The sequence below is a fragment of the Rhinatrema bivittatum genome, chromosome 12 (genome assembly GCF_901001135.1).
Source record: "Rhinatrema bivittatum chromosome 12, aRhiBiv1.1, whole genome shotgun sequence".
Lineage (NCBI taxonomy): Eukaryota > Metazoa > Chordata > Amphibia > Gymnophiona > Rhinatrematidae > Rhinatrema > Rhinatrema bivittatum.
Genome location: NC_042626.1, coordinates 61,042,582 through 61,330,939, shown reverse-complemented (window position 1 = coordinate 61,330,939; position 288,358 = coordinate 61,042,582). Strand labels below are relative to the sequence as shown.

Sequence of the window (288,358 nt, the reverse complement as noted above, 5' to 3'; positions counted from 1 at the left end):
GTAATCTGGGACACTATAGACCAGTGAGCCTGATGGCAGTGCCAGGCCAATTGGTAGAAGCTATTCTTAAAACAAAATTACTGACTGTATAGATAGACATGGTTTAATGGGGGAAGAGTCAACATGGTTTTTGCAAAGAGAAGTCTTGCTCTACCAGTTTATTACATTTTTTGAAGATATAAATAAACATAGGGATAAAGATGAGCCAGTTTATTTGGATTTTCAGAAGGCATTTGACAAAGTCCCTCATGAGAGGCTTCTCAGGAAATTGGGAGATCATGGGATTGGAGGCAGTGGCCTATTGTAGAATGGCAACTGGAAAAAAGTCAGGAAACAGAGGGGAGGACTAAATGATCAGTTTTCTTAATGGAGAAAGTTCATTACTGGAGAGCCCTAGGGGTCTGTACTGGGACCTGTGTTATTTAGCATATTTATAAATGAGCTAGAGAAAGGAATGAGTGATATATTGTACACTGTTTTGACTAAGCTTTGTTTGTAAAAACGGTATATAAACATATAAATAAATGTGACCAAATTTACAGATGACACAAAATTGTTTTGAGTTATTAAAATAGCAGCAGATTGTGAGGAACTGCATGTTATTGCTCAGGCTTGTGAACCCTTGGGCGGATGGGAGGATGGTGTACCTTAGGAGGAAGATCCGTAGGTTCTCCCATCGGGTGGCGAGGCAGAACAGAAGATGTGACCAGCTGACCCTTGGCACTGGAGTCTGAGGCAACTGTGGAAGCAGATGAAGAATCGTGACATCCAGGAGAAGAGCGGAGTCTTCGCCACTGGAAGTCCGCGGTCCCCCCAGGAGGAGCCCGAAGGGACCCGGACCGCTGGGACTTAGGTGGACCTTTGAGAGGTCAAGGAGTCAAGAGTTCGGTGCAAGGGCTAACTGGAGCTTCACCTCTGGAAGCCCGCGGTTCCCCCGGGAGGACCCCGTAGGGACCCAGGCCACTGGGACTTAGGTGGGCCCTTGAAGACAATGGTCCAGAAGAAGTCCGAGGTCACATGCCAGAGGGTCGTCGCTTACCACTCTGAGGTCGTATACCAAGGGATCGCCACTTGCCTGTCCGAAGTCACACACCAGGAATCACCGCTAGCCGATCCGAAGTCAGGAACCAGGAACACCAAGACAAGAGAGGAACAAGGATCCGAAGTACAAGAACTCACCGAAGCAAGCAGACCTGACTACGTGGGATGTTGCCAAGTCGAGGAATGAGCAGAGGAAGTCTCCTTATATACTTCCTCTGCTCTAGCTCATTGGAATCAGCTGCAGGTAATTAAAGGGACGAGGTCACTTTAAATCTCAGAAGGGGACACGGCCTCGCGCCTAAGATGGCGGTGGCCATCTTGGATCGGGCCGCGGAGGAGAGCTGCCTGATGCCGCGCGGGAGGAGCAGGGACGGCTCCTGACTCGGCGGCCAACTCGGAGGCCCGCACCGGTGCGCGAGGACAACGGGAACCGACAGCAGGCGTCTCCCCTGATGCTGCCGCGGCGGGTCGCCGTTGCGGTGAGGTAGGGGGATGCGGCCACGGGCCCCTGTGGCCGCGGAACACAACACTGCAGAAGGACCTTGTGAGACTAGGACACTGGGCATATAAATGTCAGATGCAATTTAATGTGGTTGATGCAAAGTAATAATGCACAAAGGGAAAAATAATCCCAACTACAGGTACACAATGCTAAGTTCCGTGTTAGGAGTCGCCATCCAGAAAAAAGGACCTCTGAGTCCCACAAGCTCCGCTAGATCTTTCTCACACTGGTACTCATTCCTGTAGATCTCAGCAGTCATGTTCTTGAACTCAGAAAGAGCAGGCAGGATGCTTGAAGTAGGGTGTAAATAAAAAGTTTACTGTAACACATAAGAACCGGATCAAAAATAAAAAATAAAAGAGCACCAAAATTCAAACAAAAAAAATCTCTTGATATAGATGGAATGAAACTCCAAGGGCCTTAGTCTCTTTCTCTCTCTCCAACTGTTAGTCAAGGAAAGTATGAAAATTTCCATTTCAAAAAATGGGTGGGAAGGTGGTGATAAAAAAAACAAAAACTTCCTCCCATCCAAGAATAAAGAAAACTTCTCCAAAACACAATTCTTTTTTCTGGTAATTACAGTCCCCACTTTAACTGGATGCAGGGCCAAGCAGCACCCTATACAATCGCCTCGGGCAAGATGTATGCCCTCCTGAGCTAGAAGCAGGTCAAGGAAAAAAACAAATCTCACAAATGAAAAAATTATCTTCTCTACTCACCCAAAGCTGTACAAAGTAGCATAGTAACACAGCAAATGACAGGAAATAAAGACCAAGATGGTCCATCTAGTCTGCCCAGCAAGTTAAAAAAAACCAAAACATTTTAAGGGTATTAGCAACTGCCGCTTTATGCAGGCTGTCCCCAAGCAGAAACGTAAACTTTAGGTGTAATAGTAAAGCTATCCCATTTTTTCATTTCCATTCTCTAGCCAGCAGGGATCCTCTGTGTTTGACATTTGCCGTTTTGAATTCCATTATGTCTGCTATGTCTTTTTTTGAAATGGAGCAACCAGAAGTGCACATAATGCTTAAGCTTTGGTCGCACCATGGATCTATACAAAGGCATTATGATATTCTACAGCCTTCCAGGTCCGGAAGCGCTGTAGCAAGGCTACTGTCCTTGTTCTTCCCAATTCTGCAGGCTGTAGGGCCTACAGGGATCCACCAGATAAAACACTTCTTCTGCTCCAAAACCCAAACTAAAATCAATCAACCATACATTGCACATGCTCAATCCAAATTATATAGGGGGAGCTTGACCAATCCTAGCACCGAAGACAGGGAAAAAATACTAGGGGTGGTCCAAAAAGTGCCAAAAACCTCTCCTAAAGAATAGAAAAAGGGAAATATTAGTGGTGTAGGAACGAAGTATCCTTTACAAATGTGAGGAATTATTTGGAAAGGAATAGAGATTGAGAACAAAACTGAGAATATCATACATAAAGGGGATGGGAAAGCTCACTTATGGAGAAAGGCTAAACAGATCAGGGCTCTTTAGCTTGGAAAAGAGATGACCGAGAGGGGATATGATTGAGATTTATAAAATCATGAGTGGGGTGGAACGGGTAAATAGAAAACATTAGAACTAAGGGACACTTCATGAACTTAGCAACCAGCAGATTTAGAACAAATCACAGGAAGTATTTTTCACGTGCATACAATCAAGCTATGGAATTGGCTTCCAGAGGACATGGTCAAGGTGACTAACATAGTGGGGCTCAAAAAAGGGTTGGACCAGTTCCTGAAGGTAAAGTCCATAACCAATTATTAGCCTGGTAGACTTGGGAAAGCCAAGTGAGTGAGATACAAGAAATAGATCAACTATTGGGGACCTGCTGGGTACTTGTGACTCAGACTGACCACTGTCAGATTCCTTGGGATCTCTTTTAGGGTCTACAAAAAGGGGGCAGACATCACTCCCCAAATACCACTCCTCAACTCTATAACCAGTGCTGCTGGAGGTTGGGAGGAGAATCTGAGACAGAAGGATTGGACTAATATAAATCTTGCTAGGTGGATTTCGATGAAAGTACAATAAATAACAAAAGTGCACAATATAGTTAGCCGGATAAGACATGGGATATTCAGCAGCACATCTATGCTACTGAATATTCCCGTACAAATTGGCACTTGGCCGGATAAGTATTATCCAGCTAAGTTAAACCTGCTCCATGGCAGGTCTAACTTTTCTCGTTAACTTAACCTGGTAAGTCTGAATATCAACACTTATCCAGATAAGTTATCCAGATAAGTAGCGCTGCCCAGAAAAGCCCATTGCCTACCCATAGAATATATGGCTAACTACTTAGCTGGATAAGAGGCGACCACTGAACATAGCCAGATATTCAGTGGCCACCACTCAGCTGGATTAGTCACTACTTATCTTAATACTTATCCTGCTAAGAAGCTTTGAATATTGGCCTCTTACAGTCTTACAGCCAATATTCAAAGAATGCTGAGCACCTGACCTAGGATTCTAAAATTCAGTGAAATTCAGCCAAAATTAGGCACCTAAGTTTTAGACTGAAAATTTGTGCAACTTAAGACCTACATTTAGGTCTGCTTTTCATTCTTATATGGAAAGAGGAGCACCATCACTGGGACTTTTCTATAGGGCGTTCTAAACTCACTAAAGGTCTCTGAAGACACTGGGGATAGAAAGTAGGCATTTCCCCTTCCCCAAACTGCAATTTGGCACCTATGGCCAAGTAAAAAAGTGTGCCTTCACTCTATACACATGAGCTTGAAGGCCTAAAATTTCACATTATTAGTTCCCTCTCCAACAGCCATTGTATAAAAAAAGTTGTAAAAATTGTATAAAATGTGTATATAAATAGTTAATATCCACTGTTTCAGGTTCTCCCTCAATTTATTCTGTAACTCTTCTGCCCAGTTTCTCCTCTTCGCTTTAAAATTGTTTTGATGACCAGTTAAGAAGAAAATTATTTTTGAAATTGAGACCTCAAGTACAAAAAATGGGAGCTATGTATATTCTCAAATATCCGTGTAAATGTTACATAAAATATGAAAATGTTTCCTATATATTTTTTCAACCTGAGCAACTGGAGAATTTCTTTAAAAAGTTCTCATTAGATATAATAACGTCCTCTCCTGTGTTGGAAGGCTAAGTACTATAAGCCTGCAGCTGGATCCGTAATTATTAGTAATCTCCTGTATAGGACCCGTCAATTTCTTAATTGATTTATATACTTGAGGTAGAGAAATGGATCTCTCCCTAGTGACGAGGACTTTAAAGCAGATGGAGTAGAAAGATGTTATTGTGATATGGTTGTAAAATGATGTTTTGTTGGTACTGCTCTCTACACAAGATTGTTTTCTTGATGTATTTTGGAAAATTCAAAAATAAAAAAAAATAAATTGTTATGATGTAACTTCCTTTTCACCGTTTTCCATTGTTGCAATGTAAACCGATGTGATGTGTACACGAATGTCGGTATATAAAAATATACAAATAAGTAAATAAGTAATAATCCATAAGTAGATATAAGTATGACCCTGATCCCAAAATTGTGACCCTTAAGTCTGTATGGATGTGACCTTAACCTTTACCCAACTGATTATTTATTTATTCACTCTTTCAGTTTAATATACCACTTGTTATAAAAAAAAAGAATCTCTAAACTGTACACAATAATGCTTTGGACTGCTCTCTAGCTTACAGTATCTTTGAACATTTTTTCTTATGTAGGTATAATTTTCTTCCTGTAATTCTGTTATATATTTCTTTTGTTTTTGAGTAAATGTCACTAGTGTCTGGCCAGACCTAAGCTGTTGTGAGAGTGCAAACTTAGCTGTAGGATGTCTCTGATGCTCCAAATAGGTGCTTGTGGCACTGACTGAGACCAAAGCACTCCTGGTCTTGTGACTCTGGTCCTTTTTTATTTGGTCGCCTTCTAGGAACACAGCAACAACCTACTGACCTGACTTTAAGAAAATCAAAATGAGAAACAATCTGCCTCTCGCCATATATATTCCAGCAATCTGTGTAACAGAATCTACCATGTACTGAAATTCTAACTAATAAAATAAAAGGATAAGCAATTGTTCTTAACTACTGGTTCTTTCTCTTCCTGAGGGAACAGAAAATATTTTTATTATTTTTCCAGTCACTCTTCCAAAATGTCCCACTCTCTCCTTGTGCAGAGAGGAGTTTGTCTGAATTTGGAATCTCCTTTAGAAGTCTGGCTTTTTGCCTGGATTGATAAAAAAAAAAAAGTTTAATTAATTAATTTCTTTATTTAAACCAGTTTGATTGTCCCACTTAATGTCTTTTGACTGTTTACCAAACAGTAATACTGGCTCAAAACACTGATTTTTCTTCAGTGGAATATAGAAGGCAAAATGGGATAAAGTCACTTCTCACTGGTTCAGTCCAGTTTTTCCCCTTTGTCCCCTCTCGTAGAAAAGTTTCACCCTGGGACTAACTGGTTTTGGAGCTATGCCACAATTATGCACTTCATTCTCCCCTTCTGCTTGGAATCTTGACTTTACAGCTTTCCCAGTAACATTTTAGCTGGTAAATCACTAGGGATGTGACTCAGGCTTCGGACGATTGAAAATATCGTCGATATTTTCAAAATCGTCAGAAATCGGGGGCTCCCCCAAAACGATAGGAAAACCCCACAATATTGATTGTGGGGGTTCCCTTATTATTTTGGGGGAGGGCGGGAAAAACGGCACACAAAAATAACCCCTAAACCCACCCAACCCTTTAAAAGTAACCCCTTAGCTTCCCCCAACCCCCCCAAAACCTTTTTACAGGTACCTGGTGGTCCAGTGGGGGTCCCAGGAGTGAACTCCCGTGATCTCCCGCTCCGGGGCCGTCCTCCCACTCCCGGGCCGTCGGCTGCCACTAATCAAAATGGCGCCGATGGCCCTTTGCCCTTACCATGTGACAGGGTATCCGTGCCATTGGCCGGATCCTGTCACATGGTAGGAGCACTGGATGGCCAGCACCATCTTGTGCTTCTACCATTGACAGGGGCTGACCAATGGCACCGGTAGCCCCTGTGACATAGTAAGGGCAAAAGCTATCGGCGCCATTTTGATTACTGGCAGCCAATGGCCCGAGTGCAGGAGATCGCTCCCAGACCCCCGCTGGACCACCAGGGGCTTTTGGCAAGTCTTAGGGGACCCTCCTGACCCCCCCAAAACTTGCCAAAAGTCCAGCGGGGGTCCGGGAGCGACCTCCTGCACTCGGACCGTCGGCTGCCAGTATTCAAAATGGCGCCGATAGCCTTTGCCCTTACTTTGTCACAGGGGCCTTTCCTGACATCAATCTTTTCTTCTTCCCACGGAAACAAAAAGGAGGTTGCTGGTACGAAGGTATCCTTCAAGATGTATAAAAAAGTCATACAAATGAGCCTATAATGCAGAACGGCAATGGCTCCTACTTGATAAAACATCAGAACAAGAAGAATCACGAATAGTATGCACTATACCCTTTTCCAATAGGGCAGGCAAAATTGCTTCTTTGATTTGTCATCACTAGCCTGTTTTAAAGACACATGATATTTTTCGAGAATATCCTACAATAGCGTATAGCAGAGGTAAAAATATAGGTGATGACGTTACCCATTCCTTTTTGTTTCCGTGGGAAGAAGAAAGGATTGATGTCAGGAAAGGCCATTGGCCATGCAATCATTGCTCGATGTGTGACCAAGCGATTAAAGGTTTGGATTGGATAGACAAATGTGGAAAAGTACATAGTGCATGGCAATATACAGATTGTGAGACCTCTAGGGTGGTCTATTTAATCATTTGTCCTTGCAATTTGTATTACATCGGACGTACTAAACGCCAAATTCGAGTACGATTAATTGAGCACCATAGTTGCATTTCCACAGGAAAAATGTTGGCCCCAATGGTGGCACATTGCATAGAGAAACAACATACATTTCAACAATTACAATGGCGTGTCTTAGATGTAGTGCCCTTGAACTTAAGAGGTGGGGATCCTAACTTTTTATTAAATTTAAGAGAACAACAGTGGATTTTTTGGATGCGTCCAGTAACACCATCAGGTTTAAATAGTGCTATCGAATGGTATTTTCTTTAGAACAGAAGTGATGTGTGAGGAACGTCACTCTGGCAAGGGGTTTAAATTGAGGTTGGGTGAGAGAACCGGAAGAGAAGGATAATAAAAATGCTGAGAAACACCATGCTGGGAAATGAGTGAGTAATGGTCTGTCCATTTGGACAATGTGAGTAAAATAAGTAATAAGTCACTCATGAATTTTGTGTTTACAATGCAGATTTCGCCCTTGAGGAAGGACAAGTGAGAGTCCGAAACATTGTACAGTGTCGGGCATGAAGAAGTAATATGTTGATCATTCACATTGCTGTTAATTGTTGGGCATGAAGATTTTGGTTGGTGTAAAAAAAGAAGAATGAAAAACTGTTATGGAAGATGATTGGAAGTATTAAGATAAGTGTATCCAACTATATATGTTGATTTCTGAAAGAAAGAACGTACATGAGGTTATTTTAATTCACGAAGAGCACTATAACACAGCAGTATAAAAAAATATATATGAATTATGTACTGACCAATGATTAAATATAAGGCAGAGTGACTATGGTATACATCACCACACAATGATGCCTATTATGATGGTCATATAGTAATAGCGTCGCTGAGTAGAGTTAATTTGGTAAGGGGTCATTATTAGTGAATATGGATTGTTGGTAAACCCTTCGCCTCATCATATCATTTAGTGGTTCTGAGCGAAGTTTAGTGATTTTACAGGGTATAGAGTCCAACAGGATAAAGATCATACAAGAGACTAAATGCTCAGAAGAATCTATATGGGTAGAAATCCCATGTGTGTTGGGTAAGAGTATGGTGTTAGGAGTATACTGTTGTCCACCTGGACAAAATGGTCAGACAGATGATGAAATGCTAAGAGAAATCAGGGACGCAAACCAATTTGGCAGTGCAATAATAATGGGAGATTTCAATTACCCCAATAATGACTGGGTAAATGTAACATCAGGACTTGCTAGAGACATAAAGTTCCTGGATGTAATAAAGGATTGCTTCATGGAGCAATTGGCTCAGGAACCAACAAGAGAGGGAGCTATTTTAGATTTAATTCTTAGTGGAACGCAGGATTTGGTGAGAGAGGTAACGGTGGTGGGGCCACTTGGCAACAGTGATCATAACATGATCAAATTTAAACTAATAACTGGAAAGGGGACAATAAGTAAATCTGCAGCTCTAACACTAAACTTTCAAAAGGGAAACTTTGATAAAATGAGGAAAATAGTAAAAAGCTGAAAGGTGCAGCTGCAAAGGTTAAAAGTGTTCAACATGCTTGAACATTGTTTAAAAATACAATCCTAGAGGCGCAGTCCATATGTATTCTACCATTAAGAAAGGTGGAATGAAGGGGGAGCTGTGAGGAGTGGAGAGAGACGCCCCTGGCTGAGAGGAGACGACGGGGAAATACCTTACCCTGCCTAGCCGCTGAGACCCGGAGAGAGACCTGGTGAGCGACCGAGACCCAGGAAGGAGGCGTGGCTCTAGCGTCATCAATCGGCGTCTACTGCATATAATTCAAGCAGTAGACCCGGGAAAGCCGGGGAGCTGTGAGGAGTGGAGAGAGACGCCCCTGGCTGAGAGGAGATGACGGGGAAAGACCTTACCCTGCCTAGCCGCTGAGACCCGGAGAGAGACCTGGTGAGCGACCGAGACCCGGGAAGGAGGCGTGGCTCTAGCGTCATCAATCGGCATCTACTGCATATAATTCAAGCAGTAGACCTGGGAAAGCTGGGGAGCTTTGAAGAGTGGAGAGAGACGCCCCTGGCTGAGAGGAGACAATGGGGAAAGACCTTACCCTGCCTAGCAGCTGAGACCCAGAGAGAGACCTGGTGAGCGACCGAGACCCGGGAAGGAGGCGTGGCTCTAGCGTCATCAATCGGCGTCTACTGCATATAATTCAAGCAGTAGACCTGGGAAAGCTGGGGAGCTGTGAAGAGTGGAGAGAGACGCCCCTGGCTGAGAGGAGACAATGGGGAAAGACCTTACCCTGCCTAGCAGCTGAGACCCAGAGAGAGACCTGGTGAGCGACTGAGACCCGGGAAGGAGGCGTGGCTCTAGCGTCATCAATCGGCGTCTACTGCATATAATTCAAGCAGTAGACCTGGGAAAGCTGGGGAGCTGTGAAGAGTGGAGAGAGACGCCCCTGGCTAAGAGGAGACAATGGGGAAAGACCTTACCCTGCCTAGCCGCTGAGACCCGGAGAGAGACCTGGTGAGCGACCGAGACCCGGGAAGGAGGCGTGGCTCTAGCGTCGGCGTCTACTGCATATAATTCAAGCAGTAGACGGCGCACAGCCGTCTCGGCACACTGCCTTCACCGTGCGCTGCCTAAGCCGCGCGCTCCAAAGGGGCACGCGGCTTTGTCCGGCTTAGTCCGGAGAAGACAGAGAAGACTGCCATTTATTATCTTCTATCTCAGCCTAGTTGTGAAACTTTGGTGAAATCTTCCTGAATATCTTCCCTACCAACATGGGGAGGAAAAGGAAAGTAAAATCCTTCCCATTATCACCTATAACATCACGGGGGCCGATAGACAACCATGTCATAAGACAGATCGAAACACCAAAAGAGGACATTTCAGGAGAGCAGTTTTCGGGCTCTCTTAGTCCTGGTGAAGGGCCTTCACTTCCTCCACAACCTGTGTCATCTTTACCAGAAGGATTTCTGCAGCTAGAATCTGGTGGCCTATCTAAAGGAAGAGACTGCCTAGATTCTGGAGAAAACCAGATAAGTAAACATCTTGAGATATTGGATACAGAATTTATTGTAGGAGATTCTTGTAGCCCACAACAGTGGCCTATAGAACCTCCTGATAACATTTCCTTGAAAGATATCTGGAAATTGAGGACCAGTCTTAATAATAATGTTTCACAATTGAATATGTCTTTATCTGGAGTAGTAAATTGTAATAAATTACAAATAGAAAAGCAAAGGAAGGAATTGCTTAATTTGAAAGAGGATATGGGAAAAATAACATCAAAAATTAAATTGTTGGATAATACTGGGATAGCCCAAATTAAGGATAGTTTATCTATCCATAGAGAATTAGAAAATGTGGAGAACATGATGAGAAGTAAAAATTTACAATTAATAAACTTCCCACAAACTAGACTTTTGTCACCAAGTGAAATGCTTAAAAAATATCTTAGGGAAAATTTGCAGTATGAAGAGAAAGAAGTACCTGTTTTTTCCAAGATCTTCTACTTCTCTAAAGTGGTTAGAGAAGTAGAGAAGGAACCTCTAGATATTTCTAGTATTGAAGTATCAACGTTTTTAGAGGAATCGGTAGACATCATAAATAAAAGGGCAACCTTATTTGTTTCTATGTTATTGGAAAAAAATAAAGACAGAATGTTTAGGGATTTTCTTAAACATAGAGATGTAAATTTCTGTGGTCAAAGGATCCTAATGTTTCTGGATGTGTCTAGAGCCACTCAGGCTAAAAGAAGACACTTCCTCTCTCTAAAAGTTAAAGTACTTGCCTTAGGGGCAACCTTTTTTTTTTTAAATATCCTTCAGTTTGCCTTATAACATTTAGAGGGAAGAAATATAGTTTCCTAGACCCGTTACATTTAGAAACGTTTATGTTGGATAAAGAGATCATGGGAGGAAGTAACATAGAAGGCCAAGAGAATTCTTAATGTCTCTCAACACTCTTTAGATAATTTTAGGATAAAACCTATCATTATAAGTAATATGGTTAGCTCCCCCAATTATGGGTTAAGTAATAGAGATGTGTTCTGATTATTTAGTTATTATTGTTAAAAATTTATTAGACATCTGTATAACTTTCTGATGTATTTGTTTAAGTTTTAAATGAAAACTCAATAAAGTTTAAATTAAAAAAAAAAAAAGAAAGGTGGAATGAAGGCAAAATGATTACCGTCATGGTTAAAAGGTGAGGTGAAAGAGGCTATTTTAGCCAAAAAAAAATCCTTCAAAAATTGGAAGAAGGATCCATCTGAAGAAAATAGGATAAAACATAAGCATTGTCAAGTTAAGTGTAAAACATTGATAAGACAGGCGAAGAGAGAATTTGAAATGAAGTTGGCCATAGAGGCAAAAACTCATAATAAAAACTTTTTAAAATATATCCAAAGCAAGAAACCTGTGAGGGAGTCGGTTGGACCATTAGATGACTGAGGGGTTAAAGGGGCTCTTAGGGAAGATAAGGCCATTGCAGAAAGACTAAATGAATTCTTTGCTTCCATGTTACTAATGAGAATGTTGGGGAGATACCAGTTCCGGAGATGGTTTTCAGGGGTGATGAGTCAGACGAACTGAACGAAATCACTGTGAACCTGGAAGATGTAGTAGGCCAGATTGACAAACTAAAGAGTAGCAAATCACCTGGACCAGATGGTATGCATCCTAGGGTACTGAAGGAACTCATGATATTCGTACTTTATTGTAAAGGCTACCAATATTTTATTGAATATTTTATTGTAGTTTTAAATTGTTGTATATTTTTATAGTTAATTTTAGGATGTTTTAAGTCGAAGTCTATATTATCTTGTTTTTAACATCTAATTTATTTCTTATTCTGTGTAGTTTTTAGCTGTTATTCTTTTATGAATTATTGTATTTCCTGTATCCTAATCTTGTAAACCGGTGTGATGGTCAGTCTGATTCATCGGTATATAAACAACAATAAACTAAACTAAACTAAAATGAAATTTCTGATCTATTAGTTAAAATTTGTAACCTATCATTAAAATCATCCATTGTACCTGAAGACAGGAGGGTGGCCAATGAAACCCCAATATTTAAAAAAGGCTCTAGGGGCAATCCGGATAACTATAGACCAGTGAGCCTAACTTCAGTGCCGGGAAAAATAGTGGAAACTATTCTCAAGATCAAAATCGTAGAGCATATAGAAAGACATGGTTTAATGGAACACAGTCAACACGGATTTACCCAAGGGAAGTCTTGCCTAACAAATCTGCTTCATTTTTTGAAGGGGTTAATAAACATGTGGATAAAGGTGAACCAGTAGATGTAGTGTATTTGCATTTTCAGAAGGCGTTTAACAAAGTCCCTCATGAGAGGCTTCTACGAAAACTAAAAAGTCATGGGATAGGAGGCAATGTCCTTTCGTGGATTACAAACTGGTTAAAAGACAGAAACAGAGAGTAGGATTAAATGGTCAATTTTCTCAGTGGAAAAGGGTAAACAGTGGAGTGCCTCAGGGATCTGTACTTGGACCGGTGCTTTTCAATATACATATAAATGATCTGGAAAGGAATACGACGAGTGAGTTTATCAAATTTGCGGATGATACAAAATTATTCAGAGTAGTTAAATCACAAGCAGACTGTGATACATTACAGGAGGACCTTGCAAGACTGGAAGACTGGGCATCCAAATGGCAGATGAAATTTAATGTGGACAAGTGCAAGGTGTTGCATATAGGGAAAAATAACCCTTGCTGTAGTTACACGATGTTAGGTTCCATATTAGGAACTACCACCCAGGAAAAAGATCTAGGCATAATAGTGGATAGTACTTTAAAATCATCGGTTCAGTGTACTGCAGCAGTCAAAAAAGCAAACAGAATGTTAGGAATTATTAGGAAGGGAATGGTTAATAAAACGGAAAATGTCATAATGCCTCTATATCGTTCCATGGTGAGACCACACTTGAATACTGTGTACAATTCTGGTCGCCACATCTCAAAAAAGATATAGTTGTAATGGAGAAGGTACAGAGAAGGGCAACCAAAATGATAAAGAGGATGGAACAACTCCTCTATGAGGAAAGGCTGAAGAGGTTAGGGCTGTTCAGCTTGGAGAAGAGATGGCTGAGGGGGGATATGATAGAGGTCTTTAAGATCATGAGAGGTCTCGAATGAGTAGATGTGACTCGGTTATTTTCATTTTCAAATAATAGAAGGTCTAGGGGGCATTCCATGAAGTTAGCAAGTAACACATTTAAGACTAATCGGAGAAAATTCTTTTTCACTCAACGCACAATAAAGCTCTGGAATTTGTTGCCAAAGGATGTGGTTAGTGCTGTTAGTGTAGCTGGGTTCAAAAAGGTTTGGATAAGTTCTTGGAGGATAAGTCCATTAACGGCTATTAATCAAGTTTACTTAGGGAATAACCACTGCTATTAATTGCATCAGTATTCACTATACATCAACCAACCTCTTCCCTTCAATAATAATTCTCCAACACACACCAATACAAGGGAACACTTGTGCTATGGTGTTGCTTATGTACGGAAGGTAGGCGTCGTCCACGAGCAGAAGTATGGTCATCACAAAATTGGAGACATAACAGCCACTGTGTACCTGGTTAGGACACAGCACTACCCCTCCTGTAGCCCCTGAAGCAGGCACGAACGTGCCGAAACATGGCCCATGTCGGGCAAGCAGACGCGAACCCGTGAGAAGAAGTTGAGACGGATGCCTTGATAAGTATTTACACATAAGCAGCGGGTCGCCTCAGAAAACGGGGAGATAAGGGTTTTTTTAGGAAAATAGTTTAAGAAGAAGAAAAATTGAAAGAAAAATGGTTTCACAAAACTTGGATAATAAAGAATAATAGACGGGGCGAAAGAAAAGGACACCCATCAATTGGTTGTCCTTTAATAGAGTCACCGTACATAAGCAACACCATAGCACAAGTGTTCCCTTGTATTGGTGTATTAATTGCATCAGTAGCATGGGATCTTCTTAGTGTTTGGATAATTGCCAGGTTCTTGTTGCCTGGTTTGGCCTCTGTTGGAAACAGGATGCTGGGCTTGATGGACCCTTGGTCTGACCCAGCATGGCAATTTCTTATGTTCTTATGTTCTTATTTCACTACCAGGAAGACGCCTACACTCCTGTGAGTACCTCTACAATCCGGTACTCCATCTCCACCCACCAGGCTCGGCGTTGCCCTTACTGCTGGTCCCCACCTCTCTTGAACATCTGGGTGAGATTCTACATCTGAGACTGTTCAACATATTGGCACCTCACAGACCTCATTGCCTTACCTTCCTGCTTCATACCATCTATCTACAGCAGTACAATAAAGCCTTCCATTCATTCTGTGTCTGCTATCTGAATTTAGCCTATCGCTGTGGTACCCCACGGGGCCCCTCCCCGTGGGCAGAGTCATCTCCACAGCAACCAAGGGTCCACAATGCCACAAATACAACAATTCCAAGGCTGAGCTCCAGCTATAAGCCCCTGCTTCTGCACCAGACCAGTCTCTTTCTGCACGTGACTTTTTTTTTTTTCCCACAAGGAGGGATTACTGTCCTGGATGAGGTCACAAAACAGAAAATAGTTCCTTACCTAGTGCTAATATAACCTTAAACACTTCTTACTGGACTCCTTTATAACCTCCTTAAGATGGCAGAAGTCTGACAACTAAATTCATCCATTTAGAACTTTTGTTACACACAATACTAAACGTTTAAGAAACACAGGCAACTCACAACTCCTTGATTCTTCCACAGCCCTTTTACAGAAAAACTAAGCACAAGGCTTTCTTGCAGCTAAATCAGCATCCATGCAAATTAGCTTGTTACAAGGGAACTATTGACACGTGGAACCTTGTGGTGCCAGCTGAATGGCGCAGCTCCTTGATCTCCCATAGATTTAAATTGGCTCCAACTGCTTCCTGTGAAACACCATCCAACTTTATCTTCTAACATTTTTTAAAGCTTCATTTTGAAATAAAAATTATATGAAAGGATTGCTCAATGCTTGTTCACATCTAGGCTGCCACTGGTTTCAATACTTTTGATTTACATTACTGGAGATCTGTACTGATGTCACTTCCTTTTTCCCGTCCCTGCATACCTGGCTGATTCAAAGGGTACAACTTCAACTTCCTCAGTGCACTCCCTTTGTTGTTTGTTTATCTGTGAGTCCTGCTTGCTCTGTAATAACAGGAGCTGAATCCTTTCTGTTCTGACTTCTGATGTGGTTGAAGCCTGCTTTTTGCTGTTCTTTCAGAACCATAGAATGTAATTAGGCATGGATGAGATAAAAACACAGGCTGGCTCTCTCAGCCTGTCTTTCCCTGTTTTTAACCACTCCAGCATTTCTGGGGTTTCTTTTAACCAGGCATACAGAATGCAAGTATTTTTTTTCATTTTTTTTATATAAAGATATAAGAAATGTGCATTCCCAAAGCTTGGCACATTCGTTTCTTGTTAAACTGAAAATAAAATGTCATATTTTATACCTTTATGTGGGCAGTTAATTTGGTCTTAAGTTCTTTTCCAGGATCTCCTTCCCATTTTCCATTTTTTCTCTCTCCTCCTTTCTTCTCCCTTTCCTACCTCTGTCTCTGACACTGATCTTTCCCTTACATCTTTATTCTTTATTTTTCTTCTCTGTCCTCTCAGAAATACTTTCAACTCTCCTCTTCCCCCTCTAATCTTCCGGTTCTCATTCTTCTTCTTTTTACCTGGCACCTACCTGGCACCTACTTACCAGCTTTCTCTCTCCCACCCCTTCTCATTACCTCCATCTTTCTTGCATCCCCAAACTCTTATTCATGTTCTGTTTTCACCCATTCCTTAGTTCCCCATTTCCACCTTCTGTAGCCACACCCAACCCAACCTTACCTACCTTCTTCTGCCTCTCTCAGCTCCAGCTCCCTTCCTCCTCACACTTTTCCTCCTTGGCCCCTTTGTTTTGTTCCTTGCCTCCAATCGAGTCTTCTATTGCTCTTGTTTCACTGCCTTCTGAGCCCCTTTCCCACCCTCTCTCACTTTCAAAACACCCAACTCCTTTTCCACTGCCTCTCATACTCTTTTCAGTACTCCAGATCATTCACACCCTCACTCATACTTTCCCCATCTCATCTAACACCCCCCCCCCACACACACACACACACACACTTACACTCAGACACACTCACTCCTACCCACCCAACTGCCAAGTTCCTACTGTCTGCCACAAATGACTGCACAGCCTGTGTCCCTGCTCACGGCATCTCCAAGTCCAGTGCCCCAGGTCCCTACTTGAACTCTACCCTAGTCCCCATTCTTCCCCTGCTCTCCTGGTCTCCCTTCTACATTTATATGAGAGAGGGAGTATGAGAAAGAATAAATGTGTTAGTGTGTGTGTGTGAATGAGAGAGAGCTCCCTCATCCCCCAATTTATTATGATCTCAGGGTGACTGGAAATCAAAAGGTCCCAGATATGGAGAGCAGGAGATTTTTAAATATTTATTAGTTTTAATTACTGACTGTAATTTGCATCAAAGAAACTAGTGCTCAGAAGGTAATGTGGGAAGGTGTACTGTGTTCTAGGACAGCTGCAATTTCAGCAGTACCCTACACCCCTGCTTGCAACTGTATGTGCTCTTTGAAAAATGTTCCCATGTATACCTTTAAGGTGCTGGACTGTTTCTGTCCTATCTCTCTTTTCTATCCTCTCCTCTAGGGTATGCCTATGTAGGCCCTTAAATCTCATCTGATCGAGATTCTGCTCCATTTTAGTAGCTCATCTCTGGACTGCTGTTAGTGTATGAGGTAGTTGTGGGTGGATCCTTGGACCGGTGGCAGATGACCACGCCCCCGGGGGAAGATCCCGAGAGGGACTGCCGGTCAAGCTCAGAGTATGGAGACAGACACGCACTAGTTCTTTTACAAAACAGTATTTTGAACCACCGGAGGTGGCAGTAGTGAGCTGGAAGTGCCCGGCAGGGCTGTAGTCCCTCAGGTACTGGAACAGCGATCCTGGATAACTGAGCTGTAGAGAAACTGAATATAGTGAGTAGGCAGGGTAAGCAGAGTTCAGGAACAGAACCTTGATGGTAACACTCACACAATAGTCTCCAGAGGTTGTCCAGGTGTTGGAATGAGTTAGGTCCTCGAGGAACGAGTACCTGGTTCCAGGGAAAGCTCTGAGAGAGAGATGGTTACTCACTGGTGTGGTAGGCAGTGATAACGTCCAGGCAGAATGAGTATTCAGCAACCAGTCCAGGAACATGGGCCCTCGAGGAGCGAGTATCGGTTTTTGACTGTAACCTGAAAACAAAGAGAGAGCGAGGCCCCCGAGAAGCGGGTACCCCTGGTAAGTCCGAGGAGGCAGAGTAGCTTGGAGAGAACCGACGTCAACACCGTAAACAACTCCTTGCTAACTCCATTAGTTAGCAATATCTGAGACGTTTTATATCCGGAATGGATGACATCATCTTAGGGGGTCGCCCCTGAGGTTCACACCACTGCTGGTACATCAATCGGCGCCACGCCGTGTGTGCGCACCCTTAGGCTCCTGTGAATCATGGCGGATTGCAGCATCGAGCCGCTCCGGGGACGCCGGAAGCAGTCGGCGGAATGACGCCGCAGCAGCCAACCTTCCACTTGAGGAAGAGGGAGTCGCCGAGAAGGTAAGGAGGGCTGAGTGGAGACGTCGGGCAGCAACAGTCGCAACAATTGCTTCTACTCTGTCTATATCCTTTCAGAGGTACAACCTCCAGTGCTGGATACAGTGCTCCAGATGTGATCCCTCTCACAACTTGTACAGAGGTGGTATCACCGCCTTTTTTTCTATTGGCCTTTTCACCCTAGTTTTCCACTGGTTCTGGCCACTGCCTTGTCACATTGTTTCGCTACCTTGAGTTCCTCAGGTGTGAGCAACTAAGGTATTTCTCCTACTTGGTGCACATCAGTTTCTCACTTCCTTAGATTTCTGGTTCCTTAACACATGAGTTTACACTTATTTACATTGAAACTTAATTGTGAAGCACTCCTTAAGTTTGCTAAGATCACTCCTCATTCTGTCTAGTCCCTGAAGGGTATTTACTCTTTTGGTAAGAACGGCAATTAGTGAGTGCCTTGGGATCCGTTCTGGAGCTGGTTCTCTTTAATATCTGTGTGACTGATATTGCAGAGGGGCTAGAAGGAAAACTTTGTCTTTTTGCAGTTAACTTTCTTTTGTTTATTTTCCAGTTAGTCTTATAGTGAAAGAATATCTGCTCATACACTATTAGTATTAAGCTAATTTAGTTGCAAGGAATTTTGGAAGATTTCTCACGATTGTATGTAGTGTAGCAAGAGAATATTATTTCTGTATGTGAGGTTTTGGACATTTATTGCCGGAAAGCAAGTTGACCCGGAATCTACGTGAAGTGCTGGATCCCAAGTATCTGCACCTGCTTCATCAACCTTCTGGATGGCAGGAATGAAATGAGAACCTATGCTAATAGTCTGGCCAGAATTTAGATGGGAATTTAGAATTTTTTCTTGAACTGAACTGAGATAAAGGGCAGGGTAGTGGTTTTCTGTTCTAACTTACAAAAAAAATCTGTTTTTGTTAATTTTCCAATGCTAGTAAATTTTTCTTTTACTATAATGCTATGTGCTTTTGTTTCCTATATAAGTATCCTAATGTGTTTTGTAAATGTGCATGCATCGATTTTGTTTGCATTACTTGCAATTATAATACATTGAGTGTTTATTTTATTTTATGTTGTTTTTACTTTCTGCTCCAGCCTCTCCTCCTCACCCCTGGGAGAACCTTTAGCCGTGTGGGCATGGTACACATGCTCATTCTAAACCACACAGGTAAGAGCTGGAGTTATGGTCCCCTCCCATAGGGGTGGGGGCTTTATATATGCACAGCATGACTTCCCAAGTTCAAAGGTCAATAAGAAGTGTTCAACAACAACTTTAATGTAACCCCTTACTATGAGCAGACACATGCCACATCCTTCTCTTTTTATTAGGTCCTAAATTAGGAGACAATATCAATTTCACACACTGTTCTTGAATATTTGTGTGTAAACCCTGATAGTATGGATGGCTGCCATAAATACAGGCAGCATAGGTTTGGGGTTATTCAGCCCCATAAATTCTGCTCAACATTCCACCTAGCAATTTATCCTCACAACAGGTTTCATCTTGTGGTCTGACTGAATAACAGTTCAGCCTCCATGTGTGCATTAAGTTGAAGGTGTGGCAGGCTCAAGTGGACAAGTCTCAGCAGGGTCCACTGATGCTGTATGCCTCTGTTCAGGTGTTATATCTAAATCTAATTGTGACTGAACTGGCTGAACTTGTTGCCATCCCAATAGAATTGTTTCTATTTATTTGGATTTATTCCCCAGCTGTCTCTACTTTCTTCTGGTAGGATCTCTCTGCCTGCCCTATGTAATAACAGAGTATTGGGCTGGCTCTTTGTGCCACAGATGTAGAATCCACCTGCGAGCAGAGGCAGGAGAGAATCAGTAGACTAGCAGCAATTATAAAACTTTTCATATGCCTGTTTAACATGTGCATCATGCAGATTTAATTCTTCAGGTGACAGAAGGCCTAGTAAAAGAAGATAGCATGAAATGATGCTAATAACTCATTAACTGCCTTGCTTGGCTTTCTCCAGTGGAAGCAGTTGGGCTCATCTGGTACCTAAGCAGAGCCAGTCAAGGTTGTTTTTACTTTATTATCATTTTAGCAGTTCAAGCATCCCATTTCCCTTTGGTAATCTACTGGAGGCTTGTGGTTATTTCATCACTTACATGTGCAAATTCTTTAAATAGAATCGAGAAAAACTGTAGGCCATTGTCTTACTAAAGATTAAGGCGGACCAAACTTAGCAAAGACTCTGTGTTCATGGTCTATAACTGCAGCACTGGTGATTGTAGAGTGGATTGGAAACTGGTTAAAAGACAGGAAACAGAGAATAAGATTAAATGGTCTGTTTTCACAGTGGAAAAATGTAAACAGTGGAGTGCCTCAGGGATCTGTACTTGGACCTGTGCTTTTTAATATATTTATAAATGATCTAGGAAGAGGTATGACGAGGGAGGTGATCAAATCTGAGGATGACACAAAATTATGCAGAGTACTTAAATCTCAAGTGGCTTGTGATAAATTGTAGAAAGACCTTGTGAGACTGGAAGATTGGGCTTCTAAATGGCATATGAAATTTAATATTGGCAAGTGTAAGGTGATGCATATAGGGAAAAATATTCCTTGCTATAGTTACACAATGTCAGGTTCCATCTTAGGATATAACATCCAGGAAAGAGATCTAGGTGTCATAGTGAATAATACACTGAAATCATCGGCTCAGTGATCTGTGGCAGTCAAAAAAAGCAAACAGAATGTTAGGAATTATTAGTATGGAAATGGCAAATAAAACGGTGGATGTCATAATGTCTCTGTATCGCTCCCTGATGAGATCGCCCCATGAATACTGTGTGCAATTCTGGTCGCCGCATCTCAAAAAAGATATAGTTGCACTGGAGAAAGTGCAGAGAAGGGCAACTAAAATGTCAGGGGCATAGAACAGCATCCCTATGAAGAAAGGCTAAAGAGGTTAGGGCTGTTCAGCTTGGAGAAGAGACAGAAGAGACAGCTGAGAGGGGATATGATAGAGGTCTCCAAAATCATGAAAGGATTTGAACAGGTTAATATAAATTGGTTATTTACTCTCTCAGATAATAGAAGGACTAGGGAGCACTCCATGAAGTTAGCAAGTAGCTCATTTAAAACAAATCAGAGAAAATTCTTTTTCACTCAACGCATAGTTAAGCTCTGGAATTAATTGCTAGAGCATGTGGTTACAGCAGTTAGTGTAACTGGGTTTAAAAAAGGTTTGGATAAGTTCCTAGAGGAGAAGTCCATAAACTCCTATTAATCAATAAGGAATAGTAGCTTTGGATCTACTTTGTGTTTGAGTACTTGGTAGATTTTTGTGACTTGGATTGGCCACTGTTGGACACAGATGCTGGGCTTGATGGACCCTTGGTCTGACCCAGTATGGCATGTCTTATATTCTTATTTTCTTAGGAAGCTGCTTCTGCCCCTGGCAGGGCTGGTGCAAGAGTATTAGGCACCCTAGGTGAACTTTACAATCTTGCACCTGCACTCCACATGCACAATAAAAAATAATTTATTTATAAATTTTACATGAAAAAACATTTAGAGGTAAAAATATCACTTACAAACAAACAATAAATATATTGGGGTAGATTTTAAAAGAAGTGCACGTGGCCTACATGTGCACGCTACCTGGCGCACGTACATGTATGCTCAATTTTATAACATGCGCGCGCATGTTATAAAATCCGGGGTCGGCACATGCAAGGGGGTGCACAATTGTGCACCTTGCGCGCGCCGAGCCCAAGGGGAGCCCCGATGGCTTTTCCTGTTCCATCCAAGGCCGCTCTGAAATCGGAGCAACCTTGGAGGGAACTTTTTTTTCGATCTCCCCCACCTTTCCCTTCCTTCCCCTATCTAACCCACCCCCCAGCCCTAACTAAATCCCCCCTATCTTTTTTTCAAGAGTTACACCTGCCCAAGTCAAGTTGCGCCCAAGGCAGGCGTAACTTGCGCACGCCGGCCAGTTGCCGGAGCACTTGGGACCTCCCCCGGACCACTGCCACGCCCCTGCCCCCAGACCGCCCATTTTGGAAAGCCCTGGGACATAAGCGCGTCCCGAGGCTTGAGCGCGCCACCGAGCCTTTGCAAAATAGGCTCGGCGTGTGCAGGGGTAGGTTTTCGGGGGGTTACGCACGTATCTTACGCGCTTAACCCTTTAAAAATCTACCCCTATATAAATTACTTGTTATACTTCTGATGATTCCAGTAAACTTACAGTCAAAAGATGTTTCTTTGTAGAATAGATTATGCTCTCGTTTTTTGTGGAAGGGGACAAGACCTTTTAATGCTCCCTTTATTGGTAGATAGATCGAACTTTCTCAATTTTAAATTTTACAGTATAGTTACTTTAATATGCCCTCTAACTGATTAGCTTTAGGATACCCATAATTTTGCAGATTTGGAGTTAGAGAAATAAATTGCATTTTCACTAGATTTAAAATATTTGTTACATGCAAATCAGACCCTGCTATCTCTGGACATTGCTTCTTGTGTTTTGCTTATTGCAGCTAGGGAAGCCAGGACATTTTTACAGCAGTATACTGCTGTGCCTTCTAATTTTTCTCTTTTTATGCCAATCATGGGCAATTCTTCTTTTCCATCTTCTGCATTGTACTCTTATTATAAGAAACTGAGTGACCCAGGTGTACAGACAATAGGGATTTGGTGCTGCCAGGTACAATCACAGTGGAATCTTTTGACGTATGTCTTCGTGAGAAAGGGTTTTTGCAAAGAGAAATTTTTTTATGTATATTCAGCTGAGGCATTATATTGGTTCGCTGTTTTCCAAGTCTCCCTATTACTTTCTCTAAATTTCAGATTATTGTAGACTTGATTGAGCAAGAGATTATTTCCATTTCCAAATTGTGTTTTCTTAATGCTGATCAGCCTCATATGGTATTTGTTGTTCTTGCTGACATTTGGAAACGTGACTGTAATGTGAATTTTGTTCATGGTGATCTAAATGCATATAATGCCTCTATCAACAAATTTTCCCCTAATGCTGAATTACGTGAATTGCAATATCAGATTCTCCCCAGGCCAGAGTCATTATTTTACTCACTAGGGCTAAGCAAATGTGTTTAACAACTTCAGATGCCTGTCTGACATGTTCAGAGGGGGGTACGTTACTTTACTGTTTATGGAGTTGCTCAAGAATATAGATCTTTTGGAAAAATGTTATTCATCATTTTGGATCCATAACGGGTAAAGCAATACCACATTCTCCTGAATGCACATTTTAAATTGTCTGGATAGATTTTTGCTAGCTAACAAGTGAATTTTCAAAGGCGTTATGCATGCATATGTAACATACTATTGTAGTAATTTTCAAAAGCCATTTCTGCACATAAAGTGCACTTACACTGGTAAATCCTACTGACAATTCAATGGCATATATTGTAGCAATAGTCAAAAGCCCACTTATGCAAGTAAAGTGAATTTACATGTGTAAAACCCAGTTTTAGACATGTAAATGCTTTTGAAAATCAGGCCCTAAGGCTTTCCTACTCTGCAATTGGTTGAAAGACTCAGCTCCTTCCTTCTCAGACTAGAATAGCTGGATGACTGATGTGGTCTATTTGGAATATCGCTCAGCTCTATTAAAAACTTTTCATGACTTTGCTGTTTTTCTTCCAGTTTGGACTCCTTATATGAACAGTTTGCCAGAAGAGTACCACACTCTGATGAAAGCATTGGGAAGGCTCATCCAGTTCTGCCTGGGCGTAATCTTTACAGTCACCATTTCTTCCTTTATGCATTCTTCAGAGCTCTCTCTATCTTTGTGTTTGTTCTTGCGTCTTTTTGATTGTGTTGCGTTACTATAAAATGTGTTGGCCTTTTGAGTAATGTCAGAACTGTATGACTTCATGATAGCTTTGTGTTACCAACAATAAAAAAAAAGTTAAAGCATACAGGGACCTCTAAATCGGAGGGAGTGTCAGTTGTACAGAATCCAGATAATCCATAAATTTCAGTTGAAATAGCTGTTGGAGGCCCTAAATTTTAGAAAAGAATGAGGACCCCAGTATCAGAAAGGAGGGTCCAAACAGTTGCTGATTAAATATTTATTTCTGGATTGTGGATTTAACAAAGGAAAATTGTATCCTGTGTTTTGATTCTTGTTATTTCACAAATGCTTTAGTATTGATCATATGTTGGAATAACAATCAACTCTTGATTCTTTTAAATGCCCTTGGTGATTGACACACTTAATGCCTGATGAAGAATCCACTGAACAGGCCTTGAAGAGAGTGGATTGTGGCCATGTATGCACTGTTTGTGACTCACTGAATCTTAAAGTATTTCCAGAGTTCAGGGTTACATTTACTTGGAAAGAATTTCCCATTGTTAATCACTGGAAGAAACATTTATCTGACATAGCTTCCCAAGAGAGAATTACCTTTGCCTTGAAGGGCAAATCCACAGAGTATGAAAAAATCTGAGATTCATATTGGCAGAAACATGCTGCTTCCGGCTGAAATCAGACTGGTCAGGGATGAGCTTCTCTGCATGTTCCTGCTTCTTTCTCTTTATGTGCTATTGATTACAAGACCATATGTTCGGTCTTTCAAGGTTTTTTTTTTTTTTCAAGCTTTGTATATGCTGATGTTGCAGCTTACACTGTGAAGTCTGTTTGAATAAATAAAGAGTTACAAAATAAAATAAAAGACTTGATCCACTGACAAGCAGGCCATACTTGACCTTGTCAAACTCCTGAGCTCAATACACTTTATGGCCTCTAAATACTTCACAGAATGCTTTGACTCCTCCAGCAACCTGATACTGCTAGTGCAAGCTTCCGCCTTCATTACCATCTAAGAGGAAAAAGAGACTGCTATAGTTCTCTAAAGAAGTAGCTAAAAAGGTAAAGGAGAAAAGATTAGCGTTCATAAACTACAAGAGATACAGAAAGAGGAAAACCAGCGACAATATCTGGAAAACCTAAGAGAAGCTAGGAAAGTAGTCAAGAATGGAAAAATTCAAAAGGAAGAAAAAATAGCAAATACTGTAACATGGGGAGATAAGACCTTTTTCTGGATTTCTTAGTGATAGAATGAAGTGCCAAAGTGGCATTGTGAGACTCTGAAGTGAAGGGGAGGAATATGTACAGGCTGATGAGGGGAAAAATGAAATTCTTTAACAAATATTTACAGAGAAACATAGAAATGACGGCAGAAGAAGGCCAAATGGCCTACCCAGTCTGCCCAGCAAGCTTTCACACTTTTTTTTTCATTTTTCTCTCTCTCTCTCATGCTTATCTGTTACTCTTGGCATTTAGTAACCTTTTGGTTCTATTTCCATCCACCCCTGCCATTAATGTAACCTTTTGGTTCTATTTCCTTTCCACCCCCTCCATTAATGTAAGGAGCAGTGCTGAAACTGCTTCTAAGTGAAGTATCTAGTTTAATTGGTTAGGGGTAGTAACCGTCGCAATAAGCAAGCTACTCCCACGCTTATTTACCCAGCCTGTGCAATTTTAGTCCTTGTTGGTTATCTGAATATAAATCCACCTTTCTTCATTTCCCCCTGCCGCTGAAGCAGAGAGCTACTCTGGATATGCATTGAAAGTGAAGTATCAGGCTTGTTTGGTTTGGGGTAGTAACCACTGTAACAAGCAAGCTACTCCCCGCTTTTTTGTGAACGCAAACCCTTTTATCCACATTTCCTCTTGCCATTGAAGCATAGAGCACTGTCGTAGTTGCATTAACCGTGTATATGTCTATTGAATAAGGGTATTATCTCCAGTTATTGCTGTCATTCCCGCAAGCCACCCTCTCTTCATTCACATCCTCTAGACTTTATGGATCCACAGGGTTTATCCCACGCCCCTTTGAAGTCCTTCACAGTTTTGGTCTTCACCACTTCCTCCGGAAGGGCATTCCAGGCATCCACCACCCTCTCCATGAAGAAATACTTCCTGACATTGGTTCTGAGTCTTCCTCCTTGGAGCTTCAAATTGTGAGCCCTGGTTCTGCTGATTTTTTTCCAATGGAAAAGGTTTGTCGTTGTCTTTAGATCATTAAAACTTTTCAAGTATCTGAAAGTCTGTATCATATCACATCTGTTCCTCCTTTCCTCCAGGGTGTACATATTTAGATTCTTCAATCTCTCCTCATAAGTCATTTGATGAAGACCCTGCATCTTTTTGGTCGCCCTTCTCTGGACCGCCTCCATCCTGCCTCTGACCCTTCGGAGATACGGGCTCCAGAACTGTGAACAGTACTCCAGGTGAGGCCTCATCTAGGACCTGTACAAGGGGATAATCACTTCCCTTTTCTTACTCAATATTCCTCTCTCTATGCAGCCCAGCATTCTTCTGGCTTTAGCTATCGCCTTATCAAATTCTTTCCCCGACTTCAGATCGTTTGACACTATCACCTGAAGGTCTCTCTCCTGCTCCGTGCACATCAGCCCTTCACCCCCCAGTCAAATGCAGTTCTTTCGGATTTCCGCACCCCATATGCATGACTCTGCACTTCTTAGTATTGAATCTCAGCTGCCAGTTTCCTCAAATCCCGTCTCATTCTCTCCACTCCTTCCGGCGTGTCCACTCTGTTGCAGATCTTAGTGTCATCCGCAAAAAGACAAACCTTACCTTCTATCCTGTCCGCAATGTCACTCACAAAAATATTGAACAGGACCGGTCCCAACACTGATCCTTGCGGTACACCACTTAAAACCGCTCTCTCTTCAGAGAAAGTTCCATTTACCATCACACATTGTCTTCTGTCCTTCAACCAGTTTTCAATCCAGGCCACCACTTCAGCACTCACTCCTAAGCTTCTCATTTTACTCACCAGCCTCCTGTGCAGGACCATATCAAAAGCTTTGCTGAAATCCAAATAGATGACATCGAACGCTCTTTCTCTATCCAATTCCCTAGTTACCCAGTCAAAAAAGTCAATCAGATTTGTCTGACAGGATCTTCCTCTGGTGAATCCATGCTGCCTCTGGTCCAGCAGTTCTCCTGACTGTAGATAGTTCACTATTCTTTCTTTCAGCAGTGACTCCATTACTTTTCCCACCACCGAGGTGAGGCTGACTGGTCTGTAGTTACCAGCCTCCTCTCTGCTCCCATTTTTGTGAAGCAGAACCACCACCACTCTTCTCCAATCTCTCGGCACCACTCGCGTTTCCAGGGATCTATTGAACAGGTTTTTATTTATTTATTTATTTTTATTTTTTTCTATACCGATATTCTTGTAGAGATACAAATCATACCGGTTTACATATAACTTCAATTTCGCCATAAAGCGATACAGTGAAACAAGTTTCAACAATTTTAACAGTAAAAAGAGATGAAACATTCTGGTCTGAACTCAGGTCGCTCATCGGGGCTGCCAGCACATCTCTGAGCTCTTTCAGTATCCTGGGATGAACCTCATCAGGCCCCATGGCTTTTTCCACTTTCAGTTTCCCCAGCTCTTCCCATTCATTCTCTACTGTAAATGGAGTTACATCTACTCCACTCCCCTCCAGTTTCTTGTTAACTAGCAACGGTCCTTCTCCAGGGTCCTCTTTAGTGAACACCAAACTGAAGTATTTGTTTTATAGTTCTGCCATTTCTTCGTCTCTCTCCACACATTGATCTTTTCCACCTTTCAATTTCATTATACCACTTTGGACTTTTCTCCTTTCACTGATGTATCTGAAAAATGTTTTCTCACCTCGCTTTACCTCTTTGGCAATCCTTTCTTCCGCTTGACTTTTTGCCTTCTTGATTACTTTCTTCATCTCCCTCAGTTCCACCAGATATTCTTCTTTGTGCTCCTCCCTTTGGGATCCTTTATATTTCTTGAATGCTGTTCTTTTAGCCTTTATTTTGTTAGCCACCTCCTTTGAGAACCAGATAGGTTTCATTTTTCTTTTGCTTTTCTTTACCTTTCTAACATATAGATTAGTTGCCTTGGTAATTGCTCCTTTTAGTTTGGTCCACTGTTGTTCCACATCTCTCTCGTTCTCCCAGCCTTCTAGTTCTTCCTCCAGGTACTTCCCCATTTCATCAAAGTCCGTGATTTTGAACTGCAAAACTCGGGTCTTCGTGCTTCTTCTCCGTATCCTTTGTGTGATATGAAACCATACTGTATGATGATCACTGGTGCTGAGGTGGGCTCCCACCTGGACATCAGAGACATTATCTCCATTAGTGAGCACTAAATCGAGTATAGCTCCCTCTCTCGTGGGTTCCATTACCATTTGTTTGAACAAATCCCCTTGTGTTCACTGCAAACAAGTAATTTTAATATTTAATATTTTTTTACAGATTGACAAACAAACCAAACTGAAAAAAAATAAACATTCAAGGAACCAAATAAAAATGAAAAAAGAAATGAACCAAAAATGTTAGGGCTGCATATTCCTAACAGAAGCTGAGATTAGAGTGGAGCATCTAAAGGAATGTGACTCAGTACTCCAGTTCTTCAAGACATATGTAGAGACCCCTTAGGACTCCACTATCCAGCTTGTCCCTTGCTTAGGCAGTTAGTTATGATTTAAAGAGGAACTAGGAGGGGGCAGACCATCCCTGACAAGCACCTCCAGTGAGGCTGCTTGGATTGCATAAAAGCAGGCAGAGTGGGAAGTTTCCGTTAAGTTTTGCAGAATTGTTTTTTTTTATTTTTTTTTAAAGAATTTATATACTGCAAATTAGGCAGACATCTGTCTAGCTAAGCGGTTTACAAAAGATAAACATACATAGTAAAAATACACATTTAAAACAAAAACAATGTACATCAAAATACTACACCTCCAAAAAACAATAGAAACATATAAAAGTACTTCTTAAAAACATTAAAAGCATATGGCAGACTTATGGTTATATTGTTGTCATTGTTGTCAAAAACTAAAAAATTGTTAGGTGATGTTATATGTGGCGGCAAAGAGATATGTTTTTAAAGCCTTTTTAAATTCTTTAGTATTTGCCATTAAACGAAGTTCTTCTGGAATGGCATTCCATAAAATTGGTCCGACGACTGAAAAAGCGCTTTTACGTGTAAATTCCAGATGTGAAAGTTTTACTGAGGGTACCTCCAACATACATTTGTCCATTGAACGTAATTGTCTTGTTGGTTTGTAGATTCTAAGAAGCGAACAGAGCCATATTGAGCTTGTATTATGTAAAAGATTATGTATAATATTGAGAATTTTATATGTAATGCGGTGGGATATAGGTAGATTTGATTTTCATATCTTTGTGTATACTTTTACTAGGCATATGCAAGCCAAAAAAAAATGTGTTTTGGATGGATTTTTGTTTCTGGGAGGAGGAGGGTCATTGTTTTTTTCGTTTGTTTAGGGGGTCATTTTCAAAGGAGTTACGCATGTAAATGTGACATACTATCGTAGCAATTTTCAAAAGCTAGTTACTCGAGTAAAGTGCACTCGAGTAAAGTGGACAATTCAATGGCATATATTGTAGCAATTTTGAAAAGCCCACTTGCTTGAGTAAAGTGTATTTACTCGAGCAAAAACCAGTTTTGCTCGAGTAAATGCTTTTTAAAATCTACCCCACAATGTTTATTTTAGTTCAGTTCTCTTTCCGAACTAAAATAAACATTAAAAAAAAATAAACACAAAACAAAAAAGTCAAAATGGGGCCTTCCTAGGGCTCTCCACCCTCACGCCTGCCCACCAAGAAACCTACAGGGGCCCTGGCCTACCCAGCAGGCCTGAGCTGAGCCTAATTGGAGACTCCAAAAGCCCTTCTGATCCCCATCCTGCAGTCGAATGAAACTGCGGGGTGCAGGCCCACTTGACTGGACTGAGTCATCCAGCTGGAGCCTCCTATTCTATGTAGTGTTCTGAAAGGTGGAGGCAAAGCTTTAAATATGACTCAGGCCACTGTATATTTGTATAGTTCTACACGAAAATGACACAGGCTGGCCCTGAGATCAATGCCATTTTGATGTCATACGGTGCCAGACTAAGAGCTCACCAGCACCATTTTTTAAATGATTAGTGGTGGGGGAAGAGTGTGTGGGCATTCCTCCTGCCCCTTTCTTGTACCAGAGCCCCTATGGAAGGGGTAAATGGGGGCAGGGAGGTCTCCGGCACATTTCTTGCAGGTGGGGGGGGGGGGGGGGGGGGGGGGGGAGGGGCAGGAAGGGGTCAGAAAGTGCAAATGATGCACTTACAGATGAGTAACCCAAATTATTTTTTTGTTCCTATACACATGTGGCCATGGGACTTTGAAAATGCCCACAGCATGCATGCGGCCTGGCCACGTGCACATCTCCCGGTTTTTACGTGCGCTGGCCTTTTAAAATTTGGCCATATATTGTTAGCAATTCATAAGATTATTCATAATTTTATGAAATCGTATTTATTAAAATGTAACCCATCTTGGGCATTATTAGCAAAGGCAGTCTAGAAATCACATTAAATGAATAAATCAAATAAATTCTTCACCTACGTTTTCCTTTGGTTCATTAAAGGGTAGTGAGAATGATAATTTCATACACATTCAACTATATTTTTGTATTTTACCATGTCTTAAAATGTGGAAAACAGTCATTTCGATCTACCTAATAACTTTCAGAGTTTTCATTTTTAAAACAGTTAATCAAAAATGTGCACAGGCTACCTTTGGATTACAAAGACCGTCTATACAGTATCTCTTGTTATGCTTTCTTTGTGGTCATCTTTTAAATAGAGGGGGAAAGCCAAATTGATTCATAGGAACAAATAAATAAGGGCAGTTAGTCAGTTATGCATGTGAACATTTATGTAAATAGGGCACATTGCCTCTGAGAATTATATAGATGTCAGGGCTGAGACTAATTAGTCACCCCTGCTGGTAAAGCAGATCTAATTTCCACTTACGGGGTTATGATCTGAGCATGAAATCGAACCAATAGACCTACATTTGTTATAAACCAAAATTTGAGGACTGACCAGGAAGAGGTCAATTCTAAAATAGGTTCAGTGGATCTAATAAAAACAAATCTATGATTTCATACCAGGATGAAAGTAGCTTTCCTGGAGGAAAGGTCAAGTATGGTAATGCCAATATCCTTTTGAAAGGAAGTACCAGATGAGTGTATACCTGGACTCTATAAGGTTATTAAATATTCCTACAATTATATTTGGAAAATTAGAGAAACTAAAGAATTTAAGGAATGATACGCTAGAGAAAACTACTTGACCCTTGTTGGGTGTACATAAATTCTCCATTATTTCCTAATAATCCCTAGCATTCTAGGCTGAAGATTTCAACGTATTTTCAATGATGATGCCTATATCTCATTCCTGAATGCTGACTCCAATGTTGAACCTTGATTGTGTAGCTATAATTTGGGTTACTCATCTGTAAGTGCATCATTTGCACTTGTCCACATTAAATTTCATTCGCCATTTGCATGCCCAGTCTCCTGGGTTTGCAAGGTCCTCTTGCAATTTATCACAATCCTCTTGTGATTTAACAACTTTGAATAACTTTGTGTCATCAGAAAATTTGATCACCTCATTTGTTGCTCCCATTTCCAGGTCAATTATAAATATATTAAAAAGCAGTGGTCACAGAACTGATCCCTGGAGTGCTCTACTATTCACCTTTTTCCATTGGGAAAATTTACAGTTTAGCCCTGCTCTCTCTGTTTTCTATCTTTTAACCAGTTCCTTTCTTACCCAGATAAATTTCTGTGGGTAGCAATTTTAGCCACATAAATTTAGTTGGCGAGGGGTGAGAACTTTAAATGGGTAAATCTTTTAAAATCAACCCCCTTTTTTACTGTCCCAGACATGCTTGAATGCTGCCACGTTTTGGCTCCTACCACCTTCTCTCAATGAAAAACTATTTTCTCACATTTCTTTTGAGCTTCCCTCTTTTCAACTTTATGTAATGACCTCTTGTCTTTGAAGTTTTCATTCTGTGGAAAATGCTTCCTTATGGTACTTTATTGAAGCTTGCTATATACTTGAAGGTTTGCTCTGCTACTTAAAATTAATCACACAATTGTGATGCAGAATATATTTATAAATTATATATTTATAAATGATCTGGAAAGGAATATGACGAGTGAGGTTATCAAATTTGCGGATGATACAAAATTATTCAGAGTAGTTAAATCACAAGCAGATTGTGATACATTACAGGAGGATCTTGTGAGAATGGAAGATTGGGTATCCAAATGGCATATGAAATTTAGGGCCTGATTTTAAAAAGCATTTACTCGAGTAAAAACCAGGTTTACTGGAGTAAATTCACTTTACTTGAGTAAGTGGGTTTTTGAAAATTGCTACAATATATGCCATTGACTTGTCTATAGGATTTACTCACATAAGTGCACTTTACTTGAGTAAATGGCTTTTGAAAATTGCTACAATAGTAGCTACATTTACGCATGTAACTCCTTTTGAAAATTACCCCCTTAATGTGGACAAGTGCAAGGAGTTGCATATAGGGGAAAATAATCCTTGCTGTAGTTACATGATGTTAGGTTCCATATTAGGAGCTACTACCCAGGAAAAAGATCTAGGCATCATAGTGGATAATACATTGAAATTGTTGGCTCAATGCAGTCAATTGTTTGACTGCTGCAGCTCAATGCTGCAGCAGTCAAAAAAGCAAACAGAATGTTAGGTATTAATAGGAAGGGAATGGTTAATAAAACGGAAAATGTCATAATGTCTCTGTATCGCTCCATGGTTAGACCACACCTTGAATACTGTGTACAATTCTGGTCGCTGCATCTCAAAAAAGACATAGTTGCAATGGAAAAGGTACAGAGAAGGGCAACCAAAATGATAAAGGGGATGGAACAGCTCCCCTATGAGGAAAGGCTGAAGAGGTTAGGGCTGTTCAGCTTGGAAAAGAGATGGCTGAGGGGGGATATGATAGAGGTCTTTAAGATCATGAGCGGTCTTGAACGAATAGATGAGAATCGGTTATTTACACTTTCGGATAATAGAAGGACCAGGGGGCATTCCATGAAGTTAGCAAGTAGCACATTTAAGACTAATTTCACAAAATTCTTTTTCACTCAACGCACAATTAAGCTCTGGAATTTGTTGCCAGAGAATGTGATTAGTGCAGTTAGTGTAGCTGGGTTCAAAAAAAGTTTGGATAAGTTCTTGGAAGAGAAGTCCATTAACTGCTATTAATCAAGTTTAATTAGGACCAGATTTTAAGAATTATGCGTGGGCGTAGATTTGTGCGCGCAACCCGGCGAGCACAAATCTTCGCCTGATTTTATAACATGTGCGCACAACGCGCAAACCTTCCCCTCCCTTCCCCTATCTAACCCACCCCCCCAGCCCTACCTAATCCCCCCACCTTTATTTTTTTATTTACATCTGCCTGTGTGCAAGTGCCGGCACGCGATCTCCCGGCACGGTCGCTATGCCGGAGGCCTCAGTCCCGCCCCCACCCTGCCCACTCCCCGCCCCTTTTTTCAAGCCCAGGAACATACGTGTGTGCCGGGGCTTGCGCGCGTCACCGGGCCTATGCAAAATAGGCTCAGCGCGCGCAGGAGTGGGTTTTAAAGGGTTACGCGCGTATATTACACATGTAACCCTTTTAAAATCCGCCCCTTAGGGAATAGCCACTGCTATTAATTGCATCAGGATCATGGGATCTTCTTGGTGTTTGGGTACTTGCCAGTTTCTTGTGGCCTGGTTTGGCCTCTGTTGGAAACAGGATGCTGGGCTTGATGGACCCTTGGTCTAATCCAGTATGGCAATTTCTTATGTTCTTAGGGACAAGTAAAACAGAGCTTAAAGTTCACTGTAATAAGGATCTGATAAGAGATGTCAGAGACAACCAAAAGGAACTTAAATAAGTTCTGATAGGAGACTCCATAGCGAGGTTATATAATTGGGCAAAAGATCATAGAGAGAGGCAAGTCATTTGTCTTCTAGGTGCCTCAACCTACAGGGATGGTCAGAAATGTCCAGAAGTTGTTTAGAGAAATGCAAAAGACAGGAGAACTGGGTACCACAGTATACTCAGGTGCAATGAAAAAAGAACACATTTATTGGGGGGGGGGGGGGGGGTAGTAAAACATGACAGATGTTTGTCACATTTTACATTTCATTTAAAACTGAAGGCATGTCCCAGTGTAAACTTAGTAAGTCACAAAAAATTCTTGTTTAATGCTTAGATACATTTTCAGAGTCTCTCAGTTTGTTGTTCAGTTTGATAATTGCTGCCAAACAGGTCCCTCTAGCAGAAGTTTGTATTCCTTCTGCAAGCTTTGCATCATCCCCAGCAACCAGAAATACAACTGGTCCTAGATTTTCTCTCCTTGTTTCCTGGTAGTGTTGCTCCTAGAAGTATCCTTGGTCCTTCCAGGTAACACCAAAATGCTGCGTTGCTCTCCTGGTCCTAGACCAGATTCAGGACACAGTTATACTACTATTTCTACTTATCATTTCTATAGCAATGCAGCCTCTCTCTCCCTTCCTAGTCCTTGGGGGAGAGGAAGGAGAATCTGCAAGTTACCGGAGCCAGAAGGTAATCCTACTTTGCTGCATAAGGGGGAGCTACTTAAGTGTCTTCAAGTGACCCCCAACATTGCTTTAACCTAAGTTGCCAAGTAAATGCAGGTGAAACGTTTTTCTACGCCCTGAATTGACTAACCTTGCACAATTCAAACTCATAACCTCCATTCCAGGTAGTTTTCAGTGTACAATGTAGAATGTACCTCTTGCTTGTAAAAACTTAACTAAACTCAAGACATGTGCATATTCAAAGGAATTCCAGTAAAGTATAGGTTACAGTCATCATGTGCTGCTAAACCAAACTATCTTTATAACAAACAGATTTGGTGACTCACATGCTGTGTATGATAAAAAGGGGAGCCCGATATTACTAAGGATGGTTACTAATGATACAGTAAGGAGGGAGGGGGCTATAACAGTGCCCAATGAGAAAGAAGATACCAGCGCCATCTCTTCAGTTTTGGCTATACCCAATAGCACACCTTAACCCTCCTTTGCTCTTGTGAGTCATATGAGCCTTAGAAAGGAGTCATAAAGCTGCCACATTTTCTGAAATTTACAACTCAAGCTCCTGTAATTCCAGCTTGACCTCAGGGAACTGAAATCTCCTAGGACCTCATGAGTAAAGAGAGCAAGGAGAGGGGAGAAGAGGGATAGGAGCCCCGGGCAGACCAGGGGGATTAACATATCATGCACCAAAGTAAACTGATTACCCGTAAAACTAGCTGCCTCTGGATGCAGGAAGAAAGGGACTTATAATCTGTAATTGAATGCAATTACATGGGTTGTTTTTAGCAAATAAAAGGTCAGATATACTAAAGGGTTTTTCCCGTTATGGATCTATGGGAAAAATGTTTAATACAAGAAGGACATGGAGTCCAAAGTCAGAATGGAATTCTGATAGCTTTCTTACTATTTTCTGCTTGCTTAGTTGAGCCTGCCTGATCACCCAAGGCCTGGGATACTCCCATGGGCCTTCCTCAACAATCCTAATTGATGGTTTTGTAGAATTCAGTTGTGGTAAGAGTTAAAGACAAGCAGTGACAGTCAAGATTGTGGGGACAATTTTGAGCTGCCCACAGAGTTGTAAAGTACACAGGTGCTTTATTAACACCCATACTTTGTAGTTCATTTTTGAAAGGAAATTATACGGGTAGTTTCCCTTGGAAATTTGCTAGCATAAAATACATATGGTAAAAGAACCTGCATAAGTTGCAGCTGCTATTTGTGTGAGTGACTGAAAGGGGCCAAAATAGAAAGGGCAATTAGGAAATGGCAAGTGCACACACTAAGGTGAATTTTAAAAGCCTGGCGCACACCAAATTCGGGAGTATGTGCACATATTGGGCTGGTGAGCACCGAGCAAATTTTAAGTCATCCTGATGCGAACATATCTCCCGTTGCATGCACATTTCACTTGTTTTGAAAAGGGGCGTGGTCTGGGTGGAGTCTAGACAGGGCATGGGCATTCCAGGGCAGGGCCAAGAGATGTGCGTGCAAATACTTATGTGCCTGGGCACACCCAGGTCTAGTTCCGCATATGTTTACTTCTGCTATGGAGGAAGTTAAGTTAAAAAATAAATAAATGAGCCATAACTGCGGGGTTTGAAGGGTCTGGTCTAACTGGGGGGAATGAGGGCTATTAAACTAGGAGGGTGGAGGCAGCGAAGGAGACGGATGTAGGTTTCCCCGCTCCAGGCTTCACCTCCTCATCCAGCCCCATCCTCCGCGCTAATTTACAGAGTGCCACTGTGATAAACCTCTCACTCTCTTCTCAAGTATTGGAGTCCTAGTTGCTGGAGTTATGATGACCCGTGTAGTCTGCAAGGATAAGGATCGGGAGAAGGAAACATTGTGCGGCATGGATCCGCCATCCTCGCCCAAGGCCGCACCGCCTGCTGTTTTCCCGCCAGTGCAGGACCTTGAGACTTTTAAGTCGACGGTGGTTGCGGCGCTAAGCCCGGAGTTAAAAACCATCGTGGAGAAACTCTCCGAACTCACCCAAACCCTTAGCGGCTATGAACACCGTTTCGCGGAGGTGGAGGGTCAGGTATCCGATGTCCAGGACAGCCTTCTTACGGTGTAGCAAGACATCACTGCTCTCCAGGACTTGATGGCGCAACAGGCGCAGCGCGTCGAGGACCTGGAGAATCGATCTTGCCTTCTAATATCCGGTTAATTGGCTTGCCAGAATCAATCCGGGATCAAGAACTCTCGACCTTACTCGAATCTTGGCTGCAGGAACAACCAGAGCCCCTGGATACGCATGGGCCTCTGAGGGTGGAGCGTTCTCATTGCCTAGGCCCCAGGCAAGTCAACACCATGCGTCCTCCGCTGGTTATAGCAAAACTACATAATTATGTCCATAAACTAGACATTTTGAAAGCGCTGGGGGGGGGGGGGGGGGTTCGTTCTCTTTTATATAATGGCCAAAAGATCCTCCTCTTCCAAGGTTTTTCTGCTGATGTATCAACGAAACGGCGAGCTATGGCACCTCACTGTACACAACTTATCAACCTCGGCCTCCTCGCGACTGATTTATCCGGCTCGCCTGCGGGTCACAACGGATACAGGAATCAAGTGGCTGGATACCCCCGAAGCGGCTCAAGCCTTTGTGACTGAGCATTCGGCCCGAGTGCCTGGTACCTCACCCTGAATATGGTTCTCCTAATACGGGAATTGAGGCGGTAGGTTCACGGACTTGACACATTTTTTTTCCGTATCCCCTCAGCACGCAGGTCTCTAGGTTTTCGGGATTCTATGCTCCACGATCCACATGGCTGGGGGCTTGCTACCGGACCAACAGCGCGGCCTCTCTTAATTTTTTTATTTATATGAAGCCTGGATTTTTGGCCTCTCGGCCCTTACTTGGACTGTATCTTTGAAAGGGAGGTTTTTTTGTGATTTTCAGTTGGTGGATGCTCATTTCTTTACAATGCCCATTCTTTCTCGATGGCTGGAGAATGGTTTTGTTTTTTTTAGATCACTGTTTTACTACTGAGGTCGCTTATTTAATTCTTCCCCCATCCATGGGCGACACACAGAACTTGTAGTCAGACAACACCTACAGCGGGCAGGTGAAAGTGATCATGTTCTGTGAGTGGGGACCTCTGGGCGGCACTGCCAAGGCATTCACTGGGGATTTGGCACCCAAATGACCACTTCCCCCATTTCTGCTATCTGTTGCAACCGAGGAAATCCATGACCGGGTTGTCCAACCTCCTGATCACCTCTGCTTCCAATGGATGGGGATATTTCCGTGAATCGGTGGCACAAATCTCACCAGGAGCATTATTTTTCTTTGTGTGTGCGTGGGTTTTTTTCTCCAGTTTTTGTACAAGTTATGGGGAATAAAATTGACTTCATATGGGACTTGTTGCTAATTGTTGGCTTTGCTGTGGGGTTCAATTTCTTCTTTGTGGCTATACTTAGGTATATCATGGTAAAGAGAGGATTGGGGCTGGATGGGGCAGGGGGTGGGGGGCCCTCAAACCTCCCTTTCTACCTTGAAGAACAAGAGAGTGATCTTCGTAAAGGGGTATATATATATATATATGGGGATTACAGTAAGGAGGGATGGGTGGGAATGGGGGTTGGTGAGGGGGAGGGGTAGGGTTGGGAGGGGGGATGTTGGGTCCCTGAGTGGTTGCAGTGTTCTACATATTGCTCACTTATGTTACAAGCGTCCGGGCCAGTTGACAAGTCTATTGAATCTCAAGTTGGGGCCCCGGCTGGGAGGGCTCCAGCTCCATTTCTGGTGAATAATCTGTTTTTTATGCCTCTGATACGAGACACCACCTAATACACAGACACGCATAGTTTCCTGAAATGTATGTGGAATTCACTCTCCTATTAAGCGTTCTAAAATATTAACCCATCAGCGACGTAATGCCACTGATGTGGGCTTTCTCCAAGAGACCCATCTATCTGATCTGGAAAATGCTAAATTATGCAAGCAATGGGTGGGCAGCTTAAACTTTGCCTCAGCCACCTCCCGCTCCGTGGGAGTGGCGATCTTGTTTCATAAAAACCTACCGATCCAGGTCCGTAAGGAAATTAAAGATCCTGACGGTCGCTTTATCATTCTGGTTACTGAATTATATCATCAAACTGTGGTTTTCTGCAACCTATATGCCCCCAATACTTACTCTTTGGTATTTTTTCAAGTCCTTTATCAACACTTGCTTCCTTATATCACGGATATGATCATTATTGAGGGAGATTTTAACACCATTAAAGACCACAATTTAGTTGCCTCCCAAAATCGGCGCCAGGAAACGGGCTTGGGAAAGGTCCTTCTTTTCTTGAAACTGCTCTCCACCTGGTTAACACATGGTGCACGTTAAACCCGGGGGTAAAGGAATTTACTCACCTCTCTCGAGCACACGCTACTTATTCGTGTATTGACTATTTCCTCACTAGTTGCCATGCCTTCTCCCGGGTGTATGAGGCGGGCATTGAAGGGATTGTGCTCTCCGATCATGCCCCAGTATGGATAGATATGCAGTTTCACTCCCCATCATAGTCGACTAAGATCTGGCACTATCCCTTTTATTTAGTTGATGATAGTAACTTTCAGCAATATTTGCATGATCGATGGTCTGAGTATGAGAAACTCAACCTGGGTCATAGGGATCAACCTATACTTTTCTGGTATACGGCCAAGGCGGTTTTGAGAGGTGACATTATCTCGTTCACTGCTCATCGTCGAGCTACTCTCAATAAATGGATTCTGCAACTCTCTTGTCAGCTGCGGAAAGCTAAGGCACACCTTTTGCAGGCTAATACGGGTCCTGTGAGAGATAATTATCTTTCTATACAATGCACTTTAAACACTCTGTTGCATCAGTGGGAAAAAAAGTCTACTATATTATCAACATCGTCTTTATCAATATAGTAATAAAGCGGGCAGGCTCATGTCACACCTGATCAGATTGGCACGCGCCTCCCATTTCATTGCTGGCCTGCGTGCCGAATCCAGACAAGTTGAGACGAAAACCCAAACTATTTTGCGTTTATTCCGGGACTATTATGGTAAGCTTTATTGATCTGAGGGCTGGTCGGAGGAAGCTTGCTCCCGGTTTTGTACTCCCCTAAAGCTTCCTCATCTCACTCAGGAGCAACAACAAGTATTGGATTCCCCTATAACTTTGGATGAGCTTAAATTAGCGATCCATCATTCCAAGCGTCTAAAGGCCCCAGGTCCAGATGGTTACCTGGCCGAGTTTTATCGGTGTCTAATTGATAAAGTCGCCCAACCTTTTCTGATAAAGTCATCCAACCTTTTCTGATCTTATCACAACTGGTAGTTTTCCGCTGCAGACGAACCATGCCCATATCACCCTTATCCCCAAATCTGGGAAGGACCCACTGTCTCCTGATTCGTATCGCCCGATCTCATTATTAAACTATGATCAGAAGTTATTGGCAAAGATTCTGGTGGATCGTTTAGCCATTTTCCTACCGTCCCTTCTGGGTGTTAGCCAAGTTGGCTTTATACGGAAGCGATATGCCCTCTCAAACATTCGACGGGACCTTGTAGCAATGGAAATGTGCCGCTGTACTAACACCCCATATCTTGCCATAAGTTTTGATGCTGAAAAGGCGTTTGATCGGGTGGAGTGGAATTACTTGTTTTATGTTTTAAGGAGGATGGGTTTTGAGGGTCTTTTTTACAAGGCAGTACAGTTGCTGTATGATGCTCCCCAAGCGACCCTATTGGTGAATGGGGAGAGTTCAGAGTCTTTTCCTATTTTACGTGGTACCCGTCAAGGTTGTCCTCTATCTCCCCTGCTATTTATTCTCCAACTGAAACCATTATTAGCTGCAGTCCAGATTACTTCTAAAATTCGAGGGGTACGGTTTGATGGGGAAATATTTAAATGTGCAGCCTTTGCTGATGATCTTTTCATTTTTCTCACGGACCCTCATTCGTCTTTGCCTTTGCTTTTGGACTTGTTTGTGACATTCGGCTCCTTCTCAGGCTTCCGACTGAATAGAGGCAAGTCCTCTGCATTGGCCTTCCCTGACACCCTGTGAGAGCACTGGTGAGAGCATTTTCCTTTGCAATGGGCAGACTCAGCTTTTCGTTATTTGGGGGTCTTTCTATCGGCGAACCCTACTCAGATATATCAGTTGAATGTTCTCCCCCTCTTCAAATATACACAGGAGATGCTGCAGCAGTGGCAGCCTTTACCCTTGTCTTTATATGGCCGGGTTCACTTGTATAAAATGGTCCTCCTCCCCAAATGGCTCTATTTCCTCCAGAATCTACCTCTGCACCTTAAGCGTCGTGACTTGGCGTTGGTGGATCATTTGTTGCGGGGCTTCTTTTGGAGAAAACGTAGGGCTCGTCTTCCTCTCCTTTGGTTACAGGAGCGGGAGGACTAGGAGTGCCGACTCTGGCCATGTACAACTTGGCTAGTAACATGCGCGTGATTAGGGACTGGATTTTGGGCACTTCTTCACATAAGCCTGCTAGTATCTCCTTTTTTAAATTCTTCTATAACTATTCATCCGATTAGACAAGGTTGGGTCCACTTAACGAAACAATTGCAGATACCTCGAGTCTGTGCGTACTTATTGACAATCTGTGGAAATGCGGATTTTTCACCAGGGTCTCAAACTGCTGCCTTTTGGCTCTGGATATACACTGCATAACACGCCTGGGTCACATACTCACCAGGGAGGGCCTACCACTTCCTTTTACTGAATTCCGGGATTACTATGGCTTGGGGAAGACCTCAGTGTTCCCTTATGTGCAGCTAGCCCATTATGTAAAAGCCCTACCGATTGCATTTCGACAACAGACTACGTTCCAGAAATTAGAGCAGATACTACACCTAGATAGTGCTACCACAACTTCAGCAGGTGGATATTTATACCACACTTGCAGATCGTTGGACAGGGGAAGGGGAGTTTGTGGTTACCACCACCATATTACATGTTTGTTTTTGTGGGGTGGCCAGGATCTCGCAAAATGCTTACTATAGAGAACGCCAATATACATTTTTGGGGAGGGCTTATGTACCTCCACAACTGGCGTATTGTCAACGCATTACTGACTCTCCCTATTGCGGTCGATGCCCACAAGTTCTGGGCACCTTAGCGCATGCTTTTTGGGCTTGCCCAGCAATTAAGCTTTTTTGGACAAAGATTGCGAAATATCTAGCTACTATTTTGACAATCTCAATCCCAGTAGCACCTTTATGGCTCCTTTTTGGTTGTATACCTCCGCTAAGGATACGAGATCCTGGCACCCGACTTTTGTTACAAAATCCTGTCTGGTGAGGAAGCGGGTAATCTTGCTGGGCTGGAGGGATGTGGAACCACCTTCTTTTTGGACCTGGAGAAGCCTCATTTACTCAATGATGCATATGGAATATCTATCGACCAGAAGCTCACTCCAGCATAGGCGCCGTTTTCTGGATGTCTGGGAACCTTATGTGCAGACTCTTCCACATCAAGCCAGGAGTAGATTGCTAAATGATTGAAACTCTCTCTTATTGATTTATATTGCCTAAAGTGACAACTCTTGAACTTTTAGCAGCTACGTGGACACTTCTTTAGTTCTTTAACACCTTTCAGGGACTCAGGAGGTTGGGATGGGGTGAAGGCTTGGGGGGGGGGGGCTGTGGTAAAAATGTGTACTTTCTTGTTCTATGTTGTTGCATGAACTCCGGGGGGTGTAGAAGTGCCACACACCTCCTGGTCTGGTTGTTCTTTTGTTATTGAAAACACCAATAAAACGTTTAAACACAAACAAGGAGGGTTTGGAAGTCCTATTTCTTAATTGGGCAAACTGGTGGATGAACTGGAGAAACTGGCAACGGCATGGACAGGCGCCCCTTTTAAAATCCCCCAATTTACATGGTAGAAGCAGGTTTTACGCAGCTAGGTGCACACACTCTTAAAATTGTGCGCCTTTATACGTGAGTCCAGGCTATTTTATAATATGTGTGCATATGTGTGCGCAAATTATAAAATCCCCACATCCCTGGGCAAACGCTGGCGCACACACATCAATGTGCACCTGCACACCAGTTTGAAAGTTACCGTCACTGTTTTCTTCTCCCCACCTAAATGCATTCGTAAGGACACCCTTTTTTAAAACAGTGAAAAGTGCATGCATTGTGAATCCTGTGCCTACTTTTTGGACTCTCTGAGGAGAGCAAATTTTAGATAGGTAGCTTGGTATTTAACCACATAAATGGCTTTGAAAATTATATTTACATTTATTAGAATTTGATTCCCCACTTTTCGCTGATAACCAAGTAACTTAAAAAAAACCCCAAATAATACAGCAAAGAAAAAATAACCAACACAAATTTGCAAATAATGGGCAGGATTTTAAAAGGGTTACGTACGTCGGGCCTATTTTAAAAAGGCTCAGTGATGCGCATATTTGCTGCTGTGCCGGGGATCACGCACCAGCAGTTGGCCGGCGCACGCAACTTGCGCGTGCCCAAAGGCAGGCGTAAAAGGTAAAATAAAGGTCAGGGGGGATTAGAGTAGGGCTGGTGGGGAAAAGGTTAGGGGAAGGGGTGGGAAGGTCAGGCTAGGGGGAAGGGAAGTTCCCTCTCAGGCCGGTCGGATTTCAGAGTGGCCTGGGAGGAAACGGGGGAAGGCAGCGCGACTCACGCATGCAAGGTGCACAATTGTGCACCCCCTTGCGTGCGCTGACCCCTGATTTTATAACTTGTGTGCTCCTGCGCGTGCAAATTATAAAATCAGGTGTACATGTGTGTGCACCGGGTAGCACGCGCACATGTCTGCCTGCACACAACCTTTTAAAATCTACCCCAATACTTAAAAAAAAATTTAAAAAATCAGATACAATATAAAAGATTAAGTTAAAAATAAATAAAAAATGAGCTGCCCAGTAGGCCCATCTTACTCTGTGAAAGAGAGATCAATTGAAAAGAGCAAGCTTCTTTCCTAAAAACTTGGTCAAAAAGCCATGCCATAGATAATGTTTTAAGCGTAAATAATTAATTCATCCCAGAGTTCCTGAGGGCTGACTGAATTCCAGATGACTAGAACAAAGTAAGTAAGTAAAAGCCAGCCATCTGGTAGAAACCAGATGAACCTCCGAAAATGACAAAATTCTTTAAAGATTGTGTATTTAGTATTTAGCTGTTTGGGAATTTGGCAAAGTCAGATGGATAAACTTATTTGGCTAACTTATACTGGATATTCAGCAGCCATGGCCTCACGGCACGACCAGACTTCTCCCCATAAATTAGCTGGATAATGCTGAATGTAGCTGTTATCCAGCTAACGTGTCTGGATAAGTCTGACCTGCCCCGGAACACTCCCAAATTATCCAGTTATTTTTATCCAACTGGCTGGATAATTTGTGTGCATTCGGACTGATGGGAATTTGAAAACCTGCGGTCTTGTCCAGCTAAGTTCCAAACTTAGCCTGACAAACTGTTTCAATATGGACCTCCTCCTTGTTATGAAGGCCTAAGAGATCTGGTGAGATTATAAATATGCAAGAGCTCAGACAAATATTTAGGGAAGCCTCTATGCAAACATTTTAAAATCAGAGGATTTTACCCCATCTGCCCCAGGTCAGACCCCCAGCACTTTCTCCCTTCTCCTGGATGGATGGATCCCCCTTAGATTGACAAGAATTAACGAAGGGATGCAGGATGCCCTTCCCTCCCCAAGTCTTTCTCACACAAACATACGCTTACGCTTCTCTCTCTCTCCCACTTTCCAGCCTCCTGCCTGTTCAGTTGTAGCTGCAGCAGGGTGGTTCAATAATATTTTTTCAGACCTTTGTATTTCCTGATCTTCTATCCTCCTTATCATCTTCCTTCATGTTTCTTTCTTGATCCTTCTTCCATCTCTTATAGCTTTCCCAGGTATTGCTGCCTGTCTTCATCTTTCTGCAATGTTTTGTAGTTTACAAACACTAACCTTTTTTTTGCTTATATTTACTTTCCTAACAAAAAGGTTATTGCTCATATATCTCTTTTCACTACCCTTCTGCTTTCCCTAAATGTTCCCATTCAGCTAATGACTCCTTGAGGTACTCCCCCATTTTAATAAAGTTAGTTTTCCTAAAGTCTAGCACCCTTGCCTTTGAATGCATCTAAATAATGTGAGTACAATCTATTTGCATATCCCTTTAAAATCTGAAGTACAAATAAGCGGATATATAATTTGCGTACACTTATCCGGCTAAATTCTGACTTATCCAGCTAAGTAGCACCTTTGCTACTTAGACAAACAAATTTACTTTTCCAGCTATCTTACTTACCCAGATAAGTCCAAAAAGTGGTACTTAGACAGACAAGCAGTGTTTCTTAGACTTATCCTGCTAAGTGCAGCTACTTAGCTGCATAAATCAGAAATTACTTCGATAAATACCGCTACATTTCTGGATAAGTCCATACTTGTGCAGGCTCGTGTACGTAAAAACTGCAAGATGTTTACGTGCATATGTACTCGTATTTTATAATCTGAGCAAATCATGTGCGCATGGGGTATAAAATATAGTACTAATTTTGTGTGCGTCCATATACACACATATATGAGTGTATGTGAGCTGTTTCGAAAATTATCCTCCCAGTGTGTATTGTATAAAGAATCTTGTTGCCTTGGCTACTAAAGATTAGACCAACTAAAAATAATTACCTGAATGATATACTATGTTATTACTAATTAAGCTCCCCCTGAACTTTACTTAAGTGTTCTTTTTCACAAATGACTAAATGTATCTAAATTATTTCCTTGTGTTTCTCTGCCAAGCAATCTCGTTATTCTGTGTAGTCCAACCCCCTAATTAGTGGGCTAGTCTATAAAGTTAGAATGGAAGCTAGGTGTGGTTTGGAGGCAGGGAGCCCTTTCCATTCTAAACTTTCTGTCTAAACCATCAAACAGAAAAGCAATGCAAATATCCCTTTTTCAAACCAAACAAAACAAAAACATTGAAAAAATTATCTCCTTTCAAACTAAGTTTTCAGCAGTTGAAATTAAACCAGAAAAATTATGACAGTAACTTTAGAACAAGCATACATGTGCTCACATAAGCCCATATGAAAGAGCGAGAGCACACATATGCTGCAATTTTAAATCGTCCGTGCAAGTGCACGTGTACTTTTTAAAATAAGCCTATGTATGTATGTGTGCTCCTAATTTTAAGTGGTTATGCAAGGAAATGTTATCCATGTATCTTTCCTTAGGACTTATTGGCTTTCATATACACAAATGTGCACATTTTAAAACATGCATGCATGAAGGAAATAACCAGTTTGACCTATTAGTCCAATTTGCCCAGTCTATCTCTAGGTCATCAAGACTCCTCTGGTTCAGTTTGCACTCCCTTCAGTTTACCAAGACCCGTCACCCAGTCAGTTTTTGGCTATAATGAGTTTTATTTTGACTTACACGTGAAAAAGAGCAGAAGTAAATATGCACAGGTAAAAGCCTGACATGCGCTGCATTTGCCAGTTTTAAAGTCGGGACTTATATCAAGACATGGCAATGGTTTTGTAATTATTTATATTTACCTTTTCTTTCGATTGTGGATAACCGTCGCTTTCCTCCGGGTATGTTTCAGATGGTGTTTCATATTTATTTATTTATTTAACATTTTTCTATACCGACCTTCAAGGTTAAATACCATATCAGGTCGGTTTACATCGAACAGGGGTAGATCAGTGTAACATAACATAACAAAGGAACAACTTTTTATAATTAGTGGAGGTAAAGCAGAAAAGTAAGAAAGTTACATAATAACAAGGACCATGAACTAGGAAGCTGAATTCAGCTGGAAAAAGAGAAACCTTAAGAATGTATTAAATTAAAATACTAGGAGACTAGTAACTGATGAGAATATTGAAGGGGCGAAGTTCCAAATTCAATGCTGAGTAGTTGTAGTTGTCTAGTGAAAGTTTGAAGGATCAGGGAAGGCTTGTAAGAAGAGCCAAGTTTTGAGTTTTTTTTTAAATGTTGGGAAACCAATGGTCTGATTGCGCTGTACCTGCTGCTAGATTCTGATGAATCGATTTTCACCTTTCCTTCAAGAGGAATTCCTATTACTGTAAATAGATTTTTTTTTTTGGGGGGGTGGGGGGTACTTTCAATTGAGACACCACATTCATAGCTTGGACATCATTAAGCTGACTGATACTAGATGGTCTCCTATCATGGACTGTTTTGATGTCCAGAATCCAACACATTTTTTTCTTTCCTTTCTCCGAAAGTTTTTGACTAAGTTTGATGACAAATTTGATTATTAATCTTTATTGAATAAAAGGAAACAGGACTTACAGTTCACAGTTTCTTTAAAACAGTTTTTACAGTGTTTTAAACACGTCAATGTAAATTCAAAAAGCATGTTACTGTGGGAAATACAATACATATTCCTTACTTGTTTCTATATTTCTCAGCACTGAGCTTATCTTTCCAGGATAGCAGTTATAGATTCTTGCTTGAGGTATTCCTTGGCTCCTGGAACTCTGGGGCATCGTTTTTGGCCTTGTTCCATCATTCAGATCTTTTGGCGGAAGATGATATACTATGAGAACAGAATTATGAGTATTGACATTCCCTGTGATCCAGCATTAGTATCATTTGATGATTTTTCTTCCTTTTCCCCTGGAAATAAATATGTTAAACTTTGCTTACAAAAAGGTTTTTTAATGGGGAAAAAAGACCATCCTTTACTTTTGGAAAGTTCCAAACTCTTTAAGTTTTACTTTTTGGAGAAAAATAGTTCACAACTTGGCAGTTTTTTAGAAGACTGAGGTTAAATCGGCCTCTCCCAGATGGAAGGCTGAATACTTGTATATTTGGCCTGCACATATAATTCTTTGCCCCATAGATCGAGGAGCCAACTTTTAAATGATATGATGATCTTTCTTCTTTCTTTTATATCTTGTGGGTAGTACTTTATTTAGAGTAAGAACATAAGAAATTGCCATACTGGTCAGATCAAGGGTCCATCAAGCCCAGCATCCTGTTTCCAACAGTGGCCAATCCAGGCCATAAGAAACTGGCAAGTACCCAAAAACTAAGTCTATCCCATGCTACTGATTCTAGTAATAGCAGTGGCTATTTTCTAAGTCAATTTGATTAATAACAGGTAATGGACTTCTCCTCCAAGAACTTATCCAATCCTTTTTTAAACCCAGCTATACTAACTGTACTAACCACATCCTCTGGCAACAAATTCCAGTTTCCTTTCCAATGAAAAAGGTCCAGGGTTTGTACATCAATAAAGCCTTTCAGGTATCTGAAAGTTTGTATCTTTTCTCTCCTACACCTCCTCTCTTCCATTGTATCTCTATGGTACACATAATTAGATCCTTCATCATCTCCTCGAATATGGACCCCATACCATCTTGGTCTCCCTTTTTTGGACCACTTCAATCCTTTCTCCATCCTTTTTGAGATAAGGTCTCCAGAACTGAACACAGTACTCCAGGTGAACCCTCACCAAAGACCTGTGTATGGGCATTATCACCTCCTTTTTTTTTTTTTTTTTTTACTGGTTGTGTAGCTCAGCATCCTTCTGGCTTTAGTTATCACTTTGTCACATTGCTTCACTGCCTTCAGATCACCAGACACTAATGCCCCTAAGTTCTTCTCCTGGTCCATGCACATTAGTCGTTTACCTCCTCCCCCACTGCACACAGTTCTTTTGGATTACTGCACCCCAGATGCATGACTCTGCACTTCTTGGCATTGAATCACAGTTGCCAAATCGTCGCCCATTCTTCAAGCTTTCTTAAATCACTTTTCATTCTCTCTACTCTTTTAGGCATGTCCACTCTGTTGCAGATGTTAGGATCATCTGTAAAGTGACATACTTTACCTCTTATCCCTTCTGCAATGTTGCTCACAAAGATAATGAACAGAACTGGTCCCAAAACCGATCTTTGTGATATTCCACTTAATACTGATCTCTCTTCAGAGTAGGGTCCATTACACACTGTCTCCTGTCAGTCAAGCAGTTTGTAATCCATTCCACGCCCTTAGCACCCTCTACCAGGCTTCTATTTTATTCATTAGCCTCCTATGCGGTATTGTATCAAAAACTTTGCTGAAATCCAAATAAATTACATCAAGTGCTCTTCTTCGATCCAGTTCTCAAATAACCCAATCAAAAATCAAACAGATTTTCTAACAGGACCTTCCCCTGATGAATCCATGATGGCTCAGGTCCAGCCACCCACTAGATTGTAGATAGTTCACTATCCTTTCCTTCAGCAGTCTCTATTAATTTTCCCTCCACAGAGGTAAGGCTAACCAGCCTGTAATTTCCCATCTCCTCTCTGCTACCACTCTTGTGACGCAGGACCACAACTGCTCTTCTCCAGTCTTGTGGCACCACTCCCATTTCCAGGGATCTTTTGAACAGCCCTTTCAGCGGACCTACCAGCAAATGTCTGAGCACCTTTAGAATCCTGGGATGTACCTCATCTGGCCCCATGGCCTTGTCTATTTTCAGTTTTCCAAGTTGTTCTCATACATTCTGTGTGCAATTCTGGTCACCTCATCTCTAAAAAGATATAGTTGTACTGGAGAAAGTACAGAAAAGGGTGACCAAAATGATAAAAGGCATGGAATGGTTCCCCTATGAGGAAATACTAAAGAGGTTAGGGCTGTTCAGCTTGGAGAAGAGATAGATGGGGGGTGGGGGGGGATATGAAAGAGGTCTACAAAATCATGAAAGGACTTGAATGGTTAAATGTAAACAGTTATTTACTCTTTTGAATAATACAAGGACTAGGGGGTACTCCATGAAGTTAGCAAGAAGCAAATTTAAAACAAATTGGAGAAAATTCTTTTTCACTCAATGCACAATTAAGATCAGGAATTCATTGCCAGAGAATGTGATTAAGGCAGTTTGTGTAGCTGGGTTTAAAAAAGGTTTGGATAAGTTCCTGGAAAAGTTTATAAACTGCTTTTAATCAATAGGGAATAGCCACTGCTTGCATTAGTAGCATGGGATCTATTTAATGTTTGGGTACTTGCCAAGAACTTGTGACCTGGATTGGCCATTGTTGGGATCAGGATGCTGGGCTTGATGGACCCTTGGTCTGACCCAGTATGGCATATTTTACGTCCTTATGTTCTCTTTTGTAAACAGGGTTGCATCTATGCCACTCCCAACCATGGTCTTGTCAATCAGCAATGGTCCTTCTCCAGAGTCTTCTTTAGTGAACGCCGAACTGAAATATTGTTTAAAATGTCTGCTATTTCTTTGTCTTTCTCCACACATTGCTCCTTGTCACCTTTCAATTTTTCTATACCACTTCAGGCCTTCTTCCTTTCTCTGAGATATCTGAAAAATGTTTTGTCACCTCGCTTTAAATTTTTGACCATCTGTTCTTCCACTTGACCTTTTGCTTTTCTGATTTCTTTCTTCATCTCCCTTACTTTCACTAGATAATTTTTCCTATGTTTCTTTTTTTTTGATCCTTTGTACTTCTTGAACGCTGTTCTTTTTGCCTTTATTTTTTCAGCTACTTCCTTGAGAAGCAGATCGATTTCTTTTTTCTCTGAATCTTGTTTACTTTTCTAACATATAGAGGCCAATATTCAGAAGTCATTTAGATATTTATTGCCATTATGTAACTAAATTCTCGCCACATAATTCGAGGGCAGTCCGGGGGCAGGAGGCATTTCGGAGTGGGTCAGAGTTAGCCACATAAGTTATGCAGCTAACGCCTGTTGCGATCCCTCCTGTGCTGCGCCACAGGAGGCATCTTACCTTCTCTTCTGGAGGCCGCTCCGAAGCCAGGGCCTCGCCTGCGAACTATCCAGGATTTGCTCCAGGGCCTGGGAGGCCTTGCTGTTCTTGAGGCCTGCCTGTGGCTTGCTTGGCTCTGCTTGGACTTCCTGGTTCGGCCACGCCCTCCTCCCTAGGGACCAACCCGCAGCGCTCCACCTCAGTTATAGGGCCAGCGAGGGGCGGTCCAGGTGAACTCCTCCCAGGGAGTTGCCTGCATACAGCAGTATAAAAGGACCTTCACTTCAGTTCCTGTTTGCCTTTGGATTGGGTTCCACAGTTGCCTGTGTTTGCTTACTGATCCAGGTCCACCGTGGTCTTCGCTTGTCTTGACGGCTCCCTGTCCTCTGTCTCTGCCTGTTGCCTTGATGTTGGTTCCAGATGTTCCTAGATTTTTGTTCCTGATCCTGACCCTGATGTTCTTAACTTGCTTCAGACTGCCAGGAGTGCAGTAACCCGCTTCAGACTGCCAGGAGTGCAGTAACCCTCTTCAGACTGCTTATGCAGTGCTTTTCCTTTCCTGCGCTGGTCCCGCTCCTGCGGGTGTAGGACAGGGTGGTCCATGACCTGACCAGTCGTACTGGCAGCGTAGGGCGCCCTGAGGGACAGTGCCATTGTCGCATTCCTCCACATTCCTGCTTGTTTCAGTGTCTATGATGTCTTCGCTTCAGCCCTCGTCTATGATGTCTTCTGTGTTCCAAGGACTCTGTCTGCCCTTGTCCTCTGTCCGGCCTGCTGCCCAATGCTGTTACCCAGCGGCAGGTCCGAAAGGGCTTGGAATAGTCGGAGGACCGTTCATCAATCAACATTGCGTTGTTGGTTGCCGTGGGTGTGCAGGTCCGGCTGAGGGTCAGACCCTGTCCTCTAGTCCTTGTTTCAGCTTTGCCTCACCTAGCTCTCCATGCTTGCACCGGCTCACCTCCCATGGTGTGGCTTGGGGCTCCTCCCTGAGTCTCGCCGTGGCCCAAGGGCTCACACCACCTGCTCTAGAGGCGACCGCGCTCCTCGCGCCCGCAGCAGAACCAGAAGGCCTCCAAACCCTCGGTTCTTCAGCAGCGTGGAGGACGCGCTCGCAACAACTCCAATATTTAGAGTTAGCCACTTGATCTCTGCAGCTAAGTCTTGTCGAGCCATAGGGCTGTCCTAAAGTTATACATAACCAGCTAACTAAGATAGCCAGGGATATTCAGTGGCAGAGCCGCACTGCTGAATATCCCCATTAAGTTAGTTGGATAGCTATATTCGGCTAACTTCTCTAGCTGCTCCACAGCTGAATATCAGCCCCATAGATTTTCTCCCAGTCTTCTAGTTCTTCCTCCAGGTATGTCCACTTTTTGACAAAGCCTGTATTATTGAATTTCAAAACTTGGATCTTTGTGTGACTTCTCTCTATCCTGGCTGCAATATCAAACCATATCTTGTCTTTGAAAAAAAAAGAAAGGGGGGGGGGGAAAGAGAGTATGCATGCCTCAGGACGCTAGCCCCCCACTGCTTAATTTTTTTTAATAATGGGGGTTGGAGGGCAGAGGAGTTTGGGCACTATGACCCTCATTATCTGGAACTGTTTTCTCGGATAGGGGGCTAGTTTCGTTCTTGCCTTTCATTTTGATAACACTTAACCAGAAGTCTTTTGAATATATCCTGTTAAGTGACAAGTTATCTGGCCACACTTAGCCTAATAACTTTAGGACTGCACTGAGGCAGGCCTAAAGCTATCAAGCTAACTTAGGGGGTCATTTATCAAAGTGCTATATGGTGTTTTCGCATGCGAAAACACCATAACGCATGGTGCGATGCAAATCAGAAAAAGGGGAGGAGTTTGGGGAGGGATTTGTGGCCAAGTGGGCTGGCTTCACAATTTGCGAAGCCATATCGCACGGCTATAATGCAGATTTTAACTGCACCTTTTTCATTTGCATTAAGCTGTGTGATATGGCTTTATCGCGCTTTGCGATGTTTTCGCAGTAGAGCACATCAAGTTAGGTTATTATTATTATTATTATTATTTATTTCTTTTATATACCGACATTCAATCGAGATATCACATCGGTTTCCAGATAACCAAGAGAATAGGGCGTAGTCCGCCCTATTTTACATTATAACATGGTAACCAAAAAACAATTATAACATATTATAACAGTAGTACATGGAACAAAAGGTTATAGGATATAACAAAAGGTTATAGGAATAACATATGTATATGAATGTGTTGTTGATAAAATATATTTAGGATTAGGGACTTGTTGGTAAAGTAATTTAGGAATAAAGGAGGGAGGGGGGGTGAGGGAAGGGAGGGGGGAAGGTGGGGTGGGAGGTAGTGGAGTGAGGGATTCAGGGGGGGTGAGAAGACTGAGTATGGGATGAGGTGTGTTGCGTTCGGGCAGGTTAAGGGTCGGGTGGGAAGGCTTTTAAAAACAGCCATGTTTTAAGGTGTTTTTTGAAGGTTTGCAGTGATGGTTGAGAGAACATTGCACAAATCTCATCTTTGGGTGAGTTTTCTCACTCCAAAGGTAATCAAATCTTCACAAGAATGTACTGTTCTGTTCGTAAGTCATACTCTGAATGTCAAAGTGACCCCTAACCCCTACACTAATACCTAAACCTCACCTCAAGTAGCTAGGTGGGCCTCATATAGAGGTATAAATACCTACCTAGTATGTGGGCCTTATAGCTAGGCTCGCTCTCACAACAATTTTCACACTTATCACAAAGTGCGAAAACGTTATCGCAGTTTGCAGTAATACCTATGCAAAGTGCTACGATAGCGCACTTTGCGATAAACAGCCTATTACCATAAAACATGCCCCTTTTCCTATCGCATGCAATATTTAGTGCATTTTGATAAATCCAGGCCTTAGCTGGATACAGCTGAAAATCAGCTAAATTCATCAGATAACTTTATCATGCCCTTGGAGTTATAACTTGTGAGTTATCCAGCTAAACGCCTCTGAATGTTAACCCCTCAGTATTCTTGGTAAATGGGTTGTAAAAATTGCACAGACTATAAATTAATGGGAATACAACACATGCAGTTCTTCGTAACATTGCTGTCAGAGTACCCTCCAATCAATATTTCATTGCAACTATATCCTGTAGAACTCAGGTGTTGAAGTAGTGGAAGGGTGAGGACAGCAGCATGCCACAAATGACTACAGGGTGTTCCAATGTGGTGTAATCCTCAGTGCACAGTGCTGGGGAGCTAGAGCTGAGATATTGGTGAAAGTGGGATGATGGATAAACAGGGTTTGGAAAACAAAATGCAGGTGAAAATGGGGTTCTGCATGCATTAAGGATTACCAAGGCTATTGGAATGCAGTAAAAAGGAATATGCTATATGATACTGGAGGAATTGGGTGTTGTGTATAATGAAGTGCATAAGGAGATTTTGGGGGTAATGTCTCCAAATGGCTCAATATTGTGCATACTTTACAGGGGTGAACGTCACTCGTAAGCCAGGGTGTGTTGAGTATGATCTCAATCTCTCAAGTTCACCACTAATGCCTTCATAATCCTTGCATTGTGCCAAACAGAGCTTCTTTCTGCAGTTCATAAGATGTTATATGCTTAGGCAGTGTATATAGATGCGCCAAGAAATTCTTTTTGATCTGGCTAGTGGCACCCAATACATTTGGGATTATTTCTGAATCTTTCTGCTTTATTTTCTTGCTGGCTATGGAGAAGGTGAGGTGTTTAGTCAAAGTGCTTTCAAAGAGAGATTCTTAAAAAAAAGAAGGTGTGATTTTGTTTTCTGAAACACAGGATTCCCTTTGTTTACAGTCACGGATTGGGTTTCCCAGCTTTGTTTTCCTTGCAATTGTCATCCGACCCACAAGTGGGAAAAAGAGCTGCATGATAAAGCAGAGAGGGGGAGGAGAGAGGAGACCCAAGGATTGTAAGAAACATGTCCGGGGTCCTATTGAACGTATCCTTATTTGATGTAGAGGCTGAGTCCTCTTGGGTCTACGTACCACTGAAAGGCTACTGACAGCCATTGTGAGCATGACAGGACTGGGATCAAGGGATAGCCTGCAGGCAGTAATGGGACAGAAAGAAGCAGTATACAAGAAACAGATTATTTCAAAAGCAAAAGATACAATTTCTAAGGTCCATAGGAATTAAAAGCACCAGTGTTCTGATGCTGTGGAGAATAAGGCATCAAGGAGTGGAAGTGAGACCAGAGGTGGAAAGACTGTGACACCTATCAAGGGAGAAGTCTATCAAAAGAGGATGAGCACTGCCATACATTCCTTTCTCTTTTTCCACGTTGTCACCATCCACCTTCCACTCTCATATTCCAATTAATCAACCCTTTCACCTCCTCTCCCCCCCCCCCCCCCATACACACTCACTCATTGTCAATCCTGTAGCACTATCAGCTGTCATCCTCATTCTGTCTACCCTACAGGCCCTAATCCCATAGGCTCCACACTCTATCCACCCTGCACTCATTCTTCTGTCAACTCTGCACTTCCACTCTGCACTCACTCCAGCACTACCACATTATTCTTCAACATCTACTCACCTTCCGTCATCCGTACATTCACTGCTGACCCTTTTCTACCACCTCCCATTACCTAATACTCATAAATCAATTAAATAAATAATATGTGCTGCACTCACTTACTCTAACCACACACTCGCCATTCACCCTGTCCTCTCAACTCCTGTCCTTCATACACTCACTCTTCAGCCTGTGCTTCTGTCCCTTTTTTACCCCACATTCTTGCCTGCTTGGATCTCCCACCCCATCTCCCCCACACTCTCTCTGCCCTGCAGCCTCTCCCCTCACTGTTTGCTCTGCACCCTCAACCCATCTCTCCCACACTCGCACCCTCTACCTGTCCACTAAATGTCTGTTCTGCACCATTCCCTCCACATTCACAGTCTGCCCTGCATCCCATCTCTCCCCTGCCTGTATTATCTGCTCTGCACCTTCACCCCATCTCCTCCATATTTGCTACCTGCTCTGCACACACACCCCACCTTCTTCACACTCACTGCCTGCTCTGTTGTCTATTCCTCACGCCATCTCCCCATATTGTCTGCTCTACACATTCACCCCATCTCTCTCATGCTGACTGCTCTACGCATTAACCCTTTCTCTCCCTTACTCACTGCCTTCTCTGGACATATTCATTCTCACTCTCTCAAGCTGTCTGTTCTCTACCATTACCCCATCTTCCCCACACCTATTATTTGTTTCACCCTCATTCTGTGTCAGCTTTCTATCCTCAACCCATCTCTCCAATTCTCACTGCTTTGTACTCTCTTCTGTCTTCCCCATACTCACTGTCTGCTCTGCATTCTCACCCTCTCAACCCACAATCATTGCTCTGCACCCTCTTCCCATCTCCCCTATACTGTCTGTTCTGCGCACTCATCCTCACTCTCCCATGTTCACTGTCTGTTCTCTACCTCACCCCATCATAGTAACATAGTAATAACAGCAAAAAAAGATCAAATGGTCCATCCAGTCTGCCCAGTACACCCCCACACTTATTGTCTAAGCTGCACCCTCATTCTGCATCTTCTCTATATGTTTACCTGGTCTATCCCACCCTCACTAGCTGTTCTGTGCTCTCACATTCATTGCTATCCATTCCAGAGCCTTGATGATTTATGGATGAGGTCTTTAATGCTTTGAGTCTTCACCATTAACCATTGGGAACAAGCTGTTTCTCTCTCACTGGATAAGTCTGAAGGACAAGAAGGTAACATGTTTTGAGAAAGAATGATCTCCTTGGAGAGATGGAGAAGTAACCGGTAGTATAATTATCATCATATCAAACATCTCCTTACACATTCACTCTGGTATTAGATTAATAGGGCAATTGACTTTCTAGGTGTTGTATTTCTATATCTTCCCTGTGTGTGTCAGGAGTTGTGTTCTTGAGCTACATTATTCAGAAGACAGCCATCAAATCAGAGAAATCAAGGGAACAATGGCTTGAACTCTCAGATCCACCTGCTGAGTACTGTAATACAAAATATTTGCAAGAAACAACCATCATTCTTTAGGAAACAAATATTCCCCAAGGGATTTTGGGGTTTTGAGCCTTACTTCAGTTGTTAATGATGAAACTGTAACTCTAAATTTCCAGCCTCCTTTCTTAATAACTTCCTTTCCATTATTTTGTTAAATAAAATGCAATTGAAATATTTTATAGCAGAGCACCAAAAAATGTGATACTGTCATGCTAAACGGCTCACGGAATGATCCCACGAGCTGCATCTCTTACCCCTGACACTGCCAGCCTCGGAAGTTCCCCAATATGACATTGACTGCCACCAACAGGCCATGTGGCATGATGCCGCCATCACAGACTGCTCCCAATAGCCCCTCTAGGCACAAATGCACTCGACATGCTTGGAGTTAAAGGGCTCTTGACAGGAAACGGCCATGATGCCACTAGATGACTTCAGACTTAAAAAGGGCCCTTTCAGGTCCCAGACTTTGCATTGTAAGAACATAAGAACATAAGAAAATGCCATACTGGGTCAGACCAAGGGTCCATCAAGCCCAGCATCCTGTTTCCAACAGTGGCCAATCCAGGCCATAAGAACCTGGCAAGTACCCAAAAACTAAGTCTATTCCATGTTACCATTGCTAATGGCAGTGGCTCTTCTCTAAGTGAACTTAATAGCAGGTAATGGACTTCTCCTCCAAGAACTTATCCAATCCTTTTTTAAACACCACTATACTAACTGCACTAACCACATCCTCTGGCAACAAATTCCAGAGTTTAATTGTGCGTTGAGTAAAAAAGAACTTTCTCCGATTAGTTTTAAATGTGCCCCATGCTAACTTCATGGAGTGCCCCCTAGTCTTTCTACTATCCGAAAGAGTAAATAACCGATTCACATCTACCCGTTCTAGACCTCTCATAATTTTAAACATCTCTATCATATCCCCCCTCAGCCGTCTCTTCTCCAAGCTGAAAAGTTCTAACCTCTTTAGTCTTTCCTCATTAGCAATAGGTCCCCTGGTCCTTGTGTTCCTTGCTATTCCATTGTGCTTGTCTCTTGCCTTGCCTGTTCCTAGTTTGCTGCCTTGTCCGTACCTTGCCTTGTTCATTCCTTGTTTCTGCTTCCTTGTTTCTGCTTCCTTGCCTTACCTTGTCTTGTCCTTCCTTTGTCTTCTTGGTTATTTGTCCTTGTTTGTCTTGTCCATTGTTCCTTTTCCCTCAGTTTGCTTTCCTAAACTTCGACCTTGGCCTTAAACTTGACCACGCTCCATCTGCTGACTGCCCTGACCTCTGGTCTGTCTTACCTTATTGCTATCTGCCGCTTGCCTCAACCCCTGATTTGTCCTCCATCTCTACTGTCTGCCAGCCGCTGAGGAAGGTGGCTGGAATAGGTGAAGCTCCAGCTGGTCTGACCTCCAGGCTTATCTGCCAGCTGATGGTGTGGACCTAGTGAGCTTGCCCACTACACAGCGCCAGCTATACCTCAGCACTAAAGGTCCATATCCCCACCAAACCCAAACCCAGAACAATGGCTAATGTCTAAGCAATGTGCAAGAGTAGTCTGTAAGCCGGAAATTAGGAGGGAAGTGGTAGAGAGCAGCCAGCCTCAGGCAGTAGAAATGAAGAAGAGAAGCCAAACTTCAGCAAACATCTGCCTCAGGTCATCGCTGAGCTTTCTGTCCATTGTTTAGAGTTCCATCAAAAGATGTGCATAGAGTTCCCAATAGCTCTATGTCATAAGAAACAGTGCTGGTTTTAGTCTGGTGCTGCTTTCCTTAAAGAAATCAGATCTGTTTTAGATCAGTTTTGATCCGGTGTCACATGAACTTGAAAACCAATTTCAAAACTAAAATTTAAAGTAAACTGGTAAATGTGCCAGCAAATATAAAATGAAATACTGCACCCAGAGAAGAACAATTGTTTCATGGAGATGGAGAAAGCCACACAGTACTGTTTGTTGACTAGCGGGAGATGGTAACACAACTTGTACTACTTTATCGTGAATATTGTGTCCCCATCTATAAGCAAGGAGGTTCTTTAAAGACATCATGTGATGATCATACATGGAATATTTTTTAATAGCTGCCGCTATTGCTATAGTTTCATCAGAGTGCTTTAATACACAGATAAGTTATGGTTCTTCCTTCTTTTGCTGATACGTAAGTAAAAAGTTTTGATTTACATATAAAGTTCTCTTATAAGGCCTCCTCACAACATTCAAAGGATAGTATCTCTCTAAAAAAAACTGTTGTAGCTTTTGAGGCTGTGATTTAAATTCATAATATCAGTGCAAATACGTCTGATTCTTAAAAATTGACTAATTGGAAGTCACTCATTTAATTTTCTAGGGTGGCAGCTCTTAAATCGTAAGAGGTTATTGCACTCTGTGGGTTTGCGATACATAACTGTTTTAATTCCTGTACTGTCTTGATGATATGAAAATCCAAAAAAGACAAACTCTAAAAATCATATTCAATATTAAATTTTAAATGGGGATCCAAAGTATTTAGCCACTGAACAAAATGTAATCGTTTATGTTCTGTTGATGTCGAAATAAAACCTATATCATCGACATTTATTTTCCAATGTATGATATACTGAAACCAACACACTGAATAAAAAAGACGATAACTTTAAAATGAGCATGTGGGCTCATTTTAAAGTGATACATATGGTCACGTGAGCAGACATACGCTGAAATTTTAAATCATGGGCACAGTTGCATGCGTAAGATTTAAAATACACCTACCTATGTGTGCTCCTAATTTTAAGCGGTTTCTTGACCAAACAAACTTCACGTATCTTCCTTAGGACTTTGGCAGTTTTAACACGCACAGGTAAACAGATTTTAAACAAGCTCGCGTGAAGGACATTTCCAGTTTTACCAGTTAATCCAGCAGTTTGCCCAGTCCATCTCAAGTTCATCCAGACCCCTCTGGTTCTTCAGCCTGTACTCCTCCCAGTTGACTCAGACCCCTCACCCAGCCATTTTAGGCCTAAACAGAGATTTATGCAGACTTATACCTCATGAAAAGCAGAAGTAAACATGCACGGCTAACAGCCCTCCGCTCACTGAGGCCACTGGATTTACAATACAGATTTATGCACGTAACTGTTCTGTCCACTCCGTTACGCCCCCAACACACCCTAACACCACCCCTTTTTTTTACTTGCCCATGCGCATATACGCATAGAATATCTGGCTTTTAAAATAAACATTGCTCACATGTGGCCCATATACTCACATATATGGGTTTTTAGCACAAGCAATGCTTTTAAAATTCACCCTAAAGTATTCCTCAAATGTAGAAAATAGTATTTTGAATTTTTTTGAGGTGTTACCATGATTTGGAATCTTTTGCTGAGGTGAGAAATGTAGTCAGAACTTCAGGATGAGATTTTTAAGTAAAAGAAAAAGGGTCTTCAATCTGGTGCAAAAGAAAAAAATGTGAAACCATGGACTCCGTCGTTCTGCAAAAGGGACAGAAGAGAAAGAGTCCATGAAACAAGCTAAAAACTCACCCATATTGACAGCATCAAGCAAGATTCTCCAGTTCAGGTTCCCGATGGGACTTGGGATGTGCTGGAAATAGAAGGATGCCCACAGGGGGCTGGGGCGGTTCTCTCCTCAGATGGCAGGAGAGTTTCCTGCCAGATGGTATCTGGGTGGGAGATGTAGTTGAGGAAGCGCATGATGTGTGGCACATAGGAGTAGAGTCTCTGCTGTGATGAGAGCGGGTGTTGTTCCTGACTGTTTCTGTCCAGAGTCTCGAGGGCACAATTAAAATCACTCATGAACACCATACTCTTGTCAATGTCCAAGATGTCAAGATAGGCTGACATCCATCAGAAGAACTACTGGGCCCCACATGTAAAGCATTCACATGTAGGAAATTAACGATTCCAGTCCTGAGTCAGATCCTGACATGAACCAGTCTTCCTGGCATGGCAGCATTCACACAGAGCACTTCAAGCTGAAACACTTCTGCAAATATTGTTACCTCCCCATGTAGTAGTGAGGTGGTTGAAGAAGACACTGACGGTTTCATCTGTAACAGAAAACTCACAGTGCGCCCTTCCCTTCAAAGGAAGTTGAGAATCTGGAGCCTCTGGAGCCCATCCTTAGAGACACTAATGTTGTGCGATTCTCAAGTCTTTTCCTTATTTGAAGGACTTGAGATGATTGTAAAACTTCCAGAGATGAGCGTGCTCACCTGTTCCACATAGTTTGGCTCAATGGTTGACCCAGAATATGGTCCAGACTGATTGCTGCACCAAATCCACATCTGGCCACTTTTCCAACACTAAGGGGTAGATTTTATAAAGTGTGTGCACTTCCCGGCGTGCACACATGGATGCACCGATTTTTTAACATGCGCTGGGCGCATATGCGAGCTGGATTTTATAATACGCACATGTATGTGCGGGTGGCGCGCGCAAGGGAGGGGGGACTTTAGCAATTTCCGCGCGGCAAACGCATTCTGACGTTCCCCAGTTCTCTCTCAGTCCACTCCAATTAAGAAGCAGACTGGGAGGGAACTTCCCTACCCCCCTACCCCCCTACCCATACTCCCTCCCTCTCCCCTCTCCTCTCCTCCCCACCCCTTAAATCCTATCTTTTTAAAAAGTTGTCTTTGTTTTCCAACTTACTTCAGCACAGGCTGGCGCACAAGTCTTTGGGAAAGCAAACAATGGCACTGTCCTGGCCCACCCAGAACATGCCCCCCAGCCTGCCCCTTTGAGGCAGCCCAGCCCTTGTGCGCATACCGGGCTTTACGCGTGTGGCCGGACCCCTTCGAAAATTGGCTCAGAGCACGCAAGGCCCGACCACGTGCGTAAATGTGCAGGGCATTTAAAATCCAGGTTTAACTGTTCCTTTTTTCTTTGGTATAGGGTTTTCCCATTGAAGAGCATTTCCTGCACAGGGATGATGGAAGCCTCAAAGTCTGCAGGCTCTGTACTACCTACAGACTTTTCATCTGACCAGTTGCCATTCCCTGCCTCCCCAGTGTTGAGGATTTTGAAGTTTCCCTCTCTCTCGTCCCCTCCCTCTCTGTCACGGACAGACATCTTCTTCAGATTCATTATATGTGTCCTCCCCCCTTTGGTCTAAACTATGAATTACTCCTATTTTTGGGGTAGGGAGTACCACATGAGAAATTATATTTAGTAATATGATTTATCTTTTCTTTCATAGCCTGCGTGGGGGATGAGACAGACAGGGTCCCAGTCTCCTCAATACCATAATTCTGTGCCTTCCCAAACAACCTCTCACTCATGGCACCACAGACCAGATAAAATCATCACACAAGAATAAAACAGTATTAACTAGAGATATGTTTCTTTTTTTCTTTTTTTTTCGTTTCATGGTTCAGTTCGGGTCCCCCGTGGTTAATTTAGTTTTTTCCGCGGTTCAGGTTTTTTTTTTCGTGGTTCCCAAATTTCATGTTAGCGTGCACTAACTCCCATTAGTGCACGCTAACCATAGTTAGCGCGCACTAGGGGACAGGCACATGTGGGGAACTACACTTTCCTTCCAGTTTCAGCAGTAGGGGGAATTTTTGTTATGGCCCTGGGGAACTCTGAGATGACAACAGAGGTCTCCTTTATCAAGGTCTGCTGTTTCTTGGCTTAGCTGGTTCTGTCTATGTGAGGTGGTTGTAATTGTGATGGCAGTGGAAGGGTGCACCCTGGTAGTGTCAATTGAATGGGTCCTAGTGGCAGCATTGGGGATGTTAGAACCTTGGTCTCCATGTGGATTTTGGGGTGGAAGGCCATGCAGTTGCCAGAGTGTTGTCAAAAGCTGCAGATGAGGGTCTGCAGAGGAGGTAGCCTTGGGAGTTGCAAACTTGGTAGCTTTCTTTGCCTTGGGGCATACCTTGCGAGTATACACTAGCACGGTATGCACCTTAGTTCCTCTGGGCTGTAGTACCCAGTATATGGGGTTCCCTAATGTGGAATAACAAAGAGTTCTCTACCTCCTTCCTTCCCTGAGGCAACTTTATGGTCACCTGCAACCTAAAGGATGAGATGTGGCATATGGTGCTGTCCTTGCATCCCAGGGGTATTACAGAGATGGGAGTGTGAACCTTCACCAGAGGGTTTCCCATTAGCCCTGCCTCAGGCATACAGGCTAGTACATTGGATAACACCACCCTAGTTCCAGGGACCTCCAGAAGTTCTATTAACATGACACCACCCTCAACTACCATGCCACTCACTATTGTCACATGAGTGGCAGCCAGCATACAGAGGAAGAAGCCTATCTACCCATACATCCAGTCAGCCACCACTATGGCAGATGGACCCACCATTTGGACCAATGCTTTTATGGGGCCTCGACACATGTGCTTGACCCATGCTTCTGGGTTAGACCGTGGAAGTGGTATGTGACGTATATGATCTGGGGATGGGTCCTAATGCCTGAACCTGGTTGCTGGGTCTGCCCTTCTTTCTCTCCCCACCCCACCAGCAGAGCTACAAGCTGCTGTGCCTGAAGCCAGTGCTTCAAAATGCTCAGTTATTTTAAAAAAAGGCAGCCATGTTAGTTGTTTAAATGAGCCCGATTGTCAGAGACAGAAAAAGGGAAAAATAAATTGTGGGTATTGCTGGTTAAAAATTCTTTTAAAAATGTTTATTCGAAGATAAGACAGCATGTTTTTATAATCTTATATTCCCTCTCACTGCAGAATCCGCCCTGATGCAGCGTTAGTGAAACATTGTCAGTGTTGGCATTAGTTTTGTTGAGGATCAAAAACAAACAATGTGTTCAAGATAAGTGCACAATAAATTGATTTTGAAGAAATAGCAAATGTTGCTTACCTGATGTAACAGGTGTTCTCACAGGACAGCAGGATGTTAGTCCTCACAAATGGGTGACATCGAGGATGGAGCCCACCACGGAAAACTTCTGTCAAAGTTTAAACAGAACTTTGACTGGCCCCTACTGGGCATGCCCAGCAAGGCACTGACCCTGCAGCCAGCAGGGGTCTCCCTTCAGTCTGATTTTCAAAGCTACAGGCAGTGCCTAGAAAGTAAAAATAAAACGAACCCAACACCACGGGGAGGCGAGCGGGTTTCGTGAGGACTAACATCCTGCTGTCCTGTGAGAACACCTGTTACATCAGGTAAGCAACATTTGCTTTCTCACAGGACAAGCAGGATGGTTGTCCTCACAAATGGGTGAGTACCGAGCTGAGGATGTCCCGACTTGCACCAAATGTACCCAACGGTGTGCAGCAGGCACAACAACTGAGGAGAAATTTGGGAAAGGGCATCCGCACCCTACCGGGTAGGTGGAAGGGTGTTGGTACATCAGGTTGGAAAAAGGTTACGCAAGACAGACTGGCCGAAGATGGAGTCCTGTCTTCCAGCCTTGTCCAAACAATAATGGGCTGCAAAAGTATGGAGAGAACTCCAGGTTGCAGCTTTGCAGATGTCAGGAAGCGGCACCGATTGAAGGTGTGCCACTGACGTCGCCATGGCCCTCACAGAGTGTGCTTTAACACGGTCTTGAAAAGGAATGCCAGCTTGCTCATAGCAAAAAGAAATGCAGTCCGCCAACCAGGAAGAAAGAGCCTGCTTACCCACAGGTTGTCCCAACTTATTAGGATGGAAAGAGACGAATAATTGAGTGCTCTTCCTGTGGGAAACTGTACGGTCTAGGTAAAAAGCTAGAGCCCGTTTACAGTCTAGGGCAGAGCTTTCCAAACTTTTCATGTTGGTGACACACTTTTTAGACAAACATAATTTCACGACACGGTAATTCAGTCTACTAGTAAACCAGAGGTTAAAGGTTAAACGAACGAAACATATTTCGACAATTTATGTATGTTTCCTTAAATATATACATAAATAAAATGTTTCACGACACAACCTATCTCATGAAAACCTTAAATTTATATTAAAAATATATATTCCAAGATTCATGTTATTGTTATAATTTATGAGAAACAATAATAAAACAAATTGTCTGTCCCCCACACACTCATCTCTCTCCTCCCCCCAGCACATGTCTGGCCCCCACACACTCATATCTCTCCCCCTCAAGCACATGTCTGTCCCCCCAGCACGTTTGCCCCCCACTCACTCATCTCTCTCCCCCCAGCACATGTCTGGCCCCCACACTCATGTACCTCGTCTTTTTGATTGTTGCCAGTTAAGTGCTTCACTCCCTTCCATGATCACCAGACACTGCTGCTTGCAGTCAGTACTCCTCATGGCCAGGCCTCATCGGCAGCAGCAGCCAATGCAAGGATGGCTGGGCTCGTTCCACCCACCAAGCCCCCCAAAAAAACGCGATTGACAGCAAAAATCACCCAATAATAAGCAACCCATAAACTGAAAAAAAAAAAGTGAATCTCTAGAATAAAAAAAAAACCAAACTCGCATCAGAGTTGACCGGGCTTGCGCGACACACCTGCACACTGCAGGCGACACACTAACGTGTCCCGACACACAGTTTGGAAAGCTCTGGTCTAGGGTATGCAGGGTCTGCTCTCCAGAGTTGGAGTGGGGCCTGGGAAAAAAGATAGGTAGTACGATAGATTGATTGATATGAAACTCCGAAACTACCTTAGGTAAAAATTTAGGGTGAGTGCGGAGTACCGCCCGGTCCTGCAGGAGCTTAGTGTAAGGTGGATAGGTAACTAGGGCCTGTAATTCACTAACCCTGCGAGCTGAAGTAACAGCCAAAAGGAATAACACTTTCCAAGTGAGATATTTCAAGTCACAGGAGTGCAGAGGTTCGAAAGGAGGTTTCATTAGACGACCAAGAACCAGGTTAAGGTCCCAGGAGGGGGCCGGAGGACGCAAGGGTGGCTTTAGATGGAGTAAGCCCTTAAGAAAGCGTGTTACTAGGGGTTGCACTGAAATAGGATTACCCCCAATACCCTTATGGAAGGCGGCTACCGCACTGACATGCATTCTGATAGAAGAGGTTTTAAGACCTGATTCAGAGAGATGCCATAAATAGTCCAAGAATTTGGAGATTGGACAGGAAAGGGGATCAAGGGACTGAGAAGTGCACCATGATGTGTACCTTTTCCATTTGTATGAGTAAGACTTTCTTGTGGAAGGCTTTCATGAAGCTATCAGGACTCGAGAAACGGAATCTGAAAGGTTAAATGGTTGAAGGACTAACCTTTCAACATCCATGCCGTCAGGGACAAGGCTTGGAGGTTGGGATGGAGGAGGCATCCGTCGTTTTGAGTGAGCAGATGCGGGTCCTTTCCCAGAGGAATGTGCCTGCGGATGGAGAGATCCTGGAGTATTGGAAACCATACTTGGCGTGGCCAGTAAGGTGCTATCAGGATCATGGTTCCTCCGTCGTGGCATAGCTTCACGAGAGTCTTTGACACAAGAGGGAGTGGAGGGAATGCATAGAGTAGACCGGTTGTCCACTTGAGGGAGAATGCATCCCTCGGCCGAGAGTGCTGGCTCCGAATGAGAGAGCAGTAATCGTCCACTTTGTGGTTCTGAAGGGACGCAAAGAGGTCTATGCGGGGAGAACCCCACTTGTGAAACAGAGAGGTCGCTACCAGAGGATCGAGTGACCACTCATGTGGGTGGAAGACACGGCTCAGCTGGTCTGCCAATACATTGTCTACTCCCGGCAGGTAAGTGGCCCTGAGGTACATGGAGTGGGAGAGGGCTTCCGCCCAGATCTGCGCAGCTTCCTGACACAGAAGGAAGGAGCCTGTGCCACCCTGCTTGTTTATGTACCACATGGCCACTTGGTTGTCCGTCTGGATTAAGATTATCTGATGAACGAGATGATCTTTGAAGGTGCGGAGCGCATAGCGGATTGCTCGAAGTTCCAGGAAATTGATCTGGTGTTCGGCTTCCTCTTTGGACCATAACCCTTGGGTTTGAAAGTCGTCCACATGGGCTCCCCAACCGATGTGAGAAGCGTCGGTGGTTAGGATTACTTGCGGGTCCGGTGGAAGAAAAGGTAAGCCCTGAAGGAGGTTGACCTGAGTCGTCCACCAGGTTAAGGATAGGCGCAGCGCTTGTGTGACGGTGACTATGGAGGACAGAGGCTGAAAAGCTTGAATCCATTGGTGTCGTAGAGTCCATTGTGTTACTCTCATGGCTAGTCGGGTCATGGGAGTGACTTGAACCGAGGATGCCATGTGTCCTAGGAGAATGAGGAACTGGCGAGCCGTGGCAGTGTTCTGAGACTGGAGCTGGTGAGCCAGGGACATTAGCGTGTGGACCCTCTGAAGAGGAAGGTAAGCCTTTGCCTGTAAGGTGTCCAAGTCTGCTCCAATGAAGAATAAGGTTTGAGACGGGACTAAGCAAGATTTCTCGTAATTGACAAGAAACCCTAAGGAAAGGAGTGTTTGAATTGTCAATTTTAGGGAGGATTGAGCTATCTGTTGGGTGGAGGCCCTGATTAGCCAATCGTCCAGGTAGGGGTAGACGTGGACACCTTCCTTCCTTAAGAATGCTGCTACCACTACGAAGCATTTGGTAAAGACTCGTGGGGCAGAAGCCAGACCGAAAGGTAGGACACGGTATTGATAATGGTCGTGGCCTACGAGAAACCGCAGATATTTGCGATGGGATTGTGTGATCGCAATGTGGGTATAAGCGTCCTTGAGGTCGAGAGAGCACAGCCAATCCCCTCTTTGTAGCAGAGGGAGCAGCGCGCCTAGGGTTACCATTTTGAACTTCTCTTTTTGAAGGTATTTGTTGAGGGCTCGAAGGTCCAAAATGGGACGTAGTCCCCCTGATTTCTTTGGTATTAGGAAGTATCTGGAATAGAATCCCTTGCCTCGTTGAGAGGGAGGAACGGGTTCTATAGCATTGGATTTCAGAAGAAGAGACACTTCCTGTTGTAATTGAGCCAAATGGGTGGATAGACTCCACGCTTGAAGAGGCGGGGAGTCTGCCGGAAGAGTTATGAAGTTGAGGTGGTAACCCTGTGCGATAATTGTTAGCACCCACTGATCTGAGGTGATCTGCAACCAAGGTTGTAGAAAATGGTACAGTCAACCTCCTACAGGAATGTCTGGAAGAGGGGTTTGGCATGTGTTCCCTACAGGGGAGTCAAAGGCCAACCGCAGGCCCAGGAGGAGGGGCTACAGTAGGCCTTTGTTTCCTAGGCTGACGCGGCTGAGGCCTAGTAGAGGATCGAGCTGGACGAGGCCTGGCCGATGGAGGGTAGTAACGGCGTGGCCGAAAGAACGACTTCTTAGAGTCCTTCTTAAGTGGTTGTTTGGAGGAAACCTCAGACGGAACAGAAGAAAGTTGTTTCAACGTCTCGTGGTGATCTTTCAATTCAGCTACTATTTGCTGAATTTGTTCTCCAAACAAATTGTCCCCTAAGCAGGGTAAATCCGCTAAACGATCCTGGACCTCTGGGCGAAGGTTGGATGACTTTAACCAAGCCCAACGTCTGGCCGAGATGGCAGTAGCTGAAACCTTTGTGGAGGCATCGAAGATGTCATAAGCCGTTCTGATCTCATGCTTCCCCGCTTCAAATCCTTTATTAAGAAGGGCCTGAAGCTGTGGCTGGTATTGGTCAGGTAATGTGTCAGCAAAATCTTGCATCTGTTTAAGGATGGCTCTGTTATATTGCGTCATGTAGAGTTGATATGAGGCTATGCGAGAAATCAGCATAGCTCCATGGTACACTTTCCGTCCCACACTGTCTAGGAATTTATTGTCCTTGACCGGCGGAGTGGAGGAGTGTGGCTTGAGACGCTTGGCTTTTCTTTGTGCGGACTCCACCACAACAGAGCGATGATCCAGTTGAGGCTTTTGAAAGCCTGGTGCTGACTGGACGAGGTATGTGGAGTCAGCCTTCTTGTTAACTGGTGATACAGATGAAGGAGATTCCCAGTTTTTCTTTAAGAGATCGAGAAACACCTGGTGAATGGGGATGGAAGCGATGATTTTTGGAGCGTCCAAAAATTGAAGCAGTTCCATCATCTGGTGTCTGTCATCGGTCTCAGATTGCAGCTGAAAAGGTACAATTTCGGACATCTCCTTTACAAAATTAATAAAGGAGAGATCCTCTGGAGGAGATCTTTTTCTACTCTCTGTAGGAGAAGGCGGTGATGGTAAATCTGTGTCAGAAGATGTATCATCACCCCAGGTATCATAGGGATCACTTGGGGGTTGAAGCCCCGATAGACCTGGTTGAGGATCCGAAGGCATCGAAGGAAACCTTGGAGGAACCGGTGGTACAATCGGTACTGGGAACGGCATCGAGGGTTTCGGTGCTGCCGATGGAGTCGGTGCCGGTCTTGGAACCGATGGAGCCAAAGGATAAATCGGTGGAGATATTCGAGAAGGCACCGATGGGACCACCCCGGAAGGGGGAATCAGGAACGGTGTTTCTCCCGCCGATGAAAATCCAGTCAGAGACGATGGCGCTGTCGGTGCTACTGGAATCATCGATGGAAGGGCATGTACAAGTGCCTCCATACGTTGTAGTAGCGGTGCCAGCGCTTCCACCAAAGGTTCGGTGGTCGGTTCCTTCCTCGGTGGCGGAGTCGGTGCCGGGGTCGATGCCGGTGGCGGTGCCGGAATCGGTGCCGGAGACGGTGCCAATGGAGGTTGGAATCTTTGCATCGCTTTCTCGATGGCCTCCTGGACCAGCCGGTCCAGTTCTGCCCGGAGACCAGGGGTAACAATACCCGGCTCGACGGGAGAGGGAGGCTGAGGCAGAGCCGGAGGGACCACCGTAACCGGTGGGATCACGGCTCCCACACCCCGAGAGGGTGAGGGTTTCCTCAATGCCTGCGAACGAGACGTGGACGGTGCCAAGTCTGATCGAGGCCTCTTAGTCGGTGGCTCGGCTTGTTCAGAGGTCGATGACTGTGGATCCTCGACAGGCCGAGACTTGTGCCGTCGATGGCGATGCTTGTCCTTCCGGTCTCCTCGCTCATCCGGGGAGGGGACAGGAGTCGACGGCCGAGAAGTCATCGATGGTGGACGGTCACCGGAGGGTTGACGATGGTGGTGCAACTTCGACGGTGCCGGTTCCGATGACGTCGATGCTATCGATGGCGTTGGGGTGGGTGCATGGAAGAGGAGCCCCATCTTCTCCATCCTGGCTTTGCGACCCTTAGGTGTCATTAGGGCACATTTGGTGCAAGTCAGGACATCATGCTCACTACCCAAACACAAAACACAAACCCTATGGGGGTCTGTGATTGACATAGTCCGGGTACAATCCGGGCATCGACGGAACCCCGTCGCCATGGCTTAAGGCCAAATTTAGTCGCGGGCTCGGTAATTGCCAACAGGCCTCAAGGGCCAAATTCGACGGTAGTCGAAGAAAAAAGGCAAAAAACTTACCGGTTTCCGCGGAGGTGACAAAAATTTGTCGAAGGGAGACCCCTGAGGGGCAAATTTTCTTCGGAAAGAAAAATACCGAATTCCTGTCAGGAACGTGGTAAGAGAGCTCCTTTCACCGCGTGGCAACTGCTGCGCGGAAAAAAGAAGACTGAAGGGAGACCCCTGCTGGCTGCAGGGTCAGTGCCTTGCTGGGCATGCCCAGTAGGGGCCAGTCAAAGTTCTGTTTAAACTTTGACAGAAGTTTTCCGTGGTGGGCTCCATCCTCGATGTCACCCTTTTGTGAGGACAACCATCCTGCTTGTCCTGTGAGAAATATTTTGACATTGGGCAATATACAGATAAATGTGAATAAGTTTTCAGGTCTCTGGCAGGATTATAATTCCAATTGGGCATATTTTTATGAAAGTGTGTGGTAAAATGTGAGCATACTTCATATAATTGCCTTTACTGCGCAGCACAGCACGACTATCAACAACATTGCTTTTAAAGAAAAAGAATAAAAGTCTCAAAAAATGTTTTTCGAATTAAAAATAAAAAATAAGAGGTTTTTGGACCCGTGATTGTAATGACTGGTTTTCTAGAATTTGATATCATCATATTCTCAACCAGTGCTGAGGTCTTTTCTTCTTTTTGAAATATATTTACAATAAAAGTAAAAAAATGTAAAAATATGAAATATATTAGCAGACAACAATGAAAAAATAAGTAACCATTTGATCGTGAGGTTATTATAATTTTTGGAGACTAATATGTATAATTGATGATTCGTATGCACTAGTCATTTTTGTTATTGTTGATCAGATACTAGTGTTTCCCTAATATTGTGGATTTGATATACTGGGGTAATGATATGCAGACATAAGGGAAAAAGCACAAGACTGCTTCTACAGCCAAGTTCAAAAGCAAAGTAAGTCTAGCAGCATTGTCTGAATTTTCAAAAGGCTCTTCACCTAGTAAAAATGTTGCTAACAGTAAAATTTTCATGGGTTTGTCATTTGCTTAGTTTTTTTTTTTATAACTTCATCTTTATTGAGTCAAAGGGAATTACAACGGCTCTTGGCCACAGCAGACAAGTAAACAAAAGCAGCCATGAACAGCATGGTGATGATGTAGACCCGAGCACGCTCCAGTCTCTCACTCCCTAGGGGGCCTGCAGGATTTTCTTATATTTTGCAAATTTTTAAGTGGCACAATCCTATAAAAAGTGGCGGAACCGCAAGTGAAATACCTGGGGATTTGATCTGCGAGGTTAGTGGAATAATGGCAGGTAGCCCAAAGGAGATTGGCATGGAAAAACCTGGATGTGGTGGAGACAAGAAGGCGCTTGAGGTCTCCGAGGCAGAGGGCCTCTCGCAGGCGGCAATTTGCAATCTTACACACGCCATATCCACAGGTCTGGCCGACCAAGTGCAGCAAATCCAGTCTTCTGTATTCGAGCTCCGGATACAGGTGGAGTCCCACAATGCCTCCCTACATGGGCTGCGCAACACACCGTCAGTTCACAAGGATCACATGGCCATACTAGAATTCGACGCCACCAAGGTCCGTGATAAACACTTTACACTTTAGGACACACTTGATGACCTGAAAAACCACAGCAAGCACAATAACCTGCGCATCATTGGGGTGCCTGAGTCAATCCATGGAGAGGAGTTGCTGTCCTTTTGTGAAAAATGGCTTCCAGAGCAGCTACTAGGGAGCACAGCTGACAGTTCAATTTTAGTGGAGCATGCGCATCGGCTGGGTCACGGGGGCCAGGATCTAAGAGACCAAGGCAAGTCACTGTTAAATATTTAAACCGCACTGATAAAACAAAAATTCTGCAAGTGTATCGCAATAAGCGAGACGTTGTCTACAAGGAGGCTAAGTTGCTGATCTTTCCAGATTTTTTGCGCAAGGTACAAGCGGCCTGAAAGGCATTTTCTCCCTACTGCACCCAGCTATTTCAGCATGGCATAAAGTTCACACTGCAGTTCCCTGCTCGCCTGAAAGTCTTTCACAATGGTGGGCCTCATCTGCTCGCTACTCCCCAAGAAGCCAAGACATTTATGGATAAACTGCAGTTGCTTAGTTTTGATTGTAAATATTACCTGATCATAAGACTTGGGGGTAACTGTATGGACTATCCTTAGGAGAAGTATGGGAGCAGCCTGCACGATGTGGCAGATACTACTATGAGAAGCTTGCTGGGCAGAATGGATGGACCATTTGGTCCTTTCTGCCATCATTACTGTATTACTCTTTGAATGTTGGCAATTAGTGCTCTTTTGATATGGGAGGTTTACTATATTGTAATTGTAATTTAGTATACTCCTGGCTTTCTGAGTGCCAAGCCCACACTCAGGGGTAGATTTTAAGGCCTATGCGCGCGCGTCCATGTGTATGTGCTACCCAGCGCTCGCACATGGCCGCATGATTTTATAACATGCGCGCACCGGTGTGTGCAAGTTATAAAATCGAAGGTCGGCGCGCTCAAGGGGGTGCACATTAGTGCAACTTGCGCGCCGACACCCGCAGCCTTTCCCCGTTCCCTCCCAGGCTGCCCCTAGCCCTAACCTAGTACCCCCCCCCCCCAACCTTTGTCTTACCTTTTGCATCTGCATTCAGCCTGCTGGCACATGATCCCCTGGTACAGCGACAAATGATTTGTCTGCAAAAGATTTTAACATCAGTCCAGGAATCCAGGATATATGAGAGATGTAACCAAACTTGGGGGGGGGGGGGGAATGGATAGAAGTGGGACTGCTGCTCAGTTTGCTCACCCCTGGTCTAGGATGTGCTCTCCTTAGTTGTTTAGGGAAAACATGAAATTTATGTTGGGAGACATTTTTGTCTCAATTCTGCCAGGCTCCAGGTGATATGATGGTACCTCTCAACGACTGGCTTGGTATGCTTTTGGGAGCTGTGAAACACATGGTGCACAGTGCATGAGTGAGTCAGATACCAGTGGGCCAGTTTTAAAATAATCTCCCTGCTATCCACCCCTGGGTGGGGATATGGCCAGCAGGCCTGGTCAGCTATTACATTTTTTAAAATATGGCCACCACTTCGCTGGCTATTTTCTTTGAATATAGACAAGTAAAGTTAAAGTTATCTGTGGATATATTTTACATTTTGTCACCCACAGCAGGGTCCCATGAGTGATGGCACACATACCCTGTCTGGTGCCTCTCTCTGCAGCATGATGCCACCAGCCCGATGCTGCCACTCCCTGCAGCAGGGAAACACTACTAATGCATGGCAGACATTGACGATCTGTTCCTGCTTCCTAGGCACATGCGCACAATCCAGCTTCCGTTAAAGGGCCGGCAGCTCCCTTGGATGATGTCAATACTTGCCCTATGAAAGAGCTCTTAGTCACTCAACGTTGCCTCAGCAAGGTCTCCTGGTCCCTGTCTTTTCCTGGTTCCAGTCTCCAGTCTTACTTAAGACTGCACTTCTAGTCAAGTCTTCTGTCTCAAGCCATCAGACTTGCCTTCGCCAAGTCTCCAGCTTCAACCTTTACTTTGTCAAGTCTTCAGCCTCAGCACTGTCGCCGACAAGTCCACAGACTCAACCTTGCCCTTTATAGAGTCTTGGACTCTGCATTAGGCTGGCCTGTGTCAAGACTCGCTCATCCACCATTGGCACAAAACTTAGGGCCCAGTCCACAAGGTTGTGCCAATTGCATCATGGTAAAAGGGGTTCAAGCTCACGTCATTCAGATCAGATTGCTGAAGCCATGAGCTCTTGATCACCTAGATGTACGAGCAAAAAATGGAAATGATTGGTCTCCTGCATCAGTTCATGCATCAGACCCAGCAGCAACTCGATCAAGTAAAAAATTCACTACCGACTTTGTCTCAGCACCTAGATATGATACAAGCCCCATGTTCGCCTTCCATTCCAGTTCCAGCTCTGGAAGGTCCTGCACCCATTCGGACCATGGAATCCATAATTCAGCTTCTGCCACCTCTGAGGTATAGTGGCTATCCTAAGGTGTGCAAAATGTTCCTTAACATTTGTAAGATGCAATTCGAATTACAGCTGGCTCAATTTTTTTCTGACCGTGTCAAGATTATGTATTTTCTCTCCCTGTTGGAAGGTCCTCCTCTTACCTGGGCTTCCCCTTATTGAGAACAAGATGACTTACTTCTCAGAAACTTGGATAATTTTGTACAACAGTTTCACCTGATTTTTGACCAACCCAGTCGCCTTTCGTCCGCTGCTACAGAAATTCATTGTATTCATCAAGGCACTCACTTGGTTGGTGAGTATATAGTGGAATTTCGCACCCTAGCTTCTGGACTCAGTTTGGCAAGGGTTATCCAGGAGACTAAAAGATGAACTAGCAGCCCGAAATCTTCCCCCGATCCTAGAAGCACTTATTGCCCTGGCTATTCAAATAGATCTCAGATTCCAGGAACAAGCTTGGGAAAAAAAGAGCTCTCATCACCCACACCTGTAGCTCCTAGGCTTCTGAATCTTTTGCAGTCCATTTTGGAATCACCAAGGGTTTTGACTTCTGAAGAACTATGTGTAATGAAACTGCTATCTGATGGGAGGAGCAATCAGATAGGAGTTAGCAATCTGTTCAGTTCGGAGTTAACAGTCTGCTGAGGAGATAGCAATCTGTAATATTTAGGAGAGTTGTGGGTGGATCCTTGGACCAGTGGCAGATGACCATGCCCCCGGGGAAGACCCCGAGAGGGACCATCGGTCAGGCTCAGAGTATGGAGACAGACACACACTAGTTCTTTTATTAGACAGTATACTGAATCACCAGAGGTGGCAGTAGTGAGCTGGAATGCCCGGCTGGGCTGCAGTCCCTCAGAAGCTGGAACAGCAATCCCTGGAGGCTGAGCTGTAGAGAAACTGAAATATAGTGAGTAGGCAGGGTAAGCAGATTACATGTACCGAATCTGATGGTAACACTCACATAATGTCTCATAGAAGCCCAGGAGTTGGAAAGAATAGGCCCTCGAGAAGCGAGTACCTGGTTCCAGGGAAAGCTCTGAGAGAGCGATGGTAACTCACAGATGTAGTAGGCAGTGCTGACTTCCAGGCAGAAGTGAATTCGAAGAAGTCCTGGAACAAGGGCCCTCAAGGAGCGAGTACCAGTTCCAGACTGCAATCTACAAAGTAAGAGAGAGAGCGAGGCCCCCGAGGAGCGGGTACCCCTGGTTAGTCCAAGGAGGCAGAGTAGCGTAGATAGAATGAATCTATATCCATTGTCATTCCTTGCTAACTCGATGTGTTAGCAAATTCTAAGACCTTAAATATCCGTCGCAGGTGACGTCTTCTTCGGGGGATGCCCCTGAGGTTCGTGTCATCGCCGGTACTTCAGTCTGGGCCGCGCCGCGCGCGTGCCCCTAGGCCTCCAGGAAACATGGCAGTTAGCAGCGTGAAGCTGGTCCGGGGATGCCAGAGGACCACGGCAGGAAGACACCGCAGCAGCCAATCTTCCCGTGGATGAAGAGGGAGACGCCAAAGAGGTGAGGAGGGTGGAGAGAACCGATGGACACAACACTATGCAATTGGGTAACACCTGATTCTTGCTCAACGAAAAGCAAAGGCGAAGACAGAATAACCTCTGCCTCTATTGCGCAGCACAAGGACACTTTGTGCATGGATGTCCCAAGAGACCTGAGAACTCCATAAAGATGAGTTTAGTTGGAAGGGCAGTTCTTCAACATCCTGCTTCTTCTCCACAAATTATGGTATCGGTATGCCTCATCTATGGAAAATGCTCAATTCAGACCAACACTTTGGTAGACTCCAGAGCTGGGGGTAACTTTATACAGGAATCTCTGCTGCGACAATGTGGTTGCTCTACCACTGGTCTAACCACCCTATGTGTCATTTCGTCGGTCTACAGAGAACCTCTGTCTGGCTCTGTGACCACTGCGTCCTTGCCTATTACTAAGCAGATTGGGTCTCACCGAGAAGATCTTCAGTTTTATGTACTATCCAAGGCATCCAGCCCTCTTGTACTTGGTCTACCTTGGCTCTGACTCCATCAACTGTCCATTGACTGGAGCACCCAACAGATTGATCATTGGGGTCCATCTTGTCGGTAGCATTATGCTGCCTCACCTTTATCTCTGGGCACCTTGCCCTGAACCTCTTTGCCTGAAGTACCATATCTGCCTTTCCAGTGTAAATCCTGTTCCTACTGAGTTATATTGCCCTTCTACCAAAGGACCCTTGTCTGTCAATCAGGATCAACACCTGTCTTTGTCCAAGCCAACAGCCTTGTCTTCATCCAAGCCTACAACCTTAAATGGCTCTTCAATTCAGTCCGGAAACCATAGAGTCTGTGGATCCTGTATCGGGACCCCTGAGGCTCCAGTTGATAAAGAAGTACCGTCGTCTCCTCATAAGTCAAAGCGAAGAGGCCCGAGGAGGGGGCTTAGAGGAGGAGGTACCATTAAGTTTTGTCACCCACGGCAGGATCCTGCAAATGATGGCACTCACACCCTGTCTGGCGCCTCCCTCTGCAGAAAAATGCTGCCAGCCCGAGGCTGCTGCTCCTCGTGGCAAAGAAATGCCACTGCCACTCTCTTTCTGCTTCCTAGGCGTGAGCGCAATCCAGCTTCCTTTAAAGGACCTGCAGCAGGAAAAGCCCATGGCACCCTCGGATGATGTCATCATTGTTTGCCCTATAAAATGTCTCTCAGCCACTCAACATTGCCTCAGCAAGGTCTCCTGGTTCCTGTCTTTTCCTGGTTCTAGTCTCCAGTCTTACTTAAGCCTGCACTTCTGGTGAAGTCTTCTGTCTTCAGCCTCGCATTATGCAAGCCATCAGCCTTGTCTCAAGCCATCAGTCTTGCCTTTGCCAAGTCTCCAGCTTCAGCCTTGCCTCCATCAAGTCTTCAGCCTCAGCCCTGTTACCGTCAAGTCCACAGCCTCAACCTTGTCCATGTATAGGCTCTTGGATTCTGTCATAGCCCGGCCCGTGCCAAGACTCGCTCATCTGTTGTTGGCACAAACCTTAGGGCCCAGCCCATGAAGTTGTGCCAATTGTGCTACGGCAAGAAGGGCTCATGCTCACATCGTTCGCAACAATATGTTCCTGGATAACTATAACTTTGCTCTTGGCCATATCTAGAGATAGCTAAATAACTTTTTTGGATAACTCTGACTGTCAAAGTTATCCACTAAATAATTTAACTAACTCAGCTCTGACCTGGAATGCCTCTGAAACACCTCCCACTTAAGTGATGACATTCAAAATTCAGTACTTATCCTGATAACTTAAAATGCATCCAGATAAATGACTTTAAATATCATCCTCTATGAAGTAAATTATTCAGAAAAGTGATCAGCAGACATGTTATCCAACTAAATTTAGCCAAATGATTTGTCATGGATGTCTCCCACTGAATATCCATGACAAATAGTGTAGCTGGGATTAAAAAAGGTTTGGATAAGTTCTTGGAGGAGAAGTCCATTAACTGTTATCAATCAAGTTGACTTAAGGAATAGCCACTGCTATTATTGGCATGTTGCATGGGATCTATTTAGTGTTTGGGTACTTGCTAGGTACTTGTAGCCTGGACTGGCGACTGTTGGAAACAGGATGCTGGGCTTGATGGACCTTTGGTCTGATCCAGTATGGCAATTTCTTATGTTCTTAATATACTCACCTAAAGATATCTGGATATTGCTACATGGATACTTTTAAACCTAACTGGAAATATTCTGAATATAGGGGGTAGGTTTAAAAGTATTCTGGTAAATTTACCAGGATTAAGAAGTTTAATCCTTTCCAGTTATATTCAGACTATAGTCAGGTAATTTGAAAAAAAAAACTTCTGGGCCTGAAAGCCCAATCCCCCATCATCTCCCCAAAATACTTTAAAATATACTGTATGCGGGTGTAGCCCCCTATCCCCAACTTTCGTAACCCTCAAAATTAAAACAAAAAAGAAGATGGGCCATAACTATCCAAGGCCAGCCCATCTCCATCCCAGGACCAAGCTTCCTCTTATCCCTCCTCCCCATCAACCTTCCCTCCTACTCAGAACCTCTACCCACCCCTTTCAACCACTTGGACCTTCCAAATGCAAGCTGGGAGCCAGTAACCTTACTGTGCTCCCAGCCACTTCCAGTGTTGTTATGACAGAAATGTTGGAAGCAGATGCTAACAATGTTGCTGTCAGAGCAATGCAGTTAGAGTCTGGTGGTGTGGTAAGGCTGCACTGGCTCCTGGATTGAGTTTAGGAGATCTGGGTGCATGGAGAGAGTGAGGTAGAATCTGCATTGGGTATGGTGGAGTGCAAGAAAGAGTTTGCTGGCTTTGATTTAAATATTATGGTGGAAGGAGTACTAGCTTTGGGATGCTATGGTCTATCTCTTTTTTCATTTTGGAGGTTCGGGAAGTTGCGAAGCATCTGGTGCTACACCCATACATATGGTAAAATATTTGGAGGATGGCTGGGGGTCAGGCCTGCAGACCCGAAATTGTTTTTTTTTATTTTAATATACTTAACCGGCTATTTTCTGAATATAGCCAGTTACGATTCAAGCTATCTGGGTACCTGTACCCAGATAACTTTAGGATTATTCTTTTATTTTTTATTTTTTTTTTTTATTTATAGTTTAATCATTTTACACAAATTACATATTTGCAAAAAATACAAGAAAATTTTTTGTCAACAGGGTAAATTCACCATGTAATAGATTATCACATATACAAGTAGACCTAAAATAAAGTCCCCATATTGGGAGGATAATACAAGAAAAAAGAAATAACAAATATCTTGTTTATACAACAAATTTGAGAGCATTATTTATTTTGTGCTTAATTAATACTTCAACTGGATTCTTTATCTGTCAAAAAAGTTTCAAGATGAGATGGATCTTGAAAAATAAACTTATTTCTCTGATATATTATTGAACATTTGCAAGGAAACCTAAGAAGGAAACTAGCACCAATAGATAATACTCTTGATTTCAAAACCAAAAATTGTTTCCTTCTAGCTTGAGTAGTGCGTGAGACATCCGGAAAGATCTGAATCTTTTGGCCGCAAAATAGGAAATCTTTATTTTTAAAGTATTTTTGTAATACTAAGTTTTTATCCTTTTCACTACAAAAGGCAACCAAAAGGGTTGCTCTTTCCTGTATGTCATCTATTGAAGCCTCCAAAAAAGATGTCAAATTAGGGGACTCTCTTTGAATCATATCCATCTGTTCTAATTCTTGTTGGGAGCTAATCTTTGCTTTGGGGATATAGTAAATTTTTGAAATACTCCTTTCCTCAATAGAGTTAACAGAAAGTATCTCTGAAAGATATTTTTTAAATAATTCTATAGCCGAAAGGAGTCTTGATACAGGAAAATTCAGCAATCTAAGATTTTTCATTCTATTTTCATTTTCGATATTTTCTAATTGCTTATGTAATACTAAACTATCTTTTATAAAGGCAGTGTTAGATGTTTGTAACATTGATATTTGCGTATTTGATGTCTTAAAGGCGTCATCTAATTGGTTCAAACGTAGTTCATGTTTACCCAAAGCATTTTTAGTTTCCAAAATTGCATTATTAAACTGTGTGACAGAATTTACAAGAAAAGTTTGCATATTCATTAAAACTTTCCAAACATCCCCTAAGGTAACATTTTGGGGGTCAATATTTTCTAAATTTAAATTCAAATTGAAATTGGTTTCTTGGGGGGGTTGCAATGGAAGCTGGGGTACAGTTCCCATCTGGCCTCCCTCCGCCAACACATTTCCAGGAAAATTTTCAGGGTTTAAAGAGGATATTTGGGAAGTCATACCCAATGATTCCATCTGCAGTTGAGGTGTTTGCACTAAGCCTGGACTCTCGGGAGACCCTGAAGAAAACGAAATTTCAGGGATATTTCGTGATAGGTAGCTTACACTACGTTCCACATGAAGGTCCATAGGTCCTGATACCGTTCTGGCTCCAGGAGATGAGGTAAATGGTTTAGTTTTCCTTTTTCTACCCATAAATAAATACAAGTGAAGAACCTGGCAAATTTTTCAGAAGGGGCGCGCCCCTTTGGCGCGCGGCTTCGGCAGCGCGCCAGCGGCTGCGCGCCACAGTCTGTTTGAATTTATCGGGCAGTCCCGGCCCCCAAAGATGACGTCACTGGGGTCGCCGAGCTTGCAGGGATGTTCCCTCGACCTCCTGGGCCTGTAATGGCCCCGTCGCAGTCCCGCAGCTTTTCCCCCTCTCTCGAAGGGTGACTCTCACCGGCTCCTCCGAATTTCCTGGCTCAGTCAGTTCGAATTTATCGGGCAGTCCCGGCCCCCAAAGATGACGTCACTGGGGTCGCCGAGCTTGCAGGGATGTTCCCTCGACCTCCTGGGCCTGTAATGGCCCCGTCGCAGTCCCGCAGCTTTTCCCCCTCTCTCGAAGGGTGACTCTCACCGGCTCCTCCGAATTTCCTGGCTCAGTCAGTTCGAATTTATCGGGCAGTCCCGGCCCCCAAAGATGACGTCACTGGGGTCGCCGAGCTTGCAGGGATGTTCCCTCGACCTCCTGGGCCTGTAATGGCCCCGTCGCAGTCCCGCAGCTTTTCCCCCTCTCTCGAAGGGTGACTCTCACCGGCTCCTCCGAATTTCCTGGCTCAGTCAGTTCGAATTTATCGGGCAGTCCCGGCCCCCAAAGATGACGTCACTGGGGTCGCCGAGCTTGCAGGGATGTTCCCTCGACCTCCTGGGCCTGTAATGGCCCCGTCGCAGTCCCGCAGCTTTTCCCCCTCTCTCGAAGGGTGACTCTCACCGGCTCCTCCGAATTTCCTGGCTCAGTCAGTTCGAATTTATCGGGCAGTCCCGGCCCCCAAAGATGACGTCACTGGGGTCGCCGAGCTTGCAGGGATGTTCCCTCGACCTCCTGGGCCTGTAATGGCCCCGTCGCAGTCCCGCAGCTTTTCCCCCTCTCTCGAAGGGTGACTCTCACCGGCTCCTCCGAATTTCCTGGCTCAGTCAGTTCGAATTTATCGGGCAGTCCCGGCCCCCCAAAGATGACGTCACTGGGGTCGCCGAGCTTGCAGGGATGTTCCCTCGGCCTCCTGGGCCTGTAATGGCCCCGTCGCAGTCCCGCAGCTTTTCCCCCTCTCTCGAAGGGTGACTCTCACCGGCTCCTCCCAACTTTAGGATTATTCTAAGGCAGTCCTAGAGTTATCTGACTAATTTAGCTGGATAACTTTGAATATCAGTATTAACTGGCTAAGGGGGTCATTTATCAAAATGTGCTAAGGCATTTTTGCATACGTTAAGGACTTATCGCATGCAAAAAGCCCCGTTAATGCATGCAAAAACGTCTTTAACGCATGCGATAGCACCATATCGTATAGTGCGATGCAAATGTGAAAAACAGGAGGAGTTAGGGGTGGGCTGTGTTTGCCAGTCTGTGAAGTGCCATTGCACAGACTTAACTACACCTTTTTCAATAGCGTTAAGCTGTGCGATAGCTTGCGCTGCGGGGCGGTAAGGTTTTATTGTGATATCCCCTGAAAGGCCTGTTTTAGTAGATTTGAAGCTCCTGGAGCACCAGCCTAGCCATCTGGGAGGAGAGAGAGAGATTGAATGCAGGAAATACAATAGGTCTGGCACATATTGCAAAATCTGAAAATGTTATCACAAATTGCACTAACTTAGCTCTTTGCATAGGTAATTAGCACAAATTGCAATAAACTGTATATTAGCATAAAACACACCCCTTTTACTATCGCATGTGTTACTTATTGCATTTTGAAAAATCCAGGCCTGTGTTAGCTGTGTGACTTTGCTCCACCTCAGAACACTCCTGGCCCATCCCTGACTAACATAGCCAGAGGAGTCAGACTCAAAGATGGTCAAATTGTTGAGAACTGCAAATCCTTGAGAATTTATTTGGCTAAGTCTCAACATAGTCAGAACAAGTCCCTTTAAATATGGATCACTACATTGTCACATTGACTCTCTTACAAAGAGAAAGCAGAAAATTGCCTCTAAGTCACTGCAGTGGGCAGGCTTCAAGGAACATAATGAATGATGGCAGATAAAGACCAAAATAGCCCATCCAGTCAATCCAGTTAAAATTCATCCACTTTTGGTAGATGCACATATAAGTTCCCAGATGCAACACAATACCAACTCCCTCCTTGCCTAGTCTTTCACATCTGAATTGTCTTCTCAATTCTGTCCCATATATGACTTATCTCTGACTTTATCTTCTGCAGTGACTGGCACAGTGTCAGCTGTAGTGGTAGTCTTAATTTGAGACTATATACTGTAACCCTCTCATAGAGATTACATATGTTCTCGTGTCACTAGGCATCTAGTACCACAATCCACAGCTAAGCATAGTGTCTGTGACTCTAAAAGCATGCTTTGCTTTCTGCTCCAAATGAAATAGTTTATCTAACCTTTGTGTTCATTCAAAATTTTCAAGCAGAGCAGGAGGATCTGTTGCTGAAGTGCCAGCTGGATGCATGGCTGGGGTTTAAATCACCAGCTAGTGTAGATGTCATCTGCTGGCACCACAGCTGTTTCCCACTATGGCATCCTTATCATTCAGTGTGTGCTGCTTGTGCGCGCCTAAGGAGACCCAAGAAGAAGGCAAGATGGCAGCTTCCTTGTTACAGTGTGAGCAAAGGCATCTGGGGTGTGGCTGGTCGCAGGCCCAACCCATGGTGTGGGAAATACGCGCTTGCCAGCAAGCCATTTCATCAGGTTTAAACACTAACTTCCCTTCTCCCTGACCTTTGCCTGAATAAAAGCATCACTTGTGCTTAAGTCTCTGCCTGGGAAAGGATACCTGTTGGCCCTGAATTCCTGGGGGAGGGGCTGGGTGTTCCCTAGTCAGAGGCAGGACAAAGTCAGGAGGTATAGATTTCAGCAGCCAATGAAATGATCCGTGCACACCCCCTGAGCCAAAGCCAATAGTGTAAGGACTCGTCTGTTGCTATGGGAAAGTAGCCAATCATGTAATGACACATCATCTGCCTTTGTAAGAATGTACAATAAAAGAGAGTGCTACACTGTGCTCAAGTCCTTTTGACCTGCCTGCCATGAGAGCTGCCTCAAGTGTGTTCTTTGCCTCCATACTCTATACCCATGGCTGGCCAAACATTACAGCAAGATGGTCTCTCAGAACCCAACACTAAAAGGAGAAAAGGGGAATGGGATTCAGTCAGCAAGCAATGAGGGCCCCAACTTTTACAGTCTGGGGAACTGATAAGCATGGGGGGTAACTTGTGGTGTGACTGTTACTACTCTTAACCAATAAGCCTTGATGCTTTTGATGCAACTCCATCATTGTTCTCTGCTTCAATGGCAGGGAGAAAAGGGGAATTGGATTCAGACAGCAACCAACGGTCTGGGAACAGATAAGCATGGGGGTAACCTGCACGCAGCAGCAGTTACTACCCTTAAAAGAAAGCAGCATCACTATCTGCTTCCACAGCGGGGGGTGGGTGGGCAGGAATGAAGACTTGGATTCAGATGACCACCAACACGGGCCCTGACTTTTATGGTCTGGGGTACTGATACACAGACATAAGTGAAAAAGCACAGACGTGCTTCTAAGGCCAAGTCCATAAGCAAAACATAAGAACATGCCATACTGGGTCACACCAAGGGTCCATCAAGCCCAGCATCCTGTTTCCAACAGTGGCCAATCCAGGCCATAAGAACCTGGCAAGTACCCAAAAACTAAGTCTATTCCATGTTACCGTTGCTAGTAATAGTGGTGGTTATTATCTAAGTCATCTTAATTAATAGCAGGTAATGGACTTCTCCAAGAACTTATCCAATCCTTTTTTAAACACAGCTATACTAACTGCACTAACCACATCCTCTGGCAACAAATTCCAGAGTTTAATTGTGCGTTGAGTAAAAAAGAACTTTCTTCGATCAGCACTGTCTGAATTTTCAAGAAGGCTAATCACCCAGTAAAAAAGTTGCTAGAAGTAAATTTTTTAATGATTATAAGGTTTGGGAATAACTACACAGAGTGGCAGTTGCTATCCTTAAGAAAAACTTGGTGGTAACCTGCAAGGTGCGGCATATACTACTATAAGAAGCTTGCTGGGCAGACTGACTGGACCATTTGGTCCTTTTCTACTGTCATTACCGTGTTACTATGTAAATCATGGGATAAAGGTGAAAGTGAGGTTACACAGGTTAAGCCATTCCTGGCTTCAGAATCAGGCATGTCCCGGGGTTCTTGGCAGATCCCTCTGAAAGCCAATTATTCCTGACAGATATATGTATGGAAGCTTTTACCAGACTGTTTATAAATACTGAAAAGGTCAATAGGCAGATTAGACATTATGTTTATATTGGGTAATGATGAAAGACAACAGAACATCAATCAGAACAACAAAAAAGGGAAACTGAAATTGATTTTAAGAAATAACTATTTTAGGGAAGTATGCATCATCACTAGGCATTTTAACAGAATCCTGGATCATTCCCTGTGCATACACACAGACAGATTTGAGAATAAAATATGTCACCAATTATGATCCAAGCAATAGAAAACCAGAAGGTTAAACCTCACACACATACACACAAGTCTTAGCCAAAAACTGTAAGTGCTTATCCAAACTTTAGTTCCAAGTGTGTAGCTAACATATGGAAGGGATCTTTGTGCTGGAACAAGCTGAGTCAGTCAATCAGATTGCATAACATGGCTCAGGAAAGAAAGGGAGTTGGTGACAGCAGGGATTACAACAGGGCCGGATTTAAGATTCTGGTGCCCATACGCAGAATACAGGGGGTGGAGAACATCTGAAATGAAAGATCAGCGGGGCAGTGTCAATTTTTGGGTGCCTTCAGCATTTGGGGCCCTAGGCATTTGTCTATGTTGCCTGTTTGTAAATCCTGCCCTGGGTTACAGCTCTGATTGATTCAAAGAAAGTCCTGGAACAGGAGTTCCTCTACCATTTGACTCTTTGTGTGGCCTCGAAGCAAATTGCTTTATTTCACTGTGCCTCTGGGACACAGTTAGAAATAAGGAAAGACAAAGAGACAGTTGCATGAACACTGAGATGAACAACCCACGGCACCATGAAAGGGGCAGCAGAGCATCAGGAGCAGAAGCATGTACTGCAACATTGTTTGTTTGGTTGTACCTTTAAAAAAGTCTCACAACCGCCAACAGAGCTCCAAAAATGATCGTTAATGCACCTCTCAACAAACACATTCTTGTGTGGAAAAAAAGTAAATTAAATACAAAGGGTAATATTCACTGGTTGGATTGCAAAATTAATCAGATAAACTTATCCAGCTAACTTCGGAGGGCTATGCAGCAGGGTATCTGAGAAGTTAGAAGGTAACTTTAAAACGAGTGTGCGGGTGCCCATACATATACATATGGGTGTGCAAGTGCATTTATGCTGGAATTTTAAATCATGCACGCAGTTGCATGCATATGATTTAAAATACATCTTCTAATTTTAAGCAGTTACTTGAACAAACATATTTCGCTTATCTTCCTTAGGACTTTGTCAACTTTAACACTCGCAGGTAAGTGGATTTTAAAACATGCTTGTGTGAAGGTCATTCCCTGTTTTACTAATTAGTCCACCAGTTTGCCCAGTCCATCTCCCCTCTGACTCTTCAGCCTGCACTCTCTCCTTTTGATCCAGACCCCTCACCTAGTCGATTAAGGCCTAAACCGAGATTTCTGCAGACTTGCACCTCATCAAGAGCAGAAACAAATATGTGCGGTTAACAGGCCACTGCGTACTGTGGCCGCTGGATTTAAAATACGGATTTACCCACATAAAGTTTGGCATGCCCTTCCAAGCACACATATATTGCATAATTTGTGGCTTTAAAATAAGTGTTACTCATGCTTGGCCCATATACTCACATATATGGGCGTTTTAACGCAAGCAATGCTTTTAAAATTCACCCCTTATTGAATATAGGCAATTATCTTAAACATAGCAGGATAAATTTATCCAGCTAATTTTAGGTCTTAAGTGCAACCAGAGTTAGCGGACTAGGTTATCCAGCTAACTCTGAATATTGGAGTTAGCTGGCTGACTTAACTCCTCCCAGAAATGCCCCTAGAACACCCCTCCATTATCTGGCTAAAGTTTAGCACAAAATATTCAAAAGTCGGCATATAGCCAGATAACTTGTGAGTTATCCAGCTAAATGCCTCTTAATATGGACTTCACAACTTTATCTCCAGTCTCTAAGTGTAGGAAGGAAACCTGACATGAAAATGTGGTTTTATCCCATGATGGTCACTGGAAGGTTGGGAATGTAGCCTAAAATGGGAGGTATTCTCCATGGACAGCTAATTAATGGACAAGACTAATATCAAGTACTTTAAGGAAATTTGAAAAAGATCTTTGTAAAAAGTAGGAGCAGAGGCAGAAACACCCAAAGCACCAAGAGAGGTGAAAGCAGCAGAAGCACTATCAACACTGAATGACAGCAATTGCAGAGCAAGGCATCAAAAACAATGGCATCAGCACCCCAAAACAGTGAGTGAGGGGTAATGGAGGAAGAAGGGTGGCATCAAACCCAAAGGCGCAGCGTGCAGAGTGGCAAAAAGAGCCCAAGGGGCCGAGAGAAGCACAGCAAGTGCGTAAAGCATAGGATCAACTTGGTAATGATATCGGCATCATTGTCATTACCTTCACTATTCTGTTAGGTTGAGCCAAGGTGCACTGTAGGCACTCAGAGACTTGAATCTGAATGGATGTATTTGTGTTCACACATATACTAGATGAGACCAATAGTATTAGTTAGTATGAATCCAAGTCAAAGAGGGCAGGAAACCTTTAGAGGTAAATGAGTAAGGTACACCTGGAGGATTCAAACCAATGGTAATGTTGGTAGGATTGAGATAATGGAGTGTCTGTGTCATATGTAACCAATCCTGGCACTGAGTAAAAACCAAAGCAATAGAAGTGGAGGCAAAAACATTGCAAAGAACCAAAAGAAGGAGAAAGTTTTAAGATCACTGGCATTTAAAGCACAAAGCATAGATACAGAGCAAGTCAGCAAGAAAAGTGGCTGACTTGTCTAGTGCTGTCCTTGTCCGTCTAGTCTGTTCTGCCCTGCCCAGTCCAGTTCCTAGTATCCATTGCCTTGTCTTGCCTCAGTCTATATCTAGTCCCAGCCCCTGCTCATTATCCTGCTCAGGCTATGTCTGTTAGGGATGTGCAAAGCCCGAACCTTCTGGTTCAGGCTTTGTTTTCGGCCCGCTGCAGGAAATCTCATATTTCCCGCGGTTCGGGCCTTTGTAATTCGGGGGAACCCAAATTTCAGGTTAGTGTGCGCTAATGGGAGTTAGCGCGCACTAACTCCCATTAGTACGCACTAACCCGAAACTGAATTTTTCACGAAATTTCAGGATAAATTAGTTCGGGTTTCTGGGTCCCTGAACCAGGACGAATTAGGAAATTTCGTTGAAATTGCCTAATTCGTCCTGAATGACAGCACATCCCTAATGTCTGTATCCAGTTCAAGTCTCCAAGCTAAGTCTGCATCCTGTCACCAGTCTGTGGCTGTATCCAGTCCTAGCCCATGCCCAGTATCCAGCCTGTGTCTGTCCAGTCTATCCAGCCTGCTCCAGTATTGAGTCCTCAGCTTCCAGCCTGTCTCTGCTGCAACATCCAGCCTGTGCCTGACCTCAGTTCCTGCCTGGCCCAGCCTCATCCAGCCTGTCCTGCCTCATCCAGCCTGACTTACCTTCACCTGCCATCAAAACCAAGCCCTACCTGCACCCAGAACCCAAGGGCTCAACCTGCAGGGGAGGAGGCTGGTTAAGCAGAAGATAAACCCCAGTCCAGCCTTCCCTGCTCCTGAAGGCGTGTTCCCCAACCCCAGCCAGCATGACAGGCGTTGTTGTCCTTCTTCACAAAAGTGATAGCAAAGAAGAGGCTGGAACTGCAGGCCAGTTAGCCTTACCTCAGTGGTGGAAACGTTAATGGAGACTTTGCTGAAGGAAGGGATAGTGAACTATCTACAATCCAGTGGATTGCAGGGTCCAAGACAACATGTTTTTACCAGAGGAGGATTGTGACAAAAAATCTGATTGATTTTTTTTTTTTTGATTGGATGATGAGAGAACTAGATCAAGGAAGACCACCCAATGTGGATTACCTGGATTTCAGTAAAGCTTTTGGTATGTTCCCACATAGGAAGCTCATACAATAAAATGAGTAGCCTCTGAGTGAGTCCCAAGGTAGTGAAATGGATTACAAATTGGTTGACTGACAGGTGACAGCAAGTAGTGGAAAATGGAACCTACTCTGGAGAGAGAATGGTGATAAGTGGAATGCCTCAAAGATCGGTTTTGGGACAGATCAATATCTTTGTGAGCCATACTGCAGAGGGGTTAGAAGGTAAAGTTTGTCTTTTTGCAGATGATACTAAGATCTGTAACAGAGTGGACACACCTGATGGAATAGAGAGAATGAGAAGGGATTTTAGAAAACCCAGGGAGTGGTTGAAATTTTGATAGCTTGGATTCCATGCCAAGAAGTGCAGAGTCATGCATTTGGGGTAGTGTAATGCAAGGAGCTGTACGTGATCGGATGCAAAAAACAGATGTGCATAGACTAGGAAAGAGTACTTGCATTGATCGTGTCTGACAATCTGCAGGAAGCAAAGAAATGTGACAAGGCAGTGGCAAAGGTCAAAGGGATGCTGGGCTGCACAGAGAGAGGAATAACCAGTAGGGAAAAGAAGGTGGTAAATCCCCTGTACAGGTCTTTGGTGACCCTTACCTGGAGTACTGTTTTCACTTCTGGAGACTGAATCTCAAAAAGGATGAAGACAGGACAGAATGGATCCAGAGAAAGGTAAATACGTCTCTGTAAACTGAGGGGTCTATATTCAAAAGTTGTCCGTTTATCTAAGTTTGCCAGGTAGGCAAACTTAGATAAATGGACTAACTTAGATGGGATATTCAGCAGCTTGGCTATGTTGCTGAGTATCCCCGGACAAATCGCTGCTTAGATGGATGTAACTTAGGCGGATAAGTTATCCGTCTAAGGCTGAAGATCGCTACTTAGCCAGATAACTTATCCAGCTAAGTGGCACCGCCCCGATCTGACCATTGTCCACCCACAAACTAACCGGCTAAAAGATAGCCAGATGAGTCACTTATCCGGCTATATAGCAGCCGTCGAATATAATCGGATATTCAGCGTCAGCTACATAGCCAGATAAATCCTACTTATCCGGCTACCTGTCTGCTGTTTGTAGGGATGTACTGTATTCATTGTTTTTGAGATTTTATTGTTTATTATATTACATTTTTCTATGTATGTATTCTTATGAATGTATCTTATGAATGTATTTAGGCTGTACTCTGCCAAGGACAGATTAAATAAATAAATAAAATAAAGAAACAAAATGGGGTGGGGTCTGCACCGGAAAACTAATGAAAGGAGACTGGGGGACCTAAATATGCACAGCCTGGGGGAAAGGAGGGACAGGAGAAAAATGATACAGATTGTCAAATACCTGAAAGGAATCTATTACGCACAAAAGCAAACTTTTTCCAGTGGAAAGAAAGCTGTAGAACTAGGGGTCATGACATGGAACTCCAAGGGTGTAGACTCAAGAACATCATCAGGAAATATTTTGTCATGGAAAGGGATGCATGGAACGCTCTCCCAGAAGAAATCATGAAGACAAGAATAATAATGGAATTCAAAAGGTCATGGAAATGAAGAAACAGGGTAATCTGTGTTCATTTTAGGGGATAACCTGCACAGACAGATTGGATGGCCCATTGGGCCTTTACCTGCCATCATATGCTATGTTCTATCAGACAGTGGCTGACAACAGGGACATCCTTGGTGGTGGAGGCGGATCAGAAGAGTGACTCTTCCAATCTCTCTATGTGTAAATGCTTTTTTTCCTCTCGTTTCTAATGGGCCCGTACACTAGTTGTTTAATTTTATTTGAATGCTTTGGTCCTCTTACTTCATAATGTATGTAAAATGTTAATACTTACTAAGGTTTGCACTGTGTGTGTGTGTATATATATATATATTCCATCATACATGCCAAGGATGACTGCTTTATTATTATTAATAAAAATATTAAAAATAATTAAGTGTTGTTGCAGAATGAGGGTATGAATGATCTGAAACAGTAATAATCCCCATCCACCAATACAGAACATCTCTGAATGAAACCAAACAATAGCTGAGATAGCATATCAATCCTGCCACCGTTTGACCTTGACATCCTGGGCACCATGAGCCTAATGAAGATTGGTGCACCCCTCTTTTTTGCTTTGCTAACACCCCTTCAATCACTGAAATTATTAATTTACATGAGCAAACAGATTAAGAGATATGCTGAAGTTCACAGTAGGTGAGGGTGGTGGGACTGCAACACAGGTCTCTAGTTATTACTGATTTGCCCTTAAAGCACCAGACTGCACTATCAACTCTCCTCTTTAAAAAGCAGTAATAATTCCAAGCTGTTCTCTTTAGAGCATGTTCTCACCTATCCCTTGTCCCTGAGCCAGTGTTCTGCCTCTCCCCAGTCCAGTCTGTGTGTGTTTTCATTAAGTTCTGGTATCTATGACGCCTTGCGCACGCAGCTTGCACATGCCATACCAGGAAAACATGAGCCATTCCCTCCCTGGTACCTAATGTTCAGCCCCTCCCCTGCCCCGAGCTCAGACAGACAGAAGGACAGATTCTGAGCAACTCGTACAGGTGCAGATTGTGTTCATGATCTGCAGCAGCCCGCAGAAAAAGTGTATGCCGTGCCCGGAGATAAATGCATCAAATCATGTGACATCTGGATCCATTTTCTACTAAAGAGCTCCAGATTGTGAAAGAAATGAAGCCACAAAGGGAAAACTAATAGCCCCCTTTCAAGAGGCATTCCATTTCTGGGGGAGGAGGAGGGTATAGCTGGTCTACAGCCCCCAGGGGCTTCAAAGGACTGCTCCAGTCTGCTGGAGAGAAGGTAGCTGCCTACTGCTCTGAAAGAGAGAGAGAGAGTGCGAGAGAGCTATAACAGCAAAATATGTTGTTTCCTGCCACCAGCCGAGAAATGCAATCTGACCAGAAAAACTAGTGAGCATCAGCAGAATCCTGGAATTGTCCTTGATATTGTCCTTTACTTTGTAAGTTTATTTTACTGGTATTTGTATTAATGGCAGGATTTGGAAAATCCATTCACCACTCACATGAGGAATGAGAGCATTTTGTCAGCTGCCTGGCAGGGAGTAGCAGGTTGCGATGCCTCTGCATGGATCAAGGCTTGGGAAGAGGAAACAGCAGCAACATCTTTGGCACTCAGGGCCCCGGAATGCGTTTTCAGCACCTTGGCCCTGATCAGGGTCCAGGGGGAGGGACAAGAGCCTTCTGTAGCCCCGTCTGGAACTGAGAGGAGACTGAAACAGCTGAGGCAGGTGGGGAGAGAGAGATGATGGTGAGAGAAAGGCAAGACAGGGAAAAGGCTGCTGAATGACTGGAGAACAAGAGACAGGACTGCACCTGGTGTGAGTAGGAGGCATCTTTGGCTCTCATTCAGGTCTGGGGGGGGGGGGCGTAAGATGATTGATGGATGGTGGGGAGAGAAAGCTGAAGCGGGAGAAGGGAAGAATGAGAGAAACGGGGAGGGAGAGAGGAAAGGGAAAGAGACGTGTGTGGTGTATGGGGGGAGGGGGGATCTGGAGGAGAGGGAGGAGAGAGAGGAGAGGGAGGACTGCACCTGAGTGGGGTATAGCGCCATGGGAGGAGGGAAGATTGTGGCATGGAGAAGAAGACTGAGATCGATCAGGGAAGACACTCATTGACAATGCCCTTTTGCCAGACCCCCATTCCCCTCCAACAGAAATTATTGGGGGGGAGCAGGAGGTGAGAGCACATAGCGAGTGCGTTTTGTCCCTGTCAACATTGGCAAGTAAGCCCTGGATGAATTTTAGAATCCTTGATTATATAATTGTTTTTGCTCTTCTGTTTTTAAATCATTTTGGGAACAATTTACAAAGAAATCTAGCCAGCTAAGGACTTAACTGGCTATATCCATAGGGATGGAAATTGCTCTAATCAGATCAGCTAAATCAGGGGTGATCAAAATAGTCTTCAAGCCACACATCCCCCAGCTAGTCGGGTTTTCAAGATATCCCTAATGAATACGCATGAGAAATATTTGCATACACAGAAGATAGTGCATGCAAATGTTTTAATTTAATGCATATTCATTTGAGATATCCTGAAAACCTGACTGGTTGAGGGGGCCCCAAGGACCAGTTTGAATACTCCAAGCTAAATATAGCCACCTAATTTCACTGGACAGCTGTATCTACTCACTCAAAAAAACGGAAGTGGCTGACTCCGGTCCTCAAGAGCCACAAACAGGCCTGGTTTTCAGGATATCCGCCATGAATATGGATGAGATAGATTAGTACATGATGGAGGCAGTGCATGCATTTGCAGGGTAGGTAGGGCCCATGGGACTCCAATGGGACTTGCCCTGCCCTGCGCAATGCAAAACATGAGAAGTCTGCAGAACGCCCTCTCTTTAGAACGTAGGTGGCAGACTCCCACGTCGCTTAGAAGGACTATTGAACACGTACAGCATATTCAAGGTAGATATTCTGAAAACCAGACTTGCTTGTGGCTTCTGAGCACCAAAGGTGGCCACCTCAGGAGTTTATATTAAATTTACAGATATGCTGTACGTGTTCAATAGTCCTTCTAAGCGACGTGGGAGTCTGCCACCTACGTTCTAAAGAGAGGGCGTTCTGCAGACTTCTCATGTTTTGCATTGCGCAGGGCAGGCAAGTCCCATTGGAGTCCCATGGGCCCTACCTACCCTGCAAATGCAAACCGCATGCCTTGAGATTAAAATGTGGGCAGTGAAGGAATATAATTCAAGGTCTACATTCAGACACAGTCTGGAAAGCAAAGTTAGCCAGATAAACTTATCCAGCTAACTTGGAAAGGTATAACTTCTGAGTTAGCAGGTTAAATGCTTTTGAACATGGACCTCTTCATGTGTAGTTTTTCCCCAATAACGCCAGCTGCAGAAGAAGCAGGGACAGCATTCATCATGGGTGCTTTGCTCCTGCATACTCATGTAGCTTGTTTTTGAAAATCTGCAAGTTACTGGGGTACAAAAGTACTTGTGTTTGCAACTGTGTGGCTTAGTGAAAACTGATTGCTTTGGAAACACATGTACAAAACGTTTCCTGAACTTGAAAGAAAGAGAGAGAGGTATAGGTAATGCCTTGTTACTGAGAGAGGGAGAGAGCTTTTTACTGCTGGGGGGTGGAGGGAAAAGAGAGAGCAGGGAACCCTTTACTGTTGGAGAGTGTAAGGAGTAACTATTTGCTGCGAGACAGATAGATAGAAAGGGGCTGGAAGAATTCCTTATTGCTGGGGGCAAGGTGCATAAGGTAATGACGAATCTGTTTTCTGATATGAGCTGCTGAAAAAGATCCTCCTTGGTGCAGAATCAGACAGACAGGTCTGAGCTCGAAGCAGGCAAAGAGAAAACAAGTTATAAAACCAATTTTACTTTCATGTAGTGACATTTGTTTTCAGAGGAGGAAACACAACACACTCCAGAGGGGCACTATTGGCTGAAACTCCTAATCTGTACCAAATGGGGAGTCGTGTCAAGAAACATTTGTCATCGTTAATAATTTTTCTTGATGTAGCCCCAGAGGGACAGGAAGTCCATCATCTCTTTGTTAATTTGCTGGCCTATCATCCTTACTTTTTCCAGGGTTTCAATATTTTTTTGTTGTGTTGGGGCTCTTCTACGGTTATTTCCTTGTTTCCTTGCTAGCACATGGAAGAATTTGAGACCAGCAGCTTGTCATAGAGCTCTACATAATACCCAGGTCTATTTCCTATTTACTTCAAGCATCAGTGAAGCATTCACTACAGACTTTCCATGTCTGCTGCCACAGCCTGGTGGCCTCACATTCATTCCTTGCTGTACATTAAACCCATCTGCCAGTGATCTGCCAGTCCCCTCTGGAAGTGCTATAGATACGCTGCATGCTAAGTGCAGCTCCAACCAGCTTTGCATGAGTGCCTAGGTACAAATTATTGATAGCAGTAATGGACAAAAGACCAAACCTGATGGTACCCCAGGGCTTACACCACACACTAATTTGTGCACCTGATCTTTTCCCCTTGTCACCAGGTCCCATGTCTCCTATCCCATTCTCTTGTCTTGTACATGACACTGAATCAGATGCCTCATTGCGACCTCCTTCCCCATACAGTAAATGCAGCTTTAACTACTTTTTTAAATTGGTTATCAGGGCTTCCCAAACCCGTCCACAAGCACGTTTTCAGGAAGTACACAGTGAATATACATGAGATGAAGCTCACCAATCTGCTACATTTTTTGAAGGCATTGAACCTGTGGATAAAGGTAAGCCAGTTGATATGGTGTATCTGGATTTTCAGAAAGCGTTTGACAAACTACCACATAAGAGACTCTTGAGAAAATTAAAAAGTCATGGGTTAGGAGGTGTGGACAATATTAAAAAAATTATAATTTAAAGTTTACCTGGTGGGTAGAAGAAGGCACCCATGGCCTCTGGTGGGTGCCTCCTGGCACAGTCTGCAGTCAGGAGAGGTGAAGCCAGCAGCCGCAGGAGCATTTTCTTTGGCTCCCGCAGGACAGAGAGAGCTGGAAGCCATGGCAAGGCTTTCCCTCTGCCTCCCACAGTCTCTCCATTTCCTCAGGAAGCGGGGATGATGGCCTAGAGGGGGTGCAGACATTGCTACCGCAGAAGATGGAAGAGTTTCCTGCCGCTCCTGCTGCTACTCAGATGCAGAGCAGGGCAACTCGGGGAGATAGCAGAAGAAAGTGGCAAGGAGCCCTGGGAATGCTCCCACCACTGGAAACAGGATGTGACCAGGTCTGCAGGTCCAGCAGTGATGTCATTACTTGGCAACCCTCTTAAAGGGGCCAGGTCACATCGGCGATGAAGGGGCAGGAGATAAGGGGGAAAAAAATCAATAAAATAAATATAAGAAACAAACAAAAATTTAAATTAAAGACGGGGAGGATGGCAATAAGTGGAAGAAGGCATTCAGCATGCCCCCTATGATGAAAATCAGGACCACCATTGCTCTGAGAGTCCCAGGAAGGCAACAGGCACTAAGATGATGTGAACAGCAGCAAAGGGTCATAGGAGAGCCCTGCTGCTGCTAGAGTGTGTAAAGGAGAAAAGTAAGACCCGGGAGGCAAGCCAAGGCAGCCCGGGGAAAAATATTTAAAATAAAAGATTGATTGATTTAAAATCTTTTTTATTCCGTTGTTCAGTTATATACCATCACAACGGTTTACATATAGGCACGTATAGAAATGTAAAAAATTGTATTGGGTAATACTTCTATCAGAGTGCCAGTAAAGGTCTGGTTACATAGTTTCAAAAGTAAAAGTATCTAGATGAATATCATGAATCTTGGCCCAGGTTGAGTGACGGGGTGATCCAGGTTTCGAAGAGTTACAGTCCGGGTTTTCCTGTGGATATGTATTTCCTGAGCAACCCAACAGCACGAGACTTAGACACTAAAGAAGTGAGGTCTCACGGTTTTACCTGCTGTGCAGTCTCCCCGTGCCAAGGTTCACCCTGCTGCACAACTCCCGCTCCCAGATGCATAAGTCACTACTTTCCTGGTCGCCTGATCCCCAAGCTTCAGCCCTATTTAACCCAACCTGTTCAATGTATCACCTTGACTGCCTTGCTTTGTAGTCTATATGGGCCTTCTGCCTTGCCTTGTGGCCTCTCTTTGCCTCTTGCCTTGCTCTGTGGCCTCCCAGGCCTCCTTGCCTTGTTCTGTGGCCACCTAGGTCTCTCTACCTTACTTTACAGCCTCTGGGCCGGCTAAGTTCTCCTAGCCAGCATTGTGTCCATTTGGGCTTCCCTGTTTATTGTTGCCTGTCTAGTCCAGTCCTTGTCTGTTTAGTCCTTGTCTAAGTCCTGTCTTTGTCCAGTCCTTGTTCTGTCTTGCACCACCCTGTCCAGTTCCTTGTCTGTTTCCCAGTCCTTGACTTTGACCATGATTCAGCTGTCTGTATCTAGCCCCTGATCTCAGTACCTGGTTCCAGTCCCCAGCCTGTGCTCTGTATCCAGTCCAAGTCTGTGCCCTGTGCTCAGCTCCCAGTCTATCGGGCCGATACAGTACAGTGTGCTCCGATGGAGCGCACTGTTAACCCGCCATTGGACGCACGTTTTCGATGCGCTAGCACTACCCCTTATTCAGTAAGGGGCCGAAAACGCGCATCCAATCCCCCGAACCTAATAGCGCCCTCAACATGTGATGGCCCTATTAGGTATTCCCGCGTGATTCAGAAAACAAAATGTGCAGCCAAGCCGCACATTTTGCTTTCAGAAATTAGCGCCTATCCAAAGGTAGGCTCTAATTTCTTCGGGCACCGGGAAAGTGCACAGAAAAGCAGTAAAAACTGCTTTTCTGTGCACCCTCCAACTTAATATCTTGGCGATATTAAGTCGGAGGTCCCGAAGGGTAAAAAAAGTTTAAAAATAAATAAATAAATATTTGAAGTCGGCCCGCGGCTGTCGGGTCGAAAACCAGACACTCAATTTTGCCGGCGTCCGGTTTCCGAACCCGTGGCTGTCAGAGGGCTCGAGAACCGACACCGGCAAAATTGAGCATCGGCTGTCAAACCCGCTGACAGCCACCGCTCCGGTTCAAAAGGAGGCGCTAGGGACGCGCTAGTGTCCCTAGCACCTCCTTTTGTCTGTTTTTACCACCGGGCCTCATTTAAATACAGAATCGCATGCACAGGAGAGCGGCCTGTGCGCGCGCCGGGAGAGCGCTCTCGCGGACTTTACTGTATCGGCTCGTATGTTCTGTATCCAGCTTCCAGCCAGTGCCTGATCTCTGCTACCAGCCTGCACCATGATGTTCTGCCAGAGACAAGTCCTACTGGCCCCCAGAATCCAAGGGCTCAATCTGCAGGGGAGAGGGTTGGCAGAAGACCAGCTTTAGTCCTCCCCAGTGGTTCCATACTGCTTCTGTGGGGTGCTCCCTAACTCCAGCCTGCCAGACCATGACCCTGGGGATCTTCTTTGACACGGCTACTTTGAAAAATGCATAGAGATTAAATAGAGATGGCTGTCACTTGTGTGAGGTACTAAAATGTTGAGAGGTGCAGGAATAAGGTATATGACAGTTTTTAATGATGTCAGTCATTATAAACTTATATCCTGAATTACATCCTAATGATAAATTGTAAGGCTAAAGAGGTCACATAGTTTGCTCAGAAAAATCTGTGAAAAGCCCAGGGGAAGCAAGTTATTATTATAAAATGATCTATCAGGGAAAGTTCTACTCTGTAGTCAAAATGATCATCTTATTGCCCACTAATACCAACAAATTGTTAGTCAAATGGAGGGAACCCTATGAAGAACTTAGGAAAATAGGACCTCTCCACTATGAAACTGGCTAACTCAGGCACAGGAAGAAGAAGAAAACATACCACACAAACTTTCGGAGGTTCTAGAACATTCCGGATGATCTATTCATCACCTTATAAATGGATAGACATGAACTAGGACCATTGACCCAAGACCTGGATAAAGAACGCATAGTAGAAATGGGGGAAGGACTTAAATTGGATCAACAAAGAAAGATGTTTGCTGTAATCCAGAAATTTCCAGTAGTTTTTTTCATCTAAAACCAGATAAACCACCCTAATCACTCATTGAATAAAGATTGCTGCAGGAAATATGTTATGACAGAGGCTTTACAGGCCAGCAGAGAATCTACAGTAGATCAAAAAAAAGGAAGTTCCAGCTATGCTGTGATTAATTGTAATTGAAGAAGTGAGATATGACCAGTCCAGCCCCATGGTATTGATGCCTAAATAGGATGGCATTATCAGGTTCTGTGCTAAATGTAGTAATCTACTGTTTTTTGTCATATGATTCTGTCTGTAGCCCATTGTGGGCAAAAGACAGTAGCTTACTACATGTAGCACAGGATACTGGGCTAATAATGGTCCCTTGGTCTGACCCAATATGGCATAACTTTTGTTCTTATAAAAGGATACTGGTCTGATGGACCCTTGGTCTGACCCAATATGGCATATCTTACATTCTTATGTTCTGATACAAAGATCTGATAGTGAATTGGAGTTTTGCACCTTTGTTTATTGAAGTTTTGTTGATTGAAGTGCTTACTTAATTGATTTTGCAGCATTATGAAGTTCTGTACAGATTTCAAGAAGATTAACACTATTTCTAAGTTTAATGCTTACCAGATGCCTTAGGGGATGACAAGCTACTGTAATAGTTGGCTCAGGCCAAATACATTTCTATAATAAACCTAATGAAGGGATTCTGGCAAATATCCCTTTCATTTGGATTACTGCAAAAATGGCATTCCTCCCTCCCTCCTACTCCCATCAACCCTTCCCTACTTTCCTGCCTAAGCCAGACCCCCAGCCCACCCCCAAATCCCTTTATGGTCATTGGAATTTTCAAATCTGGTAGGGATTCAGTTCATTTGAAATCAATTATATAAAAAAATGGCCATTTTCTTTTCAGATTCCTTATTTGTTTCAAATCTTTATTTACCTTATCTTTATTAAAAATGTATGAATCACCAATGACTAAGATCCCTAGGTGATTTACAAATAAAACATACATAATGTTAAAAACATTGCATCAGTAAACAAATATCTAGCATAACATACATAAAATACATCACAATAAATAAAAATCTAACACATCATCAACCTAAAAACAAAACAAGAAAAACATTATGAAAACAGATTAAGAATATGTATTTAAAAAACCCTTCTGCTTTAGTGCTATCAATGTACACTTTCCTAAACAAAAATGTTTTTAAAGATGCTTTGATGCTTTAAAGATGCTGGAGCTCATGGGGTAAAGAGTTTCAAAGCTGTCACAGGGAATGCCCTTTCTCTCATCTCGACCATTTGTGCCATTTTTTGGAGATGGAATATTTTTTAGCAATCCTCTCTGAGCAGATCGTAGTGCATGAGAGGGACAGTAGATTTCAATAGTGCGTTAATGCAAGGAAATTAATCTAATCTCAGAAGATTCTGCACCATTAGTGCTGTTTTATATTTGATCCGCCAAAAGACTGGCAGCCAATGAAGATCATATAAAATGGGGGTGATATGCTCTCTGATGGACTTTCCTGCAAATGAATGCACATCCCTACTTTTCAGTACTTCTTTAGAGTCTGATGGTTCCTTTCAAAAAAGTGGAAATAAAGAGGAGTCTGAAAACTACAAGCCAATTAGTCTGATCGTGGTAGTGAGTAAATTAATAGAATTGCTGCTAAAATAGTGGATAGTGCAGTTTCTAGAATTCAATGGATTAAAGGATCTAAAGCAGCATGGATTTAACAGAGCTAATCAATTTCTTTGACTGCATGACCAGAGAATTGATCAGGGAAGGAGTTAGATTAGTGAATGTGGATTGCAGCAACACATTTGACATGGTTCCACATAGACCATATATAAACAAATTGAGCACCCTATGTATGGACCCTAAAGTGACTGACTGGGTTAGAACTAGTTGAGTGGGCAGCAATTAAAGGCAGTGGTTAACAGAGTTCATTCTGAGGAAAGAGGTGTTAACAGGGATTGGTTCTCGATCCAGTTCAATTTAAAATTTTTGTAAGTGATATTGCGAAAAGGCTATTAGGAAAGGTTTAATTCTAGCCTGCTTATCACTTGAATACTCTCCATTTTATGGAGACTGCCGATACTCTGACCTGCTTGCCTGCCATCATCACCAAAGGCCAAGTTATCACCCTTGATAAAGCTCAACACTTCGGCAGGGAGATTTGAGCATCAGTTCATTTTAATGCTATGCTGGTGGGGCTCCCACCTACTGCCAGCAAGGAGATACCCCGTTCATCAGCACACTGGGGGTTCCCACCCCCACCAGCAAGGAGAGACCCCATTTACTGGTGGGGTTACCAACCCCCTGTCAGCGAGGAGAGACCCTATTCATCGGTGCTGGCAGGGTTCCCATCCCCTGCCAGAGAGGAGAGGCCCTACAGTACTGGGGAAGGGACAGAGATGGAGGAGAGGGAAGGGACAGAGAGAAAAAGAAGGGAAAGTGGTGAAGATGGTGAGTGAGTGAAATGGAAGGGACATGAATGAGTAGGAAGGAGAGGGTGAATGACTGAGAGGGAGGTGGAAGATGTCAGGAAGGGAATGAATGAGTGAGTGGGTGGGTAGGTGGAAGAGAGAAGCTAGTGACTGAGTGTGATGGGGGTGAGAATGAGAAACAGAAGAGGGTGAATGGGAGTGAGGAGGTGAGTGACTGAGAGGGAAGGGTAATGAAGCAAGGATAAGGATGAGTGGAAGTGAAAGAGTAAATGACAGAGGGAAGGTAAGGGAACTGAGTGGGAGGGTGAGTGACAGAAGGTAGGAAAGAGGGGAAGGAGGGTGAATGACTGAAGGTAAGTGAGCGGGAAGGGAAAAGGGAGGGAGGAAGTAGAAGAGGGGAGTGAAGGTAAATGGGTGCATGAGTGTGTGTGTGAATAAACTTGTGTGTATATAAGAGAGAAAGGAGGAAGTTTGTGTGCATTCTCCTCTCCTTCACCCTACTAATCCAAGTCTACAATCTCAGGGTGACTGGAAATGAAATGTTTCCAGGTATGGAGAGCGGGGAAAATGTTTTTTATCCTTTTTAGTTTATTTATTTTATGGCCTGCATTTGTGACTGAGGTGAGGTAAGTCTGCTAGCTGGGCAAATGTCTTTTACCTGTTGGGTTGGAGGTTTTTCTGATTTTGGTAGAGGCTGGAGATCCATGATTGAAGGGGCTCCTTGAGTGATAAAAATAATGGATCCTAAGCCTGCTGGATACTGAAATACCTGCAGCAAGTGTTGGAGGTTTGATTGCTTTGTCGAGGACCCACCGTTCCCCACCCTGCCACGTCCGCCACGCCATGCCACATCTCACCCTTCGGCTCTAGTTGCACTCGATAACTTGTAATGTGGCCCCAGCACAAAAAAGTTTGTCCACCCCTGCCATAGTGGGCCATGAATTACAGACAAAACAAGAGGTGACATCATTAGGGTCAGGTTGGATCCCCAGTTATCACTGGAAAAATAAATTTCTGCTGTAGCAAAAAAGGCCTTTTTGAATTTAAAATTAGTGAGGCAGGTAAAACCATTTTTAGAAATGGATGCTTTGAAAAAAGTTACTTATGCTTTAGTTATGTCTAACCTTGACCACTGTAATGACTATATTTAGGTCTCCTGCAAAAGTTGCAAATTTAATTTTACAGAACTCAGTGGCACAACTTTTAACCGGTAGCTCAGGTCGATTTCCAGCAGCCGCTCCACTTTTACAACTACTGGTACACTGGCTTTCCATTCCTCTACGTTGTCAATTTCAGTGCTTGGTAACCACTTTTAAAATGATGTGAGGTTACTATGCCCCTCAGTTACATTGATATACTTGTGGACATGTGGTGAGATCTAATCAGAAATTTCAGTACAGCTTCCTTTGGCAAAGACATTTCATGATGTACGTTTACAAAATAGAGCTTTTCCAGCAGCTGTCCTGCATTTGTGGAATACTCTCCTACTGGTGCTTATAGAAGAAATTGATCTTTTGCAGTATTATACAGGATTAAAGACCTGGTTAATATCCCGCTGATACTGAATAATAGAAGTAGAGAAGAGAACTGAAAGAGACAACAACCTAGTATTCAGCAGTTGTGGGTTGCTTTAATTCATTGTAATTTGTTGTGGATGGTTTTAATGTATTGTATAATTGTTAAGATTTGTATACTTCTTTGGGTAATTATATCTGTGAAGCAATTTATAATATAATAAATTAAATTAAATTCTAGCAGGCTATAATTTAGCCAGGTAAATTAGTTGCTATTTAATAAGAGATTTACTTGAATATATTAGGCAACTCATTTGCCCAATTTTACATATGCAAATTATCTAGTGAGCATGATATTAGACTCGTCAGTTGTTTGCTATTGTTGGGTGGGACGTCTGGGTGAACTGGGAGGAATTCAGGATTAAGTATTAGGAGGATGCCAATAAACTGGAGATGGACTGGGTGAACTGGTGGAAGTATTGGCAAACTGGTGATTTCGAATATGCGTTCATATTTTAAAATATACCTGCTTCAGTGTATAAATCAGGGTTTTATGCAAACAAGTTACATTTTTTCACATGCAATATATATATGTATATGTTTATAAAATAGGTAAAAAAGTACACACTTTCAGCACATTGTTGATATTCATGCATGGTGGACACATGCGTATTTTATAATCTGATTTGATTTCACTATTGATGTCTTACTCTCATCTACAAAATATGATTGAGGTGTATTACAATTTAAACATTCATGAATAATTAAAAATATAAACAAAATAACAGATATGAAATACAAACTCAAGACTGATAGCAAATGGGGAAAAAATGGATTTACATAATTCAAAAATTAATATAACAAAAATAGCCTCTATAAATCGTTTACAAAAAGGAAAACATTCTAAATAAAAGTTGACTGAAAATAAAAACAAGTAAGAGTTTAATCAATTAAGCAATGCCATAACCATTGGGGACAATCAACATATCATGGCTATGATTAGCTTCCATCAAAAGCCTCTGTGACGAAGTGTACTGACAACTCCCTCATTCTTCCTTAAGAAGTCTGGCTCAGGTTTTAACCCATTCCTCCTTAAGGCAGAATTCCACAAGGAATTCTGGATGAAGGGAGGATCCCTTCACCCTACCCTAAGAACCCAGGCCTAAAAAACTTGGATAGTCCCCAGTATGTCAACCTGATATTTGTGCCTGACGCAAGGTGAGCTACTATTTTGATTTCTGTAACTTTGAAGCATTATAAATACTTGCATCAGAATTAAGTTATTCAAATCTTGTTGTGTTCCTTGGCTATTCCTGAGGCCGCTGCTGACCTGAATATGCTTCATGTGATGTCAGAAGTTGGATTTTTTCTTTTTTTTTGCTTAAGCAGGAAGCACAAGTGAAAACCCACAGCTGTACAGAAGAAGAAAAAAAAACTCCTTGCAGAGTTTTTGCTTTTCTTGGAACTTTCTAACTTCAAATTGTGCTACAACAGGCTAAGGTGGCTTTACCCTGCCTGGACAGTTAGGGGTCAAGTAAGTTAGGGTTGGACAGGCCAGCAGGTGTTTTTGTTTTTTTCCAGCTCGTATGAGTTATTTATGTGGGAGCTGGCCCCAAAGGGAGATACAATGGAGCAGGTAATCCAGGCCATGGCTACAGGACAGCAACAGCTGCAGAATACTGTACAAACACAAATTGATAAACATCAGAAGCTACAAGATCAATTAATGCAACAAAGCATGGTCTTAATTTAGCTAGCTGAGGCCCTGCAACCGCTTCTGTCCAGAATACCTCAGGCACCTTCACCATCACATGTCGTGCTTAAAGTGAAGGCAGGAGAGAACCCGGAGGTCTTTCTAAAGAATGTTGAGCAAACCACCCACCTGTCAGCCTGGCTGGAGTCCAGCTGGACAACTTACTTGGCTAATTTGCTCATCGGAAGGAGTCAAGCAAGTTTACAGGCAGTCAATCCAGATGGGAAGACTTCCTATGAAGATGTCAAAGCTGCTATACTACAGAGAGCTGGCTACTCCCCAGAATATTACCGGCTGCATTTCAGGCAAGTGGCCCTACAGCCTAGGGAGAGCCCCATAAACCTCTGACACTGATTGAAAGATGCTGGTTGGAAATAGCTCCAGCTAGAGGCAAGATCAGGAATGGAAGTAGCTCATTATATACACCTGGAGCAGTTCCTAGACAGTCTAGAGCGACCCATGTGGAATAGGGTCTGCTGACACATTGGGCTCACATTGGACAAAGCCCTGGAAGTAGCAGAAGTCTTCCACCAAGCTCAGTCAATGCCCACAGGCAAAAATGGCTTAGAGAGACTTCCTATAACAATTCCTTGGTGTGGTACAGAAAACAAAGGACCTCAACAATGAACCTCTGAGGTAGGGGGCTCAGCCTCCATATCTGGCTTTCAGACACCAATCTCATCCATATGTTTAACTGTGAACAGAAAGGGCACTTGGCAAAGGATTGTTGGTATGGCCAAAGCGTGCCTATGCACTTTAGCCCGGTGACCCAGCCAGCGCCTGAAGAAGAAGTACACATACTTAAAAATAATGCTCTGAAGCAGCAACGACACGCAACCCAAAAAAAAGGGGGGGAATCCGGAAAGATGGGAGCAACCCAGAAACAGGGCCTTGCATATCCTCTCTTTTTGTGCCCTTTATGTGAAGAACGGGCACAAAGAAGACCGCTATCCATATAGGCAGCCGGAAAATGAAGAGTCTTTAAGTATAGGGTATAAAATGATCACTTTAGGCGGATGCCATTTCAAGAGCAGACGCAGCCCAATGGGGCTGACGTGGAATTAAAAAGAAGAAGTAAGCCAACAAATTGGAGAAGGCTCCGTGACAACGCTTTCATAAGGAGATACTGAAGGATACCCCCTGAAGCAGAACGATGATGTCCGAAACACAGCTGTGTCAGGTGAACTACCAGGAATGGAGTAGATGAGTATTAGTGTCCCCTTTTGCATCTGTGGAGATTGCATGACAATTGATGATTGATTTTATTATAAAGAAAAATTTCAACAAAAAGGATATATAATCTACTTTAGGATTGACTATTTAAAAATTAAAATTAAAGCAAGGTGACCCTGCACAATAGTAGAGTCTGTCCCACAATACAGACCCTCGAAGTAAGGGGCCTACATATATTTGGCTAAGAAAACCTTTGAGGTGTTTAATATATACCTGATGTACCATTAATTTTGATATTGTTGTTCGACATTTCGGTACACTGGAATACGGTGGTTTTTTGGGTGAATAGGTTGTGAGTCTTTAAGTAAACCAGGTAGGGCAGAAATCTAACTAGTCCTACAGGCGTGTGTTCTTTCTGTAAAACAGAAGGTCATTCAAAGGATGTCCTTTACTTGATGACCTAGACTATGAATGCACATTACCGGAACAATGTGAGAAGGAGTAAAGGATGGGAACAGAGCCCCAGAATTTTAATGATACGTAGTATCTATAGATCAGTGAGCCTGACTTCAGTGCCGGGAAAAATAGTGGAAACTATTCTTAAGATCAAAATCGAAGAGCATATAGAAAGACATGGTTTAATGGAACACAGTCAACATGGATTTACCCAAGGGAAGTCTTGCCTAACAAATCTGCTTCATTTTTTTGAAGGGGTTAATAAACATGTGGATAAAGGTGAACCAGTAGATGTAGTGTATTTGGATTTTCAGAAGGCGTTTGACAAAGTCCCTCATGAGAGGCTTCTATGAAAACTAAAAAGTCATGGGATAGGAGGCGTTGTCCTTTCATGGATTACAAACTGGTTAAAAGACAGAAAACAGAGAGTAGGATTAAATGGTCAATTTTCTCAATGGAAAAGGGTAAACAGTGGAGTGCCTCAGGGATCTGTACTTGGACCGGTGCTTTTCAATATATATATAAATGATCTGGAAAGGAATACGATGAGTGAGGTTATCAAATTTGCGGATGATACAAAATTATTCAGAGTAGTTAAATCACAAGCAGACTGTGATACATTACAGGAGGACCTTGCAAGACTGGAAGATTTGGCATCCAAATGGCAGATGAAATTTTTTTTTTTTTTTTGCATTTTCTATTTAACAAAATATCTAACAGTTTTAATTGTATACAGATATACATAATTCAACATTTTGGTAATAAATTTAACCAGAAAAGACATTTATCTGCATTGTATCAGAAGAAATTCCAAAAGAGCCAATATAACTGAGCGATTACAGGAAATAAACACCATATTAAAGTATAAAGGGAAAATTAAATTAAATTAAATCAATAATCCCTTTACCAACAAAGGGGACTACAGCTGAATTCTTTCATTAGCTCTTAACCTACCTCTGTGTTTAATGGGGGATGGGATTCCAAGAATGCCTGGAGCTGGGTAACCTCATAAAAAACGTACTTATGTTCTAAATAACTCACCTCGCATCTGCATGGGAATTTTAACAAGAATCTAGCTCCCTTAGCTTCCACTTCCGTTCTCAACCTCAGAAACTGCTTTCTCCTAATTTGAGTATTTTTAGCTAAATCTGGATATATCCATATTTGTTGACCATGAAATTTTTGCAACCTATTTCTTAGAAATAATCTTAAAACAGTATCTCTCTCTGTTGGAAAAAGAAATGAAGCTATAAGAGTAGCCCTAATTGAGATATTTGTGTCTACTGAAGTCTCTAACACCTCTGTCAGATTTATATTAGTCTCAGTTGTGGACCAACCTGTTGATCAACTATTCCAGATTTTTTAGATAAGTAATATATCTTTGCAAAGGCAGGTAGAGACTCTTTTGGCATTTTTAACACATAATGTAAATAAATACTCTTTAAACATATCTCTCGCAGAAATTAAATTCTGAACAGGGAAATTTAAGACCCTCAAGTTAACATACTTCAATGAATTCTCTATAGATTCAAATTTCTTTTCATTTCCTATTTCAGATTTAACTAAACTCTCCTGTACAGCTTCCACTTTTTCCAAACGCTTTTCACATTTTTCCAAATTATTTTTTCCCATTGATACAGAATTTTCCAAATATAATGTTTTCTGCTGAAAACCCATAACATGTTGAGACATTTTTATAATTGCCCCCTCTAAAGATTTAATTGCTGACCATAATAAGTCCAAATTAATTTCTGCAGGTTTTTGAGGTAATATTATCTCCAGTTCTGATCCTGGTGTCCATTCTCCCCCCACAGCCGGTTTCCCACTCAAATTGTTATCTATAGATGTATTAGACATATCAGAATTCCCCCTATCCATTTTGGGGGACTCTGCATGACTCATCTGGTTTTTGCATGGTGGAGAAGCAGTTTTTGGAGCTCCGGGGCTCAGCGAGATTTCTTCAGCCAGTGGGGGTCCTCCTCGCTCTGAAGTAACCCCCACAACGGCTATGTCCTCCAGTATTATATCAGCTGTGGCTGCAAAGAAGGATATTGATGGTTGTGAAGACATCGGCGAGGGGGATGACATAATCACTTCCCTCAGCCGTGCCTTCCTTTTAGTATGAGGCATCAAGTTCCAGGTAATATATAAAGAAAATACTAACACAACTCCTTCTTACTGCCAGTCCCAAAATCACTTTTGGCTCTCTTAGATTGGAGGCTAATGAGGAGACAATTTTAGATCATACAATCTAAACTAGAAGAAGAGAAAGGGATAAAGAAATTTTTTTTTAAAACTCACATACAGTCAAACTCTTCTTCAAAGTATTCTCTTGTCTTTAAATATTCCACAAGAATGAGTCAGAGCCGCGCGCCCCTTAGGCGCGCGCGGCTTGGGCAATGCGCCGGCGGCTGCTGTGCGCCGCAGGAGGGTCCGGTTTTAAACGCTACTGGTCCCTCCCAGATGACATCACGGACCAGAAGCAGAGACTCAAATCCGTCGGGGCAAAGGGCGTCCTCGTCCCCGGAACAGCAAGGCAAACAAGGCAGGTAACAAACTCAGATGATTTTAGGAAAGGTTCCCTTGTCTCCTCCTCACCTCGGGTCTCCACTGCGGGAGGGTCCAGTTTTAAATGCTGCCAGTCCCTTCCAGATGATGTCATGGACCGGAAGCAGAGACTCGAATCCGGCGGGGAAAAGGGCCTCCTCGCCCCTGGAACAGCAAGGCAAACAAGGCAGGTAACAAACTCAGATGATTTTAGGAAAGGTTCCCTTGTCTCCTCCTCACCTCGGGTCTCCACTGCGGGAGGGTCCGGTTTTAAACGCTGCCGGGCCCTCCCAGATGACATCACGGACTGGAAGCAGAGACTCGAATCCATCGGGGCAAAGGGCCTCCTCGTGCCCGGAACAGCAAGGCAAACAAGGCAGGTAACAAACTCAGATGATTTTAGGAAAGGTTCCCTTGTCTCCTCCTCACCTCCTGGCAGATGAAATTTAATGTGGACAAGTGCAAGGTGTTGCATATAGGGAAAAATAATCCTTGCTGTAGTTACAAGATGTTAGGTTCCGTTTTAGGAGCTACCACCCAGGAAAAAGACGTAGGCATTATAATGGATAATACTATAAAATTGTCGGCTCAGTGTGCTGCAGCAATCAAAAAAGCAAACAGAATGTTAGGAATTATTAGGAAGGGAATGGTTAATAAAACGGAAAATGTCATAATGCCTCTATATCGCTCCATGGTGAGACCGCACCTTGAATACTGTGTACAATTCTGGTCGCCACATCTCAAAAAAGATATAGTTGCGATGGAGAAGGTACAGAGAATGGCAACCAAAATGATAAAGGGGATGGAACAGCTCCCCTATGAGGAAAGACTGAAGAGGTTGGGGCTGTTCAGCTTGGAGAAGAGACGACTGAGGGGGGATATGATAAAGGTCTTTAAGATCATGAGAGGTCTTGAACGAGTAGATGTGTCTCGGTTATTTACACTTTCAAATAATAGAAGGACTAGGGGGCATTCCATGAAGTTAGCAAGTAGCACATTTAAGACTAATTGCACATTTAAGACTCAACGCACAATAAAGCTCTGGAATTTGTTGCCAGAGGATGTGGTTAGTGCAGTTAATGTAGCTGGGTTCAAAAAAGGTTTGGATAAGTTCTTGGAGAAGTCCATTAACGGCTATTAATCAAGTTTACTTAGGGAATAGCCACTGCTATTAATTGCATCAGTTGAATGGGATCTTCTTAGTGTTCGGGTAATTGCCAGGTTCTTGTGGCCTGGTTTGCCCTCTGTTGGAGGCAGGGTGCTGGGCTTGATGGACCCTTGGTCCTACCCAGCATGGCAATTTTTTAATGAAAATGCTTGGATGCACAAGCTCTCAAAACTTCAAAGCTGCAAAATTAAGGACTTTATAATCCAGTCATGTCTGGGATATGGATTTCTGAGGGAAAGTTATTAGCTGAAGAATTGGATAGAATAAGAATTTCTGTTTTATCAATGTTTAGGATCAATGTATTGTGATTTGGCCAGGGCAAGATGGCAGCATGAACCTGCCATGGATTGGCTGTCTGTTTCCTATGCTCGTTTCAAAGGTTTCCTACTGCTGGATGTCTCCCAAAAGGAAAGGCAAAGTTAGGGCTTACCTCTTGGAGCCTTCTATGGGTTCTGGACAGTGTTCCATCTCCGAGTTCGTGGCTCTGTGACATTGGAGGGGGTTACCCCTGCTGCCATGTCTTGGAGAGGAGAGCTGAGCTCACCTGGGGAAGAGGTTTCCCTCAGCCCTCTCAACATTCGCCCACTGCTGGCACAGCACGATCTTACCCAGGGGGGCTGCAGTGTCACTAACAATGTCATGGAGAGCATTGCATTGAGGGGAGTCCCCAGGTTAGAAGTGGTCAATGCTGTCTTGCCATCTGAAGGGGGAATGCTGACAGTTCATCTGCGGTTTTGCTAACGACATTTGAAAGGCCAGTTGGTGAGTCTCAATGTCCCTTGCACCCCTCTGCGACAACTTTGATTCCCTCAAAGCCCCCGGTGGTTACATTTATTTATTTATTTAGAAACTTTTATATACTGGTATTAGTAGTGGATATCATACCGGTTTACATCTCAACAAATAGATATGGAAAAATACATGTCAACAGGGAAAGATGAACTGGGAAAGGGGGGTAACAAGGAGTAGCTAGGAAAAATAGATTAACAACGCAACTTGATCCTTAACACAAGGATAACATAAGGATAACATAAGGTAGCTTGACCGTGCAACTTAATCCTTAATGTAAGGAAGGCATAACCATAAGGTAGTGACACAGGGGTTAACTGCTGGGGGAAGATCTAATCTGGACACGTTATGGGATCTTGTGGCCTCTATTGGTATGGCTTGTGTTAACTGTTCTTCTAAGGTTGATGCAACTACTAATCGCCTAGATATTTATATTTCCATTTGTGAAAGTATACAAACTCAATTCCAAGAGAGATTTTCCACACTGGAGCAAGATATTGCCTCAGTGAAAACAGTGTAAACAATGATAATTAAGGAGTGAGGTATTCTCCAGAGGAGGGTGGAATTTGTGGAAAATAGACCAAGTCATTTGAATTTAAGGTTTCTTAATTTCCCTAGGGTAGTTGGTGAACCCCCTAGAGTAACATTAAGGTGTTATTTCCTTGAAGTATTGAAGATTTCTCCAGAGACTGTTCCAGCTTTGAATAAAGTCTATTTTTTGCCTAATGGGAATAGAGAGATGCAAGCAGAGACTTTAGATCTTACTGCTTTCCTAGAAAGTTCAAATGTTGACATTTATGAAAGATCTATCTTACTGATATGTTGTTTTTTTTCAGAATCCGGCCTCAGTTTTGTTATTTTCAAAAATATAAGTGTTTCTTTTATGGGCTCTGGCGTTCATATCTTTCCTGATCTCTCCCAAACTACTCAAGTGAGAAGAAAGAGCTTTCTGGATTTATTCATAGGTGGGCCCAGGCGGAATCGCCGAGCCCATCCCTGTAACGGACGCGCCACCCGAGGAAGTGTGGCGGTCCGTAGGAGGACAGGGACAGGAGGGGGCCGAAGGAAAGAGAGAGTAGGGCGTCATCGGCAGGCGCCCGCGGCGCCGGCCGATGACGTAAGGGCTCCCTTAAAGGGCCACCGCAGAACAGCGGCCGCCCTTTTTGGTGAGAGCCGCCGCAAAGGAAAGCCGATCCGGTGTTCAGAGGACAGCCGAGCAGCGTAGCCTGACCCTCCGGCTCCCAGGGTAAGCAGCATCGACAATTTTCGGCCTCCCAGGCAGCCGCGGTCCTGCCTCCCGCCCTACCGCCGCCCCCATCCTCCCCCGCCGGCTAATGCCCTCCACGTGCCGCCCGCAGCCCTCCGGCTTTCCTCCAAAAAAAAAACAAAAACAAAATAAGAGCCGGCGGCCGCTCCGGGATCCCCGCTCCGCGAGCGGATGCAAGGCCATATCGCGGCGAGCTTAACATGCAGCCTACCCCGCACCGAGGCGGGCAGCCAGGCACGGCCCTGCGGCACCCCTCCGGTTCTCCTGCAGGGCCTCCGGCAACTCGATGCGCCTCCCCGTGGCCATCCCCCCCCCCCCCCCCCCCCCAACTCCCTCGCGGGCACATTATCCCCAGCCCCGGCTGGGAAGCCCCGCGCGGCCCGTATTACAAAAAAAAAAACCTACAGCTGCCGGCAGCACGTTTTTTGCGTCCCCACGCTCCGGTCTGCTTGCCCGTCCCGCTGCCCCCCCCCCCCCCGGGTGCAGGGGTTCCCGCCGCCCCCCCCCCCCCCCCCCGGGTGCGGCCACCTCCCGGTGGTGCATGTGAGAGGTGTGGGCTAGCAATGACCGAGGTGGTATGGCTAGACCCCGGTTCGTAACAGATGATTTCAGGGGCTGTTTACGCCACCCATACCACGGGCGGCCTGTCCCGGTCTGCCGCCTGCCCCCCCGGGCTCCGGGGCTGGCACACATGCCCAGCGCTCCAGCCTCCACGCGAGCCCTGCTCCGATCCCTGCTACGGGAGCCCCCGGTCCCCCCCCCCCCCCCAGTTGAAGCAACATAAAAAAAAAAAAAAAAAAGGGAAATAAAGCGAAGCGAGTGTGGTTGTTGCGTTTTTGTCCGCTTGGCCCGCATGGTACTTGGGGCCGTGGAGCTACCCCTCCTCTCTGAGCAGGATGACCCGCAGGCCGAGGGGGAACCGAAGGTAAGTTACGCATGCTGGGACCGGGCGGAGACGGAGGGAGGCGGCGCATGCGGGGGATGGGGCGCAATAGGTAGTCCGTGGGTCACAGGAGCAGGCTGGGGCACAGTGAGGTTTGCGGAAGACTAGCGGGGCAGCCCCAATACGGATCGCGCCCCAATACGGATCGCAGGGATGGCCGTACCCGGCGCAAGCATAAACCCGCGCCCCGCTCACATGGTCATCCCGAGGAAGGCAGAGGGGATTTAGGTCAGGTAGACAGCAGGGTCGTCAGACGGCAGAGCTCCTAGAAGTAAAAAAAAAATAATAAAATAAATAAATAAATAAAAGCCCCGCACAGTAAGAGTGGGAGGGGGGGGGGGGGGATTAACGCGTACGGCTGGGCCTCGTGCGCGCCATGCGTACCTTACAAAGGGCCCTGCCTAGGGGTCAGAGCAGTGGGCCGAGAACCAGGAGACCAGGGTTTGGTATATTTAAAAAAAAAAAAAAAAAAATTTAAGTTCTCAAGTACGTTTAGATCACGGCCATACAGAGAATGGTACAACAGGGATTACGCGCATCTCGGGGTTCACGCGCACTATAAAAAAAAAAAAAAAAAATGCGTTCGGCTTGATTATGCGTTTCCTCTGCGCTTAAATAAAGAGAGCCGGTTCCGAACAGAATTGTCAAAGGGTTAAAAAAAAAAAAAAAAAAAAAAAGCCGGTTCCAACCAGAATTGTTGAAGGGTTAATATTAACAAAGGCACACTTTCTTGCAGTATTCGTAGACACAGCATACCATCCCGCAAAGCAACAGGTCGGTCTCCGAGGACCAAGAATATGGGTCTCCCGCAACGCGTGACTAGATCCAAGGCAGCGGAGAAGGGCATCAACGCAGGGGGACTGACGAACCCCAAGCCGGCAAGGCAACAGAAGACCCGCGGCAGGAAGAGAACAAGAGGGGAGCGTGGACGGAGCAGAAGAGTCGACAACAGAGAGCCAACCACCGAAAAATCCCCGCCTCAAGGACAGGAGTTCGACCCGACTAATAAAGGGGTAGGGGCGGAGGCAGCAGAGAACGAAGTTGCAGACGCCCCCAACGTAGAACAGGGTAGGGCGAGCCAGCACGAAATCACACAGCGAAGTTATAGAGAACGCTCCCCGAACTGCATCAGATGGACGGGCGAAGAATGGCAGGGTAACTCGCCAAGACATAATACTTACCAAGAAAGCGAGTTCCATCCCCACAACCAATACGAGCGCAATTATCAAGATGAGTACCCACGTGCGGGACAAGGAAGCACAGGATGGGACCGTAGCGGAATGCTACACTGGAACAACGGGGGACGTAGGAGAGAAGGGAGAAATCAAGATGGATACCCAAATAGGAATCCAGCGACAAGACAGATGTTCGAACACCAATACCGCCCCGAAGAGCGGGATTGGGAGGAACCTCCCCGGCAATCTTCACATTACCAGGACTATGATTCGGGACCAAGACCAGACCAGCGGTACTCGCGACCTACATGCAACGATATGGGAACAGGACAGAGTACTGATAGCACAGCACCAGCAGGGTTCGACAGGACCAGTAGGAAAACGACTCAAGTCAGAGGCGAAAGTCTAACGCCGCAAGACGGACGAAGGAGGTCGGCGAGCAGAGAACACGACCTAGGTGATCAACCATCTATAAGTCAAGCGGCAATGCAACCGTCGTCCCAGGAACGAATGGTGGGTGAGTGTTGGAACAAAGAAGGGGGCACGGGGCTCAAGTCTCCACAGTACGGAGCAGAGCGTTCAGGGTCACGAAATAGCTCTAGTTCAAGGAAAAGGAGTCATAAAACAAAGCGCAAGCGCAGGGACAGCACCAGCTCAAGCAGCTCCTCGAGCTCTTCTAGCTCATCATCCTCCGAGTCTAATAGCGACCAGCAAGAACCAAATAAATCGAGCGAAAAAGACTCGAGAGGTCCACCCGCGCTGACGACGTTATCCGAATTATGGGAGGACGTGCCCAAGCGACTAAGAAAGAAAATACAAAAGAAAAAATACGTAGATATCTTTAGCATACTATTGGGAAGACGCAAAGCTGAGGGGCGCAAAAGGTCAAAAACAATGCACAACAAGGATAAGGAGAGGAAAATACCGAAGACAATAGTGAATTGGATTATGTCATTCTTATACATGGCCAGCGTAGTCGGTAGGAAAGATCCAGCACAATACGGACCTATGCTAGCGTACGCAGTCAATATCATCAGAGCGTACCAGCAGCACAGCGGATGGTCGTGGCTGAATTACGATGAGCAGTTCCGGGATAAGATGGAGGAGAACCGCCATATGACGTGGGGCACTCAGGATGTCAGTCTTTGGATTCAGCATATGACGTGCAAAAATACAGAGCCGGGATCGAGAGCCAGGAGCTCGCGAAGACCTTCTCCTTACAGAGCCGCAACGAAGGCAGCATCTGCCCACGATAACACCTGTTGGAGGTTCAACAAAACGGTATGTACATTTCAGGACTGCAAATTCAAGCATGTTTGCACAATTTGCGCAGCCCCACACCCGATGATAAAGTGCAACAAAAAAGCACCGCCGGGGAGTAAGGCCAATCCATGAGAAGCTGCAATTCGAGAAAGCACCATCACCAATACAACTAGAAGCGTTGAAACCATGGCTCCAGTTGTATCCAAGCAAGGACAAGGCAATAAAAATCTGGCAAGGGTTCAAAGAGGGGTTCGTTATCCCATTCCAGGGACAAATACAAGGAGAAAACACCAACAACTCTACTTCAGCAAAGAAGCACGAGGACATCGTCCTAGAGAAGTTACAAACGGAATTGGAATTAGGAAGAATAGCAGGACCCTTCATTCGGCAACCATTCCACCTCATGTTCCTATCGCCATTAGCAGTAATCCCGAAGAAAGAAAAAGGAAAATTTCGGCTCATCTTAAATTTATCATTCCCTCCGGGAAGGTCAGTAAATGACCACTTGCTGCCAGAGGACTGTACGGTGCAATACGCTTCCTTCGATTCAGCACTAGCCCTGCTGCGGACCTGCGGACGAGGAGCCTTGATGGCGAAGGCGGACATAGAGTCCGCCTTCAGGCTGCTCCCAGTGCACCCAGATAGCTTCCCGCTGCTCGGGTTCACATTTAACAACCAATTCTATTTCGACAAGTGCATGCCCATGGGATGCTCCATCTCATGCGCATATTTCGAACTCTTCAGTTCGTTCCTGCATTGGGTCGTAGCAAGGAAAGCGGAATCAAACAACATCATTCATTACCTCGACGACTTTCTATTCGTCGGCCCACAAGATGCCAACACATGCGGCAGCCTGCTAGCGGATTTTCAGTTTATCACCGCGGAATTAGGTGTGCCATTAGCCAACAACAAGACAGAAGGCCCAACAACAACGATATCATTCTTAGGAATAGAGTTGGATTCCAAAAGAATGACAGCGCGTCTACCCGCAGAAAAAGTATCGAAGCTTCACGACATGATCCGGCAATCGGGTTCCGCAAAGAAAATAACACTTCGAGATGCACAAGCAATATTAGGAACACTGAATTTCGCTTGCCGAGTGATCCCGATGGGAAGAGCGTTTATGAGAAGGCTGGCGGCAGCAACCGTTGGAATAAGGAAGCCACATCATTACCTGCGAGTTTCAAAAGAAATCAGAGACGACTTCAGAATTTGGAAATCCTTTCTGGACAACTACAATGGAGTGTCAGTTATTCAAGATTCCCCTTTATCCAATCGGGACCTCGGCATACAAACAGATGCCTCAGGTGGATGGGGATTCGGTGCATTGTGTCAAGGGGCATGGTGCGCGGAGCCTTGGCCGGAAGAATGGAAAGAGAAGGGTATAACAAAGAACATTACTTTCTTGGAACTCTTCCCAATATGGGTAACGCTAGTGCTCTGGAGCGAAAAACTAAGAAACCGACACATCATATTCTGGTGCGACAACCAGGCGGTCGTCCACATCTTGAACGCACAATCAGCAAAATGCGCGCTAGTGGTTACATTACTGAGGGAAATAGTGCTACAGGCGCTGAGACACAACATAACCATAAGAGCTAGACATGTACCAGGGACATTGAACGGCGCGGCTGATGCGTTATCCCGTGCTAAATGGCATTTATTCCACAAGCAGGTCCCGACAGCAGACGAATCAGCAACACCAATGCCGGATCAATTATGGCAAATTGGTCGGACACAACGAGGGACCTGCTCCGAAGATCCGTAGCAACGGCGACTTGGACCTCCTATTGCAGAAGCTTCGAGGTCGTATCCAGTTTCCTGCAGGAACTCGGCTGGAGAGAAGGACCAGCAAGCGAAGAGCTCCTTATCAAATTCATTGATTCAGCGAAAGAAAACGGTGCATCCAGGAACACAGTCATCAAGCGCCTTGCTGGAGCAGCATTCTTTTTTAAGGCCTTCGGATGGGGGGATCCCACGAAATCATTCCTAATAAAGAAAATGTTGACGGGATGGGCAAGGAAGATCGGCCCAAACAGAGACAGCAGGCATCCTATCACACACCACATGCTGAAAGCGATATGGATAGCGCTAGCCGAAATCTGCTCATCTACATTCGAGACCAAGTTATTCAGGCTCGCTTTCTCGCTGGCATTCTTCGGAGCGTTCAGAATCAGCGAATTGGTGGCCCGCAACAAGAAAGACGAGGGAGGGAACGGGTTGCTGCGGAAGAACGTCCAGTGCACAACGGAGACCCTCAGTATCACAATAAACAGATCAAAGACCGATCAGCAGGGGAAAGGGGCTACATTACATCTCAACAGAGTAGCGGGCTGTAAGACATGCCCAATCTTCAACGCAAAAGAATATCTAGCCGCCCGCCCAGAAGGAGGAAATCATCTGCTTATACATCGCGACGGATCGCCACTGACACGATTCCAGTTGATAGCAGTACTGAAATCAGCGGCAAATAAATTAAAGTGGGACGCAGGGAAGTTCAGCTCCCACTCATTCCGAATCGGGGCGGCGACAAGCGCAGCGCAAGCCGGATTAGACAAAGAAACAATTAAGAAGATCGGAAGATGGAGATCGAACGCGGTTGACTCGTACGTCCGGTTGGACAAGGTTGCATCCACCCGAATTAACCAAACCGATTGATTATATTTTACAGAACAACAGCGAGTACAGAGGACAGCGTGGATTATTGGCCACTCATACGTAAGATGAGCAGCCAAGAGAGCGATAGGACGAACGTATGGACAACACCTCGGTTTGGCAATTCAAGGGTGGACTGTCACATGGCATGGAAAATCCGGCATGCAATGGAAACAATTATTGCCCTTGTTACGGCGCCTGAAAGAATCCAAGGTGGCGCCAGATGTGATAATCATACACCTGGGGGGCAATGACTTGAATTCCTTAGCATGCAAAAGTTTAATACAAATAGTAAAAAGAGACCTAGCCATAATATCCGCAATCTACCCGAATACCGCGTTGGTCTGGTCGGAAATCATCCCAAGGCCTAAATGGAGGGACTCTAAATTATGGAATAGAGGCAGGAAGAAGGTTAACAGGCAGTTGGAAACGTGGACACGTAAGGAAGGTTTGCATCAGATCAGACATCAATGGGCAGAAGACGGGTGTCAGGGCTTGTTCCGAGAGGATGGCATACATCCGTCCGACATAGGATATGACATATTTAATAATATGTTACAAGACGCCATAGAAGCAGTGGGTTTAAGGAGAGAAAAGGCCGCAGCTAGTTAAGTGGGGGAACGCGAGGCAAGGTTACACCTACCTCGCGTTATGGCGGTTACCCGGGCCGGTTGACTATATGATAAGGGGTGCCGGAGGCAGCACCGGATGACGCGATAGCCGTCAGCGCCAGGGGAGGCGCGGAAAAGGCGGTGGCGCGACAAAGCGCACATGGCGGGACTCCCTGGCGGAGAGAGGTGACGCCAGGGGGGCCCTGGCTAAAAGACGCCTGGCTACGTACGGCGGGCAGTCAGGGGAAGCACATCGGCTCGGGTATACCAGGGAGTTTATTCATATGTAAAGGAATAAAGCTGCGGCCTTTTGTTTATACCAAATAACAGTTGTGGTGTGTTTATTTGTGTCACGGGTGCGAAGTTTAGAGAAATAAGCAGGGAAAAAGGGGGGCAGACGAGAAAGGAACGCCAGATACAAAGTGAGCGAGTGGTGGCTGCTAACGTTAATAGGTGGGCCCAGGCGGAATCGCCGAGCCATCCCTGTAACGGACGCGCCACCCGAGGAAGTGTGGCGGTCCGTAGGAGGACAGGGACAGGAGGGGGCCGAAGGAAAGAGAGAGTAGGGCGTCATCGGCAGGCGCCCGCGGCGCCGGCCGATGACGTAAGGGCTCCCTTAAAGGGCCACCGCAGAACAGCGGCCGCCCTTTTTGGTGAGAGCCGCCGCAAAGGAAAGCCCACCCACCCACCCTGCAGGATGTTCGGCAGAGGGTTAGAAAAATAAATAAATAAATAAATAGATAAATAAATTAAAAATAAAATTGCAAAATATAACAGGGGTTAGTTGAATTCATAATCAGGAGGGGCAAGGACAGGGATATTGTCGCAGCTTAAAGGAAGGCGGTTACCCGGGCCGGTTGACTATATGATAAGGGGTGCCGGAGGCAGCACCGGATGACGCGATAGCCGTCAGCGCCAGGGGAGGCGCGGAAAAGGCGGTGGCGCGACAAAGCGCACATGGCGGGACTCCCTGGCGGAGAGAGGTGACGCCAGGGGGGCCCTGGCTAAAAGACGCCTGGCTACGTACGGCGGGCAGTCAGGGGAAGCACATCGGCTCGGGTATACCAGGGAGTTTATTCATATGTAAAGGAATAAAGCTGCGGCCTTTTGTTTATACCAAATAACAGTTGTGGTGTGTTTATTTGTGTCACGGGTGCGAAGTTTAGAGAAATAAGCAGGGAAAAAGGGGGGCAGACGAGAAAGGAACGCCAGATACAAAGTGAGCGAGTGGTGGCTGCTAACGTTACAGATAGTACTAGCATTAGGTGCAATTTTTATATTAAGATACCTTTATAAATGTTATGTTAAATTGCATGGTAATATGTTTTTTCCCCAGAAGAATTTCAAGCTTTTTTAACTCTAGGAAAGCTACTTTGATCTCAAGTCCACTCGCAGTGTCATTTAATCAGAATAACCAAGTTTAATAGTTACAGGAATTGCATTATGTTAAGGCTGTTTTCTTTTTTTCTTCTCTTTTAAAATTCCTTATTCTCCCCTATTGATTCTTTTTTTTTTTTTTTGTGGACTAATGATATGCAAATACATTTTCAAAGGCCCACACACACAAATACCGGGGTTTACGTGCCTGGTTGGGCCTTGTGCACAGCGCGCGCATTTTATAATGAGCCCAGCCACACACGTAAACCCTGGTACAAGCACAAGTGCCGGGTCTCTCCAAAGGGGCTGGTCATGGGGTGGGATCTGGGTAGGGAGGGGCAAAGAAGCAGTAAGTATTGAAATAAAGAATTTGGGGTTAGCTAGGTTAGGTTTAGGGGGCGGGGAGGAGAGGGGAAGAGAGAGGAAGGTTAGGTAAGGGGGATAGGTAAGTTCCCTCCTAGTCTGCTCCTTAATTGTAGTGGACTGGGAGGGAACTGGAGAAGGCCTGATTGCGCACCAGCCGCACATGCGCAAGCAAATTTTAAAATCCGGCGTGCATGTACATACAGCTATTGGATTTTATAACATGCGCACGCCGGCGCGCACAAGCTATAAAATCAATGCGGGAACCGCACGCACATGGACAGCCACGCACTGCTTTTAAAATCGACCCTGTAACAGATTTGAGTTTTCTTCTATTGTTTCTTTGATAATTTCAATGTTTCTGTGCACAATTTATTCTTCATAAAATTGAAAAATGCAATAAATATAAAGTTTAAAAAAATGTTTTGTGATATGTCCATTGTTTAATGGCAGACATACAGACGGAAAGAAATTGAAACATAGATGACCATGATGCTGTGACTGGAAAGAAAACCTGTATGTCATCAGCATACATGATACATGCAGATTATAAAATACTATGTTAGATTTCCATGCGCTCATAAACGCAAGTATATGGGGCCATATAGAGTTCCAGGATATTCATAAGTACGTAAGATTTTCTATACGGACAGACCAATGGTCCGTCAAGCCCAGTATCCTGTTTCCAATAGTGGCCAATCCAGGTCATAAGTACCTGGCAGGATCCGAAGGGGTAGGTAGATTCCAAGCTGCTTAACCCAATAATAAGCAGTAGATTTCTGCAACGCTATCTTAATAATGGTTAATGGAACTTGTCCAAACTTGTCCAAACTTTTTGTAAGCGCAGCTACACTAATAGCTTTCACAACATCCTCTGGCAATGAATTCCAGAGCTTAATTATGTATTGAGTAAAAAGATATTTTCTCTTATTAGTTTTAAATTATTTGAAATAGTAAACAACTGATTCACATTTACTTGTTCTACTCTACTCTTTATTTTATAGACCTCTATCATATCTCCCCTTAGCCATCTCTTCTCCAAGCTGAAGATTCCTAACCTCTTTAGTCTTTCCTCAAAGGGGAATCGTTCCATCCCCTTTATCATTTTGAATGCCCTTCTCTGTATCTTTTCTAATTCTGCTATATCTTTTTTGAGATGGGGTGATCAGAATTGCATAATACAGAGGCATTATTATATCCATTGTTTTATTTTCCATTCCTTTCCTAATAATTCCTAGCATTCTATCTGCTTTCTTGATTGCTGCTGCACACTGGGCAGAAGAAGATTTCAATGTATAAATGATGCCTAGATCCTTTTCCTGAATGTTGACTCCTAATATTTAACCTTGCATTGTGTAGCTATAATTTGGGTTACTCTTCCCTAAGTGCATCACTTTGCACTTGTCTACATTAAATTTAATTTGCCATTTGCATGCCCAATCTCCCAGTTTTGCAAGGTCATAAGGACATAAGAACATAAGAAAATGCCATACTGGGTCAGACCAAGGGTCCATCAAGCCCAGCATCCTGTTTCCAACAGTGGCCAATCCAGGCCATAAGAACCTGGCAAGTACCCAAAAGCTAAGTCTATTCCATGTTACCATTGCTAATGGCAGTGGCTATTCTCTAAGTGAACTTAATAGCAGGTAATGAACTTCTCCTCCAAGAACTTATCCAATCCTTTTTTAAACACAGCTATACTATTACTAACTGCACTAACCACATCCTCTGGCAACAAATTCCAGAGTTTAATTGTGCGTTGAGTAAAAAAGAACTTTCTTGCAATTTCTCACAATCCTCTTGTGATTTAACAACTTTGAATAACTTTGTGTCATCTGCAACCTTGATCATCTCACTCATTGTTCCCATTTCCAGATTGTTTATAAATATATTAAAAAGCAGTGGTCCCAGAACGGATTCCTGGGTCACTCTACTATTCACCTTTCTCCACTGAGAAAATGTACCATTTAGCCCTACTCTGTTTTCCATCTTTTAACCAGTTCCCAATCCACAATAGGACACTGCTCTCTATCCCATGACTTTTTATTTCCTAAGATGTTGCTCAAGAGGGACTTTGTCAAATTCTTTCTGGAAATCCAAATACACTAGCAAATGAATTTTCAAAGGATTGCACGTGTAAAAAATAGGGATTACATGTGTGGCCAGGACTTGCGCATCCTGCGCGCATTTTAGAACAGGCCTGGCCACGTATGTAACCCCTGTTATGCGTAGAAGTGCTGGGCCCTGAAAAAGGGGAGGGCTTGGGGGTGTGGTCTGAGTGGGGAGGGGTGGGATGGGACAGAGGCCGGCCGGGACAGCGGCCATTAGCTGCTGTCCCAGGGAAGCATGCGCCGGCAGCCAGCCAGCCTGTGGAAAATACTTTTGCTCCGGGTAGCTAGGTAGGGGTTGGGATCGGGGTGGAGAGGGGAAAGATAAGGAAGGATAGACGCGGGGGGGGGGGGGGGGGGTAGGGAACTGGAAATAAGGCCGATTGCATTGCCATGCATAATTTGAAAATTCTCCCCCTGAGCACACGAGTCACGGTCTGTCCACACATGCACAAATGGACATCAGATTTTAATACATGCACGCACTGGCGCATGCATGTTATAAAATTGGCGCGTCCATGTGCGTGCGCCGGGGACCATGCGCATATGGATGCATACGCGTGTTTTTTAAAATTGACCCCTATATCAACTGGCTCACCTTTATTCACATGTTTATTTACACCCTCAAAAAAATGTAGCAGATTGGTGAGAAAGACTTCCCTTGGCTAAATCTATGTTGGCTTTGTCCCATTAAACTATGCCTATCTGTATGTTCAGCAATTTTGTTCTTTATGATAGTAGAAACTATTTTGCCTGGCACAGACGTCAGACTCACTGGTCCGTATTTTCCTGGATCACTCCTCGAGCCCTTTTTAAAAACTGGCATTACCTTGGCAACCCTTCAGCCTTCAGGTACCATAGACAAGTTTAATGATAGTTCATACATTACTAACAGAAGAGTCACAATTTCATTTTTCAGTTCTTTCTACCATTTGGGCCAGATGATTTGCTAATTTTTGGTTTGTCAATTTGTTTCAGTTCAGCTGAATCATCACCTTTGAATATCTTTTGCCACAGACTCTTTCTGATCTTTTTCATGATAAAAGAATACCCATTACCACATCCACACATACTGGGTTTGGTTCACTATACCTTGGGCACAATTCCAGAACACTCCCTGTCAATTCCCCCTGTATCTCACCACAAAAATCCAGGCGTTTGGTCTATAGTTTTTTTTAGTCCAATAGTTTTTATAATCTCTATTTTATTCCAACTCACTCAGAACCAATACTAGGATTCTAACCTACCCCAAGCAATTACAGAAGTTAAAAGAACCTACCATACCAAACTATCAATCAAACAGAAAAATGCTCCTAGAACAGTGGAGGGCAAACTACAGCCCATGGGCCAAATCTGGCCCATCAAGACCTTTCTTCTGCCTGCCTATACCTTGAAAAAGCTGTATTATGTGCAGCCTGCCAATACTCCGACCTGCCTGCCTGAACGGCCAATGTCATCATCAAAGGCCAAGATGTCACCCTTGACGACAACTTATGAAAGTTATATGTAATATAACCTGACTTTAAAGTGAATTTTAAAAGCCCAGCGGGTGTATCAGTCAGGGGCTGCATGAATAAGTTGGGCTTATGCATGCCGACTTTATTTTAAAAAGCACCAGATACACTTTTAAAAGCTGCTACATGCACAACTAAATAGTTTTTAAAAGGGGGCGGGGTGGAGTCCAAGAGATGTGCATGTAATTCTTGTTTATGCTGTTATGCTGTTGTTATCCACGCCCACATCCCTGTTCTATGTATTTTCTACCTGCTGTTATAATGTAAACCGATATGATGTGTATTTTAATGTCGGTATAGAAAATATGTTAAATAAATAAATAAAATAAAATGTAAATACTTACGCACCCCAGTGCACATCGAGGTCTCCTACCGCGTAACTTTATTTCTGCTATGGAGTTGTAAGTAATAAAATTAAATGATCTAAACATTTCTGAGAGATTAAAGGGTCTGGGATAACTGGGGGGAGTGTAGGCTATCAAACCAGGGGAGTTTGCAGGACCTAGTTGTCTAATGGGCGAACTGGTGGCCGAACTGGTTAAACTGGCAATGGCATGGATGTGCACTCCTTTTAAAATTCCCCAACTTACACAGTAGAAGCGGGTTTTACATGCCTATGCGCACATCTACTTAAAATTTGGCGCGCATGTATGAGAGACAGACTATTTTATAATATGCGTGCATATGTGCGCGTATGTTATAAAATGACAGCATATCTTGGCACGCGCCGACATGAATGTACATATATGCACCCACGCACCGGTTTGAAAGTTACCGTCCCTATGCGTAGTTTTATACACGCAAAAAATAGCCTTTTGGGAGATGGAGCTAGGCAGAGTTGGGATTCATGCACATACTTTAGATTTTCAAAAGTACGCCCATAAATTAACATACATTTATTTATTTATTTATTTATTTAAAATTTTTATATACCGACATTCATCCAGGATATCATATCGGTTCACATTGTAACGCAAAACAAACGCACGGCATGGCGCTTTACATTGAACAGTAAAAACATGATAACAAGGCATTAACGAGAGGGGGGAAAATTAACATGGGAAGTTTTGTAATAAAATTATAAACAAAGTTTGCAATTATATACATATGTATATGTATATGCCCTAGAAAGAGCAGGTGTAACTTTGTGTGGATTAGTTTCAAAGCAAATTTATGGCTGTAAGTCTATAGTACCTATTATAACCTTCAGCTCAGAATTGGAAAAGGCAAGTAATTAAACCCAAATCAGGGTTTTCAGAATGAGTGTAACGTATGTATTTTGCCAACACAAGTTATGCAGGTCATTATAAAATTACCCTTTCTATATATGTAACTAGAGTAAAGCTATACTTGTTTGAGCATTTAATTTAGGGGTCCTTGCTCTCTTTCAGGCCTATGTAATACCGTGCGCTCAAGCTAGAGCACAGGTTAACGCGTGTTTTGGACATGCGTCCATAACCCCTTAAGTAATAAGGGAATGAGCGCATCCAAAGCTCGCGTCCAAACCAGCACATAGCTAATAGCGCTCATCACATGTAAATGCCATGTTGATGAGGCTATTAGCTATTACCCCCTTATGTAAAAAAATTAATGTGGACCTGACACGCACATTTTTACCCTCAAAAATTAACACCAGCCCCGGATCTGGCGTTAAGTCTTGAGGAGCCCCAAAAGTTAACAGAAAAGCAGAAAATAATGCTTTTCTGCAGTTCCTCCCACTTAATATCATGGCAGTATTAAGTGGGAGGAACCGAAAAAAGGAGTAAGGTAAAAAAATAAATAAATAAATGTCTTGTTGACGGTCAGGATAGGAAAATGGACGCTCAATTAATAAGCATCTATTTTCCTAACCACACGCGTAAAATTGAGCGTCTGTTTCCCTAACCCGCACTCAGCCACTTCTCCTGGGCGCCCGATGCCATGGACTTACTAGGAATGCACAATTTATCACTAGTGTGTCCTGTTTAACGTGCTGAGTCATTTGCTGATTGCATTGAGTGGCCAGGAGAGGTGATTGTGCGCACATTAAAAAAAAATTCTTCCAGTTTGGGCGCACGTTTTTAGTGCGTCAGTATTACATCAGCCTGTTTCTCTGTCTCTTTTTCTCTCTGTGAGTCATTCACTTCTCTCTTTCTCTCCTGCTTTTGCAAAGAACTGGTGAAAGGGAGACTCCGAACTGCCTGTGAGTCCTAATCTCAGAGGAGAGGGAAGCCGGTGCCGTGCAAACCACTTAGGAAAGGAATCCATAGTTCTGCATCTAGGCAAATGATTTCTTTGAGACAGAAAAAAATGACTGACAAAGCTTCTGGAATTTAACTCCAGCAAAGGCTCCTTTCACCTGTGACCCCGCAGACCCACTAAAAATCCTTTACACAGAAAGCTGGACAAGAAATCTATCCTGGATCCATAGGGAGAGTGCCCCTGGAATTCTTTCTACTAGGAACTGCATCACCTTTAAATAGGAAACAGGGTCTGGGATGTCCCTAGGTATGAGTGGCCCACATGTGAAACCTATTTTGAGGGCTTGAAATAGTTGTGGTTCTAACAATGCTTAAATTTTCTACAAAAATGCAGAAAATTGGTTGATTAAAAAAATACAGTGGGAAATGGTTTCTGGTTTCTTTCACTGTATGAAAGAAGGAAAGGTTATTAGAACGTTTGAATTTTTCAACTAATATAAATGAATCAGGTCTGACAATTGTTAGTGCAGAGGGGAGATTTATTTGCTAGAGTGCAGGGTTAGACCTCAGGTCTGCAGAAGGTGCAATTTTCCACAGCAAAAGAAGCACAAGGGCAAGGGGTCATGATATGAAACTGGGGGAGGGAGGCTCTGCGGGAATGTGAGGATATATACTTCTTTACTGAGAAGGCAATGGATGCTTGGAATAGCCGATCAGCAGAGCTGGTAGCCATAAAATCAGTGAATAGATTCATGCACGCTTGGGACAGATACAGAAGGTGCTGCCAAGGACGCGGGAGACAAAGAGGTGTCCAGGTGTGGAGGACGAAATCTCCAGTAGGATAATAGACAGCAAGCAGTCCAGAAAAGGGCTATCAAAATAGTGTCGTGTCTACAAGAGCCCTTTGAGATGAGACTAAAGGACCTAAATATGTGTACCCTAAATGAGAAGCGAGGAGGGGATGGATTTAATGGAGACATTCAAATACCTCAAAAGAAGTTTTCTGAAAATTGCCCACAGCTGAAAAGTGAGGTAATTTTACCTGTGGAAAAAGTTGGCGGGCTTGGAAGCGAGGTTAGATCAGGGGAGGCATTTATGCGCATAGTTTTGCATTTTTAAAACTACATGCCTTATTTTGAAAGGAAAAAAATACCAGCAAAAAAAAAAGTGCAGATTTGTGAAGGCAATTTTTCCCTAGACAATTTTCAAAGGGAAAGTATGTTGGTATTTTCCTTTTGAGAACTGTTGCAAAGTCAGTGGGTGAGCTGCGTGTGAGCAACACGGATTTTTACAAGCTGCAAATTATGCGTGCATGTACACGTGCGCACGTGAAAAATAAGGAGGCAGAAAATGGGCGGGGCCAGCACTCACTCGTGTAACTCCAAATGTATCAACAGAAAACCACAGCGCGTGTAGGCTAAATACGATCTACACGACCACATCTCCCCTATTCTGGAAAGATTACATTGGCTCCCCGTGGCCTGGAGAGTAAAGTGCTTACCCTGGTCTTTAAGGCCATTTTCGGGCTTTCACCCTCCAGCATTTAATCTTCCCTTCGAGCATATTTCCCTTCTCAGCCACTGCGCTCCTCTTCACAGCACTTACTAGAAATTCCTTCCGCTAAGCAAGTTCGTTTGGCCACTTTACGTAAAAGGATAATCAGTATTGCCGGTCCTTCTTTTTGGAATGATTTGAGGGTGACCTGCTCCAATTCAGGAAGCTACTTAAAACCAGGCTCAGTAAGAATTTTGCACAAATATATGTCAGGTATTCGCCCATAGGTTCTGCTGGCTTACATTATTATATATTCTGGTTTAATCTGTTTGTTTGGCAATGCCTGTTATGCTATGTTTATGGATTTTAATATGTATGTATATTGCACACCGGTAACATTGGTGAACTGCCAGAATATAAATGTTTAAAATAAATAAATATCCATGTAACTTTACCGCTGCTCCTGATGAGGAACAATTCTGTAGATCTTGAGTTCTAGAGCTTATAGGACAGTATGAGGAGTCCAGGTCAACTGGGCAGCGTGCAGGTTAAAGAACCAAGGGGGTCTCAAAGACCTTGATTTTAACTGGCAAACTGGTGAATGTGCCTCACACGAGCATGTTTTAAAAGCTGCTTAAATATGCACGTAAAAGCCGACAAAGTCCTGTGGAAGACACACTCGCTAGCTTTGCTCTGTACCATCAAAGGGTGAATCAGCTCAGCTATAAAGAACTTTATTTCATCAATTACAACATCGATAAAGAGAAACATTGGAAACCCTGTGACTTTAATGATTATTTACGCTGAGATTATCACTGCTTTATTCAATATTTGAAATTGGGACTTAATACTAAGCAATGCAAAGGGCCCTGAAAGTAAACTTTCCCCCTGGACAAAAAACCCTGGAAAATACATCTTATGTCATAATAACAATATTCCAACTAAAACAGAAATTTGAGATATGGTCTCTAGAACTGTTATCTGGGTTCAGCAGTGAGATTAGTCCCTGGGTTAGAGCTCCCGGGCAGAATGCCAGTGTGCATGGGCCAAACCCAGAGCAAGGTCCTTCTGTATTCTTCACAATCTGCTGCTGTTTTAATGATTCAAAACAATCTTGTGTCATCTGCAAATCTGGTTACCTCACTCATTGTTCCTTTCTCCAGATCATTTATGAATATGCTAAATAGCACAGACCCTTGGGATCTCCACTAATGACCTTTCTCCGTTTGGAAAACTGACCATTTAGTCCTAGTCTGTTTACTAAGCTTTATCTAGTTATCAATCCAAAATAGGACACTGCCTCTGATCACATGACTTCCCAGTTTCCTGAGGAGCCTCTCATTAGGGCCTTTGTCAAACGCCTTCTGAAAATCCAAATATACTTTATCAACGGCTCACCTTTGCCCACATGTTTATTTAATCCCTCAAAAAAATCTAGTAAATTGGTAAGACAAGACTTCCTTTTGCAAAAATCATGTTGGTGCTCCTTCATTAAATCATATCTATATATGTGGTCAGTAATTTTGTTTTTAAGAATAACTTCGACCATTTTGCCTGGAACAGATATTAGGCTCACCGGTCTACAGTTTCCTGGATCATCCTGGTACCCTTTTTAAAAATTGGTGTCACATTGGTATAATCTTCTGGTACCATAGATGTTTTAAATGATAGATTACAAATCACCAGGAACAAGTCTGCAATTTAATTTTTGTGATCCTTCAGAACTTGGGGGGGGGGGGGGGGGGGAATTCCATCTGGTCCTGTGATTTTTTATTTTTTAGTCTATCAATCTGAGTAATGACGTTCTCCAATTTCACAGGATTCCATCAAGTCGCTCAGAGTCCTCACCATCAAAAAATGTTTCCAGTTCACCTCATTTGAGATGTCTATTTGGTATAATACCCAATAAAAAGTCAATAGTAAGATTATAATTTGGAAATCATGATATAAATAAGATATATGGACACTTGAACATTTAATCCATGAAGAGAAAATTAAGTCTTTTGATGACCGCACCTTGAATACTGTGTACAATTCTGGTCGCCGCATCTCAAAAAAGATATAATTGCGATGGAGAAGGTACAGAGAAGGGCTACCAAAATGATAAGGGGAATGGAACAACTCCCCTATGAGGAAAGACTAAAGAGGTTAGGACTTTTCAGCTTGGAGAAGAGACGACTGAGGGGGGATATGATAGAGGTGTTTAAAATCATGAGAGGTCTAGAACAGGTAGATGTGAATCGGTTATTTACTCTTTCGGATAGTAGAAAGACTAGGGGACACTCCATGAAGTTAGCATGGGGCACATTTAAAACTAATCGGAGAAAGTTCTTTTTTACTCAACGCACAATTAAACTCTGGAATTTGTTGCCAGAGAATGTGGTTCGTGCAGTTAGTATAGCTGTGTTTAAAAAAGGATTGGATAAGTTCTTGGAGGAGAAGTCCATTACCTGCTATTAAGTTCACTTAGAGAATAGCCACTGCCATTAGCAATGGTTACATGGAATAGACTTAGTTTTTGGGTACTTGCCAGGTTCTTATGGCCTGGATTGGCCACTGTTGGAAACAGGATGCTGGGCTTGATGGACCCTTGGTCTGACCCAGTATGGCATTTTCTTATGTTCTTATGTTCTTATGACAAGAATTTGGCCTTAGTTAAAATCAAATTTTTCAGTGGTTACAATTAAAAGACTGAATTATGAACAGCAAAGGTGAATTTTAAAAGCCCAACACGCACCAAAATAGGGAGCTGCGTGCACAAATTGGGCTCATGCGCACCCACCGAATTTTAAAAGCCGCCCAGATGTGTCTGTATCTCCCGCTACATACATATCTCACTTAATTTAAAAAAGGGTTGTATTGTGGGCGAGGTCTGGATGGGGCATGGGCATTTCAGGGCATGGCCAAGAGATGTGCATGTAAATACTTACACGTACCAGCGTGCACCTAGATCCACTGCCGTGAAACTTTACTTCTGCTATGGAGGAAGTGTAACTTAAAAAATAAAAGAAATTTGCCATTTCTGCCGTTTAAAGGGTCTGGGGTAACTGGGGGGAATGCAGGCTATCAAACCAGGAGGGTCTGGAGGACCTAGCTCTTAACTGGGCAAACTGGTGGATGAACTGGTAAAATGGCATGGACGTGCCCATTCTAAAATATCCTGACTTACACAGTAGAATCAGGATTTGCGCACCTAGACGCATGCCCACTTAAAATTGGGCACACATGTACATGCAGCCAGGCTGTTTTGTAAAGTGCACACATATGTGCATGCAAGTTATAAAATGGCCACGTATTTGGGCATTCACCGATGCACGCACGCCAAAATGCATCTGTGTGCCAATTTGAAAGTTGACATCAAAGCTTACTGACATTTGCTAATTGAGAATATTTGTATTAAAATATTGTCAGGCTCCAAATACATTTTCACTTTCTATAAGTTATTTAAATCCAATCAACCTTCTTTATGTAGAGTGACTGAGAAGATCTGGAAAGATGAGCTGAATGTAGATGCTCTATTTGATGACTAGCCAAAGTTTTGGTCTTCCTTCTGAGCCTCAATTACTCAATCAGTTTATTTTATTGCTCATAGGGCTATTTGGACTCTGATAAAAGTAGAAAAGATTACAAAAAATGGTAATTTAACTTGTTGGTTTTGTGTATCTGAAACAGGAACATTTCCTCATCTCTTGCTCTTCTTTTTGGCATCTAGTATGGAAGAGAATCTGCCAAGTGCTCCATATAAAGGCAAATTTAACCTTTAAAATCTTTAGCTGTTGACAACCTACAATTAACCTCAGAAATGAAACTTTTAAATTTTCTGTTCCCAATTGTTATTAATTCTGAATAACTGAAAAACCATTGGGGTGCTGGACTTCAATATTTGGTGGAACACAATTGTTTATATTCTAAATACAAATTAATAGTTGCAGAACACAAAAGTATTTTAATTATAATTAATTTATAAGATATGGGATCCATTGAAAAGATATTCATCTTAATGACTCATGTACCTTTTCTCTTGTTTTTTTATTGGTAATTAACACAGATTGAAGCTTATGTATTATGGCGATATCAATTTTTGTTGTTGTTGTTTCTTTAAGTTGTACATTTAATTAAAATTTGTTTTTGTTATGTCTTTAATAATTTTTCATCCAAATTTCTGAATTAAAATATGTGTGCAATGTGGGTATGACCTGGACGTCCTCCTCAGTAAAGCCATAGGCAAAGAATTGATTTAGGTTTTCTGCTATTTCCTTGTACTTCCTGACCAAACCTTTTGCCCCTCGGTCATCTAATGCCTAATTGACTCCCTCACAGGCTTTTGGCTTCAAATGTACTTGAAAAAATATTTATTACTTGTTTGTGCCTCTTAGGCAAACTTATTTTCAAATTTTCTCTTAGACTGCTTAATTACTTTTTTACATTCAACTTGCTTGCACTTTTCTTTGAAAATTGCTGCAAAATCTGATAACTTTTCACTTGCCCATGCCTATACACTTTTGAAATTTGCCACCTTAGGAGTAGAATTTAAAAGCCCTACACGCGCGTCTCTCAGGCCAGCGCCAGCGCACGTATTTTAAGAAGCATCCATGGACGTGCGTATCTCCTGGTACATGCACAAAAGAAAAAGTCTGAAAAAGGGGCGGAGCATGGGCATGGTCTGGGCAGGGCATGGGTGTTCCAGGAATTTAAATGGAAACCAGCACTTAAGTTGGTGTCCCCTACCGCATAACTTTACTTCTGCTATAGATGGCGTGTAAGTTATAAAACAAAAAAAACTAGCCTAGTCAGTGGGATTTTAAGGGTTGAAGCATGTAGGGTAAAAGAGAGGTTAGGAAGCTTGGGAGGTTAGGAAGCTATCCTGTAACTGGGCAAAGTGGGAGCGAACTGGTTTAACTAGTAATTGTATAGGCATGCATGTATATTAAAATATCCCCCATTTTCATGGTAGAAGTGGCACATGAGCACATCCATATAAAATGGCATGCACAATTACGTGCATCCAGCTGATTTTAGAAGATGCGCGCATATACGCATGCATGTTATAAAATGGACACCTCCATGGGCACAAACTGGCATACACACGATCATGTACACCTGTGCGGCAGTTTTAAAGTTACCGTCTTACCTCTAGATTTATCAAAATGCCATAAATATAGCAGAGACAGTGCCTGCGATATAAAATGGGGCATGGGTAGGTTAATTTCCCTGCTACTGCATCAGTATTTGTAGGTGCATTACCAGAGGGGGAGGGGGAGAGAGAGAGAGAACCTTTACATAGGCATCAATATGTCACTCTCTATTTATACCACTGAAGAAGGAGCACTTTTAACTCAGAGTGGGGTTTGGGGGGTAGTTTGGGTGGGGGGGGGGTTACATACATAGTAGGAGGCACAAACAGGAAAGTACACATTACTGAAGATTTTCTGTCATTTCAATTGATGAAAGGTACAAGAGGAGTTGATTTGTACAATGCATTCTCTACCTTACTTCAAACATGCTAGGTAGAGACGGAGTGCAAGAAGCTAGGTAGAGAATGCATTGTACAAATCAACTCCTCTTGTACCTTTCGTCAATTGCATTTTATCTGGGTTTCCTAAATAGTGTTTTTTAAATACTCAAATGCCTCATGCAGACTTTTAACTCCTGTAACTGCTCCTTTTATCCTTCCAACTAGTTTCCTCATCTTATCATACCCCTTTTAAATTTATATGTTATTGTGTAATTTAATGTTCTTTTTCCCATGACTATCTCAAATGTGAAAATGGTTAAGTGGAAGGTGGTAGTGGTCAATGAAGCTCATTCCCAGGAAAGGGGTGATACTAGACTTGTTCTTTTCAACATTTTCATAAGTGATATTACAGAAAGACTTTTGGGGAAAGATTTTTCTTTTTGCGAATGATACCAAAATATGCTATAGTGGAGGCAGCCAGGAAGCTGTGGAAAACATGAGCCGGGACCTAGTGCAAAGTCTGGCAGTTAAGATTTAATGTTAAAAATCATGCATTTGGGCTGCAAAACCCCAAGGGAATGGTACAGTGGCAGGGGACGTTCTTCTATGCATAAAACAAGAGCAGAATCTAGGGGTGATCGTACCTGATGATCTTAAACAGGTGGATAAGGTAATGGCAAAAGCAAAAAAGATACTTGGGTGCTTAGGAAGAGGAATGGTCAGCAGAAGAAAGGCAATAATATTGCCCTTTAAAAGTCCCTGGTGAGCAGGGCTGGCACATTCATTAGGCGAACTTAGGTGGTCACCTATGGCACTGACTCTTGGGGGGCACCGAAGAGCAGCCAGGTGGTGCTGCAAGCAAAGTCCCTCATGGCAAAGAGGAATAGAAATTTGCAGGACCTCAAGGAGCATGCACTGCTTGTGGCCCTGAGAAGCATACAGTAGGCAGCACAAACAAGGTAGGAGGGGTCGGGCCCGAGACTGGTGGGAGTGTATTAATGGGGGGGTACCCACTAGCCTTGCACCGGCTCTGCTGGTGAGACCTCATTTGGAATATTGTGTACAGGTTTGGAAACCGCATCTTCAAAAGGATATAAACAGGATGGAGTCGATCCAGAGAGTGGCTACTAAACAGGTCAGCGATCTATGTTTTAAAGCCTATGGGGACAGACTTGAAAATCTAAACATGTATAACCTAGAGAAAAGGTGAGATAGGGGAGATATGATAGAGATGTTTAAATACCTCAGAGGTATCAATGCACAGGTGGATCTCTTTCAACAGAAAGGAGACTCTAGAATGAGAGGTCATGGGATGAGGGTGAAAAGCTGTAGACTGAGGAGTAATTTAAGGAAGTATTTCTTTAAAAGAGTTGTAAATGCAAGAAATAGCATCTTAGTGGAGGTGGTAAAGACAAGGACAGTATATGAATTAAGAAAGCATGGGACAAGCACAGGGCATTTCTGAGGGAGTAGTAGAGATTATAGAGCAGTTGGTGTGGATGGGCAGACTGGATAAGCCATATGGTCTTTTTCTGCTGTCATGGTTCTATGTTTCTGTGTTTCTATTCCCTCCACTGCCTCCAGTTTCTCTTCTCTCTCTCTCTTTCTCTTTTCTCTTCCTACAGACGCCGCAGCCCTGGATCGATCGGTCCTGTGGGACCCGGAAGAGCAGCACACGCCCCTCCCCTTTGGCGTCGCTGCTGACGTCACGACGTCGGAAGAGCACCAAAGGGGAGGCATTTAAAAGCGGAGCCGACCCGGAGGAGGAGCACTGCTACCCCCGACTGCCTCAACAGACACCGAGGCCCTTCTAAGCGGCAGCATCTCCCACTCGATCCTACCTCCAGCCTCTCTGTAACAAACCGCGCCACGAACCTTTCCCTCCACTGCCTCCAGTTTCTCTTCTCTCTCTCTCTTTCTCTTTTCTCTTCCTACAGACGCCGCAGCCCCGGATCAATCGGTCCTGTGGGACCCGGAAGAGCAGCACATGCCCCTCCCCTTTGGCGTCGCTGCTGACGTCACGACGTCGGAAGAGCACCAAAGGGGAGGCATTTAAAAGCGGAGCCGACCCGGAGGAGGAGCACTGCTACCCCCGACTGCCTCAACAGACACCGAGGCCCTACTAAGCGGCAGCGTCTCCCACTCGATCCTACCTCCAGCCTCTCTGTACCAAACCGTGCCACAAACCTTTCCCTCCACTGCCTCCAGTTTCTCTTCTCTCTCTTTCTCTTTTCTCTTCCTACAGACGCCGCAGCCCCGGATCAATCGGTCCTGTGGGACCTGGAAGAGCAGCACACGCCCCTCCCCTTTGGCGTCGCTGCTGACGTCACGACGTCGGAAGAGCACTAAAGGGGAGGCATTTAAAAGTGGAACCGACCCGGAGGCGCCGTGCGCCGGAGCCGTGCGCCGAAGGGGCGCGACAAAGGAGCAGCCCCCTTTGTACGCCCCTTCGTACACCCCGAGAACTCCCAGAGAACCGGAACTCTTGCTGAACTACCACAGATCACCAAACATGGACAACGAGAGAGAAGAACAGGTAATACAAACAATTAAAGTCTGCCTAAACAAAGGTAAGTACGGCAAAAGAGACACAAAAAACCACAAAGACAAAATAAAATACAAAGCTACAAACACTACACAAACAAATTCAAACAACAACCTAATACAAACAAATAGGACAAAAAACATAAACAATGGAGATTTAAACCTACTAATGATCACCTTCCTACTAGTTAATGCACAAGCCATAACCAAAAAACTCCCAATCATCACGGACTTACTCTATGACATCAAACCCAACTTCATTGCAGTAACTGAATCCTGGTTAAAAAAATCTGACACTGTTTTAAAAAACCAAATAGCCCACAAGAACTATGATGTATTCTCAATTCCCAGAGCAAACAAAAGAGGAGGCGGACTCCTACTTATAACTGAAAAAAAAACTTTAATGTAAATTGTTACCCATAATACCCCCAACAAACCATGAAATTGCTATGTTTGAAACCCTCAACATACAAATTTGTCTTATTTACTGCCCTCCAAGCCTCCTTGAATTAAATATATCACCACTAATAGAATACTTCACAACACACTTAAATACAACAAAACCCACGATAGTGTTAGGTGATTTTAATTTACACATGGACGTACACCCTTTATCAAACACCTGCCGAACATTAATGGACATTATGACAGCCCTAGGGTTCACATTAATTACAGACAACCCAACACACAAAGCAGGACACTCCCTTGACCTCACATTCATAAATAATACCTTCTTTGATCACATTACAACAAACTACTCACAAATTCCATGGTCCGACCACTTCTTAATACAGTCTACCATCAAATTTACAAAGCCCCAACCAAAACATAGAATGGCACCAATTGAATTTAAATACCGACCACCATTCAACATTGAAACATTAGGAAACGAACTAGACGAAAAACTAAAAGAATTTGAGTTCAAAGATGCCCATTCAGTAACAAAAACATGGACAGAAACAATGAATAAACTAGCAGACGAAATCAACCCGATGAAACACACCCTCATCAAAGAACCAAAGCAAACAAACCCATGGTACAACCAAAAATAAAAGAAATCAAGCAAAATCTGAAAAAAAAAAAAAAGAAAAAGACTGGAAGAAACACAAAACCAATGAAAACCTATCTAGATATAGAAAACATCTAGCCTACTACAAACAAACAATCCTTGATGCCAAAAAACAGTACTATAGGACAAAAATTGAAAAATTCTCAAACAATCCCAGAACGCTATTCACCATAGTCAAAAACCTTACCAACGACATAACAGAAGCTCCCACAGAACTACCTGAAAACAAATGTAACGAAATAGCTCATTACTTCAATGACAAAATTAGAAACCTGAAAAATAAAATCCCAAACACACCAAAACAAGAAATCAAAATGCACACAAGAGACAGTACACATTGGGCCACATTTGAGGAAACTACAGAAACTGAAGTTGAAACCATACTAAAAAAGATAAACCCAGCCCCACATATAATCGACACCATACCAACAATCGACATCAAAAAATTAACTAACATAGTCTCCCCTACATTAACAAAAATTATAAACCTCTCTTTAGAGGAGGGATCCCTTCCAGATAACCTGAAAGGAGCAATAATTAAACCAATAATAAAGAAAAAGAACAGTGACCCACTTATACTGAGTAACTACAGACCAGTATCAAATCTGCCACTAATAGCAAAATTAATAGAAAAAATTGTTCAGAAACAATTAGCAGAACACTTAGACAATAATAATATACTGTACCCATCACAGCACGGATTTCGCAAACATTACAGCACCGAAACCTTACTTCTCTCATTGACTGACAGCATAATGAGAGGCTTTGACAACGGTAAACACTACATCCTTCTAATGCTTGACCTATCCTCTGCCTTTGATACAGTAAATCATGACATATTGCTAAAAAGACTTGACGAAATTGGATTAATGGAAAAAACTAAAGCCTGGTTCAGATCATACCTAAGTAACAGATATTATCAAGTTCAAATAAAAAACACACTGTCAGAAAAAATAAATCTAGTCACTGGAGTACCACAAGGATCAGCACTCTCCGCCACACTCTTTAATATCTACCTTCTCCCACTGTGCCATCTGCTAGCAGGCATGGGTATCATACACTACATTTACGCTGATGATATACAAATATTACTACCAATCGAAGACTCACTGGAAAAAACACTAAACTTAGCAATAATGTACCTTGACATCATTAAACAACTACTAAATCAAATGGAACCAGTCATTAACACAGAAAAAACCGAATTCCTCCATCTTGAACGAAAAAACATAACAGTCATCCAATCTCCGATACTACTAAAGAACAATCAGAAAATTGAAATAGCCGAGAAAGTACGGAACCTCGGGGTAATAATAGACACTGAACTCAACCTCAAACAACACATATCATTAAAAGTCAAAGAAGGATATGCCAAACTAATGGTCCTCAGAAAACTTAAACCGTTACTAAATCAAACTAACTTCTGAACTGTCCTACAAGCGCTAATATTTGCCAGCACTGACTACTGTAATGCCCTACTATTAGGATTACCATACACGACAATAAGACCACTCTAAATTCTACAAAACTCAGCTGCACGAATTTTAACAGGAAAAAGAAAAAGAGATCACATCACTGCAACACTGGCTGAACTACACTGGCTGCCAATTGAACACAGGATAAAATATAAAACCCTTTGCACTATACATAAGCTAATCCACGACGAGAAAGCGGAATGGTTAAACACAGCTCTCCGAGTCCATGTCCCACACAGAAACCTCAGATCTGCCAACAAAGCCCTCCTAACTATCCCCTCAGTAAAAACTGCAAAACTAACACAAGTCAGAGAAAGAGCACTATCATTGGCCGGGCCGATACTATGGAACACCATGCCCACAGAGGTAAGATTACAGAGAGACTTCAAGACTTTCAAAAAGAGCTTAAAAACATGGCTCTTTAGAGAAGCCTTTTTACAAGGAGAGCGAGAAAGAGAGAAACGCTGAAAGCTGTACACACAAAACCTTTATACAGCACTAGCACAGTATATGTATGTACGTCATGGTTTGTTTACTACACCCTTAATTGAAATGTATAAATAAGTATTTTATTGTAATCACAGGACAGATTAAACAACACTGAACATATAGACTTTATTATGAAACTATGTTACCGAACTTATAAGGCACCACCCTAATATTAGGAACAGAAACATGTACAATTTACTATATGTGCCTCTATGTAAACCATTGTGACGGTAATATACTGAACGACGGTATAGAAAAGGTTTTAAATAAAAATAAATAAATAAATAAATAACTTCTTGTTTGGTGCCTTGGGGTGTATTTGCTGTTGTTGTTAGTGCCCTTTACCTCTTCTTAGTGCTTTGGATGTTAATGCCACCGTTGTTGATGTCATTTGTCTCTCTTTTTTTTTTGCCTTGCAGTCTTTATACCACTATTGATGCTGTTCTGCTCCTCTTTGAGTGCCTTGGGCCATTCGTGCCATTGTTATTGATAACATTTGCTCCTCTTTTGTTGTTTTGGGTTGTTCATGCCTTTGTGTAGGCTGTTGTACCCCCTCACTTGCCCTTGGGGGTGTTGCAATAGACTAAGTGGGAGAAGATGAAAGAGTGGGAAAGGGTTCTGGTAGTGTATTCAGAAAGAAAGGATCAGATTTTGGCGATGTTATAGAGAAAGAAACAGCACATTTTAGAAGAGTTTTGGATATGAGTAGAGAAGGAGAGAGAGAGGAGCTGAAGATGACTCCTAGGTTACAGACTGAAAGGACCAGGAGGATGACCATGTTATCTAGGGATGTGAATCTTTTTTGACGATTTAAAATATCGTCCGATATATTTTAAATCATCAAAAATCGTTAGGGCCACGATACAATACCAATTCCCCCGATTTATCGTCAAAAAATCATAAATCGGGGGAAGGGGGAGGGCAGGAAAACCGGCACACTAAAACCCCCTAAAACCCACCCCCGACCCTTTAAATTAAATCCCCCACCCTCCCGAACCCCCCCCCAAATGCTTTAAATTACCTGGGGATCCAGCGGCGGTCCGGAACGGCGACGGTCCGGAACTGCCCCCTCAATTGAATCGTGTTGTCTTCAGCCGGCGCCATTTTCCAAAATGGCGGCGCAAAATGGCGGCGGCCATAGACCAACACGATTCGACTGCAGGAGGTCTTTCTGGACCCCCGCTGGACTTTTGGCAAGTCTTGTGGGGGTCAGGAGGCCCCCCCAAGCTGGCCAAAAGTTCCTGGGGGTCCAGCGGAGGTCCAGGAGCGATTTCCTGCCGCGAATCGTTTTCCGTACAGAAAATGGCGCCGGCAGGAGATCGACTGCAGGAGGTCGTTCAGCGGGGGTTCGGACCCCGTTCAGCGGGGGTTCCGGACCCCCACTGAATGACCTCCTGCAGTCGATCTCCTGCCGGCGCCATTTTCCGTACGGAAAACGATTCGCGGCAGAAAATCGCTCCCGGACCCCCGCTGGACCCCCAGGAACTTTTGGCCAGCTTGGGGGGGCCTCCTGACCCCCACAAGACTTGCCAAAAGTCCAGCGGGGGTCCGGAACGACCTCCTGCAGTCGAATCGTGTTGGTCTATGGCCGCCGCCATTTTGCGCCGCCATTTTGGAAAATGGCGCCGGCTGAAGACAACACGATTCAATTGCAGGAGGCTGTTCTGGACCGCCGCCGTTCCGGACCGTCGCTGGATCCCCAGGTAATTTAAAGCACAGATGCAGCTTTGATTTCCTTAAGAGAAGCGGGACACGGGAGTTGGATAAACCTGTCTTACACAAACAGTGCAGTTAGCCACCTTTGGGCAAACTCAGCTGGAGCTAAGCTAATGAAATATATTAGGGAAAAAATTAAGTAGAGCAAGAAATAAGACCGCCGCCGTTCCGGACCACCGCTGGATCCCCAGGTAATTTAAAGCATTTGGGGGGGGTTTCGGGAGGGTGGGGGGTTAATTTAAAGGGTCGGGGTGGGTTTTAGGGGGTTTTAGTGTGCCGGCTCACGATTTTAACGATTTTCACGATACTTTACACACCCAAACGGCAACAATACGATTCCCTCCCCCTCCCAGCCGAAATCGATCGTTAAGACGATCGAGGACACGATTCACATCTCTAATGTTATCCACAAAAATAGAGAAAGATGGGAGGTGGGATTGGGGGGAAAGATAATGAGCTCTGTCTTGGCCATGTTGAGTTTAAGGTGGTGGTGGGATATCCAGGCAGCAATGTCAGACCAGCAAGCTGAGATCCAGGACTGGATTTCTGGTGACATTTCTGGTGTAGAAAGGTAAATCTGAAAGTCATCAGCATAAAAATGGTATTAAAGACAATCAGAGGAAATCAGAGAATTAGTACATAGGGAGAAGAGAAGGCAGCTCAGGATAGAACCCCGAGGCACACCAATTGATAGTGGAATGATTTAGACTTTTTTTGAACTGTGCTGACCTTAAACGCCTCACTCATTTCTTAGCAAACAGAATGTTGAGAATTATTAGAAAGGGAATGGTGAATAAAACAGAAAATGTCATAATGCTTCTGTATCGATCCATGGTGAAACTGCACCTTGACTACTGTGTACAATTCTGGTCGCCGCATCTCAAAAAAGATATAACTGCAATGGAGAAGGTACAGAGAAGGGCAACAAAAATGATAAGGGGAATGGAACAGCTCCCCTATGAGGAAAGACTAAAGAGGTTAGGACTTTTCAGCTTGGAGAAGAGACGACTGAGGGGGGGGATATGATAGAGGTGTTTAAAATCATGAGAGGTCTAGAATGGGTAGATGTGAATCGGTTATTTACTCTTTCAGATAATAGAAAGACTAGGGGGCACTCCATGAAGTTAGCATGTGGCACATTTAAAACTAATCGGAGAAAATTATTTTTCACTCAACTCTGGAATTTGTTGCCAGAGGATGTGGTTAGTGCAGTTAGTATAGCTGTGTTTAAAAAAGGATTGGGTAAGTTCTTGGAGGAGAAGTCCATTACCTGCTATTAATTAAGTTGACTTAGAAAATAGCCACTGCTATTACTAGCAACAGTAACATGGAATAGACTTAGTTTTCGGGTACTTGCCAGGTTCATATGGCCTGGATTGGCCACTGTTGGAAATAGGATGCTGGGCTTGATGGACCCTTGGTCTGACCCAGTATGGCATGTTCTTATGTTCTTAATTTTATCACGTCTTGACTATTGTAGAGCTTCGTTTCATGGTCTGTCTTCTATACAGCTGAGAAGGCTCCAAACAGTTCAAAACATGGCAGCCAAATTGATTTTTGGGCTGAAAAATACAATCATATTACCCATTTGCTTTTTGACTTACACTGGCTCCCAGTCTCTCTGCATATCCAGTTTCAAATCGGGTGTTTAACATTCAAAGCCCTTCACTTGGTCATTCCATCCTATTTTTCTAATAGCTTAACTCCTGAACGTCCTCTGTAAGCATTACACTCCTCCCAACAAGAATTATTAGTATTACCATCTAGACTCGATGCAATAGGGAATTCTGCTTTTCATTCCTAGCACATAGGGGTAGATTTTAAAAGAAGCGCGATCAGCCTACTTTTGCTTGCGCATCAGACTCAAGCAAAAGTACGCTGGATTTTAGTAGATACGCGCGGAGCCGCGCGTATCCACTAAAATCCTGGATCGGCGCGCGCAAGGCTATCGATTTTGTATAGCCTGCGCGCGCCGAGCCGCGCTGCCTCCCCCCGTTCCCTCCAAGGCCGCTCCGAAATCGGAGCGGCCTCGGAGGGAACTTTCCTTTGCCCTCCCCTCACCTTACCCTCCCTTCCCCTACCTAACCCACCCACCCGGCCCTGTCTACACCCCCCCCTTACCTTTGTCGGGGGATTTACGCCTCCCGGAGGGAGACGTAAATCCCCGCGCGCCAGCGGGCCTGCTGCGCGCCGGGCCGCGACCTGGGGGCGGGTACGGAGGGCGCGGCCACGCCCCCGGGCCGTAGCCACGCCCCGTACCCGCCCCCAAAACGCTGCCGACACGCCCCCGCAATGCCGCGCGCTCCGGCCCCGCCCCCCGACACGCCCCCCTCCGAGAACCCCGGGACGTACGCGAGTCCCGGGGCTCTGCGCGCGCCGGGAGGCCTATGTAAAATAGGCTTCCCGGCGCGCAGGGCCCTGCTCGCGTAAATCCGCCCGGTTTTGGGCGGATTTACGCGAGCAGGGCTCTGAAAATCCGCCCCATTATGAATTTGGACCTTTCTTTTTGTTGTTCTTATGCCTTTTATTGGTTTTCTGTTTTAAGCCTTTTTATTGGTTTTAGCCTCATATTATGTTAGGTTGTATATTTTAAAGTATGCCTTGTTTGATTTACCATGTTTTTCATTGGGGGGTTTTTAGTTGATATATGTTAGTTTGAATTTTCTTTTATGTACATTGCATCGATTAACCATGTATAATTTACAATTAATCAAGTTTTAAAGAAACTAAACTAAAACTCTCCCTTCGCCAGAGGGTCACCCTCCCAGCCCTGGAGATTACTGGCTCAACCAGGGTGGGGTAAAGTCTCTCTAGGTCCCATAGAATGAGGGCAGGATCGCCTCTGAGGCCAAACTAGGCAGAGGTTAGGTTACCTCAAATAAATAAAGAAATGTTCATACCAGCATTGTCCTCCAAACCAGAAAGTTTACTTAGAAAAAATAACCGAGCTTCAGCCAGTAGAAAGTAAGGATCCACAGAAAATAGAGTAAAAGTCAGCAGTTATAACAAAAGCAAGTTCAAAACAAATTCTAAACAATTCCACAATCAAGAGAAAAATACCTCTGGCCTCCACAAATCTTCCCAATCACTTTTTCAATGCATAGATCTTATGCAAAGTAAATCTTTTCACTTCAGAAATGTATTCAAGTTCTCACAACTCAAGGAGCTGTCCAATCACCTGCTTCCTTCCTGTCTTTCCAGTAGTTTTCCCTTGTCTTTCACTAATTTCAAGAACTTAAAACCCAGGCCAGGCCACAGCTCCTTCCTGTCTTCTAGCACCACACAGATCCTTCATTTTCAAAATTCTTCAACAAAACTCCATCAACAAATTTCCCTAAGACTCTGCCAGTGCCTCGTGGAAGGCAATTGTCTATTCCCTAGATTTGTCACATTCCTTCTGGGGGAAGAACCATCCTGTCACTCCAGTTAAGACATATACACCCTTTGAACCTCCTTTACCAGAAAACCTCCATTTTAATAAATAGAACACACTCCACTGAACTTTTAGCAACCCTTCCACTGCTGGCAGACTCTCATTTTAACTTATAGTTAAAATCTCTTGCTGAGATTTCAGCAAGACAACAATCAACACTAAGGAAGAATATAATACGTGAAAGATAAGTGCAGAATGAAAGCGCCAGATATATAATTTTAATAATAATTTTTAAGTGCAAACAAAAAAATTTTTGAAAAAAATATAAGGACTTGGTTCAGAGAAAATCTGGAACTGAAAATGACCAAATGATTATATATAAGGCAGAGTTGATATATGCGCAAGCAATTACGATGATGCCTAGTATGAAGGTCATAATATGAGTACTTATTTAGAATCATTTACTTTTTTGCCATATTCATACATGGATCTGAGGTCTGAGTTGGACATCAAGATTGCTACAGGCCTCCTCCACAGCTAGATCACCCTCACATCCCTCTCATGTTGCCTTGAGATTCTCATGCCACAGTCATTGGTGCCCTTTTCCCCTTTTTTAGTGCCCTGGGGTCTTCATACCACTTTTATTTTTGCTCTATACCTATCATTTGAAGCTTGGAGGTATTCTTGCCACTGTGAGTGGCTGCTTTGCCCCTCTCATGGTGCTTAGGGGTAGTTATACCACTGATTGTGCTGCTTTGATCCTCTGTCCGTGCCTTCAGGGTATTTCCTGCCACTCCTGGTGCTGCTTTCACCCTTTCTTGGGTTGTTAATACCACTGTTATTGGTGCCCTTTACCCCTCTTGTCTTGCTTTGAGGAGTTCTTTTTACTGTTGATGTGCCTTTGCCCCTCTCATGGTGTATTCATGACACTGTTCATTCTGATTTGGCTCGTGAGGGTGACTTGGGCTATTGATGCCATTCTTGGTGTCACTTTGCCCCACTCTTGGTGTCTTAGAGTGCTCATCCATCTGCTGCTATCTGCTTGAAAATTAGATATGAATAGAAAACTTCATTTTTTGAGCCTAAAATACTATGCATTACGTTCCCCATTGACTTAATGGGAAACAAATGAATGACATGAAAAAATGAAAAAAAAAAAAGGTCATTTTATCAGAACAAAATGAATCATGGAGGCAAACAAACCAAAATAACAAGCTAAACCAAAAATGTTTTTCATACATATCCTATCCCTCTCTTCATGTCTTGCCTTTTTTTTATGGTTTTGACCCTTACTCAATGCCTTAGATGTTAGGACTTGTTATACATGATACAGATGTGGTGGAGTTTGTTACTGACCGATCCCAGTTCTGGGTGCAGACCAAAAAGTATACCACACCAATCTACAGCATGATAGAGGCCATCGTTGACTTCTATTCCCATGCCCTCAATCTGGAAGGCAATCATCATGAAATTCCACCTCATTCTGTTAGACTTAAGCCAGGTTATTCTTAAAGGAGCTGTGTGTGTGTGGGTGTCAGTTGAACCCAACAAGATAGATCCAAGGAACACGAGATGGATGCTACAAAACCATATGGAGACAAAGAGTTTCAATAAACAGGACAATGTCTTATACTAGCCTGGACACAAACTTGTTGAAGCTGCTATGGCTTTGACAGGTATTGTATCCACAAGCAGCATATTCTGATCAATAAGCTGTCTCCACCAGCACATCCAAAATCACATGAACCTGCCTAGTAAGAAGAAAATCAGCTTCTAAAGCCCATCAATAATATACCAGTGGACTGTGGTGCATCCAATCAATGCTTACTTTTTGGATCATGGGTATTCACGTAAGGACTCAAAAAGGCCATGACAAAGGAACTACCTAACGGCCTAGAAGTAAGAAGAAAAGAAGGATGGGTTTTTCCTGCTAGACATTTCTCTTTGGACCACAGTCCATACCTGCTGCCAAGTTCCTATCTGCCACACTGGCATATTTACTGTAGTCCCAGCTTATCCACATATGTTGGAAGCCCATATGAACAAGTCCTGAGAGGCTAGTATCTGAACAACTTGCTGAGAACCATCTCAGAAAGTCATCTGCCATTCCGTCACTGATAAAAGAAGTTTTCAGACTATACAGATATTGTGGATCTGTCTATAGCCTAAGCTATGGGTGTGTTGGCAGCCCCTAAGATCAAACATAGTAACATAGCTGAAATTCTCACATCTGCTCTACTGCATCATGTTCAAGGACATCTGCTCTACTGCATCATATTCAAGGACAACAACAGAATGGCTGACCAGCACAAGTAAATTAGCAGATGACATAAACCCCACAAGAACAATGCAAATCCATGAGCCCAAACCAAAAAAACCCATGGTTTAATGAGAAGATAAAAGAAATCAAACAAAATCTGAGAAAAAAAGAAAAAAGTGGAAAAAAGACAAATCAGCAGAAAATTTAACCAAATTTAGAAAACAACTAGCCTATTAGAAAAAAGTAATTCTTGACGCAAAAAAAACTATTCTTTAGTTCAAAAATTGAAAAATTTGCAAACAACCCAAGAATACTATTTAACATAGTTAAAAATCTGACTAATGATAAAACAGAGATGCCCCAAAACCCACAAGAGAATAAATGCAACGATATAGCACACTATCTCTCAGACAAAATCACAAGCCTTAAAACAAAGATTCCGATCTTAACAAAGCAGGAAATCAAGATGCACAAAAGAGACGTGACACAATGGTCCACATTTGACGAGGTATCCCAGATCGAAGTGGAAGCCATGATAAAAAATTTAAATCCCGCCCCACATAAAATTGACACCATTCCCACCTTGGATATAAAAAAACTAGCTGACATAACTTCCTACACAATAGCCAAAATAATTAATCTATCACTTAGCGAAGGAGTAATGCCAGACTCACGAAAAAGTGCAATAATAAAGCCAATACTGAAGAAGAAAAACAGTGACCCAAATGTCTTAAGTAACTATATACCTGTCTCAAACTTACCTATGCTTGCTAAATTAATAGAAAAAGCAGTACAAAAGCAACTAGCAGAACATCTATTTATTTATTTTATTTATTTAAAAACTTTTCTATACCATCATTAAGTTAATTACCATCATAACGGTTTACAGGAAGGCACCAATATTAATATTGGGAAACAGATAAAATCTATCACTAAACAAGTGCCAAGACTATACGGTAACATAGCTCGTTTAATCTAGATAACAATAATATATTCTACCCCTCGCAACATGGCTTCAGAAAACACTATGGCACCGAAACATTACTAATCTCTCTAACACATCATGTACTACGTGGATTTGACAGCGGAAAACACTACATTATGATATTATTAGAGCTGTTAGCAGCATTCGACACAGTAAACCATAGCATACTACTGAAAAGGTTAGAAGAAATAGGATTACAAAACAAAACAATCGAATGGTTCAAATCCTACCTTAACAATAGATCTTTTCAGGTACAGATAAAAAACACAATATCTGACAAAATCGAACTAAAGACAGGGGTCCCCCAGGGTTCAGCACTTTCGGCGACTCTATTTAACATTTACATGCTGCTCCGTTGCCACCTACTGGCGGGACTAGGTATCATTCATTACATATATGCTGACGACATTCAGCTAATTCTACCAGTAGAAGAAACAATTGAAAAGACACTGAACTTTGCAATGTTATACCTAGATATAATAAAACAACTTCTAAACCAAATGGAACTAGTAATTAATATCGAAAAAACAGAATTTATACATCTTGAACAAAAAAACATTGAAATAGTTCAGAATCCCATCAAACTTAAAAATGATAAAACATTGGAACTATCTGAGAAAGCTCGAAACCTAGGAGTAATTATCGACACGGAACTCAGCCTTAAGCAGCATATTTCACTGAAAGTTAGAGAAGGCTACGCCAAATTAATGGTCCTTAGGAGACTAAAACCCTTATTAACTCAAGCACACTTTCTAACAGTTCTACAAGCACTAATATTCGCCAGCATAGACTATTGTAACACACTTTTCCTAGGATTACCATATGCAACACTAAGACTACTACAAATACTACAGAACTCGGCTGCCAGAATTCTCACTGGAAAAAGCAGAAGGGATCATATCACTCAAACACTTGCCGATTTACACTGGCTGCCAATAGAACAAAGAGTGCTATTTAAAACGCTTTGCACAATTCATAAACTAATCAATGACGAAAATGCTGATTGGCTAAACACTGCATTACGATTGCATGTTCCCCAAAGAAATCTCAGATCAGTCAATAAAGCTCTACTAACCATACCCTCAGTCAAACAGCAAAACTGACCCAAGTTAGAGAGAGAGCACTATCTCTAGCTGGCCCAATATTATGGAACACAATGCCACTCGAAATAAGATTAATGAAAGGTTTAAAACTCTTCAAAAAAAGCCTAGAAACTTGGCTCTTCAAAAAAGCCTTTCACAGTGAGGTCGATGAGTAAGAACACCTACACACAGCAGAAAGTCGCCTAAAAACATAATTGCTTACTTTATTTTTATCATAATCAAGTATTAATTTAAGAGAAGGACAGTATAAGACGTATATGATTATCCTATTAATCATATAAATGGAAATTCCAATCCACTTTCCATATAGAGTATATTATTGAAACATGTAACCGTAAAATGTATTGGCACCCCCTAGATAATACATAAACCAAACAAAAATTATTTACGTGCCTAACTGTAAACCGTTGTGATGGTGCATTACTAAACGACGGTATAGAAAAGTTTTTAAATAAATAAATAAAAATACAACAAACTTGTGGAATTGTATTTCATTTTCTCATAGATAGAAGACTAGTATATGAAAGATCTGCTGTACTAGTTCAAAGAACAGCCCGCCATGGTGGTGATATGTTTCCTCATGGATGTTTCTCCTGGGGGCAGTGTGTTTCCAGATGGATCTGTTTTATGCATACCTTGACAGGTATGAACCTCATTTGTAAACCAGGGTATGTTAGGAATTATCTCAGTCTTTCAAATTTACTGCTAATGCCCTTCTTAATACTTGCACTGTGCCAAAGAGATCCTCCTTCTGGAGTTCAGAGGATATAGTATATAGTAACACAGAAATGAAAGCAGAAAAAGACCAAACGCAAACAGTCCATCCAGTCTGCCCCACACATTTCTTATGATAGTAATTGCTGCTCTGTGCAGGTTACCCCCAACTTTATGTTAAGGGTAGCAATATTTACAATCAAAACTAAGCAACTGTCAAACATAGCAACATTTTTATGGGGTGAGCAGCCTAGATAATTCAGACAATGCTTCTTGAATGTGCATTGCTTTCGGACTTGGCCATAGAAGCAGTCCTGCGCTTTTTCTCTTAATGTCTGCATATCAGTACACTGGACCATAAAAGTCAGGGCCCAGCATTGGCTGTCATCTAAATCCAATTCCTCTTTTACCCCTGCCATTGAAGCAGACAGCAATAGTGCAATTGCGTCAAAATCATTAAAGCTAATTGATTAAAGGCAGGAACTGCCACTCTGTGCAGCTTACCCCCATGCACCCATTTCTTTATTTCCATCTTTTAGCTTTTAGGGATCCACAGTGTTTATCATGCTTTTTTGAATTTGTTTACTGTTTTTGTCCTCACTACGTCTTCTGGAAGGGCATTCCAGACAACCACCACCCTCTCTGAGAAGAAATATTTCCTGATGTTTATTCCGAGTCGTCTCCCCGGAGTTTTATTTCATGACCCCTAATTCTACTGTCTGCTTTCCAACGGAAAAGGTTTGAAGTTCGTGCATCATTAAAACCTTTCAGGTGTCTTAAGGTCTGTATCATATCTCCCCTGCTCCTCCTCTCTTCCAGGGAATACATATTCAGATCCTTTAGGCCCTCCACATAAGTCTTCCGATATGGACCCCACACAGTTTTGGTCACCTTTCCCTGGACCACCCTCATCCTGTCTCTATCATTTTTTAGATATGGTCACCAGAAGTGAACACAGTACTCCAGGTGAGGCCTCACCAAGGACCTGTACAAGGGCATTATCACCATCTTTTTCTTCTTGATTATCTATACAGCCCAGCATTCTTCTGGCTTTAGCTATCGCCTTGTCACATTGCTTCGCTGCCTTCACATTGCCAGACATTATCACCCCTAGGTTCTTCTCCCAGTCCGTGCATATTAGTCTTTAACCACCCCATCACATCTGTGGAATACCAAACCTCAGATGCATGGCTCTGCACTTCTTGGCATTGAATTCCAGCTGCCAAATCTTTGACCACTCTTCAAGCTTTCTTAAATCACTTTTCATTCTCTCTACTCCTTCAAGCATGTCCACTCTGTTGCAGATTTTAGTATCATCCACAAATAGACAAATTTTACCTTCTATCCCTTCCGCAATGTCGCTCACAAAGATATTTATTTATTTATTTATTGACTTTTTTATACTGGCATTCGAGGGCACATCATGCCAGTTTACATTCAACAAATGGTTGGAAAATACATAGAACAAGGCATGGGATGGGAACAATAGGAACGAAAAGGTCAAGGTGGAAAGAGAGGAACAAAATGAAGTTGCCAGGATCAGGCATATCATTAAAATTAACAATGAGCTATATACAAGGTTCAGTGGTATATGCAGCAGTTCGGGAAGATATACAGTATACAAAGTGGTATATGCAGTATATGCAGTATGCGGTTCAGTGGCATATGCAACGTTCGGGAAGATGTACAGTATACAAAGGCAGAGATTCAATATACAGTGTTCATGGCTGATTTCAGGAAGGAGGGGAGGGGGTTAGTCAGGGTAGGCCTGTTTAAATAACCATGTTTTTAGGTTTTTTTAAAATTTGAATGGACAAGGTTCAAGGCGGAGATTTGTAGGCAAGGAGTTCCATCGTGAGGGACCTGCGATGGAGAAGGCTCACTCACGTGTGGAGGATAGGTGTGCTTTTTTGAGCGAGGGTACGTGGAGGGTTGCTTTATTGATTGTTCTGGTGGGTCGATTCGGATTTGTAGTAGAAAAAGGGGAATCAAGCCAGTTGGAGTCATGTGAGTATAGAGATTTGTGGATAATAGTATGGGTTTTATATAGGGATACGAGAAGGGATGGGGAGCCAGTGAAGGTCTTTGATGATAGGGATTATGTGGTCGGATTTATGTGCGTTTGTGGTCATTCTTGCTACAGCATTTTGTAGCATTTGGAGCGGTTTTATGGTGGAGTAGGGATATTGAACAGAACCAGTCCCAAAACTGATCCCTGTGGCACTGCACTTAGCACCATTCTGTCTTCAGAGTAGGTACCATTACATGCTGTCTCCTGTCAGTCAACCAGTATGAAATCCACGCCACCACCTTGGCACTCAATCCCAAGCTTCTCTTTTTATTCAAGAGCCTCCTACTAAGTTTGTGTGTGACAGTTTCATAGCCATTTCTAAAATGCTTGTATTAAATCTTGCAGAATGCCTGACAACAGTATGCCTCCGAGGTGACAGATACCATATGTGGCCACATATGCTTACTTAAAGAATGAAAATCCCTGGATTCTGTTTGTTACAAATGCAGTTTTGGCTACATCCAAACCTCCAGTGAATTACAAAGGTCAAAAGTGGCTTCTTGTATACCATATGTTTGATTTTGCTGTAGTTCTTTAACTAAAACTGCTGCTTGGATAAAAACAGAAGTTTGGTGAAAAGCTGTAAAGTTATTAACTCTCAAAGCTAACATTAGCAAACTCCCTTCCTTCAGACTGCTACATAGCCTCCCCCAAGCCTTACGTTTAAAAGATGGACAACATGCCTAGGAAAAGGTAGAGATTAAAAGACTGAAACTTGATTCTGATGACTTGTGTGTTCTACTTATTTGTGTTTGTGACTCTTTTTAAGTTAAAAATATATCACACTAATTTGAATGTAATAAATATGTTTTATAATTTTTATGAATCACCTCAGCTGTCTTTAGGACCTAAAGACCTTAAGGGGACTATAGCCTGAACAAGACAACTGAATAACTCTGCCCAAATAATTTAACTTTGCTTTCAAGTCTGAAACCAAGGATGATCCCACAGATTTATAACATTCCTGGTGAAAAGGTAAAACATACATGAAAACAAGTATAGGGGGGCAGGATGGTATATCTGGATTTACTGTCAATATGGGCCCTTCAGTTCAAATCTGTCACTGTATAACACTGCATTTTCCTTTGAGGGTAATACAGGCAGTGAAACATGTTGCCGTGCCGAGAATGTGCACTTTTCCATCAGCATATATTCTGTGTCCTTGATGCACTGCAGCAGCTAATGCAGCACTAGTTTACATCACAGAGCCCTTCAGTGGACTCTCTTGTTGCTAACTATGGAACAAACATCAAAAAGTCTTTGAGTGAAGGAAGCTTTGTTCACATCTGCTGTTTGACCCATTGTCTCCATTTTAGCTAATCACAGATTTCTTTATGTAGGCAGGGCTATCAAAGCTCTTGTGTATAACACACTGAATGGATTTAACTCAATTTAGTTACTCAAGCAAAGCATGCCAGGCACTCCCAAAAATGCAAGAACAAAGGGTTATTTTCACACATTCAGGACATAGTTGCCAGGTGGAACATAACATATGTTATTTTCTGGTGCCAAAGAAGTCTGTGAGGCTCAAATATAAAGTGATGATCAAGAGGAATCTACAACTTCCCTATGGGATAGTGATATCACCTTGTGTTTCTTATCACAATCTAGATATATGAGAAAGTCATTGAAAACATAACTGCTCATTCAAGACAAAACTTTCATAAAAGTCTTGACATTTAATTTGAGTCAGATTCTTGAGAGTTTTGGCCAAGAAGGCCATCAGAGCAGCGGGCATAACAGGGAGAGGGTGCCTTGGATTGGGAGAATATGAGGGAGGAGAGCCATGGAGGGAATTAAGAGACAGAATAGCCAGGGAAGACTCTTGGAGGGCCATAGGAGTGTGGGGGCCTTGAGATGGGAGGAAACTGAAGTGAAACAGGAGCTTCATGGTAAATGTATTTATTTATTTGATTTATATTGCTCTTTTCAGGCTGTTATTTGAAACTCCTTCTACTGGACAGCAGGTGGCAGTGTTCCACAGTGTTCCCACAGTCACCAGCAGCTGGTGTTAAAGGGGTTAACCTCAGTCAGAATCAGCTGGAGGTCACTGCTGCTCCTACTGTCTGAATACAGTATCAGTCAGAAACTATCTGTGAGAAAATGACCACCAGTTGGCAGCAGCTGGAAACAGCTGAAGCAAGAGAGAGACATCCATCAGGAGTTGGATTGCCAGAGTTACTAGAACTGTTACTGTTCAAATTAGAGCAGGGTTTAATCTGAAATTGAGGACAATAGGAAGAATATGTAATCCCTTTTCCTTTTTCCCACTTGCTGCAATGCAGATTTTTGTGTTATCATTTTTGTTCACGGTTCCTCCTTGTTAATAATAAACTCATATGTTTCTTACTGTTGTGCATAAGACTGATGTGAAATCCCAGGCAAGTGAGAAACTGGGTAATCCCAGTATTATGAATGTGTGGTCTATGAGAATTCCTCTGGGAACTGTGGGACTGCAAGTTTATGGAGTCATAGTGTCCCCAGAAAAACACTCAGGGAATAGCTTTGTAGACAGGTTAACTGTCCAAAAGCAAGCTGACCCCAATTGGTGGGTGGGAGGTTGCCAGCAGAGATCATGCATGCAGTTGCAAGCCTACTGGGACTCCCAGGTGGCCATGAGCTCAAGATCAGATGGGTATCAGGGGAAGTGTGAAGACATGGTTTAATGGAACACAGTCAACAAGGGAAGTCAATAAGGGAAGTCTTGCCTAACAAATCTGCTTCATTTTTTTGAAGGGGTTAATAAACATGTGGATAAAGGTGAACCGGTAGATGTAGTGATTTGGATTTTCAGAAGGCGTTTGACAAAGTCCCTCATGAGAGGCTTCTAAGAAAACTAAAAAGTCATGGGATAGGAGGAGATATCCTTTCGTGGATTACAAACTGGTTAAAAGACAGGAAACAGAGTAGGATTAAATGGTCAATTTTCTCCGTGGAAAAGGGTAAACAGTGGAGTGCCTCAGGGATCTCTACTTGGACCAGTGCTTTTCAATATATATATAAATGATCTGGAAAGGAATATGACGAGTGAGGTTATCAATTTGCGGATGATATAAAATTATTCAGAGTAGTTAAATCACAAGCGGGTTGTGATACATTACAGGAGGACCTTGCAAGACTGGAAGATTGGGCATCCAAATGGCAGATGAAATTTAATGTGAACAAGTGCAAGGTGTTGCATATAGAGAAAAATAACCCTTGCTGTAGTTACACGATGTTAGGTTCCATATTAGGAACTACCACCCAGGAAAAAGATCTGGCATCATAGTGGATAATACTTTAAAATCATCGGCTCAGTGTGCTGCAGCAGTCAAAAAAAAACAAACAGAATGTTAGGAATTATTAGGAAGAGAATGGTTAATAAAACGGAAAATGTCATAATGCTTCTATATTGCTCCATGGTGAGACCGCACCTTGAATACTGTGTACAGTTCTGGTCGCCGCATCTCAAAAAAGATATAGTTGCGATGGAGAAGGTACAGAGAAGGGCAACCAAAATGATAAAGGGGATGGAACAGCTCCCCTATGAGGAAAGGCTGAAGAGGTTAGGACTGTTCAGCTTGGAGAAGAGATGGCTGAGGGGGGATATGATAGAGGTCTTTAAGATCATGAGAGGTCTTGAATGAGTAGATGTGAATCGGTTATTTATACTTTTGAATAATAGAAGGACTAGGGGGCATTCCATGAAGTTAGCAAGTAGCACATTTAAGACTAATCAGAGAAATTATTTTTCACTCAACGCACAATAAAGCTCTGGAATTTGTTGCCAGAGGATGTGGTTAGTGCAGTTAGTGAAGCTGGGTTCAAAAAAGGTTTGGATAAGTTCTTGGAGGAGAAGTCTATTAATGGCTATTAATCAAGTTTACTTAGGGAGTAGCCACTGCTATTAATTGCATCAGTAGCATGGGATCTTTCTTAGTGTTTGGGTAATTGCCAGGTTCTTGTGGCCTGGTTTGGCCTCTGTTGGAAACAGGATGCTGGGCTTGATGGACCCTTGGTCTGACCCAGCATGGCAATTTCTTATTTTCTTATGTTCTCATATACCTGACACACACACTGATCATAGGTTTGTGTTGTTTGTGATTTGTTTTTGTTTGTGTATGTGTGTGCGTGTGTGTGTATGTGGCCAGTTTGTGTTTATGTGTGTGGTCAGTTTATAGTTTCTTTGAGTAAGATTATAAATTGGTATAATTGTTTTGATATCTTTGCAATTTTTTATTTTTTTATATTAAAGTTTGGGGTATTATATTAAGTTATATCATCTTTTATTTGTATTTTTGATGATTTATGTTCTTTTGCCATTATATATTTAATAATCTGGCTTTTTCTGTTGATGCACTGTCCTCTTTGTTGAATTCCATTCCTTTGTTTAATAGTAATGAGACAGCAAATAGGGACTTTAATCAGAGACTGATCTGATCTGATCTGATTACATTTTTGTTGACTGAATAACTATGGGTAAAATGTTTTCCTATGGGTTTACGTATATTTATTTATTTATTTTATTTATTTTAAGTTTTTCTATACCGGCATTCGCGATAAATATCACATCATGCCGGTTTACATTTAACAAGTGGATAGGGAACAAAAAGGTAAAAAATAACATTGATCCTAATAATAGTAATAAATAATGATAACAGTAAAGAACCACATTTATTTTCTGATAATTTGGCGTTTGTGCAACTGATCTCATGATTCTCATGGTTGAGACCACACAAACCCTTGTTGGTGAGTTACAACAGGAAATTGATACTAAGATAGAGGGGGTTACACTCTTCTATCAGTTCTGAATTTTTTAATAAGAATTTCAACAAGCTCTCTCAGATTATGGTTCCTTTTCTGTTAATTTGAAATCTTCTAAGTTAAAAAACTTTAAACAGGATGAGTTAGATTATACCCAAGGGTTTGTTTATCCATGGAGTGATGGCCCACACCATTCTAAATCCAAGAAGTATGTTACTTTTGATTGCTCCTCCATTAAATCCTCTGGTGAAGAGGCTTTTTTAGATGTCCAGCAGGATCAGAGATGACGTTGGGGGCTAGAGGGGCAGTTGGACATTCAGGATCCACAGTCCCATTCGCTTGCGCAATCGGATCCACCCTTGAGTGACTCTTATGATATGGTGGTCAATCTATCATCTCATATTTTGACACCTATTGAAATATCTGTTTTGAACAGAGGCTTGCCTTTCATCCCTACATCTCTTTCTGATCCCTTTCAATGAAGAGTTTTTCTACAGAAATTTTTTAGATCATTGCACTTAAAACTCTTTTTTCCAGACAAGTCATGTGGTAAAAATACCATCCTCTTTTTGAATGCCTCCTGGTCCAGTAAACTCTCTTCTGTTGGCTTTTAAGCAGACTGTTGAATGCAAATTATGAGTGTTTGATAAATGTAGCTGTTTTTCGTATTCAAATCTGTCTAATCTTGAGAGACAGCTATGCATTCTCTGGCTTCACACACTAATCTTTTATTAAACCAGCTGATAAAGGGGGCACTGTTGTACTAATGGACAAATCTATGTATGTTGCTGAGATTTTTCGGCAGTTATTGGACAGTAGGTAGTATCTTAAACTGCCCAATGATCCCACTCCTGAACTTATTTCTTTGGTTTTGTGTATTGTATTTGCTGCTGTCAAATTTGAGATTGTTTCTGAGATTGGGTCAGTTCTAGAACCTCTTGCAATCTTGATTGATAAATTCTTGCAACCTTTTGTTCCCACAGCACAATCTTATGTTCAGGATTCTTCACACCATTCAGGTTGTTTCCTCTTTTTCAGCTCTGGAACCATCGTTGTTATTGTTTACTATGAATATTGAATCTTTGTATTCAAATATACCGCAACCTGCCGATCTTGATATTGTATGTACTACTTTGGATGCAAGATTAGAGGAGAATGTACCTACATCTTTTTAGGTCTCCTTTGCCACTATTGCTTTGACCTGGATTTACTTTTCTTTTCAGGGTTTTTTTTTCAACAGATTCACGGTACAGTGATGGGGGCCACAATGGCCCCAATTTTGCTTGCTTATACATTACCTGAAGAATTATGGATGTATAATTCTGTTTCTTTTCTAATATGGTAGTATGGCTATGCTATACTGATGATTTTTTTGGTGTGGAAAGGGTCTTGAGCATCTTTTGACTTGTTTTTTAATCATTTGAATTCTTGTGATCCTAACTTACATTTTACTTGTCATCTCAGTTTTGAACATGTGTCCTCCTGGGATATGTGGGTTTAGATTAAAAATGTGGTTTTTGTTACATCCATTTTTAGGAAAGCTACTGACCTATCCAGCTATCAACCTATCCAGCTATCCTATATATCTACTTAGCCAAATAAGTAAAAAATTATCCAGATAATCACATTTTATAACATGCTCGTGTGAAGGAAATTACCAGTTTAACCAATTAGTCCAATAGTTTGCCAAGCCTAGGTCATCAAGACCAGCCTGCACTCCTCCCACTTTACCCAGACCCCTCACCCAGTCAGTATTTGGTTATAAAGATTATATTCTGATTTACACCCAATAATAGCAGGTGTAAATATGCACAGGTATCAGCCATATGTGCATCGCGTTCACAGGTTTTAAAATAGCACCTTATACCCATGCAGGGTTTTAGTGTGGGAAGGGATTCATATCTCAGTGAATATATTGGCACATGAAATGAAAGTCCCAACTGTACTTTCTGCCCTGTGTCACTGGTGTTTGTTTATTCACAGTTGTCCTGCTTTCCCAGTGTCCTGTTTCCACAGCAGCTTTTCTGTTTTCTGTTGCTAATGTTATTCTTCATGCTTTTATTCTGAATATTTTTTTGTTTTCTATTATACTGCCATCTGGTAGTCAGCCTGCACATTCACAGCTGCCGCTGTATTCAGTGCAGCTGGCTCTAAAATGTTAACCTCTGACTTGGAAGCAGAGGATCCTAAATGTTTTTCCTTCTGTTTTTTAATTAGCTTTGGTCAGCTTTGTCCTGTCCAGCCTGTGTGATGCAGCAGCTAATCTGGCCCAGCCCTGCAGATTATCCTAAATTTACCTGTCTTTATTTCTGTGGCCCAGACTGCATTACACACTGTTATCTCCAGTTTATGCACAGTAAGACTTTGTTTATTTGTTTTACCTGTTAATACATTTTGGAGCTGAAGGAGCAGCCTCCTCTGTCTGCGAATAAAGACCAAGTTAAGCTATACATGGGTAAATAGTAGTATACTTATATAAAAACATTTGAAAATTGCCCTCAATTTAGGTAGAAAATGCAACCAATGTACTTGGGTAAATAACTTTTGAAAAGTAAACTCATTAGTCTTAGGATCCCACTCCAGCTGTTGACTGCACAATCTCTACCATTGTCAAGAAATTTTCTCCCACAACTGTATACAGATAATTTCTTCAGCTACCTGGGAAATCTATCTCACTACCTGGGGAATTTCTTCAGCTGTCTGAGCAATCTGCATAAATGCCTCCCACACACAAGTTCTCCTCACCCCCAAGCAAGGAGCTCATAGGTTGGAAAACATCAGAGTTTGTAGAATTGTGCGGAAGTCTTGGAAAGTAAGTAATGGTTTTAGGCATTGTAGCATTCTGAGTTTAGCGTAGCCAGATTTGATTGTGAAGAGGGTCAGAATGGGAGGCAGTTTCTGCAGTGTTAGTGAATTTTTTATATGTCTGGACACTAGTGAGATAAGCAATCCACACTCAGAGACTAAAGAGTCTTACCAGGCTACCAGTCTTTTTGGTGCTGTTTGTGTTTAAGAGCTTTTGTGTGAGGAATCAATCAACACTACTGCACACAGCCTAACACATAGACACTATGGGGCAGATTTTAAAAGGTACACGCACTGCATTCATTTGTGTGCTCTACCCAGCGCGCACAAAATGTACCCCCAATTTTATAACATGTGTGCGCAGACGCACGCATGTTATAAAATCAGGGGTCAGTGCGCTCAGTGGGGTGCACACTAGTGCACCTTGTGCGCGCCGAGCCCTCGGGGAAACCAGCTGGCTTTCCCCATTCCCTCCCCCCCACCTTCCCCTCCCTTTCCCTACCTGTTCTGCCCCCCAGTCCGAACAAAAAAAAAAACCTGTACCTTTATTTCACAAGTTACGCCTGCCACAGGCAGGCATAACTTGCGCACACCAGCCGAGCGATTGTGAAGAGGCCTCTGGCCATGCCCCCGCCCCCCCCCCAGCCCGCCCACACACCCCCCCCCCCCCCCGGCCCACCCATTTTTTTAGCCCCAGGACTTACACGCGTCCCGGGGCTTTACACGTAGGGCTTTGAATATCTGCCCCTGGTGTGAGTATGAGTGTGTTTTTGTTGTTGTGTTTGTGCCTATTCTTGCTCTCGCTCCACCCTCTCTACCTTTGTGGTGACTCCCTTCGGCTCTGACAAACAGATGCTGCCGCGGCTTCTCCCTGCCTCTTCTCCCCGGAATCCCCGGGCTGGCTTGATGCTACAGATCCGCCATGTTCCTGATGACGTAAGGGCACGCGCATGCTCCAGACTTTGTACCAGCAAGGGCGCGAACCTCGGGGGCATCCCCCCGTAGTGACGTCATCCATTTCCAATTTAAAAGGTCTTTGTTTTGCTACTACAAACTGAGTTAGCAAGGAACTCCAATGGGACTTGCTTCGGCAGTCCACACTACTTGCAACAACGATCCGAGCGAGCAAGGGGAAATCTTTCTCTGCTGCTCTGCCTCTACAAACTTACCTAGGGGAAACCGCTCCTCAGGGGCCCAGCGCTCTCTCTTCTTGATTTCAGATTGCTAAGACGGCATCCAGTACTCGCTCCTTGTGGACCTACGTTCCTGAATACTCAGAAGACTCCTCACTGCCTGGAAGCGATCGCAGATGTGAACACTGTGAGTTCTATTGCAGATAGGAATCGGTACTCGCTCCACGAGGGCCTATGTTCCTAATCTCTGAAGACTCCCTTCTGTCTAAGACTTTATCGCAGGTACGGAGATCGTGAGTTATTGTTGCTCCATGAGGGCCCATGTTCCTAAAACCCTTTACAGACTCTCTTCTATTCCAGAAGCCATTCCATACACAGCTATTGTGAGTTCTTATTACAGATTGCCTATAGGAACCAGTGCTCGCCTACGGCTCCTGTTCCTGGATGTACTGAAGTCTCTCTGTTGCATAAGAGGCCATTACAGATATCTACAATTGTGAGTGTACCATCTTCTACTGGTTATGTATCCAGCATACCCTGTCTACTCACTACCTATAGTCTCTCTCTACAGCTCAGCAACCCAGAGATCGTAATTCCAGTATCTGAGGGACTTCAGCCCTGCCGGGCACATCAACTCACTACTGCTACCTCTGGTGGTTCAACTTCCAGTCTAATAAAGAACTATCTGTGTTTGTCTTATATTCCAGCCTAGCCGGTGGTTCCTCTCAGGATCTCCTCCTGGGGGTGCTGTCATCTACCATCGGCCCAGGGATTCACCATTTCTACTAAGTATTTATTCTTACACTACTAGAGCAGGTATCATACAGACTGTCACTCTGTGGAAGCCAACTCCACATAAACTACGCATACGGAGTATTACATATCGCTAGCTCCTCTTCTTGGGGAATCATCATTCTATAGAAGACTAACTCCGCCTCCCTGGCGGTTACATCACTAACAGATTGTTATCCTTCTATTCTCAAGGAGTGATTTACAATAGAGTACTATTCCTCCTGGCGGGGTTATCTATAACAGATGATAGCTCTTCTCTCTACAAGAGTATTCAGCAGCCAGATCGATACAAGATTGTTAACTCCTTCCCTTTGGGGAGTAGATCCATAACAGCTCGTTAACTCCTCCCTCCTGACGGGGTGAGTGACATCAGATTGCTAGCGCCGCCCTTCGGGCAGGAAGATCAATAACAGTTTGCTAACCCCTTAGCAGTTTCCATAACAGAATACTAACTCCTCCCATCTCGAGGAGAGATTGGTAACAGATTGCTACTCCCTAGCAGATTGCTAACAGATTGCTAACTCCTTAGCAGATTGCTAACAGTTGTATGTATATGACACAATTCTCCATACAGTGAGTGCTAGCGTGAGCAGGGGTACAGTAGAGGGAAGAAGAAAAATATTTGTTTTGACATTTCTTTCATTTTTGGGGATTTGTTTTCCCATGAATTTCATTTTGTCTAATGTTTATTTCATTTATTTAGTTAAAAACTGAAATAAGCATTAAAAAAAACAAAAAAAAAAACAAAAAAGAAAAGGGGTCTTCCATGCCCCCCACCTATCCATCCCACTCAATAAAATAAAATGATGGGGCTGGGATCACCCCAGCCCCCATTTACCCGGTCCAGGGGGGATCTGATACTGAGGCCTAGGCCCAGGCCAAAGCCTGGGCATTGTGTAAGACCTAGGCTGAGATTGCAGCGACCTACAGCAGCCTAGGCCTATGCAAGGTCAAGGCTTCAACCTGGGCCTAGGCATTGGCACCAAGTTTTGAGGCCTGATCCTGATGCCTAGGCCCAGACCGAAGCTTTGGCCTTGGAAAGGCCTGGGCTGCAGCAGTTTTCCTAAGCAAGGCCCAGGCTTCAAAGCTTGGACTTGATACCTGGACCTTGGCCTAGGCCAGGGTCCAGGCCCAGACCCGACACCAGGGCCCGGTCCAGAAACCAAGTCCCAATGCCAGGGCCTGACCAGGAGGCCTGATGCCACAGCTCAGTCTGAAGGCCAGATCCCGATGCCTCAACCTCAGCCTAGGCCGGAGTCTAACACCATGGTCCAGTCCTGAGACCGGGGCCCAATGCTGGGGCCTCGGCCCAGACCCAAGCCTGATGACAGGACTCAACCCAGAGACTGGGTCCCAATGCCTCGGCCTCTGCCTAGGCCAGGGCCTAGACCCTGGCCCATTCTGGAGACCATAGCCTGATGCTGGGGCCTAGGCCTGAACCCAGGCCCAAGGCTGGGTTCCAACCCTGGAGCCTTGCCCATGGTCAGGCTCAGGCCTACCACCCAGGTGTCAGAGGGCTTCTGTCTTCTTTGACAAATTGATGCCATCTGCTCGGGAGGCACCGGAATTAATTAGCACAAGGTTGCCATACATCAAAATGGTGCCCTTCATCATTTTAATTAACTCTGGTGCCTCCCAAGCAGATGGCATCATTTCCCTGTAAGAATGCTGGCTCAGCGTGGAGTTCCCAAACTATGTTGTGGTGCATGCTCTGCTTCATAGCCTTGGCCTTGCCTTTTCTGTATATTGGTCTCCTGTTCTTTGGTGCTTGTCCTGCCTTATCCTGTTTCTTTCTGTTTTGTTTGCCCTGTGCTCTGGCTCAAGTATAGTGGCTTTTTCGTTTTGTGTGTGTCTTATCTGTGGCCTTGCTTATTTGTTTGTTCAGTCTTGCTCTTACTGAGACCAAGGCTCCATCAAGCCCAGTATCCTGTTTCTAACAGTGGCCAATCCAAGACACAAATACCTGGCAAATACCCAAACATTAAATAAATCACAAGCTACTATTGCTTATTAATTAATAGCAGTTTATAGATTTTTCATCTAGGAACTTATCCAAACTATTTTTAAACCCAATTACACTAACGTCTGTAACCACATCCTCTGGCAATGAATTCCAGAGCTTAACTTCAATTTGTTTTAAATGAGCTACTTGCTAACTTCATAGAGTGCCCCCTGGTCCTTCTATTATCTGAGAGAGTAAATAACCTATTTACATTAACCTGTTCAAGTCCTTTCATGATTATGTAGACCTCTATCATATCCCTCCTCCGTCGTCACTTCTCCACACTGAACAACCCTAACTTCTTTAGCCTTTCCTCATAGGAGAGTTGTTCCATGTCCCTTATCATTTTGGTCGCCTTTCTCTGCACCTTCTCCAGTGCATCTATATCTTTTTTGAGATGTGGTGATGAGAATTGCACCTAGTATTCAAGGCATTATGACATTCACTATTTTATTTGACATTCCCTTCCTAATAATTCCTAACATTCTGTTTGCCTTTTTGACTGCCACAGCACACTGAACTGACAATTTCAATGTATTATCCACTATGACGCCTAGATCTCTTTCTCGGGTGGTAACTCCTAAGATAGAACCTAATATTGAGTAAATACAGCAAGGGTTATTTTTCCCTATATGTATCACCTTGCACTTGTCCACATTAAATTTCATCTGCCATTTGGACGGCCAATCTTCCAGTCTCGCAAGATCCTCTTTCAATTCATCACAATCTTAGTCCCTGTTCCATTCTGTGCTCACAGTGGATTCAAAGACTGTATCTCAGGCTGTGCCCACAGCATCAGAGACCTTATTACAAGTTTGTGTGCCCACAGCAACACCAGAGACCTTGCTACAGTTTCTTCTACCATAGCAGCACCACCCAAGACATTGTTCCAGGCTACTTCTTCCACAGCAACACCAAAGACTTTGCTCCAGGTTTCTTTCACAGCTGCACCAGAAATTGTCCTACAGATTGTGGTGCCTGTAGATTCAAATAATTTATCCACAATGACTCCAGCAGCTTCTGTCCATTCACTGATGAAGCATGCAATGCCTTTGATGGTTCCAGTTTCTCCTGCCATATCTCCACAGCAGGTTGAGCCAGATCCTGCCATGCCTCCAGAGCAGACTGAGCCAGCTCCTACTATGTCTGCACAGCAGGCTAAGCTAGTCCCTGCCACAACTCCATTCTAAGCCAAGCCAGTTTCTGCCATGACTCTGCAGCAGGCTGAGCCAGCTCCTACAATGACTTCACAGCAGGCTAGCCATGTCCTGCCATGATTCCATTACAAGCTCCGTTACAAGCTGTGACTTTCAACCCAGCCAGCTACTTCAAGTCTGGTCCTATGGCCTTCAGTCTAGCCAGTAGCTTCAATGAATTCAGATCCTGTACCACTTTCTGCAGCTCAGCAGACTCTGCTTCCGGGCTTTCTCACATATCCTCTTGCACTACAGACTCTGCTTCTGAATCCCACTCCAAGCCTTGCAGCTCTGCAGACTCCATTTCCAGGCTCAGACTCTGACCCAGGCATTCTGCTTCCAGGCTCGGACTGTGACCCTGGCACTCTGCATCCAGACTCAGACTGTGACCCGGGCACTTTACATCCAGGTTTGAACTGCAATCCGGGCACTCTGCTTCAGCTGGATTCTTATCCTATTCCAGGCCTTGCTCTAGATGCCCTAAACCTTGCTTGCAGCTGGAACCCAAGGAAGGAGGTGATCCTAGAGGCATCTGGAATTCTCCCTTTTTTGGGGGAGAGTACTGTGAGGATCCTGGCTTCAGTGTGGCCCTACTGTCTACAGGGGCCCTCAATGGGCTGCAGTCTGAACTACATAGGCCTGTGCCTTATAGACTCCATGACTCAGCACTGCCTTGTCTTTTTAAGCCTGCCTCCCTGTAAGAACTTTGGCTGAGCACGGAGTTCCCTTAATCCATTTTGTGGTCCATGCTCTGATTCTCAGCCTTAGCGAGAGGAAATGTGGAAAAAAGGATTTGCATTCATAAAAAAGTGGGGGAGTAGCTTGCTTGTTGTGGCAGTTACTACACCAAACCAAATAAGCCTGATACTTCACTTTCAATGCATATCCAGCATAGCTCTCTGCTTCAACGGCAGGGGGGAATGAAGATAAGAGGATTTACATTCAGACAACAACCAACAAGGACTGAATTGCATAGTCTGGGTAAACAAATAAGCATGGGTGTAGTTTGCTTGTTACGGCGGTTACCACTCCAAATCAATTAAGCCTGATACTTCACTTGGAATACATATCCTGTGCAGCTCACTGCTTCAATGGCAGGGGGGAATGAAGAAAAGAGGATGTATATTCAGACAACAACCAACAAGGACTGAACTGCACAGGCTGGGTAAACAAATAAGCGTGGGAGTAGCTTGCTTATTGCTGTGGTTACTACCCCTAACCAATTAAGCTTGATACTTCACTTAGATGCAGCTCCAGCACTGCTCTCTACATCAATGGTGGGGGTGGAAGGTAACTAGAACCAAAAAGTTACTAATAAGGGCCAAGAGTAACAGATAAGTATGAGAAAAAATAAGTGTGAAAGCTTGCTGGGCACTGGGCAGACTGGATGGGCCGTTTGGTCTTCTTCTACTGTCATTTCTATGTTTCTATGTTTAGCTTTGCTTTGCCTTTTCTGTGTATTAGTCTCCTGTGTGCTTGTCCTGTCTTGTCCTGTTAGTTTGTTTCTGTTTTGTTTGCCCTGTGTTCTGGTTCAAGTACAGTGGCCTTTTGGTTTTATGTGTGTCTTATCTGTGACTTTGCTTGTTTGCTTGTTCTGTCTTGTCTGTTTTCCTTACTGGGCACCCTTTAGTGCTATCCTAGTTCCAGCCCTGCATTGTTTTAGTGGGTGCCTTTCAGTTACTTGTGTGCTCCTTAAGTCCTGCCATCCATCAGAACCTAAGGACTCAGCCCGAGGTGGTCGATCAGGCAGGCGATCCTTGGTGCTAGGTCAGTCCCGATCTTGGGGTTCAGACCTGCTTCTGCATTGGAGGTTACCTTATAACTGGCCAGTGAGCCATGACAGGCTGTCTATAAGGTTCTTTTCAAATCTCCTTCCCCTACGGTACTTATTGACTCTTCCTGTTGCCCTGGCCATCTGACGCTTTTCATATTCTCTTGGACATTTTTTTCAGACTTCATTCCTTTACAGTTCTTGTGATTATTAATCTCATCCTGTATTTAGCCTTTGATGGATTGCACCACAGCAAAAGCAAGAGCTGCAGAAGTTCAGCACCCAGAACCACCAGGACCGCGCTCCTCCATGATTACTGCTTCTGAGGTAATGGGAGCAGTATTTGCAAATCTGATTCAGAAGAAGAATTGTGACTTGGATTCCCTGAATCACAGGATATTAAAAAGTAGTGGCCAAAGAGCATTTGGTGCTTCTAACAGTGGCATCTTAGCCTCCAATGAAGATCAACTCCAAGCCCGAACAGCTATCTCCTTCAGAAATGACATCAGGCCTCCTCCAGGCTGCCTAGGGCTTTCTACCAATTGTTGGTACCCTTTGTTCCTTATTTGGAGCTTTGGGGTTTTCTTGTCATTCTGGGTGATTGCTTTACACCTCTCATGATGCTTTGGAATCTTCATGTCATTCTTTCAGTTGTTTTTACCCACTATCACTGCCTTGGGGGAATTTCAGCCTCATATGGTTCATTATTCTCCTTCAGGATGCCTTCAGCTATTCATGCCACACTTGGTGCCACGTTATCCCTCTTGTATAGCCTTGAGAAGCTCATGCCATTGTTGTTGTTGCCCTTTGCCCCACATTTGAAGCTTTGGGTAATCTGGCCAATCTTGCTGCTATTTTGCTACTTTGTCAGAACCTTAGAGAACTCCTGCCACTGCTGGTACTAGTTTGAACCATTGCAGTTCCCTGGCCTCTAAATGCTACTTTTGGTGCCATGTTGACATAGTCTTGATGTGGTGACATGCCTTCACCCTTCTAAGGATATCTACCCACCAGCTTCATTAGAAATTATTAGAAAATCACAATATTGGGGGCCAAAATAGGCTACATTGCTTCCTCCGTTGACTATAATGGCAAACTAGTGAATGAACAAAATAAACCATCACTTTTTTTTATGTTGTTTAAAACTAGTGGAATAAATAGAGGTGCCCTACAAAATAAATGAACCAACCAAAATGAGAATTTCACTCCGCTAGCCACTGAAAATTGCCCTCTGAGTGGAGCAAATCTTTTTGTTTCTGTCAGCATCTTCTTTGTTTTTTCATTTTTATCTCTCACTGCAAACACAATCTCTCCTGCTGCTGTGAAATTCTCCCCACTATCTGAGAAATCTCCTGCTTTCTGGGGATTTCTCCCTCTGCTTATGTTATCTTCATACTAAGGGGTAGATTTTTAAAAGCACTTACATGTTATAAATAAATAAATAAATAATTTGCGTGGCGACAAAATCAGGGATTCCCCAGTTCCCTCCCAATCCACTCCAATTAAGGAGCGGACTGGGAGCGAATTCCCTACACTCTACCCTACCCTCCCTTCCCCTTCCCTGACACAGCAGCAAATGGCCGCTGTTTCGGCCGCCTCCAGCCCCGCCCCCAGACCACCCCTTTGCCAAGGCCCGGCTCTTGTGCGCGTAACAGGGGTTATGCGTGCGGCTGGGCCCCTTTTAAAATGCAGTGTTTTTTATGCGCATGGGCCATTTAAAATCTGGCCATTAGGATCTCATCTATTTCATTGGGAGGACAATTTTATGCAAGTATATTGACTGTCTAAAAATTGCCATCCTTGAATTTGGATAAAAGTACAACTGCCATTGCACTCTCTCAATATGGAACAGTGTGCATACTGCTAGCCACAATTAGAGACGTTCCAGGGGGAAAGGGAGGCATTTAAGTCATGGAAAAAATAACATATGTAGAATGCATTTTTGACTATGTGCACATTTACTACAAAAAAAGAACCCACACAAAATGGATATGCAATGATTTCAGTGAAAGTGCATACATACTTTGTCCCAGTGCAGAAATGTAGAGAATTGCCCCTTCATATTCTCCTCTCCTGAGTCTCAGCTTCCTGCAGGAGGCGATCTCTCTATTTATCTCTTCTTGTCATAGCCTGCTGCTGCTAAAAAATTCAGCATAATACCCTTCTATTTTGGTTTTAAGATTCCTGTCTTCTGCAGCCTGTATCATAATTATTGTACTGGTATTCATTAAATCTATGCCATGTTTACTGCCCTGCTGGATAGTTTGCTTCTACAGGAACCCAGCAGCATCTGAGAATGGAAGGAAAGTGCCACAGACACCTTTGCTAGTCCTACACCCAGCACTAGTAACACGAAGCAGGACCCTGAACATCTGTCAAGGCTTGACCCTGCTGGCTGCCGTTCACTTATTAACCCTTTAATCCAAACATGAAACAGAAACAGTGGCTCAGGGGAGCTGCTCAAATCATGGCCTATGGGGGTTTTAAAAAAGGAATTTAAAGAACTGGCCTGAAAAGAAGAAGAAAAAAATCTACTTCATAGAAACATTGTGGGGAAATACATGCCATAAAATATCAGAAGAAAAAATTCAGAATCAAAGCAAGGCATGTTTAGTGCATGTTTCCTGCAGTGGGATTTGGAGTTACTTTATGAGTTAATTTAACTGTGAGATAGGCTATTATTTCCTTTTTCTGAGGTTAAATATGGATACCATTACTTCTCCTACTACTATTACTTATAGTCAATGCCCTCTATCTCCTGTGATTTCACTGCCATAAGAAGGGCCACGGTAGAATTTCCTATTCCTCATAGAATCATTGCAGGGAACTAGGTCGAGCCAGAGGCATCAGTGGCAGTGGAGATAGTGCCCCGTATATCTTTCCCTTCACCATGTCTTCATTGACAGCGCAGTGATCTTAGCAGTGACACAGCCAGGACTGATTTTTTTTGACAGGGCCTGAGGTAAACTTGGGCTGGCACTAATCATATAAGGGCTCATCTTTCTCCTACATTCTCCTTTCATGGCACCTCTCCCTCCTCGCTCCCATCCATTTTCTTTCTGCCCCCATAGTCCCTCCTGTGGCCCCAACCTGGCTCTCCTATTCTTCCCCCCCACCCCCATTATAACCCTTTTCTGTCCTATTAATGTATGTAACTTATTAACCTCCCTTCCAAAAGCTCAAGGCATTGAATAACTATAAAATAGCAAAATACAACAATAATAACAATAATTGATATTATAATAAAATGAAAACAATAGCAACAATTTTAAATAATAAATCCAATAAATAATAAATAAGCATCCTTAGAAAAAAAACAGAGACAACCATATGTAAAATAATTAACATATAAAGACCTCTTTAAAATGTCAGGACTCTCTTCCTTTGATTCCTTCTACCCCATGCCTATTTCACTATTAAAAGTATTTAACACTGAGTGACAGATATACGAGTCAGTCCCTGCTCTATAGAATTTATAATTTAGCAAGAATACAGAGATGACAAATAAGAGGATTCAAAAAATCTATTTATTATATGATTAAAATCTATTAAGTCAACATTCAAAGGGTTTGTCCAGGTAACTTTATGAGTTACCTGGATAAAACCCAAGATTTAAATATTTCCCTGTGCTATCCAGCTAAATCTTGTTCAAGTAACTCATTATACACAAAAAATTTAGCCAGATAAAGGAAGTGATGATAGAGGCGTTCCAGATATCAGCTTTCACTGGCAGATAAATATTAGCCAGTAAAAGCTGATATCACTGGGCAACAATGAAAGTGTTACTGACCTAAAAAGGTTCAACTCTGTAGTATCTTGATGTGCTGAACACGAATATGACCATGAAAAGTTTTTATTGGCTCTCGTTTTGAAGATATTTAATATAGTTCACTTTCTATGTTTAGTCATGTAAATTTATCCAGTAGGACTGTAAATAAGCCTAGAATGATGTAATATTGCATCATATTGCATAATACCATCATGCACACATCATCCAGAGTTTATTACCTCATTTTCTGATGCAATGCAGTTCTACTGCCATGCTGCTGCTGAGTAAGCTGACGTCAGCAGTGTACTATATGAAGCCCAGTCAGAAAGGGTGAGCATTTGAAATATTCATGCTGGCTGACTACTGCTGGACACTCTGCAGAGATGCTCCCGAACAGGTGTACAAGAGACAAGCAAAGAAATCTAAGACGTAGTCTATGACTTCATTTTTCAAACGGTATTAACCGTAGGTCTCCTACTATTGGCATACAATTCAAGATGTAATTATATTATTGCATATTACAAAAAAACTAGAGCCAATTTTGCATTTTCACCGTCACATTCATGTTTAGCACATGGAAATGTATAAGAATTGACTAATTTCATTTCAGTAACATGACTTTTGTGAAAATTTGTTGCCCAGTGATATTCAGTACTACCCATCTAAAGTTAACCAGGTAAGTTTGGTCACAAAACTACCTGCCACACCAACTGCTTCCCGGTGTTGCCAGGCACAAACAAACTGATGAACCAATCACACTGGTATCAAAATTTTACTATTCCTTTTCCTCCCTTAATTTTCCTCCCCCCTTTTCATTTCCTTTTTTCTTCAGAATTATGTAGATAACATTATTCTTAATTATTAAGATAAGTAACCCTAACCCTATTTTCTAATAGTCTCTACTTATTGTTGTCTCATATCACATATTAAAGAGCCGTGCAGTAATCTTCAAACAAATGAAGATATGGCCATGTTTCTCTGTCATCAATGCTGCTTTAGGGATAATCTTTCAAAGTTTCTTATCACAATATCCATCTGCATCAGCCTCAAAGTGTGCAACAACAATCAATAAAGCAAACAGAATATAAGAACATAAGATTTTCCATACTGGGTCAGACCAAAGGTCCATCAAGCCCAGTATCCTGTTCCCAACAGTGGCCAATCCAGGTCACAAGTACCTGGCAGGATCCCAAAAGGGCCATAGATTCCATGCTGCTTATCCCAGGGTTAAAAGTGGATATGCTCAAATCCACCTTAGTTATGATTTATGGACTTTTTTTCCAGAAACTTCTCCATACCTTTTGTTAAACCCAGCTACACTAATAGCTTTTTCCACATCCCACAGCAATGAATTTCAGTTTAAGATTTTCTCCTATTTGTCTTAAAGGTATTACCTAATAATTTCATTGCATCTTCCATAGTCTTTGTATTTTTTGGAAGAGAAAATAACTAATTCATGTTTACCTCTTGTATTTTATAGAGCTCTATCATATCTCCCCGTTGGCCATCTCTTCTCCAAGCTAAAGGGCCCCTAATCTCTTTAGCCTCTCCTCAGAGGGGAAATATTTCATCCCCTTAATCATTTTTGCCACCGTTCTCTGTACCTTTTCTAATTCTGCTATAGCTTATTAGGTATTATTAGTGTAACCCAAATTCAGTTTATGGACTGTATCTTGCTGGGACCATAAAAATCCCAGGACTAAGTCCCAATATTATAGTTTTTTGTTCTGAGGTGTGGGTTCTTTATCTCTTCAGGAGAAAGATCCCCCTTCAGGGTCCAAAGCATGGGTGGAACCACTTCCTTGTTGTTACTATGGTTCGTTGGAGGCAGGTACACTGACAAAGCAGACGGGACTCACTGGATGGGTGTTCAAATAAAAGTTAACTGTGATTGATTGCAAAACAATTAAGATGAGTAAATAATGAAGTGTCCAGTTATATCCAGGTTCCTCTGCTGTGAGTACAGAATTAAAGACTCTCTACCTCTGTGAAGGTATCCCTCAGTACAGGGGCTTCAAACTTGCTTATCCTCCATGAGGTGGAATGATAGTGGTCCAAAAATGGCTGGGGTGTCCTAACTGTGAATGGATCCCCTCACCACAGTTCCTGAAGTCCAAGGTTACTACCGATTTTCTAACTTGTCCATGTCATATGTCCTTTGGGGGTCTCCAGACGTTCTTCACTCCTCTTCAAACAGAAGTCTATAGACGTTCCTGGAGGAAAGGCTGCTCACTGGAAACTTCTTAAAGCTTCCAACTCTGGGTAAGGAAGGGTGGCAAGGAAAAAAAACAATCTTCCTTCCCAAACTCAGGTAGACAAAACAAGAAAAAGCAAAATTGCTTACCTTGTAATAGGTGTTATCCCAGGACAGCAGGATGTAGTACTCACATATGGGTGACGTCACTGACTGAGCCCTATCACGGAAAACTTTCTATCAAAGTTTCTAGAAACATTTGACTGGCACACTGAGCCCACTGAGCATGCCCAGCATGCCATGATATTCTCAGCCACAGGGGTCTTCCTTCAGTCTCGTATGTAGCAATAAGCTTTAGCAAAAAATAAAATAATAAAACGTATCAGACCCAACTCCGCGGGGTGGCGGGTGGGTTTCGTGAGGACTACATCCTGCTGTCCTGGGATAACACCTATTACAAGGTAAACAATTTTGCTTTATCCCAGGACAAGCACTATGCTAGTCCTCACATATGGGTGATTAGCAAGCTATAGGCTGAGTCATTTTGTAGTGAAGCTGGAATGGAACTGTTTCAGACATTTCTTTAACAAAGTTGATAAAGGACAAGTCCTCTGGAGGAGAATGCTTCCTTTCATCAGGAGGAGAGGGCTGTGAAGGCAGATCGTCTGAATCCTGGGATGACTTATCAGTCCAGGGATTGTATGGCTCATCACCAGCTCCCATATGCTCATCAGAAGGGAATAACGGTGTTATTCCGGAAGGTCCGGGCCTAGGCATCGATGACTTTGGAAGTGGGACCGAAGGCATCGATGGAGGCATCGATGGCATCAATGGGGGCATCGACAGCATCGAGGGAGGCATCTGAGGCATCGATGGAGGCACCAATGGAATCGGTGACATCGATGGATGTGTCAGTGGTAGCACTCCGGAAGAAGGAATGAAGATCGGTGATTCTTCTTCCGATGACAAGGGTATAGGTGAGGAAGGAATCGGGGCCATCAGTTCTCTCAGATGCACCGGTGGAAGGGCACCAATTAACTTGTCCATTCTTACCGATAGCAGTGCAAGCGCCATGGGTATCGGATCGGTGGCTGGCTCAAGAACCGGCACCGGCATCAATGGAGGTTTAAACCCCTGGAGTGCTTTTCCGATAGCCTCTTGGATCATCCGATCCAATTCCTCACGGAAACCTGGGGCATGGATACCTGGTTCTGGCGTAGCCGGAGGGTCCACCGGTGAAGGTGGAATCACGGATCCCAGCACCTGTCCAGGTGGGGAACGCCTTGGTGACCCAGAGACAGAAGAAGATGGGGCCTTTTCTGTTCGGGACTTCTTTGTCGGTGGCTCAGACGACATCGATGCCGAGGGCTTGCCTGTATCGGTGGCCTGAGCTTTACAGTGGCGGTGTCGATGTTTTTCTTGATGTTCCCCTTGGTCTTTCTGCTGAAGAGGAACAGAGGGGGTTGACACCTGCGGAGTCGTCGAAGCCATCCGGGCAGCAGCAGTTTCCCGGTGCTGGCGCGAAGTAGACGGTACTGGTTCAAACAACGTCGAAGCTATCGATGGCCAACAGAGAAGTCCCATCTTCTCCAACCTGACCCTTTCGTGTCATTTGGGCACATTTGGTGCAAGTAAGGACATCATGGTCGGACCCCAAACACATCACACAGACCATGTGAGGGTCAGTGATGGACATCGTTCGAGTGCAGTCAGGGCACCGACAGAAACCCAACGCCATGGCCTCGACAAAATTTAGCCGCAGTGCGGTCAATAGCCGGTAGGCCGTGAGGGAAAAACTCGATGGGAATCGACCGGAAGCAGGTAAAAAACTTACCGTTCAACCACGGAGCAAAGACATCGATAAGGGGACCCCTGTGGGTAAACATTTTTTTGAAATTTTGAAGAAGTTCCGTGAGGAAAAATTCCTGTCAGGAATCTCTGAAGAGCTCCTTAACCCGCGTGGCTACTGCTGCGTAGAAAAAAGAAGAATGAAGGGGGACCCCTGCTGGCTGCAGGGTTGGTGCTATGCTGGGCATGCCCAGTAGGTGCCAGTCAATGTTTGGAAACTGTGACAAAAGTGTTCCGTGATTGGGCTCCATCCTGATGATGTCACCCATATGTGAGGACTACCATCCTGTTTGTCAGGTGAGAAACAATATTTATTAGCAAGAACAGTGATAAAATGCAAAGAACCATAAACAATGTTGATACAATGGTGAAAATTTATTTTATATGCAAGATGTTTTTATATGCACTAAAGATGCAACTATTCCTGAGATAGCAGTATGTTCACTGTACTTCAATCAAGAACGATTGATCTAGAATAACTGTCAGATAAGTATTCTATAAGTACTTTAAAGTGATAAGTATTAACCCAAAATATGAACAGTAGGTTCAAGAATTTAATGCTTTGTATTCACTGTCCTTTTGTAGGTGTCCCTGTTCCTGCTGCCAAGCAATAGCAAAAAGGTAAGTATCTTTTTTTTTACTTTAAGACTATAGCTGTTCTGCTGGAGGTGGACCCTTGGCCTGGTACAGGATTGGTACGGCCCTCTGGTCGGACCCAGAGAGTACCTGCCACCAGGAGGCGGAGCACATGAGGAGACAGAAACTAGCTGGAGCTTCGCCAATAACAGTCCGGGGTTTCCGCAGGTTGCGCCCTTGGGTACCCGGACCGCCTGAACTTAGGTAGGCCTCGGATGGTCTCCCGGAGGGGTAGCGGAGGGGTGTGCCCACCACGAGCAAGGGTGCGCAGCTGATGCAGAGAGGATGGACCATACCCGAACTGGAAGCTCCGGAAACTTCAGGGAGGTAACAGTTCAGGAAGGTTCCTTGGGCGAGGCAGGCAGCGCCTGCAGGTCTAGTTAGGTGAAGGTCGCGGGAGGATTCCAAGCAGGTTGGTCTGGTAGTCACAGTTGGCCAGAAGAGAGTGTCCGAGTGAAGCGCAAGGGTCAGAACCAGAGTATAAGTCCAGAGTGGTCAGCCGAAGCAGGGATCAATACCAAGGTCAGTCCGAGTGTAGTCAAGGCAAGCGAGGGTCCGTTCCAAGCAGCAGATGAAGAGAGTGGTCAGACAGACAGTGGTCAGTTCCAGGCAGTGGATGAAGAGAATGGTTAGGCAGGTAGTGGTCAGTTCCAGGCAGCAGACGAAGAGAATGGTCAGGCAGGCAGTGGTCAGTTCCAGGCAGCAGACGAAGAGAATGGTCAGGCAGGCAGTGGTCAGTTCCAGGCAGCAGACAAAGAGAACGGTCAGGCAGGCCAAGGTCAGTTCCACAGATCAGTCCAAAGAGGTACTACCTGAGTAAGGATACGGGAACACATGGAGACTCAGGAACAAGGAGACGATGAACAAGGAGACGCTGGAACAAGGAGACACTTGGAACACAGAATTAGGCAAGCTTACTACACCATGGTGTCGACCCGATTGCCAAGGTGAAATCCTGGGGACAGGACCTCGCTATATATAGGGCTTTCAAGTGATGTCATCAATCTGCGCCCCCATCGGTGTTCCCGCGCTTGGCCCTTTAAATCGGAGCACGCTGGCCACGTGCACGCCTAGAGGTGGAGCTGAGGCTGTCTAAGATGCGAAACCCCAACGGGAGCTCCGCTGCGAGGCCTGCGGCATGGAGGAAGCTGGAGAGGGCCGTGGTGAGTGACGGGGACGGTGGGAGCTGGCAGCAGCAGCGAGACCGGAGCTAGTCAAGGGCAATACGAGGTGAGCAGGCCTGGTTGTGGCACCCACGCGGCCAGGACGCGCAACAGTAGCTGTTGTGGAGTGCTAGGAGAGCAGTCCCACTTACCAAGAGATGTGTGTTCTTGGGCCACGGCTCGACCCCAGAGGAACTCCGAAGAGGTGCCGCAGTAGGCGAGGAATGCCCGAGCATGGGCTGGATGGGAGCGAGGCTGGCCTGAAGACTGGAGATACTGATCCTCCTCCGGACCTGCACACTTCGGAAGACCAACAATGCAATAATGGTCTTATGAACAGTCCTCCGACCATTCCAAGCCCTTTCGGACCTGCCGCAGGGTATGGCAAGAAGCGGCAGGCCGGATGGAGGCCAGGGCAGTGGAGACCGGAACATGGAGATTCAGACGAGACTCAGGAACGAGGTACTTGGATGCACAGACGTAGACTCAAGAACAATGTTCTGGGATGCACAGACGAAGACTCAGGCACAGACGAAGACTCAGGAACGAGGTACTTGGATGCACAGACGAGACTTCGGGGTATATGGACAGTGGCGCGATCCTCAGGGCGCCCTACTCAGCCAGTACTACTGGTCTGGTCATGGACCACCCTGTCCTACATCCACAGGAGCGGGACCAGCGCAGGAAGGAACAAGGTACTAGGCTTTCAGAAGACTCAGGAACAAGGTACAAGGCTTGCATCATGAAGCGCCCTACTCAGCCCGCCCGTGGGGCTGGTCGTGGACCATGACATGGCTTCCCGCGGGGTACCAAGCGTACAGAAGACTCAGGAACGAGGAACCAGGGGTTCAGGAGAGCAAGACAGGATCACGGACTACAGGATCAGGAGAAGCAACATCAGAACTGGGTCATGGACATCAGGAACAAACATCTGGACTGGAACACAGATACTGGATCAGGAGACAGACCTTAGGGCTGGAACACGGACATCTGGAACAGGTGAACATCAGGTTTGGAACGTAGACAATAAGACGAGACGAAGAGCTCCCACGAAGAACAGGAAACACAGGACCTTGAAGAAGTGCTGGAACAGGGACGACTCCTGGAGCGAAGGACAGCAAGATCCCAGAAGTGACCAACTCCTTGCGAAGGCAAAGCTGGAATGGACGCTGAGCCCTTTTGTAGGGCTGAAGAGGGAAACACCAAAAAAAATAGATGCCTAAAAAAGTCCATTGAAAAACTTTATTAAGGAGACTTACAGGTCCAATTCACAATATGCCCAACTCAGGCCGAGTTTCGCCCCCCTCAGCGGGGGTGTGAAATAATCCGTTGAGAAGGAGACTGACGTGCTGCCTGTCACTACGCAAAAGACTGGTCATTTGTGGCTTAGTGTGCCTATCAGATTTGGAGTCAACAACAATTACAGTAATATTCACTGTTGACATTACACTCTGTGTGGAAGTCCACATTACATTATCAATTTCTACACTTCAGTTATACTCTTCCAGAAGAAAATGTTATGGTAATAAGACCATCTACATACGCTTAACAGATTATTTCACACAGCCCCTGAGGCAGCCCCCGCGAGGGGGGCAAAACTCGGCCTGAGTCGGGCATATTGTGAATTGGACCTGTAAGTCTCCTTAATAAAGTTTTTCAACAGACATTTTTAGGCATCTATTTTTTTTTGTGTTTCCCTTACGGCTTTTTTAGATCGCCTACCTCCTTTTTTTTATCAAAGTGGGGCTGAAGAGGACACCGCCCAGGGAGGGGTCAGCAGAGGGCCACACCTGGCTAGCCCTTGAAAAGCTGGAGAGAGGCGCGCGCCTGCGCCTAAGGAGAACTGGGAGAAGAGAGAGCTGGAAGCTGGTGGCGTCCTCAGCCACGTGGAAGGCCCAAGGAGCAAGGCAGACAGCAGAGCAGCCCTGCCCTGAAATGGAGAGATGGCAGGCTGCAGGAGCGGCTCCCAGCCGCGAAGACTAAAGCAGGAAGGCAGGAAGAGAAGAAGGGCTGGCTGCAGGAAGAGCAGGGAGCTGAAGGTGGCTGCAGGCACCGGCAGGGACAGCCTCCCTGCCGGCTGAAGACCCCAGCCTCGTGGAAACAGCTGCAGGGACAGCCCCAGTTGATTCGGGGAAGCAGGAGCGGCAGCGGCAGTCCCCAGCCGCATGAGGGAGCTCCCGGCGGCCCGACCCGGCAGGCCCGCCGCGAAGAGAATAGCGTCAGCGGCCCGACTGGCCGCATGAAGGTAAGAGCCTGCCCACGCTCCTCGCGGGCAGGATCGCAACAGTAGCTATGTCTTGTTATTCGTGTTTTCCTTTATTAAGCCTTTTCTACTGAGAGTTGTCTTGTAGCTGTCTTTTTCTTGGCCTGTGTAAGTGTACACTCTTTGAGCCTGCCTTTCCTGTGAATTTGTCTATCTAGACTGTAGGCTGTAGTGCAAATATACTTAGCTCAAATCCTGTAGCTTGTTTGGTTGGGTTTTTTTTGTAGCTGGTTCCTGTATCTTGATCCTGTATTTTGGTTGTCTCTAGGTCCTGCAATCAATATGGATGCTGGATCAATGATTTGGAGATCTTCTTTCTTTTTTCTTCAAACAAAAATAAACTACCCCACAACTCCCTCTTCCAGCACCAAAATAGTAAAATTAAGCCCTCCCCCTCCCCCAGTCTTCTCTAGAAACCCCCTATCTCCCACCCTCCAAAAATCTCTTCCCCCCTTCCTGGGGTTTGAGAAGTAGAAAATGGGCAGACATGACCCACCGTCATCCTGTTTTGACAATGGCACTGCCTGGCACTATTTTATTCTACAGCTGTATGTTGTACGGCCGTACAGTTTTCAAACTGGGACCTAGTAGAGCAGGAACTACCTGGGATTGCTCCTCTCCATTGCTACTTCTCAAACCTCAGGAACGGGCTAAGAGACTTCTGGGAGGGAGCTATAGAGAAGGCCAGAGAGGGGGATAATTTTGCTATTTTGGCTGCTTTCTTGGCAATTTGTTGTTGACATTCCAAAAGTACAGTAAAAAAAAGAAAAATTTCAGAGGGTTTTTTTGTTTCTTTTTTTTTTAAAGTGAAACCAAATGTAGTTGTTTTGTTCTGTTTTTCATTTTATTCCATTTCATTTATTCAAATTCAAATGTACATCCCTAGCTGTAAGTGAGAGTGGGAACTGGACCCTTGTGTACAGTGGAGAAGGTGGGATAACGGGCCCTTGTGTTAGGCAAAGGACTTGCCATGAAGGGAAAGATAAAGGAGAAGCTTTCTGGCTGTTGTGAATGGGAGGAGGGGCCTGGTGGGGATGAGGAAGAGCAGATGTGAGTGCAGCATGAACTACTTTGAGAGGGGAGGAGTTGGGAGAGATACCTGGCTATTGGAAGTGAAGATAGGACCATGAGAGTGGGGCGAGGGAAGGAGGTACCTGCCTGGCACTTTGTGACATTAAGGAGGTGCCCTTGTAAATAGGAAGGTGATGGAGAGGTACATCATGGGATTTGTGGAGCAAGGAGTGGGCTTCGTGAAAAGGTGAGGGGTAGGAAGGGTGGGGTGCCTGACTCAGCACTGAGCTCTTGCCAGGCTGTGGAATTTGTTCTTAGTACAACGAGCAGATGTTTTCTATAAATCACCAAATAAGTAACAGGAGAAACATGAAAGCTTTGAATTTGGGGAGAATAAATACAATTAAATACAAACAGATTTACTTCATGTTGGAAAAAGACCATGGCTAAAAATATTTCATATCACAACTGCAATTATTATCGGTAAAGAAATAGAGAAAAAGGGAGAATTTGATCTAGAATTATTACCAAGAAAGAAACTGGACTGGGGCAGAAACTGAAAGTCATCTAGGGCTTTGCTGCTGCAACAAGAGTTCACAGGACCAGCAGAAGCAAAGAGAATTTACAGGGGAACTATATTGCCACACAGATTGCTTCCTTCAGATTACATGAGTGAACATTCCTGTGTCTGAATTATACTGCACTTAGAAGTCCAGTGGCTATGAACACTGAGTCCTATGGGGTAGATTTTTAAAGATGTGCCGATTTTATAACAAGCCAGTGCGTACATGTTATGAAATTGTTGGGCTGCGCGTACATGCGCGCCAGATTTTGTAATCTATGCACATATGTGTGTGCAGCGCGCACAAGGGGGGGTAGAAATAGCAAATGTTGCTTACCTGTAACAGGTGTTCTCACAGGACAGCAGGATGTTAGTCCTCACATATGGGTGACATCATCAGGATGGAGCCCAATCACGGAAAACTTCTGTCAAAGTTTCTAGAACTTTGACTGGCCCTTACTGGGCATGCCCAGAATGGCACTAACCCTGCAGCCAGCAGGGATCCCCCTTCAGTCTAATTTGAAAGCTACAGGCAGTGCCGAAAAATAAAATAATGTTACGAACCCAACACCACGGGGCGGCGGGCGGGTTTCGTGAGGACTAACATCCTGCTGTCCTGTGAGAACACCTGTTACAGGTAAGCAACATTTGCTTTCTCACAGGACAAGCAGGATGGTAGTCCTCACATATGGGTGAGTACCGAGCTGAGGATGTCCGAACATGCACCAAATGTACCCAACGGCGTGCAACAGGCACAACAACTGGGGTGGAATTTGGTAGAGGGCATCCTGAACCCCACCAGGCAGGCGGAAGGGTGTAGGTACGCCACGTTGGAAATAAGTTATGCAGGACAAACTGGCCGAAGATGGAATCTTGTCTTCTGACTTTGTCCAGGCAATAGTGGGCTGCGAAAGTATGGAGAGAACTCCAGGTGGCAGCCCTGCAAATGTCAGGAAGCGGCACCGATCGTAGGTGTGCTACTGAAGTCGCCATGGCCCTTACAGAATGTGCTTTAACACGGTCTTGAAAAGGAATGCCTGCTTGCTGATAGCAAAAAGATATGCAGTCCGCCAACTAGGAGGAGAGAGCCTGCTTACCCACAGGTTGCCCTAATTTGTTGGGGTGGAAAGAGTTGAATAACTGAGTGCTCTTCCTGTAGGCAACTGTACGGTCTAGATAAAAAGCTAGAGCTCTTTTACAGTCAAGGGTTTGCAGAGCCTGTTCCCCTGGATTGGAATGGGGCCTGGGAAAGAAGGTAGGTAGTACGATGGATTGATTAATGTGAAACTCCGAAACTACCTTAGGTAAAAACTTAGGGTGAGTGCGGAGTACCGCTCGGTCCTGCAGGAGTTTAGTGTAAGGCGGATAGGTAACTAGGGCCTGTAACTCACTAACCCTGTGAGCTGAAGTGATAGCCAAAAGGAAAATCACTTTCCATTTGAGATATTTTAGGTCACAGGAGTGAAGAGGCTCGAATGGTGGTTTCATGAGCTGACCGAGAATCAGGTTAAGGTCCCAAGAAAGGGCCGGAGGACATAAGGGTGGCTTGATGTGGAGCAAGCCCTTCAAAAAGTGTGTTACGAGGGGTTGTACTGATATAGGAACATCCCCGACACCTTTATGGAAGGCGGCTACCGCACTGACATGCATTCTGATGGAAGATGTCTTGAGACCTGACTCTGACAGATGCCAGAGATAGTACAAAAACTTTGGGATTGGATAGGAAAAGGGATCAAGGGACTGAGAAGCGCACCATGATGTGAACCTTTTCCATTTATAGGAGTAAGATTTTCTTGTGGAAGTCTTCCGTGAAGCAATCAAGACACGGGAAACTGGGTCTGAAAGGTTAAGAGGTTGAAGGATTAACTTTTCAACATCCATGCCGTCAGGGACAAGGCCTGAAGGTTGGGTTGGCATAGGCACCAGTTGTTTTGAGTGATCAGAAGTGGGTCCTTTCCAAGGGAATGTGCCTGCGGATGGAAAGATCCTGTAGTATTGGAAACCACATTTGGCGTGGCCAGTGAGGTGCTATCAGGATCATGGTTCCCTTGTCCTGACATAGCTTCACGAGAGTCTTCGAGAGAAGAGGAAGTGGAGGGAATGCATAAAGCAGACCGGTTGCCCAAGAGAGGGAGAATGCATCTCTGGGCTGAGAGTGTTTGCTGCGAATGAGAGAGCAGTAATCGTCCACTTTGTGGTTCTGAGGGGATGTAAAGAGGTCTGTCTGAGGATATCCCCACTGTTGAAAGATTGAGTTTGCTACCAAGGGGTTGAGAGACCACTCATGCGGTTGGAAGACGTGACTCAGCTTGTCTGCCAACACATTGTCCACTCCCGGCAAGTAGGTAGCCCTGAGGTACATTGAGTGGGAGAGAGCTTCCGCCCAAATCTGCGCAGCTTCCTGACACAGAAGGAAGGAGCCTGTGCCTCCCTGCTTGTTGATGTACCACATGGCCATCTGGTTGTCCGTCTGAATCAGGATGACTTGATTTCAGAGGCGATCCTGAAAAGCCCTGAGAGCATATCACATTGCTCGAAGCTCCAGGAAATGTATTTGGTGTTTGGCTTCCTGTAGAGACCAAGACCCTTGTTTCTGCAGATCAGCCATGTGGGCTCCCCATCTGAGGTTGGAAGCGTCGGTGGTGAGAATGACTTGAGGATTTGGAACTTGAAAGGGTAATCCCTGGAGGAGATTGTTTTGATTTTTCCACCAGGCGAGAGACAGACGGAGTGAGTTGGTGATGTGGACAATGGCCGACAGAGGCTGAATAGCTTGAATCCATTGTGACCTGAGAGTCCAGTGCATGAGTCTCATGGCCAAGCGGGCCATTGGTGTGACATGGACTGAGGATGCCATGTGTCCCAGAAGGACGAGGAATTGGCGAACTGTTGCAGCATGCTGAGACTGCAACTGGTGAGCGAGAGACACGAGGGTTAATGCTCGTTGTTGAGGCAGAAAAGCTTTTGCCTGCAAGGTGTCCAAGTCTGCCCCAGTGAACAACAAGGTTTGAGATGGGACTAAACAAGATTTCTCGTAATTGATGAGAAATCCTAGCGAAATTAGAGTGTGTAGAGTTAAATCAAGGGACAACCGAGCAGTTTGCTGAGTTGGAGCCCTGATTAACCAGTCATCCAGATAGGGGTAGACGTTAACACCTTGGGTTCTGAGGAAAGCTGCGACAATTACGAGGCATTTGGTAAAGACTCGTGGTGCAGACGCTAGGCCGAACGGAAGCATTCGGTATTGATAGTGCTTGGGGCCTACTAAAAACCTCAGGTACTTGCGATGAGCTGGAATTATCGCAATGTGGGTGTATGCGTCCTGGAGGTCCAGAGAGCAGAGCCAGTCTCCTCTTTGTAGAAGAGGTAGAAGCGATCCCAAGGTTACCATCTTGAACTTTTCCCGCTGAAGGTACTTGTTGAGAGCACGTAGGTCCAGAATTGGACGAACACCCCCCGATTTTTTGGGGATTAGAAAGTACCGGGAATAGAACCCTAGGCCTTGCTGCGAGTGCGGAACAGGTTCTATTGCTCTGGACTGGAGAAGGAGGGAGACCTCTTGATCCAGAAGAATGGAGTGGTCGGACGTTCTCCATGTCTGCAGAGGTGGGGAGTCCGGTGGCAGGGCTAGAAAGTTCACTTTCTAGCTGGCTTGTTACGGCGGTTACTACCCCAAACCAAATGTGCCTGATACTTCACTTTCGACGCACATCCAGCATGGCTCTCTGCTTCAACGGCATGGGAGAAGACTTATACGTCACGCATATCCAGCATAGCTCCCTGCTTCAACGGCAGGGGAGAAGAAAAACAACCAATAAGGGCTAATAACATAGTCTGGGTAAAACAAATAAGCATGGGTGCAGCTTGCTTATTGCGGCGGCTACTACCCCTAACGAATCAAGCTAGATATTTCACTTGGATGCAGCTCCATCACTGCTCTCTACATTAAAGGTGGGGGTGGAAGGGAAATAGAACCAAGAGCTAAGAGAAACAGATAAGTATGAGAGAAAATATGTGTGAAGCTTGCTGGGCAGGCTAGATGGGCCATTTGGTCTTCTTCTGCCGTCATTTCTATGTTTCTATATGTTTCTATGTTTCAGATGGTAACCTTGAGCAATGATTGCCAATACCCATTGGTCGGTTGTGATTGACTGCCACATGTTGTGAAAGTGGCACAATCGACCTCCCACTGGTATGTGTGACAGAGGAATCTGGCTGTTGCTCTCTAATCGGAAGTCAAAAACCTGAAGCAGGCCCTGGCTGGGGAGCTGCTTGTGGTTTTTGTTTTCGGGCTTGGCGAGACTGAGATTTTTGATAAGGTCTCGTAGCACAGGACCTTGCTGGTGGCGGGTAGGCCTTCCTTGGATAGTAGAACGACTTCTTAGAGTCCTTCCTGAAGGACTGCTTTGAAGAGAAGTCGGAAGGCATCGAAGAGAGCTGTTTAAGGGTCTCATGACGTTGGATCTGTTCTCTGAACAGATTATCTCCTATACATGGTAGGTTGGACAACCGGTCTTGCACTTCTGGGCGAAGGTCAGAAGACTTGGGGCCAGTATCTGAAAGCTCTAGTCACTTAGCTTAGGCTTAGATTCACTAAGCCACGATGTTTTAATGAATTTTTTATTTTATTTTTTGCAGTTGGGCCTTTTAAATCTACCACAGAGCATTGGGCCTCACATTAGGGTTTCGATGATTCCGCAAGATTATCTATGGTGCCTTAAGCTATTCATTCCACTTTTGGTGCTACATTGCCACAGTTTAGATGCCATGGAGTTCTTTCTAATTATATCATCACACAAGTTTCATTAGAATTGATGAGAAAACCCCAATTTGGTAGCCCAAAATAGTTCTTTCCCCATTGACTTTAATCATGAACAAATAAAATGAAATGAAAAAAATTTGAAATGAACCAAATGAATGGCGATGACCTATAAAACAAACCAAAATGAACATTTTGCTTCTGCACATCCCTAGCATTTGGAGTTCCCCAGTCTCCCAATTGAGACCCCACAGTCTGATACTTAGGAGAAATGGAGAGGCACATCCCTAGTCCATACCCAACCAGTCTCAAAGGGATTGTTTCAGTTTTGTATGACAAATTTTTTTGGACAGTTGCATTTTGGATTATGGAGAATCTCTGTGTTTGACTTCAGGAGGATTGTTCCCCTGCCTGGAGGAGGTCAGAAGATCTGTGGGGTTCCCAACCTACCACATGCGGAGGGACAGCAATGATTCACCACAAAAGAAGTACTCCTGGTTGGTGAGAGATTGTATGTGTATGCTTGATGCAAAGCTCCTGGTTCTCAGAGAATGAGTCCAATCTCTGGAGGATATAGTGGCAAACCTGGAGGAATTGAGGCAGAGGTATATAGAGGAGACCTTCAGGGATATATTAGCCAAGTCCCAATTCCAGTCTAGCATCCCCTGTGCTCCCTTGGTGAAGCAAGGTCACCTGGATGGAAAGCATTAACTTGGTTTAGCAGGAAGTGATCATGTAGCTAAAACTTGTTCTCTGGGTGATGCATTATCCTCTAACACCAAATATGAATCTCCAAGGGCTTGTCCCAGGAGGGAAGGGTTAGGTCAGCCATTATAGTTGGTGATTTGAGCATTAGGAATGAAGATAGCTGTATGGATACTGGATGTGAGGATTGCTTGGTAACTTGTCTGACTGATGAAAAGGTGGTGGACCTCATGTGTCACCTAGATTGAATTTTAGACAGTGCTGGGGATGAACCAACTGTTGTGGTACATGTGGGCACCAATGACATAGGGAGGTGTGGAACAGAGATTCTGGAAGCCAAATTTATGCTTTTAGATAAAGAGTTGAAATCCAGAACCTCCAGGTAGCAGTCTCTAAAATGTTCCCTGTTCCACATGCAGGAATCCAGATGCAAGCAGAACTCTGGAGTCTCAATGCATGGATAGGATGATGATGCAGGAAAACAATTTTAGTTATGTTAGGAATTGAGCAACATTTTGGGGAAGGGGTTCCACTCTGGTTAAAGATGGGCTCTACCTTAACCAAAGCGGGATGAAGCTGCTGGCACTAACAAAACAGAGCACCTTTTAAGTAGAACATGGGGGAAATCTGAGAGTTGTTCAGCAGTGCATGGTTCGTTAAGAGGTAGCCTCAAAGGATACTAAAATAACAGGGCATCCCAATAGAGAAGTTCCAATAAAAGCATATGTAGCCCATTTGCCTAAAAGTAAAGAACAGATTGACTTGAAAGATTCTAAATTAACCCTGTCAACTTCTGAGAAAGATGCATATACAAATAAAATATGTACCTTGAAATGTCTGTATGCTAATGCCAGAAGTCTATAAAATAAAATGGGAGAGTTACAATGTATAGCACTGAATGAAGAGGTAGACTTAATTGGCATCTCAGATATCTGATGGAAGGAGTATAAACAATGGGACAGTACTCTACCAGTGTATTAATTACATTGCAATGACAGGGTGGATCAACTTGGTGGAAGAGGTAGCACTTTATAGTGGTAAGCCAATTGATATTTGGACTTGGATTTACAGAAAGTTTTTGACAAAGTCCCCCATGAGAGACTCCTGAGAAAAATAATATATCATAGGATAGGAGGTAATGTCCTATTGTGGATTGCAAAGTGATTAAAAGATAGGAATCAGAGAGTAGGAATAAATGGTCATTTTTGTCAGCAGAGAAAGGTAAACAGTGGATTGCCTCAGGAATCTGTACTGTGACCAATGCTTTTTCATATATTTATAAATGGTCTGGAAAAGGAAACAACAAGTGGGGCGATCAGATTTGCAGATGACACCAAATTATTCCAAGTAGCGAAATCACAAGTGAATTGTGAGAAATTGCAGAAGACCTTGCAAGCTGGGAGATTGGGCATCCAATGGCAGATGAAATGTAATGTTTACAAGAGCAATGTAATACACATAGGGAAAAGTAACCCATGCTGTAGTTACACTATATTAGGTCCCATATTAGGAGTTATCACTCAGGTAAAAGATCTAGGCATCATCGTGGACAATTCTTTGAAATTCTCGGCTCAGTGTGGGCAGTGGTCAAAAAAGCAAACAGAATGATAGGAATTATTAGGAAAGGAATGAAGAATATAATGGAGAATGGCATAATACCTCTGTATTGCTCCATGGTGAGACTGCACTGTGCGCAATTCTAGTTGCCACATCTCAAAAAAGATATAGCTTAACTGAAAAAGGAACAGAGAAGGGGGACATAATGATAAAGGGGATGGAACAGCTCCTCTATGAGGAAAGGCTAAAGAGGTTAGGGCTGTTCAGCTTGGAGAAGAGACGGCTGAGGGGGGATATGATAGAGGTCTATAAAATCATGAGTGGAACAGAATGGGTAAATGTGAAACGGTTATTTACTCTTTTGAATAACACATAAAATTAGGGAATTTTCTCCAACAAATTGGAGAAAATTCTTTTTCACTCAATGCACAATTAAGCTGTGGAATTCATTGCCTGAAAATATGGTAAAGGCAGCCAACGTAACTAGGTTTAAAAAATGTTTGGACAAGTTCTTGGAGGAGAAGTCCATAAACTGTTATTAACTAGATAGACTTGGTTAAAGCCACTACTTATCCCTGGGTGTTAGCAGCATGGGATCTATTTACTGTTTAGGATCCTACCAGGTATATTTGACCTGAATTTGCCTCAAGACACTGGGCTTGATGGACCCTCAGTCTGACCCAGTATGGCAAGTATTATGTTCTGAGACTTTGTGTTCTTTTTTTATTTTGGGGGGCATTTTTGCCTACCATTCTTGCCTGGGAGAAAGGATTTGGGATTTCACTGTTACTGAAGTGACAATACACAGAGACTTAACCCCGAGACTGAGTGTGACCCTTGCACATTTCACTCTGAACCCTGAAGTAGGGGCTACTTACAAATTCTAAATCCCACTGCCCATCACTGTCCCCCCTCAACACCCTCTCAAAGAGAGAAAATTGAGTTCTATCCCCTCCCAAAACTCACCCCCTGACCACACATATGCAAAATCTGGACCCTCATCCTGAGGCTGCTAGCATCCCTCCAACCCCTCCTCCTACCCAGTATGGAGGGGCAGGTCTTCTGGGGCAGGAGTGAGTGATGCCCAACTGTTCCTGCCCTGCTAGCACTGAACAATACGGTGCCAGCTGTACCATGGGTCCCCTTTGCCCCTCACATTCAGGGATTTTTCCCCTCATGTTGGCAGCCCTAGCTCAGCAGTGACTAAAAGCTGGACCCCATGATTTTGTGTGCATTGAACCCAATGTGCTTGTTAAGTCCGAGGCTCTCTGTGGCTACAAGTTCTGTTCCCTGTGAGTCTTTGTGTCATGCTACTTCCAAGCTGTCTTTACTGTTAAATTTCTAAACTGAGTATTCGACATTGTCAGAAATTCTAACATTCAGCAATTCTGCTACTGAATGATTAATTACTGCTCCATTCCTGCCCAGAAATAAGATCTCCCTCTATATAATACAGCTCATGGGAACTCCATAGTCTTTGCTCAGAGATACCATCTCCCTCTGAATATCACAACTCATGGTATGTTTTTTCTGACTGACAGCATTTCTTTCCATATAACAAAGATCATGGGAGCCTCACATTCAATGACGAGAGGCAGCAAATCTGTCTGTCTAATACAGCTTGTGGGAATCCCATGGCCTGTGCAGAGAGAGAGCTCCTCCCTCCCTATAACACAGCTCATGTTCAATAAATCCCTGCCCCTGTGCAGAGAGATAAAGCCACTCACGCTCCATAACACAGCTCATGGGAATCTTGCAGACTGTGCTAGGAGGCAGCAGTTCCCTCTCTAGGAAGTTGGGAATCCCGTTATCTGCATGAGAAAGCATCCCATTTATAACTCGGTTCATGGGAACCCTGCAATTGCTGAGACGGAGCATTTCCCTCTGTATACCAGCTCATGGGAACCCCAGAGCATCTCCCTCAGTATAATTCAGATCATGTGAACCCCGAAGGAAGTGCTAGAAGTCTTTAGATAGAACCTCATTGCAAATAACAATGAAGCCAATAAGCATTCTGAGTGGGTAACTTTTGGTGTTACCTCAGCAAAACCCAAGATCTGACTATTTCCCCCTGCTCCCTGGCTAAATTTTGTTTAGGTAATTTGTCCTCCACCCAAAGGGGCAGATTTTAAAAGTTACACACGCAGCCTTCATTTGTGCGTGCTACCTGACGCACACAAATGTACGCCCGATTTTACGCCCCAGGACGTGCGTATGTCCCGGTAGCTTTTCTGAATGGGCGGGATGGAGCGGGCCAGATGGTTCGGGGGCGTGGCTGGGCAGTCTGGGGGTGGTCTGGGAGGCGTGGCCGAGGACTCCGGCACAGGGACCCTTTGCCACTGTGTTGGCGATCTCACGCTGGCACTCGGCTCGCACGCAAGTTACAACAAAGGTATGGGTTTTTTTTCGGGTTGGGGGCGGGACAGGTAGGGGAAGGGAGGGGAAGGTGGGGGTGGGGGAAAGGAAAGTTCCCTCCAAGGCCGTTCCTCGGAGGGAACGGAAAAAGCCAGCTGGTCTCCCCGAGGGCTCGGTGTGCACTCTACTGGACATTTCAGCAGCTTTTGACACCATAAATCACACCCACCTCCTTGCCCGCCTAACCGACATTGGCCTTTCCGGCATAGCCCTTAAGTGGTTCTCATCCTACCTCGACAATAGGAAATTCACCGTGAAAATAGGCAATGCTGAGTCCTCTCACTACACCCTCGCCCAAGGAGTCCCCCAAGGCTCCTCCCTCTCTTCTACCCTCTTTAACATTTACCTCACCCCCTTGTGCAAACTCTTATCAGAACTTGGCCTCAAATTCTTTCTCTACGCTGATGATGTACAAATCATCATACCCATTCAAGGCTCCCTATCTGACACCCTTGAATCCTGGGGAAACCATCTCGCTGCCATCAACTCCTTACTTACCAACCTCCACCTCGCTCTAAACACTGCCAAAACTGAACTCCTCCTCATATCCCATCACCCCCCTACTAATCCCGCACTCTCAATTGACTCTGCTATCAAGATTCCTCATGCACAGCCCTGCGCAAGGAACCTGGGGGTCCTAATCGACCAACAACTGAACTTCAAAAAACATATCAGTGCCATACTCAAAGAGGGTTTCTTCAAACTTAAAGTCTTAAAAAACCTGAAACCTCTCCTTCACGCTAGTGACTTCCGCACTGTCGTCCAGGCTACACTGGCATCCAAGATGGATTACTGTAACTCCCTCTTTCTTGGCCTACCCTACTCCTCTTTAAAGCCCCTCCAAATGCTACAGAACACTGTAGCCAGAACCCTCTCCAACGCTCACAAATCCGACCACATTTCCCCCATACTGAAGAACCTACACTGGCTCCCTATTCCCTCCCGCATCCTCTTTAAATCCCTGACCATTATACATAAAGCCTTATATTCCCATCACTCCAACTGGCTGGCAGATCCCCTCCAATTTGCCTGCTCGAATCGGCCGACAAGGACCACTAACAAAGGGTCCCTCCATGTGCCATCCCTAAAGAAAGCGCACCTCACAGCTACAAGGGATCGGGCGCTCTCCATTGCTGGACCTATGCACTGGAACTCACTCCCAACCCACCTCAGACTTGAACCTTGCATCACCAAATTCAGAGCCCAGCTCAAAACCTGGCTATTCAAACAAGCCTTTCCCCAACACCCTTGATGAATATTGAATTGTGATGGATCATGACCTGAATTTGACTATGACCTTGTTCTTATGACATTATAGTTCACTTGTTGTTTGTTCCTATGCTTCTCTGCTCTCCTTATGGTTTTTTGTACCCCTTACCCTTCCCCTGTTACTTGTAATTTCCGTTGCTTTTGTTCCATGTAAACCGAGGTGATGTTTCGACTAACATCGGTATAAAAGACTTTTAAATAAATAAATAAATAAGTCCATTACCTGCTATTAAGTTCACTTAGAGAATAGCCACTGCCATTAGCAATGGTAACATGGAATAGACTTGGTTTTTGGGTACTTGCCAGGTTCTTATGGCCTGGATTGGCCACTGTTGGAATCAGGATGCTGGGCTTGATGGACCCTTGTTCTGACCCAGTATGGCATTTTCTTATGTTCTTATGTTCTTATTATTGCTCCAAAGTGACTTGCCTAGGATTACAAGGAGTATCAGTGGGGTATTTAAATCCTGGTTTCTCTAGTTCTCATTCTATTGCTCTAACCAGTGGGCCATTCCTTCTCCAGGTAGGCAGGTTTAGGGAATGCTAGGAAAGGTTTAGAGGTTATAGCATAGAGGTGAGGGAGCTGCTGGGAGAAGTATTGGGTTGTTATATTAGTGGATATGGGGGCTGTTTTGAAAGATATAGATGAGGGAAGTAAGCATCTGCTGTTGAAATATAGAAACAGAATATGTTACCCATAGAGTATGAAAAAGCCCTAGGCAGAGCATTATCCGATCATGAGTCTTGATTATATAATTATTGTGTATTCTGAAATTGTTAGTTGTGGCTTTAGACCTTCCAGGCCCTTCTCATAAACAAGTCTGAAGTGAGCCAGGACCAAGCCAGCAAGATTTGTGGGGAAGGAGGGAGAGGATACGTAAACAGATCCAGAGCACCAAAAACCCAAAGGGTGGGACAGCGCCAAGAGTGAAGGGCGGTGGGTTCATCCCTCACAGCTGACCTCCTTGGCTCTAATGAGACGTTGCCATGAAAAGCCAAGTACAGCAATCAAGGCAATGGTGGGAGTATGAACATCCCAGGAATAATCTGTGGGACTTGATTTATTGCCTACTGTCACTCTATCCTGGGGGGTGGAGGGGGACGGGGAAGGACCAGCTTAGTTACTCACACGCTTGGCTAACCTTTTTATGAACTGTAAGGAAAGATATGTTCCTTCTTTTGAAGAGCTAGTTTAAGTCACATAAGAACAGAACACTGTAGAGGACTGAGTGTTTCTTGGAAGAAGCATTTACAGAAATATTGGCCTCAGGCCCATATTTACAGTTAAAGAAAAAAAAATAAAAACAATTGCTCTCTCAGTTGCTGATGCAGCAGAAAGAAAAGCCTGAGAAAGAAGCAGGTCAGCATTTCCTGAAACATGCACCCGTGTTTGACAGAGTATGTGCATATCACATGTGTGTCAGTGGGTATATGTACTCCGGTGTATCAGAGTATATCTACGTATGGGGCAAATTTTCAAAAGCTTAGTTTGCATCTATGCATGTAAAAGAAGGGCTGCATGTGCAGATTAGCTGAATGCACTTAAGTGGTCTTGCAATCCCAATCTGATGCTGCACCTCTCACAATGGTTTAGGATAACTATTACCTCTCTTTATGCGCCTTGGGGTGTCCGTGTCATCGGTGCCCTTTACCCCTTTTTAGTGCCTTGGCTGGTTCTTGCCACCATGGTTAATGCATTTTGCCCTTCTTTTTGTGCCTTGCGCTGTTCATCCACTATTCCTTTTGCTTTGCCCCTGTCAATAGCTTTAGGCTATTGATATTTATTTATTTATTTTGCATTTCTTATAATCTGCAGCTATCCAAAAAATTGTTCAATGTGGAATACAAAGAACACTCATAAAATTCAAACATCAAATCCCAATGCCACAAAAATTACACGAGACATTTAAAAAAACAAAATAATATATAAACAAAAGCCTGTTTTCAGCGTGCAGGTTAATCTAAAAAAATGGTTTATAATGCCTTTATCTTCTTCCTGAAGACCTTCACATCTGTTTCAGCATGTACTTCATCCGGTAAACTATTTCCACTTTAGGCACAGCAGAAGAAAATGCTCCGCCCAAGTAGTTTGTACTCAATAATGTACAGAAGGAATATGAGCACTCAAAAGCTTTTTAATATTGGTCGTTATGAACTCATTATACAAACATCATTGTGTATAAAGAGGACCCTCATAACACCCACATGTTTGAAGCTAAACTTCTGCTTTCACACATTTATAAAGGGGTCAAATATAATCATCGGTCCAAGAGTGTGATTGTGATTAAGTATTTTGTAAAGTATTTTTTTAAATCTTACAAGAGTGGTTTGATATTGAAGATCCAATGCGGCTCACTTTATCTTTTGTATAAATTGTTAATTTGTTCTGATGGTAAATGGGACTGTTCACCCTTGTGGGATAAATGGTTGTCAGAATTGCAGATACAATTGCCTATAAAGTTGTTTGATACATATTTTGCATCTGTGCAAAAGATTATGTGTAATGTGCAATTACGAGAAACTCAATTTAAGGTCTTAAGTAGAACCTTTATTTCATAACATCAAGCATTTCCGGCACACCTGACAGATTCAGAGATGTGTTTTAAGGGCCTTATTTTCAAAAACATGTACACATGTAAATGTAACTACTATTGTAGCAATTTTCAAAACCCATTTAGCTGCATAAAGTGCACATATGTGGGTAAATTCTATGGATAATTCAATGGCATATACTGTAGCAATTTTCAAAAGCCTACTTGCACGGGCAAAGTGCATTTACACATGTAAAGTTCAATTTTAAGCGAGGAAATGCTTTCTAAAATCAGGCCCTGGGACATTTGGGTCATTCTTTTTAGCTTTGCCCTAAAATACAACTTTTCTGGAGAAGGATATTGGAGTGGATCACTTCACAGTCTTTGACTTTCAATGCTTCATCTGCGTTGTTTGATGATATTTGTTCTTCTTCCCATTGCTCGACACCAAAATTACTTTGGGTACAGAAGATCCTATTGCTGGCAAGACGTATGTACTATAACAAGCACTATTAAGAAACTTTTGAGTGCTCATGTTATGCCTAGTGAATACTAAGTGCCTTCACAATTTGACTCTTGTTTATTTGGGTACAGAAGGAATAGCCAATAAACTAGAATAAGATGATCTAAGAGCACGTTTAGGAACATATTTCGTCAGCAACTCAGCCAACAAACACCAATAAACACTGTGCAGTAACTTGAATAGAATCATCATTATTTTAAAATGTGCTCTCTACTGAACATGAAGCCAGTAAAAACTACAGAAAACTGGTGTTATATGCTTACTGTGTTTGGATACCATCAAAATTCTCACTGCAACGTGCGGTAACAGCTGTAAAGTTCTGATGTAATTATTAGGGAGACCATAAAACAAGCTATTTCAATAGTCTATTTATCCAAAAATTGAGTGCATTACAGACCTCAATAACTCCTTAGTTAACAAATGTTTCAAAGGCAACAGTGTTTTAAGCTTTAAAAAAAGCATATTTACCAGTCACTTGATTTGAAGCTTCTCAATCTAGAGTCTATTAGAACTCCTAGGAGGTCCATATTCGGTCATTGTCCAGATAGCAAAGTTACTGGGAGATGCATCAAGCCATGGTAGTGCTCTAACACGTGTTAAATAGTGTATAGCTCGTGATAGAGAACTATTGCAGCAATATTGCATGATATACGCAATATTTTGCATGTCCCTGGCCTGCCACCTTCCCCTATTACAATTACTTTCTTTGTACATGATTTGCATACAAATGCTTGCAAAGAAGGTCATTAATAGGCAATTTGATGAAAGCATTTTATCGCAGCCGACCAAGAAGGTGGGCAGCTATTATAAAAGCAACACTTATTTGAAATGCAGTAAATGAGGAGGGAGGCCTGGGACCCTAATGCGGGTCCCAAGGCTCCCACCTCACATTTAAAGAGCTGGCCAAAGTGGAGGTCAGTGCTGACTCTTAGCTCAGCCTGGGGCCACCACTCGAGGTGGGCCCCTCCCCAAAAGTAAAAAGTCACAACAATGAGCCCGTGTGGTGACAGCCCACCCCCAGCTCCTCTCAAAGGCGTCTGAACCCCAGAACTTACCCCAGTCACATGGCTAGGGCAAAGTCTAGTGGGCATCATTTTGAAAAATGGTGCCAAGTGCAAGGGTCACACTGGCCCCACTGAGGGACCAGGGATGGCTTGATAAGGTTCAGAGGGTGCAGGAAGGTGCCTAGGGAGTCGGGGGACCCGGACCCAACCTTTTTTTTTACTCACATTTTGGGGGAAGGGGGAGGGGGTACTCACTGAGGATAATTTTATGTGGGGGGGAAGGGGTGGGCATGGGGATCATTGAACCCCAAGGAGATTTAGCAGAAAATGGGAAGGGGTGGGGGGCAATGAACACCAATGGCACTATTGTTACACCTTTCAGAGGCTGGGACCATCACTGCCATGAGCTCATTATTGTGATTTTTTACTTTTGGGGAGTCGGGGCCTCCTCGACTGGCAGCCTCAGGTTGAGCCGGGAAGCAACACACTGACCCCCGCTCAACTTCCCTGTTTTGCTGTGGGACTTTTTTGTTTTGCCAGTGGCCCTGTAAGAAAATAGCGGTCCCTTTAAGTTAAGGCCACCATCGCATTAAAGGGCCACTAGCCACGTTCTTTTGTCCTACAGTGTTTGGCCATGGCACAAAAGAATGCACCATGGAGCCGCAATGTTGTTTTGAGGGAGGGGCCCCATTATCGCAGCGTCACCCACCCCTGCGATAGTGGGACCTCTCCCACGAAAATACATCATGCCTTAGTGGCTCTAGGCCTTAGCCAGATAAACTTATGCAGCTAACTTTACAGGTATATTCAATAGTGCAGCTGCACTACTGAATAGAGCTGGTTATCTTAAAGTTAGCTGGCTAACCTACGGGCCAAGCCGCACATTTTGCTTTCAGAAATTAGCGCCTACCCAAAGGTAGGCGCTAGTTTCTGCCAGCACCGGGAAAGTGCACAGAAAAGCAGTAAAAACTGCTTTTCTGTGCACCCTCCGATTTATATCATGGCGATATTAAGTCAGAGGTCCGAAAGTTTAAAAAAGTAAAAAATTAAAAAAAAAAAAAAAAATTTAAAATGGGCCCGCGGCTGGCAGGTCGAAAACCGGATGCTCAATTTTGTCGGCGTCCGATTTCCGAACCCGTGGCTGTCAGCGGGCTCGAGAACCGACGCCGGCAAAATTGAGCGTCGGCTGTCAAACCCGCTGACAGCCGCTGCTTCCTTCAAAAAAGAGGCGCTAGGGACACGCTAGTGTCCCTAGCGCCTCTTTTTACCGCCGGCCCTAATTAAAATAAATTAAAATACTGAATCGCGTACACAGGAGAGTGGCCTTTGCGCGCGCCGGGAGAGCGGGCGCTTGCCCGCTCTCCCGCGATTTTACTGTATCGGCCCATTTATCTGGCTAATTTTAGGATAGCTCTTTGGCCCAACCACACTTAGCCAGATAAGTTATCCAGCTAACTCTGAATATCAGAGTAGCTGGACAACTTATCCACTCCTCTCATTTACGGCCCCAGAATGCCTCTAACTTATTAGCCGGCTATTATCTATAAATGATCTAAACCATAGCAATACAGTTCCTCCAATGCCTATTTGACCTGGTCTTTGCAGTAAATGTATGTGATTGATAGTGTCAGAAGTTGGACCAAGACACCTGATCAATCTTCCAGCATCCAACTCACAATATAACTTATCCATTAACATCAGCAGTAAAGTCTCCGTTCCATCATTTTTTTGGAATCCATACTGATGTTTGTTTATCTAATATAACATGCTCTTCCAATTGTGATTGGCACACTTCTCCACTATGTTTCATAATGTTGGCAGATTTGATATTGGACAAAAAATTGGATACAACATCCATTGATTCCCTCAAATCATTTTGTATAAGTCGAACTGTTATTCTTTCCAGCAATGCTGGCATTTTACCTGCCAACAAAATTGTGTTCACAATCATCAAAAATACACTATAAATATTCTGCTTAAATGCTCTGATAACTGAAAATGGACACGGATCCAATATGGAATTTGTTGATTTAAGCTTGCTAATAACAGATAAGATTTCAGGCAAGGATATTCTGCAAAATCAACACCATTTATCTCCCACAGTTGAGTCAATATATATCGTGTTATTCATAGAGAATTGTCCCTGAATCATTTTTATCCTTTCCGAAAAGAAATCAGGAAATAACTCTATATTCTGAAGTCGTGTCTTAGTAAAATTCTTCACAATTTCAAATAGCTGTAACAGCCGATTTCATGATTTTTCTGTTCTATCGATTATTAGAGCTCTTTTTGCTGCCTGACAATGATCCTTACAGGTCCTTGAGTGCTCGTTATAGTGCTCCTTGGCATTATTAGACCACTGTTTTCTCTATTTTCTCTCAAACCATCTCAAACTACGCCTCTCTGGCACGAATGCATGAGAGTGCCATGCTGCTCGCTTCCAATTCATCGGGAAGTGATTTACTTTAATGGGGCAACTTTAGTAAAAGCTTCATCCAATGAAGCACTGCATCTTTCACAGAGGTCATACGCATCCTCAGAGACATTATTAAAATATGAAATATACCATTCTTTCATAAAATCATCAGGCTCATATTTCTGACTGGCCCCCCTTTTTTAATATCCATATTAACACAACACCTTGTTACTAATCAACCTTGAACTCGAAACTTAATAAATAAATAATCAGACCACAACATTTCTAAAATACTAAAATGAGAAAAACTTTCTTTCTACTTCTCATAATGAAAAAGGAGATCCAAATATGTTCCTTTTTTGTGGGTGTGGTAGTTAATTCTCTCTATATATATACCAATACTGACAACATTAATGTAGATAATTCTTGTGCATGTCTAGAATTTACATTGTCCATACGGGCACTGAAATCACCAATAATCATGAGCTTTCTGTGCTCTAAATGCTCCATTAACTGCATTACATATGATATGGATTCTCCAGGAGGAGAATAAAGCAAACAAACTGATCATGTGGAACATTTTACCATCAAAGCTTCTACTGGTGATAAAAACTCATAACCAAACCATTGAACCTTCAATATTATTTGATTATTGATAAATAATTAAAACCCCTCTCACTCACCTAACTGGGTGTGCCTGCTGTAAATAATTGTAACTGGGGGGACAACTTTCATTTAAAAGCATTGCATCATAATTATGCCATGATTCAGTTGTAATTAAATTGCTGAGAAAGGTCAACCAAGTAACAATCTTTTTTTCTCATGGATCATGCAATCAAACCACTCTCTAACCCCAGCCCTCTGTCTCCAACCCATGCCTCTCTTGACTGCAACCCTCTGCCCATCTACCTTGACCCCCTACATTCTTTCACCAGCACTCTCCCCCCCTCCTCCCAGCAGAGTGAGTTTGTTCTGATTCAGTTAATTTGCTCACCAGAGAGGTCAGACTAGCCAGCCTGTAGTTCCCAGCCTCCTCCTTACTTCCATTTTTGTGAATAGGAACTACATCCGTCCATCTCCGGTCCTCCAGAAGTACTCCTTACTCTAAAGAATTGAAAAGATCAGTTAGTTGAGCTGCCAGAACTTTTCTAAGTTCCCTTAATACCCTCAGACTTATCCCACCCAGCCCCATCGTCTTTTCCACTTTGAGCTATTTACCAGATGAGTCCTACTTATCCAGCTACTTTGTTGGATAAGTAGGACTCGTGGTAAGTAGCAGCTGCTAAATATCTGGCTACATTCAGCAGTACTATGATACAATATATAGAGAAAAAATAATTATACATTCAATAAACTTCTTAATACAACATTTTTATTGTTCATATGTAACAATTTTATTGTTCAGCACTGCATATTTACAATACATAACCTTCCCCTCAATTCTACAATTAAGAAATAACCATATTAAAATTCATATCCCACATAAATCAACTCACATCCTCCACAAATACACTCATTCATAACCTCACCTACATCTTATATATAAAAATACTCCTAAATGCAACACGTTCCCTAATACATATTAAACTGCCACTCCTTTATTCCTGTTGTCATATCAAAGTTCATTAATTATTCTGAATTCTCTTATAATTCTTCCAATATGTAAGATGTTCTCCAGCTACTTCTTATAGTTGCCACCCAAATAAAAAAATTCTTCTTATAACACCTTCTAATGTAAATGAGACTATCCCTCGTTTTACCTAAAACAAGCTTCTTCAGGGAGAATTATCGTGATTCAAAAAACTCAGCCATCTGCTGATGACGTTACTAAATGAAATATTTTTCAACTGCATGTATAAAGTTGTTCTCATAGATCTCATACAAACCAAGTCTCTAATGGACACAAGTGTTCAAACTTATCACAATCCAGTGATCACTCAAACATATCTCATCATGCTGCTGATTCAACCCACCATACTGGCTCCAACAAGACACTGCCTCCAAGGTCCTTTCAGCAGTCGTAACTTAGCCAGATAAGTCACTTATCCAGCTAAGTAGATAACTAGATAACTCAGAGGCGGGGAATGGGTGGATCGGAGAGGAGCTACTTAGCTGGCTAACTTAGGGTCAGATTCATTAGGGGGTAGATTTTAATACCTGCGCGCGCTACCCAGCACACACACATAGATGCCCGATTTTATAACATGTGTGTGCAGGTACGCACATGTTATAAAATCGGGGGTCAACGCGCACAAGGGGATGCATAATTGTGCAACTTGTGTGCGCCAATGCCTGCAGCCTTCCCCCATTCCCAACCCCCTAACCTAACCTCCCTTCCTCTTCCCCTTCCCCTAACCCTCCCGCCCCCTAGCCCTCACCTAGACCCCACCGACCTTTATCATACCTGTTGTGCCTGCCTCCAACAAGCGCAGGTTGCGCATGCCGGCAGTCTGCCGGCACGCGATCCTCTGGCACAGTGGCAAATGGCCACTGTGCCGAAAGCCTCTAATCCCGCCCCTTTTTCAAAGCCCCGGGATATACGCGTGTGGCCGGGCCTTTCTAAAATAGGCCCGGCGCGCGTAGGGCTTTTAAAATTCGGCCCTAAGGCTTTTTTCCCATTTTGTGTCTAAGGGAAAAACTCTTAGTGAATGATGACATAGACTTAATTGGCATCTCAGAGACATGGTGGAAGGAGGAAAACCAATGGGACAGTGCTATACTGGGGTACAAATTATTAGAGATGTGAATCGTGTGATCGATCGTCTTAACAATCAATTTTGGCTGGGGGGGGAGGGAATCGGATCGTCGAGGTTTTGTTTTGTTTTTTTAAATCATAGCTGTGCTGCTGAAAATCCCATGTAAGTTAGCCAGAGAAGGCTTATTCGGCCAACTTACATAGCTGGATATCTTTGAATATTGGTCCCTTTAAGTTTAGTTAGCTTCTCACAAATGCACTGTTATTTGTGTTTGTTTTATGTGATCCTGCTCCTGGTGGCCCTTCCATAAAGAACACCAAATAGAAATATAAGTTAAGCAATTTTGCTATTTCCTTATCAGCCTCTATTTTCTACAAGAGCAGTCCAGCTACTAAAAAAATTAGAACAAAGGGCACTTTCCAAATTGACCGCAGAAATCCAAAGTAAACAGGTATATTTTACCTGCAGACTTTTCCCTTTGAAAATCGCCTAAGAAAAATTGCCTGCAAACTTCCCTCTGCTTTAGTGAGGACACTTTCTCAAGGTAAAGTTAGGTGCATATTTCTGAAAATTTAAATGAATGCATGTTCTTGCAAAGGGTAAAGCACTGTTTTACCCACAGAAATGGCTTTGAAATTGCCCTAAAAAAAAAGCTCTGTACTACTTATCTTAGACAAATTTCCCTGTGAAGTTCTAGGTCTGTAACATGACGTACGTCACTAATTGGTCCGTATTCAGCGGTGCAGGAAGTGGGAATTTACCTGGGAATTACCCAAGCTCATCAGCCACTGAATATACTCACCTAAAGTTTCTCCAACTGGACTTACCGCGTACGTTTAGCTGGATGATGCTCATTATGGGCGCTGCCCCCAGAAGACCCACACATTCCTTTTTTATCCAGCTATATTTTACTCGGAGTAAAATATTACCTGGGCAAAAGCCCTTGGTTGATGGACCTCTCAAACGAATTCTTTCTGTTTCAGAATAACGTTGTTAAAGTGATGACTTTATAGGTCATTGGATTAATCTGTCTTATAGCGGCGAGGTTTCGGTACTTACGTCTTCCTCTCTGTCCTCCAAACTCCACAGAGACACAGACGACAATAGAGACTGGCAGTAATTAATGAATTTAACAAATTCAGCTCCAAGTCACAACCGCAAAGAGAGCGCGGAAAACCTCTGCTTTTCATTTACACCACATTCTGCCGAGATCTGCCTTTCAGAGCTCATACAGTTATTAGAAAATGAAACCTTTTATGGTTTAATTGTTTTTCCATCTTGGAGGCTGTGGGATGGCATGGAAGCAGAAACAGCACCACGCGTAATCACAAGAAAAAAAAGGCCATATGTTCAAGGTTGTCTATCTTCATCTCGACACTTCCAGACCCTGAAAGTGAAAAATGTCAGGGGTCACACAAAGGGTATATGATAGCATCCCAAAATATGGAAGCACATCAGTGTTGCTATCAGCATCCCAAAACAAAGAATGTGCAGCTGGTATCTTCTGCATTCAGGAGTACAGCTGAATAGGGAGGCCCAACAAGCAACAGCACCCTCACATTTTTGTAGGGATCCCCTGAGCTCTCTGTTAAAGTTTATGACCTTAATATAGGGACTGTAGTGGTATCCTTTCACCGCTTATATCCTGTCACCGCTTATATCCTGTCATCTTGTTGATAGTTTAAAAAAACTTCTTTCCTCTACTCTCTACTCTTTCCTCTACTCTCCTTAAGAGTTAATTATTTATTCTCCTGTCTTGAGTTGACTTAGTTTGCTTACTGTTTGCTTGACATTAAACTATTGTAAAGCTTGTTGCTATGTTACGTTACAATGTGAACCGGGGTGATGTTTTTAACGTGCCCCGGTATATAAAAAAATCTTTAAATAAATAAATAAATAAAAATAAATTTACCAGGTCCAAAGCCAGCCCCGCTGTGTAGCCTGGCACGATATAGTCCTAGAGAGGAATAGAGCAGTGCTTCTCAGTGTGGCGCAGCAAAATCCCTGTTGTACTGCGAGCGATAACAGCCGCACTAGCTCAATTCTCTCCTCCCCGGTGCAAGCCTCGATGTTTTTCTCTGCCCTTCCCAGGGACACGATGCTCAAATTATTAATAGCTGGGATCACTAAAAGGTCTCCAGAATTCTTGGGGATCCCAGGGCAGCAGCCAGCTGTGAACCAAAAACGGATGCAAGAGAAGGAAAGTGTGACAAGCCTGTGTCATGCTTTCAGCTGCACCGATGGCCAAGACTGTCAGAGCAATATCAAAATCTTCAGTCGATATCCTTGAGGAAAAGTTTCAGATATTTCAGAATTATGATAGAAGTAGTGAATCAAAATTTAGCCACAAACTTGGCTAGAGCTGATAAGACCAAACAGAGGATTTCTAGCAATAAAGAAGACATTAAAAATAACCCTTCCAACAGAAGGTAGAATCAATTAATAAGTAAAGTCAAGTACTGGAAAACAGAAAAGAAGAAATGGAGAACTGGAGCACCTTTGGCATAAGGGCCAGATGTTAGTTAGTGGGCCAGAGTCTATTAAGGAGTCGGAGAGTTATTAAGGATCAGTTTTCAAAACTATGTAGATTGGTGCAGAATCCACAGGAATTCTTTCCTATTGAAGTGACAGTATGCTTGTAGTTTCACTTTATTTATTGCCTTTTAGAATACAAGAAACACTCAAAGCATATTAGAAAATCATCTTAAATCGGTCATTTGTAGCTTCACACTACAAAGGTTTAAACAGTTTTGAGTGGCAACAATGTCACAATATAACTCGACAAACTTAAGGTGCACCTCAAAACCTAACACTTTTACTCTAAGAATACATAGTTGCATAGCAAAATTCTGGATTGTAGCCGCCTATCAGGCCGATACAGAATGGTGCATTCAGCCGAGCGCACCATTTAGTCCCTGTTTAGCTGCGCGTTTTAGACGCACTATTATTACCCCTTATACTGTAAGGGGTAATAGCGCATGGAAAACGTGCTGCCAACCCTCCCGAAACTAATAGCGCTCATCACATGCAAATGCATGTTGATGAGCCTATTAGTTAGTCACCCAAAATACAGAAAGTAAAATGTGCAGCCAAGCCACACATTTTACTCTCAGAAATTAATGCCTGCCCAAAGCTGCCACAACCCAGGTGAATCCGTTACCTCATGTCCTGTTTAAAATGAAAGCAGGGGAGTACTTGGAGATCTTCCTGAAAAACTTTGAAAGGACTGCCCACATATTGGGTTGGTTAGAAGCAAATTGGAACACATACCTGGCAAATTTGCTCTTGGGCAAAAGCCAAGCAGCCTTTCAAGTGGCCAATCCGGATGAAAGGGTCACCTATACAGAAGACCGCCATCCTTGAATGAGCTGGATATAACTCAGAAACATACCGGCAGCAGTTCCAACGGGAAAAGCCCCCAAAACCTGCTCCACCATTTGAAAGATGCTGGCTGGAAGAGGCTGCAGGCAAAGACCAGCCTCAAGGTAGCCAAACAGGTACTTCTAGAACAGTTCATAAACGGGCTTGACCGGCCCATGAGAAATTAGGTCTGCCACCACCCAGAGCTCACTTTAGAAAATAGAAGTGGCAGATGCCTTTCACCATGTACAATTAATGCCCAACGTAGTATGAAGGCTAGAATGACAGCCCGCACAGATTCCATGGCACAGTAATGAGTCTGGAGGACCCCAGCAATGATCCTCTCTTCAGACAGCCCATTTTCTATAACCAGACCACTGGCCACAGCCTCTCCTGCTTGCTTCAACTATGAAAAGAGGGTTATTTGGCAAAGGACTGTCGTTATGAGGGAAGTGATGGACATCAACACAGTGACGCAGCCAACACTAGAGGTTAAAGTTCACTTGGATAAAGGCAAATCTCCATTTTGAGACTCTAAATCGCCGTCCCGCCAATACTCAAAATGGCGCCGATCGCCTTTGCCCTCACTATGACGGCGATCGGCGCCATTTTGAGTATTGGCGGGATGGCGATTTAGAGTCTCAAAATGGCGGTGATCGGCGCCATTTTGAGTATTGGGATCGGACGGACGGCGTGAAAGGAGGTCGCTCCCGGACCCCCGCTGGACTTTTGGCAAGTCTTGTGGGGGTCAGGAGGCCCCCCCAAGCTGGCCAAAAGTTCCGGTTGGGTCCAACAAGGGTCCCAGAGCGACCTCCTGCCACATGACCTACCTGTCACGCGGTAGGAGCACAAGATGGCGCCGTGACCATGTGACAGGGGCTGACCAATGGCACCGGCAGCCCCTGTGACAGAGGCTATCGGCGCCGTGAGGAAACCGCAAACGAGTGCAGGGATGGCTTCCTGACTCCCCGCTGGACCACCAGGGAGTTTTGGTAAGTCTTGGGGGGGTCAGGAGGGTGGGGGGTTTAAATGTTTATTTAGGAGGCTGAATACAACAGATATCTGTTGAATATGTGGGGAGTCGTGATGCGTTTCGCCTCCCCACGTATTTTTCAGATTGCAAAAAATAAGTTGCGGATTACAAATACGTGGAAAACGGATGCACACCCCTAGTGTGTGTGTGTGTGTGTGTGTGTGTGTGTGTATGAGAGTGAGTTGAGAGACTGTGTGTAGGAGTGAGAGCCTGTATGTTCAGAGAAACAGCATGTGAGAGCCTCTGTGTGTGTGTGACAGCATATGAGAGAGCCTGTGTGTATGTGAGAGTGAGAAGGCATGTGAGAGAGCCAGTGTGTATGTATGAGAGAAAGACAGCATGTGAGAGAGCCTGTGTCTGTGTGTGTTTATGTGTGAGAGAGACAGCATGTAAAATAAGAACCTGCATGTGTGTTTGAGGGAGGAAGGGAAGAAGATAGACGGAGAGAGAAGAAACAAAAAAAGAGACCCTGTAATGGAGCCTGAGCTAGGTGGTGAGAGGGGCTCGGAAGCTGCCGCCATACCTGAGATCCCGGACAACGAGGCACCCAACCCCGGAACAACTGGTCCCGACCAGCGGACCCAGAGTGAGGCTGGTGTGACGTCAGCGGGCATCCGCTGCTACAAATTGCACAGCGGACGCTGGAGACTCCTGGAGCCTGAGCTAGGTGGTGAGAGGGGCTCGGAAGCTGCCGCCATACCTGAGATCCCGGACAACGAGGCACCCAACCCCGGAACAACTGGTCCCGACCAGCGGACCCAGAGTGAGGCTGGTGTGACGTCAGCGGGCATCCGCTGCTACAAATTGCACAGCGGACGGCGCACCAATGCCGACGGCGCACCCTAAGCCGCGCGCTCCAAAGGGGCGCGCTCGGCTTGTGCCGGCTTAGGCCGGAGAAGGCTGGGAGGCTGTTACGGACTATGGCAGCGAGCTGAAACCCCCTCAAACCTCAACTACCCTGACGTTCGATAACAGAACTGTGAGTAGAATAAGGAAAAGGTCATAAGTGATTTTATTTACGTAACATTAATGCCCCATACAAAAAGAAAGGGCAGAGTCAGGCAGGATGCCTCTACCCCTACCAGACCAGGCCCTATACAAACTACCCTAACCGGATTCTACCCACCTGCAACAATTACCCCGGAGTATCCCATTACATTGACGGATATTGAGCGAATATCCACATTGTCGGGAGAAATAAGTCTAAGTCCCGGGGGTCAAACAACTCCCCCACCACCAATGTGCGCCGCAGGAACCCACAGCCTGGACTCACCCCTTTTTCGGAAGGTGTTTTTAGGGGAGAGCCCGATAGAGGAAGTCTGTGTGGAAAAAGAAGCTGTGCAAGGGGAAGAAGGAGAGGCGTCCCAAGTTTTGGATCAAAGAGCGGGGGCAATAGGAGGAAGTGGTATTACGCCACACGGTGATCCTGCGTCAGACCAGGGACTTTCTGGAAAATTAATGAATCCATCTGTCTCAAGTGTTAAGTTTGAAAAAAATCAAAAAGTGTCATTAGAAATGTTGTGGTCAGCAATAATGACATTACATCAGAATGTAGAAAAAATGAGTAGTAATATTAGAGATGTCCAATCCACATTGCAAAATTTAAGTCCTTTAGTGACAAATAATGGATTGACTCTTAAAAAAGTAGAAACAGATATTATTCAAATAAAAGATGTTCAAACGTCTATAATAAAAGGAGAGACCATGCTATCAAGAAAGGTTGAAAATTTGGAAAATTTGATACGGTACCCTAATCTTAGGTTTGTTAACTTTCCTAAGTGTAGCATGGTCTCCCCAGTGGAACAGTTACGAAACTATTTTAGTGAAATTTTGTCTTTGGCTCCAGATAATCATCCTTTGATTAAAACAGCTTATTTTTTGAATATGAGAGCACAAAATCAAAATTTAAATCAATCGATGCAGGAGTCTCCATTAAATGTCACTGACTTGATAGAGTCGTCATTTAGTACCCAGATAGAGATGAGGGGAACTTTAATTGTAAAGTTTGCCCTGACTTTAGACAGGGACAAGATATTGAAGAAGTTTATGGAAAAAAGATCCTCCCTCTATCTGGGTCAAAAAATATGGGTCTATCCTGATGTGACAAAAGATACCCAGATAAGAAGAAAAAAATGTATTGCTTTGGCTGGATTGGCCAGAACATTCGGTATACAAATAAATATAAAATTTCCATGTAAATGTTTAATGAAGGCAGAAGGAATAAAATATGTTTATTATGATCCTTTAGACCTAGAAAGGTTCCTGGAGGAACGCAGGTCACAAGATGGTGAACCAGAACCTTCAAATTGAAGTTTGTTTGATTTATTTAATTAAGGTTGCAATACTTCTGTTTATATTAGTAAATTTTACTTAAGGTAATTATGTATAAATGGGATTTGCTCAACAGGCTCCAAATTTTCAGGTCTTTCAGGAAACTAGGAAAATTAAACTTTGTTATTGTTTTTTATTTTTACGAATTTCTAAATCCAATGTTTCCATAAAAATTCATTACTGTTATTGTAATTGGATACAAATTGTTTTTCAATTTTTTTTTGTAAAAAATGGAAATTCATAAATAAAGAATTAAAAAAAAAAAAAGAGACCCTGTAAAAGAAATTGGCAAAAGACCAAGAAAGGGAATGTGGAAAAAAACAAACCTGTGACCACTCGATTAGAAAACTAAGATCAGACAGCAAAGGTAAAAAAAAATTTTGAATTTTTAGTGATTGGCTTGTTATCTTTGGGAATGTGCAAGAGTAGCACTTTCTCTATACTGATCTCGCGATGTATGAGATCAGCATGGAGGAACTGGAAGCCCTGCAAATTTTTAATACCATGGGGCCTACACAGAGGAGGCAGCAGAAAGGGCTTCAGTGCCAGTAGCAGCAATCAGCGCCTCCCTAATAGCCATGCAGCAACAGTGACAGAAGCAGCAGAGGAATGAGAGAGGTTCCGAAGTTGCTGGCAAAAGAAAGAAAGAGGGTCTGCCTTCAGTGTGTGCATGTGTATGAAAGGAATTCTGCCTGGGGGTGTGTGTATGTGAATGAATGGCTGCCTGCCTGGGGGTGTGTTTGTGTATTAGGGATGTGAATCGTTTTTTGACGATTTAAAATATCGTCCGATATATTTTAAATCGAAAAACGATTCGCGGTAGGAGATCGTTCCGGACCCCCGCTGGACTTTTGGCAAGTCTTGTGGGGGTCAGGAGGCCCCCCCCCAAGCTGGCCAAAAGTCCCTGGGGGTCCAGCGGGGGTCCGGGAGCGATCTCCTATGCTCCTGACGTCGGGGGACAAAAAAACAAAATGGCGCCGGCGCTACCTTTGACCTGTCGGTCAAAGGTAGCGCCGGCGCCATTTCTACAACGCACGGAGGTCCGAGAGTAAAAGATCACACCGGGACCCTTCCTCTAGACCCCAGGTAATTTAAGGCATTTTGGGGGGGTTCGGGAAGGTGGGGGATTTATTTTAAAGGGTCGGGTGGGTTTTAGGGTTGTTTTAGTGTGCCGGTTTTCCCGCCCTCCCCCTCCCCCCCCCCCCCACTGGACCCCAGGTAATTTAAGGCATTTTGGGAGGGTGGGGGATTTATTTTAAAGGGTCGGGGTGGGTTTTAGGGATGTTTTAGTGTGCCGGTTTTCGATTTACACGATATTTAAAAAACCCAAACTGCGACGATCCGATTCCCTCCCCCTCCCAGCCGAAATCGATCGTTAAGACGATCGATCACACGATTCACATCTCTACTGTGTATAAGAATGAATGGGTGCCTATGTGTGTATGTAAGAATGAATGTGTGCATGCCTGGGGAGTGGAGAGGGGAGAGGTGTGAGAATGAATGGGAGCCTGCCTGGGGGTCTGTGTGTGGTGTGAGAATGAATGGGAGCTTATTTCTGTGTCTGTCTGTGTGTGTGTAAAGGAGCCAATGAAAGTGAGCATGTGTGTGTGTATGAGAGAATCCAAGGGAATAAGAAATGGGGGGGGGGAGGGTGGAGGGAGAGAGAGCCTGAGAATGTGGCTGTGTATAAGAGCATGTATATATGTGTGTGAGTGTGACAGTGTATGTGTGAGAGAGAATGGACATGGCAGTATGTGTGAGAGAGAAATGATAAAGTTTGTGTGCCTCCCTAACCCACTAATCCTCGTCAATCTCAGGGTGACTGGAACTCAAGAGTTCCCAGGTATGGACAGCAGGGGCTTTTTTTTTTTTATCCTTATTAGTTTTAATTATTGGGTGTTATTTGATATGCGCTGTTTTAAAATATTGTATTGGTGCTTGGGAAATTTTTTAAAAATATATAATTAATAGAAGTTATTCTATAGATTGTATTTGTTTTATGAGGAATGGTGGTTCTGTTTTTCCATTGTTACACACAGAGTCTGGCTTCCTGGGGTTTCTATTTCAGTGTTTTCTAATTTGTGATCCTTTATTCTGTATTTGGTGTGGATCTTTCTCTGCTCTGTGCGTGTGACCATGATGAGCTATTCTGCTACCATGTAGTGTCTGTGTAGGGATCTATAGCAATTGGGTTTGTTTTGTTTCCTCAGTAGGTGGTGTATTGGTATTCTAGAACCCAGTGTAATATTTACCTGTGCCGGAAAAGCGCGCCCCAGCAGTCGGCCAGCGCATGCAAGTTGCTTCTGCTCCGGTGGAGCAGCAACTTAAAAAATTTAAAAAAGGAAGGTAGGTTAGATTTAGGGGGTGGGGAGGAGAGGAGAAGGGGAAGGGAGGTTAGGTAGGGGGTAGGGAACTGAGGAAGACCAGGATGCATCGCCACGCAAAATTTGCAGAATTCTACCCCCCCTTGCACGCGATGTTATAAAATCGGTGCGCATATGGACGCATGCGCTTCTTTAAAATTCTATATAGGTCTGGCAGTGGAAGGTGCTATTTCTGTGAGGTGACACCAAAATTTTAAATCTTTTTTTGTATAATGAGCTGTAAGGGAAACATCCAAGCACCATTGTTGGGTGAATTTCTGTGGAAGCACAGTGAGTAACAGAACTGGAGATTCGGATTTATACTGACATTGTTTTCCTTGCTGTATACATTCCAGACTTCACTCTCATAGTCATATAGAATTAGTTGAATGAGGTATCTAATAATTTTAATAGTTGTTTTACTAGAAGTGTGAAACTAGCTGGCTTTTTAAAATTGTGCAGAAGATCCTTTGGACTTTCTTATTATGACTTTTTTTTACAGCTATTTTTAAAGCAGGGGTCCAAACTATGGAGGTGGGTGTGATATGAAAAAATGTCATTTTGCTTCCCTGCCCGCCCCAAAAAAAAAAAATTCACTACTGATTTTCTGTGACCTTAAGCATTAGTACAAGGATGGGGGAGAGGCACTGGAGAGGCACACAAATGCATTGGCCCCTGGACACCAAAGACCCTCGGTACACAACTGTTCTGTGCCCTTTGTGCTGAGAATGGACATAAGGAAGATCGCTGTGAAAATGCAAAAAAAGCAAGTTTGCTTACCGTAAACGGTGTTTCCGTAGATAGCAGGATGAATTAGCCATGCTGTCATGGGAACTGTCAATCAGGCCTGGGAGGCGGAGCTTCCAGAGCTTTGCTCTGTGCGGCTGCGCGTACGTTCCCGCGCAGGAAAAACAGAATCTCCTCAATGTAATTAAGCAGTGTATGAGTAAAATCCGATAGGACGACTATCCAGGGAGGTGGGTGGATCAGCATGGCTAATATCTACGGAAACACCGTTTACGGTAAGCAAACTTGCTTTTTCCCGTTGATAACAGGGCTGAATTAGCCATGCTATCATGGGAGTCCAAAGCTCCCTATAAAGCTGCATTGTCTGTGTGCTCTATGTTGCATGTGATCTCCTTCTTGGTGGATAGTCGATTTTGGAATTATGTCGATATAGCATGTAGAACGGCTTGCCTAATCTGGCGTCCTCAGTTGTTTGCTGATCTAAGCAATAGTGGGACATAAATGTGTGCAGGGACCACCATGTCGCCACTTTGCATATGTCTATGGGCTGCACGTTTCAGAGATGTGCTATTGATGCAGCCACTGCCCTTACTTGATATGTGTTTGGATGGGAAGACAACTTTAATTGAATTGAATTGAATTGAATACATTATGCAATCCAGCTAGAGATGGTCCGTTTAGCTACTGGAAGGCCTGGTGCGTTCGGGTTAAATGATACAAATAACTGTGAAGTTCATGATTCTGATTGTGTTCTTTTCTTGTAGTATGCCAACGCTCTCTTGCAGTCCAACGTGTGTAATAATTTTTCCCCATCATTCTGATGAGGCTTAGGAAAAAATGTTGGTAATTCTATCATTTGATTTAGATGGAATTATGAAACCACTTTTGGAAGGAATGATGGGTGAGTCCAAAGGACAACTTTGTTATGTAAAAATTGTAGATATGGACTATAATGTGCTAACACTTGGAGTTTGCTGACCCTGCTTGCTGGGTAATTGCCAGGTTCTTGTGGCCTGGTTTGGCCTCGTTGAAAACAGGATGCTGGGCTTGATGGACCCTTGGTCTGACCCAGCATGGAAATTTCTTATGTTCTTATGAAGACTACTTTCCATGTCAGGTATTTTAGGTGGGCCGTGTCTATCGGTTTGAATGGCGATAGCATTAGTTGTTCTAAGACTAGGTTGAGATTCCACGGAACTGTAGGTTTGGAAAGAGGTGGTCTCAGGTGAGTGAGGCCCTTAAGAAAACGAGATACTATTGGGTGGTTTGATATGGGCTGACCTCTATGAGGCCTATGATACGCTGCTATGGCGCTGAGATGAACTCTGATTGAAGAGGTTGCTAGGCCTGCCAAATATAAAGTGTGTAGGTAGTCTAGTAAGATTTCTGGTGTACAGTCCAGGGGATGTAGTCCTTTGGATGTGCACCAGGAAGAATATCATTTCCATTTGAATCCATAATTTCTTCTGGTAGAAGGTTTTCTGGATTGAACAATTATCTCTTGTGCTTCCAGTGAGATGCCTTGTTCTGTTAATAGGATCTGTACAACCTCCACGCTGTCAAGTGCAGGGAAGAATGCATTGGGTGAAGAAGAATTCCTTTTTCTTGTGATAAAAGGTCTGTATGATTTGGTAATGTGATTGGTTCCTCAACTGAGAGATTGAGAAGGTAGGTGTACCATGGCTGCCTGGGCCAAGTGGGTGCTATCAGTATTAATTGAGTTTTGTTCTATATGCATTTCTGTATGGTTCTCATGATGAGATTTATTGGAGGAAAAGCATACATCAGAGTCTCTGTCCAGGGAATGAGGAAGGCATCCTGTGCCACTCGCCGATGACTGGTCCATACCGAGCAGAAATGGGAAAACTTTGCATTTTCTTCTGTGGCAAACAGGTCCATCGTAGGTCTTTCCCACTTGGTGAATATTTGTCGAGTCACTTCCTGATTAAGCGACCATTCGTTAGGGAGGAATATTCGGCTTAACCTGTCTGCTCGGATATTGATCACTCCTGGCAGATAGGTTGCTTGAAGATGGATGGAATGACTATTTGCGTGGTCCAAGATTAGCAATGTCTCCTTGCATAAGGGTCATGATCCTGACCCTCCTTGCTTGTTTACGTAAAACATTGCCACTTGATAATCAGTATACACCATTACTCGACCTTGCAGTTGGGGAAGGAAGGTTCGTATCGCATTTCATACTGCTCTGAGCTCTAGGAGATTGATCTGCAGGTTCTGTTCTTGGGGAGACCATTGTCCCTGTGTTTGTAGGTGGTCCAAATGTGCTCCCCAGCCCTTGCGAGAAGCATCTGTTGTAAGTACCATGTTGTGCGGGGAGTCCTGAATAAGGCATCCTTGGTTAGCATTGTTTTGTTTAGCCACCAATCTATGTCCTTTGTCATCTCTGAAGTTAGAGCAGGTTTCTCTGTTAATGGTTGCGAATGTTGTCTCCATTGACGTTTCAATCCCCATTGTAGACAACGCATTTGTAATCTGGTGTATGGTACCGTGTAAATGGCTGCTGCCATGTGACCCAATACTGTGAGTATCTGCCAAGCTGAAGGTTTCTGCGTAGTTCTGAGAGAACACAAGAGAAGTGTCATTTCTAATTTCCTGTCTTTGGCAGGAAAGCTCTGTGTCGTGTGGTGTCTAAATGAGCTCCTATGAACTGTAGAATCTGTGTGGGGGTTAGCATGGATTTCTGGTAATTCACTACAAGCCCTAAATGGTCCAAGCATTGAATGGTTTGCTGAAGATGATTGTTTAGCGTTTCTGGATTTGACACTACTAAAAGCCAATTGTCGAGGTATGGAAATATTCGTATATCTCTCTGCCGAAGATATGCCACCACCACTGCCATGCATTTCATGAAGACCCTGGGGGCCGCTGATAGGCCAAACGGGAGAACCTTGTATTGGTAGTGTTTGTCCTGGAAATGAAAGGCCAGGTAACGCCATGAAGATTGGCGTATAGGATATGGGTATATGCATCCTTCAGATCTATTGAGCACATCCAATCATTGGGTTGAAGAAGGGGTAGGATGGTTTTTAAGGATACCATCTTTAATTTTTCCTTGATTAGGCATTTTTTCAACTCGCAGAGATCTAGAATGGGCCGGTGGCCACCAGAATTCTTGGGAATTAGGAAATATGGTGAATAAAATCCCTTGTTCTGGGCATATTGAGGAATTACTTGAATTGCCCATTGTTGTTGTAGGGATGCTATTTCCTCCGCCAGCTGGGTTTGGTGTGCTCTGTTTACTCTGGGCGTTAGATGAGGAAGGTGAGGCTTGGATAAGAATTGGAGCCGGTATCCCTGTTGAACAAGTTCTAAAACCCAACGGTCCATTGTTATGGCTGACTACTCCACGAAGCATGCTGTTATTCTGCCCGGTGGAGTTGTTTGTGGTGGTGGCGGTCGTGTCACTAAAAAGATTGGGCTGTTGGTTCTGGTACGTTGGGCTCTAAAACATCCTCTTCTGTTTTGCAGTGGTTGTTGTTGTACCCGCTGGGTTGCGTGATATGTGGTAGGCCTATATGATGGATACTGACAGAATGGTCGACGTTGGAATTGTTGTCTGTGAGGTGGCACAAAGTAACGTCTCGGTGCTGATTATGAGGATGGATTCATCAACAATTGCACCGCTACTGATTGTTTTTTTAAATTGGATACCGGTTCCAGAAAACGATCCCCAAACAGATTATCTCCCTTGCAAGGTAAGTTTGCCAACTTATCATGCACGTCCTTGCAGATTGCACTTGACCGAAGCCAAGCCATTTGTCTAGCTGCTATGGCTGACGTTGAAGCCCTTGACAAGGTTTCGAATGCCTCATAGATTGTGCGGAGGAGGTGTTGGATACCCTCCTCCATATCTTGGACTGATTGTAGAATGGAAGTTGTCATTGGGTCCACGACGGAAGTAATTCTTTTACTGACTGCACGCATTCATACAAATATTGAACAATGTAAAATTGATGCTGCTGTATTCTGGCTGAAAGCATCGCATTTTGGAATATCTTCTTTGCAAAGTTGTCTAAATAATGGTGTTCCTTGCCCAGTGGTGCTGATGCATGCAGTTTGGACTTTTTTGCTCGCTGCATGGCTGATTCCACTACTATTGAGAAATGAGGTAGCTGTGGAAGGGAATAGAAAGCAGACTGCCTCATTTTAAATTTTAAGTCTATCTTTCTTGAAACTGGGAGAATAGTGAAATGTGTTTCCCATGTCTTCTCTAATACTGCATCCAATACCTTATGCGGAGGTAAAGAAGTTAGTTCCACTGGTAAATCAAAAATTTTTAACAGGCCTAGTGTTTCCACCCTTGGTCTGGAATTTTCACTATTTCTAAATGGAGGACGGATCCCATCTTTTCTAGAAATTTTGGGTAAGATAAATCTTCTGGTGGGGAATAGGGTTCAGGGGGATCATCCGGAGGGTCTGAAGGGTACCCTGTTGATGTGTCTGGAGATGGTTGAGGTGAGTCAGGTGTTAAGGGTGATGGCGACCTCTGTAACGGTAGTTCAGGTTCTAATGGACAGCCCAAAGGTTTTTCTAGCAATGGTGATAAAGGGCGCTTCAGAGATGGCTCCCTTGTGGTAAGCAGAGAGTCCCGTACGCTAGTCATAGGCGAAGGTGGCAAGGTAAAGGTAGATTGCAGTGTCTCAAAAAATTCTGAGAGTGCTGTAGACAGCTGGGAAAAGGCTTGTTGGGTCTGAGGTGGCATATGTGGTTTTGAGGGCCGTTTAGACCTCAGTGATGGCAATGCTGCCAATAGTATATCTGAGCATGGAGGACCTGAGTGCCGTTTTTGCGGTTGTAACTCTTCCATCACCTTTTTCTTTTTTGCTACTGGTTCTTGTAGACTGTGATCCAAATCTTGTTGTCTGGAACTCGACGACAGGTCAGAACAAACTTGTAAGGGTGATGATGATGAAGAAGAGGAGTGTGATGTTATGTGGACATATTCTTCCTCTGATTGAAAAAGGGATCTCGGTGTCTCTTGTCCCAAGGATGAAGTCGATATTCTAGAGAATTGCGGACTTGTTGAAAGTATGAACTGTCTTCTTGTATCACCTTTAGTTTTCTCCATGGGATCACTCAACGAATGTCGGGATCCCTGGGTCATTAAATCAGTCATGCTATGCCGTTTTGTCAGGCTAGATCCCAATTTAGTCGATTTCGACTGCTTTAATGAAAAGTGTGTGGTTTGCTTCGACTTACTTACTACTTGAGTCGAGTGGGATGCAGGTTTTAGTGTATGTGTCGCTTTGCGCGTCGACCACTCTTGAGTTTGCATCGGGCATGCGATGTGCTGCGAACTTGAAGTTATATGCTTCGGCGTCGTATGCGTCATCTTCGCATGCGTTGGCTCCATATGTGTCAGCTTCGTATGCATTGGCATCGATGATGTCGCACTCGACGCCTTGTGCGCCGATCCCGGCTGCGTCAGCGTCGATGAAGGGTGTGCCAACTTTGGTGTCCAGTGCATCGACAGTGGTGCTGCTGATTCAGACCATCGATGTTTCGACGCAGTAACATTGTCCTCAAGCCCGCTTTGCATCATATGTCCCAGGTGCGATCGACGCACCAACTCAGACTTTTCTTTTCTCGGTGGGCCTTAGACTTTGATTTATATGGATCTCGACCCCTTTGATCACTTTTTGATCCCTTGTCCCCTCCAGGCCTGGAGAAAGATGGTTCTACGGATGAGGCTCTTCTTACCATCGGGCCTGTGTCTTCGATGGTCGTGGGGATGAGTGAGACTCTGAAGGTGACGCGTAGGAGCCTCCAGAGTCTACTCTGAGGTCCTGAATCTACTGAGCCTGCTGTCTTTGGGCTCTAGGAGACATGTGGCCACAATGCTCACATGTAGTTTGGTCATGCTGAGGCCCCAAACAGCGATAACAAAAATTATGTCCATCGGTGATGGACATGATTTTACCACACTCACAGGGTTTAAAGCCCGATGGTCTTGGGATCGACTTCTTTTTTTTTTTAATTGAAAGTTTTATTAAACTTTTAACACAGGAATGCAAGAATAATGAAATTATGCATTATACAATACATGATGAACCTATGTCCCCTCCTCATCCCACCCCCCTCCCCTATCACCCCCAGGTGTGGAGGAGCCGAGACAGAACTATAGTCCGGTCCAAAGTCTTCATAAACTAAAAAGGACTGTATGCCTTAACAGTCAGCATAGCAGATTCCATAGTAATGGTGTACATGGCAAACAATCCCTGAAATAAAAGTAAAAATAAAAATAAGGTGATACATCCTCGTTCATAGCAATAAGCACTGCTTTCCAAATTGTGCCAATGAAAAGAAGGATAAATAGCATCAATAACATGTTACAGGTTAGCAATATAAACAGGACAATATAAACAGCAATATAAACAATATAAACAGGACGACAACCTTGAGGAGAGCTTGTCCACAGATCAAAATACAAAAGCCACAGAGGAGGAGCCAGGAATTAGCCCAGGCATGGCTGGATGTTTGACCTGATAGGGTCTAGCTGAGAGGGGTGGTATGTGAGGAATTGTATAAGAATCTACCTCAGAACACCTTAAAGGACCAGCCACAGCTATCTGGTCTGGTCTTCCTTAAGAGCCAGCCTACCAAGGGATTCTGGGCCAGGGAGGATTCCTGTAGACTTGGATAAGAAGGCAGGGCCCAGAACGTCGGGAGGCCCCAGAGAGAAAGCAGGAAGCCAGCCTAAGACAGAACTTCATATATTGGATTGTTGCGAGACTGCTGAGATAAGCGGCCTCTGCTCTGTACTTTTGGTTTTGGTTGTAAATAAAGAGTTTGTGTGGAATCAGCTGGAGTTTGGCTTCTTTTTTTTTACTCCTGGCTATTTCCCAACTTGTGGCTATGTCCAGGCAACCACAAACACTTATCATTGAGTTGAGTGCCCTTGATGAAACTTGTAGTCTCAACATAGGCCTTAGATGTCGCTGGCTGATATATAGCCTTCATTTTTTTAGGCTAATGGTAAGGCCAAACATCTGGCTATCTGAGCAAACTGGTTTGTAATAACATGCATATCATCCAGTGAATGGACAATTAGGGCGAATTTTAAAAGCCCTATGCATGGCAAATCTGGGAGATACGCATGTGACTGGAATGCCCGCAGAGCAACAAGGTAGGCGATCTAGAAAAGCCGTGAGCAAACATAGGAAAATAGATGCCTGAAGAATGTCTTTTTCAAATCTTTATTGGCTGGAGACGCATCCTTTATTGTTTTATGCGTCTCCAGCCAATAAAGATTTGAAAAAGGCATTCTTCAGGCATCTATTTTCCTGGGATGCATACAGGCCGCGCGGATTTTAAGAGACCCGCAGCCGCATGCCTATCTCCTGGTACGTGGATAATAAAGGTTTGGAGAAGAAGGGGTGGGACAGGGTGGGGTCTGGGAGGAGTGTAAGTGGGCTGGGATTGCATCCATGAAGTCAGTTATGCGCACTAGCGCGCCAGGATCCCATAACCGCGTAACTTGCTTCTGCTATGAACAGCGTGTAAGTAGTTACATTTTTAAAAACAGGGTAATCAGCGGGGTTTTAGGGGTTGGGGTTAGTAGGGTAAAAGGGAGGCAAGTTAGGTAGGGGGTTTAGGAAGTCCGTTCCTTTACTGGAGCAAACTGGGAAGGAACTGGACAATAGGTCTATTCCGTTCCCACACGTACCTACTAAAATTCACCCCTTAAACCCCATGCATGTTATACAATCGGCGCGTCCATGTGCGCACACCGGAAACACGTGCATATTTGCACACACGTCAGTTTGAAAGTTACCGTCTTAGTGCAGAGTAGTCCATAAACAGTATGCTCCTAACCACTAATTCTAACATCTTAAAATAAGCCTGCAAACATCTCACACTGAACAACCCTGCACTTATCTGCAACTGGATGTGAATGTTCCAGTCCTTAACCTAGAAGGAATCCTGGGACATCACAGAAAAGACAATGGAGAAATGTTGGTGCCAGTACGCACCCTTGTTTTGTGCTGCTTGAGACTGGAAGAGAGTCAGAAGATTCTATTGACAATTACTCTTGCCTGCACTTTACCAGCAATAGATAACAGAGAGATCACATGGTGGTTCTGTCACCTTTCCTGTTATGCAGGTGAATGGTTAATACATCTTTAAAATCCTAGAGTACAAGCCCATGTTTCCAAATACATTGGAAGAGCTGTGTAAGTTTCAGGAGCATGTAATCACCTTGTTTAAAGATCTAAGGTGGTATGCCATCTGACCTCTTGTAAAGATGGTAGTATGTCCAACTCTACCTGCATTGCTTTCAGACATACTGGAGGGAAGATTTAGAAAAGTTAAATTTTCTGCCCAATGGTTGAGAATTTCAGTTTTCTCTGTCAGGATATTAGCACCATCTGCTGAACAAACAGATGCACTGCCATTTGATGTAGGTCCTAAATAAAAATAGTCCAGAAACCCTGACAGAAGAGTTTGATATCATGTTCCTCTGTTATTTCCTACAGTTCTCTGGCTTTCTTTTCCCACCATTTGTTTCTCATTTGCTGAAGTCAGGTTGAACTTTGTCCTTAACTTGGAGGTAATGAGCCTTTTTTCCCGGGGACTTGTCAGCAATGTATGAATGGTGAAATATGTGCATCTTTATAGAGCTATCTCTGTGTTTTTTAACTCCAACCAGTCCTTATGTTTCCTTTTAATAAAGCCAAGAACATCAGCACTTTCAGAGAAGGTCACATCATAAATTTCCGGTATTCCATTTCACCGTTTGTCTCTGTGAAGGTCAGCGTTCATGAGCCACGCAACCAGTTTATGTTGAAATTCCTTCTTAGGTCACTAAGTGCTGTACCATTTAACTGCTTTGGTGGTAGAAAGTGCTAACTGTACTGCAGTGCTCACAACTCTGTTCAACTTAGTTGAAAGGAAAGAACAAATGTATTAATGCTCTACAAGGGCATTAAGAACCAAATGGAAAACTACAGACCTCTTAGTTTAACAACAGTGGCAAGAAAGGTGATAGTAGTATTAATGACATAACAGTATAGTATCTTGAAGGCAACCTGGTTTTATATGGGGAAAATCTTGTGAAACAAACCTGATTGATTTATTTGATGAAGAGACCAGAGATCAGGAGGATGTGTTTGTTTGCTGTTAATAAATGCTTATTTATTATAATCTTATGTTATTTTATTGTATTTATTTATTTATTTTTAACTTTTCTATACCGATGCTCCTGTACAGGATACATATCGCACCAGTTTACATGGAACTGAAAACTGTCGCTGGAAGGCTTATACAATGAAACATTGTATTTTAACTTTAGTTATATACCACCTTGTCTGTTTATATTTATTTTATTGTACATCACATTGATTTTTATTTATTTATTTTATTTATTTATTATTTGCAATTAATAAAGTTTTGAATAAGCTAAACTATATGGTCTATCTGGATTTCAATAAACCTGTGACACTGTACTGCATAGGAAACTGGTGATCAACGGGCCGATACAGTAAGGAGCGGTAGGAAGAGCTGCGTTAGTGCCGGGCGCACCCGCGTTTGCCGCACGCACAGTCCGGCTCACCTACCGCTCGATACTGTATTTAAATAGCTTGCAAATGCTCTCGTCCATAGGTCACATCATGGACCATAACAAGCACAAAATAATATAAGAATGCAACACAGGAATATAGGACAAACAATAACTTTCCAACAGGAGAAATGGAGAACAGCATCATGATCTAAATGAGAAGGGAAAGAAGTGTGCCTGTTTGCAAGAGTAGATATGAAAGATAATTTTAAAAACTTACAAAAATGATCAAATGTATGGTAACAATGCTTTAATACAAAAACTGTGAAATCAAACATTTATGTATTTGTTTATTTTTGTATACCGACATATCACATCGGTTCACATATATCTGAAACACAAATAAGGCATGGGCTGCTTATTTTTACAGAGTAACTTAGAACAGTTAACAATTTACAGTATAAATTAGAACATAGAACATATTATAGTATAATTTAGAATATTTAACAGGGAACAATTATTAACTCACATGTGTCAGATAATATGGGTGGCTTGTATGTCGGAGACATAGCTTAGGAATGGAATGCATTCATAGCTTGGGAGCTGTTGTACCAAGGGTAGCTTGGGGGAGTGAGGGTTTGTTTGCAGGCATTGGTTAGGGTTGTGGCAAGGATTCTTGGAAATCGGGGGTGTGGGTGGGGGTGGGTTAAGCTTCTGGTGGGAAGGCTTGCAGGAAAAGCCATGTTTTGGCATACAAAACTCCAAGAGCTAAATAACCTTTTGGAGGTGAAAAATAGCAGAGTTGCTTACCTGTAACAGGTGTTCTCACAGGACAGCAGGATGTTAGTCCTCACATGTGGGTGACATCATCTGATGGAGCCAATCACGGAGTACTTTTGTCAAAGTTTTTAGAACTTTGACTGGCACCTACTGGGCATGCCCAGCATGGCAATAACCCTGCATCCAGCAGGGGTATCCTTTCAGTCTTATGTATAGCAAAAAAGAGCATGCGAAAAATAAGATAATAAATCGCAAGCGTACCCAACTCCATGGGGTGGCGGGTGGGTTTCGTGAGGACTACCATCCTGCTGTCCTGTGAGAACACCTGTTACAGGTAAGCAAATCTGCTTTCTCACAGGACAAGCAGGAAGGTAGTCCTCACATGTGGGTGAATAACAAGCTGAAGATGCCCGCGCATGTACCGAAAACACCCAAAGACGTGCAACAGGCACAACAACAGGGATGCTTCTTTGGTAGACAGGCAGCCTGAATATCCCAGCGGGTGTAGAAGGATGTTGGTTATTACGCTGAGAATAGATTACGTAGAACAGACTGTCCAAAGATAGAATCTTGTGTACCAGCCTTGTCTATGCAATAGTGAGCTGCAAAGGTATGAAGAGAACTCCAGGTTGCAGCTTTGCAGATATCAGAGAGGTACAGGATGCTGGGCTTGATGGACCCTTGGTCTGACCCAGTATGGCATGTTCTTATGGCAATATCAGTATGAAAGCGTTGCATGGCTTTTAACAATTTATAACATTTCACTACATTGCCAGTTCCACATACATTTCAAGACAAATACTTTGGGGTAGATTTTTAAAGAAGCGCACACGGGGTACATTTGTGTGTGCTACCCAGCGCGCACAAATGTACACCCGATTTTATAACATGTGCGCGCTACCGCACGCATGTTATAAAATCCAGGGTCGGTATGCGCAAGGTGCACACTTGTGCACCTTGCGCGCGCTGAGCCCTAGGGGAGCCTCGATGGCTTTCCCCGTTCCCTCCGAGGCTGCTCCGAAATCGGAGCAGCCTCGGAGGGAACTTTTCTTCCGTTCCCCTCCACCTTCCCCTCCCTTCCCCTATCTAACCCACCCCCCAGCCCTACCTAAATCCCCCCCACCTTGTTTCACTTTTTACACCTGCCTGTGGCAGGCAGGTCTTGCGCGCGCCGGCCAGCTGCCAGCGCGCCATCCCCAGCACAGCCGCTGTGCCGGAGGCCTCGGTCCCGCCCCCGGACCAGCACCACACCCACGCCCCCTTCCGACCCCTTTTTCAAAGCCCAGGGACATAGGTGCATCCCGGGGCTTGGATGCGCCGCCGAGCCTATGCAAAAAAAACGATTTAAAAAAAAAAACAAAACCGCGACGATCAGATTCCCTCCCCCCAGCCAAAATCGATCGTTAAGACGATCGATCACACGATTCACATCTCTATCTGATACTACCCGCGGACTCTCTTTGATCAGTAGGGATGTGAATCGTTTTTTGACGATTTAAAATATCGTCTGATATATTTTAAATCGTCAAAAATCGTTAGAAGCGCGATACAATAGGAATTCCCCCGATTTATCGTCAAAAATCGTAAATCGGGGGAAGGGGGAGGGGAAGGGGGAGGGCAGAAAAACCGGCACACTAAAACAACCCTAAAAACCAACCCCAACCCTTTAAAATAAATCCCCCACCCTCCCGAACCCCCCCCAAAATGCCTTAAATTACCTGGGATCCAGAGCGAGGGTCCCGGTGTGATCTTTTACTCTCGGGCCTGCGGTGCGTTGTAGAAATGGCGCCGGCGCTACCTTTGCCCTGTCATATGACAGGGCAAAGGTAGCGCCGGCGCCATTTTGTTTTTTGTCCCCCGACGTAAGGAGCGTAGGAGATCGCTCCCGGACCCCCGCTGGACCCCCAGGGACTTTTGGCCAGCTTGGGGGGGCCTCCTGACCCCCACAAGACTTGCCAAAAGTCCAGCGGGTGTCCGGAACGACCTCCTGCAGTCGAATCGTGTTCCGGACACCCGCTGGACTTTTGGCAAGTCTTGTGGGGGTCAGGAGGCCCCCCCAAGCTGGCCAAAAGTCCCTGGGGGTCCAGCGGGGGTCCGGGAGCGATCTCCTACGCTCCTTACGTCGGGGGACAAAAAACAAAATGGCGCCGGCGCTACCTTTGACCTGTCATATGACAGGGCAAAGGTAGCGCCGGCGCCATTTCTACAACGCACCGCAGGCCCGAGAGTAAAAGATCACACCGGGACCCCCGCTCTGGACCCCAGGTAATTTAAGGCATTTTGGGGGGGTTCGGGAGGGTGGGGGATTTATTTTAAAGGGTCGGGGTGGGTTTTAGGGTTGTTTTAGTGTGCCGGTTTTCCCGCCCTCCCCCGATTTACGATTTACACGATATTTACAAAAACAAAACCGCGACGATCCGATTCCCTCCCCCCCCAGCCGAAATCGATCGTTAAGACGATCGATCACACGATTCACATCTCTATTGATCAGACCTATAGGCGCTGCCTATCTCGCCCGGAGAACCTTCACTTTTTGTCTCATCCAAGAGGCCTCCGACAACCTTATCTTCATCAGCCGCGCACCTCTGCTTGTGTGGGCACACCTCTTCGCTACCTCTCTGGGAGACTCTCGGAGGTCCACCTAAGTCCAGGCGGTCCGGGTACCCAAGGGCTCAACCTGAGGAAACCCCGGATTGCTATTGGTGAAACCACAGATTGCTATCTGTGAAGCTCCTTGTGTGCTCCGCCTCCTGGTGGCAGGCGCTCTCTGGGTCCGACCAGAGGGCCGTAAAAGTCCTGCACCAGGCCAAGGGACAACCTCCAGCGCAACAGATATGAACTGGGCAAACTGGTGGACTATTTGTAAAAACATTTTTCCCTCACGCAAGCATGTTTTAAAATCCACCTGCATATGTGCATAAAAGCCGCTAAAGCCCTAGCAGAGATGTATGCCACAACACTTATTAGAGCCACTTCTAATGATCACACGTGGGAGAGGTATTTTAAATGATACGCTTATACTTGCGTGCACGATTTAAAACAGCAGCATATCTCTGCTCGTGTGCCAATACACGTTTATGGATGAAAGCACATTTGTTTTAAAATTACTCTGTCTGTATTTCCACCATATGACTACCCAGAGTAGTCATATGGTGGAAATAAACAATTGTGGAAATACACAATTGTAGTCATATGGTGGAAATACACAATACCACTTGGTATTTTTGTGGTCCCAACTTGTGGGCCCTCTCTATATGTAATGGATCATTAATTGTGCTGAGTTCTAATGCAGATTGAAGCCATTTTTCCAGAACTAGCCCAAGGGTTGTCTCCAGTACCAATTCTGGAATACCCACTAACTGGAGATGATTTCAGAATAGTTTTCACAAGTCCTCAGCTTTTTCTGCCAACTATTTGTTGTTGTTGCGCTAGTCATCAAGTTCCCTTTCCATCTTTGTCACTTTATCGTCCAGATCTGAAACTCGATGCTTTATCTCAGATCAACACTGACTGAAAACCATAATTTTAGAGACCAGATGTCTGGACTGGATACCTGATATGATAGGGTAGAAAAATGCCGTCCAACACTGCTATCACAATCGAAGCAATGTCTGATGAAGACTGAACCATCTCCTCGCATCATCATCATTATCTTTCACAGCTGCCATCTTGGAAATCTCCTTGTACTTTCTAGCCGCCCATGTTGTCATACCTGATTAGAAACAACTGAGATAAGACACTCTTTCAAACTGGTGCACACTCCATAGTCTGAATCGCTCTTTTAAGCCCAAAGAAACAGGCACACAAATTATAAATATCATATGAAGATAGAAGAGAACCCCGGAGAGCATAGCAAATGCTTCTGTCCTCTTTCATGGCATCACATGACCCCCCTTCCACCTTTTTTAATATGTGAAATACATCTGGTTTGGGCTTCCATTATGGTATTTTTAAACGACATCCAAGCCTGATGTAAACTCTGGTGAAAAACTGGTGAAAAACTGGTGAAAAACAGAAGAAAAACTGATACTTCACGCATATCCAGCATTGCTCTCTGCTTCAACGGCAGGGCAGAAGAAAAACTGATACTTCACGCATATCCAGCATAGCTCTCTGCTTCAACGGCAGGGGAGAAGAAAAAAGGATTCGCACTCACAAAGCGGTGAGTAGCTGGCTTGTTACGGCGGTTACTACCCCAAACCAAATAAGCCTGATACTTCACTTTCAATGCATATCCTGCTTCAACAGCAGGGGAGAAGAAAAACTGATACTTCACGCATATCCAGCATAGCTCCCTGCTTCAACGGCAGGGGAGAAGAAAAACAACCAATAAGGGCTGAATAACACAGTCTGGGTAAAACAAATAAGCATGGGTGTAGCTTGCTTATTGCGGCGGTTACTTCCCCTACTACCCTTAACTAATCAAGCTTGATATTTCACTTGGATGCAGCTCCATCACTGCTGTCTACATTAATGGTGGGGGTGGAAGGGAAATAGAACCAAAGAGCTAAGAGAAACAGATAAGTATGAGAAAAAAAATGTGAAGCTTGCTGGGCAGACTGGATAGGCCGTTTGGTCTTCTTCTGCCGTCATTTCTATGTTTCTTAACCTTTACAGTTGTTCCCTTCAGTTTTTTCCTAACCATTTTTCTCATTTGATCATAGCCTTCCATTTGAAAGTTAAATGCTATCGCTGTAGATTTCCTTAGTGTCCTCCCTCCAGTTATCAAGTAAAATTTTATTATGTTACTAGCTGAACCCTGCCACGCGTTGCTGTGGCTGAGCCTGGTTAAGTTGAAAAAACAGAACAGAGCAGTAAAGGTTACAGTTAGTGTGTTTTGTTTTTTTTTTTACCCCAAATGAACAGCACCAGCAAAGAATAGTTTAAATATGCAAGCACACCTTCCTGCCCCCCCCCCCAACCCGGCGAAATAGAGCAACCCACGCTACAGCCCTCCTCTCGGGAGATGTGGAGAATGAGTGCCCCCCCCCCCGTGAAAAACGCACGGCGGAAAATAAGAATGGTCCCCCACCATGCTCCTCCCCGGCTACCTGTGTAAACTGCCAGCCGGTGGCGAGGGTGTGTGCTAGGGTTTGTTCCGCCGGCTGCCATGTTGCAAAACTTCGAAAGTGGTGCATCAGGATTCCTGACCTAGTAAGGGCAAATGTCCGCTGAGGATATGGCGCCGACGGGCTCTTGCCCTTACTATGTCACATGGTGTACCGACGTCGTTGTTGTCTCCGTATAGCATAGTAAGGGCAAGGTCCGCCGGCACCATTTTGGTTGCTGGCATCCGACGGCCCTACTGAATGCTATGTGTCCCGGACCATTCCTGTGGTGCCAGCGGAGAAGCACGGACTTGTTTCAGGTGTAGTGTGTGATCAGAGTGCAGTGCGTGGGTGGGTGGAAGAGGGTACTTTAATTTAAATTCGGAGCGTGTGTGAAATGCGTGGCTTCCCAATGTAGCAGCCAGGAATTTGTGTTTTGGGAGGGTGGGTGAAGTAAGTGACATTGGCAGGCGTGTGGGTGGTGGTGTGTGGTGTGATGAGTGTGGATTTCTGTGTGTTAGGAGGGAGTGTGAATGAAAGACAATAGCCCTGTGTGGGGGTGGGGTGTGGTGTGTGAGTGTGTGTGAAAGGTGTAAGAAGTTGCGCTGACGCCCACCAGATGTCACTGTTTTGTGTAAGCAATTTTTAAACTTGTATTACCTGTTCACAGGTGTGACCTATATGTAATGTAAGTGTATAAGATCCTTCCCGTATGGGAAGTGAATGTTGTGTGCAAATTTGAACGCATTCGGTTAAGCGGTTGGCGAGATTAGCGACGACGTACAAACTATTTAACATTTTTATTTATTTTATATAGATGATCCCTATTGGCAAGTGGCCCCAACACCATTAATTACTACTCGCACCAAATCATGTGTTCCACTAAGAATTAGGTCTAAAATAGCTTCCCCTCTTGTCAGTTCTTGTACTAGCTTCTCCATGAAGCAGTTATATATTTCATCTACAAACTATCTCCTTAACAGGCCCTGATTTGAACCAGTCAATGCTGGAGTAATTAAAATCGCCCATTACTAGTGTTGCTAATTTTGTTAGTTTTTCTAATTTCTGTTAGCATTTCATTGTCTGTCTGTTCATTCTAGCCAGGTGGATGGTAGTACTCCCCTACTGTTATTCTATTCCCCCTTCTCACATGGAATTTCTACCCATAAAGATTCTATAGTATATTTTATTTCCTGCCTTATCCTGTTTGACTTATTGTTCTCCACAAATTTGATCCATCCTATCATTGCAATATAATTGTATCCTGATTTCAAAGTGTCCCATTGGTTATTCTCCTTCCACACGGTCTCTAAGAGGCCAATTATATTTACCTTTCCATTCGATGCAATACATTCTAACTCTCCCATCTTATTTTTTAGTCTTCTAAAGATCAATATTCAAAAGCCTTTGTCACTAGAGATCTGCATCTAAGTCCAGTCAGCCCCGGCACCCAAGGGCTCAACCTGCAGGGAACATGGGCTGGTAGTGGTGAAGGTCCTGTTGGGTCTCCACACCAACCAATACCACCCACCGATGACAAGGACCTGCAGGGCTCCTCCCTGCAGGTAGCGTCAACTTCGTCTCGGTCCAAGTGTCCACTCCTGCAATAGAAGACAAGGCTGGATGAGGCTGGAGTGGAAGGCAAAGCTGGATGAGGCAGAACTGGAAGGCAAGACTGGACAAGAAGGCAAGTCTGGAGTTGAAAGCAAGAAATCAGGAACTCTGCAACACGCATTGCTAGGCATGAAACCTGTTGCTGAGGCAAATTACTGGAGACGAAGCTGGGTTTAAATACCCAGCCGTATGATGTCATCAAGAGGTGCCGAAGTTGAGATTTCTCGCTGCAGGGTCTTTAAGACTCAGAGCATCGTGTGCATCTATGAAGCTGCACAGCGCAGCAGAGGAAGGGATGCTGATGGCATCCATGACGCGTGGGACAGTCAGCAGTATTCTCAGCTAGCAGAAGCAACCTGGAGTGAGTGGGGCAACTCACAAGAGTGCTCTTTGAACCACCAAACATAACAGTACCCCCTACTCCAAAGCCCCTTCTCCCCAACTTCCTGGGCATATTGGGGAATAGTGGTATGTTGATTCCATAATAGTTGTGGGGTTTGTAGGTTAGAGGCTGACTTCCAGGAACTTTGCTCTTTGAAGGCTATCTCAGCTGTGATTGGATCGCGGTGCCATAGCGCTTTAGCTAGCAATGGACAAGAGTGTCCACAAGCCCCAAGATGAAGAGGACAGGAATCCATACACAAGCAATCAACGGCAGATGCCCACCACCAGTGGCAGGAAGATCTGAGTCCTCCTTGTCAAGGCTTGGCAGGGGTTGGTTTTATATCACATGGCTGAAGTACCAGCCCACCTTCTCCTGTAACCACCATAGGAGTGTTTGTGTATTGATTATTAGTGGTGGCCACAGCAGTGGTGGGTAGAGCAAGTGAGTCAGGGACTACAGTTCTCACCAAGAAGACAACAGGTTGAGCTTTGTGCAGACACTGTTCTTGATAGCGAGGGCCCCAACTGGAAATCCATAGTTTGCCAGTTAACCTCTGGCTGATGTTGATAGAGCCAGGGCAGACCCAGGATGATGATATTAATTGGTTTAAGCAAAACATACAGAGAAATCTGTTCACTGCAGTTTGCTGATCTGAATGGATCGAGGAACCATAGACTTCACACTACCTTCAGGTAAAGATTCTCCATGGTCAGATTAAATTGTGATTGCTGGATCTAGGATGTACTGTTGGAATCCCATAATGCTGAAATAGAGATTCACAAATAACATTCCTTTCAGCTGTGATGTCAAGGAAGTGTTACGGTCCCGGGCCATGCCCCGGTCCCTCCACCTACTTCGGGGCCAGCCCGGGCCGCTGGAACCTCTCTTTGGCCGGCAAGGCCCGGCTTAGCCTCTGCCGCAGCATTCCCGCCTCGAGGGAGACGCCGTCGATCCTCCGTGCTTGGCCCCGCCCCCTCTAGATTTAAAGGGCCCAGCACGGGAAGATGGAGGACAGCCCAGAGATGATGTCAGATGCTGCAGGGATATTTAAACCCTGCATCCACCTCTGTGCCTTGCAACGAGGTTCACTCTCTGTTGAGAGCTACTAGTTGCTGCTTCCGACTACTGGCTTCTGACTTCGGCTCATCCACTGGCTTCTGATTCTGGCTTCTGTCCACTGGTTCCTAACTCCGGCTTTCATCCAGGAGGCCTCTCCTATGTCCAAGCAGCTCGGATCCTCACGAGCTCCTCTTGGGGTGACTGCGGGCTTCCAGTGGTGAAGTTCCAGTTGGCCTCCTGGCTTCAGCTCTTCTCTGTCCTCTGGAATTCCTCTTCAGACACTGACCCACAGAAGATCGCACATAAGTTCAAGCGGCTCGGGTCCTCATGGGCTCCTCCTGGGGGGACCTCGGGCTTCCAGTGGTGAAAATCCCTCTGGTCTCCTGCCCTGTGCCACCTCCTGACTTCGACTTCCACTGTAGGCCTTCTCACGGTGTGTCATCATCTGTCTCAGCTGGCTCAAGGGTCCACGAATCCAACAGGAAGGCTTGATCATCAAAGTGGGTGTCTCTGAACAAGAAATGCACAGGTACAATAAATTTGGGAGATGGACAGGCTAGGGTGTCCCCTCACACCATTCCAAGGTTCAGGATTTTTCCCAGTTTGACTGGACAATGGTCAATGAAATGCCCTGATGTACCATAATACAAGTACAATTGGAGCTGACAATGCCTCTTCTTCTCTTCTAGAGATACTTGATGTGATCCACCTGCATAGGTTCTTCTTGGATGCATAGGTTCTGAAGCTAGCTTGGATCCCACAAAGTACTGGGAGTTGGTTACCGGATGAGTGGTTTGATGAGCTGAGCTTCTTTCTTAACCCATTCCTGGAACCTTAGGTCCAAACGTATGGCTAGGCTAATCAGGCCCTCCAAGGTCTCTGGTATGTCTCGAGCAGCCAGCTCATCTTTAATGCAATCTGAGAGTCCCTGAAGAAAAATCACAATCGGACTGTCACTGCTTCAGTGAAGTTCAGAGTCCAAGTTGTGAAAATGCACTACATATTCTCCCACTGACCGGGAGCCTTGCCTAATCTGTAGAATCTCAGATACCTTGGAGGTCATGCTCCCAGGCTCATCAAACATCTGTCGAAATTCTTGAAGAAAACATGCTAGATCCCCCAGGATCAGATCATCCCATTCCCGAAGGGGTGAGACCCAAGTCAGCGTGGTGCCATCCAGCAGGGAAAGAATATAAGTCACTTTGACTCGGTCTGATGGAAACAAAGATGCCTGCAACTCAAATTGCATCCAACATTGGTTGATAAAGCCTAGACATTTTATTGGATCACCTTCATACTTGGAGATGGAGGCAGGTGAAGTATGAAATTAGTAGGCTGAACCAGCAGTGTCAGAGCTAGAGTCACCAGAAGTGAAGGGGCAGTCATGACCCACAGGAAACTTGTGATCTGATCCAATTGACTTTGCTGCTACTATGGGTTATCCCATCCATGGCAGAGATCTGGGCCGAGTTCACTAGGCTCATGGCTTCGGCAATCTGAAAGGGGAAGTGAGTGTGTGAGCCCTTAATAAGAACATGTCTTGCCATATTGGGTCAGACCAAGGGTCCATCAAGCCCAGCATCCTGTTTCCAACAGTGGCCAAGACAGGTCACAAGTACCTGGCAGGATCCCAAGGGGTAGATAGATTCCAAGCTGGTTATCCCAAGAATAAGCAGTGGATTTCTGCAATTTTCCCTTACTAATTGTTAATGGACTTTTCCACCAGGACCTTGTCCAAACCTTTTTTAAATGCAGCTATACTAATAGCTTTCACCACATCCTCTGGTAATGAATTCCAGAGCTAATTATGTGTTGAGTAAAAAAAAAAAGTTTTCTTATTAGTTCTAAATGATTTATACATTAACTTTATTGTGTGTCCCTTGGTCTTTGTACGTTTCAAAAGAGTAAACAACTGATTAGCGTTTACTCGTTCCATTCCACTCATTATTTTATAGACCTCTATCATATCTCTCCTCAGCCGTCTCTTCTCCAAGCTGAAGCATTCTAACCTCTTTAGCCTTTCTTCAGAGGGGAATTGTTCCATCTCCTTTATCAATTCTAGTATATCTTTCTTGAGATGTGGTGACCAAAACTGAACACATTACTCAAGATGAGGTCAGGCTTTTTACCTTGAATGTACCTGAAAAAGTTTTTATTATGAATTTTTGCTTCCATGGCAAGCTTTTTTTCAAATTCTCTCCTTGCTTTCCTTATCAATGCTTTGCATCTGATGTGCCAGTGCTTAAGCTGTTTCCTGTTTTCTTCATTCGGATCTCTTTTCCATTTCTTGAAAGATGTTCTTTTAGATATTATAGCCTCTCTCACCTCACCTTTCAACCATGCCGGTAGTCGTTTAGCCTTATTTCCACCTTTTCTAATGCGTGGTATTTTTTGTTTTTTTTCATAAGTCCTCACAGAGGAAGGGAGGCTGAAGGCATCCATGCCATGTAGGATGATTAACAGCATTCTCAGTTTGTGGGAGCATCCTGTGGTGAGTGCAGTGGCTCATGGGAATTCTCTGTGAGCCACCAAATTTAACACCTATACCTTTCTCATAAGATGACCAAGTTGCCACAGAAAGAGATGCCTGAATCAATGCTTCCCTGTCACCATATGCCACAGATATTCCAGGACTGTGTGCCAAACTCATCTGCCAGAGGAGCCTAACTTTGTAATACTTTCAGTTTCCACACACAAAGTCATCCTGCGCTCTCACAGTAATGTTCCATTTCAAACACAGAAACACAAACACACAAAATAGTAGATACCCTCCTGCACCTAGCTGATTATTATTAATAACTTTGATTACCCCAAGTTTATAGCACATAAATAGAATCTGCTTATTCTTCAAATACTGGCCCCAAAGAGCCATAATTACCACCAAAGGAAAGAGTTCCAAAAACAATATGCCTTGTCAGGCCAGACTCAAGGCAAGCAATTGGCCAATGTTCTGTGCACCATGCCCCCTTCCAATAAACCCCATAACCTGAAGATTCAGTGGCATCCGTATAAAGCTCTGGATACCTGTGATAAATTGAATCCTCCTGCGTGATGCAGACACTGTTAAAAGATTCCAAACATTTTATCCACACATCCAGCTCCTCACATGAATGAAATGGTGCCCTCTCCTAATTCACACTGTGGCAGCTGACAAACTTCTACTAAAATGCAAAGTTCAAGGAACCGATCAATGACTGCATCTGCCACAATGTGACCTTCCTTGTTGCCCTTACTTGCACCACTAAGAACACTCAGATCTCTTTTGGTAACCAGAAAATCATTGCCACTAACTCGATTCCCAGAAAGATAAGTCTTGAGACAGGGCCTTCAGTTTTTTCCTGTGCAATCGGTATACTGAACTGATTGACCACTTGCAGAAAACCAGAAAACAAATCCGCGCAGGTATAGTCCCACTCTGAGCCCACAAATAAAAAATCAGGAGTCCAATATTCAGTAGGCCGGTTAGTGGAAAAGTTATCCGGCTAAAATCTAACCGGCTATGTTTCAATATATCAGGTTAGGTTTTAAAGTTATCTGGCCTAGTATGGATATGGGAATTCCAGTTTCATTACAGGGGGCAAGTTGGGTGAATCTTTGGAAGGAAAAGATTGAAAATAGTCGCTTAGCGATAGGGACAGTACATGAGGTGGACTAGTGTTTGGGTTGTCAGAATTTGAAGGAATTCACTGAGATAGGTGGGATGGGGTTAGATTAGTGTCTCTATTGGATCAAACTCGAGTTAAGAGGGCTTGTGGCAAAATGAGGGTCAACTACCTGCTATTTTGACTCTTGCCTGCTTTTGTGATTAAAGCGATTTTTGAGAATAGTCAATGTTTCTTTAGAAAGTGGGATGGTTCCTTTACGGATAAAACAGTTAGTTATGACCCCAATTTTTAAAAACCCATCCCTTAATAGAGAGATATGTGCCAGTTTCTTTTGTGACTTTCCTTTATTCACCCTCCAAAGCAGTTTTAGGTGACTTTGCTATTTCTATGTTAATACCACAAATGTCCATAAGATGGTGCCCTTACTCTACGAACTAAAACAGTCCTGGCTAAACAATGTATTCCCAACATTTTATTTTTATGAATTGACAGTTGTCCAGAATATTTATTAAAGACTTTCCAGCAGGTTTAGCTGTCTTTCTGGGGATTAATATGTGAGCATGTTTTTAACAAATAGGAATCCTTTTTTTCTTTTGTGTAGGAGGAAGGGCATTTTGTGAACCACTGGACACATTTATACCTCAATGAAAGGAGTAGCCTAATGGTTTGAGCAGCAGGCTAAAACCTGGGGAAGCCAGAGTACAAATCCCACTGAAGCTCTTTATGACTTGGGCAAGTCAATTTACCCTCTGTTGTCTGTGATGCAAACTTAGCACTTGATATACTGAGCTTTTTTTTTTTCTTTCCCAATAGACACGGAGTGGGAAAAAAAAGCCTAAGTAAATCAGGCCCTTAGATTGTAAGCCCCCTGGGGATAGGAAAATGCCTACTGTACCTGAATGTAACTTGCCTTGAGCTATCAATGAAAAGGCGTGAGCTATCAATAAGAGGCTGGGCAGGCAGAGTCCCACCCTGCCACTGATAACATGATTTCAGGCTGGAACCATTCAGGTGACCTCCCCAACCCTTCCCAGTGGGGGGGGGGGGGGGGGCGTTCTTCATGCACTGGTGGGATGATAAGGGTCTTGCCTTCCCCTCTGCCCTTGTGGGAATTTGAATCACTCCTTTTTGTCAGAGTGATCATCAGTGGTTCGGGTGAGGGAGTCGTTCTCAGCTCCATATAGCTTGGGATGTATTGTTTAATCTGTTTGTACAGCCTTTGGGTAAATTGATTCAATCTTCGGGGTTTGCTGGATTTATAGATGTAGATGATGTGCAATTAGTGATTCAGGTGGGAAAAGATCTAGTCCAGGCAATGGGGAAGATTAATGAAGGGTTAGGGAGGATCCTGAACTGGTTTGAGTCTCAGAGGAATGGCTATTAGTGGGATGGGAGGATGCATTGGTAGATAGGGTCTTGTGAAAGTAAGAGATGTTGGAATTCCTAGAAGCAAATTTGTAAGGAAATTGGGGGTGTTAGTGGATGAGTCGCTTAGTTTGGATTCTCATATATCCTCCATCACTCGGAGAGCATTCTTGAAGCTAAGGCAGCTTAGGAGGCTCAGATCAATTCTGGATTTCTCAGTGTTTAGAGTGATTGGACAGGCTCTGATTTGTCTTTTATTGGATTATTGTATTGCCTTATTGATAGGTCTCCCAAAGAAGGCCCTACAGATAGTAAAAAATATGGCTGCTCGATTGAGTTTCTGTTACCCAAGAAGGATGAGTGCAACACCATTGTTACAACACCTGCATTGGCTGCCAACAGAAAAGAGAGCTCAGTTTAAGATATACCACTTTGGATATATAAGCATATAAATTCCCATACTTAAACAACAGCATCCTCCCCTCATGTCTTTTACCTGACCTCTCAACCCTGTTCCTACCACTGCTCTCCACTACCTGTCCCAAGCATGCTCAAATTCAGTTCATCTCCACCACCACAACTAATAGGCTATTTTTATGAGCTGTTGTCCAAAAATATCCAGCCTCTCCAATCTTACTGATGTTTGGGTATTAACTCTAGTTGCACAGTACACTTACCCTAGCCTTCTTGGAAGCCGAATGCAAGTGTATTACTGCTTTAAAGGTTGTAACCACTGCTTTGTGTAGGTTTCCTCAGCTGATCTGGAAGCTTGATGCAGTCATACCGCTGTTTTTAAGGCTGTAACTGCCAATGCATTCAGGTTACCCCAGTGCTGTTCGGACTGGAAACATGGCTGCTCCATGTAGGTTACTCCAGTCTTCTTGGAAGTTTGATACAGTTGTACCACTACTGCCATTTGGCTTATATTTTCCCCTGTTTGGCCCTCTAAAGTTCCCTATGACTGGGTAAAACTCAAGCCCCCTCCTGTTTCCCCCTTTTGTCTTTACCACTGCACACTTTGTCTGTCCCAGCATTTATAAATTCTTTCACAGTTTTGGTTGCTACTATCTCTGCCAGTAGACTATTCCATACAGTTTCTCCATAAAGAAGTATTTTCTCATGTTCCCTTTGTATCGTCCTCCCTGAACATTCATATTAACAAGCCTTGTCCTTGAAGTTTTTCTGTCAATCAGCAGGCTGAATTATCCATGTGGGTGACTTCATCTGGTGGCACCAGGAGAGACAAGTCCATTTGAACTCAACTGAGCATGTGTGGGTGTTCCTGCGCAGCCGTTGCCTCATAAGCCTCCTCTGTCATTTTTTGTCCAAGCTAAAGCACAGACATGTACTCAGTCTTTCATAATTTTTCCTCAAAATTGATATTTCTTTAAATTTTTTCTCATTTTTTCTGCCTCACTGCCTCTGCATCATCCACAACACTTTCAGTACTACCAAAAAAAGGAAAAAAACAATTTTAGAAACTGTCTCTTCACCATGTCTTCAAAAGTTGTATCTGCAGTAAGATAATGTCCCACACGGATGGACATGAGCTCTGCTATCACTATTTGGGATGATACAATTAGCTGAATTGTTATCACTGTGGTTGGATGTCTCTGTGGTCACAATGGTCCAGAGCCAGCAAAAGAGAAGACTTGTGTAAATCTCTTTGGAGTCACAGTAAATTCTCTTCCCGTAGTGCAGCATCATCTGCCTCGCCAGATCAGGGAGTTGAACAGGAGCTTCTCCATAATTCCTCCATCAGCACAATAGGCTGAAGCCTCGGGGTCGAGTGAAACTGACTGCCATATGTTGAACACAAAGTGGCGTCATTCTGCAAAGCCAGCATGCATCAAAGAAACATAAGTAGTATGCATTGGCAGTTGACACAAGATGCTGTGAGGCACCCCATGCACAACATCTTGATACGCATGCTGCATGATGCATTGATGCTCTTGACAAGAAGAGATGGCTGAGGGGGGATATGATAGAGGTGTTTAAAATCATGAGAGGTCTAGAAGAGGTAAATGTGAATTGGTTATTTATTCTTTCAGATAATAGAAGGACTAGGGGGCACTCCATGAAGTTAGCAAGTAGCACATTTAAAACTAATTGGAGAAAGTTCTTTTTCATTCAACGCACAATTAAACTCTGGAATTTGTTGCCAGGGGATGTGGTTAGTGCAATTAGTGTAGTTTAACAAAGGTTTAGATAAGTTCTTGGAGGAGAAGTCCATTATCTGCTATTAATCAAGTTGACTTAGAAAATAGCCATTGCTATTACTATCATCAGTAGCATGGGATATACTTAGTTTTTGGGTACCTGCCAGGTACTTATAGCCTGGATTGGCCACTGTTGGAAACCGGATGCTGGGCTTGATGGACCCTTGGTCCGATCCAGTATGGCATGTTCTTATATTGCTCTGGTGCATTTGATGCATTATGCATCAATGTCCATAACACATGCATTACCAATGCACCCAATACAAGTTCCACTGGGATACGCCTCTCTGACTCCATCAATGCACTCAATGTATGCTGCATCAAAGTCTTCTAAATCATGCATCCGAGACACATTCTGGTGCATTTGCACAACAAAGCAAACAGCATTCAGCTCTGCTCTTGCATCATCCACACACTGCAAAGGTAATTCCTTGAAGCACATAAATAAATATTTCTCTGCCTCCACAGTGGAGTCCAGGTTGCTTGTTCAGTAAAAGCTCCACTGCAACCCTCAGCTTGGGACTCCACACATGTAATGGCTAATTGATTCTGCTTTTAGACAGAAAAAGTAAGTGTTTACTGTAAACAGTATTTTCCGTATATAGCAGGATGAATTAGCCATCGAATACCCGCTCTCCTCCCTGGAGAAATGTGGAATAAAGGATCTGCACTCACAAAGGGGGCAGTAGCTGGCTTGTTACGGCGGTTACTACCCCAAACCAAATAAGCCTGTTACTTCAATTTCTATGCATATACAGCATAGCTCTCTGCTTCAACGGCAGGGGAGAAGAAAAAACTGATACTACACACATCCAGCAGAGCTCTCTGCTTCAACGGCAGGGGAGAAGAAAAAAGGGTTCGCACTCACAAAGCGGGGAGTAGCTGGCTTGTTACGGCGGTTACTACCCCAAACCAAATGTGCCTGATACTTCACTTTCGATGCATATCCAGCATGGCTCTCTGCTTCAACAGCATGGGAGAAGAATAAACTGATACTTCAAGCATATCCAGCATAGCTCCCTGCTTCAACGGCAGGGGAGAAGAAAAACAACCAATAAGGGCTGTATAACATAGTCTGAGTAAAACAAATAAGCATGGGTGTAGCTTGCTTATTGCGGCGGTTACTACCCCTACTACCCCTAACTTATCAAGCTAGATATTTCACTTGGATGCAGCTCCATCACTGCTTTCTACATTAATGGTGGGGGTGGAAGGGAAATAGAACCAAGAGCTAAGAGAAACAGATAAGTATGAGAGAAAAAAGTGTGTGAAGCTTGCTGGGCAGACTGGATGGGCCGTTTGGTCTTCTTCTGCCGTCATTTCTATGTTTCTATGGAGTCAACTATATAGCTAACTGAGCTGAGATGCTGAGGAGTCTCATGTGGGAACTCTTGCACATGCTCAGTAGAGCTCAAAACTCTACTAGCTTGGGAGAGATGAGTCCGTTCGGTGCCACCAGATGACGTGACCTACATGTAATGGCTAATTCACCCTATCTAGAGAAAACACTATGGTAAGCAAACTTGCTTTCTTTTCTATGGAAAATTTCGCTTTCCCATACTTTATTGAAGCCTGTCAAATATTGGAATTTCTATCCTTTTTTAAATCTGGATTTGTTACTTGCCTTTTTAAGTAAGAAATTCACTCAAAACAGAGTACAACAATTTAGAAATAACAGCATATATCAGAGATCAGTAGCAACTTAATTTAGATCTAAAGAGTTGCATAAAAAGACTACATCAAATAAATCAAATAATTAACTAAAGTAGCAACTTAACCATTCTGGTCTGAGGTGCTCTGTGTGGGTTAAACTAGAGATGCTAATACTAATAACTATACTTAAAAAAGGTATATAAAAAGGCCTAATTTAAGAAAAGTCAATACTACCAGCTAAATTTAGAATAAATTAACAAAAATAAACTATTTAGCAAAGAACCAGTTGTAGCAGAACATTCAAGACACAGGCAGTTTTCATAGTCAGTTTGATTCAGTTCACATGTGGGGTGTTAAAGGCAGAAAAGCCAGATTTTTACTTGCTTCCTGAAGTGGCAGTATCATGTTTTGGTGGAGCTTTTCTGGGAGGGTCTCCTCTATCTCTTTTTTCCTCCAGTGAGTCGTTTTTGAGTGTTGTAAGTTTTTATAGGATTTGGGTTGCAGGCCTTGCATCATTTTTGTAGCCCTTTTCTGAACTTCTTCCATCCTCCCAATGCCCTCATGATTGTGTGACCTCCAGTATTAATCACAGTACTCAAGATAAGGAAATATTACTTCTTACTGTATGCAACTGAACATTCTGTAAACTTTCCCAGATGCTTTATTACATTGACTTGCTACCTTCATGCCATCCGAGATCATTACTGCTACATCTCTTTCTTGTGACGCAGTTCTTGTTCTAATTGATATGTGACTTAATAGATTTTGTGTCCCAAATGCATTGAAACTCATTTTCCAAACCATCAGAGGCAGCGGAATCTCGCAGTGGTACCGCAGGGACTCAGCCTCAGCAAGAATCCTGTAAAAACCATAAAACTAAAACAGCATTAGGGAGACCCACCCCCAAAAACTCCCAATTGGACTAGCATTAAGCATTAAGTGGGTCTCAAAATAAGGGCTGTATATAAGGAGCCCTAGCCTGACATATCTTTGCTGATCCAATAGTCCTCATCAAGTTTACTCTGTGATATCCAGTTGCCCGGCTAATTTCCTGTATATTCCTGGCACCTGCTGTATGTATCCTGATACCTGCTTCATTCCTGGTCCTTGACTCTGATCCTGGTCTTCAGTTCTGCTGCTGACCTCTGCCTGGTAAGTCCTGGAGGTTGTCTACACCAAAGAGCCCAATCCTTAGGAAAGGCAGCTGCAGCAGGCTTAAGATCTTGGCTCCAGACTGCCCGGTCTCTCTAAAGGTACACCCTATCTGTGTCCAGTATTAACAGAGTCAGAGACAGGCCAAGGTCAGGGCAGGTGGATAGCAAGAGTGGTCAGGTCCAGGCAGCAGGCAATAGTGGTCAGGTTCAAGCAAGAGGTCAAGATCCGGAGAGTCAAGTCAAGGGTGGACGAAGACTCACTGGTGGCACTGGACAAGTTGAATAGGACAAGGCAAGGCTGGACAAGGAACACTAGAGAAGCAAATCTGGATGAGGCAAATCTGGATTCAGGAACGCAGGAAAACTGGAACCAGGAACATGCAAGCAACACGTAGTGCAAGACAGTAGACCCATTGCTGAGGTAAAGTAATGTTGCAGGGCTATTGCTTAAATAGCCCAGACAGGCTGACATCATCGAGAGGTGTCACTCAGCGTTTTCTGCTGCAGGGTCTATATTATGAGTGCACATGTGCGCCTAAGTGAAGGTGTCAGCAGCAGTTGGCAACGTGTGGGGACAGTGGCATTCTGCCGCAACAGAAGGCCTCTGGCAGCGTCGGTCAGCAGAGGGAGTGAATGCAGCAGCTCGTAGGGCAGGCCTGTGAGCCACCAAATGTATCAGTATCCCTCTCCAAAGCTCTTCCCCGTCTTCTGGGCGTGGGTTTCCTGGGGTATCTCCTGTGGAATTCAGATATGAGTTGGGGGGCTTGCAGGTTGGAGGCTGGCTCCCAAGTTCTCCTCAGTTCCATAAATTTTCCAGGTGATAAGATACTGCAGCTGGTTTCAGAATCTTCGGGAATATAAAATCCCCCAGACCTCTTATTAAGTGTCCTCTTCTGTAGCAAATTCGGTGGTCTGGAGGGTCAGTCTGCCCGGCCAAGAAAGAATAGTAGGTTTCAACAGTAAGACATAGAAAACACTACGAATATATAAAGATGCCAGAAAGAACATAAGAACATAAGAAATTGCCATGCTGGGTCAGACCAAGGGTCATCAATTTGAGCTTGTAAGCTACAGGTTTTACAACTGTCAAATTCAAATTCATGACTCCAACAGTAGCACCAGTATAGACCTCTCATCACACTCTCAACTAAGAACCTTCCATTTAAATCCTCTTGCAGACCAATTATATACCAGACACCCCTATTTCTTTACCAGAAAAGGACTGACCAAAGGAGAAGGTAGTGGAAGACATGAAATCAGTCAACCTCATCTTCTAGAGAACCTCCTGAAGTTTAGTTTAGTTTATTTTAATATACCACCTTTCTGTATGAATCAAAGTGGTTTACAATAATACATTTAAAAAGTTTACAATAAGTAAATAAAATACAAAATACCAAGCCAATAAAACATTATAAGATAAAATAAATAAACAATGAAACTTAATGATACAAAAACATAAAATACATTTAAAATATCAATATAGAATTAACAACAGAAACATATAAGCCATAAAGCCATAACAGAAACAAAAAAAAAAAAAAAAAAAGATAATGAGGCTTGTAGCCTACAAAAGGACCATGAATCAGAATGCAGCAGTTTCCAGACTGCCTGTTAGGGAGAGTAAGAAAATTATTCCTTACCTGCTAATTTTCGTTCCTGTAGTACCATGGATCATTCCAGACGGTGGGTTATGTTCCCTGTCCAGCAGATGGAGTTAGAACCAAAAATTCCCAGGGGAGGATCTATATAGCCACGCCTCCCTTGCCTCAATCCTCAGTAACTGGACTAGCAAAGCCAAGACGAGAAGAGACAGAACCAGAGGGATCAATTAATCTCAAAAATATAGAGAAAAAAACAGCTGTAAGTGACAGCAAGTAACTTGTACTCAAAAAACTGTAACTGAGAACTTGCAAACAGCACTGTGTTCAAAGACACAGCTCGCAATAACTAGAGATACAGAGTGAAAATATTGTGAAGACAGGAAAGCAGGGATGGCCCACAAAGAACCCCCAAAACCAGGGAGGGGTCTGGAATGATCCATGGTACTACAGGAACGAAAAGTAGCAGGTAAGGAATAATTTTCTTTTCCCTGTACGTACCAGGATCATTCCAGACGGTGGGATGTACCAAAGCTTCCCCATCATGAGTGGGTCGCGGACAGCCCTGCCCGTATGACCCTGTCTCCAAGCTGATCGTGAGACGGCGCGTGAATGTCTAGACGATAATGTCTTGCGAAAGTGTGGAGAGACTTCCATGTGGCCGCCCTACAAATTTCTTGAGAAGAAACTGCAGAACTTTCCGCCCACGACGTCGCTTGAGCGCGTAGAGAATGCGCCTTAACAGCTAAAGGTGGAGACTTACCCACTCCGATGTATGCGGCTATAATCGCTCCTTTCAGCCAGCGAGCAATTGATTGTTTGGATGCCATGCAACCCTTCCTGGGTCCCGACCAAAGGACAAACAAATAATCGGAGAGTCGAAATTCATTAGTGACCTCCAAATAATGTATCAAAGAACGTCGGACATCCAACCGACGCAGGTCAGAAGAATCAGAGGATACAATGACGGAAGCTCTATCGATTGGTTGAGATGGAAAGTCGAGACCACCTTCGGCAGAAAAGATGGAACTGTCCGCAGGGATACTCCCCCCTGGCATAAAACGAAGGTATGGCTCCCGACATGATAGAGCTTGTAGTTCAGAGATCCGACGTGCTGAGCTAATAGCCACCAGGAAAATGGTCTTAAGGGTGACATCCTTGAGTGTGGCCGAACTCAGAGGCTCAAAAGGCGGCGCACATAGAGCCCGGAGTACCAAATTGAGATTCCATGAAGGACAAGGCGGTCTAATGGGAGGTTTCAAGTGTTTTACCCCCTTTAGAAAACGTAGAATATCCAGATGTGAGGCCAGGAGCTCCCTGTCATTACTCCGTAGGAAAGCTCCCAAAGCCGCTACCTGAACACGAAGAGAATTATAGGCCAGGCCCAAATCCAGACCCGCCTGTAGGAAGGAAAGCACATGCGCTACTGAGGCCTGCGTTGGCAGAATCGTCTTTGACTCACACCATTCCTCAAAAACCTTCCATACTCTGAAATAGGTAACGGACGTGGAAGTCTTCCTAGCTTTCAGGCGCGTCGAGATGACAGACTCTGGATATCCGCGCCTTCTTAATTGGCGCCTCTCAAAAGCCAGGCCGCAAGACAAAAGCGATCTGCCTTCTGAAAAATATTGGCCCTTGGCGAAGGAGGCCTGATAGGTGACTGAGTCGAAGCGGGCCTTCCACTGCCAGATTGAGAAGATCTGCAAACCATGGACGTCGAGGCCACTCTGGCGCAACTAGGATCACCGGACCTTGATACGTCTCTATCAGTCAGATGACCTTGCCCACTAGAGGCCACAGAGGAAAGACATACAGAAGACACTGTCGAGGCCAGGGAGGAAATAGTGCATAGACTCCTTCCGCGCCGTGCTCTCGCCTGCGGCTGAAGAAACGGGCGGCCTTTGCATTTGTTGCGGTTGCCATTAGATCCACATGGGGTATCCCCCAACGCTGTATTATCCTCCGCATTGCGTCTTCTGAGAGTTCACACTCTCCTGGATTCAGGTGCTGCCGGCTGAGAAAATCTGCCTGCACGTTGTCCACGCCCGCTATGTGCGAAGCCGCTAGATGCTGCAAGTGTAGCTCCGCCCACACCATCAAGTCGTCGGTCTCCAAGGAGACTAGATGGCTTCTGGTGTCCCCTTGGCATTGTCCGAGAGAATCCGAACCGCTCGACTGCGTACCAGTGGGTAGAACCCCTGCAGCGCTAGAAGGGCTGCCCTGGTCTCCAGCCGATTGATGGGTCAAGTGGACTGATCTACCGTCCATCGGCCTTGGAGAGACCTGTCTTGACAAACCGCCCCCAGCCGGTGAGGCTGGCATCCGTGGTGACGACCACCCAATTCGGGTTCTGCAGAGACACTCCCTGAGCTAATCATTGAGGGTCCAGCCACCACCGTAGACTGCTCAAGACAACACTCGGAATGGGCAGCACTGCCTGAAAATCTCTCGACACCGGGTTCCATCGCGAAAGTAGGGACCTCTGGAGAGGTCGGAGATGAGCGAAGGCCCACGGTACCAAATCGATGGTTGAAGCCATGGTTCCCAGTACCTGAAGATAGTCCCTTGCCGTGGGAGTGACGAGAGCCATAAAACCGGTTACTTGAGCGCGTAGAGCCCGAGCTCTGTCCGGGTGCAGAAACACCTTGGCCTGGTTGGTGTCGACGTGTGCTCCCAGAAAATCCAGCGATTGGGACGGTATCAGTTTGCTCTTTGAGAAATTGACGATCCATCCCAGAGATTGAAGAAGCTGTACCACTCTGTCGACAGCACGGTAGCCCTGCGCCCTCGACTTCGCTCGAATGAGCCAGTCGTCTAGATAGGGATGTACTAGGATACCCTCCCTGCGAAGCGCCGCCGCTACCACCACCATGATCTTGGTGAAGACTCGCGGAGCCGTCGCCAGGCCAAAGGGGAGAGCACGAAACTGAAAATGTTGTCCCAAAATCTTGAAGCGTAAGAAGCGCTGATGATGGTGATGGATCGGGATGTGAAGGTATGCTTCTGTAAGGTCCAACGAGGCCAAGAATTCTCCCGGATGCACAGCTGCTAACACTGACCGGAGCGTTTCCATACGAAAACGAGGAACTCTGAGACACTTGTTGACCGACTTGAGATCCAGGATAGGTCGAAACGTGCCCTCCTTTTTGGGAACCACAAAGTAGACCGAATAATGTCCTCTTCCCAGTTCGGAGGCCGCTACCAGGACTATCGCCCCCAGCTGTAGCAGACGATCGAGAGTCTGTCGAACTGCTAATTGTTTGAGGCGGGAACCGCAAGGAGAAAACAGAAAACGGTCTCGGGGTTCGTGTACAAAATCTAATACGTAGCCTTGACTTAAGATGTCCAGCACCCATTGATCCGATGTAATTTGGACCCACTCTTTGTAGAAGAGAGTAAGGCGACCCCCCAGGTGGGGGATCCCCTCGTGGGACCCTCTGGCATCATTGTGAAGCTTTTGAGGAGACACCTGCCCCTTGAGTATCCTTACCGTGGCGGCGTCCACGAAAGGACCGGTTCCAGGTGTGTGATCGTGTAGAAGGCGCTTGAGGTGTTTGCTGTCTGGCAGGACGCGACCTCCGTTGATTCCGGTACCTGTTCCTGGAGGAATAAAAAGATCTAGAAGAACGTGGACGATCTTCTGGTAGCTTGTGCACCGCATTCTCATTAAGAGATTTGATGATCTGATCCAAATCTTCCCCAAACAGGCATCTGCCCTTGAAAGGAAGAGAACTCAGGCGCGTCTTGGACGAAGCATCTGCCGCCCAGTTGCGAAGCCACAAAAGACGGCGAGCGAACACCGCCGCCACCATGGATCGAGCGAGAACCCTTAACAGATCATAAAAAGCATCAGCTCCATAGGCAACCACCGCTTCAAGTCTATCAGCCTGAATAGTCTCTGCCTGTGGCAAAGATTGGGATGTGAGAAGCTGCTGTACCCAACGCAGAGCTGCTCGCTGTGCTAGGGAACTGCAGATAGCAGCCCTCATCCCCAACGCTGAGACCTCGAAGGTACGCTTGAGGTACACCTCGAGCTTGCGATTCTGGACATCCTTCAACGCCGTCCCACCCGTGACCGGGATGGTGGTATGCTTCGTGACCGCGGATATCGCCAGTATCCCACTCCCTTGAAATCAATTGCAAGATATTGTGATGCGTGGGAAAAGCTTTCGCTAGGGGTCGCAAGCCCGCTAGCAGAGGGTCCCCTTTCTTAATCTTCAGATCCTGAGCCACAGGATCCGGAGGAGGATCGATGTCCATTTCCTGCAGGATGTGGGGAATGAGATCATCCCACTCCGCTGCTTGAAAAATGCGGAGAACCCTCGGGTCGACACCCTCTACCTGGGCCGCCAGGGAGGGATCATCCACATCTGGGTCCTGCCATGAATCCCCCGACGGTTGCTGCAGCGGTGTAGGGACCACGGGAGGGGGCCGAGCGGACCCCGCACCCCCTGTGGGCAAAGAAGCCTTCCCTAAGGGAGGGTCCGCCGTCGAAAGCTGGGTCAAGCAAGTCAGTTTGGGAGGAGGGGGACCCCAATTTCCCTGCTCTGTAAAAATGCCTTGTGCATTAAAACGACGAATTCTGGCGAAAAAGCAGGAAGTGCTGATGAAGGGCCCCCCGAGGTGTCGTCCCCTTGCCTGCCCTGGTCCTTTGCGCTCAGAAACCCCATACTGTGAGAGGAAACCTGGAGCGAAGCATCGACATCCTCCTCAGAGAGAGCTGCCTCCGAGTCAGCTAACAAAATGGCCACCATTCCCACGCTGAGGGGAAACGGGGCATGCCGCTTCCTGCCGGCGCGGTCCGACTCTCCTCCAAGCTGCCCACCAGGTAAGCTATACTCCCCCTCAGGAAAAGCCGAAGAAAATCCCTCCGAGGGCTGCTGAACCCCTTGCCGAGCTCCGGAGCCGTTAGGCGATCTCTGCATCGTGGCGGGAGGGAGGGGGAGGGGGAGGGGTGGCTGCGGCGCGCGGCAACAACTGAAGCGGCGAAGCAATAGAGCTATCCGGCCTCCGGACCCCTCACCGTCCCCAAGAGACCGTCGGGGAAAGCGCCGTCCCGACGGTAAGCAGCTCTGGGGAATGTGTCGTCGCAGAGCTGCAAGTCGGGACTCCAATCACTCCCCTAAGGGGAGGAGGGGAAAAGTACAAACTCCAGGGCTAGGGGGGAGCGGTCGGCACTACCAACTTCACCCCTCACAAATTCCTGTTCCTCCCAACGACTGTAAATAAAATAAAAACAACACTTACCACACTGTAGCCGGGCAAGGAAGAGGAAAAACAAAGAGAAAAATAAAGTGACAGGCAAAAAAACACAGCCTGTCAGCAAGTTCCTGACTGGAAAACAGTGTCTCTTTGAACGGAGTGGTCCTGTCAGAACACTACAGAACCTATCCCTTAGAAGAAAACCTTTATCTAATATTATTTAATTGATCCCTCGAAGAGAAAATAAAACTAGAAAAGTGCTGGGGACCACCGTGTCCCCTGCTCAATCTGCTGGAGTTAGAACTATACTGGGGATTGAGGCAAGGGAGGCATGGCTATATAGGTCCTCCCCTGGGAATTTTTGGCTCTAACTCCATCTGCTGGACAGGGAACATAACCCACCGTCTGGAATGATCCTGGTACGTACAGGGAACAGGCACATGCATGTTATAAAATAGCCACATCCATGTGCGTGTGCTGGGAAGCGCGCACATGGATGCCCACGCGGAGTTTTTAAAATCTACCCTTTGAGTCAACATATCTTTACCTTCTTTTTTTGGTCTTTTATCATTCTCTGGCACCAATATATTGATGATATATTCCTAATATGGTCTGTTATGTACATTCAGTTTTTCATGCTTTTGGACTAGCTAAATCAATGACTTTAATTTTGTATACATCACTTACAAATACCTTTTCTGGACACTCTTATTTCAGTTTGTGCTGGCTCCTTCACCACATCAATTTTCCAGAAGTCTACAAACCGAAATACCTTACTTGGTACAGGAGCCATCAATCTCGATCCATCTGGGATAACTTCCTGGTAGGACAATTCTTTAGACTACAATGTCTGTGTTGTTTGAAGACTGATTTTATCACACAAAGCTAGATCTATGATGTCTACATTTCTGTCCATGGGCATATCCCCTATGGGTTGTTAAAAGGGCTTTCAAATAGGCTTTATATGTGAACCATGACTTATTACTGACATCCTTCCCCTGCTCCATCTTCAGCTAGGGTCACCTGTGTGTTCCCATTTTCAGAAAGGGTGAACCAAATATGTGCCATTATTAAACGACATTGGTCTATTCTCTCTCCACATTCTGTTTTTCAAGATTTGCTTTGACGTGCTTTCCAACGTGGCAAAAATCTTAGGGACCTTTTGGTCTCTTCTGAATACAGATAATCCTCTCTCTCTCATCTCTCCAGGATATCATCCATGTGGTTGCTGCAGTGTTTGTCCCCTTTCTCTTTCCATGCTGAGATTTCAACATCCGATAACTGAGAAAACATATAAACTCAGAGTCTCAGATTTTCTCTCTACAAGGGTCATCTACATTGTGGGCCAGATTTTGTAACCTACACACGGGCATAATTTGTGCGTGCAACCCAGCGCACACAAATCTACGCCCGATTTTATAACATGCACGCGCAGCCGCGCGCATGTTATAAAATCCGGGGTCGGCGCATGTTATAAAATCCGGGGTCGGCGCATGCAAGGGGATGCACACTTGTGCACCTTGCGCACGCCGAGCCCTAGGGGAGCCCCAATGGCTTTCCCCATTCCCTCCAAGGCCGCTCCGAAATCAGAGCGGCCTCGGAGGGAACTTTCCTTCCGCCCCCCCCCCCTCATCTTCCCCTCCCTTCCCTTATCTAACCCGCCCCCTAGCCCTATCTAAATCCCCCCTACCTTTGTTTTAGTATTTACGCCTGCCTCTGGGCAGGTATAGGTTGCGAACGCCGGCCGAGTGCCAGCACACGATCCCTGGCCCCGCCCACTTTTTCAAGCCCTGGGACATACGCGTGACCCGGGGCTTGCGTGCGTCGCTGAACCTATGCAAAATAGGCTCGGCGCGCGCAGGAGACGTTTTAAAGGATTACGCGCGTAACCCTTTTAAAATCGTGCCCATGTGCCTTATTATATATATATTGAAAGCGCAGATCTTTGAATATTGTTCATGCATATGTCAATCAAAATATGAAGCTCCTTTAATTTCTCATTCATTAGAAAAGAAAGACACTATTTCTGATGCTCGAGGTGGCAAGGCACCGACCACAGGGCAATCTTTTTTCTGATTTATTATCTGATGGTGTTGACAGGAGCGAGGAGATGAAGAAAGTACTTCCTTTTGGTGAAAGAAAGAGTTCCTTGGCCCCGGTCTCGACAGCCTTCTGGATAAGGAGAACGGGTCCAGAGTACTGGCGGAGAGATGTTGGAGGGTTTCATGATGGTCCCGTCGTTGGGCCACAGCATCCCTCACCCTATCTCTGAAGAGATTCTCTCTAATATATGGTACGTCAGTGAGTCATTCCTGTACTTCTGGTCAGAGATCAGAGACCTGCAGCCATGCCATTCTGTGGGTATCGATTCCCACTGCAGAGACTCTCGATGCCATCTCGAAAACATTGTAGGTCGCAGGACCCCCTGTTTTCAGCACTCCATATCTTTGTGCACCAGCGACATGAGGGAGTCCTGCTGTTGAGGCAGCTGCTCAGCCTCCTCCTGTACCTGCTTCCAAATGTCCCGCGAGTACTGGCACATGTAGAGCTGGTAGGCAGCGATGCAAGCAATAAGCATGGTGCCCTGGACACCTTCCTCCAAGAGTGTCCATCATTCTGTGATCCTTTCCTAGGGGTGCTGACGAATGAGTCTGAGTGTGCTTGGACCTCTTGAGGACTAGGGGGCATTCCATGAAGTTAGCAAGTAGCACATTTAAGACTAATCGGAGAAAATTCTTTTTCACTCAACGCACAATAAAGCTCTGGAATTTGTTGCCAGAAGATGTGGTTCGTGCAGTTAGTGTAGCTGGGTTCAAAAAAGGTTTGGATAAGTTCTTGGAGGAGATGTCCATTTATGGCTATTAATCAATTATACTTAGGGAATAGCCACTGCTATTAATTGCATCAGTAGCATGGGATCTTCTTAGTGTTTGGGTAATTGCCAGGTTCTTGTGGCCTGGTTTTGGCCTCTGTTGGCAACAGGATGCTGGGCTTGATGGACCCTTGGTCTGACCCAGCATGGCAATTTCTTATGTTCTTATGTTCTTAATCTGAGTTGGGAGCTAGAATAGGCCATATTTTGTTTATGGCAATTTTTGATTAAATGCCACTTTTGATCTCCTGGTTCCCTCCTCTGAGTTCTATATATGGATTTAAATCCTGTTTAATGATTTGTGATTGGTTGCTTTTAGTCACATGACTCCATTCATACAGATAATACTTTTTGAAATTATTTTGTGATTGGTTGCCCTTGTCCATGTAATTCTATCTAGGGCTTCCTGCTCTAGCCTTTGATTGAAGCTTTGGGTTTTTCTTGATCTCCTTTCATAGCTCCCATCATTATTCTGCACTAGGGATGTGCAGCCAAAAACTTTTCGTTGCATTTGTGATACGTATTCGTCGGGGGTCATTTCCGTTGCATTTGGACGTATGGCGCCCCGATACGTCGATATATGAATTCGTTTTCGGGGTCCCATTAAAGTCAATGGGGGAAGGATTTCCAGCCTATTTTTGGCTGCAAAATTGGGGTTTTATTATCAATTTTGATGAAACTTCTGGGGAGCAATCACCACAACAACAAAAGAGCTCCAAGGTACTTAGACTGTGGCAAAGTGGCACCAAAGTGGCATGAATAGCCTAAGGCAATGTAAAGGTGCAAAGGGGTACCAGAAGTGGCAAGAGTGCAGTGAGAGTGTCAAAAACACACCACAGCTTCAATAGAGAGCACCGATAACAGATGCATGAACCCTCGAAGGCAGCACGACAGGCAAAGCAGCAAGACAAGTGGCATTGGCATTGACATCCTACAGCACAATGAAGGGGGAACATAGCAAGCAGAAAGACTAGCACCACACTGAGGAACCATGATAGTGGCAATAACACCACAAGGAGTTAAGTGAGTCATCTGGTAATTGGCAGCAAGGCAGAGTGGCAGAAAGTTGATAGGGGCAAGACAGGCTGGCAGAGCCGAGGTAGTCAGGTCCCTGTGGTTTGATAAGGGAAAGACAAGGAGGCAAGACAAGACTGTGGTTTGATAAGGGAAAGACAAGGAGGCAAGACAAGACGAGGCTCAGCATGTGGTGGGACTGTCAACTGGGCATACTGTGCACCCGACCCATCTTGAAACAGGGACCAGGGAGTCTAACACGAGTGCTAGGACCTGAAACATGATGAACTATGCCTGGGTGGAGTGGAGCATCTGCGGGTACCGATTTTGGTGATAGCAAAATTTCAAAACAAGAGCCCCGGGGAGAGTTCCCTTTCCTATGAGCAGGAAAGGGCTCCCTAGAATGGGTTCACCCCTAAACAGCGGTTCAACATGGATCAGAGGGTAGAAACAGGCAGGCTACACCCGGGGAGAGTTCCCTTTCCTTTGCGCAGGAAAGGGCTCCCTAGAATGGGTTCGCCCCTAAAGTGGGGGGTTTCCATTGGGGTCCAGTGGGCTCTCGCTGGTCTTTTAAAATCAGACTGGCTGCACCCGGGATCCCCAGGGACTGTAGTGTGAGAATATCCTTGACAAAAAACAGGGAGGCTGGAAAGCAGTCAGAGTACTGCTGCTTGGCATAGAAGAGGCTGATTTCAAAATGGAAGAAATGACCGAAGGTAAAACACTAATAAAAAGGACTTCACCAAGTGAAGTAAAATCCCAAATGCCAGCTGTTGTGTTAGTAGAAACAGAGGCTTTGAAGAACTTTACTATTCCGAAGCTAAGAAGTACTAATAAAGTGAGCTTGGCACCTTGCAACACAGATAGAAGATAGTACATGAATTATACTTTAGAAGAATCAAGATTTGATATGTGCTATGATCTGCACTCTTCCTGGCATTTTCGTGATATGAAACCTGAGTATACAAACGAGAGTTTTCAAGGCTGAGGCGGATGAGGGTGCCATGTGAACAGTGGTTAAACATAGGTCAACAGGTCCTAAGAGATAGGCTGCAACACCGGGGAGACTTCTCTTTCCTAAGAGCAGGAAAGGTCTTCCTTGGAATGGGTTGGCCCCTAGAGTGCAGCACAAGCCTTCAAAGCGTGGCGACATGGAGCAGGGTGCCATGTGAACAGCAGTTCAACATCGGTCAACAGCAGTCGAGGACAGAGGTCAATCCCAGCTAGGGACATAAGGCCTGGACAGACAGGCACAGCAATCAAGGTTAAACCCTTGTAGGGACATAAGGCTTGGACGAACAGGCAAAGCATTCGAGGACAGGAAAGGGTCAGACAGGTTGGCATGGATACCGGAATGTAGGGCACGGGCGCTGCCATTTTGTGAAAATCATAGGTAGCTAATAGCTAATGGGGGCGAAGAAAAGCACGCACCGCGGGGCACACCGAATTAAATGGATAATAAGTTAAATACGTGGGAAGTCGTGATGCGTTTCACCTCCCCACGTATTTAACGGATATGACAAGATACGTTGCAGATCGCCAATATAGCAAAAACGACTGCACACCCCTATTCTGCACTATCTGATTGACCGTTTATTCATTTATGTCATCTCATTCATAAACTCTAAGCTTGCCCCCTTGTTGGTGAGATTTTTGTATGTGTTTTTTCATATAAGAGCCTCACTGCCTTGGCATCCTGCAACCCCGACATTCTGCAACTTGGAGGGTCTGAAGTTAATTTCTCTGGTATGTTATCTGTTATCCTCTTTATGCTTTTTAGGCACTGTATGTTCTGTCAGTACAATTTATCTATTACTTTCATTTTCAGATTTAAATGATGCCAGTGATACTTATCTTATCCCTCCCAACACAGCCTTAGGGCAAAACAGGACCCATGTCGAGGGACTCATTGCTGTTAGAAGCTGTGATTTTTTTATTTGAAGCCTTCATTAAATTGCTATGAAATACTGTAAGTTATTGCCTTGGATTCATGATGTTTCTGAAAGGACAATCTTGTTTGGACTTCTCTTCCACTCCAGGCCCTTCCACAGTGAACACCGAAAAGAAATGTCTGTTAAGTAAATGTACTTTTTCCTCATCACCTTCTACATATCCCTCCCCTTTACCTCTGAGTCTCACAGTGCCACTTTTGCACTTCCTTCTATCACTAACATATCTAAAAATATTCTTGGTTCCCCATTTTCTATTTTTTCTTCCTTTTGAATTTCTGCATTCCTACTTTCCCAGCTTCTCTTAGCTTTCCCAAATATTGTCACCTGTCTTCCTCTTTCTGCAATCTCTTGTAATTTATGAATGTTAACCTTTTCTCCCGTACCTTTTCAGCTACTTCTTTAGAAAACTATAGTGGCTTCTTCTTCCTCCTTCATTTATTTAATCTCCTAACAAAAAGTTCTTTTAGACTTGTTTTCCATTTAGAATGTGATAATATATAAAACCATGAACAATCATCATAAGTGAAAATCATATCAATACAAAAACATAAACATATCGGGGTAGATTTTCAGACATACGCGCGGGCGTAGATTTGTTCGCACAACCCGGCGCGAAGAAATCTATGCCCGATTTTATAACATGCACGCGCAGCAATCGTGAGTGCAGGGGCAAATGGGATATAGGTAGTCGTAAGGTCACTTTCGAGTTTTCGGATACTGGTGCCCCCGTAATATTTGCAATAAGGTTGAAAATTCCATTCCACAACTTAAGCATATATAAACACTCCCACCACATGTGAAAGAAAGTCCCTTTATCCCCATATTCCCTCCAACAATTATCTGTCAACCATGTGTATATATGATGCAGCTTAGTTGGTGTTAAGTACCATCGCAGCAGAATTTTATAGCCGTTCTCAACTAGGGAGGCAGAGATAGAGCATTTACTAGCAGCTAAAAAGAATTAATCCCACTCATCGTCAGATATCACCTCTCCTATATCTGTTCCCAAGCCTTTATAAAAACTGGCTTGTACGCAAGATCTTGATTTAATAGGGAGTAAATCTTGGAGATCATGCCTTTGCTCTTATCAGCCTTATCGCAGAAGGATTCAAAAAGAGATTTGCTCTTGCTAAGATCAGCAACAATACTCCTCAGCTGTAAAAATATGTTTTATTTGCAAAAAAGCAAATAAATCTTGGCCCCTGAAACCATGCTCTCTTGTAAAATATTCAAATGGTAAAACAGCGACCCCCTTCCCAAAGATATTCAATATTATACACCCCTCTCTTTGACCAACTAAGGGACATCCCAGGGGAGATTCCAGGTACAAAATCCAAGTTATGAAACAAAGCAGACTAGAAAAAATAATTGCATCTACCTACAATTCTTTCTTTCCAATGCTTCCACACACACAAAGAATTTACAGTGCAGGGGACATATCATTAATAGGATGCCATGTTTGCTTAGGCTGCCATAAACTTGCTCCTAATGGCATAAGTCCGAGAATATGTTGTTCAATACTGACCCATTGTTTTATTTCTCCTAACCTTTGCCAGTCAACAACTACCTGTAGTTGGGAGGCAGCATAATACCATCTTAAATTAGGTACCCCTAATTCCCCTCTAACTCTTGATAGATAAATAAAGGCTTGAGCCACTCTAGGCAGTCTCTGCCTCCAAATAAAATCAAATATTTGTTTTTGCCATAGTTTAAGCATTTTGTTAGGGATCGAGATAGGCATAGTATGAAATAAATAAAGTAAGCAAGGAAGCACATTCATTTTAATAGAAGCCATCCTGCCAAACCACAATAAGTCATATCTATCCCACTTCTGTAAGTCTTTACCTATTTGTTCCATGAGAGGATTATAGTTTAGCTGGAAAGGATTATCATTAGCTATACCAACATTAACATCTAAGTATCTGATCTTGTTCTTAAGCCCACTTAAATGAGAATTGTGACCTGATAACATCCTTTAATTGTTTATCTAAGAGAATTTCCAAATTTTCTGATTTATCAGTATTGATTCTGAAACTAGAAATTCGGCTCGATCTCACTTCATAACCTAGTCAAGGAGTCCAATGGATTAGTTAATGTAAATATTATATTATCAGCAAATAGAAACATTTTATACATGACACCACCTATACATATTCCCTTAATCTCCTCATGATGGTGAATATGTATAGTGAAGGGCTCCAAGAAAATTGCAAATAAAAGCAGTGACAATAGACATCCCTGCTGAGTCCTCCACTAAGTCCCCTGGTGAGATGACCCATAGAAGGATGATCCTTAAGAAGTTGCTGATGAGGAAACGGGAACACCCCCTCTCAGTGATTTTAATAAGAAGGTGGACAAGGTCTACTTCGTCCAGAAGGCTTCTGTATTCAACAAGCGTCAGCTGCCTCACTAGTCGACGGTGGTGGAATCTGCCCTCAAGAGGTCCAAGCACACTCGGACTCATTCGTCAGCACCCCTAGGGAAGGATCACAGAGTGATGGACACTCTTGGAGGAAGGTGTCCAGGGCACCATGCTTATTGCTTGCATTGCTGCCTACCAGCTCTACATGTGCCAGTACTCGCGGGACATTTGGAAGCAGGTGCAGGAGGAGGCTGAGCAGCTGCCTCAACAGCAGGACTCCCTCATGTCGCTGGTGCACAAAGATCTGGAGTGCTGAAAACAGGGGGTCCTGCGACCTACAATGTTTTCGAGATGGCATCGAGAGCCTCTGCAGCGGGAATCGATGCCCACAGAATGGCATGGCTGCAGGCCTCTGATCTCCGACCAGAAGTACAGGAATGACTCACTGACGTACCATATATTGGAGAGAATCTCTTCAGAGATAGGGTGAGGGATGCTGTGGCCCAACGACGGGACCATCATGAAACCCTCCAACATCTCTCCGCCAGTACTCTGGACCCGTTCTCCTTATCCAGAAGGCTGTCGAGACTGGGGCCAAGGAACTCTTTCTTTCACCGAAAGGAAGTACTTTCTTCATCTCCTCGCTCCTGTCAACACCATCAGGGCTCCCACGGCCACCCCAGTCGGCTCCTCAGTCAACTCAGAGGACAGGGTTTTCAATGATACATGCAAATAGTAAGCATTTATGTGTACACCTCTTTTCTGTCCTTGTTCTTTCTTTTTTACACACATTTCACAGACGTGGTGAGCTCTTTAATTTATTTATTAATGTTTTTTAATATATGATGACATTTTTTAACTATTTACACATCCATTGGCACTCGTGCTAACAATATAGAGTGATAAAGGCAATATGCATTTTTATGTACTGTTCACATTTTTTCAGCTGGTGATTGCTAATTTTACTGTGCAGGTTTTACAATTTATATATTTGTTACACAATTTTTATGTCCATTTTCATCTTTTGTTTTTTATACTCACACCACATATATCTATGTTACCATTTTATATGTCTCATTTTATATGTTCATTTTAAATGTTTGTTCATTATATGTTTTTATTAATTTTATTCATTTTCATATTTATTGTTAATTGTATGTTTTTAGCCCCTGATGCAGCCCTATTGAAAGAGGGCGAAACTCGGCTGGAGTCGGGCTCATTTGCATACATTGGTTTCTACATAATAGACTACAGGCCTCAGCATCTCTACCAGCCATGGTGAAGCTTCTTCCTCGGAGGAACTAGCAATGACCACTGTATCGATAGGGTAAGGGTGCCCCGCCGGGCACTGGTGCCATCCCAGGATCCAGCACCAGCTGGGTCAGTAACACACTGATGAGCACGTTGAGCTTCTCTAGCAGCAGTCAAATGACAGGCAGCACTAGCTCCAGTGCTATCGGTGCCACAGGCTAGATGTCCTGCTGTGCCCGATCCACCACCAGCTGGACTCGACACTTCAGCTCCTCCTCAAAAGTTGCTGATGCCAGCACTGACTGGGAGGAAGGAGGGGTGGCCAGATCTTCTTCTGACCCGCAAGGCACCAGGACCGGTGGAGACCATCGCAGACTCCTGGCACAGATAGATAGGCCCTCCTCGTCAAGAGGTCGCATCAGGGGCATCGCGGCAAAAGCCAGTACATCAATGTGCCTGGCACCATGTATCGATGGGGACCGGTGCTAATGCTTCTTTGGCTTCTCTTGATCCTCAGCCCAGTCCTTCCCTGGTGCCAAGGCTGAAGACAATGAACCCGTTGTCCTCGGTCCAGAGAGCAAAAACGGTTGGTCTCCGGTGCCCTATCTACCAATGGCACTGACGGTCCTGCCAATGTCGATAGTATGGTGTTCATTGGTGTGGCTCCAAGGTCCATCAATGCCGATTGCTCGGACTTTCTCGACCAGAAGAGCTGATCCATCTTGTCGAGTCAAAGCAGACGTCCCTTCTCGGTCTTTTGGGCGCATAAGCGCAACTCCAGGCATCATGCGATGCCCCCAGGCAGAGGATACATACCTCATGAGGATCGGTGATAGAAATGGTCCTCGGGCACCAGATGCATCGGCGAAAACTAGACATGGCCATGACAGGACGAAACAAAAGGACCGCAAAGTCGAAAGTGATAGTGGCAGGCGGCAATGGCCAGCAGGCACTGGGGCACTGCTGCCAAGAAGGGAATCGACCACGAAAAGAAACTTAACCCAAAACGCCAAAAACCCAGACTAATGACATATGGGAAGGCACTGAGAGGGACCCGGCAAAGGAATTGGAATAAAAAAAAACGCTGATGCTCTCTTCACCCTGTGATGGGAAGGGGGAAAGGTTGTTGCAGATGCTGTGAGCAAGAGGTGGAGGAGGAAGTGTGAGGGCTGCTGAGCAGGAAAAGATGAGAAAGAGAAGGTCGGAGTAACTGGGAAGGGGGAGGAAGGGGCAGGGAAAGTTGAGCAAGGGAGAAAGAGAGCAAAGGGAAGAGTATGCTAGGGGGGTGGGAATGTGGCGCAGGGATGTGAGTGTGAGGGGATGATTAAAAAGGATTAACTGGGAGAAATGAGTGATGATGGGGGAGTACCAAGTTATAAAAGCTATAATATGTCAGATTTGAGATTGTGCATTTCTTTTATCTTTGTATTTTGCTTAGTATAGGAGAAAATGTATTTCTGTCTCTTGTTCTCCAGTTTGCACTGCATGCAGAGTGGCTTTTGCTGGTTTCCATTCCAGTTTTGTCTACACATTTGTAACTTGTGGTCTTCTATTCTGTATTTGGTAAAGCTTAGTTGTGTTTTTTGACTGAGGTGAGATATTTTACAAGAATGAAGGCATTTGTATCGGTCTTATTTATTGTGTTTTCTCAACAGGAAATGCATTGATGGTGCACTGCTGCCTTTTCATAGGTAGGGCTGTTGAGTCTTTGAAGGTGCCGCTACACATGTGCTGAATGGTTTTTTTTTCAGATTTTCTATTTTACAATGTGCCTGGTAGCACAGGGAGTTTGTGTTGCTCTTACTGAGATCAGAAATACACAATTAGATTAATAAAGCTCTTACTGAGATGACACTAGAATCAGAATATCTTTTTTCTAAGGTAAGTTATACAGGGAAATATACCGGATGGTATACACCCCAGAGTTCTGAAGGAACTAAAAATGACATTTCAGACCTATTAGTAAAAATTTGTAACCTATCATTAAAATCATCCATTGTACCTGAAGACTGGAGGATAGCTAATGTAACCCCAATATTTAAAAAGGGCTCCAGGGGCGATCCGGGAAACTACAGACCAGTTAGCCTGACTTCAGTGCCAGGAAAAATAGTGGAAAGTGTTCTAAACATCAAAATCACAGAACATATAGAAAGACATGGTTTAATGGAACAAAGTCAGCATGGCTTTACCCAAGGCAAGTCTTGCCTCACAAATCTGCTTCACTTTTTTGAAGGAGTTAATAAACATGTGGATAAAGGTGAACCGGTAGATGTAGTATACTTGGATTTTCAGAAGGCGTTTGACAAAGTTCCTCATGAGAGGCTTCTAGGAAAAGTAAAAAAGTCATGGGATAGGTGGCAATGTCCTTTCGTGGATTGCAAACTGGCTAAAAGACAGGAAACAGAGAGTAGGATTAAATGGGCAATTTTCTCAGTGGAAGGGAGTGGACAGTGGAGTGCCTCAGGGATCTGTATTGGGACCCTTATTTTTCAATATATTTATAAATGATCTGGAAAGAAATACGAGTGAGATAATCAAATTTGCAGATGATATAAAATTGTTCAGAGTAGTTAAATCACAAGCAGATTGTGATAAATTGCAGGAAGACCTTGTGAGACTGGAAAATTGGGCATCAAAATGGCAGATGAAATTTAATGTGGATAAGTGCAAGGTGATGCATATAGGGAAAAATAACCCATGCTATAGTTACAAAATGTTAGGTTCCATATTAGGTGCTACAACCCAAGAAAGAGATCTAGGCGTCACAGTGGATAACACATTGAAATCGTCGGTTCAGTGTGCTGCGGCAGTCAAAAAAGCAAACAGAATGTTGGGAATTATTAGAAAGGGAATGGTGAATAAAACAGAAAATGTCATAATGCCTCTGTATCGCTCCAAGTTGAGACCGCACCTTGAATACTATGTAGAATTCTGGTCGCCGCATCTCAAAAAAGATATAATTGCGATGGAGAAGGTACAGAAGGCTACCAAAATGATAAGGGGAATGGAACAGCTCCCCTATGAGGAAAGACTAAAGAGGTTAGGACTTTTCAGTTTGGAGAAGAGACGGCTGAGGGGGGATATGATAGAGTTGTTTAAAATCATGAACGGGTAGATGTGAATCGGTTATGTACTCTTTCAGATAATAGAAAGACTAGAGGGCACTCCATGAAGTTAGCATGTGGCACATTTAAAACTGATCAGAGAAAGTTCTTTTTTACTCAACGCACAATTAAACTCTGGAATTTGTTGCCAGAGGATGTGGTTAGTGCAGTTAGTATAGCTGTGTTTAAAAAAGGATTGGATAAGTTCTTGGAGGAGAAGTCCATTACCTGCTATTAATTAATTTGACTTAGAAAATAGCCTCTGCTATTACTAGCAACTGTAACATGGAATAGACTTAGTTTTTGGGTACTTGCCAGGTTCTTATGGTCTGGATTGGCCACTGTTGGAAACAGGATGCTGCGCTTGTTGGACCCTTGGTCTGACCCAGTATGGCATGTTCTTATGTTCTTAGTGAGGGATAACAATCTATTGCAAAATCAGGGTCTAAATATTTATACAGCTTAGCATAGTACAGTGTAGCATAATCATTACAGTCAAATAGTTGTGAAGGCCGATATATATCATCTGGGGGCAAGCGTGGAGGGAAAGTGTATTATTGGTTAGGGGCTGTCTAACAAACAGCATCAGTGGAAAGTAATGCGAGGGCAGAAATGGGAGGTGGGGTGGGGTAGGGAAGCTCAAGGTGCTTTGTGAGAGAGGGGCAGTCAAGTGTAAGCCTGCTTGAAAAGCCAGGTCTTTAGGTTTTGCTTGAATTTCTTCGGGCAGAGCTCTTGGCATAAGTTGGTGGGCATGGTGTTCCATATTGTAAGGCCTGCAATGGAGAGAGCACAGCCTTTGGTGGAGGAGAGGTTGGTAAGTTTAGGTGATGGGGTGTGTAGGGTTGCCAAGTATTGGTTTCTGGTGGGTTTTGTAGAGGTGCAAAATAGTAGAGAGTCATTGAACCATTGAACCAGCACATATTTCGATTGTGTAGGGATTTATGGATGAGTGTAAGGGACTTGTAGAGGATCTGGGATGTAATGGGGAGCCAGTGCAACTCTTTGAGTACAGGGGTAATGTGGTCGTTTCTGTGGGTGTTGGTGAGTATGCGGGCGGCCGCGTTTTGAAATATTTGGAGGGGTTGTATGGTATTTTTGGGAAGGCCTAGCAGAATGGCACTGCAGTAATCAAGTTTTGATAGTATAGTGGATTGGAGAACTGTACAAAAATCATTGAAGTGTAGTAGAGGTTTCAGTTTTTTTAGAGTGTGGAGTTTGAAGAAGCCGTTGATTTGGTTGTCCAAAGGGACACCCAGGTTGCGTACATGCGGCGAGAATGAAAAATTGGGGGGTGGAGTAAAGAGTGAGGAGCAGTTGGAATTGATGTTTTGGGGCGAGATTATTAAGAACTCGGTTTTAGAGGTGTTGAGAGCAAGGTTAATGTTGGAGGTTGCTGATTGCCTGGAGGGCAGACTCCCAGGTCTTAATGGCGTTAGGGAATGTGTCGGTCACGGGTATGAGGATCTGCACATCGTCCACATATACAACGTGTGGAAGATTAAGTTCAGAGAGGAGGTGACAGAGGGGAAGTAGGTAGGCAGAGGAGATGTCTAGGAGGGCCAGGATAAATGATTGCCCTTTGTCAAGGCCTTTCAGGATGTAGTCATTTAGTGAAAGAAGGAGGGTTTCAGTGCTGTGGTGTTTTCGGAATCCATATTAGGATGGGAAGAGGATGTGATGTTCATCTAAATATTCCGTTAATTGCCGATTATCTGTTTTTTTCTAGAATTTTTGCTATGAATGGTAGGTTTGAGATGGGGTGATAGCAGGGTCAGCAGGGTCAAGGGAGGGTTTTATTAGAATGGGTTTTACAATAGCTTGCTTAAGTGGGTTTGGGACAGAGTCAGTTGTAATGGAGCTGTTGACTATCTTAGATATGGGATGGGAAACGATCTTAGGGATAGACAAGAGGGCTTTCGTGGGTATGGTATCTAAGGGGTGAGATGATGGTCTCATATTCCTGAGGATGGATTCAATTTCTGATGTTGCGGTGGTCTCAAAGGCATTGAGTGTGACCGCTGGGTCGATTGCTCGTGTTTTAGTGGACGCAGGGGTTGTTGAGAAGCGTGACATAATTTTGGCAATTTTGTCATGAAAAAATATTGCAAGGTCTTCACATTTGGCCTTGTCATCAGAGTCTGGCATGGGGGCGGGGGACGTTTTGTTGAGGATAGCAACATATTCATACAGTGCACGGGCAATAAATTGGAATTGGTAGATTCTTTGGGCAAAGAAGTCTCGTTTGGTTTTGTTTATGGCTTGTCTGTAGGTGTGAAGAAGGGATTTGAATTTGGCCTGTTGTGAAGGGGATGGTTGTTTACGCCAAGTCTTTTCTTGCTTTCTTAAGTTGTGTTTCATGGCTTTGAGTTCTGGGGTGTACCAAGGTTTCTTTGTGATGTTTAAGGGGTCGATTTCTCTGGATAGTAAGGGGCAAATATTATTGGCAACAGAGTGAGTGAGGTGATTCCATGATGACAGGGCAGAGTCAGAGTCTGTCAGGTCTAGTTTGTCAAGTTCATTAGTAAGGGCTGTGATTAGGTCATCACTTTTGCACGGTTTCCTGAATTGGAAGGTCTTCTTAGTGGATGCAGGGATGTGGAAGTTTTTAATGGAGCATGTAGTTTCAATGAGAAAATGGTCAGACCAGGGGATGGGTGTACATTTGGGAGGGATAGGTTGGATCAGTGAGTTGGTAAAGATGAGATCTAGCGAGCGGCCAGCCTTGTGTTTTGGGTCAGTTATTATTTGCCTGAATTCTAGGGCGTTAAATGATGCAAGGAGGGCGTCGCAGGAGGGTGATAAAGGTACTGTGTCAACATGGAGATTAAAGTCTCTGAGTATAATGGTAGGAGAATCAGTGTTGATATTTTTTGTAATGAATTCGATAAGAGGTGATGGGTTATTGTCTAGTAGCCCAGGTGGAGAGTATATTAAGCAGATTTGGAGGTAGGGGGATTTGAAAAGACCGATTTCAAGTTTGTGTGGCGGAGTGATAGATTGGAGGGATAACCTAAGATGCTTTTGTGCAGCAAATAAGAGTCCTCCTCTTTTTTTGATTCTTAGTATGGAGAAAATGTCGTATAAGTTGTTTGGGATTTGGTTTAGTAATACTGAGTCAGTATCCTTCAACCATGTCTAAGTTATAGCGCATATGTCGGGGCTATCATCGAGGAGGATATCGTGGAGAATGGGTGTTTTTTTAACAATTGATTGTGTGTTGCAGAGAAGAATAGTAAAAATGGTGAGGCCGATTAGCTGAATGAGAGGAGAAAGCATAATGGGGAGTAGGTTTCTGTGGTGAGCGTAGTGCAATTGGGATTGGGGAGCAGAGGGATTGGAAAAGTAATGCTTGAATATGGGTACTGGATGCGTCAGCATGTTTATGGTGGGAATGTAATGGGTGTTGATAAACTCTAGAGGGAAAATAGGGTGGTTGTCTATCTACCTGATGCTTGATAGGGTAGTAGATGATGGTTGGGGGTGGGAAAACGTATAGTCACCAGGAGGGTGGGCTCAGTGGGAGGGTTTTTTGGAGAGGGTGCAGGCTAAGGGAATGCATTGGGAAAAGTGACAATGGGAGGGGGGTAAGTGAGTAGAGGGGTAGAGGAGACTGGATTGTAGTAGCGAAAGTCTGAGATTACTTCAAAGTTGATGAATGTTTGGGTCTGTGGTGACAAGGCACGAGAGGGTCAGCACGAAGGGGCACACTAAGGGGCAGGCCCTTTAGTTGCGCTCCTTTGGTGCGAGACGCCAGAGATCAGCTCTTTACTTTAAAGGTCCTCCCGGACCGGAAGTAAGGTGCACCGGGGGCGGGGGCGGTCCTCGGTTCTTCTCGGGGCCAGGTGCAGGTAGGCCGCGGCTCAGACCCCGATGGGTCACTACGCCAATCGCGTCAAGCCGGTCGCGTGGGTGGCAAGGAGATGAGGTTGGGTCAGCGGCGGCAGCAGGAGGGATCGCAGTCCCTTCACCTTACTTTAAAGGTCCTCCCGGACCGGAAGTAAGGTGCACCGGGGGCGGGGGCGGTCCTCGGTTCTTCTCGGGGCCAGGTGCAGGTAGGCCGCGGCTCAGACCCCGATGGGTCACTACGCCAATCGCGTCAAGCCGGTCGCGTGGGTGGCGAGGAGATGAGGTTGGGTCAGCGGCGGCAGCAGGAGGGATCGCAGTCCCTTCACCTTACTTTAAAGGTCCTCCCGGACCGGAAGTGAGGTGCGCCGGGGGGGGGGGGGGGGGGGCGGTCCTCGGTTCGTCTCGGGGTCGGGTGCAGGTAGGCCGCGGCTTGGACCCCGATGGGTCACCACGCCGATCGAATCGAGCCGGTTGCGTGGGGGGCGAGGAGACTAGGTCAGATCGGCGGCGGCAGCAGAAGGAGGGATTGCAGTCCCTTCACCTTACTTTATATGTATATGTATGTACTTTATATATATATATATATGTATATTTTTAGCCTCATGACGGTTGTGTTATCAGTGTGTCATGCATGCGAGTATCATCTGTCAGGCGAGGTTGAAAACCTCTGGCCTACAAGTACTACCTTATTCTCTTAAGGAGACAAGATATCTATGTTAAAAAAAAGAAGGCTTAGACTCCACCAATATAAATGATTAAAGATCAGAATCCAATCTTCCATTGCTAACTAAAGTAATGGAGAAGGTGGTTTATCAACTTGCTTTTCTCACTAAAGGTAGCTTACCAACAAATCCAGGATTTATTTTGAGAAAATCAATGTCTTCCAGACAACTGGAGTTTTAGCATGGACATGTTTTGGGGTTTTTTTTTATGCTTATACTTAATAGTACTTGGTGCTGGCACCTTTTCTCCCCTCCTCTTCTACATCAGTCTCTGGGGAAATTATAGGAGGGGAGAGGTTGGATCAGGAAAAAATATAGCTCTTTTCTGCTCTATTCTGTCAGCTCTAGTCTCACCTCTCTCCTCCTGATCTCTGCAGGCTTCTGCCTGGAAAGGAAGGAGACGGATGGAGCAGAAAGCAGAGGACTGTTCTCTGCACGGCATTGATCAAAAGAGTTGGGAAACCAGCCCTGTGTGCCCTGACCAGGGACAATAAAAAAAAACAACAGAACCTGATTAATTGTCCATATTAATTAACTACTCTATACCCTGTAATATTAATTTGAATTGTTAGCACTATTTTGTATTTTTTCTTTTTTACTCTCCTTTTAGCCAATTTGTATTACTTTGACAACAAATGCACAAATTTTGTCTTATTTTTTTTATTTATTTATTTAAAGTCGCTTATATACCGATGTTCGTTTGCACATCGCATCGGTTCACAGTAAACAATAACTCATGGGCAGAGCCCTTACATAAAACTGAGAATAAATATGTAACTATAGGGAGAAGCCCTTACAAGAAACAAGTGAGTTACAAAAACAAAAAAAAAAAAAAACCAAGGGGGGGGTCGGGGTAGAAAGGCATAAAACAATGGATAAGGGGATAGGGTAGGGGAGGGGTCATGGGTAGAGAAAGGCATAAACAATGAATTTATAGGGCCTATAATTTATGTACAACAAACAAGAATAAAATCAATATCGTACAATGTACAAAATGGGGTCTTGACAATAAAGGAGTGGAGAAAACGAGAAAATCACCAGTAGCACTTCTCTCTTTTTCAACCTCCTTCCCCCACTGGTGCTTTTCCCATGCCATGATTGTAGCAGAGTCGGCAGCATCAGGTATAAATGCTGCTCTTTTTTGCCTCCTGCTGGCATAATGGGAAGGGGGAGGATTATGCTGTGACTGAACCTAATTGCAGGGAGCTAGACTATTGGCAGGGAAGGGTGGGAAGGAGGGGTGGAGTACTAGATAGGTGCCCTAATTTCATCCACCCTCCCCCTAAGGATGGCCCTGCATCTGATTTCAAGCATCCTTCTTTTTAGAAAAAAAGCTCTCAACGCACCGTTTAGCCCCACGTTTTAGACGCAGTATTATTACCCCTTATACATTAGAAAGCACCGGGAAAAGTGTACAGAAAAGCAGTTTTTTCTGCTTTTCTGTACACCCTCCGACTTGATATCATAGCGATATGAAGTCGGAGGCACCAAAAATAAAGATTAAAATATTTTTAAAATCTGGGCGGATTTGAAAACGGACGCTCAATTTTGCCGATGTCCGTTTTCCAAACCTGTGGCTGTCAACGGGTTCGAAAACAGATGCCGGTAAAATTAAGCATCTGTTGTCGGACCCATTGACAGCCGCTGCTTCTGCTAATAAGGAGGCGCCCGCGGCCTAATTTGAACAGAGAATCGTGTGCCCAGGAGAGGTGCCCGGGCGCGAGTCGGGAGAGCAGGTGCTCAACTTGGAGTACCAACTGTCCCGCATGTTTTATTGAACAGGCCTGTTTATGGAGTATGCCAGATACTTGCAACCTGGAATGGCCACTGTCTGAGACAGGATGCTGGGCTCAATGGACCTTGATTTAACCCAGAATGGCATTTCTTGTGTTATGCTTTTAATCCTTTTCAATCATCTTTTCTCCAAGCTTAAAAATCGTAACCTACATAGCCTTTCTTGCTGTTTCAGCCACTTTCTCATTTTTTTTGGCCTTTTTCTGTATCTTCACCTTCCCTTTTACCCTGGAAAACGTAATTTCAATAAGTATTCTTGTGTGATTAATGGTACTATAGCATCTGTTCCCTGCTTATCTTGGTTTACCTGTCTTTCTCTCTTACACATAAGTTTCAAACCACACTCTCCTTCCTCACTAGCTCATCCTTTCTTCCCGCCACTTCATCGCTCTCAGCCTTCCCAGCATTCCGCGCGGCGCCACACCGGAAGTAGTTCCATCGCTTAGAGGGTACTTCCTCTTTCCGGACAGCCCGGCCGAGGTAAGATGTCGGCGGTGTTTCTAAGTTCTGGAATCCGAGGCTAATCCCTGGGCACGCGTGCCATCGGCGGTAATTGAGTATTGAAGCCCTTGCTGTTCACCTTTGGAAGGGTTGCCCTGCCCGTGAGGCTTGCTTTGAAGGGGTATTGCCTGAGGGAAACTTGCGGAGCGGCGCCTCTAAACACTGGCATACGGAGCCCTTGCCCGAATCTGTGTTGTAGTAATTATTCTCGTTTGCTGTTACCGCCCCGCCACCCCCACCGGAGCAGCTGTTGTCTTCCAGCACCGGGCGGTTCTCGGATAAGAGAGGGGATTAGAGGAAGGGATTGTCATTGCGGGCCAGCTAACGGACGGGCATTCAAGCAAGGCTGTATTTTCGGAGGGATACCTTCTCCCCCTCCCCCCGACGTTGTTTATGGACCCGTACCTGGTAATGCATTTGGGCGAAGGCCGAGAGGAAGCCGTAACGTAGCCTTGCAGCAGGAGGAGAATGGAGCAAGTGATCTCGGTCTGTGTTCCGGAAGCCGGAGAAGGCACCCTTGCATGAGCTCCGGGGTTACAGTGAGCCTAGATCGGGTCTTAAGTAGATACACTCTGAGCTTATACTTATTTTTTTATTAAATTCCTTTTTTAAATAAGATAAGTGCAAGCTCAGGGTATTGAGAATGATGTATTTGAATTGTAACTAGACATTCTTTAAAAAAAAAATTCATTATTGAGAATTAATGTTACTTCCACAGATGAAGGCCTCTTCGTTGCAGTAGGTCTGATTTTTTTTTTTTAGTGTGTAGTAATGACCGTGGGATTGGGGGTCACTGTTGGGCTTTTAACAGCTCCCAATGGCATTCCCGAGGTGGGCGTATGACTTAGTTGATCAGCTTTCAGTACTAACTGGCTAAGTTTAAGCAGGCAACCCCAGCTGCAGAAATAGCTGCCCTAAATCTAGCCAATCAAATTTTGACTGGCTAGATTTTGGTGAATTAAGCCCAAAATTCTATGTTTCTACTTGGGATCTGCAAGATATTGCAACTTTGACTGGCCACTGTACAGAACAGGATACTGGGCTCAATGGACCTAGGTCTGACTCAGCATGACAATTCTTATGTTGAATTGATTGATTCTGCTGATGTCTTCAAAGTGGATCTTTGAAAATTGATCCCTAAGTGTTTGGGGGGGGTTCCAGTAGAATAAAGATCCTTTTCAGTTGGTTGGTTTATTTATTTATTTATTTATTTAACAGTTTTATATACCGACCTTCATAGTAAATAACCATATCGGATTGGTTTACAATTAACAAGAATAAAAACTGGGGTAACTATTCAAGTTACCTATTTATCTGTTAACTATTTATTAAATTTATTTATTATTAACTATTTATTATTATAACTATTATTAACTATTTATTAAATAGGTAACTATTCAAGTTACCTATTTATCAAGTTAACAATTTATCTGCAACTGTTTCTGATATCAGCCCATTAGTCACTGTGCTGTAGAAGTATCCCTGGCAATAGCCTGACAACTTTAAGAGTTTTAGGTCTGATCTTCTGCTAAACTGCCATAGTTTTCACAGCTATATCAGGCTGTGCTTATATCTTATTACTGTAATTGATGTGAGATAACTTATTGTTTCCTATAGTGAAATGTAATGATATGCGATTGGAAAGCTGCTAGGAACATGTCTATTTGTAATAATTTAAACACCACCTCATACCCTTTATTACATCATTTATATAGTCCTGACATTTTGTGCTATATTCAGCCCTCTGTGATGGAGAGGATGTGGGAGAGAGGGATCCTATCTGCACAAGTGGTGGGAATGTATTGAAGTACAAAAATTTTGGGTTATGGTTACTAATTGTATCTCTGCTATCTGTAAGCTACCTATATAGTGTAAATACTGTTACGTTCCTCTACTTTCTCAGCTGCTATCCTTCCTCCTTTACCTTCTCCCCTCTCTACCCCCCCCCCCCTTTTCACTCCTGCTCCATTACCCACCCCCTGTTTTTTGTAACTTTCATCCTTTTCAAGTTTATTGTAAACCGGCGCGATGTGCCCGCACGAACACCGGTATATTAAAAGCTGTTAAATAAATAAATAAATAAATTGACAAAAGTTGCCTCTTTATATCTATTAGAAAGGTGGGCTAACAGATGGGAAATGAGAGGACATCGGAAATTGGTTGGTCATTTGTTGCATGCAGCTTGTTTAACAATTGCCCATTGATGGAAAACTATCCCTTCTCGAAGTTGCTGGGAATCTAAACTAACAGATAGCGCTCCTAGAGAGGTTAACCTATACACTTCAGAATAGAGTGGACACTTATAAGCAGATTTGGAACCTATATTGGAATTGGAGAGAATCAGCTTTGCATATCTGAATGTTCTAGGTTGCAATAATGACATGACCTGCATATAATTTGAGCCAAATATGATTTATTGACACTGAGCTATACATTCTCTTTTGTATTTTGTGCTTCTCGTACAGTGCATGTTTGTTCATGTTTCTGTTTTTATAAAATTCCAATAAAATAGTTAAAGAAAAAAAAAAAGGGATATGCATTTGTCTAAAATGTGGTATCACAGCTCCCTTTAGAAATTTAGTAAATCGATTTTTGTTTGTAAACTACAAAAGCTGTTGTTAATGTGACCTTTCTCAAATTGTTTTAATGATATTTTGTTGTATAGTTCACAATGGGCCGTGTGATCAGGGGTCAGCGAAAAGGTGCAGGGTCTGTTTTCAGAGCCCATGTGAAACACAGAAAGGGCCCAGCTAAGCTGAGAGCTGTCGATTTTGCTGAGAGACATGGCTACATCAAGGGTATCGTAAAGGTAAGTGATATTCAAGTGTGGGGATGTTATTTTGACTGGTAGATGGATAAGGGGACTATGATCATATTTGTATCCATAAAGTTAAGTTTTTGTTTGTTGCATCTCTGAACAGCACCTTTTTAGCATTAATGTGATGGGTTTTTCTGAGGGTTTTGGTTTTTTTTTTTTTAAAGATGCATGAGTTATGTAATAACTTTCCTCTTTACAGGACATTGTTCACGATCCTGGTCGTGGTGCTCCTTTGGCTAAGGTTGTGTTCCGTGACCCTTACAGATTTAAGAAAAGGACTGAATTGTTCATTGCTGCTGAGGGTATCCACACGGGTCAGTTTGTTTACTGTGGCAAGAAAGGTAAGTCAAGTTTTGGTTTGACTGAATGCAGTCTCTCTCCCTCCGCCCCCTTTTGCTGGTGAACCTAGATACTTAAACTCGCCACTTTTGTACTTCCCATAACAAAATCTTTGGAAGAGATCTTTGTTCAAACATAATCAATTGTCTGCAAGTCTACAGAGAACAAGTGCTGTTATAGTTACAGATAATAATCCATGAACGAGGAGGGCTTCTAAAATTTCAGTTGAAATCTTGCAGTCACATGGACACTGTCTTTTGATAAATGTTCTCTTCCTGTCTCTGTTTATCCATGAATAGCTGGTCAATGATGATTTATTTATGTATTTATTTGAAAGTTTTTTATATACCGCACAATGGGGTAGGGGTCCATCCGTTGGCTGCATTGCTCAATTGTGCAAGAGGAGCACTGGGCAGAGCTTGGAAGAAGTGCTTTAAATGCTTCCAAAAGGCAAAGAGAGGCTAAAGGAGCACAGACTGCATACCCCTTTTTTTTGGTTCAAATATTTTAGCTTTAAATCTTGGTGCCAGTTTACTGAGTTGATCCTATGGCAGGCACTCACAGGCCGATACAGTAAGGACGCGTTAAAGTGCGGCAGTGCCGGGCGCACCCTCGTTTGCCGCACGCACAGTTCGGATCACATACCGCTCGATACTCTATTTAAATTGCTTGCAAATGCAAGCCGTGTCCATGAAGCGCAATCCATTTTACTGTATAGGCGCTTTATACAGCGCCTATACAGTATCCTGGGTGCGCTGGTACCTGTCATTTCAAATGTCATTTGAAATGACAGGTACCAGGAAGTGGATCCCAACTTTAACCAAAAGAAAACCTAAAAACTTAAAATCCCCTCCTCCCGAAGTGACTCGACACGTAAAGTATTGTGAATAAGTGTAACCAAAGTTAACTTACTTTTTCTTTCTTTCAGCCCTCTCTGCCCTCCTCCGGAGGCGCCGCGGCTCCCCTGCCTCCCGGGGGCTGCCGGCGGCGAAAGCGGCTTCCAGCGCCCGTGCACTATGGGCGTGCGTTCGTCCGTCTTTGCCGGCGGGGGCCGCTTTCGCCGCCGGCTGCCCCCGGGAGGCAGGGGAGCCGCAGCGCCTCCGGAGGAGGGCAGAGAGGGCTGAAAGAAAGAAAAAGTAAGTTTACTTTGGTTACACTTATTCACTATACTTTACGTGTCGTGTCGTTTTGGGAGGAGGGGATTTTAGGTTTTCTTTTGGTTAAAGTTGCTTCGGGAGGAGGGGAGAGAGGACTGGGACTGCCCCGGAGACCGGCACCCATGGACGCGGCCAGGGCAGGTGAGCGGGGGCTGGGGGAAAGTTTGCCGTCTACCCTTACCCCTGCCTCTAACGCAGGGGTAGGGGTAGGCGGTAAATTAGCAGGTTAAACGCGCGGCTAAACTGCAGGTTAAAAAGGCGATAGTCCGGGCGCACGTTACTGAATGGGGGGGGGGGGGGGGAATAGCTAATCCGATCGTTTACATCTCATATACATGCCACGGGCGGAAAGGGTTACCCGTTGATTTAAAGAAGCGGTAAGGATGGGTTAAAAGGGATAGTGAATCGCGGGTTGGACTAACGCAGCCAAATTGTGAGTAGAAAGCGGGTTAGAAGCAAGGTAACCGCGGCCGCACTTTACTGTATCGGCCTGTCAGTGATTTCAATGTGACAGTTTGTAAACTGAGATGGACAAGAGTGGGTTGCTGGTGCTCCCTGATCAATTTTTTGTTTTAGAAGCAGAAGAGGCCCAGTATGAGTGAGTACTCTAAACAAAGTTGTACTTTAGATCTGACTATAGTGATTAGTTCGTTTAGATTTTCTTATTTACATATTTGCCTCTGTATGTACTGTTTCTTTGTAGCTAGCCCTGGTGCAAACATTGTGCTAAAATTATGTTCTGGCATAGATAGGTTTTTCCATGTAGTAAATGATAACCTAAAAGTTCAGTAGTTTGAGAAATTTAGTTTTAAAAGGTATCTGAGGAAGATCCACAGGTTAGCAGAGAACATAGAAAGGCCCCTCTCTAAAGTATCAAAATATATTCAGTTTTTATATTCACTTCTTTCAATTCACACAATGTCCACACTAATCAACTTTTTCCAGGATTTGTAAGGGGTACTAACTTTTTGAGGTTATGAAATAACCTTTTATAAAATAACTAAAATAAATAACCTTTTATAGGTGTCAGATAACGCTTTAGTGCTATTTCTAACACCCACTCAGGGTTTATTTACACTGGATTGCACGCTCATCCTTTCAGCCCGGAGCAAGTTTCAGTAGACATATTTGCCAAAAGAGTGAGCTAGGTCACAGGCAGTTATAATACAAAAAAATTAACAATTATCTCTCTTACAAATTTCTCCTATCCCACCAGTTCAGTTCCTACATCTTCAGCCCTCCTGCCTCTCATCAACCCTGATCCTAACTCACCTCCCCTTAAATTCTCGGTTAAAATAATTGTTCTGAATTGGGGGGGGGGGTCCTGTCCAGCACCACTGAGCTCCAGTGTGCTACAGTTTCATTCTCCTGCCAGCCAGTTGGGTTCCTGCTAGCCTCTGAGCAAGTACCCTAACACTCCCCACCCCCCCAGGCTATCCCCCTGATGGTTTTGTGGACACTGCAATTCAAATAAAATCCAAGGAGTGCACATTGTTCCCACAAATGACACCCCAGAGCAAATACAAAAAATACTGGGATCATCCAGAAACATGCTACTTTGGATCACTGATCAGTTTATTAAGAAAAGGGAGAAATGGTGAATAGGAAATATACAATTTGCCAACATGGAAAAGCAAAAGGGATTGTATAAATACTACTTTAAGGTTTTCCGAGCATGTAGCCAGATGGACTCGGGACCAATGGGTATAGTGTACTCCTGATAGCAGATGGGAGTCTGTAACTAGTCTGTAACTAGTCTGGGCTCTGGGAACTCTAGTAAGTCTTCAGGAAGGTCTAGTCAGCTATGCTTCTCAGTAAAGTCTTGAGATTTGGGCTAGTTCTCACTACCTGGTGCTGTAGATCCAATTATAACTCAGGGCACTGGTGTCCTAAAAACACTGCATAACTTTAAAATACCTACATTTATAATATCAGTTTTCTAGGAAAAGATGGGAAGTGCCTTAATTTTTGAATCTGTGAAGCAAATTTAATCTCTGTAGTTCAGGCTAAAACAAAGAAGAGTATGGGAATTGCAGAGCACTGCAAAAGTAAAAAATGCCACTTCCCTGTACGTACCAGGATCAGTCCAGGACACCTGGGTTGTGACTCCGCACCAGTAGATGGAGACAGAGCAAAACTTGTGGGCGGAGCCATATATGCCCCTGTGCCAGTCACAGCCCCTCAGTCTTACTCTGTCTCCAGTAGATGGTGCAGGTGCGGTCACAGCCTCTTCCCGCCCTGGGTCTTTTTTAGTCAGTCAGGGTGGTTTGTTGCTTTTTTTTCTCAGTGCTGATTAGTTTGAGTTTCAAGAAATTTATTTTAGTTTGAAGGAATCCGGTCCGTCCTGCCTCCCAGGGGGGTTTGAAGGTCCTGAGGGGACTATCCCCCCCTGGTTGAGGCCGCTGCCAGGGCTGAGGGCCCGGCTGAACTAGTGGCAGCGTCGGGGGTGACACCGGGGAGCCCGGTTCACTCACCCCCGCTGGAGTAGGACCTCAGGACCGAGGACAGCGGCAAGTACAAAAAAAAAAAAAAAAAGTGTTTATTTTGTTTCTGTCGGCTCTCCGTTTTCTTTGCGCTCCGTCTCGGGGGTTCCTCGGGGGGAGCGGCTGGACGGGGGGGTCCGAATCTAATTTTTTTTCTTCAGTTTTGTTGTCTGTGTTTTTTGCCTCGTTTGTGCGAGAGGTCGCGGGGGTCGGTCTGCTGGTCATGCGGCCCGGCGCGTGCGCGGTTTCTAGGAACGGACTCTGTTCTCCCTGCATCTCAGGCGGAGAGGGACCGTCCGGGACGAGTCGGGGGTGCCGTTCCCGCTCAGCTCGATCACCGCTGCAGTTTCTGAGAGGCCTGCTGCGCCCTTCCCGAGTAGCGCCCATTTTAGGGACAGCCCGCGAAATCGCGCGGGAGGCTGCCGGGCCTAGCAACATGTCTCCCGCGTTTTCTCCACAGAGAAGGCCATCGGGAAGGGGCGCACCGGGGGGGCGCTGAGTCCCCTGTGCAGGCCAGTGCGAGTGAAGATTCTTTGGACTCTGGGTCCTCATTTTCCTCAGACTTTGCCCTGTTGCGGCGCAAAACTTAAGCTTAAGAGACGCTGGCGCAGGGCTGAGAAAATTGTTCCTGCGGAAGGGGCAGGCAAAGCTAAGAAGAGGAAGACCAAGGAGGTCCCAGGCTTTTCCCCAGCGCCGCTCAGGAGGACGCGGCCGCCGAGAGGAGTCCCTCAAGGGACGGGCACAGAGTCCTCCTCGCAGGAGGAGGTGGATTCGTCCGAGGAGCCCCGGGGGGGGCCCAAAGGGACAGCAGGAGCTGGTTCCGCCCAGCCCGGAGCGGACGAAGGAACACAAGCCGTCAACGGGGATGACCCGAAAGTGGTTCGGCTGTTCCGGGGAGAGGAGCTGTCCCCTCTTATCCCGGCCATCCTTCAGGATCTGGGGGTGGAGCCCCCACCAATAATGTTCCGGCCAGGAGCCAGCATAGACCCAGTGCTCTTAGGTCTCACTGGCCCAGCAGTGGCCTTCCCATTCCATTGTTTTTTCGTCATTGGATATCCTGTTTCGCGAATGGGATACACCGGAGTTAGGGCTGAAGGTCAGCAAGGCCATGGATAAGCTCTAATCGCTGCCAGGAGGACGTCCTGGAGCTCCTACGGCTCCCCACGGTGGACGCGGCGGTGTCGGCATTGACGAAGCGGTCGGCGATCCCGGTCACGGGGGCCACGGCTCTGAGACGTTCAGGATAGGAAGCTGGTGGTACAGCTTCCAAACATTTTGAGATGTCAGCCTTGGGAGTCCGTGCTCCCATCTGTAGCATCTTCGCCATGAGGGCTAGTCTGCGCTGGGCCCAGGTCCTCCAGGCGAATGCAGCTCTGTCAGTGGAGGAAGCCACGCAGGCGGGCCGGCTGGAGGCAGCAATAGCCTATGAAGCAGATGTCCTCCACGATCTCCTTCGTATATCTGCTACATCCATGGTGTCGGCCGTCTCGACACGCCGCCGCCTTTGACTCACAATTGGGCAGCGGATGGATCCTCCAAGGCTCACCTCGGAGCGCTACCGTTCAAGGAGTTGGATAATTTAACAATTTCCCTTGGGGAAACCAGGGTTTTTACACTGCCTGAGGACAGGTCCAGATCTCGGTCCTTTTTCCCTAGCAGGGCACTTTTCGGGGAAACAGAAGATCGCGCCCCAGAGGTCTACCGGGCCTTCCTACCGGTCATCATCTTCCCAGTCGCAGTGGCAGCGGCGGGATTCGGTAGACAAGGGGGTGCCCTGTCGGGCTCGGGGCCCAAGGCTTCCCAATGAAATACAGTTGGTTCATCCCTCGCATCAACCTCAGGCCATCTTTCCAAGCGTAGGGGCGCGGTTGACGTGGTTCTTCGAGGACCGGGCCACAATAACGTCGGATCAGTGAGTCCTCAGCGACATAAGACACGGCTACGGTCCGGCAGACAAATTTCTGGTGTCACCCTGCAAGTGTTCAAAGAAAGGGACGGCAGGGCAAGAAACCCGGCGGCGCCTGGAAAGCTTGGGAGCCATCTCCCCCGTACTTTCCGATCAGCGAGGCACGTGCCGTTACTCCATTTTCTTCATCGTGCCAAAGAAGGACGGTACGTCACGGCCAGTTTTAGATTTGAAGGGGTAAACAGATGTCGTCGCATCCCACTCTTCCAAATGGAAACAATTCGGTCTGTGATTGCCTCGGTGTTTCAGGCGAGTTCTGGCCTCTCGAGATCTCACGGAAGCGTACCTCCACGTGGGCATCCTGCATTCTGGACAGACATTATCAATTCCGAGCTCTCCCTTTTTGGCCTCGCAACGGCTCCTCGCATGTTCCCGAAGGTGACGGGGGTAGTGGCGGCACAGCTTCGACGGGAGGTTTTCCTGGGGCACCCCTCCCTGGACGATTGTCTGATCCGGGCCAAGTCCGAGGATCGATGTCGTCTGGCGGTCGCCAGAGCCTTCCATCTTTTGCGGTCCCGGGGCTGGGTCGTCAACTTCAACAAGAGTCAGCTAGTCTTCACCCAGTCCTTGAAGTACCTGGGAGCCCTGGTCGACACAACACAGGGCGATGTTGTTCTGTCCGGAGAATAGGTGCGCAGGCGGCAGTGTCAAGTGAGCCGGTTCCTATCTCTTCGACTACCGCTGGTTCCTATCACTTCGACTACCGCTGGTTTGCGATTCCCTGACGGTTCTGGGCTCTATGGCATCAACGATTGAGGTGGTTCCCTGAGCTTTGTGCTTCTACGGCCATTACAATCAGCCTTCCTTTCCCGATGGCAGCTGGTGTTGGGAGAGTTCCACCTATCGCTTCCACTCACGGCCCAGGCCAGGTCCAGTCTTCACTGGTGGTGGGATCCGGACCACCTGGCTTGTGGAGGGTCCCTCCTGGTTCCCAACTGGACGGTGGTAACCACGGATGCCAGCCTCTCCGGTTGGGGAGCAGTCTGCCTGGGCAAGTCCGTACAGGGCCGGTGGTTCTTACGCTCAATCACAATGGTCCATCACCAAGCTAGAGTCCAGAGTGGCTCACCTGGCGCTACTGTCCTTTCTGCCGTTGATACGGGGAAAGGCGGACCGTGTGTTGTTGGACTAAGCGATTTTCCGTGGCCTACATCAATCGCCAAGGCGGGACACGGAGTCTACTGCCGGTGGAAGAGGCGCAACTTTTGATATCCTGGGCGGAACAACATCTCAGCGACATTGCAGCGTCTCGCATTCCCGGGGTCGACAAAGTCCAGGCAGATTTTCTCAGCCATCATCATCTGGAGCCCGGAGAGTGGGAGCTGGCGGATGAGGCGTTTCTCCTAGTCTGTGAAACGTGGGGAGTGCCTCACATGGGTCTGATGGCCACATGGCACAGCGCGAAGGCTCCACTATTTTACAGTCGGCGTCGGGAGAAAGGGGCCGAGGGAGTCGACGCGTTGGTGCTTCCCTGGCCGACGGATGGCTTGTTCTACATGTTTTTCTCCCATGGCCGATGTTAGGTAAGATCCTTCGGCGCATAGAGTTGCACCCGTCCAACGTGTTCATGGTGGACCGTGGTTCGCGGACCTCATTCAGTTATCAGTGGATGCTCCCCTTCGCCTTCAGGGGTTGGCGGGGCTCCTCCGCCAAGGCACCGTCTGTTGGAGGATGCGGATCATTTTTGTCTCGCAGATCACTTTGTCTCGCGGCGTGGCTTTTGAGGGAAATCGGTTGCAGAAAACCGGTTACTCGGATGCGGTGGTGTCCACGCTGTGGAGGTCCAGAAAGCAGTCTATGTCCTTGGCTTATGTCCGAGTCTGCCCTACTTCCGCTTCCATCCCCGAGTTCCTGGCGTTTCTTCAGGCTGGTCTTGCCACAGGACTAGCGTGCAGTTCCCTCTGAGTCCAGGTTGCGGTCCTTGCTTGCTGGCGAGGTAAGGTTCGTGGATCCTCCCTCGCCCTGTTTCCGGATGTCTCCCGTTTTCTTCGGGGGGGGGGGGGGGGGGGGGAAACATCTCCGTCCTCCATTACGTCATCCGTGCCCGTATTGGAATCGGACTTGGGTTCTTTCCTCCCTCTGCGCGACGCAGTTTGGGCCCTTGAAGCGGTCGACTCTTAACGATCTCACGCTGAAGACTGTATTCCTTGTCGCCATTGCTTCGGCACGGCGGGTTTCGGGCTTGCAGGCATTGCCCGGTAGGGAGCCATTCTTGCGCACTTCCGAATCGGGAGTCTCTTTGCGTACAGTCCTTTCTGTTTTGCCCAAAGTGGTGTCGGCGTTGTTTTCACTCAGTTGAGCTTCCCGAGTTCCCGGTAGGAGATTCCTCGGACCCGAAATTGCAGGAATTACGGCACCGGGATGTGCGGAGGTCCCTCCTTTGCTATCTGGAGGTCACCAATCCTTTTTCGAATGACGGATCATCTCTTTGTTCTGTTCGCCGGTCCCGAGAGAGGGGCCGCGGCTTCCCGGGCGCCGATCGCCCGTTGCCTCAAGGAGGACATTGGCTCAGCATACTTCGTGCAGGGAAAGCCTGTGCCCGTGGGTCTCAGGGCTCACTCGTCACGATCCCACACTGCGTCTTGGGCGGCATCGTCTCAGGTGTCGCCTCTAGAGATTTGTGGGACAGCTACTTGGAAGTCGTTACATATCTTCATTAACCATTACCGGTTGGATGTTCGGGCTGCTGAGGCCAGGGGGTTTGGAGAGAGGGTACTCCGAGCGGGACTCTCTGCTTCCCACCCTCGGTAAGTTGGCTCTGGTACATCCCAGGTGTCCTGGACTGATCCTGGTACGTACAGGGAAAGGAAAATTAGTTTCTTACCTGATAATTTTCGTTCCTGTAGTACCAAGGATCAGTCCAGGATCCCGCCCGCAGTGCTACGCTAAAGTTACGGAGAGTCCGCTCATCGTTGTTTTTAGTAAGCTGCCCCTAGTTTATTTCCTCTCTCGGTTGCGGAGTCTGGTTCCTGTAGGGGTGTTGGATTTATTTCCGTTTCCATAGCAAGTTTGTATAGTTAGCTATGGTTGCCTTATGGATTTTCTACTTTGACATTACGTATGACTGAGGGGCTGTGACTGGCACAGGGGCATATATGGCTCCGCCCACAAGTTTTGCTCTGTCTCCATCTACTGGTGCGGAGTCACAACCCAGGTGTCCTGGACTGATCCTTGGTACTACAGGAACGAAAATTATCAGGTAAGAAACTAATTTTCCTTTGTAAGTTTTCAAGGGTTTGGAGTGGGGAAGACACAAATCCCAGGGCAAAACAGGGAAATCATGACTGGCACACGAACCCATTTTGCTACAGGAGAGCATCTAGGAAAATTCACTATGGGGGGAAAAAACTGTAGAGGACATGAGGAAATAATGCTCTTTCTGTAGTTAAATAAGTTTCTATCACTTCTGTTTTCTTTTTAGCCCAGTTGAATATTGGTAATGTGCTCCCTGTTGGCACTATGCCAGAAGGTACCATTGTATGCTGTCTTGAAGAGAAACCTGGTGACCGTGGCAAACTGGCTCGTGCCTCTGGCAATTATGCTACAGTTATCTCCCACAATCCTGAAACCAAAAAGACCAGAGTCAAGCTGCCTTCTGGTTCCAAGAAGGTCATTGCCTCTGCAAACAGAGCTATTGTTGGTAAGCATCAGCCTCCATCCTCACCTAACACAGACAGGCTCCTCTTTCTCTCAATGTGTTCTGGATGGGAATTAAAGCAACAGTGCTGCCTATTTATGGCAAAGTGGAAACCTTATGCAAGCCCCAAACTAGTAACAGCTAACTCCTGAGTTCAAAACCAAAACATGTATGCTGAAGTTAAATGGTTCACTTTTTTTTGATCTTTTAGAAATCTTGATGTGAATGCATGTACAATTATCAACACTTTGATACTATAAATTAATCCATGAAGGACCCTTATTACCAATATCCAAACAGATGATAATGAGGGGAAAAACAAAGTCTCAAACTGCAAGCAATACTTAATTTGTAGCTTTGAAAGATGCCCTTACATGGAACTAGCCTGCTTCAGGGGGATTTTACTCCTTTAGACGCTCAGAACTTTAAAGGTCTCTCTATAGCTGCTTGTCTCTCAGATTTGCCTGTTTGGATCACTTTCCTTGCCTGAAAAGGTTTTCACTTTTCAGGCAAGGAAGGGGGGACCCAAACAGGCAAATCTGAGAGACAAGCAGTTGTAAAGCTTAATTTTAGTTGTGTTCCTCAGGAGGTTTGCAATACATTACTTTCTGAGAGGAGATGGAATGGGTTACCTCAAGGCTCAGGTAAGTAGAATGACTGTCTGGGGGAAGAGGAGCAGCTACCAAGAGAAAAGTGCGGCCTACCCTCTGCTGCTATCATTTCAGCCAGTGCAGTTCACACATCATCTGTTTGAACCAAGTGGGGCTGCATAGATAGTGAGCACCACAGTTGATCAGTGAACTGTGCAGGCCACAGCAGCAAGAGTAGAGGCGGTGTTGTATGAAGTGGAGAAGTGTATGGAACCTGGGGGATAGGGAGTGAGAGGAGCTGCTGTAATTGGGGGATGGGGTCAGAGGAAAGAGAGCACAAAGATACTTTGATATGCAGGGGAGAAAGATCCTGGGATAGGGAACGAGAGCAGGGACTCAGAGATTGGGGACAGACTCATGATTTGGTAGGGGATATAAGTGGGGATTTGCTGGATCAGTTGGTGTGAAATGAGGCTGTGAATTTGAATTGGGTATGAGGGGCTGAAAGTTGGGGAGAGGTTGAGAGATCATTTGAAAGAACTAGAGAGGGATTAGATTACTTGCCTTTCCAAACCTGGGCTCAAGGATGAGAGAGAAAAGGCCTGTGAGAGGGTAGAAATGGGCTGTGGGAGGCTGGGGAGGAGGTGAGTACAGAGAGGAAATGGGAGGCCTAGAAAGGCGGCGTGTGTGGGGGGAGATGACCTGGGAAAGGTAATTGTGGGAGATGGAAAACTAGTAAATAAGTGAGAGGTGAGACAAGGAGGAGACAGAAGGAGGGGTGAAATCTAGCTATGATTGGTTAGATTTGCAAAAATGATAGAAAAGGAAAAGAGAGAGAGAGAGCAATGTCAGAGGCAGATATAGGGAAGGAAGTGAAGAAAGGAGGGAAAAGAAGAAACAGAAAATGGAAAAGAGATCCAGGAAAAGGACTTAGAAGAAGGCAGATGAGAAAAATGGAAAAGACTGACCACAATTTATTCATCCATCTACATATATAATACACTTACCAGGGAAAACAAGGGATCCTTCTGTCGGTGGTCTTCTAAGGTGTGGAATATGTGAACTGTGCAGCAATGATATATTCACAGGAGCAGCTGCAGGTAGGCAGCAGGCCCAACGGAAAGGACGTGATAAAAGAGAGGAGAGGGGAAGCATCCTGGCACTGGCCTGAGCAGAGGGAAGATGCAGCTTCCGTTAGTTTGCTGCTAGCAGAACAATAAAGTGTCTAAATGACAAGTAGAGAAAAGCATTTTATTTAGAGTTTCGTAGCTGGAATATGTTAGCTTAGGGAAATGTCTCATCTTTGCATTTTGCACAGTACTAGAAGAAATACGTTTGTTTCTCCAGTGTTACAGTGTGCAGAGTCTGGTTTCTTGAGGTTTCCAATTCCGTTTTTGTCAGCACATTCCTAATTTGTGGCCCCTTATTTGGTGAGTTCTGTGTGTTTAACCCAGGAAGGTCGAATCTGTAGGGATGTGTCCAGCTTGTTTTGTTTCTCCAGTAGGAGGTGTATGAGTGTTGTAGTGTTTGCCGCGCTGCCTTTCTTAGGTAGAGTTGTTGCTGCTAAGTCTGGCAGTCAGTATATTAGGGTATGGCAGGCTTACTAAATAGGTTCTGGGTGTGTTTTTGCAGGATTTTGTATTACTTTACTACATGCTTTGCAGTAGGAGGAGTCTGTGTCACTGTTACTAAGGTGAAACTAGAATTGTAATATCTTTTTCTATGGTGAGTTGGAAGGGGAAGCATCTTATCCTTTGCAACTGTTGGGGGAGTTTCTGTGGGTGCGGGGTATGTTTACAGAACTTGAGGTACAGGGATTTTATTGGGGTTCTATTCTATCCTGTCTAGAAGTGGCAGCAATTTGGAACTCTGCCTTTTCCACAAAAAACAGGATAAGTGCTGTGGGACAGGGGGTTGGGGAAGGAGTGGGCATTTTTTTGGTTGGAGGATGACAGCAAGTCATCCTTAGCGCTAAGACTGAACTGCACTGAAGGGATGCATGTTAGACACCTGAGCATCTGTCACCCATCGCCTTTATTTACTTACATAAATTTAGACCAAGACTGAATATTCCAGGAGTTTATAGTATTCAAACAAAAGCAGCAGTACAATGTAGATTGCTCAAAATAGAACTTGCTGTTTGTCTCCTGTTTTGATCTTATGTTAGGAAAAAATAGAAAGGACCTTTAACTGTTTTCTTGTTTTTCTTATGCATGCTGGCACAGTTAGTTTTTCAAATCATCCATGAGATGGTTCTTCAGTAATTTCTGCAGTTATATGCTCTTTGTCATCTGCATGGCTTACTTACATTAGGGCAGAATTTATTTATCCAGTCTAGACAACTTCAAAGCCAAACTTCAACTACCTCTCAGATTCGTATATGGGCCCTGCAGACGTTTCCTCCGATTCCCCCCTCCATTCCACACAGAACAGCAGAAATAGTAACGATCAACTCAGACTACAGAGTCTATGAGAAGTAGAGTTCAAGAAAGTAATCCATATTTTCAAAAACAGTTGTCAGGGTTTAAAATTGTTCTTAAGCACTTTTCCCATGCGCATAAAACATGCTTTCGATTGCACCACATTTCCAAAGTAGGTGGGTTGGCATCTATCCATTGTAATGTAATATACTTTTTTTTTTTATCATACAGCATGCCTTCTGGACAAATAAGATTATCAGTCATATCATAATCATCAAAGATATCCAACAATCCCAGTGTAGCATCCAGTGGATCAGCACTGTCTGCCTAATTTGAGCTAGCAAGAACCAGAGCCCAAAATCGTTGAGTCTCTGGGCAGGCCCAGAAACAATGATAGAAATGCCCCTCCAAGGACCCGCGTTTTAGACATTTACCTTCTAAGATTATACTTCTCACCTTTGCAAGCCCAAAAAGCTCAGCTAATCTATGAAGGATTGTAAACTGCATTTCAAGTAATTTAGTGCTTTCTACTAGCTTTTACAAACGATCCAGAGAAAAGCACACCCAGATCTCTGGAACATCTATCTGTTATCCCATCAAGGGGATCCTCGCTCACAATTTAGAAAGCAGACCCGTTTGGGGCTTGGACCGAACGATAACGCCCTCAAAATCCCGTGCTTCAAACCCATTTTTAGTAGAATGCAGCAGAGCTTCAATATAATGTCGTGCTGCGAGTATGCAAAGAAATCCTTATTGCCCAATGAATATTGTGCTTTCAACATCTTAAAATTAGGAAAGCTCTATCTGGAATCCATCATTTGACCAACCATCAAAAGCTAAACATGAATATCCTTAGAAATCAATAAAAAGGCTAAAACGAGAGGTCTTTATTTTGGTTGAGTTGCCATTTGAATAATCTAAAAATGTTTTACTAATATTATGTTAACTACAATGCCAGTATGTACTAGATTATTTCTTTTCTTTATCTGGTAGTAAGTCTGTTTTTATTGAATAAGGTTTCTGTTCCTTGGGGGAATTGGAAGCTGAATTTTAAACCTTACATGATGTCATTTGGAAGTGTACTGTGCACCACATTGTCTGTAGATAGGTGGACTTGTTGCTAAATTTGTTTCATGCACAAACCAGATTTTAAGTACTGAGAAGCTTGCAGAACTTGGTGTGGTTTGATTAAGCAGTTCAGAAAGGGGGGATGGAGAACTTTAAAACGAATGTATAGATAGGGCTGCATGCTCATAAGTACCTGTTTTTCTAAGAGAGAAGGCAGCTAATGGAGGTCACATGCTGCCATCTGCTACTGTTGAAAACAGATATCAACAATGTTGAGTACCCTTACATGCCCCAGGGCGGAAAAATCATCTGGTCAAAACACTGGATGGAACAAGTCTGATATTAAAGCTGTTTTGCTGCAGTAAAAGGAAGCAGCTTTAGGAAAACTTTTTTTTTTTTTTTTTTACTGTAGCCTAAGTATTACAACATGTTGTTAAAATATTCCTAGCCACTCACATCATTTTATTTTTCTCTATCAATATTTCAGGTGTTGTTGCTGGTGGTGGTCGTATAGACAAACCAATCTTAAAGGCAGGTCGTGCCTATCACAAATACAAGGCCAAGAGAAACTGTTGGCCCCGTGTCCGTGGTGTGGCCATGAATGTGAGTGCTGTGCAGATCATATCTTCAGCTTCACGCAAACCATATACCTTCAAATACATTAAGCTTAAATATGCACTGCATGGAATTGTGGGGACCAGGTGTCATATAGGTTGTAAAAGAATCCTGAAACAATTATATACTAAATAAAAAGGAACTATTCCGTTTTGAGCCCTTTAAGGGAAGAGCGTAATATAAATGTAAAATAAAGATGGTCCAACATTAAAGGTATAGCGATGCCTCCATAGACGGTTAATGTTATATCATCAGTTTATGGCAGAATAATTTTGAGCTCTGTACATATGATGGTGGGACTAGAGATTTAAAGCCTTTGCTTACTTGTGTGTGTTTAAACATTCAGACCCTTCTTGATCATCTGTGTATGAACTAAACAGATCACACACATCGTCATGCTCATTATTTTGGTGGTTGCTTTTTGTGTTTTAATTTTGCAGTTTAGGGTTTAACATTTCATGTCTACTAATAGCAGCTTAAGATATAAATTTCAAAGCATGTTCTTCGTTTTGATTTTTAAAAGTGACCAATTTTGGAAGTGGATACAGTTCTGACCTATGTTCTTTCTGCTTTCTCTAGCCTGTAGAACATCCCTTTGGTGGTGGTAACCACCAGCACATTGGAAAGCCTTCAACTATCAGGAGAGATGCCCCAGCTGGTCGCAAGGTCGGTCTTATTGCTGCCCGCCGTACTGGTAGACTTCGGGGAACAAAGACTGTGCAAGAAAAAGAGAACTAATATTTTTCTGTTCATAATTTACACAATAAACCTTAAAACTGAATTTGTGTGATTTCATTTTCATACAGCGTCTGTCTGGATCACCAGCTTGAGGTTGAGATATTGGCTATATAGCTTATAGGTGTAGAATCCATTTCCATTCACTTTGTGCTGCGGTGAAGCTCGCTTGTTTAATCCAGTATGTGGTCGATCTACATCAGCCTAAAGGCAGGAGGAATAAATGTTTTGCATATATTTGTTTGTGCAGAACACCACTTTTTGTTAACCATTCCAAATACAAAACTCTGTTTCACCTAATCTTAATCGGGCCAATGCAGACCTATGTTTGTCACTTATCTGTTTAGCATGTTGCCCTCCAATTTCCTTATTCCCAAAGGTAATGCTCTGGTGACTTTTGGACAACTGATTTTTAAAGCAAGGGGGAGAAATGGTAAGAAGCTTGATTCCTGTACGTACCCAGATTCCTGGAGACAGTTTAAGTTTTGCTGACACTGCTATATAACCAGGTGTGCCACTTGAAGTCCCTCAGTATTTTTCTGTCTCCAGCAGATGGTAGATAATGCAAAACCTGCAGTCTGGGGGGGGGGAAAAAAAGAGGAAAAGGAGGAAGATTTGTTATTAGAGATCCCTCCCAGGCAGTTGTGAGGTCCTGGTTGAGGCGGACGAGCTGGGGGTTGGTGACCCTTCTTAGCCTATACGGGAATCCGTAGGGCGGACATCTGGTGGTTCACATCCCTCAGCCTGTACGAGACAGCCTGGTGAACTGCTGCATTTCTACCTACGAGCCTAGGAAGGAGCAGGAAAGTATTCTTGTTAAAATTTACTAAGGTGTTTTTGGTTTTTTTTGCAAAAGAAAATCCACGAGACTCTTATTTTCCTTGGTGTCACACAGTGCTTGGGGGCCTGGGCTGGTGTCCGGAAGGTTTTCACGGCAAGGCAGCAGGTGCAATAGGCAGCTGTCAGCTCTCCGGACGTGAGTAGAGGCGCACAGTGCTAAGCACGCAGTTGGGGGCCATGCCACACAGCACTTCATGTCGGGCCTGCGTGGAGTCCAATTGGTGCCTTAACAGACATGATCTTTGCCTGGTCTGACATGTCGAAAATGTTGATCTAGTGCGAGAGTAGGGTCCTGCCACTGCTGGTGGGGAGGTCGTATCAGCCAGGCCTTCACCCGAGGCTCCCTCTGGCAGCGCGGCATCGGCTGCCATCTTTAATTCAGCCATGCAGCTTCCAACGGTCTACGAAGAGCCTGTTCCCCCACCCACACACACACAATTTGTCACCAGTGGTTTAGTGCAGAGATGGATCAAGATTTTTCAGAGATATTTCCCCCTCAGTGCTGACTCCGAATGGGGATTTTGCCCAGGACTGAGACTCAGGACTCCGAGGCATTCTCGTCTGAGTTTATTCTGATGCATAAGGCCTTTTTGGCCATGAAGACAACAGGCGGACTTGGTAGGGCATGCTTTTGATCCTCGGGGGGGACCCAAGTCGGGTCCCACAAAGCATAAACGGACCGACTGGCTTCAGCGTGTGTTGGGCCTGTCCTTTGTGTCTGGTGATCCGTAGGAAGATACTAATGATTCTGAGGATTTGCAGGGGAAAGCCCCTGGGGCTGATCCACTGCTGGACACACCGGATCTGGTTGGGGACCCGGAAGAGGTTCCCATAGCTGAAGGGGATTATCCCAAGATGAATTGGAGTTTGTCAATCCAAGAGTTCTGGAGATCCACAACAGGAAGCCCCAGCCAAGACTTTGTCGGGGGGGTCATTGCGGGGGGTGCAGGAAGCCCTTCTGGGCCAACTCTGGTGCCGGTGCAGGGGGAGCTAAGTCATCACAATGAAGCAAGGCCAGCCCACTCTTCAGTTCCAGCTGTCAGAGGGCAGGTTTTTTTTTTGTTTGTTTTAGGAGTGGGTCCTCGAGGTGGTAAGAGACAGCTATGCTTTAGATTTTGCGTGTCCCATCAGGGACACCTTTGTCATGTCCCCCTGCTTTCTTTTCATAAAGCAAGTAGCAGGTTGAGGGACAATGGATCACTTGAAGCAACTGGGGGCCATAGTGTCAGTTCTGCTAGAGGACCAGAGAACAGGGAGATAATCCAACTATTTTGTGGTGCCAAAGAAAGAAGGGTCATTTCGACACATTCTGAATTTAAAGAGGGTAAATGCAGCCCTTGAGTTCCACTGTTTCACATGGAGACTGTAAGATCGGTCATTGCGACGGTGCGCAAGAAAGAATATTTGGGGTGTCTAGATCTGACAGAGGCCTATTTACTCATAGCCATCAAGCAAGAGCACCAAAAGTTCCTAACTTTCATAATACTTGGGGAATATCTTCAGTTTCGGGCCCTGCCCTTTAGTCTGGCACCGGTGCCGTGTATATTCATCAAGATGATGGTGGTGGTGGAAGCGATCTTAAGGGAAGGGGTACTTGTGCATCTGTATCTAGTTGACTGGCTCATACAGGCAAAGTCATAAGTCCTTTGACAGCAGTCCGTGCAGAAGGTGCTGCAGTTCCTACAGTCTTTAGGCTGGGTGGTGAATTGCCCTGTGGCACAGGAGCGGTCAATGGTGAGGGTACACCAGAGACATGCATACATACACTCTGGCTGTGCTTTAAGTGCTCTTTATTTACAGTGATATGGAGCAGCAAACAAAGCAAGTGCCTTGAACTCTGGCAGTTTCTGGCTTAAACCCATTCAGGTTTACCCACCTCACAGATAAGTGGTCTCTCTCTAGTCTGAGACTCTTGACAGCTCCCTGGGTTCTGTCTAGGCCTTTAGGTTTTATGCTCCGGGTTTGAACTCCTCCCAGGTTACCTTGGGGAGCCCAAGCTTAATGAGGACAGGGCAGGACATCTGAGCTCTGTCCTTTTAAGGGAGACTGCTATACACTCCCTCACCTCCCCCCCAGCTCAGCCTTGCTGACATGAGCGTCCCTCTGTACAAGGGAGACGTACTTTGACAGAGCATCAACTGCGGCATACTGTCTCTCCTGTAGCATTATCTTCAGTCCACAGGAGGCTTGTGGACGTCTTTGTCCAGTTTTCTTCTGATGTACCATGCCCTTTTTGGCTTTGTCTGACCCTGGTATCTTCTCTGGCACCCTCTTCAGCCATAGCCTTGTAAGTGATTCTGCCCTCCTCTGTGGGACTGGCACCTGGGTAATCACCTCGCCCCTCCAGGCCTGTGGGTGGACCTTAGCCGTCCCCTGGTTGTATTTGTCCTGACGGCATTGGCGCTGGGACTTATGAGGCTTAGCAGCCTTATGAACGAGATGTGTGTCCTCCCACTGAAAGGGCACTTGAACCCCCGGATCTTTGGTGTAGTGGCTAAGCAAACCACTTGTACGCTGATCAAATAGGGCTTTGAAACTCTGCAATCCCGCCCAATAATCACGGGGTAAGGTAACCAGGGAAGTACTCCGACCTCCCATTATATCCCTTGGCTGGCCAGGGTCTTCAGGTGTACCCGGCAGGTGGGATATCATTGATGGTTCTTGTGAACACATGCCAGTGTCACTACTTTTCTAGCTTCAAAATGGATCCGTTTCAGCAAATCGCTCTACATCAGCATTTTTAGATTACTGGAGTCCATTAGCGCTTGGGTGCAAACCCTATTCAGCTCCACTGCTATCACACATTTAGTGGCATCCTGGTTGGAAGCATCTTACTGAAGGTTAGATGCTTCCATCTTACTGAAGGTTGCAACCTTCAGTCGGCTTGACATGTTTCCGCTGTGCGGAGTGAGGACACTTTGCAAAGGACTGCATTAGTGTCCATTGCCTCCAGGTCTCCGTGGGGGACAGTCCTTTGCAAAGTGTCCTCACTCCGCACAGCGGAAACATGTCAAGCCGACTGAAGGTTGCAACCAGGATGACCGGCCCCTTCGGATTATCCCAGAGACCTCAGCCTCCGTCGCTCGCTATCTTCATTGAGGGGTTTCAGCAGGATGGCAGTGCGGTTATGGTCTAAGCCTGATGGTATGCCTCTGCTACCTCCAGGGCCAGATGCTGGCAAACCCACTGCCACATGGGCAAACTGAGCTTGTCCTGGAACTGCTCCAGCAAAATTGCTTAGGCAACTTCTTTAAAAAAAAAAAAAAAAAGTGTTAAAGACCCACCTTTTCAAAAAAGCATTCCCAAACGTAACCAACAATCGATAGGCCTCTGCCGCCCCTTCCTTCAAGTGTTATTCATGCAGTCCTCCCCAGTTTGTCTGAAGGTTCTTCGCATAGCAAACTTAATGATTTATGTGCTTACCTGATTTCCTTTGTTTCTGTAATGTGACTTAATGATCTGTTTTAATTTCTACTGATTTTATTTTATCGTCATGTAATTTTGTTATTTACTATCGGGCCAATACAGTAAGATGCGCGGGAGAGCCGGCGAGCACCCGCTCTCCCGACGCGCACCCAGGCCACTCTCCTGGGCACGCAATTCAGTAAATAAAGATATGCAAATTAGGGCCCGCAGTAAAAGGCACTAGCACGTCCCTAGCGCCTCCTTTTTCAGAAGCGGCGGCTGTCAGCGGGTTTGACAGCCAACGCTCAATTTTACCGGCGTCTGTTGTCGAACCCGCTGACAGCCACGGGTTTCAGATCAGGCGGTTCACTTCTGTCTCACGGCCTAGCTTTTGAGAGGAGACAGCTATGGCGGAGAGGTTATCCCGAGCTGGTTATCACCACCTTGCTGCAGGCCAGGTGGACTTCCACATCTTTGTCTTATGTGCGAGTTTGGAAGGTTTTCGAATCCTGGTGTTTGGCTAAGGATGTGCAGGCATTGCAAGATACAGTGTCACATATTTTGACCTTTCTTCAGGAAGGGTTGGGCAAAGGTCTGGCCTGTAATTCTCTGAGGGTCCAGGTGGCAGCCCTGGGCTGCCTTCGTGGCAAGGTGCAGGGTTGTTCCCTGTCTGCGCATCCGAATGTCAAATGTTTTCTTTGCGTTGCAAAGAATTTGTGACCCCGGATGCAGAAGGCATGTCCGTCTTGGAATCTTAATATGGCGCTTACAACTTTGGGTGTGGCTACATTTGAACCTTTGAAGAGAGTAACTTTGAAGGATTTGACTCTTAAGGTGTTTTTTCTGGTAGCCATTTGTTCGGCAAGGAGAATTTCGGAGCTCCAGGCTTTGTCTTGCTGGGATCCGTTTCTGCAGATTTCAAAGACGGGGTTATCTTTGCACACAGTGCCCTCTTTTCTCCTGAAGGTGATATCAGGGTTCCATATTAATCAGACAGTGGAGCTTCTGGCTTTTCCGGACTTAGATTCCTCTGCTTCTCATGCTAAGGAGCTGAGGCTTTTGAATGTCCAACAAGCATTGTTAAGATATTTGAAAGTCACTGATGAATTTCTTACGTCGCATTACCTTTTTTGTCCTCTGGAATGGCCCGAGGAAGGGACGTCAAGCTTCCAAAGCTACTATTGCACATTGGCTCAAACAGGCGATCGGTTCGGCGTATATCTTTAAGAGTCGGCTGGTTTCGGAAGGTTTGAGAGCTCATTCAACACGCTTGTGGGCAGCTTTTTGGGCCGAGGTACAGCAGGTATCACCACAGGAGATTTGCAGAGCAGCAACTTGGAAGTCGCTGCACACTTTTGCAACGTCCATCCTCCTCCTCCCCCCCCCCCCCCCCCCCCCAGTATTTGTCTCCTTCCCTAATTCAAAGCCCACTGCTGTGACCACTAGATTACTGTGATAGACCAGATAAGGCTGTATATTGTTTTTCTGCCTTTATATTTCTATGCAAGTATGCACGTTTCATGTTTAATTGGACTATATTCTGTTGAGTAAAGTTGTTTCGAACTTTGTATTTTCTCATTTTGTTGTGGAGAGAAGGGAGGAACAGAAAAACACTAAAGGAAATCAATGAGTGGTTTCATGCAATTATAACCCAATCATCCTGTAAAATCATTTTAAGGTAAATATTCAAGTGGATCTAGCCACCTAAGTAAGGATCAACGCTTTTGAAAATTTGCTGGTCAGAGTGGCTAAATTTAGCTACTTACATTTCAGTAAGTGGATACATTTAGTTGCTCAAATTCTAGGTGGGTCTGGGGATAGGGTTAGGTTGGAGGGAGAAAGGTGGCTAACACTGATTTTTCAGTGCTAGCCATCTAACTCAGATAGCCAAATCTAGGCACTGCCATTAGCAGACCTTAATCTGGTCAGGCATATCCTCCCTCTGGCCAACAGGCAGTTAAAGTATTAGCAGAGAGAAAGCAAGCCAAACTCTCCCTCACAACCCCTCCTCTTTCCCACCCAAGTCAAAGTGTTAATGGGAAGGCAGCCAGCTCTACTCATGATTACCCCTTCCATCCATCCTCTTCTCTCCATAACACCTCCCCAAAGTGCCCCCCTCCACCCCCCCATGAATCCCCATATAGCCAAGCTGGGAAGACAAGCATTCGGTCTTCCCAGTTTGGCATCTTGCATTGCTATGACAGCAATACTACCAACTGGGGATAAATGCCAATTGCACCCTAAAAGGGTTGGTTTTCAGGCCAGATTCTGAAAGATGTAGAAGGTATTCAAGAAGTTTTTGCCTAGGAGATGAAAAAAGACGTAAGTTCTTGTTCTCACACTAGAGAGTAAGCCTATTCCATTTATATCTGTATGATTTTCTGATGAATTCCTTCCTAGAAACCAGAAGGGCCTGAGACACATTATCAAAGAAACCAAGGAAGCATACTATTTTGCACTCAAGATCCAAGTTGTGAGAACTAGGGACTGGATGATGTGGGAATGAATTAGACTCCCCTGATTTTGCAAGATCAGAGTTGGGGAAGTCTACAACCAGAATGGTCTGCTAGATGATTCCTGAAGGAGAGGAAAGTAAATCTGTCTTAGACAAGGAAGAGTTATGAGATTCAAATGTCCGTGGTCCTTTCTGGATTTTTAAATCAATATACAATGAATTATTAAATCAAACTAGATTGAGTTAAATACAAAGGCAAAGAAATTACAATGAAAATTCATACATTAGAAATACCGAAAAGGATTTGAAGAAAAAATTACACAAAAAAACATCCTGGAGGACAAAGGCAAAATATTGAAAGCATTAAAAAATTAACCATGCTCTACAGTTCTGCCCAAGCAGTCCCAGCTACCCATTACAGACCTACCCCTGTTTATAATTAAGGAAAGACTCTATATGGACAGGGTCAAAAAAGATAAACTTATTCTTCTGGTATATTATGTCACATCTAGAGGGAAACGAGAAAGAAGGAAATGCCAATGGCAGAAACACGTTCTTCAAATTAAGAAAAAGCTTCCTCCTTTCCTATGACTCCCTAGAGATATCTGGAAATATATTGTTCTTAGACCCACAAAAAGGGGTATATTTGAATTTAAAGTACTGATGAAAAACAAGATTTTTATCAATTTTTGACACAAATGATACAATAAGAGTAGCACGAGAAGAAGTAAAATCATGAGATCTCTGCAAAAAAGATGTCAAATCAGAACTTACAAAATGTTCAAACACTTCAGATAAAACACTCCTGTCATTTAAAGATCTTTTAACATCAGGAACATAATACCAATTAGGAGAATCCTTTTCTCAGGAGAAAACTGCAAAACTTCAGTTAGGTATTTTTTTAAATAATTCAATACTTGACAAAACTCTGGTTTGGGAAAAACCAAGAAATCTTACATTTTTAACCCTAGCCCTATTCTCCAACTGGAATGTAGGAATAAACTATCCTTGATAATAGATTCTAATTGTGAAGAAGTCAAAATAGTACTTGATTCAAGTTTAGATTCAACGTTCTCAAGTCTTTGGTCAAGTTCCGATATCTTAGAGGAAGTTTCTTTGAATAAGAACATAGCTGAGAAACGGTTTGTGTTGAGGAAGCTTCCATATGAGTCATAACTTTCCAGATGTCTTTTAAAGAGATATCCTCTGGTTCCAAGGATACATTGTTGGACTTAACTTCAAATGAAAACAGAATAAGGAATTGGAAGCTTAGACTTTCTTGAGAGACAAACAGGAACAGTAGAATCTGAAATAACAGTCACAGAGGCTCCAGGAAGAGAATTAACTGAAGAAGCTAGAATCTCTTCTATAGCACCAGGAAGCATGGGCCTAACATCATCCATCATAACCAAGGTCCTATGCTCAACCTCCACCAGTGACTGTATCTGGGTGAAAATAGGTGGGGGGTGGACACCCGGACTAAAAAAGACATCCCCAGACCCATCCAAAGAATTTACCTGGAAGGTAATAGCAGCAGAGCGACAAACATGGTCATCCATGGGTCCTTTCACAGGAGTCAACATCATCAGGGAAGCTACTATCTTCCCTTTTCTTTCCCATGATCCGAGAAATGGAGAGAAGGGGCATGCCCCTTTGGTCTGTGACTTTGGCGCGCCGCACGCCAGCTAGCTTTGAGGACTCTGGTCAGGCACTGGAAATGACGTCAGCTCGACATGCCTGCTCGAACTCTGCACCTCCCAGAAACACCTTGGAAGGCCCCAAACAGGGTAATACAAGAGTCCTCGCCCTTCTGAGTTTTATTAAGGTCTTCACAACCTGGTATATCAAAGGATACACATACAGAAGATCTATCCCCCATTGAAGGAAGAAGGTGCCTGATGCTCATTTGCTGTTTGATCCTCTCCTGAAACAGAAGCTGTGGAGCTTCTTGTTCAGCCAGGATGCAAATAGATCTATAATCACCACTCCCCATAACAGAAGGCATGGGAATAACCTGCACGATGCGGCAGTTACTAATCTTAAAAAAAAAACCAAAAACAACTTGCAAGACAAACTGGATGGACCACTTGGGTCTTTTTCTGCCGATATTTACTATGTTAACAATCAAATGTTCCTGCCCAAGAAAAATATTGTTTGCCCCCCTCTTTTTCAGGAACTACTCATGATGATCTGAGTTCTGATTAAACTGCCAGGATGTTGTTTTTCCCTATCAAATGTATAGTTTTTAAAATCATTCCATGACAGACAACCCAGCTCCACAATCTGATGGCTTCCCAGCACCGAAGGAGGGAACATATTCCTTACTGCTTGATCAACTATAACATTTACTACTGACTAGACAAGGACACATTTATTGGCTCTCCAATCTCTGAAAGCTTATAGAGCATCCTATAATGCACAGAGTTCCAGGAAATTGATATGGTAGCCTCTTTGCTGAAGAGACCAGGGCCATTAAGTATGAAGCCTCTGCATGGGAGTTCCCTAGCCTAAGGTGGAGGCATCTGTTGTCAGAACAGTTTGATGCTGTAGAAACTGGAAAGGTAATTCAC

The 288,358-nt window shown here is 44.2% G+C and overlaps 1 protein-coding gene and 1 long non-coding RNA gene across 4 annotated transcripts; one reads left to right on the top strand and one right to left on the bottom strand.

The window, feature by feature from the left end:
- Positions 1-46,746: 46,746 nt before the first annotated feature.
- On the bottom strand, positions 46,747-261,146 carry LOC115073831. 3 transcript variants are annotated; one of them, XR_003852130.1, is made up of 3 exons: positions 261,067-261,146; positions 195,105-195,214; positions 46,747-46,912 (listed from the first exon to the last, which is right to left on the bottom strand). It is a non-coding gene; the product is annotated as an uncharacterized LOC115073831 (long non-coding RNA). The 3 variants fall into 3 exon arrangements; XR_003852132.1 differs by lacking the exon at positions 261,067-261,146 and adding an exon at positions 220,494-220,599; XR_003852131.1 differs by lacking the exon at positions 261,067-261,146 and adding an exon at positions 197,866-198,184.
- RPL8 (ribosomal protein L8) lies at positions 261,103-279,134 on the top strand. The gene is made up of 6 exons (XM_029572692.1): positions 261,103-261,239; positions 263,926-264,069; positions 264,278-264,419; positions 273,445-273,663; positions 278,226-278,341; positions 278,933-279,134. The coding sequence occupies exons 2-6, from the start codon at positions 263,932-263,934 to the stop codon at positions 279,089-279,091; spliced, it is 774 nt and encodes a 257-aa protein (XP_029428552.1). The 5' UTR covers positions 261,103-261,239; positions 263,926-263,931; the 3' UTR covers positions 279,092-279,134.
- The last annotated feature ends 9,224 nt before the right edge of the window (positions 279,135-288,358 follow it).

What these genes read in the sequence shown, in the direction of transcription:
- RPL8 (XM_029572692.1), top strand. Translation starts at nt 263,932, where the DNA reads ATGGGCCGTGTGATCAGGGGTCAGCGAAAAGGTGCAGGGTCTGTTTTC. An exon ending in ACATCAAGGGTATCGTAAAG is followed by an intron (nt 264,070 to 264,277) that starts GTAAGTGATATT and finishes TCCTCTTTACAG; the next exon opens with GACATTGTTCACGATCCTGG. An exon ending in TGTTTACTGTGGCAAGAAAG is followed by an intron (nt 264,420 to 273,444) that starts GTAAGTCAAGTT and finishes TTTTCTTTTTAG; the next exon opens with CCCAGTTGAATATTGGTAAT.